Genomic DNA, 288,358 nt, shown 5'->3' on the forward strand with positions numbered 1-288,358 from the left:
CATATTATCTCATTTTAACAAAAGCAGGTCTCACTGCATGACACAGGACTTAAAAAGGATTACTGCAGAAAACAAAAACGGACACAAATTAGGAGTAATCCCAAAAATGCAGGCAGAAGCAAACCTCAGGCAAATGGAAACACGAACCATTCCCTATTTCTAGAACAAGGTCTTTGTCAGCTGCTTTAGGAGTTATAAACAATGGACATCTAGTCACACCTGACAAAAATTCAGAAAGTTTCAAAATTATAAAGACTCTCTTAAATAAGGATTTACACCCATATCTTCCCAAGGTATGTATTACGCCTTGAGATCCTGGTTAGTTATAGTAGAAGAAAGCATGACAGAAAAATATTGTGGGTTGTGTTTTTGTTGTTGTTTCTTCAATTTTATGGCATCCTTTCTTATTTCTGTTTTTGTGTATGTTTTATGATGTATACAGTACATGAACCCAGCATACCACATTTATGACATGAGTCATAAACTGCCACGTTTTGGGGGCGGGGGTGTGAAGTCAAGAGTTTTATTCTGCTGTGGTATGATCAAAAGTTTTTCAAGACAATTACACTTAACTAGTCCTCTTGACTTAACATTTTTCCAACAACTCATCCTGCACACTGTAAAGAGGGTGGTTTTTAAAATCAAAATAAATGAATTATCTGTCGAATGCCCATCATATGCCAGACCCTGTGGTGATGGGTAATCAAAAACATTGACTGCAGGGAGGAATAAATGAATTGGCAGTGAGGGAGTGTGAGAGGTGAAGAGCTAGATGAGTTTTGGAGTCTCAGTAATTTGCATATTGGTTCTAGCAATAAGCAAAAATGGGTCTCAATAACATCAGCCTAGTGAAAATTAAATAAATGTTTATTTTTAATCCATTCTAAATTGGGGCATTATTTGAGTTAGACTTGCTGATTTTGGAGTGAAAATGGAAATCTATAAAGCAGTCAATAAACATTTATTGGGAACCCACTGTATAGAAGTGGACCCAAAGCACAAGAAGAGTAAGATTTTAAAATATAGATTTAAAAGAATATATTTTCCTTCCTACATTGCTCTATTCTTTTCTTCCTACTCTCCAGATAAATTAGCTGGTCTGACTCATAACAATAACGCAGTATTTCCTACTTATCCCCTACTTCACTGTTGTTTCTCTTGTTTTGGCCTGCCAATTCATTTATTATTCATTCAATAGTGGTTTAAGAAAGAAGAAAACAAATAATATCTTCCTATTACTGAGCTTAAAATCCTGTTGTTTAGATGATAGTCATTAGAGATAATAAAGTTGAAACCGAGTGTTGTAACTGCCTTGATCTTAAAAGGGGATCTTCCTTAAGTATTCAGAACCATGTCAAAGGAAACTTTATTCAGCAATTATACATTATTTCCTTTAATCTGTTGGTGTTCACTTAGCCATTGGCTCAGCAAATATAGACAGAGTACTTGTTCTGTGTCTAAACTGCTTAGACACTAGAGACAAGGCAATGAGCAGAACAAGGCCTCATCCTCATGGACACTACCTGCTGGTGGGGAAGCAGGCAAACTTTGTCAGGAAATATGATTGGGAGGTAAATACTCTTACCATTCTCTAAGTTTATTTTCTTCTTTGTTTTTAATTGATCTGTCTTCTAACCATATTCTGCTCTATGTTTTTCCCATTCTCTACCAATTAACTATTAAAAGATTTGCTGATAACAATCGTAACTATTCCTAATTTTATTTGCTTTTTATAAAGCCTCTTATGCAATAAAAACTACAAAAGGTAGAAATTTCAGGCACTACTGTCTGGCCCTAGGGATCTTTAATGTATTTGGTTCTGTCAGAGTTGTTTTCCCAGAGCCCTGCAATCCACAAGAGGCTGGTTGCAGACTGGCCAGTTATTTTATTTTATTTTTTATTTTATTTTATTTTTTTTTAAGATTTTATTTATTTATTTGACACAGAGAGAGAGACAGAGAGAGAGCACAAGTAGGCAGAGTGACAGGCAGATGGAGAGGGAGAAACAGGCTCTCCGCTGAGCAGGGAGCCAGATGCGGGGCTCGATCCCAAGACCCCAGGATCATGACCTGAGCCGAAAGCAGCCGCTTAACGGACTGAGCCACCCAGGCGCCCCAAGTTATTTTAAGAGAATAACCATTGCATGATAGAGTTTGGGTTCCTTGGTCAACAGCTCCTAAAGTTTGGCAGATTACCATGGAATCTTTCACATATGGGTGACTATACATTTACCTGGTTCTCTTTTTTTTTTTTTTATTTTAACCAATTATGAGGAAAATCACTCAGTGTCACTCAAAACATTCTGTGTCCAAATCCATCTGAAAACACAGCATACACTTTTGGCTTATTTCTCTTTCATTTGACGCATTTAGGGTTTTACATCAGGTCTCACACATCTACTTCAACACATCTACTATATTTGACAGAGGGACAGGAAGCTGGAAGCTAAGACAGTTTCTACATCTGCTCTGAAAAGGTTTATTTATCATCAGAGAAGCCATTAGAGTCTTAGGGTCATGAGATACCTAAAATATGAAAAACGCTATTCAACCTTGCTATCCTTCATATTGCTTAGGTTGAAATCCCAGCCCTATAGCTTACTAGCAGCATGACTTGGGCAAGTCACTTTCCTCAACTTCCTCATCTGCAATATGAGGCAGATAATAGTATCCACCTATAAGTATTGAATAAAACCAGTGCATGTAAAGGGCTATGAAAAGTGCCTGTTATGTAGTGATTGTAATGTAAACATTACCTCATTGACCAAAATGCATGAGCTGTGAGGGCAAAGGTTTTTATTTGCACTTTTTTCACTGATTATCTCCAATACTACAACAGTGCCTGGCACAGAATAGAAGTTCCATCTGTTGAGAATAAATGAATGGCAAAACATAATGCAATTAGACATGTGGACAGATTTATCTGATGTATGGAGTTGTAAACTGAATTGTGATTGTGTCTCTCAGATCTAAGTGAGGGCTGCTCAGTGTGACAGCTGAGAACTCCCAAGGCAAGAGAGGAAAACAGCAGACAGGAAAGTGTGAAGGCTAAAGGGAAACACTGAGTCTCTCTCCTTCCCAGTTCTCTTAGAACAGTGAAATAAGTGCCTTGGGACACTGGGAAGTAGAGAGACCAGGAGAACAGAATCTAACTCCCCACATAGCGAGCCTATGCCTATTCTTGCCAGGAGCCCAAAACAAACATTGGCGATGACCTAAACTGACATTGGTTTCCTGCAAGATAAGAAGTGTGTCAAGAGAAGGCTTGATGGCAGATTTAGCCCAAGAAAGTCATACTGATAATCAGCATTTTGGTGCTGTCCCACCTCCCCTTTGAGCACCAAGCTTCTCCATCCACCAGTACCTGTGCTCCTCAGCACCTGACTACGGTTCTTTTCTTTGATGAACTCAAGACCCTCCTGTGTTCTACCACTCTACACAATGAAAATCCACCTGCCCTGCATCTTATTATACTGAGTTTTTCTCAGTTTTCTGATCCATTCAGAGAATTTCACGAGCTACCAGAGTAAAGTAGACATGAGTGATAACAAGTTTCTGTTAATTGCAAAGGAATCAATCACTGCTGAGTTGGCTCACACCAGTGGTGAAAGGCTGGGAGTGAGGTCCTCCATGTTAAGGGAGTCCTTACTAGACTCTCAAAGCATACTGCACTGCCAATAATCCGGCCTTCTTAAATCATACCAGCCTGCTTCTAAGTACAATCAAATGAGAAAAGGAAAAAGATGAGCCTGGACAGTCCTGGAATACAGTTCAGATGAGGCCTGCTGAAGAGCAGAGAGTACAGCACACATGTTTAAAGTGGACCTATTAGAAATAAGGGCACACCATCTGAGAAAGTTTGTCCTCCTATGGAGGGGAAAATGTACCACTACGTCAGTTTTTTGAGCAAAAATTATATGGAATCTGGTGATTACAAGTTAGCTCTCTCAGTTGCATTTGCATTGGTGATAGAAAATACAGCCAAACTATTTGCTGCAACTCCTAATCCTAAGGGCAAATACTGTTGCTGAGATGTTCATCCCCACATCCAGAATGGATCAGGTACATGTGCCTGGAAATAAGAACACTCTCAGCCTAAGGCAGGATTCTGGCTCAAAAATAGGAAGGCCTAGTAGATGGGAGAATCACCACAACCATATACTAAAAAGGTCAGACTCACTAGAAACCATTTCTAATCCTCAGAAGACCCCCTGGGAACTATTTTCATCCCCATTTTTCAGAGGAAGAAATGGAAGCTCCAAAGTTAACTTACTGCTAATTGAACCCACATCTTACTAGCTCAGTGCACAGTCACATCACAAACATCCGTCCTACCTAACTCAGATGATGTGAGGATAAAGCAAGATAACACCAGTAAAAACTTGGAAAATTAAACTGCTATATACCCATGAGAAGCATTATTATGTACAAACTTTTCTTGGATGGGAATAGACATTAAAATCTTGGCCATGTGCAAAATTGTTCTTAATTTAGGAAGTTGTTCAACCCTGTTTTTAGCCCCAGGATTCTACGCTTCTATGTATGAGGAGGAAAATGAAATACAGTCATGCAAGAGGCTATTTCTTTAATTTTCTGGATTGTCACATTCATTCAGCATGAAATTTTCTATGGAAAGTCAATTTTGGAAAGTTCCAAACTTAATTAGATCTTGCAGTTGTGATCTTCATTATAATTATCAAATACTGAAGAGCTAATAAAGGATCAACCTCTGGGCTGCAGAATAACCTAATCTATTCATACCTCAGTGACGTCCTGAATTAGAACTGGGGGCTGATGAACTCCAGTGCACCAGCCAACCAACCATAGTTAGCAGATTGCAATACACAACTGAGCCTTGATCAGACCAAGATGAACACATGATATGTAAAATAATCCAATAGTTTATCAATAATACATGGGCAATTCAGGTGAGGAGACATACAGTGGTGTAGCAAGTCTAATTAAGAGCATTTCTATGATAAACTGAAGCCCTACCTCCTGCTATCATGCAATTATTCATTTGAGTCTATTGTTGCTAGAACAATGAGCAGTGAGCATCTTCCTTATTAGTGATCCTTCTTCCTGATACTGGCAATTTAACCAAATAATACATAGCACCCTTTTAATATTCCAAAGTGTATTTCAATACCCAGACATTTTCCTTAATGTAGATTCTGTAGGAGACAGAGTGGTGAATTCCGGATCATTTGTCTTGTTTTTTGTTCTATTTTGTCTTTTTTTTTTTTTTTTTTGAAGACTGCTGCAGATACTTCTCAGAAGCATCTCTGTAACTTTTCTTGGCTAAAAACATCTTATAAATAAATTTTACCACAACAGAGCTCTGATTCTAGCAGTACCACAAACTTCATTAACTCCTTCAGGTTCTTAGCACCTTTGATTTTTGATTTAGTATCACCTCTGCAGTTATCTCCCAGATTCTTTTTTTTTTTTTTCAGATTCTTAATGTTTAAGAGCCAAGGAAGTAACCCAAAAATTGCATAGGAAACATTCTAATTTGACTAAATGTAAAAATGTATATTAGTGGAAACTTAGATTCTAATTTGGGGGAAAACTTTGAAGATTGGAAAAGGGCTGGGAAAAAAGCCACAATCATTTTAAAAATTTACCTTTTCTCCTTTAGAGGTATAAACTTCACATTTGGAAAAACTAAGCCCTTTGAATAAGCCATTGAGTTGTGTATATACTAAACGTTTTTCTAACTGTAAAACAAATAAACTGAATTATCTCTAATATAGGTGGACTAAGATGGTCAAGCCAGGAGCAACTCCTTAATATTTTATCCTTCTGAGAGGTGAGTAGGAAGAAGAGGTTACGCATTCTTAGGGGAAAGGGTCATGGTACTTTCTTTGTATATGGATAGAAAAAATATTGTGTCTGAACTGTTGTCTGATTCTATGCAACACATATGGTTTGTTTTATGTTGCTTGCATTTGTCTGTATTCTTTTTTGTTTGGGAAAATCATTGAAAAGTTGCTTGCAGGAGCTAAAGAGAGGAGAAAATACTGAAAAGGCTTTGTGAAAAAATTTCAAATGTTCAACAACAGTATTACTTTGGGTCCAAGAAACAAAGGGTGCCCCAGATCCAGGTGGAAGACTGTTCTCCCATCTCCATACAAAATCCAATATATATACTACCCTGAGGAGTGGCAGCTTTGAAAGAGAGGAATAAAGCATCCTTGGCATGGACACTGGCAATCTCATGAAAGCTGTATCAGAAATGGCTAAATAAATAAATAAAGCTGCTTCTGCTACTTTGGGGGAAGATGACTTTGGCCAAGGGCAGATTTAGTAGGAGTGGAAGAACATGGCAGATCCCTAAGATGACAGTCAGCCATGTTGGCTTATAAGCAAACATGAAGGGCTAATATGGGAACTTATCTAAATGAAAAGGTGAGATTTTGTTGGTAGGAGATACTAGAATCAGGTAATACATCTACTTGGGTTTGAAGTGATTGTAACTGGGCCCTAAAAGTTGGTTGTAATCTTAATGGATTATCATAGGTGGGTTTCATCAATGATTACAAACCAGATTTTCTAGCCAATCTTTATGTGTATTTACTTGAGTAAATTCCAAAAGATGGCTAATCTATTAAGACAAAACATTTTTTTATCCAGCATCAATTTCTCCCAAATTGTGAATTCCAAACTATAGTTTAAGTGCTTCTCAGAGAATGTGCCTTTCATTAGTTTAAAGGTATTTTACTCTTCTTATAAATAGGCCATGAAAACAATTATTTTGTTGTATTCAACCAAACTGATCTGCCTGCAATTTCTTGAACTGAACTAACATTTTTTACTCTTGCTGGAAAGAATGTTTTTCCTTTTCTTCCCTGTATATCCAAGCCTATTACCTCACTTTAAAATTTGACCCACTCAATAAAAAACCCAGGACCAAGTGATGATAAATTCCTTCTGTCTCCTCACAACTCATTCATTTATTCATTCAGTATATATTTTAGTGAGGATGACAATGTGCCAAGAGTTCATTAGAGTTCACTTATGCTTTTGAATTGTCAGTTATCTTGTTATATGTCTGATTTTGTCCCTTTAAACTAGATTATAACCTATCAGGAAAAGGGACAGTGTTTCACCTATCTTTGCTCACTGTTTTAGTGCTTAACTTCTCAGACACAGGAGCCATTCAACAAAGTATGATAGATTTGACTCAGATTTCAGTCTTTAAAGAAAATGGCAACTTAATTATATTTCTTTAACAAGAATTAGAAGACAATAGTTACCATTGATTGAGTGCCTCTTGTGTATCAAGGTCTTTTCATAAGTGATCTCTAATCTTTACGGCAGTCCACCAAGATAAAATTTTGCTAGCCCCAATGTGTCTACGAGGGAAGAGATACTAGGAGAAAAGACATTACCTTGGGTTTCTCTTCTGGCCAGTTATAGAACTGGCTCTGGAATCCAGGCCTAGATGATTCTTAAAAACCAAGAGGAATTCTCAACTAGGGTGAGATTCTGTCTCTGCAGTTGTCACCATGACAGTTTCCTTTATAGATGAGCCAAGAGAAATACATCTTAATATCATTTGGAAAATGTCAAATTTGTCCAGTTCTTTCTGTTCTTTTGTCTTTTTATATTTCCTTAGTTAAGATTCCAATGAGATGTATCCTTTTTAGAAAACCGAAAGCCATGAAACAATATGTATAATTCTCAGGCTGTAAAATAAAACCACTGAATAAAAGAAAAAAATGTTAATAAAAAAAACACTTTCTTTAATCAGTGAATACATGCTAAATAATGGAGTGTTTTCTATATTTCTATATTATGCTTTGGTGTAAATTTATTCAAGATAACCATACATATCAAAATATTATATCTAGGTTATAATGACTGGGTTTATTATAATTGTTTTGAAACTGTGAAAACATAGGAAAGCATTTTATATAATCAAGATGTATACATTGAAAAGAAGTGAGATGCTAAATTGATTTTCAAAGTAGCTGCTGCTCTTCATATACGATAACAGAGTAATAAGATGGAGATTAAAGATTAAGAATTTTACCAATTTAAAATAATTCTTAATTATCTTAAAATAATTCTTAATTATGGAGCATTTATAATTATAGATCATTGTTTTTAATGAATTTCTTTATAAATGGAAATTTTTCAGATGATTTCTATAGCTATTGTCAATATCTGCAGAAAGTTGACCATAAGGGCTTCAATGCTTCAAAAGATCCAAGAAGAATAACATAACTGATAAAGGATTAGTATCCAAATCTATAAAGAATTTATCAAACTCAACACCCAAAAAAACCCAAATAATCCAGTTAAGAAATGGGTAGAAGGCACGAATAGACATTTTTCCAAAGAAGACATACAGTTGATGAACAGACACATGAAAAGATGCTCAACATCACTCATAATCAAGGAAATACAATCAAAACCACAGGGAGATACCACCTCACACCATCAGAATGGCTAAATTTAACAACACAGAAAACAGCATATGTTGGTGAGGATGTGGAAAAGGGGGGAATGCAAACTGGTACAACCACTCTGGAAAACAGTATGGAGGTTCCTCAAAAAGTTTAAGATAAAACAACCCTATGACCCAGCAGTTGTACTACTAGATATTTACCCAGAAGATACAAAAATACTGACTCAGGGGCGCCTGGGTGGCTCAGTTGTTAAGTATCTGCCTTCAGCTCAGGTCATGATCCCAGGGTCCTGGGATCAAGCCCCGCATCAGGCTCCCAGCTCAGCGGGAAGCCTGCTTCTCCCTCTCCCACTCCCCCTGCTTGTGTTCCCTCTCTCGCTGTGTCTCTCTCTGTCAAATAAATAAATAAAATCTTTAAAAAAAAAATACTGACTCAAAGGGGCACATGCACCCTGAGGTGCCAAATTATGGAAAGAATCCAAATGTCCATCAACTGGTGAATGGATAAAGAAGTGGTGTGTATATAATGGAATATTACTCAGCCATCAAAAAGAATGAAATCTTGCCATCTGCAACGACGTGGATGGAGCTAGAGTGTATTATGCTAAGCAAATTAAGCCAGTCAAAGAAAGTCAAATATCATATGATTTCACTCATATGTGGAATTTAAGAAATAAAACAGATGAGCATAGGAGAAGGGGAAAAAAGAGAGAGAGAGAGGGAGGCAAACCATAGGAGACTCTTAACTATAGAGAACAAGCTGAGGGTTGCTAGAGGGGGGGTGGGTGGAGGGTGGGCTAAATGGGAAATAGGTATTAAGGAGGGCACTTGGGATGAGCACTGGGTGTTATATGTAAGTGATGAATCACTAAATTGTACTCCTGAAACCAATATTATGCAATATGTCAACTAACTAGAATTTAAATAAAAACTTGAAACAAACAAAAAAATCCAAGAAGAGATGGGCTCTATCAGGTATATGCTTGGTGAGGGGAAGAGGAAAATGATCTGCAGTCCCCAATCACAGCACCTAGAAAGGCACAGAGAACTTGGCTCTATTTGAATAATTCAGGTTTTGCTACTCAAGGACTCTGACTTAGTGGGTAAAACTAGGAAATAAGTACCTCAAGGTCAATGATTCCAAAATGAAAGAAGAAGTCAGTGGCATATTAGAAATACCTGGGGATACTGGGGGCATTTTACTAAACTAGTCTTAGTTCTCCAGAGATTTTGGTACACCCACTCCCCTGCCAGTAGCTATTCATCAGTAGCTATTTATTGTCATAGTGATTCACTATTCTTAACACTCTGGTATGTTAGAGATGAAAAAGTTATAGCTGATAATTACTAGTCTAGTCACTAGGGAAATGTGTAGCCAAATGAGTGCTATGAGTAATAGCATCCACATTGCAGAAAATGATGCTGATTTGAGGCAGGTCTATATCCTTAGTCCATCCCCTAAGAAGGAAGAGTTGACAAAAATAACAAGACACTGGACCCAGAATGAGAGGGCTCAGGCAAGGATCAATTCCCAGCAGTTTGTGTCTCAGGAAACAAAAGGTTTTGGAAGAAAGACTGAGGGTCAGAGGCTTTCACCACAGACTCAGGACAATATGTAATTCCCAATTCACCAAATGTTGGAAAGGGGCCCTGTAATATATTTCTGGACTTGGTTGTAGAAAATTAAATATAACTGATTCTGTAAATTGGGATAGTTGAGAAGGTCCGGGAGGGGGAGAAACTTAGAGATAAACAATATAAAGCCTTGATCATGATCATTACTATGATAACACAAAATCTCTAGTCAGCAAAATATTATTGTAAAAATGTATGATAGGCAAGAAAATAATGTTTGCTGCCACTACTTCTATATAAATCTTCCCTGGAGGTCCCAGGCACTGCAGAAAGATAAGGTAAAATGGAAATAATTATCAGAATTCAAAGGAAAAACAAAATTATTCTTTACAGGCAATATGATTTTCTATATAGCAAATCAGACTCTGGAGATAAATGGTGAGAACTAATAAGAGGATTCAACAATGATACTAGATGCAAGATAAACACACAAAGAACAGCTGTGTCCCTGAATGCCTGCAACAACCAATAAGAAATATTCCATTCATTAAAGACACAATAACCATTAGGTATGTAAAGGAAAAAATAACAAAAAAATGTGGAAACATGTATGGAGGAAATTAATTCAAGAAGACAGACCTAAATAAATGGAGCTATTTACATATACTATCATAAACATGCCAACTCCTCCCAAATTAATCTCAAAATTCAACCAAAAATTCCAAAAAGGGACATCATAGATTTTGAAGAGCACAGAAAAGCCAAGAAATGTTTGAAGAATAATATTAGAGAGAGCTGAGGGCTCATTCTACCATATGTAAAGACTTACCATTACGCCACAATAATTTGATAAGGTGGTTTGGGCACAGATGTAGATTAAATAAGCTAACAACACAGAACTTGCAGCAAAACAATCAAACTGTACAGAGTTGAATAGTGCTCCCCCAAGAACTTCAGAATATAAGCTTATTTGGTTTCCGTAGTGTAGTGGTTATCACGTTCACCTAACAGAATATAAACTTATCTGGAAATAGCTGGCAGATGTAAATAGTCAAAATGAGGGCATACCGGACTGGGCTGGGCCCTAAGCCAATGACTAGTGTTCCTATCAGAAGGTCATGTGAGGACAGGAATCAGTCAGGAGAGAATGTCATGTGATGATGGAGGCAGAGATTGCAGTGACTCATCTACAAGAAATGCCAAGTTTGCTGGCTACCACCAGAAGCTAGGAAGAAGCAAGGAAGTGTCTTCCCCTAGGACCTTCAGAGAGAACATGCCCTACCAACACCTTGATTTAGGACTTCTCACCCCCACAACTGAGACAATATATTTCTGTTGTTTTAAGCCATGCAGTTTGTGGTAATTTGTTTTGGCAACACTAGGAAACTAATACACAAGCAATCATATATAGCAGAGATTTATACAGGGCTGCCACATTCCATATAGCTCCAGGAGACACCATTTACATTATATTCTACATGCTCTAACATTGTGCCATTCACATAGACTATGATATGAATGGTGCCCCCTGGAGTTGTGCAGAACAACCCCTCTCTTTATGTAGGACAGAGGAGGCACTACAAATTATTGTGGAAAAGGCTAACTTTTGAATGATATGTGCCAGAACTGAGGGCTAGCCATGCGAAAAAAGATAAAGTTGGAACCTGGTCTCACTCTATACCAAAAAAAAAAAAAAAAAAATTCTAGACAGATTGATGGTCTGTCTAGACCTTATCCTTGATAAGGAAAGAAAAAAAGTAAATTTTAAAAGAAAATGTTAAAATAGCTTTACAGCATCAGGGTTGAAAATTATTTCTTAAACAAAACACAAGAAACCGAAAACATTGTTTTGATAAGTTTGAGTATATTGAAATTAAAAATTTCTGTATAACAAATGACATCATGAACAAAGTGAAAATACAAGCAACAGAACAGAAGACATTTGCATTATGTAGTGATTATCAAAGAGTATATCCAAAATATTTAAAGGACTCATAAATCAATAAGAAAAGGTAAGTAAGGTAAATAAGCCGAAAGAAAAAAAAATCAGCAAAATGTATGAACAGGTAAGTGGAGAAAAGACACCATGTTTATGAAAAAAATGTTAAGCATTTTTTATGTTCAATAGAACTACTCTACGATCCAGTAATCCCACTACTGGCTATTTACCCCCCAAATACAAAAACATTAATTCAAAGGGATACATGCACCCTTATGTTTACTGCAGCACTATCTACAATAGCCAATTATAGATATATAATAAATATATACATATAAATATAAAATATTACTCAGCAATAAAAAAGAATGAAATCTTGCCATTTGCAATGACATAGATGGAACCAGAGAGTATAATACTAAACAAAATAAGTCAGAGAAAGACAAACACCATATGATTTCACTCATATGTGGAATTTAGGAAACAAAACAAAAGAGCAAAGGGTGAAAAGAGAGAGAGATAGAGAAAGACAAACCAAAAAACAAACTCTCAACTCTAGAGAACAAACTGATAGTTACCAGAGGGGAGGTGGTGGGGGATGGGTGAAGTAGGTGATGAGGATTCAGGAGTGCACTTGTGATGACACAAGGTGATGTATGGAACTGTTGAATCCCTATATTGTACACCTGAAACTAATACAACACTGTATGTTAACCATACTGAAATTAAAATTAAAAAACTTAAAAAAATAAAATAAATTTATAAAACACACTTTTATGTTTAAAGAAACACACGTTTAAATACATGAAATTCTATTTTATATCCTGAAGATTAAGAACAATTAAGAAGTCTGATAATACTAATAATTTGCTAGAATATGGAAACATGCAAATTCTCATACATTGTAGTATATATAAATAGCATTATTTATATCACTACAATGCTTTAGAAGGCCATTTGGCAATCTGGTAAAGTTAAAGATGTGCATTGCCTATTATCAACAAATCCACTTTTAGGAGATTCTAGAGGAACTTGAACAGGGACATACAGGATCATGTAGAAGGAATTCACTATGTGCCACTTGTAATGGGAAAATACTGTAAACGATCCAAATGACCATCCATAAGGGAGTAGCTGGCAGTTGGAAATAGCTGTCAAAATGGTGAGATAAATGGTGAGAACTAATAAGAGAATTCAACAATGATACTAGATGCAAGATAAACACACAAAGAACAGCTGTGTCCCTGAATGCCTGCAACAACCAATAAGAAATATTCCATTCATTAAAGACACACCATTAGGTATGTAAAGGAAAAAATAACAAAAAAAATAACAAAATAACAAAAAAAAACAAAAAAATAAATTATAAATAAATATATAATTGAATATTTATGTATTGTATGATTACATAGGTACTATACATTTATAAATGAACTAGAACTACATTTACATGGAAAAAATCTCTAAATAATAATAATATTGATTTTTTAAAAGTATACTATAAGACATCCGTACTGTATAGCATTACTGTGTAAAATATTAAATCTTACAAAATAATACTAAACATTGAAAAAATATATCTTGTTTTTGGATAAATACATATGTTTTAACAATATAAAAATGGCCTGGAAGGATTCATACTAACTTCAGGATAATATTCATTTATGAGAAAGATGAGCAAGGAATGAGATGAGGTGCCTTTAATCAGATATATAATATTTTGATTACATTTTTAAAATCTAAAGGAAATATAAAAAATATTAACATTTATAAACTCTGGTGTTAGGCAGTACATGGATATCTGATTTATCATTTTCTAATTTTTTAGTATAGTTGAAATATTTGGTAAACAAAATAGAGACAAAGAAAGAAAGGAAAAGGAGAAGGAGAGAGGAGGCAAGAGGAAGAGGAGGGAGGAAAGTGGACATGGTCTTTGGACACAGAGTGCCCTGCAAGCTAATTGTGGCAGGTAGTGTGGTTTAGTGGAAGGAGCTTGGCTATGGGCTCAAGCAGACTTAATTCTAGGTCCTTTCAACTTGGACAAGTTAATTATTCTAGGACTCCATTTACCCACCTCTAAAATGGACAGATTAAAATGTAACTGACCATGTTCTATGAAGACTGTTCGGGGTGATATGTAAAATGTCCTATGCAGTGTCCACCAGGTACACAGAGTGCTCCATGAATAATACAGCCTCCTCTCTCTTCTTTTTAGCAGTGGGAAACAATAAAGTCTGTGCAGAAATTATACCACCTGAACTCACTGGATGGAACTAAATTCCTCCTTCTGAGGCAGTCTTTTTTTTTTTATCTCAGTAAAAGTAATTTTGAAAAGAGATTAAATGCCTTTGGCATGAACAAAGATGCAGACTATAGAGAAAACCGTAGGGCTTCGGTTTCCACCAAAGCATCCATTATAAAGGTAGGTGAGGAAGTTCCCATGGTTCTGCATTTCAGCTCAAGTCACTTATTTAAGGAGATCACGGCACAGGCCCTTCACCCTTGGTTGTTAATGACCTTACTTTGAAGTACTGAATGGAACACACAGTAGGGTCAATTGCAGACACAATGACAAGAATTAAAGCGCAAAGCTCCCTAATGAGATCTGGGCTTATTTCTTGTAGTTCAAGGAACACTGTGGTTAATAGTTTGCAGCCTACAGGGTCAAACCCCTTGTAGAAGCAGAGGTAACTTAGGCAAGCCCTGGGCTGTATAAACAACACTGTCTGTAGTAGAAAGCTTGACCCTCCTTTTCTCATGCCAGGAAATTCTTGGAATGTAGCCACTGTCTGGTATTTATGGTTCCATAAGGGTTTGACTCTGAATAGTCTCTAATTCTGGAAAATGGCCACTGGTCAGTTGTGAATGCACAAGCAGTAGGGAAAAAGTCACCTGTTAGAAGGAGAGAGAGGACAAAAGGAACAGCTTGTGAGGCTAAAAGTGTGGCAAGAAAGACGTCTACCTACAGAGGAAGGTGTATCTGCATGTTTAATATATACATACCAAAGTCCTAGATGTGTATTTCTACATATAGAAACTAAAATAGTGAAACAAATGCTTAAACATACAAATTTTTTTTAAATTTACCTTTTGTCTGTATAAAAAAATTGTGGTTTATAGTATTTCTTAAAATAGTAGAATAAAATAGTCTAAACTTAGGGCGCCTGGGTGGCTCAGTCGTTAAGCGTCTGCCTTCGGATCAGGTCATGATCTCAGGTTCCTGGGGTCGAGCCCCACATTGGGCTCCCTGCTCAGTGGGAAGCCTGCTTCTCCCTCTCCCGCTCCCCCTGCTTGTGTTCCCTCTCTCGCTGTCTCTCTCTCTGTCAAATAAATAAAATCTTAAAAAAAAAAAAATAGTCTAAAATTACATAGGCTTCTGTCCCTGTGTAAACTTATTTTCTTGAGCTTTTAGAGCTGAAAGGAACCTTGAGAGGTCCTTTCATGCATTTTTCTCTTCTTTGCACTAACAGGAATCTTCAGGGCAACCCAGACAATTGTTCACCTTACTGTTTAAAAAAAAAGAAAAAAAGAATTTTTTTTTTTTTAAAGATTTCATTTATTTATTTGACAGAGAGAGGCACAGCGAGAGAAGGAACACAAGCAGGGGGAGTGGGAGAGGGAGAAGCAGGCTTTCCACTGAGCAGGGAGCCCAATGTGGGGCTCGATCCCAGGAACCTGAGATCATGACCTGATCCGAAGGCAGACGCTTAACGACTGAGCCACCCAGGTGCCCTGAAAAAAAAAAAACAATTTTTAAAACTTCCTTGGATATACATATCTCCATGTCTAAAAAAAAAGAAAAGAAAAAAATCCTCCATTCTGAAATTCATTACCAATCCTTTCTAAAGGATTTTTAAATTAAGCATAGAGAATCACATAAGATACCTAATAACTGAATCAGAGATAGTGGTTTCATACATTTTCCAAACATCTTGTCTCCAAGGTAACCTGTTCCTTCCTGACAGGCTGGAGGGCTAGAGAGAAGTGAGAAGATGGAAACATGATGAAGTCACATCCAAGGATGAGGTGGCCACTGGCTGATGGATCGATTCCGACAAGAATAAAACAATTCATAGGAATCAATGTCACCGGCCCGCAGGTGCATCTCACAATTCCCGCTGCTCTGGAGAGGAGTTGCAAACACTGCTTTCTTTTCTCAGTAACACTAGCATCCAATAGTCAGATACTACCTTTTAAGCCTGAACTCCATAAGGGGGGTGGCGGGTGGAAACCCTGAACTCCGTAATAAAAAGTCACCCAGAAATCTTCAGCAGGTTATTCTGGCCTATAAAATCCAGGCAGGTGATGAAGAAATCAGAGGTACCTCGGCAGAAATGAGTGAGGAACGGGCCGGGCTAGGCAGGGAGAGATAGATAGGGGGCTATGTGATCAGGCTCACAGAAATCCAAAAAATGTGAAGGTGTGGGGAAAACCAGAGATAAGGGAACAAACTGGACCACCCAAATCTGGCCTGTGGGGTGGGTGTCTTTTTTATGATAATCACCTGTGACCAACAAAGAATAACCAGACCCTAAAAAGGAAGCAAGCCCATGGAGGTGTTATCACTAGTCCTTGCTCAATGGTGATATCAATCGAGATGCTAAAAGGATTTAAGTTCTCTGGTTTGCTTTCTATAAAAGACCAACCCTAAAGGCCCCCAGTGGCAACCCTCTTGGGACCCCTCTGACTCCTGAGAGCTTTTTCTGTATCCTTGTTTAATAAACTTTTATCGCTTTACTCACCCTCCTTTGTCCACAAGATTCATTCTTCCACTCTGTGAGACAAGAACCTAGCTCTCCAGCTTCAAAATAACTGATATCTTGCTAGGAGTTTCTGGTATTATTCAAGGAAATGTGGAATCTCCTTTCCAAGAGTATTTGAAAATATCCAACTGCACAGGGATGTCCTCACCTGGGAAATGGCCCAAGTTTGAACAGTGGAGACTGGTTATTATAGGGCTGTTCGAGGTGGAACCACCCCAAACTTGGCCCAGTGTCATGCATTCTGCACTTTCAGTGGGTTAAAAAACGCAGGGTTTGTGATAGAAGGAAACTCAGTTCTTGGCCCAGTGGAACCCAGCAATTAATGAATTTACACATGTAGGACCTTTCCTGCTTCAGGTCAGCTTCCACTACAAACCCTGTGTCTGCTTCCTAACACCTACTCCTACCTGCACTACCACCAGCAATGTGAAGACACAGAGCTCCCAGTCTGAGGGAGTTAGGGCATCCTGGAGACAACTGGCCTGCAGAGGCAGAATACTCAATAATACCAGCTCCTGTTTCCTGAGCAGCCACTACATACCTAATACTGGACACTAGGCTGCATGTCAGTATTTTCATAAGATCCTAATGAGGGAGTATTATCATTATCCTTTTCTTTCTTATTTGAGAAAGAGAGCAAGCTCAGGGAAGAGCAGAAGGAGACAAGCAGAGTTTGAGCTGAGTGCAGAGCCTGATGCAGGGCTCGATCCCACGACCTGAGACGATGACCTGAGCTGAAATCAACAGTCGGATGCTTAACCGACTGAGCCACCCAGGCACTCCTATTATTATTTTCATTTTAAGAAGAAGGAAACTGAGGCTTAGAGAAGTTAATTTATTGAAAGATATGCAGTGAGTAAGAAGAGCTGGGAATCCAACCTTGGGAGTATTAACCTTGAAGTTGGTACTCTTAATACCATGTTCTACTGCCTAAATTTAGTAAGACTTTGCTACCAGCTAGATGTGGAAAGTTGGGCCAAAATCTATCTGAATCTTGACCTTTTTATGCACAAAACGTCTCTTCCTTTTTTTCAAAAGAATTTTAAGAAGTCTGTGTTAAGACACCCGGGCTACTTGCTGGAATTAATAAGTGAACAAGGAGGGAGGGGAAAAGGTAGATTTAAGAAAGAAGATGAGAGGGGCGCCTGGGTGGCTCAGTCGTTAAGCGTCTGCCTTCGGCTCAGGTCATGATCCCAGGGTCCTGGGATCGAGTCCCACATCAGGCTCCCTGCTTGGCGGGAAGCCTGCTTCTCCCTCTCCCGCTCCCCCTGCTTGTGTTCCCTCTCGCTGTGTCTCTCTCTGTCAAATAAATAAATAAAATCTTTAAAAAAAAAAAAAAAAAGAAAGAAGATGAGAGATAAGAGTGTGAGGGTGATAAAGATGCCTTTGTTATGTTAATGAGGAGGCTGGGAAAGCCCCTAGATCACCTAAGTGTGGAGGCTGGTCATCAGAAGAACCAACTAAGTGATTAGAAGGTTGGAAGTTTCAGTCCCATTCCCCCCCACCCCACCCCTGAAGAAGGAGACAGGGCAGGAGGTTAAATCAATTGCCAATAGCCAATGACTTGATCAATCTTGCCTGTCATGAAACTTTCATAAAATCCCAAAAGGACAGGGTTCAGAAAGCTTCTGGCCGGGGAACAGGTAGAGGTGCTAGGAGAATGGCCCACCTGGAAAGGGCATGGAAACTCTGAGCCCTTTCCCCACACCTTGCCCTGTGCATCTCTCCCATCCGGTTGTTTCTAAGTTAAAGCCTTTCATAATAAATCATAAACCAACATTCTAGTAAGTAAAATGATTATCTTAGTTCTGAGAGTTGCTCTAGCAAGTTAATCAAATCCAAGTTGGGGCCATTGGAACCTCTAATCTATAGTGGTCGGTGAGAACAGACCAGATGACAGCCTGGGCATTTGACTGGCATCTGAAGTGGGGGTGGGGCAGTTTGGAGAGACTGAGCCCTCAACCTGTGGAATCCGATGCTATTTCTGAGTCAGTTGTGTCAGAATTGAGTTACATTGTAGGAAACCCAGCCGGCGTCCACACAGCATCCCTCATTTATTGGTGTGAGAAAGTGCCTCCCAACCACATGCACACATTGGAATGGGGTTCAAGGAGCATAAAAAAGCCATTCCTAGCAGTGGGGATGCCATATGCAAAAACCCTCAAAACAAGAAGTCAGTGTAACTGGAAATGAATCTCAAGTAGGAAAGTGAGGGGTATGGGCCTGGAGGGTTCTGGAGGTTATTCTGGGGAGTTTGGATTCAAGTCTATCCTATCCTTTAATTCAAAGGATATTGATCTATTGCCTAAACTTAACCAATACAAACAAGATTCCTGGAAACAGTAATGAAAAGTGTCTGATGTAGAAACCTAGAGATGTAGAAATTGATTGAGGGTGAGTGTGAAAATGCTTTGGGAAAGCTAAAGTTTTAAACCAGTTTAGAGGCACCTGGATGGCTCAGTTGGTTCAGCATCTGCCTTCGGCTCAGGTCATAATCCCAGGGTCCTGGGATCAAGCCCCAAGTCAGGCTCCCTGCTCAGCGGGAAGCCTGCTTCTCCTTCTTCCTCTGTGTTCTCTCTCTCTCTCAAGTAAATAAATAAAACCTTAAAAAATAATAATAAAATAAAAAAAATAAACCAGTTTAAGTTATTACTGTGAGTGTTTTTGGGGGAAGGAGAGGTGTTTGTTTTCCTTTTGTTTTGTTTTGCTCTTGCCCTTCTCTCTGTCACTGGAGGAAATACACAAACTGAGGTGGCTGGTGGTAAGGCACATTATTCTAAGAAGAAGCCCTGAAGGTGTTGTGGGGCTCTGATGCCAGGCTACTAAAACCTTCATTAATTCAGCTGACAAAGTTTTATTAAATGTGTGGCAGTCACTGACACCAACTGGCCTTGTGTTCCTTGCTCATAGGACCCTGTTATTTTGTGACATTGTATTCTCTGCCCCCAACAGTGTGCTCAATTGCACAATTCCCCAGCTTCCTTCCCAGGTAGGGAAAACCGTTATGACCCAGTTCTGGAGAGCAAGATGTAAACGAAAGGTTTCTGGGGAAAAGGAGGGCTTACCTAGTATTAAAGTGCCTTGCAGACCTCCAACTATAGGGGACATAACTGACTGAGGCCCCATCTGCTGCACTCTGAAATTGATCTCGATGTTTCCCAGGAGTCCATGCTATCCCTGGCTGCTTCCAGATCACAACCCAGTGCATCAGGAACATTCCTGGAAGACTGGAGATTACTGATGGGTGACTCTGGCCAAGGGCTCCTTGACACTTTCGCCAGACTGGATTACAGTCTAGGACACACCCAACTTGCCTTCCGTCTCACATTTGGAAGCAGACTTGTATTGTGATCTGACAACGCTCTTACAAACCTTTTCCCACTTTCTCTTACAGGCGTTTCGTGGTGAATACTGTCTTGGCATCTGCTCCTCACAAGACCCAGACTAACACAGAAAATATGTAATGTATGATATGTTATAAGAAAATCTCCTGGATATATTGTTTTTTGTTTTTTGGTTTTTTTTTTTTAAGATTTTATTTATTTTTTGAGAGAGAGAGAATGAGAGACAGAGAGCACAAGAGGGAAGAGGGTCAGAAGGAGAAGCAGACTCCCCGCCGAGCAGGGAGCCCGATGTGGGACTCGATCCCGGGACTCCAGGATCATGACCTGAGCCGAAGGCTCAACCAACTGAGCCACCCAGGCGCCCTCCAGGATATATTGTTAAGTGAAAAAAAAAAAAAATCAAGTTTCAGAACAGTATGTAAAATGTGCTACCTCCTGTGTTAAAATGAAGGCGAAATAAGAATAATATGAATGTGTATTTGTTTTTGTATGCAAATACAGTGGTTATTTATGATGGTGGGTTAGAGTAGGACCTGGAAAACAGATGGAAAATGGAGAGGAGGAGAGATTCTCTTTTTATACATTTTTGGTTTTTCACTAAGTGAAGATACTATATGTACATTTTTTTAAAGATAAAAGAGTCAATGTCTTAAGAAACTAATACAGATTTTCAGGGTTCTGGTTGCTCTGGAACATGTGACACATATTCTTAATAAGGTAATTTAAGAGTTGGAAAAGCTTTTTGTAAGCTATAAGAAGACATCAATTACTCAACGCAGTTGCATGCTAGAGCCCCAAAGCAGCAACACTCCTTGAGAAGCTGAGAAAACTATTTAACACCCTTCTAACAGGATTCTGCCACCACTCACAGTACACACAGCCACATCAACAGAGCCTCTATTCAGAATCTGAAGCTAACGTCTTCTGAATCGATTCCTGCTTAAGTTTAAATATGTGGCCATATAACCTTCCATTCTAATCCACAAATCCTAAAGATGGCAAGTCTCATGATGACCTGGATTAATTTCCAGTCAAGGAGGTGGTTGCTTAATGGGAAGCAATGCTGTTCCCCTGCTGGGCACATCATCAGGAGCTGTAAGATGGGCTTTCTCATCTACCTCAAGCCAGTTTGCAAGACTATGATACTTGTAAGAATGGATGTCAAATTATAGATAAAAATGGTTTTCTAATAGGCCTGATAAAAGTTTTATTAAGGCTTGATAAATATTCAGTGGTAGACAGTTTTGGAGAAAAAAAGTGTTTATGGTCTTTCGTGCATTTCGCATTAGGGGAGAAATTATTTGATTGGGGGAGAGAGGGTGGGTAACTTATATTGTCAAGCTTAAATCTTTCAAAATTTTAGTAATTCATCTAATATATTTGGGAAAAGAGACTGCAGATGGTTTTAAGAGTAATGGTATAGGAAATTTAGGCTATACAATTACTCTTTTTTCCAACCGTCTAAAAATTATCTGTCATGTCTCCAAAGATGAATCCTGTGTATTATAAAGTAGCTGTGTTCTGTAAAGAAAATTTTACCATCTGGGGCCCATTTCCCTATTAACTCTGGTGAGAACTTTAGAGGTTTTTTTGAGGATGGTATTGGGAATAAGGGCTACTCTTTATTGAGCTCCTACTACGTTCTAGGCCCTATGTTAGAAACATTACATATATTATGTCCAAATTTCATAACTATGAAACACTATGAGCTAGGTATTATTTTTCCTTTTTCTGCAGATGAAATCAAGTGACCTAGATGGGGCAGAACAAGATTCGAACTCAGGGCAATGTGGCTGCAAAGCCCACACTCTTTCTCCATATGAATTGCCTTACAGCACAGACAAGGGGCATATACCCCTCACGGTCTCTGCCACAAAACAGACAACTGGAAATTTTTAGTTTCCTTGGTATTTGTGCTTTATTCTCTAGGCACGGAATTCACCCATCTATCCAGAAGTTGTCCTGATGATTGTATTTCTGTCCACCCCAGTTGGATTTGTAGTGGATCCAGGGAAGCCCAGCAGGTGAATGCACTCTTCCATGTCATTTGGGTCATATTTTCCAGCCAGATTGGAACCAGTACCACTGAGTCTCACTCTTTGAGGTGAGGCCTCCACATTGTAGGGAAGACAGAGCCAGAAGTAGCTCTGCAGGAAGACTTTCTCCATCAACATCAGAAAATGAATGTTCCATAGACAAGGTTGTTCAGCACACCTCAAGGGCATCACCATGGCCCAGCTCTAGTTACCACCCGCCAGGCCTCCAAGGAAACCTGAGTTCATGGGATGTTAATAAGGGCCCTGGGGAGTTAAAAACATAGGAATGAAATACCTCAGAATTCCTACTTTTGGACACTGGGTACCATTATATGGTATGTTATTTAAAATTTTATTTTACTACATAACACCTTGCTACATGGCAATAAAAAAGAAAACATAATCCGGGAGGTGTGTTCAAAATGAAAAGTAAACACATTATTAATTATTTTTTGCATATCCTTCTATCTTAAACTTTGTAATCACGTATAAAGACATATCCTTCATACGATACTCATTATTCTGCATCTTTTCACTAAATGATCTTTGAGATTTTGCTATATATATAAGGACATAAAAATTGTACCAGTCAAGGTTGCCAGTTGTAAGCAACAGAAATCTGTCTGATTGAAACAGATGATGTTTATAGAAGTTAAAATGGATACTTGAAGAATTGAGAAGGCCTGAGCCCCGGGCACAGAATCCTCCCCACAGGGGGCATTCTGAAACTTCAGGGTGAAGCTGGTCTGCTCAAGGCGCCACTGCTGGGTGTTTGGGGCCACTGGGACTTCCTCAGTTGCCATCTCTGAGACTGCCTGAGCCCTATGCCTCCTCCTGAAACACTGCCTCTGCTGCCCCTGCAGGAAGAATGAGCTCCCGCCTCTATCACCAGCCTCGTCAGAATGGACTCCTCAGCCCCACTTCTTTGCCTCACAAGCTTCCACTTGAAAATCTGTGGTAGTTTGTTCTGAAGGGGAGAGTCTAAGACCATCACAGTGAAGGGAAGCTCTCCAGAAACCACAAAAAGCCACAGCGCCTTACTGGTGAGGATCTTTCCTCCAAATTAAGTCAGTGAGAGTAAGGGACAGGTGGGGCTAGGTAGGGAGAGATAGATAGGGGGCTATGTGATCAGGCTCACAGAAATCCAAAAAATGTGGAGGTGTGGGGAAAACCAGAGATAAGGGAACAAACTGGACCACCCTGCCCTAGGCGGGCGGGGGGTGGGGGGTCTGATAATCACCTGTGACCAACAAAGAATAACCAGACCCTAAAAAGGAAGCAAGCCCATGAAGGTGTTATCATTAGTCCTTGCTCAATGGTGATATCAATCGAGATGCTAAAAGGATTTAAGTTCCCTGGTTAGCTTTCTATAAAAGACCAACCCTAAAGGCCCCCAGTGGCAACCCTCTTGGGACCCCTCTGACTCCTGAGAGCTTTTTCTGTATCCTTGTTTAATAAACTTCTATCGCTTTACTCACCCTCCTTTGTCCGCAAGATTCATTCTTCCACTCTGTGAGACAAGAACCTAGCTCTCCCGCATCAAGTGTCACCTGGAACATACTGATTTCAAGTCAGGGATCACCTGTATCTGTTAAAGGCTGGGTTCCTGGAGAATAGTTGGGGAAAGAAGGAAAAAGAGACTTCTTTTGTTGAGTCTAATATTTAGCCTTACGATGAGAGTAATGCTGCATAAAAGTGTCTCCCTTATAAAAGCTCTCCAATAATTATCACAATTTTATCTCCTTCCCACCTTCTAAAGTGGGGCGATGAGGAGACACAAGACCACACCAGCTCAACAGCACTACCTTTAATTTAGCATTTCTCATCATGCAAGACATCAACAAAACCTGTGAAGTTGGGCAAGTAGAAAGAGGTGACGTTGCTTGTTTAAGGTGGAGTTGTGTTTGCAACATGCATGCAAGCATCCAGATTGGGTGCAGGCAAGTCATAGATGGGTGTGCTCAAAGTGGGGTCCCAGGGCCAGCAGCATAAACATCACCTGGCAACTTCATAGAAATGCAAATTCTTGAGGCCCACCCTAGACTTTCAGAATCTGAAGTTTGGGGGGTGGGGAGCAGGTCCCAACAATCCTCTTTTTAAATTTATTTATTTATTTATTTGTTTTTAAGATTTATTTATTTGAGAGAGAGAGCACAAGTGAGGGAAGGGGCAGAGGGGGAGGGAGAGGGAAAGAATCTCAAGCAGGCTCCCCGCTGAGTGCAGAGCCCAACTTGGGGCTTGATCCCACATCCCTGAGATCACGACCTGAGCCAAAACCAAGAGTCCCACACTCCGCCGACTGAGCCACCCAGGCGCCCCCAACAATCCACTCCGAAGAGACTTGAGGTGATTCTAATACAGGTTACTGTTGAAGACGTGCACTGTGTAGAAAAAAGCTGCCAGACTTCAGCTTTTATCCCTCCAATGGCAGTCCCTGTGTGCACGTGGCCTTGAAGAAGAAGACAGAAGAGGACTCACTGCCCCCCAAAGCAGCCACAGATAGTGCCCTGGACAAGCTCGCCCTGCCCAGGACTCATGGTAAACTGCCAAAGCAAATACCTGGAGCGAATTTGACTTTCACCCAAGCTCTTGCAAGTTTTGCTGTGACTTTAACTCTGACATACCTATTTAAGAAAGAGGTGTTCAAGGCATGTCTATTTACACATCCACATACATAACTGTGTCCATCAGTAAAACCACCTGCAGCGTATAGCTGTCCAAGGGAAGTGAAAGATTTGCCTCCATTAAGTTTGCTGTGTTGCAACTATATTTTTGGACTTCCCTTATCACAGCGTGACGTCCATTTGCACAACGCATTTTTCCAGTGACTGAAAAGTGATCGCCGCAGCTTGGCAGCCTACACTGCAGCACGATCATTTATTTCTCACAGCACTCCATCCTGGACGTTCCCATTGAGCACAGAGCCTTTGAAGTCCATGGTGCATATAATTCAGCTGACAGTGGATTGGATTGGAGTCCATCTAAATAAAGCCCAAGCCTGAGCCGGCATCAAAATATCTCCCCGCATAATTGGCAAGCACTATTATTCTACTGAACTATTTTTTTTTTTTTAAAAGAGAGACATTTTCTTGGCTACATATTTTATCGACTTTTGCTATAATGAATTTCTCTTTACTTTTAAAGGTGTTTTAGTTTTTTTCTGAGTCAAAATCTTCTTCCACTCTAACAAGCTCTCAAACTTTGCCTCGGTTTATGTTTACTGATCTGCCCACTGGAAAAAACAAGGGAATATTTTAAATAATTTCTCAGGCTTTTTGACCTATGAAGAGCACTTTGGTGTCCCTGGAGCTTTTCCATCTAATTTGCTTAAATCCTTTTTAAACTGGGGTTCATTTACTTAATGTTCGATGTCTGCATTGACTTCCTAAAGCTAATTTCAGAAGACGGGGCGGTTCCAGGAGAGAGCTTCTTCTCTGAATGGCCCTATAAAATTGAGAGAGGATGGGAGGGAAATTTGGAAACACGGAGACCAGGAATGCTAAAGACCAAGGATGCTAATTTATTGTAGTGGTAATGTGGTAAACACGGAAATAGTCACAACAATAACCCATAGCTTTCTACTTCTTCCCCTCATGGACCCTAAGTTAGGATATGAAACATTCTGCCTATGTTGGTATGTTTAACTCTGTGTTGCAATATAAGTAAACCTAGCCTAAGAAACACCTGGGGTAATTTAATAATAAAGCAGGACACAGGATGCTAACAGTTGGCACTAGGGCATAAAAACACAGAGAACATTAAATGTAATAGCAATTTCAAAATGTAATACAATTGCATGAAAATGCAATTAAATCAGGTTGGATAAATAGCTTCCAGGATATAATAGCAAGAAGAGAGAGTTCATTTCAATGAAGTGAAAATGGCAAAAAACTGAATAAATAATTTAAAGCTGGAAATGAAAAAAGTTCCGCATGGAGTTTGGGAGACAATTGAGCTCATCTGACCTTGTGCAAGTCGGTTAACCTCCTGAGGCTTTACTTTCCTTATTAGGAGAAGGAGGGGACAGGAGGGAGGGTTAGACTACGTGATCTCAAAGGTCTATTCAAGTTCTAAATTCCCCTCCTGGGCATGGAAGGGAATGGAAATGTAGGGCATCAACTCAACAACATTAATGGCTCTGGAAAAAAAAATGCACTTACACAAACTGTGAATTTGGGTTTCATATGAAGCATTGATTTTATCTGCTGGGATCTCCTGTTATTCTTTATAAATATAAAAGATAAGAGCGAATGCCTGCAATGGCTGAATTTCCCTGTTTCCATCTTAGTCTGGCTACAGTTTTCCCTTATCTGGGGTTACAAAAAGGCAGTCTGCATACAGATAAAACAGTCCATGTGGATAATGCTAAGTGGAAGTTTTGGGCTCAATCACTCTCTTTCCTTTCTGCCCTTCTGCCACTTTTCATTCACCTGATCCTCCAGAGTAGGAAAGTTAGCTGGGTGCTAATCAGTGAGTAGGGAAAGGGGAAGCCTGCGTTATTGCAACCCAAATGGATCATGGATCACGGGTCAAGCAAGCAAGGACTCCAGTGAGAGTTGTTGGAGATTTAATTCATTTAACTACAAAGACATGGTGAGGGAAATGAATGCCCTCACGCAACACATATAGACACCAGTCAATCACAGACTGAGGGGCAAATACTGCATTTATAATGGTTATTTATAGTGGAGGATATTCGGAAGAAAGACAGGCAGGGGCAAGGGGCCCCCATCCTAAGAGGAAACTACCCTTAAAAGGAAAAAGATGCCATCCTGTTATTCTACACCACCCTAGAAGGAGCCCTGATAGGTAGATGAGTGCATGGACAAAAACCTGATTGGGTGACATGCTCACGGAGGGTTAATCAGATTAAAACAGCCCGCCAACATTCTCATAAAAACTCCTAGATTTAGAAACTCCTGTGGCAACCCTCTGGGGTACCCTCCCTCTTCAGGAGCTTTGTACCGTCGCCCAATAAACTTTGCTTTGCTGGCCACCACTGCTCGTCTAGTCTACCTCTTCATTCTTCAAAACGGCGGACCAAGAACCATGGGCACTAAAAGAAAAGAAATCCTGAAACATTCATAAATCCACAGGATCTTGAGAAAAAGCAAAGAGGTGTCTTTTTGGCCCACATTATGTTTTAATAGAAATAAAAAAAACTAATCAGTACTCTGGTCTTCATTGTCATTTGAGGATCTATTTTCTACGCTTCTCTACTCCCAAGTAACTAATCAGCAAACATGAAATTTAAACCCAAACTCTGTAAATGAAAGGCTGTTGATTACGCCCAATGGTTTAATACTTCAATTCCTGATTGAAAATGCATCTATTTGCCGGTTATGTGCTGCTTCTAACAGTTGGAAGATGATTTAATAGCATTATTAGTTTCTCCTTAGTTGAAGAAAGACAGAGGGTGTTCTGGAGATGTATATCACCGCAACGCGATCGCCAAGAGACCCGGTGATGAATCCTGACATCGGACTACCCAGGTTTGAATCTGGGTCTGTCACCAGCTACATCCCAAGACCTGTCTGTACTCACCCACCTTTGTCCCACATTTTTTCTTAAACTCTTCTTTCCAGATTATCTCTTAACTCAGGCAAATGGAGAGTGAAGCCATCCCTTGAGCAGTAATGACTGCCCTCATAAGACCTCGAGCCACCCCAGACTACCCAGACCAGTTTGAGCTTAACCTGTGACTCCCACCTGCACAGATGGACCATAGAATGACTTCTAGAATGACCAGCAACTACCTTTACCTCATTATAATACTAAAATCTCTGCCCCAGAAGGAGCACAAGCCTCATTTACATAACATACAATGTGTACGTAGGCGTGTTTCCTGAAGGCACATGCGTGACCTTGTACCCACCTCTACACACGATGACAAGGCTTCCCTATCTAAATATTCATCCTAAGCCTAAATAAAAGGTACCCATCCACCCTTGCTCTGGAACTCATGGCTTTGGAAGTTATTCCCCATGATCTCCTTACTTGCTGCAAGTAAAGTTTTCTTTGTGCCACAACTCAACCAAGGAGAGAACTCACTTTGGTTCTGATATAGGTTCCTTCCTAGCTATGTGACCCAGGCAACATACCTAGGTATTAGTGTCCACAAATGTAAAGTAGGTAATATTAACAATAAGCACCTTTCTCATAAATGTATTATGGTGATTAAATGAGCTACTAGAGGGTAGATGTTTGGAACAGTGCCTGGAATATAGTTAAGTACCCTGTGTGAGCAATTATCACAAGAAAGAGGTTTTGGGAGAGCCAACAGTAGCAATAGCAATAGTCCCATATCTTAATTTCAGGACTCAAATAGTTCTGAATTATGTGCAAAAGTCACAATTACAGAATATCTGTCTAATATCTTGTCCTTCTAGATAAATATTCCCCATCCCCAGTTGTATTATAGATTATTTGCAAAGGAGTTTGAAAAGGAATCCTGTGAGCATATATTACGAGCTATTGTTGGTGTTTTGCTTATGGGAGCCAGACTGGGGAAATTATAGTACATTCCCAACAGAGACACTTGAGCTTGCCTGGTTCTCTTCAGGATTCAATAACATTCTCAGGTTACCAAGGATAAGACGAGTTAATCTTACAGGAATATAAGGAATAAATGTAGCTCAGGAAGATGTCTAGCTTTAGAAAACAGCTTATGAAGAACCAAATTATCATTCAGAATAGAACCACAGTCTAGAAGTTTCCTTTTCTCATGACTCGGCTTCTCCAGCTCCAATTTCTCTTTCCACTTGTTTCCACTACTTGAAAATTCCCACAAAATATGATTAGTTTGGTTAGGTTTTGTGTTTTATTTGTGTGCTTTGTTTTTGTAGGAGAAAATGCATCCATTCGACAGAGTTTCTAATCCAAAGCCTCCAAAAGGTCCCCCTCTACCTTATTCATAGTCTTAAATTCAGGCACCGATCCCTGGTCTAATTGGTTGTGCTCAGTAAAAGAGTCTTGCAGTATAAAGCACAGCAAATCATATGCAAGGAATGGCTTCTTTGTTGTATTGTTCAGAAGGTGGAGGCTGTGGGTGTGGCAGATATTCATAATGTCATAAACATCTTTCTAGTGAGACCCTCAAGATCTTTGAGAGGTTAGACTCAGATTAGGAGCCACATCTTGCTTTATTGATCATGATAGGCTAAAAGGCAAATGTAACTAGCCTATAAATTATCTCTAATTCCCCACTATTTTGTTGATTTCTCCAAGGCCACAACTAACAAGTAGGTGTCTTAGCACTAAAACTAACAATGAAAAAAAAAAAATCCTAATAACAGCAGCAGGAAAACTTTGATGCTGATGAGTTATATAGAATTTTACAAAATGTATAAACCAAGATAAGCTAAGTTACTAAACCAAAAATAGCTCAATTACTCCTAAGTACAAATAAATATTATTATGAAGAAGGTTCTTTTCAAAAGAAAGAATTCTGCCTCTCAAATAAGTTGAAACTTTGAAGTATAGAAAAGACCAAAACAGACAAATGAACAGGTGCAGCCTGTGGCCATATTACTAATAAGACTTTACCTTTCCAGGTTTCACTTGTGCTCATCTCAGAACCAAGTTTCACAGGGCTTCAAAATATGCAAAACACATGAGATTTGTCCCACTTGGAAAGCCAAAAATTTACACACATGAAGATACTGAGTATTATTACACTGAATTTGTAATTTGTAATTATATTATGAGTAAGTACATCCATGACATGGTTTGCGAATTCTCTAGGACAGTGGTTTTCAGTCCTGACTCTAGCTTAGACCCACCTGAAAGCTTTTAAACCATGATAATGGCAAGAATATATGATTTAATTGATGTGAGGTAGTTCCATACATTGGTATTTTTATTAAATGGGAATATTTATCAAAGTGCCCAGGATTCTTATATGCAACCAGGACTCAATGAGGTAGAGGGGATTCCTGTGAGCCAGAAGAGTCTGATAAGACTGTGAGAAAAGGTTTTAGAAAAGACCTTTAAAGGATTCTATGGATGTAAGAGAGGCAAAGTCTATTCTAAGACGAGGAAAGTTTGAGCAAAATTGAGAATCATATTGTGATAAGTGATTTGTTTTGTGACTATGTGAGGTAGTTATGGTGGAGCAGGAGTACAGAGAAATACAAACAACAAATTGAGGATTTGGAGCTTAACAAACAAACTAGGGAGACTAAAGGAGGAACAACAGAGGCCTTCAAAGGAAAAGCCAACAGGACTCTGGAACTGATTAGATATAGCTGCTGAAGGACTGGGACATCATCAGTTCTCTATTGCTTTGAAGATATGAAACATTTTTTCATTCTGAGGGATTCTCTGATTCCACTCAAAGCTCAAAAAATATATATCAATTTAATGTTTGTATGCCTAGAGTATCTAGTTAATGCTTGGCCACAGTGTTAACCTCTGGCTGGGGGGTTCTACTCTGAAACAGGGTATAACCAGTCTATGAAGTCTTTAATATTGGGGAGTCAGGAAATAAAAAATAAATTATAGTTATTTCCTATTTTTCAAGTTCATCTAAAATGAGTAATATCTGTACTATACATCATGTACAAGGACATATTCTTTCTTGAAGCTTTCTGTGTCATTTAAAATTGAACTTCTATTTGGGTGGCTTTTGGTCTAGGTGCAATATCAGAAGACAGCAATCTCATCTTTATGAAAACCTTGAAATGATATGATAGAGGGAAAGTAGCAATGGATTTAAATCAAGTTCTCTCACCAAATAACTGTCTAGACCCTGAGCCAGTCAGTTAACCTTTTGGGACTTCAATTTCCTCATCTGTGAAATCAGGAAAGTGACCCGGATGAAGTCTAACATTCTTTCTAACTCTAAAATTCTATGATCCATTTGCTCCCTTAAATTCTCTTTCACTGGGTGGTTAAAGGTTTTGAAAATAAATATTCTTTGGCTTAACGACTTCTCTTAAGATCTTTTTTTTTTTAGTCTCCCAGAATTTGTTTTCTTTCTATTTAACATATGTTAAAGCAAATATTGAATGAGTTTACTCAGTGTACTCAATGGACAGGGTGAGATGGGAGTTGATCTCAAAACTTTCCAAGTAAATAGCCAATTGTGTTGCCACCACCATTGTCCAATCTCATCAATATCTCCTTTTCTGGTACAGTCAGAAGCTAAGAATAGATGTTCTAGAAATGCCATACCCTCTAATTTTCCTGTAAGGATTTCCCTATGTGTTCCTTCCCTGCCAAGCATTTTCAGGGTTCCATGAAAACAAAAATGTTGCCTTCATTCAAATAGAAGGAATTTTTGATACTCATTGCCTGGATTGTGATCATGAAAAGGATAAAAGGCAGAGACTAGAGTTGACAGGACAGAGTGCGGAGATCATTCAGAAATGTTTACCATGACCCTAATATAGTACAGTTAAAAACAGCATTCTTACGGTATAACTGCCAAAGTGACTTGGGCCAATGAAAGTGTAATAGTGTGATATTGTAATTTTCAATAAGAAATATATGTTTGACAGAGCTCTTAAAACCCCTGGAATTGGGCACCTGGGTGGCTCAGTTGGTTAAGCGACTGCCTTTGGCTCAGGTGATGATCCTGGAGTCCCGGGATCGAGTCCCACATTGGGCTCCCTGCTTAGCAGGGAGTCTGCTTTTCTCTCTGACCCTCCCCCCTCTTGTGCTCTCTCTCTCATTCTCTCTCTCAAATAAATAAATAAAATCTTTAAAAAACAAAACGAAACAAAAAAACCCTGGAATTTCCTAAGTGATATGAGTGATAAAGGTGCTTTTTGTTATGTTAATGAGGTGCCTTTTGGCCTGCAGCCTGAGGATGGGGGGAGAGGCGGCTTGTTGCCAGGAGAACCACCAGGTGATTAGAGGGTTGGAAGTTTCAGTCCCACTTCCCACCTTCACCTCCCCACCCTTAAACCCTGGGAAAGGAGGGGAGAAAGACTAGAGATTGAGTTCAACCAGCAGTGGCCAATGATTTAATCAATCATGCCTATGTAATGAAGCCTCCATAAAAACCCAAAGGACGGTGTTTGGACAGCTTCCAGGTTGGCAAATGCAGAGATTTTGTGTAGAGTGGTGTCCTGGAGAGGGCATGGAAGCTCCAAGCCCTGTCTATGTACCTCAACCTATTTACATTTTCATCTGGATGTTGATTCATATCCTTCCATATCCTTTGTAATAATCCAGTAAATCAAATGTTTATCTGAATTCCGTGAGCCACTCTAGCAAATTAATTGAACCCAAAGGGGGACTGTCATGAGGACCTCCAGTCTGTAGCCAGTCGGTGAGAAGCACAAGTGACAACCTAGGCTTGCAATTGGCATCTGAATCGGAGGGCAATTTTGTGGGATTGAGCCTTTGACCCATGGAATTTGATACTACCTCCTGGTAGATAGTGTCAGAATTGAGTTGAATTGTAGGACACCCAGCTGGTGTCTGGAGAATTGTTGGGTGTGTGGAAAACCTTACACACACACACACACACACACACACACACACACACATGCATACATGCTGAAATAGGTGATCAGAACCATTATAAGTAGTAATGACAAGTTAGGTCATGCAGTAAGCAACCCCATAATCAACAACAGTTTTTTTTCTTGCTCAATCTACATAGACTCTGCATATCATTTGCATCTGAACACCCAGGCCAACAAAGTAGCTCCTGTACCAAATGGTTACTGCCAGGGTGCCAGAGCAGACCAAGACCCTCAGGTCTTGAAGTAGCAAATAAATTCTCAGCTCCAAAGTGACACACAGCATTTCCCTTTACAATACATTTTCCAGAACTAGTCACATGGCCCCTATAGCCACAAGGGCCCAGGAAAGGCAATCCTACAGTGTGTTTAGGAGGCAAAGAGCTGGAAATAATCAGGGAGTGGCACCAATGACTACTCTAGAATGTAACCTTAGAGATAATATTTACATACTAATCTCCTAGTGGAATCTGAAGTTTTGAATCACTGGAAGTCCTACCCTGGTGCCTAGGAGAATTCCTATATGTCAAATAAATGAATTTTAATAGACTAAAGATCTTAGGCTCTATCTCCTTAAGAATCATTTGTGTTTATCATTATATTATCATGTCCATGGATAAGAGGCCCTGAATAAAACAGAGTGAGGCCAGATGGTAAAGGATTGACTTCAGCCAGTATCACCAAAAAAAAAAAAATTGAAGTTCTTTACCCACCCTGCAAATGTATTATCCAGTTAGCATTTCTACATACACATTTGAATTGCCTCCCTTTTAGAATAAATCCATGCAAAAATTCATTAGGAAAAAGAAAAAAGGTACTACCTTGATAGGCATTGTTTCTTTGTTATTTCACACATCCTATGACCCAGAGTTTATATTTTGTAGAATGGAAAAGAAGCAAGATGTGAAACCTCACATTCTGAGCTGGTCTCAAATATGAGAAAATATGGAAAATTGTCTGTCTTCTGCATTTAACCCACAACTCACAAGGACTCAAGATATTTGTTGTTTCATTTAATGTTAAAAAAGTAAAAGTTGAGGGCGCCTGGGTGGCTCAGTTGGTTGAGTGACTGCCTTCGGCTCAGGTCATGATACTGGAGTCCCTGGATCGAGTCCCGCATCGGGCTCCCTGCTCGGCGGGGAGTCTGCTTCTCCCTCTGACCCTCCCCCCTCTCATGTGCTCTCTCTATCTCATTCTCTCTCTCAAATAAATAAATAAAATCTTAAAAAAAAAAGGTAAAAGTTGAAGGGTAGCCATGAAAGTGATTCAATCAATATGATTAATATGGAGATGCATGCTATTTCAAACTTTTAAAATCCATACTGTAATCGCAATTTAGCTGGACTAAGTTTCTTCATTGATTAACTGTAGATTAATTGCCCCTTCTCTTTTTCATTTTGTATGGTCTTAGAAGTACGATTCTGGTTAAAGAGCAAATTCCTTTTCCCTGTAAGGAAATGGCCCCGGCTAGAAGAAACTACAGGAATGGTTGTCTCCAGTGCTTTCTCTTTAGAACTCCCTGTCTTCTATCTGGTCTGTTGCTCTTCTTGTCCTCTTTTTCCTTGAGTCTGATGGGGCCCCAGGGATTCCAACTGGCTTCAGAGAAAGGTGATTTCTGACAAGGAGTACTGAGCTCTAGACACTCTATTCATCTTCAATTCAACATGCAGTCAAAGACAGAAGCCCAGGTTAACACTGGAGTAGTTCACACGCTTATACAGATTTCTAAATTTAAACAATCCTGGGTCAAATCATGACACTCCAGGGGCTGGGATCCTTAGGCCCTTTTAGAATCTGTCTCATTTCCTTTTCTTCCTACCCACTTCCTTTCCATCATTCACTTTAACCTTTCTCTTTGTAAAAATATTTTGTTACAATTGATACATGCACATAATATATGCAATGTAAATATATAATTAAGCAAAATAATGAAATAAATAGTCATGAATCCAACACCATAATTAAAAGTAGAATGTTATCAATCTCACTATGCTACCTGTGGGTTCCTCCCCCCACAATCCCATTTTCTGCCATTCACCACCTTCATGTATTTTGTGTTTATTGTTTTATTGCTTTTATTTATAGTTTCACCACATACATAAATATCCCTAAATCAATGGTTTTCCAACTGCAGGTTATAACTATGAAATCAAAATAATGGGTCACTACCAGAATTTGGTTTTCGTGATATATAATACAGTGGAATGGAAATTGCCACAGTACACTGGACATGGTGAGGGTAAGTAATATGTGTGCTTGTGTGTGTGTGTGTTTGTGTGTGTGATTGTTTCCTACAGTGGTCCATGGATCATAGTGTAAAATGGATTTCTTCCTTTGGCCAATTGTCAAATAGTTTTTAAAAATACTGCCCTAAATACTACATTACCAATTCTGTTTATTTTGAGCTTTATAAAAATTGAAAATGCTGTATGTATATATTCTTTAGTGACTTGTTCTTTTTGGTCTAAGTTTCATTTATGTTGATTTATTTTTACTGCCAAATTATATTCTATTGTAGGACTATAATGCAATCAATTTATACAGTCTTCTGTCACTCGTCATTTGGGTTGTTGCCAATATTTCATTATGACAAAAAGTGCTGTTGTGAATATTCTTGTGGTCTCCTGATGTACTTGTATAATTGTTTCTGTAGAGAATATATCTAGAAGTGGAGTTGTTAGATCTTAGGGTATGTGCATGATGTTACATATGATAATACAAAAATATCTTCTAAAATGATACCTTCCTTTGTGTACCTTTTCCTCTTCTACTCCCATAGGCACCCAGAAAATACCATCATGGTCTAGAATTCACAGCTCTGCACTAGTACTCTGAAGCTACACTGACCCTAAAATTTTTTTTCCTAGTGCCTTCTCTGCCACACATGCAAGGCAATTTCCTACCTGAGCTATGAAACACTTTCTTTTCTTTTGTAATTCTGATAGAGGCCTGAGCAGCTCTGGGCCCCTGAGAAGTCCCTCCCTTATCCATGATCTGTTTGATTCTCAGGAAGAGTATCATACAACTAGCTGCCATTAAGTCAAGCCCTGTCCCTAAATTTAACTTGATTTCCCTAGTATTTGTCGAGAACTGTGAAGGGTCTGAGATTTTACCTGACTTGCAAAATAAGATACTCCGCCATAATTTCACGGATGCTGGCAGAAGACAGGAGAATTCCGGGTCATAAACAAAGATGTTTATTCCTCACAAAATAGCAGTAGCCCAAGTATCAGCATTTTTTTGCCCAGGTCCCCTAGCCCCAGTATCCACAGGGCAACATGAAGAGGGCCAGGTAACACCTGCACAGGCAGTGGGTTGTATTACAGAAGAGGAACTCTCAGGTTAGGGAACCTGAAATTCTTACACTGGATATAATATAGAGTCGCTGTCCATTGTTCCAGAGTGATACACTATTATCTATTATCTTCCAAGGCTGAAAGTAACCCTACCCTTTGCTGCAGAGAGGGACACTATTTCTATTTTCCAAGGATGTTTGCTATACAAACATCCCTAAAAAGAGACTACAGGAAAAGGCAATCAGTTCCTCTGATCAGAAGACAGGCAGACATATGGGAGAGCCACGGAGGATTACCTCTCAATAGGAGAATTCAGATCTAAATGTCCTTGGAGAAAGACATCAACTTACCTGCATTAAATTACTGTCATCCAATTTTAAGAAGGACATTTCTATTTCATTGTTTTTTTTCTAAATCTTCTCTATATTAGGATAATCTAGATTATGCTGCAATAACAAACACCTCCCCAAATTTCAGAGGTTTAATATAAGGCTTTTTATTTCTCACATTAGTCTGCACAAGGCTCTGTCCCATACTGTCACCTAAACCGGTAGAACACTACCCTCTTATAGATGCAACATGTACAGTGTCATCGCTTCAGTTGCCCTGACATCAGAAGAGAGAAAGACTCATGCATAGGCTTTTCACTGCCTTATTCTGGAAGTGACACATGTCACATTTTGTTAATCCAGACTGTTGACATGGCCATGTCTAATAGCTAGGGTGCTGGAAAATGTGGGCAAATTGATGGAATACTGAGTGAACACTCCTCTCTCAGCCACACTCTATTTGGACCTCCCAAACATTTTCCTATTTTCTGTCTTATGGGCAATTCTAATCCACTTCTTACCTTAGATTACCAGATCTGCTTTGTCCAGGTTCTATAGAAATCTTTTTGATGATATGTTCAGTCCTCCAGAACATGAAATCACAATCCTATCCCTATGCATTTTTTATTAAATGGGCTTTATGTTGGTCATTCTTTACCAATTCTTTACAAAAATATACTTTCCACCAAAGGGAAAGGAAGTTTACCCTATCAGAATCTGAGTTTCTTCTTGGTTTGATCTCTTACTGTATGCCAGATATTAAGCTAGACTTCAGGAATAAAGAGATTTAAAAACAGAGGTGAAAACCAGGATTCTAAGAGTCCACAGGAGCTGTGAGAGACACATGTAAGCCAATACGGTCAAACAACAGTGTGGGATATTTGCTTTAACTGAGGTGTGCATAGGGTCCTGTGGGACCTCAAAGCAGAAGGTATTATAGCCCAGATCAGGGAGTTTTGAGAAGATCTTCTGATTCTCCAGGACACAACTGCAGTGAATGTTGAAGGACAAGTAATAGTCAGTTATGCTTACCAAAAAAAAAAGTCAAGGTGGCTGGAAATTCGGTCTAGAGGTAGAAAATAATTGGACCAAGGGCAGAGGCAAGTACTTTGGTATAACTGGGAGCAGGTGAGTATTAGGTGAGTATTAGGTTATAAGAGATGCAAATGGACAGAAGAGGCCAAACAGATTCTGCATGAAAACAATGGGGAACTATTGAAGGATTTTAAGCATGATGGGAATTTTGTATTAGAAAGATCACTCCGACAGTAAACTGAGGGATTAGAAGTAAGTGAGACTGAGTCGGTAGAAGTGATAGGATTTTACAATATCTGGGATATTGTAAATAGAAAGGATGAAGTGGATATCTATGATGTTAAATGGACACAATATCAGAACATGGTAATTAAATGGAGGTTGGGGATGTGAAAGAGAGAAGACTTAAGTATAACTCCAAATTTCCAAGATTAGAAGAAGAAATACAAATTCCAGTTTGAAAATAGAGTTTGCTCTTTGATTGGCAGCTGTAGAACATCATGGCATATATTCTCGTGTGGAGCTCAGCTGAGGCCGTGGATGCTGACATCAACCCGGGCCAGGCAGATGAAGAGAGAAGAGACAGCGGAGATCAGGGACATGACAGCATCCTAACTGAGGAAAACCACAGTAAGACTGTGTCTACCAATAGTATGTACAAACTCCTTGTGCACTTACGAGTTAAACACTATAAAAATTTTTTAAAAGAATCACCAAAATACTTTTGAGATGTTTTGCCTCGCCAACTTTCACCTCCTAAGCGCATTCAGCATGAGCTCCATGATGAAGAAACTCAGAAATTTACAGGACGTGGCAAATTGGAAGCACTGTTAGTCACCGGCTAACACTAAATATATTTTATACTTCCAAAGCTCTTGTCTTCTCTGGTGCACTGCTGGAATAATCATGATAAACCTCACAGAAGTCCCAGGAGGTAGGAACCGAGCATGGCAGTACTCTGTAGCATTCTTGTAAATAAGAACAGATGCTCATCCATCCATAAAACCATTCTGTGCCAGACTGCCTTAGGTCGTAGGGTGGTTGAACAAAGGAAATCCCAGTTTTCTACCTGTCCCGGCTCAAAGACATTGGCATTAGATGTAACTGCTGTTGAACCAACTGCAGTTGGGAAATCTTGCACAGAGTAACACCTTGGGATATTTGAACCCTGCCAAGGAGCTCAAAGCACATCTGAGTCATTGATTCACAACACTGGGGAGTCCTTGTGGGATAGGAAATGGTTTTGTATACAATTTTAAAAGATCTGAAGCCTTCAAGTCAGCAAGTTAGTGGCCAAGCCTAAATCCCAGTAAAGTCCCTTTTTTTCCTAAACCCAAATACTTGGCACTATCAGAGAAGTGCCTAGACGGATCTTGGAAAGTGCATGCTTTAGAAACTCCCCTGATGAGCTCCGTCACATCCCCAATTTGCTTGCTACAAAGCCATTTGACTCACCATCTAAAAGCTCTCAGAGAGGTGACCCCATCGTCGGCACTACGCCCCCCTTTCTTCTATCCTCTCCTGAACTGCGGCTACTCCTTTCAGCCTGGTTCCAAGCCAGAGACCCTGCTGTTTTTACTGGATGCAAAAAATGAGTAAGGAAGACTGACAATTCCCATCAACAAGTACGCTGGGACGTTCACATGTTGCTTTGCCATGGCACCTCACGACATTCTGAGCTCTCACTTCTCTCCAATGGGGATTATGATCACACTGTCCTGCCTGCAAGGCATATTCTGTGGTTACTTAAAGACTAATCTAAAAGCATTTAAGTTCAATTGCCTCCTATAGTTTACAACTTTTGATAGAATAGAACATTCTCAAAAATATGCCTTTCAAATAAAAAAGAAAGAAAGAAGAAAGAAAGAAAGAAAGAAAGAAAGAAAGAAAGAAAGAAAGAAAGAAAGAAAGAAAGAAAGAGAAAAAAAAAGAAAGAAAGAAAGAAAGGTCACTTCTTTAAAAACAGGAGAGTGGAAATTGCATCAGTCATTATCCATTCTACTCAGGGCTGAACTGTTCTTGCGAGAATCTTTTTCCATGGTGCTTTTACATATTGTATTATGCGACATCAAATCCTGTTTTAATGCAACATATTGATTCTCTTATAGGCTAGGGTATTATCGTCTTAAAGAGAGTCAAAGTAAATGATTAAATATAGTTTATGCATTGCAGTCACCAGCAATTTGGCATTCTCTTCTAACTGGTATGTTTAATGGCGGGCACTTTATACTCATGGCTAAGAAAGGAAAATAACAGACACCCCAAAGCCTCTTGCTGTTCCCACCCCACACCTTTTCACAAAAAGCTAACTACATTAGTTTTAGATATACCATAGGCTTAGTTCCTTCAGGATAGATTTATTTCACCACTATAGGTAGAGCTGAGAAAGCAAAGAGGAGAAAGTGAAAACATCCTTTATTTCCTCGATGAAACTTTTGTGGCAATGGCTAGGGTTATGCTGATGTTCAGCAACCTTCAACATGCTTTCAGTCAAAGCACACTTGCTCTGTCGTTTTAGAAAGCACGGCTCTGAGGGAAAGCACCGTGGTCAGAATAGGATTTCCATACTGGTAGCAACGTATAAAATGCAGGCTGTGTTTGTATCACAGAAAAATGCTGACTGGAGAAGATCTGGGAGGACAGAAGAGATCAGAAGCACTGCTCACTGACTAATTTGGAAAGAGTGGTCTGAAAGCACCCTTACATGAATGGCACGGTCGCCTATCTTCTGAAGGATACAAAATCCAAAGGGAGCAGCTCCCTGTGGAAATGGTTGGAGACTGCTTGCCTAGGATGGGTCCTTGAGAGCAACTATGTAATACAGCTGGATTTGAGCTTTCTTCATGCCAGTCACTCCTGGGCCACCAGCATCTATCAGATTTGCCAGAAAGCGCAGTAATGGAGAAAGAAGTAGAATCAATATCATAGAGGTTACAAAAGTTGAAAATCAGAAGACATCACCACATAGAAGACAAAGAGGATGTTGGAAAGAGGCGTTTTCTTTAGGGCAGGAGTGTTTAACTTTTTGACTCATTTGGAGCTATCCCAAAGTTGGTATCCCAGGAGGGGACACTTCCTAAGGGTGCACCGTGTCCCTTCCGAGGATGATTCTTGAGAGATTGTCTAACTCAGCTTCTCAGCTTATGTTGAGAAACATAAGGTTTTGATCAGTTGCAATTTGGCCAAACTCGCTCAGGGGGTCCTTTGCAGAGCTGGGGCCAAGCCCCAAGCTGACCATGCAGTGAACCTCCCCTTTCATATTGACATTTCTGTTTCAGCCCTCTGCTTTTTGGCTGAAGGACAATCTCTGTTTTTCAAAATATGCAGCCCATTTTAGGTGTCTTGAGGTAAACATAAGCACAAAATCAGAATGGCAAAGTGAAGGAGATAAAGGATAGTTCCAAAGGACTGTTCCTAAATTAGCAGGAGATTTAAGAGTTTGGGGTAAGGAGGGTCAACCATTTCTAAGAAAGAGATATGCCCTTTGGTGGGCAGAGTGGGATCTGTGACAGAGTGAGGAGAATAGTAAAGAATAAGTTAGCATGTGACAGCCCAACATGGCAAATGAGGCTTTCCTGCTTTAAGATGGGTGTGTTGTTCAATGGGCATTTGGGATGAGAACTCTAAGGAAGAAGGAGAACATGATAATTTCTTGAAGTAAGTATTCTGGAGAAGCCTGACTACCTTTAGAAAAGGGCTATCTAATTTTAAATATGGGTTTTGTTATTATTCAGGTACGGTAAGGCCTACACATGAGGAGATGGGTGCCTTTGAAAAGACAGTTTGTTACTTACAGTTCCCATGAGGCTGAACTGGGGACAGTCACACCAGGATGCACCAGGGTCAGTCAGCAGACAGAGTAAGCAAGGAGAAAGCATGGGCATGAGGCCTTTATTGTGGTTTCTGAGGGAAGAAATGGGCAAGGTAGGGTAAGCCGGTTGAGGATCGGGTAGTTTGATGAATTTTAGTGGGCTCTGTCTGGGGTGTAGGGTTTGTCTCTAGTTGTCTGGTCCATGGTCCTGCAGTGCCTGGAGTGGGGAATAGTGGCCTATAGTGTAAAAACCTGGTTAAGAGGTAGGGGAGAAAGGCCCTCTAGCAGGTGAGTCGTTTACTAGCTCTAGGAATAGGCTACCGAGTTAGCTAAGCCCCGGATGTCCAAGCATCAGAAATCCAGAAAATAAAAAAAAATTATTGAAGGGTGATGTCCCTAATTTAAAGAAGGAAAGAGATTTCTGGTGACATACCAATAAGTGGTGTCCCTGTGGAAAGAAAGTGCTTGATCTAATTGGACATATTTTGAGGGGTGATAGTATCTGAGAGTGGGAAGGCAATCCTGAGAATGAAAGAGGTTGCCCCAGGTGGGGTAGGAATGGTCAACTGTAGGAGAATGTCCCCCCAAAAGGAGTCCATGGATATTCTGCTGAGCATCATGAGCGCAGAGGGAAACGGACCCATGGCAGGACATGACAAACCATACATGAAATTGTAGCTCAGACAGTAAGCGGCCACGCTGTACAAGAAGCACCTTTGAGTGCTGGCTTGGTACGGGTCGGATCACCACCGCCCCATTCTCCCTGCTGTTACAGCCACAGAAGCGGAGTCTCCGAAGGCAATCTTGCTGGTTGGGGAAGGCGGCATCTGCTCGAGCCACACGACGGGGCTGCCTACAACTCAGCTTGTACTGTTGGGGTTATAGCAGTATTCTCTGGGCCTTGTTCAAGGAATTTTACTTGTACAGTGTTGAGCTGTTAAGGAAAATTGACTTTTCTATTTATTATTTGAGAAAATAGTGAGAAGCAGCTCAGGGGGAGGGAGTATATGAAAATAAATAAGGCTTAACCAAAAAAAAAAAAGAAGAAGAAGAAGAAGTATTCTCTCTGCTCCTCCTCTCCAATGCATGTTTCAAACAGGCATGCTCCCTTGGAGAGTCTGTGGCAATATGATCCCTCCGGATGCAAATCTAGATGTGAACACTTGAGTGTCGTAGTTGGAAAAGTGGCTTTCAACCACCTGGTGAATAAGAAGTGGCAGCCAAGGAAACACAACCATGAGTCTACTCCCAAATCAGGAAAATGACTGACTTTTCATTTATTATTTTAGTGGCTTGGGGAAAGTACAAACTACAAAGTGATTTGCAATCAGATTTCCACTGTACCTCTAGAAGTTACAGTGACGTAAGGGAGGGCAACACTTGATCTTGGTAGGCAGGTTTTAAGGCTGAATGGGGAGAGGAAGGCAGGGGTAAGCAGAGAGCCTGGGGATGGAGTGACGGACTTTGAGTCCTGGTCCATCCACCTCAATCCCCCCCACACGCCTGGAACGCCCCCCTCCTCCACTAGAAAAATCCTCCCCGGAACTGGAGTATGGCTACACTATACAGATAATGCAGCCACTGGATACTAAGAACCACTAGGTGGCATTTGTGATTTATTACTTTCGAAGCTGAGATTTTAAAATGTCTCTGCTGATCCTTTGCTTAGACTGAACGAGACATTTAACATTCCAAAGCATTTCATTCAAGAAATGCATAGTTCATTCTCTTTATCGCGCTCAGAAGGGATGGGGGGCAGGGTGATTGGTTTGAGAAGCTGGATTTCAGATCATCTACATTCTTCTGCAGGTCCTCTCTGACCCCACACCATCAGCTTACATAAGTAATTACTTGTGTACAATTAAGCTGTAAATAATGCAATCACTCCATTCTTGTCCCGTCACTCCAGTCCCAACCACAACAAATAGTGCTAATCACATACTTATTCAAGTGTGTAATTATTCACAGTTAAACTTCTGTCACTTTCACCCTGTTTGGAAACAGCAGAACACAACCTGTAATTAGCAAATGTGGCTCCAGGCACTTTTGCTTGGGAGTACGCCAGGGATTCAGCACCTAGGCGCTCCTTTGATCTGGAAGCTGGCAAGGCGCCTCACCCTGAGGCCAGAGTGCTACCAGCACTCTGCAAGTCACCGAGATCAATGAATATGTCAAAGGCATCTATCCCAAATCACGTATTACTTCTCTTTCTCACTGTGGTTTCTGCCTTTAGTATATATTTCATAGACTCTCCTTTTCTTTTTGAACCCTTTGACTTCAGTTTAAAGGGTTACCAATAAGGTCTGCAAGTCCCTGTGTTTTCAACTCAGGTTAAAAACGAAAGTCCCAGAAGTCCTGCTTGATGGTCCCCATTCTTTCTTAACTTGGGAGTTTCTTGAACACAAGCACAATGGAGAAAGGACGAATTTTGCTGCCTCGCCTGGACCACAGGAAGGGGAAACCACAGATTTTGTTCAGTCGCACTTTTCCCCAAGCCCCAGCTAAACCATCCAGCACGCAGGTATCCAGGATAGAAGGGAGACCAGAAGTTTCAGAGCAAACCCCCTGTATTTTGTCTGAGGAACAACTCAGCATCACAGACCCTTCCCAAGAAGGGCTAATAGTGTCCTGCCAGGTAGAAAACAGGACTCGGTAGCCAGCTTCTTTCTCTATAAGAAATTGAGATCTGAGGTATCCCTTGAGATATCAGGTTGTGCTTTGCATAAAAGTATATTGGGCCCATAGAAAGGAACAGTGAGGCATAAAGGTTCAGTATGTACACCCATGAATTAGACTTTTGTTTACTTGTTATATTAAGAGTGATCATTTGCTTGTTTGAGGAAACTCATTAAGACTCCAGCGCCAATTACCTAATGAAAACAAGTTTGCATATCTAGCCTGGGGACATCTTCCTTTCCTGACATACCCAATTAGGACAGAGGTTTTTCACTTCAACCAAACATGAATACTCTTCACAGTAGAAGGGTAAACAGAATTGCAGTTCAGTTCCTTGTATGTAAACACTAGTCAGCCTTTGGTTCTAACCATGACAAAGCCAGTTTCATTTTTATTTATTTATTTATTTATTTATTTATTTATTTATTTTTAAAGATTTTATTTATTTATTTGAGAGGGAGAGAGAGCATGAGTGGGGGAAGGGGAAGAGGGAGAAGGGGAGGAGAATGAGAAGGAGAGGGTAAGGGAGAGGGGAAAGCCGACTCCCTTCTGAGCAGGGAGCCCGACAGGGAGCCCGACATGGGACTCGATCCCAGGACCCTGGGATCATGACCTAAGCTGAAGGCAAATGCTTAACCCACTGAGCCACCCAAGTGCCTCATAAAGCCAGTTTTAAAAATACTATTTAGAGGTGTCAGTAAGAAGAACACCTATGTGAGCCCCTCTATCAGAGAAGATTGTCCTCACAACGGCTCCCGAGAGTAGAAGATGGAGTGTGAACAATGTAGGGGTGCTGCCTGGCCAGCTAACTTAACCAAATGAGCCAAATTAGCCCTGGCAAACAGTGTGGTGACAGATGTGTGAGCCAGATTGCCATGATGTTTTTATTTTATAATTTTTTAAAGATGAAATACTATGAGTGCTTCTATGTGAGCGAAGTAGAACGCTACTGAGTAGTTAGTTATCTGATGATTTTGATTAATCCAGACTGACAAGCAATCTGGAGGATTAGTTTAAACACAAGCCAAAAGGACTCCTATTTTCTCCAATGGCAGTGGTCTGTAGCAGAGCCTCACTGAAAATAATATTAAGGATTCTAGAAGCTCCACTTAATTTAGCCCACATAGGCACAAACAAGACTCTCATTGTTATTTTCAGTTAATTTTTAAAAAATCTTAACATACAGTACACTCACATAGTAATAGTGTGACAAAAAACACCAGCACTGTGGATTTGGAAAATGCGTGCTAGATGCCTTATCAGCACTGCTCTGTTCTGCTTCCTGTAAGGACTAAGAAACTTTTTACAAACTCATTTCCATCCTGACTTCAGGGCACAATTATGGCATTTAGTTAAGAAACTGGTTTCTGTGGTGCCTGGGTGGCTCAGTCAGTTAAGCGGCTGCCTTCGGCTCAGGTCATGATCCCAGGGTCCTGGGATCGAGCCCCGCATCGGGCTCCCTGCTCGGCGGGGAGTCTGCTTCTCCCTCTCCCTCTGCTGCTCCCCCTGTTTGTGCTGTCCCTCTCTCTCTGTCAAATAAATAAATAAAATCAAAAAAAAAAAAGAAAGAAAAGAAACTGGTTTCTGCTTTTATGCAGGTATATATGTATAACTCAGCAGAGAAGCAGAGAACAAACATAGGCGTGTTCAGCCCCCAACCAGAACACATTGCTAGTCAATCTGCTTTCTTCCATTCCCACAGCCACCATCTTAGCCCAGACCACTGTCATCTCTCAGCCAGTCTCTTCAACTGGTCTCTCCATTTGGACTTTAGTATTCTGTCTAGTGCTTACTTACCATAACAGGGACAGTGATTTTTTTAATTTAATTTAATTTTATTATGTTATGTTAGTCACCATACAGTCACCATACATCATTAGTTTTTGATGTAGCGATCCATGATTCAGTTTTCGTATAACATCCAGTGCTCCATGCAGTACGTGCCCTCCTTAATACCCATCGCCGGGCTAACCCATCCCCCACCCCTGCCCCTCTAAAATCCTCAGTTTGTTTCTCGGAGTCCATAATCTCTCATAGTTCGTCTCCCCCTCCGATATCCCCCCCTTCATTCTTCCCTTCCTTCTAATACAGGGACAGTGATTTTAAAACATAAATCTGATCACATCATACCCTGATTTTAAAGTTCTCCAGTGCCTTCCCATTGCATTAGAATAACATTCCTTGCAATGAGTTATGAGGCCCCACTGATCCTGTTCCTATCTGATTCTCCATCTTCCTTTTGTATTCTACTCCCTTGTCAGTCTCACTAGTCTTACAGCTGTTTGAGGATGGCCAGAGTCATGCACATCTCATACCTTCCACTGGACTGCTCTTCTCTTAGCTCTCCAAAGAGCCTCAGCTTACAGGGCTGGCCCTCTGTGACCATCCTCTGTAAGATGGGTTGTCCCCTTGTCTTCAGTCTCAGCCCTGTGGTTAATTCTTTTCATGACATCATCATTTGTAATTAATCTATTTATCTGCTCATTAAATACTGGTACCTACTAGAATGTGAGCTCTATGGGCAGAGTCTACAACTATCCCATTCACTACTAGATATCCAGTGCCTAGCCTAGTGCCCACCGTAGAGCAGAACCCCCACCCCACCCAATTCTTTGTCAAATAAATGATAAATAGAATTTAATCAATCTAAAGACCAAAGCATGTAATGTAGAAACTGCCTTTTGAGAGTTCTTTGAGTAACTGCAAGTGAACTGAAGCAGTAACACTTTTTCCTCTTACATTTTATTTTGAAAAATTTCAAACATACACATGAAAGAATTTTATAGTGATCACCCTCCAGATTCTACCATTCACACTTCATTATGCTTTCTTTATCACGTAGGTCTTGTTTTAGCAATTGTTCTATCTATACTTATAACCACCAGATTTTTTTCACCTTTCAAAGCAAATTGCAGATAGCAATACACTTCCTCCAAACATTTCAGCATGCTTATTATTAACTAAAATTCTGTATTTGTTTAAAGTTTTTCTTTTGGTATAAAGTTCATTGTTCGTGAAATGTATAACTTTTAAGAGACTTTCATGAATTTTTAATAAATGTACACATTGCCCAAATTGCTATCCAGATAAAAATAGTTAATTCCCAGCTCCGATAACTATTATAGTATTTTCTTTTTTTTTTTTTTTTAAGATTTTACTTATTTATTTGAGAGAGAGAGCAAGTGAGAGAGAGAGCAGGAGCAGGTGGTAAGGGGTAGGGGGCAGAAGCACAGGGAGAGGGAGAAGCAGATTCCCCGCTGAGCAGGGAGCCCTACGAGGTGCTCAATCCCAGGACCCTGGGATCATGACTTGAGCCAAAGGCAGACGCTTAACCGACTGAGCCACCCAGGCACCCCTATTATAGTATTTTTCTACCATAGATTAATTTTACCTATTCCAGAATTTCATGTGAATGAAATCATACAGTATTTTTCTTTTGTGTATGGCTTCTTCCCCTCAAAATAATGTTTTTGAGATTCATTGATGTTGTTGCATATACCAGTTATTATCTCTTTTTCCTACTGAGTAGTATTCCATTGTGTGAATACACCATAGTTTGTTTATCCATTCTCCTGTTGATAGCTACCCAGGTTAGTCCCAATTTGGGGCTATTATGAATAAAGCTTCCATGAACATTTTTGTACAAGTATTTTTGTGAACATGCTTTTCATTTCTCTTAGGGGAATACCCAGGCATGGACTCATGGGTTATGGGTAATGTTAGACATATGTTCGGTGGTATGTGAAATTTACAGAAATTCTACCAAAGTGATTACACAATTTTCCTACCAACAATATATGCATTCCTTTATAGCTTTACCAACACTTGCTGCCATCGGTGTTTTCAATTTTAGCCATTCTCATGGCTACTAAACAAGTATCTCATTGTGGCTTTAATTTTTATTTCCCTGATGACTAATCATGTTGAGCACTTTTTAATGTGCTTATGGGCCACTTGTATATCTTCTTTTGACAAGTTTTCAAATATTCTGTTTATTTTCTATTGAGCTGTTGGTGTTTTTATTATTGAGGTATATAATTTCTCTATATACCCTGGATAGTCCTTTGTCAGATATGTTTTGCAAACATTTTCTCCCTGTCTGTGGCTTACCTATTTATTTCTTAAATGAATTTTTTAACAAGCAGATGAGAAGTTGTTAATTTTGATATAATCAAATGTACCCACTTTTTGCCCTATTTTCTGTGACCTAAGAAACCTTTTTTTATCCCCAACTCATGAAGATATTCTCCTGTGTTTTCCTCTAAAAGCTCTTACCCTTAGATATGTTCCATTTTGAATTAATCTTTGTGTATGGTGTAAGGTAGGGATGGGGGCTCATGGTTTTTTGTTTGTTTTTCCATATGGATATCCAATTGTTCCAGCAACATTTATTAAAAAGACTTTCCTTTTCCAATTGGCTTGCTTTGACATCTTTGTCAAAAATAAGATGACTATCTAAGTATGGGTTAATTCGTGGGTGCTCTATTCTGTGCTATTGATCTACATGTTGATGCCAGTGCTATTCTTTTTTTTTTTTTTAATTTTTTTTTTAAGACTTTACTTATTTGACAGAGAGAGACACAGCGAGAGAGGGAATACAAGCAGGGGGAGTCGGAGAGGGAGAAGCAGGCTTCCCGCGGAGCAGGGAGCCCGACGTGGGGCTCGATCCCAGGACCCTGGGATCATGACCTGAGCCGAAGGCAGATGCTTAACCGACTGAGCCACCCAGGTGCCCCATGAAATCAGACAATTTAAGTCTCACTTTGCTCTTTTTTTTTCCTTGAGAATGTTTTGATTATTCTAGGTCATTTGCATTTCCATATCAATTTTAGAGTCAGTTTGTCAATTTCGACAAAAAGTCTGCAGGGATTTTGATTGGAATTACACTGAATTGTGCATAACACCTCTTTGATGTATTCATAAGGTCCCTGAAAGACATCCCCTTGCACATGGGAAGGTGGGTCCAGTCAATTCTCCATTAGAATTTATTTGTTTGGATTAAGATGCTGTGTCATTGGATTTCCTCTGCTACAAATAATAACCACTATTTTTAAGTGCACTTAAGAGTATTATATTCATAATCTTATTAAATCCACACATACCAAAAAGCCCCCTGAGAAATTATTTTCTCCAAATTACATGTGAGATGCCTGAGGCTCAAGGAGTTTAAATAATATGACCAAGATCAGACAGCTAGTAAAGGAGGCTTTGAATTCAGATGCCTCTTACTCTGAAGCTTAAATGTTCCAGGAAACTGAATTTTACTATCCTTTCTTACCCATTATCATATGAATGTGGGTGTTTTGTATCAGCTGGGATCCAAATACTAAATGATAGTAAGGTGAGACAAGGTCATTTCTTGATAGTGCAAAAAGCAGAGATCTTGTGGGACAGAGCCCGTGTGCTTTGTCTTGGGATTTCCAGGGTCAGAGGATACCATTGGAGACTGGGATCCTAGAGCGAGCAGGACCTTGAGGAGACTGAAGGCAGACAGCCTCTCTCCCAGATTGGCCAAGGGAGGCCCAGACTAGAGGTGACCATCTAAAAAAAGCCTGTTCCAATGCCTTTAGCTGCCTGGGAATATTTATATCTTGAGAAACTCACATGTGATACACTTGGCAATAGCTGCGGGGCATGGGTCCCTCCTCCTTCCCTCAGATGCTCTCAGGGCAGCAGAGAGAACATAGAGATTCACAAATGAGCTTTCTTTGTAGGGCACTGGCTGCTTTGAAATTCTTCATTAAATCTTTTTCACAAATAAATTGCCCAATGTCCATGGGGAATATTTCCATCTTTTAATCATATGCAGTTTGAATTGACTCTAGAGGTGCAGTGCGCAGGGGCTGGTAGGAAGGGCCTTGGCAGGGGTGGGGGGCGCAGACCCTCAGAAGCCCAGCCCTGGTGATTTCTTTTGAATGTAAGTAACAAAAGGAGGGGCCTCGAAGGGAGCAACTGGGGGTGAGCTTATATTTCGTGATAGGTTTAGTACCTGTCGCAACTATGGATTTCTGAAACTGTGAAAGTTAATTATGCACCTTACCTATTGGTTTGGTATTGGTTCCAGAAGTGAAGTCAGATTTTGACTCTCCTCTCATAGGCTGGCGAGCCATTCTAGATTAATAGTTTAAATAAAATGTCAAGTATCTGATTGTCATGGAAACATTAATGCAAAGTGAACCCTGTAGCACGTCGTGCTGCAGAATTACAATGATATGAATTACCTCAGTCTCGAGACACCTTCTGAAATGGCCAGAGCTGCATCACTGAAAAATGAGTCATTCATGCACAAAGCAAGAAATAGTGTGAAATGCTCCCACTCAGTCATGTCACCACGCACAAAGTTATGAGCTGGACAAATAAATGTCAGTTTCTTTCAAAGGAAAGAAACAGGTAATAGAGGCAGAACGTACTGTGGTGTGGTCGTTGCTTATTAGGGAGGCACCTGTGAGGACAGGGTGCCGGCTCTAGGGGTCTTCAATCCTCGAGGGAGGGAGCATCTCAAGGGGGTGCGCCAGTCCCCTGGGGTCAAGCTCAGGAACGTGCAGCAGGCACTTTGGGGTCTGCTCCAGGACCTCTCCATGGAACACATGTTCCGACTGCCTCCCCCAGCCCGATTATCAGAGCACTGCTGATTATGTTATGCAAATTATGGGAGATGGATTTCACATTTCCCCCAGCCAGGCTTCACACAGCTTTGCATTTATTATCCCCCTTTAAAAATACAGAGTCCTCAGAGAAGGGGAATGGCTCATTTTTATTTGTTCGCCAGCAGAGTTGGCACAGACCTGTCAAGCAATCATCCTGGGCTGTGATCTGCAAAGCTGCCCTTTGTTGTTCCATTCCTCCACCCCCTTGATTGTTTACAAGACACACACAGACATCTGCACGCCTCAAAACAAGTTATTTCCTGATTCGGCAAAACTTGTCAGCCTGGGTGATGAAAATGTTACAGCATTTGCTGACAAGCCATCAGATAAACCTAGAGTTACGTCCCCAGCACCTTGTCCTCATTCACATCTCAGGATGGTAAACACTTAGCAGGTCCTGGTTCTAGATGATTGTGCAATCAACCATCTGCCCCTAAGTACTTCTGATACTGCTTTCCACTCATAGGTGCTGGTCCATCAACAGGAAAACAGTGACTGCATTTCCCTCCTTTTGAAAACGGAAGATTAAGCTTGTTTTTGCTATATTACTAGTAAGATCTAAAAACCAAAGTTGGGTCTCTTGATTTTTAGATGAAAGTCTAGCCTCCCTAGTGGTAATATATCTGAACCACATATATCCATGGTAAGATGTTTCCCTCTATTCTTACTGTAGCTGCGAAAACCAGGGAAACATAGTATTGCTTTCCATTAACTCTCCTCCCTCCCACACTCACCCTCATTCTGCCTTCAGCTCCCACCCCAGGGAGGAACTAATATAATCTGTGTAAAATGAGCAACTGGAAATTAATGGGGCAGAGATCAGCTGACATATCCAATTCCTCCAGAAGAATTTGTATGATGATTTCCCCTGATTTACAAGATAGAGCCCACCCATAGTATGAGCTCATCAAAGTGGGGAAAAATAGCCTCTTGTCACAAGTTGGTAAGAGCTCCACAGATCTTCGTCGAGTGGGAATAAAACTCTGTGGCTCTAGAAAGGTTTATTAAATCAGAGATTTATAATGCAGCTTTGCAAATAGCTACTCGCCACCTACCTCTGGTGAATCATGACTCATTCCAGACATGTGGTACAGAATACTTACAGGTGTGTGTATACGTGCACACACACGTCATAGATGTGCATGTACATATATATGAGTGTGTGTTTTTAAAAATCATTGCTGACAACTGCATTGCCCATAAATGTGTAAAGCACTAGGACTTGTAGATTAGTTTAAATTGATAGCTGATGATAACAGCAGCTAATATTGGCTGAACCCCTCATGAGCCAGGAGATGTATAGATATCTTATTGCTATATAAACTCTGCAAAATTGATGTTATCTCCATTTTTTCAGATGGGAAAACCAGGACAGAGACTCTGAGTTTACCTGACTGTTCAGATTATAATGGGATGCAGTCAAGATTCAAATACAGGTCCATGCTGACTCATAGTCCATGCTGTACACATCAGTAAGGAGCCTTGTTTTCAGTGGCAGCAAACCCAATGCAAAATGGCTCAAACAATAAAGAGAATTTACTGTCTCATATACTGAAAAAGCCAGAGGTTGGCTTCAGTGGAAGCTTGCTCCTGCAGTTTAAATGATATCACCAAAAGCATAATTTCTTGCAGTCTGTCCACCCTTATCTTTCATAAAGGGTTCCATTGGGCATAGCAGCTCTATCTCTTCCACAGGATGCCAAATGCCTCCCCAGTGGTTGTAGACAGCACGTCTTCAACATGCCAACCAGAAAAGAAAGACTGATTCTTACCCTCAGAGAAGAGAGAAACTCCTTTTTCCTGAATCCCAACAAATATCTTCTATTAACTCCTTGAGTATGGTAAGATTACATTCCCATCCTTGAGCCAATCCCTTGGCCAAGGGAAGTGGACCAAACAGAGCACACATCTGGAGTTGGGGGTGGGTCAATCTCACCCAAACCACCAGGACAAGAATGAGGAAGACAGATGTTTTGTCCCCAAAACTAGTTCAGAAGAGCAATAGCAACAACAAATTTCTTGCTAGTATATCAATTAAGGAATATGTGATAGAGATAAGGAAGCAAAAGATACACCTGTGTAATGGATTTAAGAGCACACACAAGGCAGGGGCGACTGGGTTGCTCAGTGGGTTAAGTGTCTGCCTTCCCCCGGGTCATGATCTCAGGGTCCTGGGATGGAGCCCTGCGCATGTCCAGCCCTGCCTCCAGCCCCCCCCTCCAGCCCTGCCCTCAGTGCAGAGTCTGCTTGTCCCTCTCCCTCTGTCCCTCCCCCGGTTAAGGGCTCTCTCTCTCACTCAAATATATAAATAAAAAAAGATTTTAAAAATAAAAAAATATTTTAAAAAAAAGCACACACAAGGCAGCCTTCAAACAGAGATAGTAAGCAAAATTTATTTGTCAGATAAGAAATAAACAATGGTAGAATCCCAGGACAGAAAGTTTGAGCAGTTTTCTTATTCCTGTTGTTAGTTTGTTATATTTTGTTTTTTAGTAGGAAATAGCTCAGAATTGGAAGAGAAAAGTTAAAGTGTAAAAGCAGAAACATCAATCATCTGGGGGTGGAATGGGGGAGAAGGAACCACGTGCATAGTCTTTTGGGTATAGCAGTAAGGAGTTTTTTGGTGAGATTAAGTGATAGCAAAAGACTGAGCAACATGGGCTTTCTGATAATATAAAGTATCAAACCACTGCAGACTTTTAGACTGAGAATTAACAGGGGAAAATGCTTTTGAGGAATCTTCCATTCTGTATACCATTGGGTTAGAGAGGAAAAATGATCAATGTAAGGAGAAGACAAGAGGAAGGAAGTCAAGCCAGTGCGCAGGATGTGAGGACATCATCTCAAAAAAACATGTTGAGCACATACTAGACCATGTGTCAGGCTGTGCACTAGGTGTGTGTATACGTGCACACACACGTCATAGATGTACATGTACACATATATATATATATATGTACATGTACATACAAAACTAGGAGAGAGGACACAATAATGAATTAGGTGTAGAACCTATCTTCAAGGAGTTCACAGTCTTAAAATGTAGGTAAATATGTAGATATCAATTACAATCCAAACTGGTAGATAGTATATGGAGATAAGAGAAAAATATCCATGGGTGCACAAGAGCAACTGACTCAACCTAGAGAAATTTGAGGAGTCCACACTTGGGCTGGTTCTTATAGAGGTGACAATAGCCTAAGTTAGCATGGTGGCCTCAGAACGTGAGCAGTATGTCCTAGTGAAGCTATGTTGCAGGGAAGGCAAGTTGATTTTTTGAAGAGGAAGAAGAAGGAGGAGGAGAGAAGGAAGGAAGGAAGGAAGGAAGGAAGGAAGGAAGGAAGGAAGGAAGGAAGGAAGGAAGGAAGGAAGGAAGAAAAGAAGGGAGGGAGAAGGGGAGGAAGAGAAGGAAATAGAATTTTTTTCTTGCTTGATTGCACTTGTTTGTCTTATGGCTTAACAGTCCAAACCTTTTCTTTTTCTGTTTTTAAACTTTTCAGTAGGCTCGGCCTTAAAATGTCACTAACGGGAGCAGAAAATGGTAAGGAATAAAATAATATTTACAGTTAAAGTTAGCAAGAGAATATGGTTGATTCAGGGTATTGTAATAGAATTTAGTTTGTACCCATTTCATATTTTTCAAACCTCAATCTGTGCCATATGGTAATTCTTTTTTTAAATTTTTTATTTAAATTCAATTTAGTTCACATATAGTGTATTATTAGTTTCAGGGGTAGAATTTAGTGATTCATCAACTGCATATAACACCCAGTGCTCATTACATCATGCGCCCTCCTTAATGCCCTTCACCCAGTTACCCCATCCCTCCATCTCCCTCCCCTCCAGCAACCCTCAGTTTGCTTCATATAGTTAAGAGTCTCTTATGGTTTGTCTCCCTCTCTGTTTTTACTTTATATTATTTTTGCCATATGGTAATCCTTGATATAATGTGTGATAGCACCTAGAAAAAAGGGATGCTTTTTTAAAGCTGAAACATTGATTTGGCACTAGGGAGGGAAGGCACAGATCAATTAATGATATTATTTTCCACTAATTGATACTCTGCCAAGACACTAATGTATGCATATTAGACAGAGAAAGGGAGGATGACAAACTGTTGTTTTGACCTTGTTAAAAAAAAATTATAGAGAAACAATTACAGACATCAATAGTTTCAACTGAGAATTTTTCTCTGTTATGACTGAGAAATGTCACTCTGTCAGAAATTCTGGAAAGTGGATCAGAGGTGAGGAGTAGAAGCAACAATTTGTTGCCTGAACCTGAGATGTGTCATTCCCTAGCTCTGGAGTTCCTACAAAAATTCACTCACTGTAAGGTATTACTAAGAAACACATATGCTGTGTTTATATCCTACTGAACCCATCACTTATTAATATAGCATTAAAACAGTGCCAATTATACTATTTCATCTTGCATTTTGTGGTTGGCAATGCAAATTTTCTGTTCCCTTTCTTCCACAACTCATTTTTGTTCAATTATTCATTGAAATAGACTCCCCAGAAATTTGGGAGAAATTAAATGCTATATCCACATTCATACCAAATTAATTAATCATGATTAATGTTCCTACAATGAATACAAAAGGAATTAATCAGGATTAGCACAATATTGAAATGTGCAACTCAGAATTTGAAGTTTCCCCTGCTCAGTAGGTACCGTAGAAGCCTTGAGAGGGCCTTCATACGTTTCTGCTTCTTTGTAGCTGTTCTAAATTCTTGACTAAGGCTTGAGGAAGAGTGTGTCAATAAATAAAAGTGGATGGTGAGTTTTTTTGCTCCTGGGATTCAGGAGTAACTAACTCTTTTATAAAAATGGCAATCATAAGCCATTAGACTAGGAATCAGCACACGATGGCCTGTGAGCCAAATCTGGTCCTCTGTCTGTCTTTGTCTGTCATTTATGTATTGTCTGTGGCTGCTTAGGTACCACTGTGGCAGAGTAGAGTGATTGTAACAAAGAGACACCACATGGCCTACAAAGCTGAAAATATTTACTCAGGTTCTTTACAGAAAAAATCAACAACTTGCCAACCCCTGCGTTAGATGGGCATCAGGGAATAGATAGACAGATTTCTTACTTATGTTTTTTTTTTTTTTTAATTATCTCAACTATTTGAGGGTAAGGACATTTAAGTGATTCTAACTGAAACTTTCTTGAATATGGTGACTCTGAATTTGCCTTCCATACCCAGTGGGTAGCATAGCGCCTGGCACATAACAGGCCCTCGCTATGTTGTGTTTGAGTGAGTGAGTGAATGAATGAATGAATGAATGCTTTACCCTATAGATTTTGCCTAAGTACTTCATTCTATTTTAATGCCTGACTTTCATGAAAAAAGGGAGAGGTTTTTGTTGTTGTAATTTATAGCATGTTTTGAGATTAGAGACAATTATATAAGATGCTATACAGTTCTGCAGCATTCACTTCTGCATTAGCTATATAGTAAGCACATGTAGTGACAACCATGTGCTGAGCATATGTGCTTGGCAAATATTAAGTCATTTAAATTTCATGCAACCCTTGGCTATAGAGTTTCAGATAAGAAAAGTGAAGTATAGAGATGGGAAGTGATGCCGTCAAAGTCACACAGGTATTAAGTGGCAGAACCAAAATTTGGACCCTAGTGAGCTAGCTTCAGAATCTGGCTTTTCTCCACTGTGCAAAGCTGTGTTGCATTTTGTGTAAGAAGATGCATTACTTTTTTAATGACTGGGCCCTCTTCTTTGAGTAATGAAGCAAATGCTTTGATCTCATCTGGTGTCGTTTGTCTCTTCTCATTTAGAAAGGCCCTACTGAGGCTGATATGTTAGTGCTTGGTGCCCCCAAATCTCCAAAAGTACATATGGATGCAATAGCTCCTTTTTATAAGCTGGCCAATCCTGGTCAAAAGAAATCTTCCAGAAAATATTTAATCCTTCAGGACACTCATTATATTCTATTAATTCCTGATGTGAAGATTTCAAAATTAGATAAGTAGAATTTCAGATGTTCATTCAACTTATTCATGTGATTCACTTTAAAATCAGTTTGAAGAGTTGAATTAAATGAAGAAAACATAAAAATATGTGATTCCCTATATCAGCCAATGCTCAGTTGTAAGCATCAGGGAGTAACAAAATTCAGTAGGAAAGAAAGTTCCTGAGAGGATAGTAGATGGTTTACAGACTTGACTCCTGAGAAACCAGGCTCTGGTAATGAGTAGGAGTCTGAGCATCAGGGGCAGGCTAATTTCATAATATCATAGCTATCTGGGTAGGAATACCATCTCAGACTCTACTATTCTTAGCCACTCCCCATTGCCCTGACTCATAGGAATATTACTGCCATTTGCTGTAAATATTTTCTCAATTATCCATGTGTTTTTACATCATTCTCTCAAGAATTAAAGACCTAGAGGGTCTTGGGGATAAACTCATCGATACACTAGAAGCCTAATTCAAACTTTTAGTGAAGAATTTAAAAACTGCTTTCCAAGTATGTCTCTGACTTTACTTTTTGCATTTATAATTGGACTATATATCCCTAATTCTTCTTTCACTTATTCAACAAAAATTCATTGAGCTTCTGCTAAGTGCCAAGTATTGTGCAGACAGAGCATCTATTAGTGGCCACATGATGGAATTAGAAAGCAACACTTCCAAAAATTTTGTTTTATAGAATGCATTTTATTTTGATCAAATATGTGATTCAGAAATATTGTAGATTGTTAGGATAATGACCCCTAATTATAATGGTTGTTGTTGCTTCTTCCATCAAGAGGGGAGGGAGGTAGGAGGAAAGACGAAATGGGTGAAGGGGGTTAAGGGACTAAAAAAGAGGTAGGATCTATTTAACAACTCCTTAAATCTGAACCAAACATGTTATTTTCATTGACCAGAAAGTGGCAGAAATGATGAAGTACAAAATCTGGAGTTCAGATCTTGATAGGTCCTACTACTTCCTCTTTCACCGTCTTGGAACCCAAAGACTGTACCAAGCTGTGAAGAAGACAAGTTTAGCCCACTTGGAGGCCAAATGACATGCCCAGACCAACAGCCAGCACCAACTGCCAGACCTGTGAGAGAGGCCATCTTCGACCTTCCAGCCCCAGTGAAGCTGCCAAATGACTGCAGCCATGTGAGTGAGACAATTGTGAGAAATAGTGAAATATTGTTGTCTTCAATTGCTAAGTATATGGATGGTTTGTTGAGCAGCAATAGATAACTGGAAGGAGAGGTATTTATTAAATACCCATTAGCACTAAATTTCCCATTCTTAGATTCAGGTTCTCTGACCAGATCTAATTTCTTCATTTGTTTTGTTTTGCTTTTTAAGATTTTTTTTATTTATTTGAGAGAGAGAGAGTGCGAGCATGCATGCAAGTGCACACAGGAGCAGGGAGGAGGGACAGAGAGAGAGGGAGAAGCAGACTCCCAGGTGAGCAGGAGCCCTATGACTGATGATGATGATGATGTAGGGCTCCATCCCAGGACCCTGGGATCATGACTCGAGCCGAAGGCAGACACTTGACCGACTGAGCCACCCAGATGCCCCAGATCTGATTTCTTCATATTCATCTATTGGCCATTTCCCAAAATTGGGTAGAATTCACTTACCTGATAAAAATTAACTATTTCTGATTAAGATGATACTGAAAATTCCTGTTTTCTCTTTCTGTATTTACCCGTTTTCCTTGGAAAATAATTGTAGATTTTTACACAGTCTCTTATAGATATTTAGAAAAAAATTATATGTTCACTTTTCCTAATTATCTACAATCGTGATTCAAGGGAAGAAAGAATATAGACAGAGATGGAATTGGACAAAATCTTAAGAATGACATTATTATAATTTCAAATGTTACTCAGAAAGAATACTTGTGAGTCTCCGTGCCAGGTCCTGTTTCTATCAATGTGAAGTCTGCCTGTATAACCATGTTTATACCTTACCCAACACAAGTCACAAATACCCATAAAAAACTGGGATTTTAATAAAAGCTAAAAAGTTTGTTTAACAAAGAAGGGTTTTTATGACCTGCTAAATGATTTGCATGACAACCACACACAAATACAAAAGAAAAAAATTAAAAATACAACCCCCCCCCCAAAAAAAAACAAAAAACACTTTTCTGTGTATGTCCTTCAAAATATGCATACATATGCTCAGGCCCAGGAAATCCCAATAACTGTCCCTGTCTCCAAAGCAGGGAAACAAACTGGCTTCTGGGACAACATCTCTAACCCTTTCGACCTGAGTTTGTGCCAGAAATGAATGTGTACATTCTGGAGCACTTGGCAGAGTGGATGTGAGCATGAAAAAGCATCAGAACTATGCCTTTCCACGGTGAAGCAAAAACTGTTTTTTTACCTGTAGGTAAAACATTGGAGACTTCTTTCCTGTTTACGTCTTTTTTTCTTTTTTCTTTTTTTTTTAAAGATTTTATTTATGTATTTGACAGAGAGAGACACGGCGAGAGAGAGAACACAAGCAGGGGGAGTGGGAGAGGGAGAAGCAGGCTTCCCATGGAGCAGGGAGCCCGATGCGGGGCTCGATCCCAGGACCCCGGGATCATGACCTGAGCCGAAGGCAGACACTTAACGACTGAGCCACCCAGGCGCCCATTTATGTCTTTTTTCATTTGAAGCTGAATCATTGTTGCCTTCTGCTCTGCCCTGGAAAGAAGAGTAGGACATCTATACAAACCTAAGCTCTTACAGTCAGTGAGGTATACGTGAAGTGTGTTCCTTACTGTCGTTGCATGGGGCAAGCCAAAAATAGCAATCCCCCCTGCACTTATGTGTGACAGGTAAGCCTATTAAACAGTGCCTCAAATTGTCTCATGGAAATTAAGCTCATTTTTCTAAAATTGAGAAGATCCACCTAATCTTGCCTTAATTACGCAGCAAATTGATAGGCATATTGAGATCACACTTTTTCTTTTTCAGCTGTGAACACCTAAAGTTCATCACATTTTTAGGTAGTGGTTATTAGAAATCTGCAAGACAATAAAAAATAATTTGAAAAATTATATTATAAAAAGAGAACATCAATTTTAAGCATGATCTTTTAGAATTTGAACTGTTGACTTGAATTGCATCTCAGAATTTAATACATCCAGCCCCAAGGTAAATACTGTTAAGCAAGCTTGAACTAAGCTTAACAGAGTTTAACATGCTCAGTTATAATGTTTACTTAAGAAGAATTATTTCTAGCTCTTCTTACAGATATGTATTTGCTACAACTCTTTAGAGCTTTGCTTTCCAGATGCAATCCCTATGCTTGAATAAAATGTTCATTACTTTATCTGGGAGGGAGTGTGTGTGCTTTTGCCTTTATTATCAGGATAACTGGGCAAATATTTTGTCTCAGACTGTGTGAATCATGTGTAATAGAATAAGCTCATCTTTCAAAGTGTAAGTATTTATGATAAGCCACAGCTTGTTGGATCCATCCAAGCAATAGTAACTTATGGTCGCAGTATGTATCAAAATGACCAGAAGGAAACTTTGAGTTATCTCCAAGTACATAATATGTCATTCTATCGGTAATATCTGCATCTTCTCCGAGGATAGAGTACTGTGCAATGGGCTTACACTCTTTTAAAGGAATCCAACTTAGATTTTCCTCCTGATGACTTGCGGTATATTAGAATTAATTGATGAGGGAAACTAACTATATGGTCTCCATAACAGGATGTAAAATACTACTCTCTCTCTCTTACTCTTTCTCTGTCTGCCTATTTAATCTTATGGCTCAATGATACTCAAAAATTCAGTTGAGGGAGACACTGCTAACGAAGGCTTGCCTACAGAATGTGAAGTTCATTATGAAGAAATTCTTCCAGATTATCCCGTTTCCTTAGGATCGAATAGGATTTGAAAGGAGCTAGGTACTTAAAGCATAGGCAGTTGCCACCACCCTCTGTCCCTACAGAATTATTTTACTAAATTATACTTTGGCGTGCTGCTATCACGCTGCATCAGAAATTGGTCTCACAGTAATGTCCATGGCAAAGATGCTGTCAAGATGATTGTTTTCTGCTCTACACAGTCTACTCTTTATGAGGGTCCCTCAGAGAAATGACTCCCAAGTCTTAGTAACCAGGATGGTTCCACCTTCTGTAATGATTACGGTTTGTTGAATAAGCACAGTGATTGTGTAAATCCCATTTTATGGTGACAACTAGAAAACCTAGATCCAGTTTTGTGGTATATCCACGGGCAGACACTGTAAATACATTTCAGCAAATCTCCAAGCTTAGTTTTATATCTCCATCCATATTGTTCTTTATTTTTTTATCCCTGCTTTTAAATTGTACCACTTTATAATAATAATAATATTTATTATAATAACAACTTCCATTTATTGTGTGCTTACTACCTGTAAGGATATATGTTAAGAGCACAATATATAGCACTAATTTAATTCTTACAAAATACTAGTAATAATTGTCACCTTTTTTATATATAAGGGAACAGAAGGTCAGTATCTATTAGTATTTCCTGTAGCTATTAGGGGAGGAATTGACATTTCTTTAAAGATGGGCTCTCAATAGTAAAAACAAACATGTGGAGGGCAGAGTCTAAGTACCAATCATTGTAATAAGTGCCTTATATGGGTTATCTTAATTAAAATGAGGAAAACCCTATGTCATAGCTGCTATAAGAAATACTTGTATCAGTACTACTTATTAATAATAAAGACTATTATTATCTTCATTATACTGATGAGGAAACTGATGCATAGAGAGTAAGTCACTTTCTGAGGTCTGAGGTCAGGGTAGAGCTAGGATATGAGCCCAGGTAGTTCAACTCCACACTCTAACAGGATAACTGTGACATCATCGTGCTTATATTTTATATATCCTTGTGAACCACTCAAATGCATTCTGGAAGAGGTGAGGGGTATTCATATTTAAGTATCTGTGTCCGTGCGTTCACGCACACACACGTATGTGCCTTTTCATCTTTCCTCTGTGGAAGTGATCTTACTCAATGCTGAGGTAAAAAGGGTTTCTCTACATAATGGAATAAGTAGCTCTGCCTGCAGTCTGGGGGAAGGGCTAGGTAACTCTTAAAAGTTCCTTTCTGCCCCAATTCAACTGGGTTAAATGCTCTTTGAGGGCAGAGACTATGCAAATGTGCTTTGAGCGGTAATAAGCCTAAACTGCTTTTTCCCCACTTGTTCATGCCCCTTGGCTTTTCATGGGTCCCAAAGCTGGACAACTTTCATGTTCCTGACGTGCCTCTTCATTAACCAAGAATGACTTCATTTCCTTTGTAATGAACTCTGCTCTGTTCACACCCATCTGAATTGTCACGGTGTGAGGGCTGCCTCTGAACAGCTCTGTCTTCAGGTTCTGAACTTTTACCCTATAGATGAAGCTTTTGGCCCAAGAATGCACTAAGGCACCTGGTTCTTGTTGACCGGAATGACGTGTGTTGGATTATCTTCTTGCAAATCTGGGCCAGGTCAAGACAGTGACGTCAGTAAGTCAAGTCTGAATTAATTAGTACTTTGGGTTGCAAGTAAATCCCAACCAGGTTAAGACAAAAATGGAATATATTATAAATCCACCAACATCATGGGACATCCAAAGTGAATGAATTAGGGTTTTTTGTGATTTCATTCCCAAGTTTTTCTGCCTTTCTTACGAACTTAACCAGATACTCAGCAAACCACAATGGACCAGAGTGGCTTACCAAAAGAGAGGGGGTGGATTTTGCTTTAGGTTTGTTTGTTTGTTTACTTTTTTGTATGAAAAATAAAATAGAAGTTAACAAATCAAGTTAACAACAGTGCTTTTAGGATGCAAGTATTGGGCTAGAATAGAAATGGCTTCCTTAAGGGTAAACTATTATGATTTGATCCTGATTCCAGGGAATCTGCCACATCACGAGTAAATAAAATGTTTAATTTGCCTTTGGTGGATATTTCCTCTTTATCATCTGCAGGGATACAGTCAAGAAAAGTGTTTTGGAAGTGGTCAGTATTTCTCAACCCTGGAGAAGGAGCTGACTCTTCTGGAAAATCCACAATTCTCTGCAAGCATTGGCTTCTCCATTAAATGAGGAAGTCAAGAAGTGCGTGTTCTACCAGCACCTAGGCTGCATTTCTCTAAGGCGACTGATCCACTAACTGTGAGCCATGTGCTTTACAACTGTAAGGAAAAAGATTGATCCTCAGCACTCAGCTCTCTGTGAAATAATTGATAATGCCTATTCATGCCACCACATAAAGCTTATAAGATCACATTGGGATGACTATTTACCATGAAGGGCAGTAAAATATATATGGTACAGGGGTTAACAGCGGGGCTGTGGACTGAGACGGCCTGGGTTCAGCTCTTAGCTCTGTTGCTAACTACCTGTGTGATCTTGGCAGATTTTCTAAGCCCTTTGTACCTCTCTTTCCTCCTAACAGCATTCACCTCACAGAGATAAGAGAATTACATCCGTATAGCGTGCATAAAATACTTAGAAGTGTAGTAAGTGCCACGTTTGTGTTAGCTGTTACTATAATCAGTAAGTCTTCACACAAACATCCTTTGAGTGCTGACCTCATTTCCATTCTCACTGCTTTTACCTCCTGCGGATCCTCATCACCTCACCTATCCGTCTAGGATAATTGCTTCAAAACTGGTCTCTCTTTCCCTCCTCCTTCTGAATCAATCTTCCACGCAGATTTCTTGTTAATCTTTTTTAAATGCTGCTTTCCACTTCTTTCAATGAAAAATCACTTTCTCCAGGGTAGAGTTTACTTGTCTTTGCCTGATACTTGAGACACTCTCCAGTTTTCCCCTGGCCTCATTGTCAACTTCTGTTTGCAATGATTCTATCCTTTTACTGAACCATAGAAGTGGCTGTGTCTTTTGTGGTGGAGGTAGGGACAGGGAGAGATCCAGCTGAAAGGAAGAGGCACAAAATAGATATTCCTAATTTCTATTTAATAAATCAGTGCCTATGAGGCTGGTTCCAAATAAGGCCTGTCTGCATTAATATTAAAGCCTGAGGCCGGGCTGCTCCCTATGCAACGGAAGAAGTCTCTGTGGACAGTGGGGCCCCAGTCACCTTGTGACAGCTACAGTGCTCCTAAACCACCCTGGGTCATGAAAAGTTGGGCTGAATGGCGTGTGATGCCTCAGCAGCTTTTCTGAGTGCTTTCTTGCACAGTGAGAGGTAACCACATTAGCTGCAGTTATAACCTGGCCTGTACGTTTCATTAATGTAATACAATTTTATAGCTTTAAGAAATATTAAACAGGAATGAAGGCAAGCACTGCATTCCTAATGGGTTTACAACATCTCTTTTTCTTACTCCTCCTTCTCTCTGCCTACCTGAAGTCAAAATTATTTTCTCTCTTTTTTGGGGGAAGCATTTCGACCTGTATTCTGCTATAGTTTCTGATGGAATCTGTGCATTGGGAGAGGCACAGATATTGATCTCATTTCTCATCTGCAAAATGTGTGAGTGCTGTGTATTGCATCTCTGTGTGTGTTTCAGTTACGTTTTAGAAATTTTCATAGTTGGCAGGGGCTCCTCACTATGCTTCTTGCTTGTCTTATTATGCTCCCCATGAAACTGATCAGGTTGCCAAGTTCTTACTGACATCAAAGCAGGCTCTGGGCTCAGATCATCTCTGTGGGATGCAGAGGAAGAGGAGAAATAGCTCTTGCCCAGAGAACATTTCTCTGACCAAATTCTTAGTAAATTCTGGAGCTTATCTGACAGTTTTTTCACTGGCCAGGCTCCTAGTGAGGTCAAATATTACAGCTGACGTCAATCGGCTTGTGGCCAGGTGCTGGACTATGCTGGGCAAAATCTCAGGGCAACAGATCCACCCCCTTGGATCTTGATTTTTATAGTTCCGTTTTGCATGTTTTTTGAAATAGCAATAAAAACAGTAAACAGATTACAAAGCGCAAGCCACCCATGCGTACATTCCTTTCTCCTGAACCCAAATGAATATGACGCCAACCCTAACAAAGGTTAATTAATAGCACAACAGAGATTCTGGTAAAAAAAAAAAAAAAAAAAAAAAAAATCCTTCTTCCCACAGGCTGCAGAACTAGGCGCCTGCCAGTCCTGTGTTCCTTAGCCGCATATTTCTTTGCACTTACTCTTCACATCTGTGCAAAGACCCTTGATTACTTTCATGCCTTCCATTCAGAGATAGATGCAAATCTGAGGCTGGTGAAACTGAAGCGAGTGACCTTAATTTCTGTGTCCGGGATTTCCCCACATGTGGATACATTCCTATACATTTTGGATTTCTCCCTTATGTTGCTCAGGAGCCCACTGGCACGTGCTGTCCCCTGATTTTTCTAGGCCCACTAGTGAGAAACAACAGAGCCTTGTGCTGCTAAACGTATCTTTCAAAATCACCAAAATCTGTATGATTTCTCATCCCCACAGATCCTTACCAATTGATGGGTCATCATTGGTGATGATGAGTTTGTGTTTAAGGAGAGCTACTTGGGAAAACATCTTCTATGTGAGACATACTTTGTGGACTGGAGAGATATTTCTGGTTCCTAGTTTTAAGCAGGGGACACACTAAAACACACAAAGACAGGAAAGTCTCCTTTGGGCCTAATGCAACCCGTGTATATACAATCATTCACAGTGGGCAAAATAATCTAGAACCTTGCAGGATTTGGATTTCCTTTGAGAGCAATCAGGCATTTATCTGAAGTCTACTCATGACTTGGTGTATTTTTTCCTTTCGGGTGGAAGCAGAGAGCTCACCACCCCTGGAAACTCTGCTTAGAGTTTTTCCATCATGGATGTTCTCTTGGCTATTGTGTAGAGATGAAAAAAAATAGAAATTTTTACCTTGTTTACTTGGCAGACCCTCTGGTGTCTGTTTTTGGTATGAACAGCCCATCAATAATGCTTTAAAATATTAGAAAAACCATTAAGTGATATCATCTCATGGTTTTAGATTTTTATAGTATCTCAGGGACCACCTATTCAGCCTGTTTATTTTACAGCTTAGAGAAATATGAGCCAGTTAGTAGAAAAGCAAGCCTAGAACCAAGATCTGTCCAGTCCCTGTATCACAGTCACTTTAGGAAAATTATGAATACAAGTTATTCTTGTGAAAATTTTCATAAGCCCCCCCCAAGTTATTTTTAACCCTTTGAATAGAAAGTTCTGTGCAATTTAATGTTGTATAACTCACTAATTTATTTCTCTAAAATGTTTCTGATACATTTTAGAAAATAGTGTGAGTAAAATAAAGCAAAGGAATGTAGCCAGTTACTGTAGTTGACAACAGAAATGTAATCATGCCCTTTACGATTTCATTGTTAATGCTTTATCCTTCGTCTTTCAAATGTGCCATGGCTATTACATGCATAAAATTGAAAAACTGCCTTATTCTTTTCAACATGAACTGATATGTTAAAGACTACCTAGATACTATGTAACGTGGCTCAACTTTTATGTGAGAAATAATGTACATAATTACAGCTAGTCCTAAATACTTTATTCTTATTAGCTATCTTTCTGTTCTACCCTACCCCCAAACTAACCCAATTGGGTTACTCTTCTCACTGTCCCACATTCACTTCTGGTGCTAAGATGAAGGTTATGTGGTCTTTTTGAACTGTCTTTCTTTTCCTGACCCCTAAGTTGTATGTAACTTCAAGTTCAAGATCAAACTCTACCTCTCTCCCATTAATTCTTCTCTCTAGAAGTTATGCTTTTCTTTCCTTTAATTTAGACCTTTAAGAACATACAATCTATATCACAAAATTCCATGCTTAATTATATCCAATCTGATATAAATTGCTGATTTATGTTCATCTAGCTAAAATTTGCACTTAGATTGTGAAAATTTTCATGCAAAGATTATATGTCTTCTCTATCACTACAATAGCCAGCACAATAAAGCATAAATAAATGCCCAGTGTTTGCTTTTGATTAGCCTATGACTGAATAAGTGGTTATGTGACACGAAGCACAGACCTTGCTACTCAAAGTGCAGTCCACAGACCAATAGCCTCAGCATCCCCTGGGAGCTTGTTAGAAATTCAGAATCTTAGACCCCATTTTGGACCTGCTGATTTAAAAAATTCCATGATTTGTAAAGTTTGAAGAGCAACGGTTTAAATTTTTTTTTTTTAAGATTTTATTTATTTATTTGAGAGAGAGAATGAGATAGAGAGCATGAGAGGGGGGAGGGTCAGAGAGAGAAGCAGACTCCCTGCTGAGCAGGGAGCCCGACATGGGACTCGATTCCGGGACTCCAGGATCATGACCTGAGCCGAAGGCAGTCGCTTAACCAACTGAGCCACCCAGGCGCCCCAAGAGCAACGGTTTAGAGAGAAGGACTTCCCACTGTGTTCTGGCCAACATGATGCAGCCACATCTCTCTTCTGACTACTAGTACGTGCTCACAGAGGGAAGTGATTCTTCAAAATTTGTGGTCCTCAGCTCCTTGGAGAATCTGGTGAAAGCTTCAGACACTCTTTCAAGAAAGTGAATATAAATACACACACATAATATTTTACATGTATTTTCGTGAGCTTAAGAACACATTATGCTTACAAAGAGACTCTTTAAGGTACAACTGATACGGCTATGAGTCCCTTTGAGGAGTATAGTATATGAAGGATAAGGATCATTTATCTGTCTGCTCAAGTACGTGGTTGTGTGTTGTATATTTACTGTTGGAAAACAAGGAGGATCTAATTGGCTTCCTCTAAGGGGGACAGTCTGTGGTATTTGCACTAAGTGTTTGGATAACAATAATAATCACATGTAATGTTGTTCCTGCAGGTGGCATGATCAGTATTAGTGCGTAAAAGCTAATTTAACCATGAAAGAGGACTTCACGTAATAGATTTCATTCATCTCAGTAACACAGTAAGCTTTGATTTAAGTAATCAAGATTGTCTTTCTACCTAATTGTGTACCTAATTTTTAAAAACATTTTCTCTTTTTGTCTTTCTTTTAATCCAAGCAAAGAACCATATGCTTTTCATGTATTTTTAAAAGTCCTTTGGGGTGATGATCTGAATTGCTCTTAATTATCAATTAAATTTTCTCCAAGTAGATTGTTAAAAGTTTAGATGAGCCCAATTAGTGAGAACCTCACTCTATCAGCAAGAGTGAAGTTGGTTATTTTAAGTCAATTTTATTACATAAAAAGAAAGGATCAGACATCTCAGATCAATGTTAAGTGGGGATTATGGAAATGGATGCTAAAATAAAAGACATAAATTAAAAAGGTATGACCAGGAAAGTCAAAGAAGTGGACTCTCTTTTTGATATTGAGTCTTGACAGATTCTAATAATATTAGTTTGAAAATATGCCCCCATTTATGCTAAAGGGAGTGACAAATTTATGGCTATATTTATATTTAAAAACTATACTGTTCAATATTCCTTACTAGTGATTTTTTCTTGAGAGAAATAATATCTAAACCTGTATTAAAGGAAATTTATATTTGTCAGCCAGTAACGTATAAAATTGGGGATATGCTTTTATTTCTCCAGGGCGTCTGTGGACACGCTCAGAAGATATACAGCCTGATATTCTCCTATCGGTGAAATCCTAAAAGCAGTGTCAAAGAAAACTTGGGGAACTGTAAAGTACACAGAGTTTCTCAGAATAGATTATGCCTCAGGGAGAACTAATAGTTGAATAAAGAAGAGAGTTCTCACTAGCCATAGAAGAAATTTTGGAGTTAGTACCAAGGGTTGGCTAGCAATGATTATTCATCTCTGAAGCAAGTTTTAGACTATTTCACATTCTTTGTTATTGAGGTATTGGGTGAAAATCAGGGCTGAAAAGAAACAAAAACTGAATTCCACTTAATTGGATTCAATTGCATACATTTATAGAATACAAGATATACATCAGGCACACTTCTTGGTTAGTGGAGGAAAAGAGAATGAGCAAAAGAAAGGGTCAGGGCTTGGTACAATTAATGAGACATGTTCTCTATCCTTAAGAATGTTGCTCTCTAGTTGGGCAACATATATACATGCAGAGGTTATTAAATAACTGACAACTTCTAGAATTGTTAACCATTGGGAGACCAAGGAAAGTGAAGAAAGGAGGCTGCATTATTGTTCTATTTCAATTCTTTATGCCTTTTATTTCATATTCTCTCCTTACTTCACTGTATTTTTATAAGGATAACACTCATTAAAGAAGCGAAACTCCGTACAATATCAGCAAGGGCTATACATAAGCAGGGGCTGAGGTGTCTTTTGAATGGCTGGTTTCCATGGAGCCCCTGAGATCATGTCGCTCAGGCAGTCACATCTTCAATAATAATCATGGAAGCCTTAGTAAAATGAGTGAGACTGGAAGTCAGATCAACAGCTTGGGGTGTGAATTCTAAAGATGGCTTTTGAGATGGTTTTGGAGAAACTCAACCAAGACTGACCTTGGTGCATTTCTGAATCAGATGAAGTCTAAATTTGGTGTGTTCCCAAAGGTAGTCCTGTTCAAAAATACAGTTAGTACAATTAGAAGGGAAAGGAGGAGAATGATGTGTTAATAAAATTCTTTTCATGCTTTTTATTTTTTTTCTTAATTTGCCTAATGCTTTAAAATCGGGAAGCACTTACATGAAACTTAATACAGATCAATTCCATTTCTTTTTGCTCTTTCCTTAGTGGAAAGAGAGCAGTTGTATACTGTCATGTTCAGATACTTAAGAAAGCATCTGGGTTAAGTCTTACAAGTGGGATAACGTGACCTGACTTGTTTGGGAAGAGGTCATTTTTTCACATTTGTATCATTGCAGCTTAAGGACAGTTCCATGCCAAAACCAAAGGCAAATGATTATTTGATTTCCCACTCATTTTTCAGAAGGCAGTTGGTTCCCACGAAGGGAATTATATTACAAGAAAAGAGCCCTGGCTCTTGCCTAAGCTGGAAAATATCTTCTTAGACATCAATGAAAATAAAGCAGGATTTGCAGAGAGTAATGACCACAGTGATGATGGTGGTGATGATATCTATGATGATGATAAGGCTTACTACTTTGAAGTTAATTATCAATGAAACAGAATTATAACAGTATAACCTCTGAAATATGAATTCTCAATTGTTTATATCTCTGGGACATGCTATTACTAAAAGCAATGACCCTACCGGCAGAAGCCCTGATAAATATTAGGACCAAAGTAATAAAAATTTGCTAGTAGAAATTCACTATATTCCAGCTCTTCTTTTACTTACCGTTGGGAAACTAGGCTTGGAATCAAGAAAGGAGGGGTAATTTAAGGGTGAAGTAGATAAATGATAGACCACTTCATCTAAGACTGGAATGCCAGAAAGAGAGCTGTGAACAGCTCAATGGTAAATTTGGACTACAGATGAATTAGTGACAAATTTACATGACGAAATCTAAAATGAAGAGAAAAGGCTAGTCATTTTTGGTAACTCTATGTAAATCTGTAGGTAAGCATTATGGCCTTAAAGTTAATTTCTATAACTAAAACATGAAATACTGTCTAGAGCTGGAAGGCATCTTAGAAATCATTTAGACTCTCTCATTTTATAGAGACCAGGCTTTGAAAGCTCAGAAAAGTTAAATAACTTGACGACTGTCATGTGGTCACTGGCTGAGTTGAGGCAGGAATATATGCCTAATTTCATTCTGACAGCTTTGAGAGGAAAGTGGGTTTTCACAGAGGCTTCCACTCTGTGAACAGATTAAGCGGAATGTGACAGATGGACTGTGTTTATTGCTGTTCCCATCAACATGTACAATTATTGAGATGTTACATGGTGTAAGATTTAACATTTACTTGTTGACATCTATTTTTTTTTTCTCCTTGTTTATTGTGTTGCTTGGAGAATTCTAAGCATTTTGTAAACAATACAATTTATTTTCCTGAAAGGTTATGTAATCAAGTAAAACCACTAACGAGTTTGAAACTGCAGTTAAACTTTATTTTCAAAGCAAATTACTTTCTCTTTTTGGGTGACTTGCTTTTTATAAGCCACATATAGGGGTGGAAAAAAAAATCTGTTGTCCCATTGTGGTTTTTGTTTGGGTTCTGTTAGTCCAGCATGAATTCCGAAACTTGGATCTGTCTCCTCCCCCACACTGGAAGATTCTAATGTAGTTAGTGTGAAGCTGAATATTTTAATTTCTCTTTTGAGATGACATAATTGACTTCAATGCCTTTAAACTTGTGTTTTTGTTTCTAGGGTTTTGTCTTTTTTGTTTCTAAACATACTCGTTCTTTTCGTTGCATCCTCCATGCCCTTGGCCATAGAACAAAATAACCGCCATTGCTGTAAGGCCAATTAGCCATCTGGTCTTTTTTGTTCTTTTTTTTTTTTTTTTATTCTTTTTTAAACCCCCAGTAAATAAGTTTTATTTGCTCGTTCATTCATTCATTCACTCATTTATTCATTCAATTGATTGTTTAATTTACTAATCTAAGCATTAGACCACTGATATTTCTGGGGCTAGGAAGATGAATGCGATAGGGTATCCTACCTGAGGGTGTTCAAAAGTTGGTGGCCAAAAGGTCATTTCAAGGGAGTGTGTAATTGCTTGTTATATGATTTACCTCATAAGGTCTGACATAGATTATAAGCACTCTTAGCATCTCTTCATCATTAGGATTTATCAATCATGTTTTTTGCTCAGACTTCTTAACTTATTTTTATTTCTAGGCTGTAATCCTAGGAATAGAGGCTCTTCTGTAAGTTTACTACTTAGCCCAAGAAAAATATATCTATACTTTCTCATAAAAAAATCCCAAGGTCCACAGAGCACTGGTCCCAGGTCTTTCATGCATGAGAAGAAAATATATGATACTAATCTGACTACATTTGAAGGTCTTATTTGGTGAAACTTCCCTTAACTTCTTTTGGTTTGGTGTTAATACACGCATGATGTCGTCTGGATAAGAAATCCATTTTGCTGAAAAAGGACATTAAAAAATTAGCTGTTTTTTTTTTTAAATCCCAGTTCATTCTTTATACTAGATCTGAACCAGACAAAACTGAGGGGCTCAAGGGTAGGGAGGGGTACAAATTAACTCATAACAAGTGTTGCTGCTCTGTGAGATTCTACGTCTCGTTTGAGATGTGCCGTCCTGACAATGTATGTATAGTGAGAAGGAATTTTCCTTTGATTGAAATACTACGGCAACTAAAGATTGCCAAACAGACAACCAACCAGATAAATTAGTTGTTATCCACAATGAAGTTTGCATTTCTTTTCTGTATTCATGAGAGGACAGAAAAAGGAATAATTCCTACAACACTTGGTCAGTTTTTTATGTTTGTTCTTACAATGTTATTCTTACAACATTTCTTTTTTTTTTTTTTAAGATTTTATTTATTTATTTGACAGAGAGAGACACAGTGAGAGCAGGATCACAAGCAGGGGGAGTGGTAGAGGGAGAAGCAGGCTTCCCTCAGAGCAGGGAGCCCAATGTGGGGCTCGATCCCAGGACCCTGGGATCATGACCTGAGCTGAAGGCAGATGCTTAACGACTGAGCCACCCAGGCGCCCCTCTTACAACATTTCTTAATAATTAAATTCAGAATCTAATGGATTAAACTGATGGGCAATCTACTAAGGTTTAATAATAATTTATATTCTAAATAAAATTGAGGAGATTCAGGAATTAAGGTTTTGAGGGAAGAAACTTGTTATCAAGGGACTTACAATTTTAAGGAGGCAGGGAGTGAAATGAGAGACATGTATTTCGTTATGTAAAATGTACTTTGGCTTGAAATTCAATGACTATAAAAGGAGTTTAAACATATAATTTTTGTGTATGATTGATTCCACAGCAAATAAGTATATATGTAGGTATATATATATGTATATATATATATTTCATATATACATATATATGTACACACGTATGCACCAAAACTTGGATCCTGCACTCTGTACCATGCATTCTAGACAAGACAGTATGATTGTAAAGGTAATGAATTATAATACCAAGAAGTGGAATCTCTCTTGGGAAGCAAAAAATGCATCAGGAGACCTCTTAGTTTCATGCATTAGCAAAGTAGAGCCTATAAGTGGTCTTTGGCAGGAGTTTACATAAGCTAATGAATAAGGAAAATGAAAGTTTATACTCCATTAGGCTGACAAGAAATCAATCACATATGATGAACCAGTAAGTTAGATTTAGATGCTAGGGAGTTCCCTACGAGTACCCAAATCTGATCCACTTTTGTGCATAGGTCAGACAGGTACCTGTAGTTAGTACTCACAATGTCAGTGCCTTGGAGTTCGTGGAAAAGCACATTCAGAAACAGCCTATTCACTCTTTTGAAAATCTGTGTGTGCACATCTTGGCCATTCTTTGAATTGTTTATAGCAGCAGCTTAATTGCTGCCAGGCTTCTTGGGCTCTATTACTATCAGTTGCAAGAAAATGTATCCTCCTAAACACAATGTAAAGAGAAATAGAACATGTTAAAGGCAAACGCAACATTATACAACATTGGATTGGCTGTCGTTTTTGTCTCCCTGGCCTCTTCACAACTAGCACAGATTAAATATTTCTAATTTTACCTCACTTATTTTGGTGATATCTCTGAAAGGCAATTAATTGTATACATTATCTTTCATTTTAAGATAAATCAAAACTTAGGTGACTTCTTCCAGTAACATATAGGAAGGGGCTGTCCTGAAGTTTTTTTTCTCAGTTCTATGAGCCAAGCTATATAATAGAAATTGGAAATCAAGTTTGGACAAAATAGTATGGTAGGAAGAACAACCAGCATATGTATCAAGCCCTAGTCCAAAGGTAATCTGTCTTTTTTCTACTTCTAGAACAAGCCGTGTCATCTTGGGCAAATTATTTTATCTCAAACTGTTATCAGTTTCCTCATCTGCAAAGTCATTCACTCCTTTGATATATGTTCTTGTTTGTTTTTTGTGGTTTCTTCTGACATAAGTTCTTTTAACAATATGTTTTTAAAATGTTCTTCTCTGACTCTAAAATTTTGTGGTTCTATATCATTACATTATTTTTCTAACTAAAAAAAAATTTTTTTAAATATAAGAATGGTAACTTAAGGACCAGGAAAACCTCAATGTGACAGATGAAGAGTATACTGTTGTACTTATTAGCAATACTAAAATAGTGAGCCTGAATTCTTCCATGGTGTTTGTCAAGAATTTTAAGATTATATAATTAGAACACTAAAAAACCATGGTCATACCTGATTCCAGGATTATTTGTGCTTTAAGTAGAGGATTTGTTGTGAATATAAATGAATTATTATAATAAGAGGTATAAGCCAACAAGAAATGTCAACTGTAAAATATCCTCATGTGGATAAACTTAATCCAAGATTATAAAACACACAATGGATTCTAATCTGTCCTAGGATGAATATCCCTCTTTTCTCCTTCCTAGATACATCTTCACACTTCTCAACACTTTATTCATTAAATATTAATAGAATACTTATTATGTGCAAGACTAAGAAGAGACACAGATGCTGTCTTTAAGGAGAAATATTGCTATATTTATGCACTCACTAGAGTTGTTGACTGATAGACTGATGGTTGGCAATAATCCTCTAGAATAATAAAACTTGTTTGGAAGTGACTACTTGAAGATACTTTAGTTTCTTAATTTTGTGTTAAGTTCAATATGAGGAGACTTTGAAAAAGTATCAGGGTGCCAGAAAATCTGCTTGAGAATAAAATTTAGAAAGCCACTACACCATTTTGCTGCCATGGAAAAATCTGTCCTTATGATAACTCAGAAGAAAATATGACTGCTATATTCTTAAAATATTCCACAAGAAGTCATTTATGATAAAATAACATAATACTGCATATTTCTGAGTGAATCAGTTTCCTTGACCAGGTAACTTCATTTTAAAATTTAAGACTATTCTAATTTGTTCCATTCTATGAGAAATAGAATACAATTGCTTAGGAACTCACCTGTCATGGTCTTCTACTCTTTTTTTTTTTAAGATTTTATTTATTTGACAGAGAGAGACACAGCGAGAGAGGGAACACAAGCAGGGGGAGTGGGAGAGGGAGAAGCAGGCTTCCCACTGAGCAGGGAGCTGCATGCGGGGCTCGATGCAGGGCTCGATGTGGGGTTCAATGCTGGGCTTGATCCCAGGACCCTGGGATCATGACCTGAGTTGAAGGTAGACGCTTAACGACTGAGCCACCCAAGCACCCCCTGCCATGGCCTTCTAAAGTTATTGTCAGCCATCTCTCCTCCAACCTAAGTCTCTCTACCTTTCCTCACTAGGACTTTAATTCTGGATTATAGCTAATTTTAACGAAGAATCTCTTTAGAACTTTCCTATATCACATTTCAATGCTGATGAGTTTTTTCAAAAAACATGTTATTTTTTTAAAGATCTATTTATTTATTTTAGAGAGAGAGAGAAGGAGAGAGAGCACATGAATAGGAGGGTCAGAGGGAGAGGGAGAGAGAATCTCAAGCAGACTCCCCACTGAGTGCAGATCCTCACCTGGGGCTCCATCTCAGGACTCTGAGATCACAACCTGAGCCAAAACCAATAGTCTAACGCTTAACTGATTGTGCCCCCCAGGTGCCCCCCAAAACATGTTATTTGAAGACAAAATAAACAAATAAGGGCGGGTGAGGGCAGTAGTACAAAAAAAAAAGGCCATTCACTCACATGATGTTCCAGACATAAGTGTTAGAAGAGACTGGGTGTACCACTGGAATGGCTGGACCTGAGGCAGTTCAAGAAGATAGCTGGAACCACTGGGCCCACGCGTGCTGGAAATTTAGTCTAGATTCTAGAGGCTGTGTATAGGCTCCTCACTATGAGTAAATTCCTTTGGCATGTGTCACCACCACACTCACAACAGTAACTCAGTGGGGTGGGAATATATTTTTGCATTGGGTTTCCTTATCAATTTTTCCAAAGTCAACAGGAATGCAGTAAAATGGAACAGTGTAGAATTCTAACTTAAATTCTTTCTGTTCCCAAATATGAATATTCACTGTAACTTAAGTCAAATGGATTCTGGAAGGGGGTTCCTTCATTTAGGATTTATTTATCAAAACAATCAACATCATCTAAAAAACCCAGAACATGACAGTTTTTACATTTGGAGATGTTCTTATGAAGTGGATATATTTCCTATCAGTGTTTTTAAGATTTACTTGTTTAAATCTTTATACTATTATGAAATACTATTTCAAAAAGGCAAACTGTTGTTACCACAATAAAGAGAAGGCAAGCATTTTCTCTCAGTTCTTTTACTTGACCTCAGTGGTCTGTTTTATATTCTCAGGCCTTCAGTTTGGTGACTAGCATGGTTGTCTCTTTTGTCACTGTGAGTGTGATTCAAAGCTGACTCTTGGCAGCTACTGGCTAGTGTGACTGTATATTGTATGTTCCAGTTTACTAGGAAATGCTGGTTATGTGTTTTGTAACACTGTTAATTATTAATAGCTCACCTTTGACTTGTGGTCTGGTGTGGAAAATAAATTATATAGTCACTGATTAATATAGTTTCTTTCTTCCTCCCAACTGTGATGGCCTCTTGTGTGAAGTCAGATTTATTACTGAGAAATGAGGGGAAGGTTCATTATAGACGGTTTCATTATTTGAGTAGGTTCTGACTGGTGACCAGCATTGCCCTCCGCTTTGCCAGTCATCAGGCTAAGCTGAGTTCTGATACAGGACACCCACATGGGATTGGATCTTTTCACTGGCAATGTTCTTGATTGAAGAGAGTGGAAAGAGATAAAGTAAGAACAGAAATAGGGTAAACAGGAAGTAGGAGAGTGGGAAAGAGCAGATGAGGGAAAGATTTGGAAAAAGGAAATGAAGTAAGAACAGAGCACTCAAGAAATACATAAGTAGGCATCCTATGAAGAAAGTGAACAGTACTGTTGCTTTTCCAATATCTTTCACTGCTCTTTCTCTAATGGCATTCCATCCTCTCATTTCCCCAGTCAGATATAAATGGATTATCGCCTGCCCCAACATTTTGTTTTTCCTTTGCAAGACCCTGGGTTTGGCACTAGTGGGCTTGTTTACTTTTTGGACATTTCTCTTGGTTTAAATTCTTCAGATTCTATTTATTCAAATCTCTCTGCCTTCATTAGGGTCAATAGAATAAATTAATTCCCATAATAAGGAGAATGACTTAATATGCCTTTTCTAATAAACTTGCCTTAACAGAGACCTTCAATGACATTTTAACCTACCCAAGAGCGTGTTATGTGGGGGGGTCTGTGATAGAAAAAAAGGAGGAAAAGGTATTTTGGATCAGTAGACTATTGATTCTTTAATTCATACCCAAAGGCCTCTGCCTACTTCATATACTCATAAAAGAAGCTCTTACTTAAGGTCCCTGCTAGGTCCAAGTCTGTGTTTAATTGTTCACAGTCTTATGGCTGATGCTTCATGGTATTGTTGGCTTTTGAAAGTAGGACGTTTCTTTCTAAAAACATTGATAATTTAAATTGTTACTATCTGCTTCAATGTGTAAAAGCCACTCCCACTCCCCATTCTATCTAGCTTTAGAAAATGCAATTATTCTTCTCAATGTGTACCTGGGTTTCATGAATTTTAGAACAGAGTACGGATCAGTTTATGCCACTATAAGGCTGATTGTGGAAATACCTTAAATGTAGTAGTTTATACATTAATGTACAGGAAGTTTTTCTTTTTTAATCCTGGTCTCTTAACATAAGAACATTAAATTTTTCTTTTCAGATTCTTTTTCAGTCATTTCTGGATTATAATATGCCTTAATAAATGTTAAAAACAGGCTCCCTTTTATAGAGGCATTATATCAACATGAACTTTTCCACAATTAGATTTATGGATGTGGAATGGATTACTAAGAAACAAACTTGGTTGAGAAACAGAAAACCTGATTTCAAGTCACAACTCTGTCATGTGTTTGCCCATGTGATCACTAACTAATCTGTGATAAATAAATAAAATGAAATGAAATGAAATAAAATAAAATAAAAGTCTACTTTACCTGGTCACTTCTCCACCTACTAGTGTCACTTCCTTTTGTGTCTTCCTATGCATTTTGTAATGATCCTATCAGAAACTTCTATTGTATCAAGTGCTATAGTGTACTATAATCTTTGGTTTCCCTTTATGTTTCCTCCAAAGTCAGGGCAAGATCCATTTCTTTTTCATCTTAATAAACCCAAGACTTATCTCAATTCCAGGCATATTACAAACACATAATGTTTGTTGAATTAAAGAATGAAGATCACAGATAAAATAAGCAGTCTCTGCTATGCATTTCTGTGCTCATCTAAAGATAGGGAATAATTTAACCTCCTCTGGCTCTTTCTAACTCACAAGGCAGATTGAATGACTCCATAGAGGAGGTCTTGCCTTCTTCAGTTGGCCTTCTCCAACTCCCCTGTCTAAAGTTATCCCTCTCCCACCTCTCTCCCATGTGATTTTCTCTTCCTTTACCCTGTTTTATGATCTTCATGGTTTGGTTTTTTACTTCTCCGCTGAAATGCTAGCTCTATCAGGTAGGTACTTATCTGTCTTATTCCACCTAGAATCTGTTGTGCCTTATAGAGAGACACACAGTAGGTGCTCAATAAATACTTGAGTGAATAATAGACTTCCATATGTGACACTGGGGAGACTCACTCAACAAATGTAAATGCCCTATATTTTTATGTGACAAAATTGTTATGAAAATGCAAGCTGCTTTTATTATCATTAACCTACTCTGAGACTTCACCTTCTTTATACAAGAGAATATATGCTAAAGGAAAAAAGAATCTTATTCGGTGCTAATTTGTATTTTACTTAGGTTTGTAGCTATCTTTTTTTTTTTTTGAAAACATAAATATAATGAGCCTTTTAAAATGCAACTTCTTCTTTTCTTGAAATTTCTGAATCCTTTTCAGGGAACTAAGGGATATTTCTCGAATCCTTAAGTCTTTTTTCAAAGTTGGAAGATAGCATTTAATATGAGAAAAATATAAGTCCTTGTTTCAGGAACTACACATACGTTCATTTTTATTTGGTATGAGGAATTCAACTTGATAACTTAATTGTAATATTGGTTTGTGGTCTGAAGGTGACTTCAGAAATAACACACAGGTGAAGGTGATTTCATGTTTCTTTAGGGTTGGTTTTTTGAATTTGAATCTGAATGTGGATGCTTACATAATTTGTAGAATCAAAATTGTGCAGTTTGGTCCTAGAGGCGGATTTTTAGTATTGGGCTTTTGTGTCCTGTGTGTTTTAATAACGTCAGTGTAAAAACTTACCATCATAGATGTGCCTTTGTTTGATGCTCCCATCAAGTAGTGTTTGACCCAGTCATTTCTCATTTTATTTTCACATCTAATCAATGACGATGTTGAGAAACATATGAACATGAATATCACAATTATATTCACATAGTTTTATAAGACAGTTGATCATCTTCATGCTTAGGAAGAAAAACACCATATCTGTTTGTGCATAATGTGGACTTTGAACTATGTCTACAGGGCGAAGGAGTTTTGTATTTATGGCATTGTTTAATTTGATAGTCATTTTATAGTCTATAAGCAATAAGCCATCTCCAGTGTCTCCTCCCCTGAAAATAAGAGCGCGTAGAAAGCTTTTAAGTATAAAGTTGATTAGCAGCCAGCTGCTTTATATTCAGCCAGGAGATTTCATCCTACTGTGCTTCACCATATCATTCAGCAGGAGAAACATTTAAGATCAAAGTGGGGGAAAAAGGGTGGAGCCGGCCTCAACCAGTCATACTTCTTGGAGTCAGCTGCCGTGGCCCCAAATCTGGGCTTGTTTAATGCAAAAAGGAAAAAATCTTAAAAGAGATATAATAAAAGATTGTACAGTGGGTACTACACAGCCCATTTCCCACTTTCTATGTCTTAATTTACTTAATTGTTCTATATGAAATATATAACATCAAATGGCCATTTAAAATTTTAGTATGCCAATGGTGGATATTTACTCATTGCTTGGAATCAGGTCTCTATAATGAACAATAATTTAGGACATAAAGAATATTATCCAAGCACACCTTAACTTACCTTCTCAGACTCTGGATTATTTTTGAGAGCTGCTGATCTAAGTAGGCACCAAACAGGTTAAAATTTTAATACAGTACACATTTAAATAGTATTATTGCCACTGTTGCTGAATAATGTGTCATACTCTTCAAGTACACTAAAAGTTAATGGACCCTCAAAGATTTGTCTTTAATTGTCAAGTATTCAGCATATATACTGTCAGAACTTTAGGTAAATATATATGTAAAGATTCATATTTAAGATTAGTTTTTTTTGTCTTTAAGAGAAATACAAGGAAAATTATACTTGAGTGATACTATATACTACAATGTAAGGGTATATATAGGAATCAGTATATTTTAAATTAGTTGATATTCACATTAAGAATTTACACAAAGTAATTTTTGTTTTTACTTTTTATTTCAAAATCAATCAAACAAAATTTATGACATTTTATAAAAGATAAAAGTGGTAAAAGCAGTTTTTTCTTAGTTTTTATTATTATATTTCTTGGTTATGCTGAAAGCCGGGACACAAAAATTCCAAATATGTAGAACCTGAAATAACTTTATCAATTTAGAAATGAAATTTGGGAATAGGTCAAGAGAAATATTCTTTGTTCAAAAATTTGGAATGATAAAAGTAAAACAAGCTTACCTAATACTCCTTGAATTTCATCAGTATACAACCCGTTCTAGGCTTACATGTCGAGGGGAAGGGTGCTATTTGGGATTGTTTGTGTTTATTTTTCAGGTACTTTCTTCAATCTTTATACTAAGGGAAGAGGCTAGCCTGCGTAAAGCATTCCTATCTGTTAACTTTGTTCCTCTGATATTTTAAGTTCAATAGTACTAAAGTCAAGGCATATTATAAACAGAAGAAAATTTCATTATTTTCTTATTGGAGGTTTTCCTGAAAAGGTTCCTCTAAAAACAGTGTAAAACTGATGACAGTGCATAAATTTGAGAGAACCCAATTTATGGGCTAGATTTTGAAAGTTTAATTTTTTTGTTTGATGCTTTAAAAAATCTACGATGTGTGATGTACACTTTAAATTTTCATATTGTTTAATTAAAGTGAATTTTGCTAAAATTTTAAAGGAGTGTTATGAGAGATCAAATGAGATAACAGCATTTCCTGGAGTAAAATGCAAATGTAAGGTGATACTGTCATCTTCATCTTTGTTTTATGCATCCTGAAGATCATCTTCAGTCTTCTCACTGCCCACAGTGTAGAACTGCTGTTTCTCTCAATATGCCAGGCCCATATTTCATATTTTTCATGTATATGCAATTTTCCCTAGTGAATGTTCTTACCATGTTCAGACAGAGAAGTTAGAGAATACTAACAGCAAGAAAAATAAGTTGGATCATTCTTTTCATGTACATTTCTATGCTATGGCTCTTCTAACAATAATAATTGTAATAAATTGTAATAAAATAATAAATAGTAAATAAATAATAAAATAAAAAAATTGTAATAAAAATAATTGTAATAAAAGTTTCCTTCTATTGTGTAGTAAACAACTTGACATATAACTTTAATAGATTTGGTAAATGAAAATTTTTTTAAAATCCTCTAATTAGATCAGTAAACATAGGTCTTTGGATTGAAATGCTATTATCTTCTTATGTCTTTGAAGGAAAAAATATTTCTCATGAATCAAAGAAAGTGTCTCTAGGCTTTACATTGAGAATTTCCATTTGAAATACCCAAAGACTGAGATTGCAAAGGGTTCTGAGTCACAAATAAGGAAATTCTTTCAAATTCACCTCCCCCTTTTAAAATCATGGTTAAAATTTTGCAGAGTTAAAAAATATATTTTCCTTTCAAAGTTACCTCTTAAAAATATTTGGTATGATAATCCTTTATTTGTGACTATCTGTAATTCATTTTTACTGTACTTATTGTAGACTGTTTAGAATCCATATTCTATTACATAAATCACTTTTGAAACTAGGTTATGTTTTAGAACTATCTGTTGGCAATGATAAGAATTGGTCACTATATTACATTCATGCCATTAAGAAATAATTTTTGAAGTGTTGATTTTTATATATCTAGGTTGTAGAATATTCATTTTCTTTTTCTATCTTCTTAATGAATATAATCACCTACCCAAAATGATTAAGATGATTACCATTGCTTCTTACATACCAGAAAGAGTAATAAGCTTAAATAAGCTAGGCTTCATAGTTTAATTTGAGAATAATTCATTTCATTTTTTGCTCCATTAACTGTATATTCATAGACTTGTTTTATTCAGAGACCCTTTCTTACCATTTGAAAACAGTGCATTTTGAACATTTATCACAATATTCAATTTAATGCTTTTAAGACCATTGCAAGGAAAATTCCCTGAGATTACTATTGCCCGTATTTCAATTTAATGAGAATGAAAAACTACTTAACTATTAAAATCTTGTTGTTTTCAAATATTAAGAGTTATTAACAATGCCTTGCTTATGTTTGGATATACATCTTGTCCTTTTATCATGTTCCTAATGTTTGCTTCTTTCCCATTACCGTTGGTCTTAGGAAACATTTTAATGGCAGCAAATATACTTTACTTTTACCCAGGAGAGCTAGGCTCTTATGTAATAAGTTATGCTGAATATCATTTTGGTTAACCTCTATATAGTGCTTGATACATCATCCTTTACAGTGAATAATTCTTGCCCAGAGTGGAAAAGCAATTCTGTGTCCTTGAGTTTCCATTTTGTAAGTTTTTCAAAAACATTTTTACATCATGTAAATTTTGTAATCAGATTTCTACAAAACTAGTAACATATTATGTCCATAATAAAACTGAACACATTTTAGCAGAAAAAAAGCACTGAACCATGTTTTAAATCTTTGCCTGTATACCAAATCATACGCATAATGATGATTGCTTCTTATCCAAATATGGTAACTAAACTTAAGAGCCAATTTCAGCAAAGGTATTGATTGTTTAAATTAGATGGGGCAATGAGTGTTTTAAAAATATGTTTTCATTAGAGTTTTAAATATTCGACAACCAGTAGCTATCACTAAAATGATGGATATTTTGAGGATTTATAAGCCCGCTTAATACTAATTGAAGTGCCAATTTTTCCTGTGGGATTGTTCAAATTACTTTTCACTTTCTGTTTTTATGCTGGTGAAGAACCTGACCATAATTTTCAAATTCTAATATGGGATTTTTAACTGCCCAAGAGCTACCTTTGAATACCTCAACATGCAATGTGGTGTGTGTTAAAATTCCCTCAGTGAATAAACAGTTATGTCTACTCTGCTTTTCTCCCCATTATTGAAATTGGGTAAATTATTATCATAGCTTAAGGAAAGAAGATTAAACTTGATACCGGTTCTGCCATTTTCAAGAAATTATTGTAAAGAAAAAAAATTAAAATTGATTCAGTGTCAAAGCACTTTGTAAATTTTAGGGTACAGTTATTATCTTATTGTAAAAGTGTAGGAATCTGTTGGCTTATTAAAACCTTAAATTATCTATGTAAGCAGTAAATAAACTCTGTGGAATGCAGTATGGATAAAATTATTCCACAAACTATACCCTACAAAGACTGCCAAAAATTCCTCTCATTTTCCTTGTTGTGTAACTTACCTTTGGCCACTTGCAATCTTTTAATGACCTGATTTTTATCTGCTATCTTACAATTCTTCCATTAAGGAAGAGAGACATACCTCAGAATCCTTTCATTAGCTTTCAGTTCTTTCTTAGAAGTAGGTACTTATTATCTTAAAAATTTTCTCAATCAAATTTCCTTTTACTTTTAGTAAGGCATGTGCACTAGACATTTTAAATTAAAGGTCCGTGGTGTTTTTGATTTTATTGTATACTAAGTTCACTAAAGATAAAATAATAAATAAATAAATAAATAAATAATTCACGGGGAAATTATTTATTTGAAATGTAAAACACTAAGTACTAAGCACACAAAAACTTGTTGAAATACTACTAGTCAGATTTTATTAATGTTAAATATAGTACAATTATTGATGAATTTCTAGCTCTTCATTATTCATTCTTTTATTTACATGACATGATAAAGCAGCAGTGTGGGGTTTTTTTGGGGGGGGAGGTTTATGAAAGATTTAAATTAAAATAAGACTATTAATAAACAATTTGATAAACTTGTCAGTTCACTGAACTTACTGTCTCAGATAAAATCATTCATTGCCAGTGTTCATTTCATTTCAGCAGGTCTTTTTATCAAGTGTAAGTTTTTTCTATAATAAACTTTTAGAATATCACAAGAGTTCAATTTCTCTCATTAACTCATTGAAGTCTATGCATAGGCAAAGAAAAATAAGTTAAAAAGTGTTTTCCTTGAGTGTTCAAAAACATTCCCTTGTACCTGTAATTAGGATTCTAATTTTATTGAATTAATAATCCAGGATCAAAAATCTACATCTTTATATAATCATTTTTTCCTACTCTTCGATTAATTTAGGACATTGCAGCTGGGTTTTTTTTAGTCAATATGAGCATTTCTATTAATGATTTAATAAAATCTGTTGTAATATGTATATGGGATCATCCAGATGGAAGTATAATAAATAAATGGGTATGAGAAAATATTTAATGACTCTTTTGTGTTTGTATTGTATGTAGGTATTTTTCTATGAGATCTAAGTTTTCGAATTTAGGTCTTCATCTTAGGTTCCTTCATGCTCATATATTTTGTAAAGTGTATTCACAAACTGTACCAGGCTCTGATTCAAATTTTACTACCTTATAAATTTTTCCCCTTTAGTTTTAGAAGGAATTCATATTTGTCGATTGTCTTGTCTCCTTGAGGTTGAATTTAGGTATTGAGAATTAGGTATTTAAAGCAAATATCTCATTTAGTTTTTATATCCTGAGGTAATTGTGATCTCCATGTTCTATACATGATATTGGCATCTACAAAATGTTCAGTAACAGTAGGAGTGAAACTAAGATTCAAATCGCTATTTGCCTACTCTAAGACCATTTTCCTCTATATCAAGTTCTGTTGGATTTATATTCTCTAGCTGATGTTCTTTAGTTAAAACTTCTGATAATAAAAACTTAACTTCTTAAGAAGAGTCACAAAACTTTTTCCTAATTATGAAAATAAGCACACTGACATTCATTGTTTTTATTTTGAGATTATAGATACCATATCTGTAACTCTTAAATTCTTAACCATGTTTCATTTTGGATATCAGTTATTCTAGAGAATTAATTTCAGTTCATACTAGGATAGACCAACTATACTTCTTGCCTAGGACAGTACAGATTCTGCTTTAGGGTAGACTAAAAATTGGAAGATCTAATAAAATGATTTATCTGACTTTTCATTTGGAGAGCCATGTGCAGGAAATAATTGTTTTGAGATTTAAATAATTATGATCTTCCTAGTAGGACATGCTATTGATTAATAATTACTATTTTAGAGAAAAGAATAATTATCCATTTACAGAACGGCCATACTAATCCTAAAGTTTTTGCTATCACTCTAAAGTGTAAGGCAAACAGAATGTTTTATAAGGAACATTTTCAGTGATTATATACTTTTGCTTTTCATGAAGACCTATGAAAATGAACATAAATATATTTTTAATAGTGAATATACAAAGGTTGCTTCCTAACTGGAAAACAGCATCATCATCCAATGAAAAATTAGGAAATTTTTTTTTATTCCTTCAATACTAATGGAATGTGTGAACAAAATAATCCTTTTAAAACAATTCAGCTACTTCTAGGACTTCAAATTTTAAGTGTACTTATTCTACAAAGAAATAAGTATTTCTGGATGTGTTAAATGTGATGATAAAATTGTCTATGACAGAGTTAATTTGATTCTCACAACTATTTTGATAATCAAATAAATAAGGAAAGATGAAATATATAAAGAATGCATTTGACCATTAAGGATACTAGAAAAAAAAATGATCAGTTTACACCAGCTATGGAGATTGCCACATATTTTTAACTTTCCTACCTCTCAGAAAGAGAAAGGAAAACAAATGATAGACCAAGAATTATTATTCCAAAATTTTAAAAAAATTTCTTTAGATCTTACTCATATTTTAAAACTAGTCTCTCATAAAATGTCATTTCTGAATTTTTTATAACACTTAACTTTATAAGAACACATTAGTAATATATTTTTATACAATAATCTTTATAATTTAGTATGCAAGAATTTAATAAATGAAAAAAATATGACAAAATGCTTCTTATAAATGAATACTTGAAAGTATAGATTCCTGGGGCACCTGGGTGGCTCAGTTGGTTAGGGGACTGGTTTCAGCTCAGGTCATGACCTCAGGGGCCTGGGATCAAGCCCCGCATCGGGCTCCCTGCTCCTCAGGAAGCCCGCTTCTCCCTCTCCCTCTGCCTGCTGCTCCCCCTGCTTGTGCTCTCTCTCTCTCTCTCTGTCAAATAAATAAATAAAATCTTTAAGAAAAAAATAAATGTTAAAAAAAAGAAAGAAAATATAGATTCCTGACAGAATTGTTAAGAAACCAGTACCCTCATGTATCTTGAAAGAAATTGAGATATAACTTCCATATGAGGTTATTTATTTTTCCAAACATGTGCTATTTATTCAATTTAATATTAATGTTATTTATCTATTAATTATTTATAATTGACATCGATATATCATTATATTGATAATATCAATTAATATTAATGTTAATACAATTAATATTAATCCTTTTGGCTTTAAAATGTGTACTTCCTAAATAAATTAAAACACTTTCTGAGTATGTATTTACTCACCTTCCTTCCCACAGGTTTAGAAGATAAACTATCCATGTAAATGTTATTAAATTTTCCATCATTTGATTCTTCTGTATCAAGTGCATTCTTTGGTAGTTTTAAATAATTTATATTTCTTTTTTAAAAAATATTTTATTTATTTATTTGACAAAAAGAGAGACAGTGAGAGAGGGAACACAAGCAGAGGAGTGGGAGAGGGAGAAGCAGGCTTCCCGCTGAGCAGGGAGCCCAATGAGGGGCTCGATCCCAGTACCCTGGGATCATGACCTGAGCTGAAGGCAGACGCTCAATGACTGAGTCACCCAGGTGCTCCATAATTTATATTTCTTAATTGAAAAAATACACTAAGTGAAAAAACTTTTTAAAAAAACTTCTAAGAACAAAGTTGACCAACAATAGTACTTAGAAATAGCTTTGAAACTCTGTAGTAAATTGCATCTTGTGAGCACTCAAAATGAAATAATATAAATTTTCTCTAGGGCCACAAAAGTAATCATGCATTGGACAGATGAAGAGATACACATTTATCCCAAATAATTCCATATATCCCTACGATGTTATTCCAATTGCTTAAATGTGTTATTCCCATAAAATGCTTTAGTTCTCATAAAGCTTATTGCTTTATTTCTCTACTTTTAAAGTACTCCAAAGAGGTAACATATACTGTGACAGCCGTGAAGGTACAATTTAAATGGAAATACTAGAGTATTTTGCTTTTTATGAAAGATATGGTTCTGAAAGTTTCAGACTATTGAAACTTTTTGGAAACAAAAACACAACTTGTGTTAAAGTTACTATTTTTTTTAATTTAAATTCAATTAGCCAACATATAGTACATCATTAGTTTTTGATGTAGTGTTCAATGATTTTCTAATACATTTTCTTTATAATTTTAATTTATAAATTCGAAATCTTTATGTTCTCAGTAAAATGGGATAAATCCTCAATTTATTAATTTTATCTTAGTGTCTTGAGACTTAGCAGTTTATATTATTCCACTTTCAAAGATATAGGGATAAGATTAATATCTATACCTTACAATATTGTGAGAATAAAAAATAATAATATGTATATGACAGAAGATAATATAAGCATCAGTTATTATAATCTCACCACATATGGAAATCATTTGTGAAAATACTTATCCTAATAATACTTGTGAGAAAAATTCTTGTCTCCTTTTTATTTAATTTTAGAAGTTCAACCTTTTAAATATACTTAAGGGCTAATGGCAATAGAGTTTGTGCTAATAAGGAAAATATCATAACTAATATTATGTTTTAACTGTAACTTTGTCTTAAACACTTGAAATGATATAAAGAGGCATGATAAGCTTAATTATACCACTCTTACTATTTTACCACAGACAAGTGATGGCATTCTTATTGTTAGCGAAAATAATGTACTCTCAAAATCAGAATCAGTATATACAGAGTATATAATCACAATTGTTATATTTTACTATTCAGAAAAATAGTAATTTTGTATCTGCACTTTTTATTATCAATTTTGTGCTCTTAAGTATAATACTGTGCTTTAGATTTAAAAATTGGTGTAGGTCTCTCTTCTCCATGATTGCCTCATGTCAGGATAAAAAGTGATGCAAGTATGAATGAAGAAAGAAAATAATCCAAAAATGTGTGTAAATCTGTAAATATTTTTGATATAATGAAGATACCTGGGCAGTACTACAAATATAATGTAACATGTTTTTTCAGTATCCTTACATTCCACATGCCACTTCATTGGTAATTTAATTAGTGTTTATCTTTACTTTTCACTATAGTAATGCTTTGAAAATAATACTCAAGATATAACAAACCCACAAAATACGAAAATGCATAACAGAGATAACCTCACATTGTCATCAACCTCTGTATGCCTAAGCAATGTCAAGGTCTCAGAATGAGGTATCCTTGGTTGGCTCGGGTCTCTGATTTGATTATTCTGCCACTCTTCAAAAAGACTGGTTCTCCAGTGCTTTGCCTTCTTATACCCCTTTCCCCCATTTTTGTCTGAGTTAGGTATTTAGAATACTTGACTTCATTTACAGTGAAAAAATCCACATGAAAACTAATGCCTAAAAGATTCAATGTTCGTTAGCATACCGATGGTGACTGGATCCATCAGTATCTATTTTCTTTCCAGAAAACTCCAAAAAGGTGCACCATTATAATCATCTATCCAACCTTCAAATATCTTTAATAGCTAGAGAAAACTATTCTAAATAATAAAAGTTAATGTATAAACTAAAAACTGAGATGCCAATGAAAGAAATGTGTGATTTTTTTTAAAGCTATTCAATTAAATTATCTTTAATGAAGTAGTTCCTAAATAGGACAGATTACAAGAAAATTTTTAAAAAGTCCTAAAAATAGGCTTTAAAATTTCACTTAGATTTTTATGTTCAAAAGTAACTACATCGGTGATTAAAGCTTTGAAATTATAAGCATGTTCTTAAGACAATGAACAATGGTTATATTTAGCTATCTGCTAGAATGTGTAAAATGCCTCATGAGTTTAATATAAAAATGAATTTTATAAAGTTCTCTAATTTAAATTAAGCCTTTTAGTGTATACAGAAGTAACATTTTCTAGAATTCATGAAGTCAAACTTCAGAGGAAGTTTAACCTCAAAAGTTTTTTCTCTACTGGCAAAGCAATGGGGAAATCGCACTGAAACTAGCTAATTGAGAATTTGGCCTTCCAAGTGATTTTTTATAAAACAAGTAGTTTGAATGTAAAGTTCTGATAATTGCTTTTATCCTCTATCTGCCTATGTATAAACAGTCCCCTTCCCCCAGAAAAGAAACCCAAGATATAATCTTGATGTAAGATAGAAATGTTAAAAACTTCTAAGAGCTGTGTCACCTAAGTGGTAAATTTATGAACAAAATACTTTTTACTAAGGACTTGAATACCACAACATACATCTTGAACAGAACTGGGGAGAGATTTTACTTTTTATTCTAAGATATTTTGGAAAATATGATGGTTAGGCTTTGATTTATTGGACTCAAAATTGTTTGGTTTTCTTTTTATTTTTTAAAATGATAGTTTAATTTGTACCTTGCTAATATTTTTTAAAATTACAATTAGATTCTTGTCTCTGCTTTAAACCCTAAAAGTAATGGTTTATTTTACAATAAACAATTTCAGCATGGATTGGTCTCACTACAAGTATATGGGTTTCCTGTAATCAGAACCTTTTTCAGCACTTATATTGTAAAATAGGCAATGTAAAATATATAAATAACATAAAAGGATAAAATCTATCCAAGATGTTTTGGTAAATATATTGAAATATTGTTAATACATTATCTATTAAAGATTTGATATGTATTAGTATTTTTAAAAAATGACATTACATTAAAAGTGTGGAAATTTTGAGAAGTCATTTTGAAATTTAGTTTACAATAATTTCTTACAACAAAAAGAAGATATAATTACCCACCACCTTAAATATTGACAAAAACACTATTTTTGTTATTGATCAAAAGCTATAAAATTGGATAAGCCAATGAATGACAATCGTAGAAAATGCCTTAAGTTTTCATAAGCCAGATCTCCTAAAACATTTTATTACTAATAAAATTAATTTGGTAAAGTCAAAGACTTCATTATAATTTGAATGCTCTTTGTCATTTAAACAGTATTGGAATACTCAATTGAGTTCTTAATCAAAAGCTTAGCATTTCTGCTCAAGCAGAATAACAATTAAAAAATATATAAGTATATATGTATATATATACTATATATATATGTATATATATAGTATATTTATTTTCCACAAGACAGTTTTTAAAAAATGGGGACTCTACATGATTTAAAACAGAAATAGAGACTATATTTTACCCTAAAACATTTTCAACATAAATTATTATAAGGTCACAATTCAAGGGAAATATATGTAATTTATATAACAATTTCAATCATAATATGTAAATCACATTAAAGAAGATTGAGGTACTGCAGTTCAGAAGAGTTCAAATTTCTTCATTGCTATATGTAAAGAAGTCAGTTATCTCTATCAAATAATCTTTTTATTATCAACCATTCGAACATGTGATTTCACTTATTTTTTGCTGTTTTCTTTGATATGGAATTAGAGCTAATACAAATTGGCCTTTTATTTTTTGGGAGTGGCCAAACTGATGTGATTGGGGAGGGGTTGAGAAGTGTTGTTTTTTGTAAAAATTCTTTCTTTAATCATTTCATAGAGGTAAACGTACTTGAATGCTAAATACCTGACCTTTTCAAATAAATGCAGACCTACCTTGATTTTCACAATAAGCCTCTATTAATTTCCATGAGACAATGTTTTCACAAATGTAAGGCAAAACAGATGTTAAATTACTTAAGAGAACTCATAATTTAAATAATTAAAACTAATTTGTGTTTAAAGCTATTTGCAGATTTATTAGAGAAACAAATACAAATATGCATTTCTACAGAACTGTTTTTTTTTTCCAAAATGAGCTTAAAACTTGTTCCACAGTTTTTACTTGTTTATATATCTATGGTAACCCAAGTATTGGCTTCTGTACCACTTGTAATGAGACAATTGCCCTTCCATTGCAATTATAAAAAACTATTTAAAAAAAAATTCGGCACATACACGTTAAATATTTTTCCTTAAAAAAATAATCTAATCAAAATATTGAATACTTTAGATTTAAACAATATTTTATTTACAAATCTGTTTTGATTACTTTATTAATTACACAAGGTAATGCTTCAATTTTCAAGAACAGTTTTTTTTTTTAATATATAGACCAGTGGAATGACATCCTATCTAGTAATATGTACTACACTTCATTTTTTTCAAAATTAACATGACAAGTTTTCTAATACTTTCATTTTTTTTGGAAAAATGTTATTTTATTGGGGCACATATCTGATGAAACAAAAAATAACATGCAGAATTCCAAAAATAATCTGTTAAAGTAATATGATACTTACCCTTTATGTAATAAGACATCTATGAACAACAGTGCATAACAATATTATGTATTCATGTTTATGAGAAACCAAGCAGGAGGCAAAATGAGTTCATTCTGCTTTCTAATCATGTGCAATTTCATATGGCTGTTTGCATCATTTAAATAAAGTGTGTACATTAAATTTCTAAGACTGCATTGCACCCAAAATTATTATGGATAGCCATGCTTGCCCTGTATTTAATGAGTGATGAATTTCTCCTACTAACAGAGTAACTGGTCTCAAATCGTGTCTGTGATGTAAAAGAGTATTAAATTATATTTTCATCTCTTTTCAATTGCTGCCTTGGAAAGCAAGAATTCCCTTCTTGGAGAAGACTTACAGTAAGTAAAATTTACTTAAGGACTCAGTGAGGAATCAGCATGTGAATCAAGAATGCAATATAAGAATGGATTAAAAAAAATGTGATTATCAGTACCTTTGTTGAAATCTATTACCACCATTAAAATTTCCAAGGAAAGATAGGGCCTGTAACATAGGGGTTCCACTCATTGTTAAATTACTAAAATCTACCAATTTAATGCTTTCATACTGTTTATTTTTTTCCAATAGAAAAATAAATCTCATACATTAGAAGTGGTACACAAAAAACTGGGATAAAATTTATCAGATTCTTGATAGCACCATTTACACATTCTTAAAGTAAACATTAATATGCACTTTCTTAGAAAGCGATATAAATATATAATACAGGACTTGCTAACCTCTGTTAACCATCTGAATACGATGGAATAATCTATCTCTACTGTGCAGGTAGGCTGTGCATGGTGGTGTGGCAATATAATTTTAAAAGTTTGTTACAGATGTGATGGGAAGCTGGAAGGAGTCGAATAAGCAGAAAAAAGAGCTTAGATCTATTGTAAGCAATGAGTCGAAATGAGCCGTTACAGGTTAGAATTTATCTTTGTTTCTGATCATTCAATGAGAAAATGACTTCCACAGAAATAGATACATTTAACTGTTTCAGGAGTGGGGTGGGTGAGGTGAAGTAGGATTGAAAGTCCTACAGGTAATAGCAATAACTGGAAGTGCAGACGAAATTGGTCTTCAGTGCAAAGAGGAAGGCAGCCGTTTAAAAAGTCTAGGTGCAATGTTGTGGTGCTGAAAGAAAAGCTCCCAGTGATAAAGGAAAAAAAAAAAACTGCAATGCAACTTCAAGCAGTAATTTTGTGGTGCTGAAAGGACAGCTCCCAGTGTTGAGGAAAAGATCTTGGATCTAGAATGAGGTGTCCAATCTGTATGATAAACAGCACACTGTGTCTCAGAGCGCCCATTCAATCTCAGTAAGTAAATGAAATATTGATTGAAAGTGACCCTGAAACAGAATGCATTAAAAAGACATAGAAAGCTGCAGAACTGAGGTAATTCGTATTCAGCATGTTCACCAGCCTCCCTATAGCAAAACAAGTCTATAAATAGTTGCATTTCATAAGATGTTTGGCCCTTGTATCATCAGTTTTCTCCATTTTGGATCAGTATAGCTGAACAGCCATTGTTACATGCCTACCTGTGGCAGTTTGAAGCCATACTAATTTTCTTCCAGTAAATTAAAGCATCACATCACAAATCAATTCTACATGGTCTATAAATTTCAGAGAATAAGTTTTTAGACAGCATGAAGCTGATTTACACATAATGCACACAAACCCTTATCTGTTACCATAAATTAAAATGTAAATATCTTCAATTTAGCTTTCAGATTTAACTAACATATAACCATGCCAACTAGCAAAAGTTTAAAATTCCCATTTACAATTAAAATTGAACTGAGTGCATTTTCAGCAATACTAGCTAATAAAATACACATAATTGTTTAAATGGTTTGGCTTCAAAGTAACATTAAATTCCAGATGAAATGCATGGGCTCCACAGTGGACTACTGGAATTTTGAAATAAAAGGTTGAAGATTTGCTAAGACTGAACAAAACATTTTAAAGACCCAACATTTGAAATGCTTCTAATACACATCCTAGATTACTTCCTTTCTCTTTTTCAACTAAGTGGGGCCCCAATCTTTGCCTTTGTTCACTGCTGACTCTGAGACAGCATGGTGAAAGAAATTTACATAGATATTATTTACTGTTAATGTATTATAAATGATCTGAGACTTGTGACATGCAAGGAAAAAATGAGACGGGAGACAAGTGATGCTACATGATGAACTAAGCACATTTATAATGATAAAATGAGTAAATATAATAGCGGCAATGCTAACCACTGATTCCACGAGATACACTATTTGTCAAAACTTACACAGCTACAGAGTATCGACGATAAATAGTCATTACCAATTAACACAGTTTACTACAGCTTTTCTCTTTCATTTAAACAAGCATATCATTCCCTTTTAAAATCATTCTCTAAATAAATATTTAGAGATAGAGAACTCTAAATGAAATAACAGTCCAATGTTAAAAACTAAAAAAAAAATGAATCTACTCTTACAGTTTGACAGAAATGAATTATTAATAGTGGAAGGGGAAGGGATCAGGAAATAATTTCAAGTTCTCAATGTCCAAAAGTAAATTGCACAGTAAATCAATATGAAATGAAGAGTCCATATAGTTCAATGAACAAAAGGGAAAGTTCATGAGGACAAAGATCACAGTTCAGAGAGAGGCTGGACGAAATTCAGACATGGAGCATCACACTCATTGTTCTTTAATTGGTTGCACAGAAAGGAGCAGCTGGGATGCCATTTAGCTTGCTAGGATGGACGTAATCAATGGGTTGAAGTTGAGATGGAAGTAATTCTCTTTTGTAATTCAGTTGCTCAGCCAGATGATCCAGAGGTAGCCAGCATTTTATTTTTGTCCATTGAATTTAAGACTGCATGCACAGCATGAGGAGGTGCTTGGGGATGGATGCCCCTATGAGTGGCCTTGAGTGGGCAAACTCAGAGGTTAACAGATGGTGTGTCAAATGGCCTGGACAGTTGGCACTCAGGAGAGGTACAGAAGAGGGTGACAGTTGTTGGGTCTTGGGAACAAAGGCTTACTTTGAAATGACCTGTCAAAAAGCCTGACAAAGGTAGATCACACTACCTCTCAAGATAAACTGCCTCTTCTAAATAAGCATGCAGGAAATACTGTCTGGTTGGTGACATAAAAATGCTCCACAAAACATGCAAATTACCGAGTATTAGAAACTGCATTGGCTGCTAGCGCCATGCTGCAAAGACTCCATCATGGGAGCAAACAGCTAAATCACAGATAGCTTCACAGTAAAATCTACATTCACAATACTAATAGGTTTCTAGTGTTAACAAATTATACACAATTATAAGCTCTTAAAATGCAACATACTTATCAAGCAGTTGCAGATAATGAAACATTATCAGCTATCAATAATTTGTTGGCACTTTCACTTTTGTTTATAAAATTTCCAATACACTGTACCACAGTTATGTGTCTAAACAGTGAGGATGTTAATGGAGTAATGACTGTTCTACTGGCCAGGCGATGGGATCAGTAGTGAATTCAGTGCTTAAAAACAAATGTACAAACCTCTGAAGAGGTGGGACTCCATGTGAGAACTTTTGTTGAACTTACAAATGATGAAGAATGGGCCATGGCCAGCATGCAGCATTATTTCCATTGTCTAGTTCAGATGGAGAACAGGTGCTTTTATTGATCTGTAAACTTACCAATATAATTTTCCACAGTTTTAACCTTTTAAATATTTTACAGTGCTTTTATGCAACTATATTGCTTTTTGATCATTTTAAATTTAAAACTTATTTTCAAAATATTGTCTCCTACTTCACTGTGCCCTAAGCAGGAAGTAAGACTTACATGACAGTGCTTTGGCCTCACTCCATTTTAGGTCACTGACCCCACCATACTCAACCTAACAGTAGTTAATTTAGTGTTATCTAGAACTAATACTGAAAACTATACGCATATCCCTGTCTACATTCAATCATTAAACTACAATAATGCTGGTAAAATGGCAGGCTTAAATCTTACACTAGAAACACCTCTGACAAATATACACAAGCAAAGTATAGAGAACAAAACAGATCAAGAAAAAATTCTTTCTATGAAACATCTGGTAAAACACATATTATTTACATATACACATTGTCAACATAGTCGCATTCATTTGCATAATTATATATTAATAACAGAAAAACTTCACTTCTGCAAAGTACAGTACATCCTTCTTGAAAATGGGGTAAAGGAGGGGTTAAAACAATCTGATGTATAATTGGGGCACTCAACCCACTTTCTGAGGATTGGCAGCCCGCACTCCTTGCTCATATGTGATCCTTTGTGTAATTAAATACTGAGCAGCCTGTGTTGCAGCTGGTGTTCCAGTAATGGTTACCTTCCGATTCCTTGTGCCAGGTACGAATTCTCCTTTTTTGGAGATCTGTATCCTTGCACCAGTCAACTCCTGGTATTCCACTAATGTTTTCCCTCCTTTGCCAAGTATTGCACCAACTAAGTTTTCTGGCACTGCTATTTCAACTACATCCTTTGATCCATCTGTGGATTTTTCTGTTCCTAGAATGGCACTGGCAGCTAGGGGAGAAGCAGCTCCAAAATATCCATTGGTTGCAGCAGTAGCAGCAGCCAGGCTACCTAATGCAAATGTCCCCGCCGTGCCACCAGCTGTGCTGCCACTGGCTGAGGCTTCACTGGCATAGGTGGCCAACAAATTGGCTGCTGCTGCTGCTGGGTTGGCACTGGCAGCTGCTGCAGCCAAGGCCCCTGTTGCTGCTGCTTGGCTGAGACCTAAACCTAATGTGTTGAGATTATATCCGTAGCTGGCTAAAGTATTAAGTGCAGAGGTGATGGCCACCAGGTCATTGCCTGTGAAGCCCGATAAAACTGCTGGAAAGGCTGCAACGCCAGCAAGGTTAGCGTGTCCTAATAGCCCTGCGGCGGCGGCAGCAGTTGGTAACACTTCAGCAGTGTTTGCATAAGGAGATCCGGTTGGATTGGAATTTGCCACTGGACCTGTAACATTGGCATAACTGATATTGAGACAGCTGCCACTCTGTGGATCCTCTTGTATCTTCTGGATGATAAGTTCAACAGCTTTTCGGTTTTGTTCAGGTTCTCCACTCACAGTGACAACCCTCTCTTGCAAGTTGATCCCATCAGGTTTCTGGGAAAGCTGCACCCAAGCCCCTGACTGCTCCATTATAGCCTTCACAGTAGCACCTCCCTTCCCTATTATCAGACCTGCTGTGCTGTTGGGAACTATAATCTTTACCTGTAATTAAAAAAAATACGTATAAATAATACTTCTGTTCTGCGCATACATATTATATTACTTTGCTATCCTAGAAAAAGTAAAATTAGTTTAAACAATTTATGGACGATAGAAATATCACAACTTCTAAAGTGACTTTTGCTGCATTTTAATACAATTATCTTGTAAAATCAGAATTTCCAAAAGAAAAAGCAATTTTCAGTTTAAAATCATTAAAAATTTTCCCAGAGTCTTTGTGCATTGCAGAAGTTATAAGAAATTAGTATGTTCTAAAAAAATGGGTATCAATATACATCAATGGTAACATTTTTATATAGCGCCAAAATAAAAATAATGGTTGATATTCTTCACCTCTTGTAGCTTTAAGAATACCTTTGGTCTAAAACATACAAAAGCAAAGAGTGCAGGATTAGGATGCAAAGTTAGTAAAGATAAAAGCAGTAAAGTTTTAGCTTGAGTCCCTTCGGAAAATTAATTTCATGTTCCTTATCACCTAGCAATTTTTGTGTTATTCAAACCTTACTTGTTTCATGACTAATACTTTCAGAGGTCAACAAAATTGTTACTAGTGGTATTTTGATTTTTCAATTAAACTGACACACAACATATAACTTTATAAAAATAACAGACATTTCTAAATAGTTAAGATAAAAAATTTCAATCACTTTAGGGAGGTGAGGAATGATATTTGAGTATATTACCCAGATGTTCTACTTAAATTTGTAAAATGACTATTTTAATTACAGAGATAATTCTCTTTTTTTGGCAGCCGTAGCTACATTTTAAAAAATAGGGCTTACAACCATATTATCAAAGGTTACTGAAAATTTACTGAAGTCACGGGAATAATTACAACAATACGATGTGACCATATGAATAGAGGCATTTTAGTTAATTTGTATAGAAACATCCATCCACAAAACCTAGCCTATTTGGATTTATTTAATTACAATCAAATACTATTATAAAAAGGATAAAATCAGGAAGGTATTTTTCCTACCCCCCGAAATTAAAATAGAAATATTAAAAATTTTATTTTGGTAGCACAAAGATATGCATGGCACTGTTTTGTGACTCACTGGGAAGATCAAAAACTGGGAGTGCTGTGTCACTGACAAAGCACTAAAGTAATTGCTTTCCTTGTTCTAGATATTAAAACAGGCAGGTTGAAGTGACTTGTTGAAATCTGAGCAGGAATTTAGTTGAGATAGTCTATGAAATATTTCATTAGCTAGTTTTCAGCCAATATTGCCATGCTATATTTAAAACACAGATTTGGGTAAAAATATTTTAAAGAAATGCACCCATGCATTTCTGGCAATTTTGCTCTTGAAGGAATCAAGCAGCAAAACTATAAATTCGAATTCTAGTCTGGGTCACCTCATAAGATATGTTTACATGTATTAACACACATGTACACACACACACAACTTTTTTTCCCACACATATGATTTATAGGAATGGGATTCTGTTTCATTCCAATTTGTCTATAAAATAATTTCATTTTATTGAAAACAATCTAAATTTTCTAGAAACATTTCTTAGGAATGTCAAATATATCCTTCATATTCCTCCTGATTAAGTGCATTCAGTTCCAAGAAGTAGGCTGAGAAATAATTTTTTAAAACATGTTAATTTGTTAATTTTGTTCACAGACATTTTTGTAGAAAATTATTTGTCTGAAATGCTGCAGTATGTTAAAGTATTATAATTAGGAAGTTAAACCATGATTACTTCTTACACTAATTATAAAGATGAATTAGAATCATCCTTACATTTTATCCTGTGCACATGAAGTACTGAGAAAATTTAAGGATTTAAATATCTGAATGTTAAATATGATTATATTTTATAAATAAGTACTTCTTTTTAAAATCAGAACATTTTTTACATAGTTGAAAACATTTATATACTGTCAAACTATAGTTTTTAACATAATTTTTATGTCTTAACATAATTTTTATGAAGAAAAATACATTAGTTAACCAAAACTGTCATAAGAACTGTTCTTAAATTATTTTAAGTTTTAATATCAGTATTGTTTTGCCCAATGTAATGATTACCTGCATGATTATAACCCAAGAAGAGAAGAGCACATGAAAGGTCAACTATGGGAACTGTCCTACTGACTGTCAGTAAAAAGCAATGAAATATATAAATTTATAACATCCATTCTAAAATCACCTTAAGCTTCTATGAGATGTGTGAAGATGACATTAATTTATACTACACCGCACACCAGTCTCATACTATATTTACTGCATCCACAGCTTTTTTGGTAAAAACTCTTGTACTAGTTCTATTCTTCCAAAAGAACTTGCTGATGTGTGCATAACACTGCCATTATTGCACATTAGTTTGTCCTTTCTTTTCTTGTCTTCTCCTTTCCTTTTTCTTTCTTTTCAATATTCAAAAAAAAAAAAATTCTGAAACAACGTATAGTTCAGAAATGGTGTGTGAAGTTCTCATAACCATAAACATCTTCTAAAAAATCTGTCTCTTTGGAAATGGAAAATGACACCATGCCATCTATCTTTATATTAAAGATGTCCTTATAATTTGAATTACTGTCAGACCACAAAAAAAAAGAACAGAAAACAAACTTCATGTAATAAGTACTCTTCCCTGGATTTTAGTTTTAACTATTTGAAATAATATTATATAAATTACTGCCAGCCATAATTGCCATTTTATCAAATACTGATGTGGTTCCCAATTTTTGTTTGTAGAATTTACATTTGTCCATATATAATTACATAAAGGTGGGTTATGATTTAAGAGAAAACATTAATGATTGCACATTAATATTTATAGTAGCACTATTTAACTTTAGATAGTAATAATTCTGCATAAGGTCCCTGACCTCAGATATTAAATTAAAAATTAAAGAAAATATCAGTATAAAAAGTTACTAAATTACAAATTTTTTAAAATGTAAATACTTAATAGCCTAGCCAAGGGAACATGTCACCTAATTTTTATTTTTGACCCAAAGAAATGAAAAACCTCTCAGATTTATATTTTTTTCCTTGAAGACTTAAAAAAAATGTTATCTATTTGCACACTTAATCTAATATGGACACAAAGAGGAAACAAACTCTGAAAAAAAGAAGCTGAGGCAAAAAGAAAAATTGATCCGTGTGCATAATATCTTAGAAAAAGTAGTATTCTATTTCCATCTTATGTGTCAGGTCAGAGCCAAGAAGTGAGGCACCAGTGTGAAAGCTTGGAGATAGTGGGCTACTGAATACTGGGTGGGGTAGGGGAGAGAAAGGGAGGGTGGAAAATTATGTAAGATGGCTACTTGTTTACTTCTTAGACATAGGAATACAGCATTTACTGAAGAAAAAGTCTGTGCACTGATAGTGTTTGCTTCCCCAATGAGATGATAAATAGCAAATTTTAATTATATGTATGGCTTCATTTTCATTGGTGAAGTCTGTCCACATACTGACTCACATAAGTATAGATGTACTTATTCTAAAGAATTGAGAGGAATTAAAAAAAAAACAAAACTGGATCCTAAACAGCATAGAAATTATTTGGTGTAACATATACTAACTAAATCAGATAAGCTGTTGACAGCTACAAATCAGTTTTCAGAACTATTCTATAGTTGCTATCATCAATTCAATCATTAATGGAATGCTTACTGAGTGGTCCAGGCCATGTGTTGGGAGTCAGAGATAAAGGATATATATGACACTGCTCCTGCCTTTAAGGAACTTTTAGATTAGTTGTGGAAAAAGATGTATAAATGTAACAGTGCAGTGAAGTCTTAAAAGTGCTGGTATATAAATACATGAAGAGTACAAAGTAGACACAAAGCCTAACTGGAAGGAGAAGGGGTAAGAAAATCTTTGAGAGACAATGATTATTATGTATCTAAATGTCTTTCACATTTTGTGTTCTAGAAGTATCCTGTTCTTTATCAGACATTCCTGTAAGGTTGACCAGTTAAGTTATCTCTATGTTGGAGAGGTTCCATTCACACCTAAACCTATTTTAATAGTGATCATGTGCTTAAGTATTGTTTTTAAAGAAAAACATACTTAAATTTTCCCTGTTCCTAGATTTATAATTATATATTATCAAATAATTATAAGATTACAATATAATTATGCTAATTTTACTAGTATCAACTGCTTTTCAGAAAAAATAAAATGACTATTTCTCTATTTGCAGCCAGAGAAGAACCTCTATGGGAATCCTATAAAAAGTATTAAAAATACCAAATAGGTAGGTTTTAATGTTGATATGTTTCAATTAAAAATAAATATTAAGCAAAACAAATTTACTCCTTTGCCAAATAAGAACTAAAACTCATTATGGTCTTATAAAACAATGAAAGTGTCTGTAATCATAAGTCTTCATCATCATGGCAGGAAAATTAATTATTTCATAAAGCCATATTTTCATATAAATTCAAAACAAGCTCCATTATAATTTAGGATACCTCAATTAATAGTATGGACTACTTAAGGGCTGCCATATTATATACCATATATGCATGGACTTATATCTATAAAGCAATGCCTATCAATAGTGGATACCTTTCTTTTATTCTTTCATTCAGCCATGCTGATCTTCCTTTTTCTGGCAACAGGCCCTAATCTTCCTTTGGGAAATACCCTCTTTCTCACTCTTAGTGCATTTGCTTCAGGTAAGGCTGACAACCTTCCGATGCTCTAGGAGTGGAAACATAACAAAGCCTGACACATCACAATTTCCATACCCCTGGCAGTTACTGATTTGGGATTGAGCATGTGGCCCAGGATGGTCCAATGAGTTAACCTGAGAATTTGGTAAAACCACTGAGACAGAGATACCTGTGTTTCTAATCTAGTAGAGCACAAGCCTGACATTACTAGTGACTATCTTGCCACCATATGGAAAAAGGAAGAACCTGACTGAAAATAAAGTTAACCTGGATAAAAGGAGTCTACAGAAATGGAGAGAGAAAAATTTCTGACAGCATTTTTGGCATCTCAATCTAATCATGTCTAAAGCTAGCACAGATCAATATAACTCCCTTTTTAAGTCACTTTGCGTTGGATTTCTATAATTTATAACCAGGCAAGTAGAATATTAGAAAACGTTTTTACATTCTTGTTATATCATATATTATTTGCCTATCCAAAAGAAATACTGACATTTTGTTGTATCTCTTGATGCTCTAAAAGTCAAAACATTACAGCTCTGGTGAAGAAACACAAGTGGATTACTTAATTTACCTTTTACCAAGATATACCCTACATGATCTAACAGAATAAATCTCTAATATTTCCCCAATGTATTACACCTCAGGCTACTGAGGCAACATTTTGTAGTGTCCAATGAAGATGCATGTGTCATTTTGGGGATCTATATTGAACTGCAGACCAAAGTAAATTGAAAACCTCATATCTTTTCTTTTGATTATAGATTTTATACACATAAATAACTGCCATCCTGAAAAGTACTGATTTGACAAAATATGTACAGGATGGCTACATGAATACAAATATCCAAATAGAACAAAAAAGCCGCTCTTCTAACTCTCTACTAGTCTGTTTAATCTACTCCACTTTTGATAATCAAATCAAAGGCAACACAGTTGTCATAAGCATGCATAATATTATTGTAAAATACCATGCTGTCTTTTCTTATATATCTTCACCAGTCCTTCCCCCACCACTGCCAACACCAGGTTTCAAACCTGGGAGCCATCTGTGCCTTTTCTTGCTCCATAGATCTCTACATCCTGTTATGTACAGTTTTATTTTTTTCTCCCTAAAATGCTTCTTGCCCAGACCTACTGCTTTATCCTATCTAAAGAAATGTGTTGTATTATAAAGATAATCTAGAGTAGGCAGTTTGAAGGTACAGGCTCTCACCCTGGCTCTGCTGTGTGACCTTTGTCAAATCACTTCAGTTTCATCATCTATAAAATCAGAAAACTTGGTAAGATTATGGATGAAGAGTTTTTATTTTAGCATTATAAAAAACGCTACTCAACAGCTGTCAGTGACGACTCCCCCATTCAGTTACCTACTGAATTATCTAGAATCCTTATGTAGACGTTCCAAATTCTCTGTATCCTGTCCCTGACTTGTCTTCCCAGCTTCATCTTTTAAGACTGGTATACCGTGCTGAATCCAAACTTTACCTTCTAGTTCTTGGATATACTCTATATTAGTCATTTTTCCATGTCTTTGCTTATTATTTACTCATTTGGTCCAACTGACTCAAATGTTATCTACCTATATTCCCACACTGTTCTTTCCCTGAAAATGTATACATTTTTGCCTCCTGAAATCTTATATGTCCTGTAAGAACAGTTCAAATGGAATATAGTTTGTAAACTCAATCCTGGTTCCCTAAAACCAAAATATTTTTCTGTATTTCTTATTATGTTACTTATCCAATGCTGGCTTATATTAGCATACAACAGATATTTACTTCTCTTACAGAATTTTATCTTCCTGAAGGCCATTATCTTATTTAATTTTGTCTTTATTATTTGCACTTAGTTGATGTTATCAATTGGATAACTGTTTAAAAAATAAAACCAAAAATATAGATTAATAAGAACTAAATAATAAACTATTTAAAAGATTCCATCATGGCTATACAGTCATGTATATGTGCATGTGTGTAAAAAATATGACACTGGGTTCTTAAAACAAGAATAGCTTAAAACAAGAATAACGTTATCATCTCTAAAATCTAAATTCAAAGACTATCCTTTTGGCCGGAGCCATCTTCCAGTAATTTGCCAAAATGACCAACACAAAGGGAAGGAGAGGTACCCGCTATATGTTCTCTGGTCCTTTTAGAAAACAAGGAGTTGATCCTTTGGCCTCATAACATGTGAATCTACAAGAAAGGTGATATTGTGGACATCAAGGGAATGGGCGTTGTTCAAAAAGGAATGCCCCATAAATGTTACCATGGCAAAACTGGAAGAGTCTACAGTGTTACTCAGCCTGCTGTGGGCATTGTCGTAAACAAACAAGGGCAGGACTCTTGCCAAGAGAATTAATGTAAGTATTGAGCATATTAAGCACTCAAAGGGACGAAATAGCTTCCTGAAGCATGTGAAGGAAAATGATCAGAAAAAGAGGGAAGCCAAAGAGAAAGGTACTTGGGTTCAAGTGAAGTGCCAGCCTGCCTCATCCAGAGAAGCACATTTCATGAGAACCAGTCGAAAGGAGCCTGAGCTGCTGGATCCCATTCCCTGTGAATTCATGGCATGATAAATGTAAAAAAAAAATAGAAGACCTCAAGACTGTAAAAAAATAACTCAAAGATTATATTGCAACTATGCTGAAATACACAAAAGATAAATGTATAGATATTTTAATCTTATCATAAAATTACTGAAACTAGTAACACTCACAGATTTATGGTCATTTAAAAAACTACTAACATTAAGAATGGATGTTGTCCTTTTTAAAATGTTTTTTCTGCATCTATTGAAAATGATATGGTTCTTATCCTTTCTTTTATTAATGTGGTGTATCATTTTGATTGACTTGTGAATATTGAACCACCGTTGCACCCAGAAATAAATCCCACTTGATCATGGTGAATTTTTTTTTTAATGTATTGTTGGACTTGGTTTCTAGTATTTTGGTGAGGATTTTTGCATCTATGTTCATCAGAGATATTGGCCTTTAGTTCTCTTTTTTAGTGGAGTCGTTATCTGGTTTTGGTATAAGGGTGATACTGGCCTCATAGAATGAATTTGGAAGTTTTCCTTCCTTTTCTATTTTTTTGAATGGTTTGAGAAGAACAGGTAGTAACTCTTCTTTAAATGCTTGGTAGAATTCACCTGTGAAGCCATCTGGCCCTAGACTTTTGTTTGTTGGGAGTTTTTTGACTACTGATTAAATTTCTTTGCTGGTTATTGATCTGTTCAAGTTTTCTATTTCTTCCTGTTTCAGTTTTGGTAGTTTATACAAATGGTTTGGGAAAACTGGACAGCAACATGAAAAGAATGAAACTAAACCACTTTCTTAAATCATACACAAAAATAAATTAAAAATGGATTAAAGACCTAAATGTGAGACATGAAACCATAAAAATCCTAAAGGAGAACACAGGCAGAAACCTCTTTGACATCCACCACAGCAACTTCTTTCTAGATATATCTCTTGAGGCAAGGGGAACAAAAGCAAAAATAAACTACAAAATAAAAAGCTTCTGCACAGCAAAGGAAATGACAAAACTAAAAGACAACCTACAGAATGGGAGAAGATATTTGCAAATGAAATATCTGATAAAGGGCTAGTACCCCAAAATCTATAAAGAACTTATCAAACTCAAAACCTAAAAAACAAATAATCCAATTATAAAATGGGCAGAAGACATGAACAGACAATTTTCCAAAGAAAACACACAGATGAACAGACACATAAAAAGATGCTCAACATCACTGATCATCAGGGAAATACAAATCAAAACTACAATGAGATACCACCTCACACCTGTCAGAATGGCTAAAATTAACCACAGAAGAAAAAACAGGTGCGGGAAAGGATGTGGAGAAGGGGGAACTCTCTTGTACTGTTGGTGGGAATGCAAACTGGGGCAGCCACTGTGGAAAACAGTATGAAGGTTCCTCAAAAGGTTAAAAATAGAACAGCACTATGATCCAGCAATTGCACTAGTAGATATTTACCCAAAGAATACAAAAATACGAATTCAAAAGGATTCATGCACCTTGATGTTTATAGAAGCATTATCTACAATGGCCAAATTATGGAACCAGCCCATGTGTCCATCAACTGATGAACGGATAAAGAAGAAGTGGTATAGATATACAATGGAATATTATTCAGCCATAAAAAAAGAAATTTTGTCATTTGCAATGATGTGGATGGAGCCAGAGTGAAGCAAAATAAAACTAGTTAGAGAAAGACAAATCTGATCTCCCTCATATGTGGAATTTAAGAAACAAAACAAACAAGCAAAGGGGGAAAAAAAGAGAGAGGCAGGCAAACCAAGAAACAGACTCTTAACTATAGAGAATAAACTGATGGTTACCAGCGGGGAAGTGGCTAGGTGCAGGGGGGATGAGTAAAATAGGCAATGGGGATTAAGGAGTGCACTTGCTGTGATAAGAAAGTTGTATGGGTGAATCATGGAACACTTCATCTAAAACTAATGATGTAATGTATGGGGATTAACATAAGAATAAAAAAATAAATAAAATTCTTTTAATAAATACTTTTTTAAAGAAAAAAAAAGAAAGTTGTATGGGTATGTTGATCACTATATTGCACACCTGAAACTGATATTACACTGCATGTTAACTAACTGGAATTTAAATAAATTGTGAAACATTAAAAAAATACAAGAAAAAAGATATACTTTGAAAGTAGTAAAAAAACGAGAAAAAATCACTAACATTATAATAGTTAAATATTAAATATGCACTATATCCTTTTTCTTAAATTTTCACTGATGTATTGCTTTTCCTATGATATTTTTTAGTTTCTTACTAAGGCTTTATGACTACTCTTAGCCATAAAAAATGTAGCCAAGTTGGTTGTAAAAGTCCAGAATACAAATATATCAGTGTTTACTTGATTAAGTGATGACCATGACTCAAATGATAGTTTCTTACTGAGTCATAATCACAATTTATAAGTCGTGCAATTACCTCCTATCCCTTGCCTTGCTTCAAACAATTGCATTTTTACCTCAGAATAATTAACTCCAAAAGTTTTGTGGAGATTGTACTTCATTTTATGTCTTTTTTCAAAGGACCTTACTTTACTTGCCCCTCTGGCTGCTAGATATGAGAGAGAATGACAGAGAGAGTACACCTCTTTTTTTGTGTCTCTTTGGAAGAAGACAGAAAATGAATGATAATCCCCATGAAGTTTCTAAAGGCAAGTAAAGTTCAACTTGACTATTTTTTGCTTAATACATTATTTCATGTTGCCCCTTGAAGTATTATTAAAAGTTTTTTTTTTTCTTTTGATGACTGCTGCATATTTTAAAGGCATATCACATCACATTCCAGAGAGGGATACACTTAGGTATAAGAAAAATAGGAAAAATCAATTTTTTATAGGTAAGAACAAGGAAAAGAAAAGCACTTTAAACTACTTCTGTTATGTTGAGATGCTAGGCACTCTAGACATAATTATGTCAAAAAAAGAAAAAATACTAGAAATCAAATAATTATAAAGAAAACACAAGGGTTGTAAATGATAAAACATTTTAGGGCAGCCTATTATTTACAAATGAAAATAATTTCGAGCACTGTCATCTTAATGCTTACTAAACTATATTTTACTAAAATGAGGTTAAATTTCTGGAAGTCCTATTTGTCATCATTGTCCATGTGTCAAATTATCAAAAGTCTCTTAGAAATCATTATTATTATTGCTGTTATTATTTTAAAGTATCTCTTCTTTGACCAGCTCTTTCAGAGTATATATAATAAGATAAATGTTTAGTGCTCTTAATTCTGATTAGTGAAAAAATGTATTTGAAATATTTGGGGTTTTAATATGAAAACTAATGTTTTTAATTTAATATCTTAAAAGGCTATAATGTCAATTTAAAAAGTGAAAAATGTAGGGGCTGTGTTCATGGAAGCAGATGATGAAAAGTGATGAGAGATAAGGATAGAGGGAATCAAGAATTCTATTTTGGATATTTTAAGTTTGAAATCCCCATCAGACATCTAAGTGTTGATATTGAGCAGGTGATCAGCTATGGGTCTGGAGATCAAAGGAAATTTGAAAGTTAACATAGAGATAGTTATTTTATTTTTTTAAAGATTTTATTTATTTATTTAATTGACACAGAGAGAGAGAGACAGACAGACAGCGTGAGGGGGAACACAAGCAGGGGGAGTGGGAGAGGGAGAGGCAGGCTCCCCGCAGAGCAGGGAGCCCGATGCGGGACTCGATCCCAGGACCCCAGGATCATGACCTGAGCCGAAGGCAGTCGCTTAACCAACTGAGCCACCCAGGCACCCCGAGATAGCTATTTTAAAGCAACAGGAATGGATAAGGTAGTCTAGGGGACCACAAAAGTGAATAAACAATTCATTAAATAGTGAACAGTAAAGAACTGTGTTTGACAAGAAAATATTAAACTGCTAAAATCAATCAAAGATATTCAAGGTAATCAGCAAAATTAATCACTAAAAAGAAGTGAACCAGGAATGGTCTATTAATCTCTTTCTTTTAAAAATGTGTGCCAGTATACACTGCTTTTGGAAATCACACTGTAGTATACATTAAGTTATAAAATGAGCATAATCTTTACCTTAGTTTCTCTCCTTTTGTGATCCTTCTGGGAAATAACCCAAAACACAGAAAATATATACACAGAACAGTGCTTAGGCACTACATGCAATTATAAAAGAGTGTGTAAAATAGAGGCGCCTGGGTGGCTCAGTCATTAAGTGCCTGCCTCGGGCTTGGGTCATGACCCCGGGGTCCTGGGATAGAGCCCCGCATCAGGCTCTTTGCTCCGCGGGAGCCTGCTTCTCCCTCTCCCTCTGCCTGCCACTCCCCCTGCTTGTGCTCTCTCTCTTTGTCAAATACATAAATAAAATCTTAAAAAATAACTGTGTGGAAAATAACACAAAATTCTAAAATATATATAAATATGTATGTAGATTTTGGATTAAGTAGTGTAAAATTATATGCAGGTAAAACTGAAATGAAGGGAATAATAAAGAGATCGAATTTCAGGTGAGCTTTTTTTCCCTTACCATATAAACTTTGTCTTATTTTAATATTTTAAAAGCAGTGTAACAAAAGGAAATAAAAAAATTACTCCCAAATTAGGCGCTGAATAAATAAATCGTGCAAAAGTAGAATAATTTGTTTAAAATAGTTTTAGTACATTTCCGGTATTTACTGCATAATTATTTATTTAGTGCCTATTGTGTGCCAAGCACTGTTCCAGATGTTGGGAATTTTATAGAAGTAAATAAAACGGATAAGATCTCACTTTATGAAGCTTACAGTCAGGTGGTATCATAAAGACTACTAATTATTTAAATTTATATTATAAAATTAGTTGAGAAATGACATGAGATTTAAAATATACTTTTAAATTTTAAAATAAGGAAATTTAAAATTATAGTTTTAAATAAGAATCATGTAATTAAAATAAATGCCTGTTTATGAAAACTACAAAGGTAATTTTGGAATTTAAAGCACTTTAAAATTCTGAGTTTATTCATAGATTGACTTGATACTCTACAATGTAACCAAACTAATTAGATATTTTTAGAAGTAAATGTCTCAACTATGTTTGAAAATCAATCTCTACTTAAACTTACATAACTAGATAATTAACTATAAAGAAACCTTTCACAATTTGGGTTTTAAATTTTGTTTTTACAAATTTTTGATTAAGCCATTTTTACCCTTAAAATTAAATACTGTTACTTATTTGAAAAGATTGATGTGCCATATTTTTACATGACTTAAGATATTATTGAAGCAAATATAGGTGCTTGTAGGCATTTTAGATTTACTAATCAAGCTCATACAACATTTCTTATATTTAATTTTACCAACAATTTTTCTGAAGCCAATACTTTTTTTTAAATAATACATGTTTGCATTTCAGTATCTTACTAGTAAAGTTTGATAATTTACTATCACAAATGACCATTGTTAAGAAAATGAAAATTTCATAAATTATTCGTATTTAATTAACACGGGATAAACAAACAAATATTAACTAAATAAAAGGCTACAGAAGAATGTCTGTAATTTAACAAACTGTATTATTAGTCACAAAGCTAATCTTTTTCCCTATATATGGATTGAAGTAGTTCACTTCTAATATTTAATGAACCATAAATAAAAATACATTAATTTTATAATTTCTATTATTTTGCTAGAAACAATTTGCAGTTAATGAAATAGAACATTTCCTTTTCCAAAAATATTTTTAAACAGTAACTTAAAAAACTGTATCATCTAATTGAAGAAAAAAAAACAGCTAAACAAACACTTAAAAAATGAATTGTAAAGATATTAGGTTTAGAAGAAAAGATGTAAAAGATCAACTTATTACCTCCTAGAATGTTCCCTAATCACAGACAAAAAAAAAAAATTAGAAAAGTCAACAATGAGAAACAATTTTTTATTCTATAGTGAGCAGGAGTCAAATTCTCTCATCCGGTAAAACTACTCTTATCTGAAAGAAAATGCAAAGACATTCATTACTGCTTCTAAGCATTTTAAAAAGAAAATAAAAAGGTTGAAAATAAACTTGATAACTACCCCTTTTATTTGAAAGATTAGAAAAAATTCTATTGAACTGTACGCCCCCCCCCCCCCCCCACACACACACACAGAGCAAGAAGACTAATACATGTCTGGAGCAAAGAGCATTCAGCGTTTTGGTTATATAAACACATGTATAATGTTCTGTCTTGAGAACATACTGTGGTATAAGAACTACTACAGCCACTGCAAGGAAAACGTTGATGAAATACACAAACCACTTTTACCTAGTAGGTAGTCCGGAAAGACCAGAGTATTGCAAGTCTGCCTATTTAGGAGCCAATGCCTGATTTATTTATGGTATGTAAAATAAGCAACGTTACAGAGTGACTATTTCATTCTTTTTCCCTGAAGATTACCACTTTCTTCAATCAAAATAACTGAAAAGCCCTAGACTTTCCATAAACATTAATATACCTTCAAAGGGGACTTTAAGGTCATATAATCTGGTATTTACCATATGGTGTGTTATGAAAATATAAATTATGTCCTTTCAGCAGCAATTTTTGTCCTCAGGCAGATCCTCTGATTCCCATCACTGGGTAAGAACACACTATCTACAGCATAGCAAACTAACAAACTCAGAAGTTGGCAATGGAATGAATATAGTCAGGAAGCACTCATTTAACCCTTTTCCATAATTTTGGGCATGAATATTATTGCTAAACAATCTTAAAAAATACTACTGTAACCTGTGTATAAAAATCTCCAAGGTAACAGAACTCCCGACCATACCTGGGAATCGTCAAAGACTACTAATGCTATCTGAAAAGATAATCATTCTTTATAATAATAACCTTTCACAGATTTAAATTGTACTAGTTAGTAAACTCTACTGTTCTCAATGCTAAACCGAACACCTACCCTTCAACTTCTGCACAAATCAAATACTTTTCTTTAATATTTTTTCAAATAAAGTGTGTTATCTCATGACAAAAGTTTTGATAAATTAAAGTTCGAGAGAAGAAACAGTGTTAATATAGTACACAATCATCATCACTTTAGTCAACTAATTTGCAGTTTTCATATAGTAAACAGCCTCAGAAAACATTTCTCTATTCTTTAAATATACATGTCCAATCTTGTGCTGGACCTATTAAATAAATACCCCCATAGGTAATTTTGATGTGAAGCTAGGAATGAGAACCTTTGATGGATTAATTAAGAAAGAATGAAGAACAATATTACAAATATTACACAATTTAATTTGACATAACTTTAAAATATGAAACAGTTGTCATTTCCTTTGCTAGTTATAGTTAATAAGTGCCTTCTCTAGGCCTGAAACTTCTCTCTTGTGACCCTTCTTGAAACTCCTCAATAAAGCATTCCACGACTATGAAAAGGAGGAGCCCAGTAGCTCAAATAAATATATAATGTCAAAGACGGTCCAATCTTCCTCTTGGGAAATTCCCTCTTTATACCACAACTGAAGTCATTATTTTCTCCATCTTGTTTTACATTCTCTTAGTTAACATTTTAAAAACAAAGTAGAGAGATAAACAAAATAAGTTGATAATGTCTTGTCATCACCCTGATGATACATGAACACAAGATGTTTTTTGACTATTAAACATAGGGCCATATGTTTCTTACCAACTTCATATTCTTTAGATAATATATTATGAACACTATTCTAGGCCATTTTATGGGGCTCTAACTCATTATTTTTAATAGCTTCACCACATAATATTCTGCAATACTATAATTTATTCAGTCACTCTCCTGTTAAAGAGGTCAGGCTGTTTCCTAACTTTTGCCATTGCAAATAATATTGTGATATATACCCTTTGTCCCTATATTCCTGTGTATTGGTGCATTAAGTTTTACTGGATAGAGTCTCAAAAGCTGCAATTTTATAGCATTTCTTACATCAACATTGTATAAGAATGATTATTTTCTATATCTGTGCCAGCACTTTTTTTTTTAAGATTTTATTTATTTATTAGAGAGAGAGAGAGAGAGAGAAAGCACAAGCAGCGGGAATGGCAGGCAGAGGGAGAAGCAGGCTCCCTGCTGAGCAAGGAGCCTGATGCAGGACTCGATCCCAGGACCCTGGGATTATGACCTGAGCCGAAGGCAGATGCTTAACGGACTGAGCCACCCAGGCGTCCCATGTGCTAGCACTTTTAAATTTATAAACACATATGCACACACATACACACATATTTTTGTGTTCCCAAAATATGTGTATTAGTAACACACATAGAATTTTATCTATTTGTTAAAAAAAAAGTATAATGCTGTGATGTTGATTCATTATTTCCCTGATGCCTAGTATGTTCATTGGATATCTCCATTTCTTTTTTCCGTAAAGTGCTTTTTCATAAACTTGGCCTATTTTTCTCCTTTTTTTCCCCCTATATAGGAGTTCTCTGTAGAGTTACTAATTCATTGTCATGTGTGCAATCTAGATTTTTTTCAAGGATACTGTCATTTTTGCTTATTAATGGTGTATTCTGCTATACCAAAAATATAAAGTATTTATATTCCAAATCTTAACCTATTCCTTTGTTTTGTGTTTTCTTCTTGCTTAAGAAAGTCATCCTCAACTTAATTTCACACACTATAATTTACAGTTTCAATCTTGAATGCATTGAGATTTATTTTTGCATATTGTACAGGGTGGAGGTCTAAATTTATTTTCTTTCAGGTGAGTAGTCAAGTGTACCAGCACCATTTATTAAATAAAACATCCTTTTCTAAAATGAATTAAAATGACACTTAAATATTACTCTGGACCAGGCAGCATTCTAAACACTTTTCATGTATTCATTCATTTAAGAATCATGCAACCCTATGAACTAGGCACTATTATTATTCACATTTTACATTGAGAAACACACATGGCAAAGTTAAGAATGTTTCTTCAAATCAGAAAATTAGGAAGTGGCAAAGATTTGATTTGAAGCCAGGAATAATGACTCCAGATCACAGTTCTCTTAACGCCTAAGTGATACTACCTTTCTTAATGTATAATAAAATAAAGTAAATTTTCATATATACTTGGATTTCTGAAATCTCTATTATGTTTCACTGACTATATCTGTTTGTGTTAGTACCACATTCCTTTTATTATCATAGCTTTATAGTAAATTTTAATACTGAGTGAAGTATGTCATCCCACAAAATATTATTTTTCTTGATATTCTTTTATTAATAGCCTTATGGTAATTCTTAGGCACTTATTTTTCATATGGATATTAAAATCACTTGCCTTTGTTTATCTCTCAAAACCAAAAAAATTTGGGAGAAAATTAAAACTACAATACATTTGTGTTTTAATTTAAAGGTATTGATATTTCTATATTAAACTGTCTCTTCCAAAATTATTTTAAGTCTATTCATTAAGGAAGTGTTTTATGTACTTATCTGAAAATTGTACATTCCCTTGATAGGGATTCTACGCTTTTTTGGTTCAGTTTATTCTTGGGAAGTCTTGAAGATTTTGATATGTATATGACATTCACTAAGAAACTGCACTCAAATATTAGTGATTTTTTTAATATTAGCATTTCATAAGGCTCTTCCTAGTAGTAAGCAAATTACATAAACTCTCATGTATATAATAAAATCAATACGTTCACTTAAAAAGGACATTTGGATTTCACTATTTTTCTAGAACTTTCTTAAATACACTTCTAAAGAACACTATCTTGACATCTCACACACATACACACACATGCTGAAGGAAATGAAATTAATTTCGATATTTTGGTGGAGAACTATAATTCTTGAGACAAGAGATAAGAGCTTGACTGGCTTTCACACTGTGTTCTGAGTAAAACAGAAGTCTAATGAAGAAGGCTATATCCCTTTAACTTAACCTTTTTATTCAATACAGAAACACATAAATACAGAGAACAAACTGGTGTTGCCAGAAAGGAAGGGAGGAAGGAAAGGTGAAATAGGTGAAGAGGATAAAGAGTTACAGACTTCCAGTTATAAAATAAATAAGTCACAGAGATGAAAAGGACAGCATAGGGAATAGGGTCAATAATATTATAATAATGTTATGTGGTGACAGAAAGTAACTACACTTTTCATAGAATTGTTGAATCACCATGTTGCACACCTAAAACTAATTTAACATTGTATGTCAACCAAACTTAAGTAATAAGAATTAAAAAAAAAAAAACCTTTATCCAGTTGGTTTATATTTTTAGAGAACTTATGTTCAAAATTTCATTTGAAGAGATTTTCAAAAATAAAGTTTTAAACATATAGGCTGTAAGCCTATTCTTCCTCCTAATACTAGTCATTCAACAAATATTTATTGAGAACTTATTATGTTCCAGGTTACTGCTTCTGATAGATGAGAGAATAAAACAAAGATCCTTGTAATCATGCAACTTACTTTCTAGGAAAGTGAGAGAGACGACACACAGTAAATATGACAATACACAAAGTATATGGTATTCTATGAGGTGATGGAAAAAAAAACAAACAAAACAGGAATACTGGGAGCAGGGGGAGGTCAGTTTGCAGTATTATATGGGGTAGTCAGGTAGGCCTTATAGAGAAGGTTTAATCTGAACTAAAACTTGAGGGCTATTAAGGTGTTAGTCAAGTAGATCTCAGAGATAAAATAATTTCATGCAGAAAGAAAAGCAAGAGCTAAATACTGAGGCAAGAGCATGCCTAATGCCTGCAATGAAAAGCAAGCAGGTCAATTTGGCTGGGGCGGAATGAGTAGGGAGGTGAGGTAGGAAATGAAGTGAAAGAGGTAATGTGGCAAGGGCCAGATCTTGCATGTTAATGGGTGTCATTTTGGGGATTTTGGTTTTTACTGAGTGAAATGGGAAATGATTATAGGTACAGGCAAAGGAAAAAAAATCTGACACATTTTAAAAGAAATACAGACTTTATGGAGAACAGACTTTTGGAGAGCAAGGGTAGAAAGGCAGGAAACCCTATATGGAAGCTGTTGCAATAATTCAGACTTGGACTAGGGTAGCAGCAGATGTAATGAGAAGTGATTAAGATTCTACATCCTTTAGTAAAGGTAGAGTCACAATTGTTTCTTATAGGAACTGGACTTGGAATACAAAAGAAAAGAGATGAGGGTGAATCCAAGATTTCTGTTCTGAGCAAGTGGATGTATGGTGCTGTCTTCTACTGAGATGGTAAAGGCTGATATAGATGGAACAGGTTTGGGGTAGTTTTTTGGATTGTTGAATTTGAGAGGTCTATTAGATATGCAAATGGAAACTGCTGCACAGGAAACTGAATATAGTCTATAGTTTCACTGTCAAATCTGGATTAGAGATAAGTATGAACCCAAGTTATGTGGAACCTGAATCATACAATTTTAAGGGATATCTTTGGGAAATACATTCAAAATTATGAACATAAAATTAGGTACAGTGTCTTGTAGTAAGCTTGAGGTGAGAAATCTTAAGGCTTAAGCTTCATTGGTTCATAGTAAACCTGTCTCACACTAAAGACATAAATTTTGCAGATTGTCAGCATATGAAAGACATGGTATTAGATAAGGAGAAAGAAAAGTATAAATCCAGAAGTCACTTCAAGTATTAAGATGTGGAGCACTCCAAACATTCAGTGGGATGAGGGGAGGAACTAGCAAAGGATTTTGAGACAAAGCACATGGTATGATGCAGAAGACAAATCATGAGTGTGCAGTATCCTGGACGCCAAGTAAAGAAGACATACCAAGGAAATGGAAGTGATAAATTATGACAAATACTGCTGATAGGCCAAGTAATATGTGCACTGAGAACAGACAACTGGAATTAGCAATGTGGTCATCACTGATGTCCTTGGCAAACACAGTGTTGTTGGAATGGTGGAGGAAAAATCTTGCTGGAGTGGATTTAGAAAGACTGGGAAGAGAGATATTAGAAAACAGTAGGGAAAATTTATGAATTTTGCTACAGAGGAGTATAAGGAGGGGGCAATGTACTGTATAGTGACTAACATGACATAATAAAAAAATATAATAGAATAAAATCCATCAAGCTAAGCACAACTAAGCAAGCCACAAAAAAAAAAAAAAAAAGGGAGGGGCATTAGTTGATGCCAGGAGTGGGATTGAAAGAAGTTTTGTTTTGTCTTTTAAGATGGGAGAAAAAACAGATATATGTATGCTGGTGGGAATGATTCCACAGAGACAAAAAACTTGAAAGATAAAGGAGAAAAAAGGAACTGCTGAAGGGATGTCCTTGAGTAAAGGAAGAAGGATGAGATTTAATGTATAACTGAAATTACTGGCTTTAGGTTGGAGAAGGTAAGATAACAGAAGAAAATGTAGACTATGTGGGTAAAATACTGGCTCAGTGAAGTAGGAAGTAAGGTCATCAGTTGGGAGTGAGGAGGGAGTAAGAGATATTGGAAGGTTAGATATGGGAATTCTTAGATGGCCCCATGATCTCTGCCTCCTTGATGCTACTTTTTGTGCAATTCTCTCCATTTGAATGTGGGTGAAAATTGTGACTTGATTCTAATCAACAGAATGTGTCAAAAAGATGGAATGTCAGTACTGTGATTAAGTTATGTTGTATGGCAAAGGAGGTGAGAAGTCGCTTCTATGATTAGGTTCAATATATAAGACTCCATCTTGCTAGCACACACTGGAGAAAGATTCTCCTGCTGGCTTTGCAAGATGCAAAAAGCCATGGTGCAAAGTGCCCACTGGAGAGAGAGTCATACTGCCTGGAACTTGGGCAGCCTCTAGAATCTGATGGTTGCCTCTTGCCAACAGACAGTTAAGAAGTCAGCACCCTCAGCCATACAACTGCAAGGAACTGAATGCTGCCATCAACCTGGATCCCCTTAGAAGGGGATTAGGCTCCAGTCAAGTTTCTAGATGAGAATGCACTCCATCCGATACTCTGATTGCAGTTTTGTGAGACCACGAACAGAGAACTTGGTGAAGCAGTGCCTGGATTCTTGACTACGGAAAGTGTAAGATAATAAATGGGTGTTGTTTGAACCACTGCGTAATTTGTTACACAGCAAAAGAAAACTAATACAGGGGTTGAAAGAAGAGAACTTATGAAATAGCCATCTAGAAAGTAAAAAAGTGAAAGGGCTTATGACTGGAAGAATTAAGGGTCCATTTGAGATCTACAGCCATGAATTTAAAGAAAGACCAGCTGAGTTTTACCTGTGTTTTCCTGTAACCACAGCAAGGGTGCTATATATGAGTTACCTGTTTTCATGTTTCATTATATTTTGGTATATAATTTCAAATTCATCAGTCAGTAAGTAAATGTCTATAAAGCACATATTTCTGCAATCATTATTTTTCCTTTTTCTCTTCATGAAATTTGAGAAGAATCCCATGAGAGCTAAGAACCAGGAACCTAAAATTAAAGCTGGAATTTAATTTTTGGCACCATTGACTGATTAACAAAACCATTTTGTTGAATTTTGAAGTAACTGAAAAATTTAGTATCAATAACTTAGAACTGATGATCAAACCCAACTAATTGTTTTTTATTTTGTTTTTAAGGTTTTTGAAAACACATTGCTTAAAGAATCTAATTATATTTATATCTTTATATTTGCTTCATAGTTAAAATTCCACATGTAAGAAATTTCAAAGTTGCACCTTGCAATATGCGACACATGCAAAAAACAGTCCAAGTTGGAAAACTATTAGCCCTACTAACTTTTCTTTCTCATTAGGGAAATAACAGCAATTTGCTTTATCATTACACAACATACAACTTAGTACTCTCACTAGTGAAGAAAATAATTGTAGAGTAGTTTAAACTATCTAGAAAAAGAATAGAGAGACTTTGATTACAGAAATATTTTGGAGTTAAAAAAGCAGCAAGCAACACTAGTATCTTAGAATTCTTAGAATTCTTCAGTTTCAAAAGCTCTATGCTATGCTACTTACCATCTTAAAGAATATTCTTTCTTTTTCATATCACTTGAAAGATACTTCAGAACAAAATAAATTAAATAAACAAAACCTAACACTTATGGTTAACATTACATTCTAGATACTGTACTGTTCAAGAACAATGAATTTATTTCATTCTTTAACCCTATGAGATGCTACTATTTGGATTTCATAAAAGGGAAAACTGAAACCCAATTTACTCAGCAAGTAAGTGCCAGAACAAGGATTTGATCATAGGCAATTTGGCACCAGTCTTGACTTATAACCACCATTCTGTAGGACTTCTCATATGATAGTCCTTCAATTTTCAGGGGGAAATTATTATAGACCAACAACACTGTAGATACAGTCTGCCTCTCTGACCTGTGGAAATAGTCTGGCCTGTAGAAACATGAGGGTAGAAAAAGTAAAATTTAGTATGTACTGAAACACGTAATCATTTTTAAAAGAATAGAACAAGTTTTTAATGTTGAAACTGCAATAAAACTTACTCCTTGGTGTATTTTCTGTGCTTCTTACTTTTGGGTTTTCTGAATATTAATAGTCCCTTAGCCCTTTTTATCACATTATTGTGATAATGTGACATCACTGTAACGTAGACAAACTATTCTGGAAATGGAACTCAGTCATAACTCATTTAACTGTTATTGATGAAAATAACACAAACAGTTGTCTGGGCATATTTTATATTGGTTTATAAAAGTTCACAAGGAGAAAGTTTATAGTTTTAACAGCAGAGGGTATCATATTAGCTGTAACACATGAAAATAATTCTCTTATAGGTTTAAAAGTTCATTTTAATTATGGAGATTTTAATATGATCATATTAGAACCCATTTTTCTATCTTGGTTACCCTTACAGATCTAAGCTAATATAGAGTGAATTTGAATTCATTGGGAAATACGGAGGGAATAAAATGATCACAAAATACTAATAACATAAGGATGGATGATGACTACAATTCCTTTAATAAACTTAAAAATCTTGTTTTGTTCTTCTTGTATATCTTGCCTCGTGTTATCCAGGAGATATTATGCTTGTTTGTATAAAAACAGAAGAAACCAGAATATAAATAAAATATATTTAACAACTATAACTGAGTATAGTGGACAAAGTACAAAACCACAAAGATTTATTATTTCAAATATTAGAAAAAGAATTGGTAGAAGTGGATATAGTAACATATCTAGAGGGCAAAAATATTACCAGACTTCAATGTATAAACTAGCCTTTTTAAGAAATCATTTAATAAAAATTCACATGTTCATATGAAATAAATAAAAGAAAATATAAATCTAACTTTAAAGACAAAATTACTGAGATAGTTTTTCTTTCCAGATCCAAGATTTTTTACATTGTTCGTTGAGAAAAATCATTAGTTTTGTTTTTATTGCTGCTGCACTCATTTGTCTTGTTTTTGTTTGGAAAGGAAAGAATGATAAAGTACAAGAGAAATATTTAAAAAATAAAGTTAGTTGTTGTCCCAATAGTTCTCTATATCATGTGGCTAAAGTTCACTTAAGAGATAAGGTATATAGAGTAAAAATGTATAAACACTTTTTTTAACCTCATGCATTAATATTACAAGCTTTGTTCCCACTTTATGTCATACCATTTCCTTCAACGAGAGGTGCTGAGATTCATCACTAGAGATATATGTAGTATTTTAACCAAGTTATTGGGACTAAAATGTGAATATTACAGTTTTGTCTAAAGGGAATGCTACTGCATAAGATGAAAATCAAGCTCCTACTATAGAATAACATCGTACCCTATGTTAGTCTTGCTTCCAGTTATTATTTTAACATTTTTCCTGAGGTTGCAAAAGTATTAGACTCAATAACTAAGCAAAATAATTCTGACAGCCTTATATTAGATTACATGCAAAAGGCACATTTAATATAGTTAGCAAATATAGTTCAAAGTTAATAATTTATTGGTCAACTATATGAAAAATATATTAAAAAGATAAGCTTTTGTTTAATAATTGAATAATCCCATAAGGCCTTGTATTAGTGGAAAAGTAGAAATATTAAAGAAAATAACATCTCTCACCTAAATGAAGCTCAACTCAGACAAAATGAAAATGTGTTTAATCATTTTAATGAATATATTTTCAACATTTGTCAAATACAGTATGGCTCTGTTTTACATAAGATATTTTAGATGAATTATTTAAATGTGCCAAAAATAACTACATTTGAAAAATGACCTACAAATATTCAGTACCAAAACAATCGTCAAATCAAACTAATATATATCTAATTGCAAAGTCTGCCACTCCACTAAAGAAAATGGTCATATTAAATTAGAAGACTATACCATTTCCTAAGTTGGAAAACAGAAATAAAATTATCACAAACACCAATTTTCAGTTACTTTTAGATTGCTAGAAATGTTTTTCATTGGAAGTTGAAAATTGTTTACACAGTAAGGCATGTCTGAAATAAAAAACAAATGAAAATGCATTCACTTTTAAAGATATACCTTTGCTCAATAAGTCATATTTATACATTTTTTTACATATATGATATTCTTAACTTATATACCAATAATCCTAGGAAGAACCAATAATGGAGATTATAAACAATGACTCAATAAATAACACGCAGAGCTCCAGAAAGTCATAATTTTAAGGGAAAACCCCCAAATTCGAGGCGTCTACCATCTGAATATATTTTTGTTATCTAAAGTTAAAAAACTGCATATAAATATTCAGGAATAATCGATCTTTCTTTCTCAGGTTATTTGGAATCTGACCATGGTGCACATATGTGAATGAACGAATACATCCTTAACCCACCATTATCCTTCTCTCCAGTGTGCAGGCAATCACCCGTGAAAAGTATGGTGTAGATGACAGGATGATACTGTACCTGATTAGCTCTGGAGGTGGTCATGGGGTCAGATGGAGAGGACTTGGTGGTAGTTGGGGAAGATGGCAATGTCTGGGAACAAAGCAGTTCAGGAGCAAATCAACCTTTAAAAGCCTTAAACTGATCATTTAAATAAAACAAAATAAAATAAAATGTAATATAACGAGAACAAAATCCTAGGAACAAATTTTTCTCCTACTCATTCAAATTTAATGGAATTTAAGATCAACTAAGTAACTAATGCATGTAAATATGCATGCATAAGCATGTAAAAATAAATTCATGACTTGAAATCATGATGGTGACAGATACAAAATCCACATGAGCATTAAAGGCATCCTGACCATATTCATGAATAGTAGTCTCTTTTCTTTCTCTCTTGTTTGCTTGGGGGAAAAGAGATGTCAAACAAAAATTCAAGAAATTCAATGAGTAAGACTGAAAGAGTCCTTTTCCTATCAATGAATACAGTCGGGGATTGGAAGAAGTGGTGAAATGAAGTTTACTTTGGTATAAAAGCATCCACCTACTTAATATGTTGAACATCACCAACAAGTTGATTCCACATGAATTTAGGGATCCATACTTAAAAGCAACTAAATTTGCAGTTCTGAGTTCTTAAATCACATTATCTTCTAAAATATTAATTTTTAACAAATTTAGAGCCCGTCTGAAAATGTAAACATTAACCTCATATTAATAAACAAGTAACTAATAGCATTTTAACAAATTGCCATAATATTTTTTATCATTTCTGTTGAAGACTAAAAATTTAATATAGATGTGATTGTAGCCTTATCAGCCTGTGTTGAATATAAGCACAAAAATATTAGGAATCATATTTATTGTTCACTTCATTCCAAAATGCTTCTACATACTATATATAAAATATGTTGTATGAGACCATAATATACTTGTTGAATAATCCATTAATATATTTTAAAAACTTCTCAAGTCTAATAGAATAACCTTGAAGTGTAAGATGTTAAACTTTTCTCTTTTTAAAAAAATATATTTTCACTTAGCAAATAGCATTGCTTAAGTAGCTCTCTCAATAGATAATATTTCCTAATAGGTGAAATGGGGTAGTTTTATAATACAGACACAATTCTATGTGGACATTTTGTTTTATATTAATAATTATGCATCAAAATTACTCAGATATGAGCAAAAGCATAACTTTAAAGGTTCAGCAGTGCCAGGAAAAGCAGATAAAATTACTTCATAAAATCACATTTCTTCATTTGAGATTTCAAAAGTTCTGATTTGGGTGGAACAAAGCAGTTAAGCATAAAAGAAAGGATAGGAAATTCACAGGCTTCTACTTAACTTACTGTTCTCCAGTAACAAAGTAAGATTGGTTCTAACATCAGATCATGTTATAAATAGTCCACTCCTCAAGTGATTCCTGGTTCTTCTAAGTTAAAACCTAAAATACGTTGAGGAAAACTACACTTCATGTTGAGTTATACCAAGGTTTTTGTTAAATCATATTTAAAAAGGGGGCAGGAGCTACATTCAGAAGTAAAACCTCATAAAAGAAGAAACAAAAAATTTAAATCCTTTGTTTTCTGTTTTCACTCTTTGTAATAAATTCCGCCATTTCTCCAGAGAGACTTTCATTTTCAGTTATTAAAAATTGCTCTAATATTTTCTTTTCATGCAATTCTATGCTGGAACATATATTATTGACTTCAGGTTACTATATGATGAATAGTAAAGATTTTATTTTCCCACCTCTGGTTATGATTGTTATTACAGAGAATTCCTGGGAGTAGTTAACATACATTTAAAAATCTGTTCTGTACTTATCTCAGATTATGAGGTTGCTGATGAACAGACGTGAAATAAATATAGAGGTCATTTCCCCCCAAATAGGTTAGAATTTAAGTTCATTAAACTACAGAAGCACTAAGTATGTGTTGGGGTCTTGTATTTCCATCAGGGTAAAATCAACCTGAAGTACCACAGGTTCACAAGGACATCCACCTTGCCCTGGATATGAATTCTCAATAAGGTACTACAACACTGCAAAGAATGATGTGGAAAAAGTAGTAATATTAAGTGGCTCAGAATTTGTAGTCACTTAGATTAATATTATCTTCTGTCAGTTTATTCAATCCCTTTCTTTTTGCTTGGCATATATATGAAATATTGGACATGTATTATTAGTAACTGATACAACTCATAGTTACATCATTGCCCTTAATAATTCTGATGCTATTTATTTCTCACAGAAACAAAAAACAGTAACTTTAAACGTCAGGGAAAATATTAATATGTCTAAATCATTAAAATTTGCTTATCAAATATCATAATCTGATAAGAAATTAAAGTTTAATATTTCAAATAAACTGGTGAAAACCATATAAATTTGAGCTTCAAGGGATAAGATTATCAAAATATCACAATAAATTGTTTCTAAAAATATTTTCTTCATTTAAATTCCTAGAATAATGAGTACATAATGAAATAAACACATGATGAGTTTTGTAGCTATTATTCACATAGATAGTTTAAACACAAAATGTCTCCTCCCTTTACCAACTTAAGTTATAACAATAAAAAGATTCCAGAAAGTTTTCATTTTGGTTGATTTTGTAAAGTACTAGCTACAAAAAATTGTTCTAACAAATAGATAAATGTAAATATATTAAAATAATGCCTTTAATTAAAAATGTTTATTAATTAGATTAATGAAACATCTTTGGTAGTTTTCTTAACAACAGAAATAGAACCAAAGAATCCATAAGAAATATTTCAATGTACAATATAAGTGTATGATATGTTTGTTTCCCTATATTTTATAAACAAAACATTTACTTCTACTTACTACACAGATTTAAAATTTAGTGGTTTCAAGTTAAAAATCATTTAGTAAAATTTCTGTTACACATCATAAAGATGTAACTAACTGAATATCCATATAAGCAACAGTATATTAAAATATTTATTATAAAAAACATGAACAAAGGACACTCTCCTCTAAAAATGCTTTCTTTACATTTATGAAATAGTGATTGTGAAGGACAGTCATTTTTTAAGCACAATTTTATCTTTCAAATGGAAAAGTATAATATGTTTTTATTTACACGAATTGACTAGCTGTTTAAGAATTCTGCTTTAAAGACTGAAGGCTGAATTACTTGTTGCAGAAAAATTTAAAGTATTTTACAATTTCAAAATAGTGGGTCCTTTGAAATAGTTTTAAAATATTCATGATTTAACAATAGACATTTCGTTAAAATGTAGATATAATTAGGCTTCTGGGAATAAGAACTAGAAAGTAATTACAAATTGTAAAATGCATTCTTGTTAACAAGTGACAGTTTTGCTGGACCAGAAAATATTACTATAAATAAACTCTAATATACACAGCTTATCTCCAAGCAAATCTACAGTAACAGACTGTCAAGAACCTCTGATATTTATAGATATAGTGAGAACAGCAGTAAACAGCAAATCTCAATTGTAATTCAAAATCTATTACTAGCTGAGTAGTATTACTCAAGTAATCTCCTTCCCAAACCTGTGTTTTGAGTTCTGTTAAATAAATCTGTATAGTGCTCTATTAAAAAAGAAAAGATAAAATATGTGAATATGTAACTGTCATCTTTGGTTTTTCATTGTGACAAGTATCCTCCCCTCCTTCCCATGTCTGAACTACCTGGAACCCCTCAGCACTAATATAAACTCATGTTGTCCAATTTACACAGGTCTTTCAGAATTTATTCTTATTCCATAGCTTATTTTCCTCATAATTGCTGTCCTGTACGTTTATCCTTTTCTTCAATCCTTCAATCCCATGTGTTTTATCTACTTTTCAACTGATAGTCTTCATTACCTGAAAGAAATCATGATTTTTCAGAATGAACTTCCTTACTACAATTGACTACATTTGAACTTTTTCCATTTTCCAAACTACCTTTTTTCTGAATCTTCTTATTCTTTTCATTATAGACAAAACTGTATACTCAGACCTCCCATCCTTCATAAGTTAGGACCTTAACACCCTAAATATTAACTTTCTACCACTCCTGAGACATCTTGTACCCTCACAGTAATCTCATTTCTAATTTCTCTGCCATTTCAAGCTCCTTTTTATTCTTTAACACAAGCCATTCCCTCTTGAGTGGCAGGGGTTATGTGAGCCTCCCTTATCTAACTTGTATTTTACTCCTTTGTATATCCAAAATTCCAAATCAGCATTTCTACCCTTCATACCATTTTTTCTCCTTACCTAACTGGACTGTTAACTTTTAGGAAATAATATTAGTAGGAAATAATGACTTTGCTTTCACCATGTGATTAACACTAGTTTTTAAATCACCAATAATTTCCTATTTAAAAAAATTTTTCCTTGTATTTTTCTCTGGGTATTTGATCCTTTTTAGCAACTTAAACTTTCCCTCCTTATTTTATCACAGGGAGTATTACTGATTTCCTTTTTATCTTTATGATTAATAAAGAGCACTTGCTAAGAACCAGGTATAGTTCTACTCAGTTAATACAATATCCCTATGAAATAGATTATTATTACTAGTCCCATGTTATAGGTAAAGAAGTTGAGGTACAGAGAAGCAAAACAACTCACTCAAAGGTACATAGCTGGTCAAATAAAGAGCCAGGAATTGAACCTGGGCAGTCCTGCTCCAGATCCTATGCACTTAACTATACTAGACTATAATGCCTATGACATACTTTTTCTGGTAACTGCTTCTTTATCTCATTTTTTGTTTTTCTCTTCTCCTACTATGAAGATGGTAAGTGAAATTATCGCCTTGAATGTAATTAAGGATCTGTATTTTCAGTTTTACATTCTCACCTGTACTTCTATAAAAGACTACTTCAAGAGAAAAGCATACTACTTACAACTTATTCAATCTGTCTGCAACACATGAAAATATTATCTCAAACAGGCACCTAACTAAAATTCACTTACTGCTTTCTAGGCTTCACCATTCTGCTTGGCTCAAAGCCATATATAATAATTTTTCATTCTTTTCTCACCATTTTGGAACTACAATAAATCAGTCTCAAAGCCTTAGAGATTTTACTTCGAAATATCTTTCAACTTCAGGTATTTGTCTCAACTTCACTACCAAAAGAGATTAGGTGTTTGTCATCTTCTTAAAATATTGCATAGTCTCTTAACTTTACCCTGACCCAAGACATTCTATTTTAAATGAGGTTCTCTTCTTGGATAAACTTATTCCAGACACTGAAAAGTCCCCAAAGAGAGACATCTATTGGATTTCGTTTTATCAGCATTGCTCAAAATTGGAGGCCATATAGCCCAGCGTTAAGATCAATTACCAGTTACATTTCCTTGGGTAAGTTACTCAATTCCTTTAAACATCAGCTTCCATAAGTATAACATGGATTCTGTACTCTTTCCCTGCTTCATAGGTTTTTGTGAAGATGGATAAAACGTGAGACTACATGTAAAGTGCATAGCACAACGGCTGGCACAGAAACAATAAACACCATAGATAGCATTATTATAATATTACTCATCCTTCATTCTTGACCACCAAACCTTTATTTATTTAGCCTGACAAAGCTTAACATTCCTTAGATTTGTGAGTGTTACATGAAAGAAGTTTAGAAAATATTATCTTACAAACCTTCAAACCTAAAGATCTGCATAGGAGATCACTCAGCTAATTGTCATAGTTCTCTTCTCCAACCAATAGCTAAACCTACAGGCAGCCTAAGAGTCGGTCTGGATTTTTATCACAGAAGGTAACAAAATGCAGAGGTGCCTCCTTTTGTTCTAACTTTCCAGAGAAATTAAAAGAGCTCTTTTGGGAAATATTAGGAAGTATCCATAGTCTACAGAATGCCCCTCGACCAGACACCCAAGGCTCTTTATTATCTGGTCCCACCCTATCTATCTAACATTAATTTCCTCTAAACTCCAACCCAAATGTTTCATTTCCATCACAAAAGTCTCCTTACTATTCAACCATTATATCTTTCTCCTCAAATCCATATTGTTTCACATGCCTAAAATAACTTTTTCTTTCTTCTCCTTTAATTAGGAAATTCCTATATAATCTTCAAGGCCCGGTTCAAATCTTCACCCATTTTATAAGACCAAATGTCACTCCTGCCTACATTTGTTTCACACGCCTCTGAACTTTTATAGTACATTGTTTATATTGTACTTTAGGTATATAATATGGTTTGACATTTTTATAAGTTATTTTAATCATTTATGATCTCTCCCAAACTAGTTTTAGAGAGCAAGGGCTATAATTTAATATATCCCGCAATTCAGGAAGAAGGAATTTAATAAATTCATGACAGAATGGATGAATAGTGAACACATTATGTGCTATTTTTGCCAATTTTTCATGACAGAAGTAAAATTCTTTGACGGAGTTAAGATTTCTTATATCTTCATTTGATTTTTTTAAATATAAGAGAATGCTCTAAATGCCTATAGTTGCTTTGCTCTTAATGTGGCTTTTCTTAAAAATACATTTGAGCCAAAAGGGAAAAAAAACTGCTGAAAATCTGTAACAGACAAAAGAAGTTAACAAATGCTAACTATATTACTGATTTGCGGTTCCTACCTTGTTTTAGGGTTTATTGTATTGACTCATTATGTACAGACAACTATATTTAGAGAAGGATTTGAGGGACTTAAAAGAAGAAGTTTCAATAATCCTAGGAGGGGAAAAAAGTATCATGCTCAAAATACAAAAAGGTGGAAATGGGTAAATGTGTATTAAATAATCTGGGCTAAAGACGTGCTCCAGAAATGAGTTCAGAACTTCTACAAACAGGGTTTAAATTATTTGAAGATCACTGAATGTCTCTGTTATTTGTGTGTCCTAAAGATAAAAAATAGTATGTTCCATGCTATAATTAATGTTTAACTTTGGTTTATTGGCTCTTGTTGTATATCAGTTTCCTAGTATACTGACTTGTAAAATAAGCACAGTGATATTAGGTACTTAATAATAATAATAATAATAATAATAATAACCTTAATAATCCTAATAAGGTTATAGAACAGAGACTACAATATTTTGATTATTCAATACCTGTTAATTATTATTACTATTATCATTTGAATATAAAAGTATTGGAATCCCTCTATTAGCAAATAAATATTTTTAAAATAAAACAATAACAACAAAAGACATTTGTGAGGGAACAACATCTAATATCTGAAGTTGGATGTAAGGCTGTCATGCTAGATTTCATCATTCCACTATATGAAAGACCTGCAAGATCAGTTTGCACTATTTTCCTAAGAAACTATATTTGTTTGAGCACTCATTCACTCAATAAGGATAGGTTTCATTTGGGCAGAATATTCTGGTTCATGCAATTTATTCAGTTACCAACGGTACCTAGATTACATAATTCAGAATATAATATTCTGTTAGAGGTCCATAACATATGGTTTGAAATTAGAACTTTTAAAGCAACTTTTATTTGTTTAGAACTAACTTTGATTTCCTATTTTAAGTCCAAGTTACATACAAATTATACATTTTTAGGAGGCAAGACCTTAAAATTATCAATCATAACAATAGACATGCAGTAATAAACATTAAGAAAATCTATAATTTCATATTCAACATGAATTCATTTCTATGCAGAAGTTATATTTTCTAGCTCTCTCATTTTTTAAAATCCTAATTTTATTCTTTGTACAATTTAACTAAAGGAAATTCTAAAAAGATGTTTTAAAGAAATTGTTTTTAAAATTAACTTCAGGACTAAATAAAGCCCAAAGCAGAGATTAATGTTATCAGTTAAAGGAAAGACCACCATTTAAAAGAAATCTTACTGTGATTCTATGTATTATAATCTACAACATATATAAATATCATATGAAATGTTTTTATATATTCTAGAGCAGTTTATTTTGGACATATTATTTGATAATGGATAACCAGCATTTTCAGAAATAAAATTGTGGTCATTTAAATTTATATGCTTTACTTATTATTTGGAGAATAACCCAACAAAAAATCTTACATTGTTAAAATAGAAAACTTAGAACATAAAAAACTCTGTTGATCAATAATATGCTGGAAATATTTTTGATCTTTTTTCCAGATTTTTCAAGTAAAATTTTCAATTTTTACATTTAAAATGAAAGGGTTTAAGGGTTAAATATATTGTCCTACTGGATTTAGTGTACCTGTCTGATAATTTTTTAAAATGATACTCTAATTGCATACATTATTGATTACATGAAAATATTAAAATCAACAATAATTTTAGTTCCATCAATATCTACAAGGCTTACAAATGAATGCAAATACACAAAAGTCAATCAAGCACTATTTTCTTTAACACTTATCTTGAATCTAAATAACATTATCTGAACAAGGCAAGTAAAAATAAACCAAACGTTTTCAAATTCTGGTTTTCATCAATCTGTAATGGTACTAGATATGTGGTAGTCTTCAAATTGCATATTGCATAGAGAAACTCAAAATTTTAACAATGATTCGTATTCCATTATTTGATGGTACTACCTATTGTTATAAAAATAATAAATAATTCATATCATTGTCCTAAACATACCACCAATGATATCATCCTACTCAAACTACGTTGTATATTTTACTTTTTAAAAAATCAAGATGTTCACTCATCTCTAAATTTTTGAAGGTTTCTCACAGAAGTTATAAAAGAAAAGAGAGAGGTAATAGGCTGGAGGAAGGCAGAAAGTCAAAAAATCCTACACTTTAGGGCCAATTCTGTAAGTTCTTAGGCCTGGGTGATCTTAACCCAGAAGTCTTTAACTAAACTCATAGGTTTAGAATCTGACCACCTCTAGAGTCCTGGGGTCAGTTTTAAAAATATTTCTTGTATTCACTTAGCATAGATAAACTAAACATTTCAAAACTATAAATGGCTGTGAAGAATAAAAAAACCTATTGATGTTTAGAGCTGTAAATTATTTACATTCTGCCATGCATAAATTAAAATATACTTCCTTGAAAAGTTGTGAAGGGTATACAAATTGAACCATTTGACAGTGACAAAGAGTATAAAATGGAATGATTTTATATGGAATAACAGCTATCTGATGTAAACATGGAAAAAAAATTTTTAATGGCAATTAATAGAAAATTGAATGTTAGCCTGTAATTTGAAAATATATTACCTAATTATTAATTCCTATGTTTGCGTATGATTAGCAGGCTTATTTTTATCTATATATTGGTAAAATTATAATATATTCATAACACTGTTTAGTATAAAATTTTTTCTCAATTCAGAAACATGAAATTAATAAGATTTTGAGCTACATTTCAAATTTATTACAATGAATATAAAATTCTGTAAATTAAATATTCTGTGAATTAATGAAGAATAATACATTTCTTTTGAAGCATAGTCTACTGATAATATGATCACAAATGAAGTACTTAATTATAAAAGGGCAAATGCAGAAACAATAATCATAATCATAAGGTATTAAAAATTTTTGAGAATTTAAGAGTTTATGGGGAAGAATTCACCTAATTCAACATTAAAGAATGTCATTTTTCTCCTACATCATGTCAACCATTATTCAACCTTAAAAACTCACACTTTTATCAAGTAAAATTTTTGTTACAGAAAAATCTCACACATTAAAAATGAACATTGGCCCTTCATGACATATATATAAATACTACATGTTATACAGAACATAAGAGCTGTTTTGTAACAAAGGACTATTTGCTAGGTACAAAAATCTACTTATACATATTTGTTTATAAAAAAATGTTGAGTATAACAGATTAACAAAACAGGAGTTTATATGCATAATAACTATACTAAAGACTACAAATATCATTAAAATATGGTATTTGAAATTTTGAGGATATAGTTTCATTTCAGTTTGTATACTTTATTTAAAAATTGAATGTAATTTTAAATAGATTAAATTCCTATAAATCAATCATATTTGTGCCTATACATTTTTTAAAAGGCAATCACAAAAGAAATGAGCCACATAATTGCTCCTCAGTGTAACATGTTTTAGTGTTAATCATTTTTTAATGAGATATTCAATTAATCAATAAATCAACTGATCAATCTAAGGAAGAGACTCTGATAGTCTTTAAGTAAATAAAATGACAACTTTGTTATGTATTAAGCATGCTTAGGAAAAGAAAAACTTTATATGCTAAGATGTTAAAGCTTCTTTTATAAGGAATTCATACTATGCTGTGGATATTTCTCTTTGATTTCCCAACTAAACACTCACTTGTTTGATGCGATCTGGATTAACGGTGGTCTGGGGTTGTAGAATGCTGACTGGTTCTGTCTTGGCCACATTTTGGGGCATTTCTCGAATTTTTTCTGCAATGAATCCATGAACTGCATTCAGTGCTTCAACTGTTCCCTGGATCAAGCATACTCGTTCAGTAGTACCTGTGGATAAAAGATTAATTTTCAGAAAACTTTCCTTCTTATTTTATTATTTTTTTCAAAAAAGCTATGAAATAGGATGATACAGTAAGGCCAATAAAATAATGTAAGATGTAGAACTCTTAATTAATTAGAAATGTTCATTTGAACCAAACAGAGTGAATGCATACATAAATGTTCCTTTCTACCATTTTTTAACCCATTCTTTTCTAATTGTCTCAAAAAGGGCCTTGGGTTTTCCAGTAGAGCCAGAGATCTTAAGAAGTTCTGAGCATATCATAAAAAATACTTGCTGAGCACTTATAAAAGGGCTTAGGGTTAAAAACTGGTAATACATAGATGAAGATCGATGGATCCAGCTTTTGGAGAGGATATCTTATGGGTGAAAAACTAAACTAACATCAGGCCAGACAATTATACAATTGTATGAAATGAAAAATAATGGACGTACCTATATGGATGGCACAAATGGATGATCTAGAGTGAAGAGAGCATTTAAATTGGTGGGTAGAGGAGGTCTTGGAAAGTTTACATAGTAGGTAAATTTCTTCATTTCTACCACCCTCTATTCACTTTCCCAGTTCTTCTTTTAATCATAGCAACAACACTACCCGATATTTTATATTCGTTAATTTTTAACTTTGTCACTAGAATGCAAGCTCTCAAAGGATAGTAAATTAGCTTGTTTTGTTTTGTGCTGTAGTTTCCCCAAAGGCTTTAACAGTCCCTGGTACATAACAGGTGCACAATAAATATTTATTAGATAAATGAGTCAACACTGTCTTTATTATGTAATTTTAATAATAAGACAGAATATCAGAGTTAAGAACAAAATTTTAAAAAGCTTATGAGGTGCCTGGGTAATTCAGTTAAGCATCTGACTCAATTTTGGCTCAGGTCATGACCTCAGGGTCGTTAAATCAAGTCCCGTGTCAGGCTCCATGCTCAGCGTGGAGTTTGCGTGTCCCTCTCCCTCTCTCTCTCAAATAAATAAATAAATAAATAAAATCTTAAAAAATAGTTTATGAAATTTGAAATTTATGGATAATTGATAAAGATTAATTAATAGTGTTCATTTCACATCTAGTAAATAAAATGTAGATATATGTGAGACATGACTAAAATGAAATTGGTTGGGTCTAATACACAGGTCCTATAACTCATTTTATACACTCTAGATAAACTTTAAGGCAAAAAAAAAAAAAAGATTAGTTTTCAGACTATTCTGAGCCTCATTACAGCAGCTTGATATTAAATTCAACATCCCAACATAACACATAATCTTACTTCTCAGAAGTATTTCTTTACTAAACAGTTATCAAAAAAACCCAAAATGATTATTTTTAAATTTATAAAATATTTGTTTTTTAATTAATATGAAAACTCCCAAATATTTAACAGATTTCTTTTTGGTATTACAGTTTAAAAATTCTAAGCTACTCTATAAAACATTTTTAAAGTACATTTGGAAGGAAAAATTTGCGAAGCTACAAACATTAAAAAGATCATAAGGAGTTTATATTGCTTTAAGGATTAATTGCCTCAATAAACTATTTTTCTAGTAGTTTAGAATTTTTAAAAGAACAGTAAAAGATTATCATTCTTACTTCTACAAAAAAGACTTAGATCACAAGAATTTAAAGAGTAATATTATATGGATACACCTAAATTCAATCTTCATATTTTAAACAATAAAGATTCAAGTCAATGAAAAACTAAGTTTCTTAAGTTGTACAAAATATTTCAGTAGAGAGCAAGTATGTCTTTCATCTGTAAAGATGAAGAGAATCTGAAAAATATAATGCGAGTTTGAAGGTTTAATATTTCCTGTTTCTCCTAATCAGCTTTTCTTCATCCTTGTCTACCTTGATGTATCTCTGTGGTTCTTGGGTAAAACGATCTAGTTTATAGGGATATTCTGGGGAAGTCTTTACAAGGTTGTATTAATTATCCAATAAATGACAAGAAAGTATAATAATAATTGATCAATGTAGCTCATGCAATATGTTCTCATCTAAGTCAGGAAACAAAATAAAACAGATCAGATTACATTCCTGCTTTTGGAGACAAACACAGAGTGCTCTTTTGGGGATGCCAAAACAGGAAATCAGCTCAACCTCAATAGGGATTGTGAAACAACAACAACAACATGGCACTAAGTAACTGAAGAGATTATATAATCCATGTTGCTTTTAAAATTCTAATTTAATTCAGTACATATCATGTCAGACAAAGTAACCCCAACAGAGTGACAACACTCTTTAGAGTATATAGACCAACAGGTAGTAAATGGAAATCACTGAGCCATAAAGAAATACAATTGTCTAAAACTGAATTTCATAGAGCATATAGGAGATAATTTGGAGATAGTTTATAGGTTCAAGCTTGCAGTATGTATTCTTTGAGAATTAAATTATATCACTATCATTAGAACTACTCCCACAAAAAAAAAAAAAAGGGAAAAAAGGAGATTGTACATCCACCAATGGGAATTGCTGCAATCCTCAGAAGAGATGCTGTCAAATTCTTCTACTGAACTCTAATGGCCTTTTTCCTCAGATAACACAAAACTATAATTTTTAGGAGAAAGTCACAAAGAGAGAAAACTGTCAGGTATATGACCAAACTGTGTAACAAAAATGCACCTATAAATCATAAAAGTTGCTGTTTTTGTCATTTTAAAGCCTTTTAGTCTCCATTAGTGTCTAAACTAAACTGCCAGTTATTTATCATTTTATTTGTTTAGCAGTAGCATTTACTTCTCTTTGAAACAGACTAGCAACAGAAGCTGAAAAACAATTACATAAAAGTATATGCCCACATTTTTTATAATGTAAAGATACAGATGTATAAGACACATTAATTTAAAAATGCACTTTTGAGGAAGAAATTAGAAAAACTCTAACAAGTAGGGTCAATGTCAAATATAGAAAGTGAAACTTAAAATGGCTTCAGTTTTGATTTCACATACAATATCAAATATTGAAAATGCATGCTTCTAAAATTAGGTACAATTATCAAACAGATTCTATAGCAAAATTCTGATAGAAATTTAATAAAATATATTCACTCTGTGCTACTCTAACCTTGAATAAGTAAGTCACTTAGACTGTTCCTGCTCCTACCTGAGGTATTCTAATCACTTATGCAGTGGATTCTATTCCTTCTTATCTACCAAGTTTGCCATTTCTCCATGTATTGGAGTTCTTTCTTACATCATAATTTTTCCTTTTCTATTAGATCATCTCCATCAGCAGAAATATGTTATAATTTATTCAATTTTTAAAGACCCCCCCTTTATGGCAGAACTAAAAACTTACCCTTTGGCAAAGTAAATGAAATAACTGATTTAGGCAAAGATCATCAAATCATAAGATGAAAAGTTAATGAATAATTTTCAATGGAAACATGAGGCAGTCACCAATTGACTTCCCTGATCACCATTAGCATAAGTAAGAATACGAAAGTGAACCATGTGCCTCTTGATGTGATGAAATATGACACACAGGGCACTGATTATGAAGTATGTTTCCCAAAGTAGATGAAGCTAAATCTAATCAAACATTTACACTACATTATAGTTTGAAATAATATTGAAAACAGAAAAATAAATGAAACGACACCATGAGGAAGCCAAGATACAAATCAAGAATGTAAGACCGTCTACAGGTCAATTGATCTAGCTTCATCAATAAAAGAAGGACCATTCTCTATCAAATGTAAATTAGAATCTGACTGGATCTAGAATCAAAAAACTTTTACTTTAAATAATTATAGCAGTATGATAAGAACTAGGTATTAGTATCAAGGAATTACTGTTAATTTTAACAGGTTCGTGATTATGGCATCAGGTTGCATAAAAAACTATTTTTTCCTTTTTTTTAGCTGCATACTGAAATATATACAGCTAAAATGACTGCAATTCACTTCAAAATATTTCTGCAGCAACAACAAAAATGAGTAAATAAAATAAGTCAACAAAAATCTTGATATTGCTGATATATGTGAAGGGCATAAGGGGGTTCACTGTACTATTCTTTTATTGTATGTTTGGAATTTTTAAAATATAAGAAAAACATCTCAAAAGCTTCCTTGGCCTCATACCCCTCTCTCCAGTTACTGCTCAATTTCCTTATCCCTCAAAATTCCTTGAATGAGTTTTATGTATCTATCTATAGATATATTCTCTTTCTACTTCTTCACCACTTCCTTTTTTCTTGAATCTACTCTAATATGGCTTTCATTCCTCACCCCATGCAAACCATTCATAACAGCTGTACCTGGGTAAATCCAATCTTCATGTCTTTATGTTGTTTGACCCATCAGCAGCATTTGACACAGTTGACCATTTGGTTCTAAAAACATTTCACTTAGCTTTCAGGATATCACACACTCCTGGTCCTCATTTCATTCAATTCATTCATTCATTTGACAAAAACCTATTAAGTCCCTACTTAAGGTTAGGTACTGTACTAGAAGCTGAGTGACCACACAAATCTTCCTTTTTTCATGGGAGTTCATATTCTAGTTCATGTAGATACTATACATAAAACAAAATATATAGAGAGAATACAAAATGAATTCATGCTATGGAGAAAATTTGAGAACAATAATAGCATGAGCAAAGATAAAAATTGAAGTAAAATACGAAAGGGACCTTGTGTGTATGTTCACTACTGTATCCTCAAGTATCTAGAATAGTGCCCGGTATACTGCAGATGTTTAAGAAGTATTTTTTGAATAAATGAAAAAGTGACTCTAAATGTTCTTATCTGTAGATTGATTTTAAGAACTATTTATTCATAAAATGTCTATCAAGCCAGTTACCTTCTTTGGGTTTATAAGATCAGTCAATGTGTATAAAACAGATATATCTGGGGAAATAATTTCAAAAAATATAGTAAGTTATAAATTATCATATCCATTAGAATGAATCTAGTCTAGAATAATGGGCATATACTAGTGATCTGATCCACATATTTCCAATTGTCAACTATAATGAAAATTAGTGAACATTTTGTTTGGGTGTAAGAAAATCTATTAGTTTATAGTCTTATGGAGAATATAACCTAGTATCTTTAGATAAGAATGCAAATATATAATTCTTTAGGAAATAACAGTATCAATCTAAAGTAAGGGAACTGGTTGGATGAATGACAGTGAAACATCTCAAAATGAAAAATCAATATAAAATAAAGTAGAATATTAGTAATTCTAGGATAGCCTATTGACAATGATTTTGGCCTTGAAAAGGACTGAGAAAGTGGAAGTGCCAGTTAACTTTGCAATAGGCAAAAACTGAGATTTAGAACAAAACATGACATATTTTGATAATTTTTACAGTAAGATAACAGCTTCTTATTAGCACTGAGAAATTACTTATTCTGGGCAGCATATATTCTAAATAAAGATTCATTTTTTTCAATATAACATTAGTTTCTACCATTTTAAGAAGTATCTCCCAATTTATTATATATTTTCAAATATATTTAACATTTCCATAATAACTTGGACTCAACTATATAGTTCTGGGCAGTAATAAAGTGGTAATCCCAAGATTTATGTAAGTCAATTTATCTTAAATGAACAACAAAAAATATTTTAAAAAGGCAAAAATAGACTCATAAATATAGAAAACAAACTGATGGTTGCCAGAGGGGTATGGGGTGGGGAATGGGTGAAATAGGTGAAGGGGCTTAAAAGTTACAAACTTCCAGTTATAAAATAAATAAATCATAGAGATGAAATGTATAACATAGGGAACATGGTCAATACTATTATAATAACACTGTATATGACAGAGGGTGTCTACACTTATTGGAATGAGCACTGGGTATTGAACAGAATTGTTGAATCACTATGTTGTACACCTGAAACTAATATAACATATTATGTCATCTATACTTCAATAATGAAACTGAAACAGAGAGTATCATTTTTTTAAATGAATAAAGCCATGAGAGACTATGGACTCTGAGAAACAAACTGAGGGTTCTAGAGGGGAGGTGTGTGGGGGGATGGGTTAGCCTGATGATGGGTATTAAAGAGGGCATGTACTGCGTGGAGGACTGGGTGTTATACACAAACAATGAATCATGGAACACTACATCAAAAACTAATGATGTAATGTATGGTGATTAATATAACATAATAAAAAAAACCTAATGATGTAATGTATGGTGATTAGCATAATAATAAAAAAGAAAAATAAATGAATAAAGCCATTTTCAAGGAGTATTTCACTATTCTCAATCTATAATCATGGTAATTTAATTACTCGCATGTTTTTGTGGTTTAAAAAAAGCAGAAGCATTAGCTCGTTAGCTTTCCTTCAGTTTAACTATTAAAAATATACTACAGATTACCCATCATTTGTAATAACATGCTATACAAATTTCAGGTTAGACAGAACAAAATGTAAATTATTTTAAAAGATGAAAATAACAGTAATAGTAATGATAAATTTAACAGATTAAAACTGTTGAAAGATTTTAATACTTGAAAATACATGCTTTTAATATGCTACCTTTCAACAGATAATGTTACCATGTCTTTAATATGTATCCTCTACAATGATCCATTTATAAGAAACATCTATTCCTATTAATGCCTTTATAAATAGTTGATTTACACACATTCCATATTTATTGCTGTAATTATATCAGGAAAAGTCCCATTTAAGGGTATTTAAGGTAATTATACCAGCAAAAGCCCCATTTAAGGATATTTAAGGCCTGGTAGGTGTAGAAATATGGTATTACATTCTTTCAGGGGAAAATATATACTTTAGTCATTTCAAGAAATGAAGCCATTCAAAGGTCTCCTCTGAAGTTCACAACCATACATCTTTTCCTTTGGCTTGCTTTCTTTTCCATGTCCCTATACTCATTGGGAAGAGCTAACTTAAAATTTTAAGCAATTTTACAATACGTATCTCAGAATATCATTGTAAGCTGAGTGCTTTAAATGTTGATTATACTTAGTTAAATTAACAAACCATCTTATGATTTATATAAAATATGTATGTCATAATACATGCATTTAATATATTATTAATATAATTGTACATTATGTGTTATATACTATCTCATTTAATACTCACAATAACCAAGGTAAATATTATCTGCTTTAAAGCAGTTGGGCCAAGGACACATAACTAACAAATGCAGAGAGACGCAGGTTTTGTCAAATACTATATTCTTTCCATTACAACATATACCTTCTGAAAATGTAATGTTAGCCAGCTACCAAATTACACCCGTTTAAGAAAGTCACATGTTTCAGCTTGATGATGGAAAAATAATTTTCACCCAAGTCTGATAATTTTTTATATACACTGAGTTAGTATCACTTCACAGATTTATTCCAAATCTGGCATAAAATGAAATAAAGGATTGACCTTTCTTACAGAGAACAGACAACCACAGGAGATGGGTTAACAATTGTGTGGACTGTTAGCAAATTTTTTAAAACAAGTTTTCAAATCAACAAAAGCACTTAGGGAAATTTCTATTAAAAGTAAGTTCAATTTGTAATTGCAGCTTTTATTACCACTGTACAGTTATGCACATTTGATAATACTTCCTCCTACCTTACAATTTCTAAGGAAAAAATATACCATTTCAAGAAGAGGCTTTTTTTAAAAAGGAAATCATAGGAGTTGATATCTTATGCTACAAAGTAATAATTGCTTTTCTTCTCCAGGTAATTAACTCTCCACACAATCATGTCTCTACTTCTAAGCTGTAAAAATTTGAAAAGGGCCATTATAACAAGCTTTAGTCACAAGGTAGCAAAGCTTTGATTCTGTTTGCAGAGCACGCTTTAACACTGATATATACTCAGTCAAGCCAAATAATGAAAGTATACTTTTAAGAAAAATCTGAAAATACTCATTCTTCAAAGAACTTAAGATGAGAGAATGAATGGGAATTAGAGTACATGTCCAGCTTCTTATTTACTCATTCTCTGTCCCATCCAGGCAAATGGCATGGTCATTTACTTTTAAATAGCCATTCCCATAAAGTAGCATCAGGAGCATAGGAGATACTAACTTTTGAAGAACCCCAAGGTTTGAAAGCAGACATCTGAAAATTCTAAGTAACAATTGCAATTGTTCTCATATATATTGTAATTCATTTGCAGTTTTTAAATTCTGAGGCCATGCAAAAGGTCCTACCAACAGTTTATAATGACGACTAGTTGTTCATTCATCCCACAATCCTAGTTTGGTCAGTATTATTACCTTTTAACTTCCATCACAGATTATAGGAATATAAAACTGCCATGACTAAGTTTTATTAAAAGTTTAATTATGTTTTTATATGTATATGTAAAATAGACTTCCTGACTTTCCTTCCACTACCAATTACTGTTACCATTTTTGACATTGATTTTGTATTCTTAAATTTTTGCTGTCAGACAAATTGCACTTAGAATTTTTCTAGTTATTCCTTATGTACTAACAGGAATTCACTTGCAGAAGTCTGCAGACCATATTTGGAAGCTGGAAAAACAGCTTGCAACAAACATGTGATATCAAACTAAGCGTAGAAACTCAGAAGTGTAACCAGTGGGAGCATGCATAGCTAATCAAAGTCATCTGAAGGTAAGGAAAGAAACATACCACTGGATATGCAGCATCCTAAAAAATCTGAGAAGTGCTGCTGACGTAAGCTGAGAGCAACAAGATGAACATCTCTCTCTGTTGACAGTCCTGTTCCTAACATATAAATTATCACTTTGAGGTCCAATATAGATTAACGCATTACCAAAGTATAAGCAGAGACTTTATTCCATATTTTCTTTAAAAATAGAGTTATTTTGAAAAAGACTCCCATCTTTATCAGGAGCTTATAAATCAAATACAAAGACAAGGCCCACATTTGCATAGGTTTTAAGAGGTAGCAAATTATTCAAGTTAGTGAAAGATAACAAATGTCACACTGTTGCTCACATGCACTATATCAAATGATTGTAGAGGAAGGAGAAAGAATTGTGACCCATTAACTTGCTGGGGGGAGGAATATGGGAAGGTAAATTTGTAAAGTTTGGGAAAATGATAAAAATTTCAGGAGTATATGGAATCTTCATTAAAGAGGATTATTTCCTTAAAAAGGTATTAATTTTGAGCACAGTTTTAACTTGTGTTGAGATGATACAAAACAGCAAAATATTTTACAATTGTGGTAAATTACATATAACATAAAATTTGCCATTGAAACCACTTTTAATTATGCAATTCAGTGGCATTAATTATATTCACAAGGTTGTACAAATATCTCCATGTATTTCCAAATTTTTTTATCATTTCAAACAGAAAGTGTGTAACCATTAAGAAATAAATCCCCATCTCTTCCTCCCGACATTCCTTAGTAACCTCTAATCTACTTTGTTTTTATGAACTTATATTTCATATAAGTAGAATCATACAGTATTTGCCCTTTCCTATTTTCCTTTTTTCACTTCACATATTTTTTTTTTTCAGTTATGTTGTAGCATATATCAAAACTTCATTCCTTTCTAGGGCTAAATAATTTTCCCATGTGTCTATATATCACATTGTTCATCCGTTCATCTGTTGATGGACACTTGGGCTGTTTCCATCTTTTGACCACTGTGAATAATGCTGCAATTAACATTAAAGTACAGGTATCTGCTTGGGTCTATGTCTTCAGTTCTTCCGGGTATATATCTAGGAGTGGAATTGCTGGGCAATATGGTAATTCTATATGTAGATTTTTGAGAAAGAGCTTAACTATCCACAAGTGCTGCACCATTTTACATTCCCACCATCAATGTATAAGGACTCTGATTTCCCCATCTCCTCACTAACACCTATTCTTCCTTTATTTTTAGTAACTAGCCATCACTTGTATAATTGATTTGCATTCCCCTAATGATTAATAATGTTGAGTATGTTTTCATTGTTTATTGACAATTCGTATATTCTCTGTGGAGATATGTCTATTCATCCCCTCTTCCCATAATTTGGTTTTTGTCTTTTTGTTGTAGAGTTTTAGTTCTTTATATATCCTAGAAACCTTTATATTTGATTTACAAATACCTTCATGTATATAGGTTTATTTCTGGACTGTCAATTACATTCCATTGGTCTTTATGTCTATCCCTATGTAAGCATCACAATGTTCTGATTACTGTAGCTTTGTAGTAATGTTTGAAATTGGGAAAAGTGAATCCCCAACTTTGTACTTTTTCAAGATTGTTTTAGATATTCAAGGCCCCTTGAAATTCCACATGAATTTGAAGACTGTGTTTTCCATTTGTGTAAAAAAAGGCTGTTGGAATTTTAATAGAGAGTTAATTGAATTTGTAGATTGCTTTAGGTAGTATTGGCATCTTAATATTAAGTTTTTGTACCAATGAACACTGGATGATTTTCCACTTATTTAGGTCTTTGGTCTTTCATCTCCTTGGTTAAACTTATTCCTAGGTATTTTATTCTTTTAGATGCTGTTGCACATGAAATTGCTTTTTTAATTTCCTTTTGGGATTACTCATTGCTGGTGTACACAAATACATTGATTTTTGTGTGCTGATCTTTACACCCTATAAATCTGCTGTATTTGTTTATTAGTTCTGGTAGTTTTTTATAGATTCTTTGGAGTTCCTATATATATAATATATATGCATATATATTATATACATAGGATCATGTCATCTGTGAAAGAGATAGTTTTACTTCCTCCTTTCCAATCTGGATGCCTTTTAAAATCTTTCCCTGTTCAATCACTCTGGCTAGAACTACCAGTACAGTGTTGAATAACAGTGCTGAAAGCAGGTATCCTTGTCTTGTTCTTGATCTTAGGATTAAAGGTTTCAGAATTTCACTATTAGATGTAATGTTAGCTGTGGATTCCACAAATGCCTTTTATCATGTTGAAAAAAATGGCCATATTTTATTAAGAAAGAAAATACAAACTTACCAGTAAGACATCCTGCCAATCTATACTCTCTCACCGTGCATGATAGTTTTGCTATGACCATAATTTTGAGAATAAGTAGAAAAATCTCTTTTTTAAATAAATGATGCAGCATGCCACAGCCTCCACATATTTGGAGGCTGAAGGTGAGGCTCAGAAGTTTTTCAAAGCTTTTCACTCAATTGCTAAAAATTACTTTTGTATTCTCTGTTGTGAAAAGACAATGGAGTATGTTGTCAATTCATTTTTTCAGCAGAGTATTAAAGAATTATAAACTAAAGAATATCAGAATTTATTAGAGTTACAAGGACTAAAGGTGAGATATGCAAATAGATAATACATCTAACACCAGTTTGACTAGCTCAAAACAGGTAGCTACTGTTCTGATGAGTTTCTGTGATATCATGAAATAAAATTAATTGACTTACCTATTATATTCTTAGTTTCAAAAATATGTCCTAGAAAATGGCAAAACTGTTTTTCTATAAGAATAATTTTCTGTAATTCCAATTCCTGTTTCATATAAGCCTGTCTCGTACCTTTGTCTCTGTTACTCTGAACTACTAAAAGGTTACGAATAAGGTCTGTCAACTGGAGAAATCTCAGGCTAGATATTACCTGCATGTAACAGAGTGATTCCTTGTCAAGATATATTCATGCACTATCATAGGAATACACAAGTCTCCATAGACTTAAACCTCCTGACCCTTTGGATAGTCCTCTTGACTTCTAATCCACTTGAAGACAGATCCTTGGACTCCCAGTCACCCACTGGCTTCTGATCCATGTGAGGACAGATGACTGGCTTTCTTTCCTCTGGCCTCCTTTCTTTTAGAAGGGGTTCAGGTCTTTGGTTTCCTGTTCACTTTCTATGTAGTTTCTGGCCTCCTGCCTTTACTCATTAACCTGCCCCTGTAAATAAGTCCTGGAGTTTCCTTCAGTTAGTTCATTTGAGTCAACTGTTCCCCTGTCCAGTGGTTACCACACCTCAGTATCTCACTACCCCTGCTCCTCTCCCATTAAAGAACACTACATCATTTAAGGAGCAGAAAAGAATGATCAGTGGTATCAGACCTTTAAAATAATAAACAGGACTAAACTTTAACTGTTCGTCTTCCTATAAGAGATTTCCATTCCTCATATTCCTATATATCCACATTACCAGCAGAAGTCTCTCTAGTCATCACATCAGATTTTTATGTTAATAGTCTTCTCTATGTCTCTAAATTTGACCCAATTCCCTACCTTTCTCTGTCCCCTAAACCTCTTTATTGTGCCCTCTGTTACTTCAGTTTCAACACATGCTCCATATCCAAAACCCCTTTTATGAATGTTCCTTTTAGTTTCACCCCTTCATTATATTTGTCTGTTCCTTTAGTTCTTTATGTACCACGGAACACTCTCAACTGGGGCAGTTTTCATTCTGTCATAACCCAGGTTACTCGGGGTCACAAACTATTTAGGTATTTTCCTTGCTTCACTTGGCCACTCCCTCGCCGTCTTTGCCATTATATCTTCTCTCAAAGTTTTTGGAAACAAAGGCTGAACAGGAGTACAGGTATAGAGGTAGATAGTAAATCAGATGCTAAAGTTTTCAGTCAATAAGGCAGAATGATAGGGATGTTGGTAAATTACAGCAATGAAGACAAATAATAAATGGTATAGTATTATGGTATTTTATCTTTCCTCTCCATACCATAGCCTCAGTTAACCATTTCTGCCTTATGCAAACACTTTCTTCCTTTGGCTTTCTGGCTGCTATACTCTTGCTACATTAACTACTTAGTTCCATGGTTGTAAATATCATAAAAATATATTTTGAATTTACTCTCTACTGACACCTCCCTAGTCTAAGCCATCATTGTCTCTAAACAGGACAGGCTGCTTCACTTCTTGCATCTCTATAAATCCACTCCTTGTTCAAAATAATTTCTTGAATATGCCAATTATATGTAATTTACCAGTTTAAAATCAGTGTATTCTCATCTTAGAGTTAAATCCAAATTTTACTCTGGCTTTCAAAACCCATCATGATTTGGCCTCCGCTTAGTTCTCACTCCTCATCTCATATTACTCTCCCTCTCTTTTTCTTCACTCCAGGGAGTTGGGTCTTTTTTAGTCACTGGAACATGCCAAGGCTTGTTCTCGCTTAGGCCTTTTTTTCCTACTGACTTCTACCTTAGGAGCATAATTCTCTGTCTTTTCTTACATTGGCCCCTTTCTCACAGTAAGACTATGGTTCAGTGACACCTCATCAGAGAGGTCTCACTTAACAACCACACAATAGCTCACTCTCATTCACTTTAAGTTCTTTACTTTCTCCATGATTCTTACCGCTTTCTGAAATTCTTGTTTGTTGTAATTTGTTTACTTCATTGTTGCCTTTCTCAATTAGAACAAAAGGTCAAAGAGAACAGAAACCCTGACTGTTTTGTTCTCAGATATATCCCCAGCTCAAAACTTAGCAGACTGTTAATAAAGAATTATTCATTTAATGAGTTAAAGTTATGGCCTTGGATAAACCACATTACAGTAAGATTTTATTGATCCATATTGATTACATTAAACTCTATTATAAATACCAAAAGAAGAGGGAAAATGTATATAGAGAGAAGTATTAAACAAATGAACTACCAACAGAACCATGTACAACAAAGGACCATTATTAGACGATTTTCTATTTACTAAGGGTCATTATCATACATGATATCCTACTAAAATCTACAAATGAATATATCCACCATACATTTCTATTTCAAAAGATATGTTCTTTCTAACCATTCTTTTAGAAACATCAGGGGATCAATGGATAGGAACTCAGCTCAATGTCTTATGATTATTCCTTCTAAGGTACACCCATTTCCACAGAATAATTTTATAAAGGGTTTTCCCAAGGAAAAAAATCCAAGTAAACCAATTCTCAGTGAACCAATTAAACCTAATAATTGTAATGATAAAATATCAAATCCTGACCACAAATTAAGGCTTATAATACTGCTACATATCAAAGTGTGACATTTTTAAGTTTGGCACCTACTAGAATACCAAAACTACCCACTGCTAGGAAAAAAAAAATAAATGTCTTTTTCAATTAAATTATCTGACCAAAGTCTGCTAGTTTATATTAGAGCTAAATCAAAGTTTTAATGTATTGATCATGACCACTTCTATGTAAAAATTTGAGAACATCTAACTTTAAATAAGAGTTCATTTCTATTTAATAAATGAAAAAGAAAGTGGTATTATGGGATATTTCTAAAGGGCATAAAAACATTATTTATTTATTCAATGAGTCTCTAACAGACCCAATGGAACCATTATTTTATAGGCATCTATAATCAACTCAAATATTCTGAAAATAAAATAAATGCCCACTTATTAACCTTAATAGTAAAATAATTTTATTAGAGTAGAACTATCTTTAGTCTTTTTCTTTTGTTGAATCAAAATTATAGGCATCTGCATATGTTATAAGCAAATACAGTGTATTACATCAAGGTGAAATATCACAGAAACACAAATGAACACAACACAAGCTTGACATTAGGAGTAAATTTGTCTGAATACTTTATAAAGAGCCTTATTTCTGAATAAGACCTATAAAAGAACCCTGACGGGTTAAACCTGGGAATATTGTTAAATTTTCTGTGAACTGATTTAAAGGAATAAACATTTTGGAAATTTACCCACAGTCTTCTTATAAATTGTTCTGGCATATTTAAAATTAGAGACCAACAACCTAGAACTATACATAAAACAATGTGAATGTGCTAGACATAACAGACTGGTTTTTCTTCTGTGTCCAATTTCTAATAACATAGGGGACAAAGTCCCTACTGATAGGAAACTTTGAAGCTATAGGCTACTATTCTTTTTTTTTTTTTTAAAGATTTATTTATTTGACAGAGAGAGACACAGCGAGAGAGGGAACACAAGCAGGGGGGTAGGAGAGGGAGAAGCAGGCTCCCCACTGAGCAGGGAGCCCGATGCGGGGCTCGATCCCAGGACCCTGAGATCATGACCTGAGCCGAAGGCAGATGCTTAACGACTGAGCCACCCAGGCGCCCCTATAGGCTACTATTCTTTACCTGTAATTCAAAAAAAGGAAAATAACAAAGTGATATAGAAAATTCATGGGTACAATAGTATGTAGCTGCAAAAAAATTTACAAAGACTTTGAGTACACTTAGTCTGGAGAAAAATATACATGACTTTATGCACTCCTTTGTTCCTCAGATACCATTTTAGCATAAAAGGTGTACACAACTAATCTATTCCAAGCTTGTTGAAAATTTGCTCTTTTATGAAAATCCAGTTAGGGCTTCCTTTCTATTATACAGTTGTATGGCTATGGTATAGAGAAACAAATTCAATATGTGTGACTTATAAAATGTTACAAACATAGTAGAATACTACCTTATTAGTCACAGTCAATTCCAACATGGTCTCAAAGTTCAGACCTAGAGTTTTCAAAGCCACGGTATTTGGTAATATTATAGTACTATGGTTAATACTATGTAACAACTACACCACATAATTATCAATGTCTGCTTGACTATTTCCCTAGTAATTTCATGTATTTTCAAGTAAGTACGTCTCTGTTTTTAACTTTTTTCTTAGATGTTCTGCTTCAGTCATCCTTTTACCTCAGTAAGCCCTATTTCTCTCTTAAATCTCTGACCAGTTATCAGTTTCCCAAAGTGTTACTGCGTTTCCATAGTCTAGGTTAAGTGCTCTCCTTATGTGTATCCACAGGACTCTGTACTTGCCCAAAATAGCAATTATCATGGATTATTATAGTTGCCTATTCACTTGTCTGTCCAGCCCATGAGAATGTGAGCTCTTTGTTGATACGTTTATATTGCTCACCCTTACGCCCAAAGCATCCAGGCATACATGTATGTGTGTCAAATACTTAATAAATATTCATGATCTAATGAGTGACTAAATGGAGGTATAAATAGATGGCAGGTATTAGCTCAGTAAAGCTTTACTGAGTGGGTCTCAATCTGAGTTCTAAGTGATATGAAGGAAGAGTTCGCCAGCAGATATGAAATAAGAAAGGCCCATTCTAGGAAGAGAGAACTACATGTGTTAAGGTAAGGAAGTTTGAGAACAAAAGGTTTGTCAGAACCATGATGTCCCATGTAAGTATCTCCACAGAGTTGGGAAAAACGTCCAAGTGAAATATGAAAAGAGATGAAGACGGAAAGAAAGGAAGAACCCAGATCATACAAAGTATTTGTAAGAAAAACAGATATTATTATGAGTTGAGTAATATGACTGCATTGGTAAAAGTTTTTAAGTTGCCACCTCAAGAAAATTCAGGAATTGTGAGAAGTAGTTCTTAAAAGAAAAAAAACATAATTGTGTTATACAATCACCTTTTTAAAAGATAAGTTGAAGAAGAAGATCAAGATTTTTTAAAGCATTAAAACCCCCAAATGCTAGTCTAGCACTTCTCTAAGTAAATTTTATATAACACTTATGCTCCATGAAAAAAAGGAATTTCTGGTCCAATACTTTTGAAGGGAAAAACTGAATATAATAACCTCCTCTCTGAATGATTCATAATACATATTAGCATATTAAAAAATATGAAGTCCTACAATAAGGAAACCCATTTAACTTTTTATAAATAAATTTATTTATCCATGACAGCTTTTTGCATGTAACACCTGTTAACATCCTCCCCAAGTAAGCAATATTTTGCAGATGTTATAAATCAAATTCATATTTGAAGGGCTCACCTTATAATTTTAAAAGTAGCCATCCACTATTATTTGTAAAACATAAAGCCAAGATGTTAAAAAAGGAAGGTATAATATCATCTTAAGATTGGAAATAATTTCCATTACCACTGTCCAGATATTGCTAAGATAGTATTATTTTGCTAGTCATATCTAGGGCCAGAGAAAATAAAGAGGCTGCATAATGACATCTAGCTGTACAAGTGCTAGGAAAGAGGGGCTACATGTTGGTTTAATTGCATATGAACAGGTATACAAATCCGATATGCAAATACATGTATGTGTACAACACAATGTTAAGGGCTGATGAATGCCAACTGTTAAGATTATTTTAATGAAAAACTTATTGGAAGTATGTCTAACTGAAGTGATCAAAAGATTTGTTTTGAATTTTGACATAATTTTTAAGTATAGGGAAAGAATGGTCAGATTAGTGTAGCTTCTTGTTAATACAGCTAGGAAATTCATTTTTAATTATTATCTTACTAAGAAAAAGACACAGGTATTGGTAAACAATCAGGTACTATCTTTTTTTGTATTGAGAGTTCTTCATTCTCATTTTCAGTAAACTTCAAGCAAAACTGATACTATATTTGATACAACAGATTTTAAAGTTTAGTAATTATTTGAGCAGAACAAAATATTCACTATGCTGTTATAAAAATTTCGTCTATTAAAATAACCAAATCTTAACTTGAACTGTTTATTTATTATGAATTCAAAGTTTTCAGTCATTCTTTTCTCATTTATAAAAATGAAAATAAGGGAAAAACTCACATGGCCTAGAAGTTTATATCATTAAGTTTTACAAGAGCTATGTGAAAATATTTCAGATTACAACAAAATGAGAAATTTCAAATAATTGTATTAGTTGCTCAGAGTAATAGTATCAACTAAATCAACTTCATCAATACTGCTAATATGATGAAAATGGTTTGTTTTTACTGTTATTCAACTTTAACAGAAACCAACTAGTTTCTTCTTTCTTTTTTTCTCTTTCATCATTTCCTATTTCTCTTATACAGCCTGCTGTTCATCTGAATTTTATTTGCTTTGCTAATCATGGATATTATATGAATTGTGTTCCATCTTAGAACATGAGCCTTTCTATATTTGTAAATTTCTTGCTAACATGTCATGGAATGTAAAACCTATGGGACTTTGGGACCCTAATTGAAGCCTGTGGTGCTAAAGATGCAGCTGTTCATTTGTAAGTAATCATCCCTGCTATTAAAGCCATAGTAGAGCAAAAAAAAATTAATTCATTCTATACCACTTTTCATTGTATTTACAAGTACACAACAATCAGCACTACATAGTATTAGATTTTTTTTAACTTGCTAAGACCATATTTTCAAAAGAAGACAGTAATTTAAAATATCATTTACCCAAGTATAAATTTTTTTACAAGCTATGCATATAATTGATTTTGAAAGTAATATGTTTCTAGAAATTAAAAAAAAATGACAATGTACAGTTAACTATATTGCAGAAACTGGAGAGTTAAAAATTTAAAAATTTACTGTGCAGCAAAGTTCAAATATAAGCAATTATATTTTGTTAATTAAATGGCTCTGACAACTATACTTTCCTAGTAAATTCTAAAAAATCTCATCATTTCACCTTACTTGAAATATGATATATACAATGATAATACTGTCTTCAAGTTTTGTGTTACTGTTCTTACAATGACATTTTAGAATCAGAGATACATCATTTAGTTCATGTTCTTCCTAGCAGTTATTCCCCTTAACTGAACATCAATCAAGGATTATAAATCATATTTCTTGCTATGTCTGCTTAGTCTCCCTTAGTGTCTCATCAACAATGTATAAAAGTCCCAGTTTCCATACATTCTCTCCAAAACAGTTTAACATATAATTTATTACTTCTGTAGATATGAAACAAAATTAGAAGTCTAAGATCAAACTGGGGGAATCTGCAACATATGTGATAAATATTGGATTGATATCTGGTACTAATTCCTTAATATATGAAGTATTTTGAAAATCCTTAGGAAAAGATAAATATCAACCAGAAAAAAATGAACAAAGTACACAAATGGCCGTTTCATTTACTCTCTTGTAACACACACACATACATATGCACGCACACTCAGACATACGCAAATATATCCTCCTATCGTGATCATGCCACAGAAAGGGAAGCCACAGGAAGGAGTGAGGAAAGTCTGATTTGCTAATCAAATGAAAAAATATTCAGTTCACTGTATTCAAAAAAGCAAATCAATCACATCCTACTATATAGCTCTAATTGGCAAATAATTATAAAGGTTTGGTATGGATATGTAGAAATGGGTACTCTAGCATAAATAATACTGCTGGAATTAGAGGCTGATACACTCTTTCTGGAAGGCAGTTTAGCAACATGAATCAAGAGTATTAAAAGCTAGTAATCTCATTTACAAATTTTTAAATCTACATGTAACAACTGGAAAACTACACAGATACAAATACAAAGTTGTTCATGACAGCATTTTTCTAATGGCAAGAAAATTAAAGTTCAACAACAGAAATTTGGTTAAATAAATTGTGATTAATCATGATAAACCATAATTAAATTTATAATGAAGATATTTATTTACTGGTATGGAAAGAGGTTCAAGATGAATTAAATGAGAAAAAATAAATCAGACAACATAATAGCAGGGGCAAACCAAAACATGGAGTGCCCTGGGCATGTTTGGTACCTCTTTAATAACATGTTTTAATAAGTTGTTCAACATTTAGTGAGAGTAATCTTTATAGTGGAATTAAGGGATTGTATAACATGAAATTTTCTATACCAGAACTTTCTGGAAGGCATACTAGCCATTTAATACCTAGATAAAAGTGTAAGTTAATCATTACTATAAACAACTCATTACTCACATACTAGGCATAACTCACTTGTAGAATGTCAGCTGGCTTTTCTAATGTCAGGTCAATGTCAACTAACTACCTCATGGTCCATAACACAGCCTATAACTGTACCATGCAGCTTACATGTGGACATTACAAAAATATTCAAAAGATTTTATTTCCATTAAATAGGTATTTATTTTAGTGGTAGTGTACTGCTTACAGTTTTTATACACATTATTTATATACACATATGGAAACCCAAGTTAACAAAAAACTTATTTCTAATTTTTTTCAGTGATGTTTGCCTATTAAACAAAGGTAGATATAGCTTAAGGAGAAACACTTCAGCATCCTGTTCTTCCTAGTCTCAAAATCATAGAAAGTTATCTTATTGGACCAGAGTTTATGAAAAATTCCTAAGTAAGGAAGATGGCCATTCTTACTAAAGCAGGTCCTCTTCATCATATGTACATACACCTTTTCACTCTAGTACTACATTGTTTTTGTAAAATACTTATGCTATTCATTATTTGTTCAATTCTTTCTTTTCCCTTAAGGACAATGGTCTTGTGTGACTTTTTACTGCTGTATCTCCAGTGCTTTGAAGTGTGCCCTATACACACAGTCAGTATCCAACAAATAACTGCCCAATGAGCAAATGACAATGAATGGAGTAGAAAAAGTAAAACACATTCCCAAACTCACAGAAAACAGAAGCTATTCAAACTCTTAGGCAGCAAAGAGAAGGGAGGGTTAGTAGAGCAAGAGCTAGCATAGTTCTTTGAAATATGTGTAGGAGGGAATTAATCCCTTGCATTCTCTCTTCCTCTCCTTGTCCCAAGTGGTAGAAAAATGGGCTTCTGATCCTAGGTGGTAACAGTGACTACAGAAACTGTGGATGGAGAGGCAGGGAGTGCTTGACTAGACATGCTCAAGTAAAACAGATGACATACTGAAGGAAGGTCTGCAGTAAGTCCTATTCAGAGAGGCTAACACGCAAGCTCATATGTGAAGTATAGAACCCAGGCATCACTACATATTTGAGAAAAATAACAGCTGAACAGTGTTTATACAAAATTTATGAATGAGCTGAACAGTAAACTGAACATAGCTTTAATTCACTTCTACCAAGCACAATCTCATTTTATTAAAAAAATATATAAAATACACACATATATATGCATGAGAAAAAGTATGAAATAATATACTGGATACCAAATTTAAAAGTAATTATCTCTGAACAGTATGATTTGGTTTAATTTTTTCTTATTTTACTCAACTGCATTTTAAAAATTTCCTATAATATTCATGTCTTTTTGAGATTCATAATACATATTAATAAAATGACACAATTGTAAATAATTAAAACATACTGTTAGAAATATTTTATTCAATTTTATAGTTTATAATTCATTTAGAAAAATAATCAAGTTTAAACAACCTTTTAAAAATCTTTTTCCTTGTTTCATTTGTATTAAAATATTTTTTAAAATCTTAAAAATTGTAGACATCTGGTGAAATTCAAAAAAAAATTTGAAATCAGTTGTACATAAAAATAGATGCCCATCTAAAACATACTAGCCCGGGTAATCAAATAATATTAATAAATATTAATAAAAACCAACAACACTATCAGAATAAAATACGTTAGAGAGAAAATAATGTTTACATTACAGTAATTACAGCCTTCTAAAAAATGCCAAGTTACTTATCATTTCTCAGAAAACAAATTATCATTCTTAGAAATCTCATTCTCGGGCTAATGCTGTGTTACTAATACCTGAATAAACTCTACTCTTTCATTAGCTACACATTTTTCCAGGTCAGGAATTTATGGTATTTTTGAATTAGTCTAGGTAATCTTTGAGAGCTTAAAACGACTTCAGTATGCCTTAGAAGAATAATTTGGATCTGGAGTTCATAAAGGGAAGTAAATTCAACATCAGTAAGATAGACTTGGGGAAGAAATTTCCTTTAAGAAATCCAAGAACTTTTCATGTTAGCCTAAGAAAGGTCGCTATATTGCTGAATTATTTTTATTTTTATTTTTTTAAAGATTTTATTTGACAGAGACACAGCGAGAGAGAGAACACAAGCAGGGGGAGTGGGAGAGGGAGAAGCAGGCAGGGGGCCCGATGCGGGGCTTCATTGCTGAATTTAAATCATAGTCCCCTTTCATCTCTCATGAGTCCTCTAGTCGTCACTGATAAAAAAAAAAAAAAAAATCTTGACCCGTTGCTGACCTTGAACCTGAATGGTCTCTGCAGATAGATAAGCAACTGTCCTTTAAGGACTGTCAACATATCATATTTGGTATTAGACAGATATTAGATATCAAATAAAATAAAAATCTGGTATATGTTAATCAGTCAATAGTTACCTGAAATTTCCTGAATTTCATTTTTTCCTAATCCAAAGATTGTTCATATAAAAAGATTACTTTTAGATTAGATTTACATCACCCATCATCAGGGAAATACAAATCAAAACCATGATGAGATATCACCTCACACCTGTCAGAATGGCTAAAATAACAACACAAGAGGGGCACCTGGGTGGCTCAGTTGGTTAAGCATCTGACTCCTGATTTCCGCTCAGGTCATGATCCCAGGGTTCTGAGATGGAGCCCCATGTTGGACTCAGCACTAGGCTTGGAGCCTGCTTGGGATTCTCTCACTCCTTCTCCCTCTGCCCCATCCCAACCCTTCTCCCTCTCTTAAAAAAAAAAAAAATTAACAACACAAGAAACAACAGGTCTTGGCAAGGACATGGAGAAAGGGGAACCCTCTTACATTGTTGGTGGGAATGCAAACCTGTGCAGCCACTCTGGAGAACAGTTTGGAGGTTCCTCAAGGTTAAAAGTAGAACTACTCTACAATCCAGCAATTGCGCTACTAGGTATTTACCCAAGGATACAAAAATACAGAAGGGGTATATGCACTCCAATGTTTATAGCAGCATTATCAACAATAGCCAAGCTATGGAGAGACAACAACAGAGACAACAAACATGTCCATCGACTGATGAATAAAGATGTGATATATATACACGATGGAATATTATTCAGCCGTCAAAAAGAATGAAATCTTGCTATTTGTAAGAACATGGATGGAGCTGGACTGTATTTTGCTAAGTGAAATAAGTCAGTCAGAGAAAGAAAAATACCATATGATCTCACTCATACGTGGAATTTGAGAAAGAAAACAGATGAACATATCGTAAGAGGGAAAGAAAAAAAGGAGAGAGGGAAACAAACGATGAGACAAACTGAGGATTGATGGAGGAAGGTGGGTGGGGGATAGATTAGATGGGTGATGGGCATTAAGGAGGACATTTATTGTGATGAGCACTGGGTGTTGTAAGTGATGAATCACTGAATTCTACTCCAGAAACCAATATTGCACTGTATGTTAACAAAATTTAAATAAAAAAACCCCGAAAACCAAAATTCTACATGCAAAAAAAAAAAAAAAGATTACTTGACATGTTGCAAGAGATTATCTGTATATATCAGTGATATGTGAGGCCTTAGAGTTCCAAGTTAGTGTTGTGACGAATGTCTGAACTAGCAGTTCCCAATGTCTTAACTGAAGGACATCCTGATTGCTATGTGATAAAATGAATACCATTAGACATATGAAATCCCTTAAATATTGATTTATCATAAGTTATATCTGTTTTAATGTTATAATAAACAAGAGCTTAGCACAATTTCCAAACTTTAAGAAGCCTATTTAACACTCAAATAAGGGGCACACCTACTTAACTGGAATGACTGCAAAAGAATACCTCAGTGGAATATACATATTTTATCAACTTGAAAAAATAGATTAATGGCAAAACTAAGCTCTAAAAGGCATGTCTGATGATTTCTGAAAATCTTGTCAGAGTGGTTAACAGATCTGAATTGCTAACTGAAGCGTTTCCTGCTATGCAGTCTTTTGTTCACATTAGGCTGCTACTTTTTATAGTATTGTGGGTAAAGAGAGCCATCCCAGCTTGATTCAAATTTTTAAAGAGCGTTTTTTATGAAGTTGTCCAAAATAAATTTTGAAAGTAATAGTAAAATAACAGATGCTATAAAAATCTTTGATTAACCATCATATTTCATTATTTTTATTGAATTTCATGAATTCTATCCTTTGGAAACATACATTTTTAAGCAGCTTTGATTCACCTCATAGTAAAATCACACTATATTCTTTGCTTTGTCAGGTCAAACTAATATTCTAAATAATCATGCAACATATTCAACAAGAATATGTTTTCTGCTGTTTTCCATTACACTACAGCCACATGAGCATCATGCTAATCTCTACAGAAGACCTAGAAATAAAACCAACACATAAATGTGTACTACCATAAATGTACTACCTTAACAATACCACACAAAACATCTGTGATGAAAATCCATTCCTTTGATGAAGGAATTCCTAGTGAAAGGAATAAAATTCTATGCAAAACAAGACCTAATAGTTATGTGTTCATATTTAATAATACGTTAATTAATAACTAATAGGGTACTCACTGGCAAGAAATAAGGTTACTGTTTGGTTTCTCTTACAAAGATGAATATAGCATTCTTACCTTCTTTCTAAAAATAATATTTTACTTTTCTTAATTGAACATAAAGTGAAATATTCTTAAGGACTTAGTATATAATTGTCCTAAGTATTTGCAAATTGTATGTTACAAAAATTTCTGTTGAATCTTGGTGCTCATCAAACACAAGTAGGATATAGGATTATTATAGTCTTAGATCAAACCAGCAATTAGAGCCTTTCTAACCACAAATCTTTTCACATCATTGTGAATATTTATTCCCCGGATACAAGGAAACTTCTGAGAGATCTCAGTTAATAATATAAAATTATCTATGCATGCAAATAAAAAATGAAGAGTAAAGTGAACTAATAATAAAAGGAAAGTTAAAAATTATAGAGGCCAAAGACACATATTTTCTTTTAAAAAGCTCCCACATACTTGGCAGAAAGAAATAAAAAATATTGGAAGAGAGGATGAGTAGTATTTAAAAGAAAAAATGAATTAAGGATAAAGTGAAAACATCTAAATCAAGAGTCAGCATGAAGAAAGTCTTCCACTGCTTTATCTGAACATGAACAATCTAATGGCAAAATGGTGGACATAAAGGTTTCAAACACATTTCACTAAAAGTCTTTCTTGCTGCTCAATTAAACATAAAATATAAGACTAGATGTCAGTTACAGATTTATTTCACATTTTCATTAATAAGATTGTAAATCATTTTGACAAAATTACAGTTTAATTTTTTTACTACTTATAATATATGAAGTATAGTTGACATACAATATTATATTAATTTCAGGCACACAACATAATGATTGAACAATTCATACATTACTCAATGCTCACCATGATAAGTGTATTTTTTAAATAAATGTAATTTTCAAACAGCATTTCACATTGATATATAATTATAAATAGGACAAACCACATTATCATTGGTTCAGTGATTAAACAGATTATATAAGAAAATAATATTTTCAGAATAGAAAGTCTATAAGAAAACATCATACTATGTTGTACATGTACTTTTAATTAAGTTGATAATGTCCTCTTTAAGAAAAAAGTCTCAAGAAACTAGCATCCAGCATGGTATCTGGCACATTTAAAATGTTCAACCAGTACTGTTAAATAAATCAAGAAGTAAAGAAAATTTCTCACTAGGATTTTTTATCTAACAGAAATTTTTTTAAAGATTTTATTTATTTATTTGACAGAGAGAGAGAGCACAAGCAGGGGCAGTGGCAGGCAGAGGGAGAGGGAGAAGCAAACTCCTCGAGGAGCAGGACCCTGGGATCACGACCTGAGCCAGAGGCAGACGCTTGCTTAACTGACTGAGCCACCTCCTAAGTGCCCTACCAGAATGTTTTCTAATACCAAAAATTCTGAGCAACATGCATAGCTAAGTTCCCCAGATGTACAGAAAGTATGGTAAACTAGTATCCTTAATACTCAAAAAAAGGTTATTTTACATTATTTGATGAAGTCGTAGAAAATAAACTTAGGAAACAAATACACATCTATTTGTATACTTTCTTAGTCACATAAAAATCAATAACTAAAACATAATAAATCTACTCTGATTACACCTTCAAGTACATCTTATATTTTAATTCATTCATACTAAGTTTATAGATAGGGTATTAATCTATTTAAACAAGAGTGTCCCAAATTATACTGATAGGTTTTTTAAGTGTGTGTGGGAGAGAGAAAGGAGGAAAGGAAGAAGATAAAGACTGAGAGTTTGACTGACAGAAGCTTTCATGGTTTAGCAGTGTAGTAAATATGGGACAGGTGTAAACATCATTAAACAGAATTGTTTATTGGCTTTCTGTACATTTAACTCAGTAATGCACATCATGAATTCTCGGGGGAAATACAATACTAGCATTTTTCAAACTTGCTTGACTAAAGAACACCTTTCCATGGAGGATTTCATTCTGTTCCAACTTCTGTTCCACAGACTATATTCTTGGCTATATAATGTAAAGTCATTTAAAAAAGAATACACTGGGGGCGCCTGGGTGGCTCAGTTGGTTAAGCATCCAATTCTTGATTTCAGCTCAGGTCATGATCTCAAGGTCGTGAGATCAAGCCCTGTGTCAGGGAGCCTGCTTAAGATTCAATTTCTCTCTCTCTCTCAAAAAAAAAAAAAAAAAAAAGAAAGAATACACTGAACTTTAAACCTGAATATATACTTTACTTCATAACATTGGGAAACCACTTATTCCAGAATTCCACAAAATATTTAGTTAAGACTTAAGGTCAAGGTTATGAGCTAATAAGCAAAGTCAGTTCTATTATTTGTGTTATTTAGGAATGCTTTTCATACTTTTTCATAGAAGTACTTCTAACTATAAAGGAGCAAAAAGCAAAAACTGGGATACTGGGGGAGAAAGTGATTCTGAGGAAAAACAGGCTAAAGCAGAGGTCAGCGGACTGTAGCCTGCAGGCCAAATTCAGCTCACTGCCTGTTTTTTTGAATAAAGATTAACTGAGACAAAATTACATTCATTTCTAGTTACCTTTGACAGTTGTAATGTGATATTAAAATATCTGATTTTCTATTGGTACTGATATTACAGTACCTCTAATAATACTGTGGCTTGTGGTCTAAATTTATAATTGACAGAAATCCTAAATTTCAGATAGAGGTCAATGAAAATAAAGATGCATTTTTTTTTACAGACCAGGTTAAAAAACCTTTGTTTTAGAAGGTTGTGAAAAGGGGCACCTGAGTGGCTCAGTCGGATAAGCGACTGCCTTCGGCTCAGGTCATGATCCTGGAGTCCCGGGATCGAGTCCCGCATCGGGCTCCCTGCTCGGCGGGGAGTCTGCTTCTCCCTCTGACCCTCCCCCCTCTCATGTGCTCTCTCTCTCTCTCATTCTGTTTCAAATAAATAAATAAAATCTTTAAAAAAAAAAAAAAAGAAGGTTGTGAAAAGATAGATGACACTTTGACTAGGACATCAAAACAGCAAGAAAAATGTAAAGCTACAAAATAAAATATGCCCAACTTTTAAAAATAAAAACTAAAATAAAAAAATAAAAACAGACTTAAAATCAAATGATATTTTGCACAAAATTTATGAGATGATGTATAGCCATTAGTGCAAGTTCTAAGATTTCTCACTCTGCAATATTCCCTTAAATTTAAATAAAGCTAGTATTTTGTGTGCAACAATTGATTCTTCCAATTGCAAATGACTGATTTGTGCTCAGAAGTCATGGAAAATTTGCATGAGGCAACGCAAATTTTGCTTGCCACCATATCTCATTCACCATAACGGCTATCAGATGAGCAAAATAAATATAGGCAGTTAATATACCTTGACATATAAGCATTATGAATGTTTATGCAGGGGATAAACTACATAGATAATGACATTTTCGAAAGTGAAAATAAATAGCATGTATTAAGAAATTAAATTATTAAATTTCCAGTGTTTTAAATTATGTAATATTAATTACATAAAATGATACCATAGTCAAACATCATACTGTTTAACTAAATGTATTAAAAGCTTTCAAGATTATAAAGAGCTATAGTATGCACACAATATGACATAATAATAAATGTATTTATCCAATAGCAAAGTTCTTAAAATTGTGGTTTTACTTTTTCTAGATATGTCATGATTTATGAAGCAGAATAATATGTATGTGTAGTTCTCGTCAGCAGATTTTATTTGAAAAGCATCAAATAAACTCTTTACTTCCAATTTACAAACTATTAGATGATAATTGAAATTTTAAATACAAAATAATTTATACTTTCTCCTTCCAGGATGATTTTACCTACAACTAATTTTCAAGTGCATAAAAATACTTTTAAAATGTCTAATATTTAATGTAATGTCCACCAGTCAGTAAAGTCTACTGCTTTCTACATCCAGAAAAGTATATACAAAGGCTAAACATTACAGATTGGTCTAAACTTTCCATCTGTAAAACCAAAAAAGGACACTGGGAACTTTAATATAATATTGTGTTGCACTTTGCCTTCTGTATTTTAACAATTAACAGAAACTGATCCTATATGCTCTTACAAGAGTGATTTAGCATTTAGTAAGAAGGACATTTTACTTTTACGTTTTAAAACACAATAGATTCAAATTACTTCTGGTGAAGTCTAATGAAAGATGTTCGATTTAAAGATTTTATTTAAGGAATTTGCTAGAAAACTAACAGAGCAAGTAATTTTCTAGAAATAAGACAGTATAAAAAGGTCTTAAATGTTACCATTGGCATTAATTTTTTTGGAACAAAGCAGAACACACTTGATTAACCATTTGACAAAACTTTAAAAAAATTATTAACATATTAAAATAAGGAATCTGATTTTTAAAAATCATCTGGAAATATGCATGAGAAAACCTGTTGTCATGGGAACAGCCAGTGTAAATGGCAATAAATTCAGAAGAAAATGTCAGTGCTTCTGAACAATGAATGAACACAAAATGCTGCTTGTGAAATAAAACACCAACAATGGAAGAAAAGTACACTGTTATTTAAGATATTTTAGAATTTTCATCTCCCTTCTATAAATGTTACTTGTTAATAGGAAGTCAGGTAAAAATACTGATACTCGTACTGAAACAAATGAAAAGTATTCTCAAACATTAATTGGGGAACCAGAAATGACACTATTATTAAAAGAAACTACAAATTCATCAGTTCTTGTGCTTGATAAGTTCAAATCTGAAACTATGAGACTGTTCATAATATGTCAATATATAAATTACACTTAAGTTACACTTAATATAGACACAACAGAAAGCATTTGCCACTAGTAAATCTTTTGGAAGAGCTAATGCCATTAATGAAATAGTATAATATGATATCATTGCATTGCTTTAAGCCAAAATATCCTAATAATTTATTAATGTAATATTCAATACAGAATTAAAATGTTTAAAAGATAGCTCTAAAGTAATATTAATGTCAATCATTTATTTTTAAAATTCTAAGCAAAATAGCTTTAAACTTAAAAATTCATGGAATCAGGATCAGTTGCACATTAAATATCTAAACAAATTATATTATACCAAAATCATATAGCTAAAAGTTTATGTCATCAGTTTAAACATAGGCAAAAACATATAGATCTGGCTCTTACATTATCTGAATTTTGTCACTATTAAGATAAATAAATACAAGTTTTATATATCACCTCTTTAAACACAGTTTTTCATGCATGATATCCATGAGGGAAAACTGGTATATATGTTCACAGTTATGATGTACATGTACTCTCCAGATGAATATTTTACATAAGTACAACAAAATATTTAGGTCAAATAAAATAATGTAATTCTCCAACAGACAAGCATTGACTTGCTAATATAATATTAAAGAGTTAAAATGCTTAAAATTATGACATTATATATTTATAAATAGATAATGTTTAAGATTCATTCTTTCATTCTGAATAAAGGAAATGTGTGTATTCTTGTGACTGCTGGTGTTAAGTAGTACCTTGCCTTTTTCTTTCAAAAGAGTATCAAATCATGAGCACTGGGTGACGAATCAGATTGCTGAATCACTGTATCATACACTTGAAACTAATATAACCCTGTATGTTAACTAACTGGAATTTATATTAAAACTTAAAAAAAGACTATCAAATTAAAATCAAAGTTTCCATGTTACTAATCCTTCTACTTATATCTAATAACTTCCCCCTTTATCTTTACCATCTACTTAACTCTTCTTTCCAATGTCTCTACAAACTTAAATAAAAGTTTATTTAAAAGATTTATTCATTTGTTTATTTAAAAGATTTATTTATTTTAGAGAGAGAGAGAGAGACAGCACATGCTGATGCACAGTGGGGAGGGGCAGAGGGAGAGGGAGAAACTCGAGCAAACTCTGCGCTGAGCACAGAGCCAGATGCCTCCTTGGTCTCACCACCCGGAGATCAGGACCTGAGCCAAAAACAAGAGCCAGGCATTTTATGCACTGGGCCACTCAAGCGCCCACCCCCCCCCCTTTTAAAGATTTATTTATTTACAAACTTTTAAATAGTACTCTTCAAATGGCCAATGAAGAGTAAAAATGGACAATATTTGTTACCTTCAAGCTATGAAAACAATCTCAAGAGAAACTCTCATTTTATTCCTCATGTCGGTGTTAGGTATTATTTTGAAAACTGGCTGGTTCACAGGGCCTCTCATTAGGGTTCCAGTTCACACAGACTACGTATGATGTGTTAACTGGAACTATGTATTGTAAGGTCTGAGCTTGTATTTATTTAAAGTAAAAATTGTCCAAGTCTAAATGTTGCTAAAATCAGGTGTTGCTCCTCAAGAAATTTCCTGAAACACTGACTACAGAGAGTATTTCTTTATTATATGTACATTACTCAAAGTTGATGATAATTGCACATTATCTACTTTCTCTCCTATGTTTGTTAGATGAAGTCAATTGCCAGGCAAACTCAATTTTTTATAATTTACTCATCAAATCTGTAAACAGAAACCCTAAGTTGCTAACTAACAAATGATTGGGCTCAAAGATTAGGCATACAAACTTTTATGTTACTAATCTATATAGTTATCAGCATGCATTTATACTTCGATCACAGTTATTTTACATTTTTATAATAATATGAGATCACGAACATGCATCTTCTATTAAAAGCATGATAAAGAATGAATGACAAAAGAAAAAACAAGTGTTGGTTAAGTTATTTACTTTCCGATAATTATTGCAATGCTTTATCTGTAAAGAAAAACAGATCATGGCTGTTCTTTGGAACACTTTACAAAGTCTGTGTATTTCTCTTCTCACATTTATAAATGTCTACAAGTTATATTATTTGCTATTTTAACGCTTAGAGATATGTATATATGTGTACATAAAATGAAAAGCCATCAATGTATATCTTAAATTTTCAAAAATGTATCCATGTAACCAGCATCTGGACCAAGAAATAGAGCATTAAAAGTTGTCCCACTGCACCCTGTTCCAGCACTACTTGCTCTCTCCCAAACTAACCATTGACTATCCCTGACTGCTATTATCAGAGATTAGTTGTTTGATTTTGAGCTATATATAAATGGAATCATAAAGCATTAACTTTTTTATGCCTGGTTCCTTTGTCTCAATATTGCATTTGTAAGATTCAGTCGCATTGCATTTGTAGTTAACTCATTCTTATTGCTCTATGTATCCCACTGTGTGAGTTTAATAGAATATATTTTTACACTCTACTGTTGATGAACATTTAAGTACTTACTTTCTAGTTCAGGGCTATTGCTAATAGTGTTATTGTGAATGTTTTTGTATATTTTTTGGTGAACATAGGTACACATTTCTGTTGGTATGTTGTAAGAATGGAATTGCTAGGACATATTATAAGTCTATGTTCAGCTTTATGAGATACCCTCAAATGATTTTCCAACGTGTTGTACCAACTGACACAGTTTATGAGACTTATAGTTAATCCATATGCTTGTCAGTCTTTTTCACCTTAGTCATTCTGGTGGGGGTACAGTGGTATCATAACTAATGGATTTGTCCTCTTTTAAGGAGTTTATTGACCATTAGGATATTCTCTTTTATGAAATTCCTATTCAATAGTTTGGCCCATTTTTTACTAGGTTATAGCTTTTTCTTTTTGATTTAAAAGCATTTTATGCATACTCTAAATATAAGTCCTCATCAGATATATATATATATATATATATATATATATATTGCAAATATATGTCCTCCTTTTTTGGCTTGTCTGTTTATTCTGTTAATGATATCTATTGATGAACAGAAATTCTTAATTTTAGTAATGGTCCAAATATATCATTTTCTCCTTTATGGTTAGAGCTTATGTTCTACTTCAGAAACATTTACATACTTTAAGGTCACAAAGATGTCCTGTGTTTTTTCCCAACACCCTTATTTTCTTATCATTGACATTTCTATTACCAATCTATTTGTAATTGATTTTTGACAATAGTGTGAGGTGGGAGCCAACATATATATTTTTTCGTATTTGGTTACTCAGTTAACCTAGACTATATTTTCACAACTGCACTACAGGTTCACCTTTGTCACAAATGAACTATATATAACTATATAGTTGGAGTTTGTACCTGGTCTCTTTATTGAACGGATTTTTCTATTCTATTGGGCCATCCCTGCAGCAATACCACACTGTCTCAATGGGTCTGGGTATCTGGCAATGTAAGTCATTTAACTGTGTCTGTCTTTACTATGTTTTTAAAAAATGAAGCCCACATCATTTTCCTGGTCAGAGTCCTTGTGTATTTAGAATAAAATCCAAACTCCTTACTAGGGCTTACAGTGCCACCCATGTTCTGGCCACTGCCTACTTTTCTGATTTTATATCCTATATCTTAACCTCCCCTCCGCCGCGCCCCCTACCCCCCACCGTTTGCCCCATATGCTGCAGCTACGCTGGCCTTCTTGCAAACCCTAGCTTTTTTTTGCTAGAATGCTCCTTCCCCAACACCATCATCTTTGTATGGCTTATTTCTTCACAAATATCAGTCCTGAGACAGATCTTTGCTATCCAGTTTACCTACAAAGCTTCCTTCTCCTTCTCAAATAACGTTAGTGATTTAGTTGTTTATTGGTTTTCTTGGCCATTAGAATGTAAGTTTCATAGGAGCAGGGATTTTCACAGGACCTGGTTTTTTTTTGTTTTTTGTTTTTTGTTTTTGCTTTTAACGATTTTATTTATTTATTTTTGCAAGAGAGAGCAAGAATGAGGGGTGGGAGAGGCAGAGGGAGAAGCAGACTCCCTGATGAGCAGGGAGCCCAATGCAGGACTTAATCCCAGGACCTTGGGATCATGACCAAAGCCGAAGGCAGATGCGTAACCGACTGAGCCACCCAGGTGCCCTACAGGTCCTGTTTTTTTTGCTTCATTTCAAGTACCTGGGTATGTAAGTGCTCATTAAATATTTGTTTAATGTAATTATTAATTAATAAAGGCTGTATACTATGGTTGAAAGAAAACAAAATTATAAGTTGAAAAGACTAAATGGAATATGTACCTCAGAATACTGATTAAAATAATTTAACAATTGTAATTAATTTTATTATAAATACCAAATTTACTGCTTGTCACTTTCCAGCTAAAATTGAAAGGCTACTTTTACCATTAATAATACATGTCTGAAAAATGTACTCATAAATAGGTTATATATACCATCTTGTATAGTTGTTTGTAAATCACTAGTCCATTTCAACAGGTATATCCTTTGAACTCAAATAAGTTTACAAACTATTAACAGTTTCCTCTTCCTCAGTTTCAGAATAAAGATACTATGCATTTTTTTTTTTTAATTCTCAGGAAATGTCTGTTGAAACAAATATGCAAAATCTGAGCTGGAAACAGGATTGGAAAAACACCCACTATTCTGATGAAATGCCACTTATAAATGAGATTATACAGTTAAATGCACTCCCAGGTTTTAATCGCTATCATAAACAAAGCATAAATCCAATACTGTATTTATGTTAAATAACTTATTTCAAAGTAATAATAAATCATGATATTTTGTAATGAAATATTCTTAAACATGCTTATTCTAAAGTGAAGAAATATTTTATAGAAAGATATTTTACTTCTGAAAAGATTTTTCATTAGTGTATCACTTTAGTTGTAGTGAATAGAGTAAGAATTTTTGAAAACTCCATACTAGTTATTTAACTAAATGTGGACATTTACAAAATCTTAAAATATTACCACAAATAAAATTATAATTTTCCCAAATAACAAATACCATAAATGATAACAAACATTAAAAATCATTAATGATGTTTTGTGAAATAAAATAATTGGTAGTTTTTAAAAATGTTTTTATGATAAAAATTAAGTAACTGAGTTTTTCTTTGTAATTTCAAATTCTAACTGCAAAATATAGTCTAAAAGTTCTAAAACATAGATACCTAAATCCAAATCCACAAGTATTAGCTGAAAATAAAATTTAAAAATAATTGAGTCAGGTAGAAACCATACCTCTCCAAAAATTACTTCCAATAAATAATAATTAGACAAGAAATAAAATGTATAATCTATAAAAAAATACCTATAAAGTTGTATTATTATCCTAGACAGAAAGACTAAATTCCATTCAACTTAGAAATTAAAAAAAAAAAAAATCCTACTGGAGCTGATTTTGGAAACTGAAAAGGTGATTTTAATGCTCATTAAGAAATAAGGCATAATTTCATATTTTTTGAAAAGGGACACAGAAAAGAGTATACATTATCCTGTCAAGTCTAAATCTATAATTAGAATATTTTGTTATTTACCTACCACCATCACTACCAACATAAATGGGTCAGAAGAAAAAAGGCCTGAAACATACTCTGGAAAATAAATTGTGTATATGATAAGGTGTTATAAACAAACGGGAACTCAGATTATTCCTGTAAAAATGAAACTGGAAAAGCTATTTGAGAAAGAAAAAAAGTGGATTTGCAACTTATACCACAGAAAACCTTACATTCCAGGTATATTCAAGAGCTAAAAGTCTGCCTTTTTAGAAAGTTATTTGACAATACAAGTTAGGAGCTTTAAGTTTTCATAGTATTTGGCTCTCTACTCCTTCTTATGAGAATCTCTACAAAGAAATATTCAGAAATGCAAATGTTTATGGGGGAAGGAGTTCATAAGCAATGTAACAAAATATTCTGAACAACTTTAATTTTCAACAATAGGTCAATAGTTGAAAAATTAATATTATGCAGCTTATGAAATGTGAATAAAAAAAGTAATTTCCTTTGAGAATCACAATTATTTACAGAGAAAAGGATAAAGAGAGAACGTTTCTGACACACACACACACAAAAAACAGTTAAAACTTTACCAGTATTTGTGTATTATAGATTTTTGCTTTCCTTTCTATAGTCTTCTGTTGTCCAAAGTGTCTATAAATAAGTACACTTACAAAGGACTATAATAATTATGGTAAAGGCATTTTAAATTAAAGGAGCTGCCATTATTCTTATAAATTAGATTGCAGATATCAGCTTATTTTACACAGCTCTCTCTCATTAATAACCACCTGTTTTTACCACTTTTTGACATAACAAATTATCTGAAATTTCACTATATTTCTTGCTTTAGAGTAAACATACTGGTATAAAAAGATTAAATCTCATCTTTTTAATTATATTTGGAAATAAGGACTTCTGCTAAGATTTCTCAGTTGTAAAATGTGAGTACTAGATTTCATATTTTTTCATATTCTATTGAAATCTAACATTTTGTATTTTTAGAGTTGTCTATGGAAAGAAACAGGTATGTTCAATGCTGAAATAAATACTATCAAAATTTTGTAATAGATAAATTAACAACAAGAAAACATTTTCTCCCTTAAAGATATTACCTTATTTTTAAACTAAATGATTTACTCATCTTTTCATGTAAAGTATTCTAATACTGTATTTAGAGCATAATATAGTTCATCCAACATAACTATATAATGTAGAATTTAAAAAGTAAAAGATATTGTCAAGGCCTAAGCCATCAGATAAGAATTTTTAAGTTACATTTCTACATGAACTAATCATATTACAATCTGTGAACCTTCTGAAGGATCAGAAAAGACAGCATGAATGAAAGCAGATGCGAGTATAGAGAGCAAGTGAAGATAAACAGTGAGAAGATCATTAAGATAGTAGCAAATGATGTGCATTAGAGAATAAATAGGACAGATCAAGGATAGGTAGAATAGGATGAGTTTATAAGGGGCTCTGAAATTCAGACAAAGGATTTTGGATTTGATGTATGAGTTCTGAGATCAATGATGCCATTCAGATTTGTTTTAGAAAAATTAGGCTGTTAACATATATGCAAAAAAAAAAAAAAAAGGAAAAACAAGGCCAAATAACTAAATGAGGATGAGGAATCATAACAAACTCCCAAAATGATGGACTAAAATATGTCTTCCTTATAGGTACTTTGAATTGTTTTTCTAGTGATGGTAACAGAGTTGTATGACTCAGTTTCTCTCCCCCTGGATTCCTAGAGAATAATGAGATGTAATGGTAAAACCACAGCCAGTATTAGAGAATCATCCTATGGCTAAGAAAAACAAAACTATATGACCTTGAGAGGAACAAATAATTATCTGGAAAACAACACAGGAAAACATATTTTCTAAAACAAGTAACAGAAGGGGAAATATTTTTCTTAATTTACATCCCCATCAGCATGATCTTGGAAAGAAAAATATTATGGTAAACCTTATGAATTAATGAATGGGTTAAATTTCTCTTAATATGCATATGTAGTCAATTCTCACTATTTGCTGTAGTTATTATCCACACAGTCACCACAAACATTAAACTAGCAAACAATGAACTAGAACTGTTCAGGCAAATACAGGCTTAGGTTTCTGAGAGCCTCTGGTCACACATTTTCATCAACCTTCAATATATAACTGTGTTTTATCGGTGTTTCTGCTTAGGAAACTTTATTTAGTATATATTGTTGATTCATAAACATTGAACTTGGAGCCAATGGCCCTGTAAGTCATGCCTGAATAAAGATTACCCATCACACGTATTCTTTCTGCAAAGCACATCGCAGCGCTCCTGCACTGAGAAACACTAGACAGTTTAGACAGCACTCAGCACCATGCTTGAGGACATTTTAAACAGTGTAATCACCAGCAAAAGCACAAAATTGTGAAAGGCATAGCACTAAACTGTGAAAAGTACACTTGTTTAGAATATGAGAGCTGAAACAAGAAGGCAAAGCATTGCCTTGTTTGACGTAAGCTGTGAATGTGTGTGCCAGGTGACCTAAATTTTTCAGCACTCCATGCAAGTCTGCAAATGATATTGAAAGCCCTGTGAGTATTAATACTGGGTTTACAAATAAATTTAACAGGTGGGCAAATTTGCAAATATGGAATCCATGAATAAAGAGCATCGACTGTATTTAATGGAATGAGACTTGTCTGACTTGAACTTAATTCTTATTCTTTAAATAATTAGATACATAATCAGGAACAAGAACAAATTTTCTCATCCAAAAAAACAGAAAAGCCTTCCAAATTTATCTCTAGACCCTTCCAGCTCAAACACTGTATAACTCTTTGATGTAAAATTCAATTCCCTTAATGAAATTTTCAAACATGCTCTGCCAATGGCAAGGTTAGAGCTCTCTGGTATAGAACCCTAAAGTCTAACATTAGATTTGGTAAATTTAATGCATATCCAAAAATAAACAAACGGAAGAAAGTTTGATCCCAAAGTAGTTCTGAGAAAAGTAGTCAAAAATACTAATTTTCCAAAGAATAGGATTTGAAATTCAATGTCCATTTGAGATAGTTCAGTATTTCAGGTCACAAGCTGAAAAATGTGTACAGAAAAAATGACATGCCTTCTAAATTTCCTAGTAGTAGAATTAGTTTCAAAACTGCCAAGATTGTATATTACTTGCCTTATAATCAGTTTACTGGACTTATTATTCTAACACATAAAACCCATAAATTATCCATAAACTCAAAGTAATGTTGTTAGCAAAATTAGTATCAATAAAAAGTAAAAAATGATATAAGGATTTAAAAATTATTTAACCAATTGCTTTTATGGAACAGAAAGAAACAAAACAGACTCATGACCTACCTCTCAAAAGATGTTTTCCTTTGGTTTGGGCTGCACACATTTCATTTTGTTTGTTGGCATTAAATGGTATGAGAGTACTAGTAGATTGTTGCTTCTCCATGTGTATCAGATTTGACTGTTTTGTTTTTAAGTAACCAGTGTTTGCATATTTCATTCTCTATAAATCCTGATTTTTCTTTTTATTTTACTCTTTATCATTCTCTTAAAAGGTAAATAATCAAAGATATAGTATGGAAATACTTATTTAAAAAACTAGTAAGTGAAAGTAGGCATGTTAGAGCAGGGGTTGGCAAATTTTTTCTGTAATGAGTTAGAGTAAATATTTTAGGCTTTGCAGGCCAAGAGGTAAGATCAAGAATATTATGCAGGTACTACATAACCAGAGAGAAAACAGATTTCCACAATTCTGTATTGACAAAATTCAAATTATAACAATATTGCTACTACTAACAACAGCAACAGCAGTGGAGAACAACATACAGATACAATAAAATTCTTTGTTGGGAGGGAGGGGAATAGCATTTTTCTTAATTAGGTTTAAAGTCAGGGTTCCTATCAAATCACTTGCAAATGTTCATCTGTTAATGTCAATCTAGAATAAGATTTTACATAGTTCATTTTGGAAAATGAAATGTCTTTTCACACAGATAGGTACTGCCAAATACTGATATCAATTCAGTAGCATATGATATTTGGGGGGCATATTCATTACTTAGGCAGCATTTATAGAATTCTAATAGATTTTTCTCTTAAAATTTGCTTTTAGCATGTCTTCAGTTACAGATTAATCATTGCCAATTGAGGATTAAGTGGAAGCTCAATTGCAGTTAAATAGATTTTGAAATATAGAAATCTACTCTACATTGCATTGAGGTCTGAAAGATGTTGCAGGAAGTATGGTTTGAACTCAGAAAATACATCTGCTGAAATCTGTGTGAGAATGAAGATATCACTTCTTATTTTAATTGTTGGTAACACAGAGAAGACATAGTTATGATCCAAAAACTTAGTTACTGTAGGAATGACTTTACTGCAATTTTATGTCTTGCACAGAAGTGTTGTTTTGCCATGTAATCTTGTGTTGAATTCATTACAAACATTATCAAGTCTACATCAAAAGCTAGTTTTCACAGCTATTTAATGTCAGTAACAGTGGTTGAGGGTCAAGTCATTTCTCTCAGTCAGAAAAATTTCCACATTGGTCTGAACTCAATAAACCTCAATGAACTTTATCACTGCTAAGTTATTGAACTGCTCTGTGGTAGGACAAATCAGGACAGTCATCTTTTATGTCTGATAAAAGATCATAGAATGGACAATGATGAAGTCTATGAGGGTGAAGGAATTCGACCACTGAAATTACTGGCTTGATAGCACATGATAGATTCAGATATATTCTACAAGGTATTTGCTGATTTAATAATATTATGAATAAGCACAGGTTTTCAACACATCTCCACAAGCCTTGTATATTTGTATACATATTTTTACTACCATCAGTAATAATACATCTTATCATACTCCGCTTAAAGTTGTTACGAATTGATGTTATCTCAACTTCTTTGAAAATAGTCTCACAGACTATTAACAGAAGTTTACTCATCAACCACATTAATTCCTTGAATAAAAATTGGAATTAACTCCTTGAATAAAGTTTATTTTCTCTGGACACGTTTTAATTTACTTACCATTGAGAAATGCTTTCTTTGCTTGACTAACAAATTAGCTACTCATAAACTTATTTTGGTTGCAACTTCATTTCATTTTTAATTTTTGTAAATAAGATATTCCATTTAAAATTTTTCTAACTGTTGCTTTTTAGTGTTGGGAATGTTGTAATGAGTGCATAATCTGTTAAGGTTGACATTTACTCTTTTAACACAGCTATTGTGTTATTGCATAATAACACAATGCTATGTGACCTAATTTGTAACAAAATAATCCACACCCCATAGTGCCTTAAAAGTACAACCCTTGAAGTTCACATTTCTCTTCTTTTCTTGTTTTGACACTATGGATATGCATCAGTCAAAATAAATAAGTAAAACGCTGTGGTACCACAAACACTGCTGAGTTATTACAGTGTTGCTGTGATTTGTAGTGCATGGAGAAGCAGTGAGAAGTGAGGAGAGTGCCGTATGTGTAGCGCGAAAACAGCCACAGACAAGGCAGTGTGGTTATGTTCTAATAAATTTGTATTTAAAACACTGGAATTTGAATTTCATGTAATTTTCAAGTTTCTTGAAATACACTTTAAAATGGTTTTTTGAACCTCTTAAGTTTTGTGGGGTTTTTTTAAGATTTATTTATTTATTTTAGGGGGGGTATGGAGAGGCAGAGGAAGAGGGAGAGTCCCAAGCAGACTCCACGCTCAGTGTGGAGCCCAAGGTGGGGCTTGATCTCTTGACCCTGACGTCATGACCTGAGCCCAAAAGGAGAGTCAGATGCTCAACTGACTGCACCACCCAGGCACCCCAACCACTTAAGATTTTAAAACCATTCTTAGCTTGTAAGCTGGGGAAAATAATACGGTGGGCCAGATTTGACTCACAGATCAAAGTCTACCAACCCCTGCTATAAATAAAACAGTCTCCAAAAAAAGGCTTTCTGAAACCTAGTGATCACAGTTTAATTAGTTTGAACATGGTGGAAAGCAATCTGTGGATCTGGTGCCTGTAGGATCAAATATCTCTGGAGAATAAAACAGACTGCTTTTACTGGTGACGATAAGTCACACTGCAGAGAAGACTTTCACCTGTATTTGTTGGTATTGTTAAAGGGGCTTATGAGTTCCTATACACTAACATATGTCCATCATAAAAATGACTCAAAGGACATGTGCCACTACGATTTCACTCAACATTAATATTAATAATATTAATCACTCAATATTAAAATGACATCACATATTTCACTTCTGTCAAATCACAGGAAGATGCAGAGGACCTTCTTTGGTCAACCTACTAAAGCAGCCAAAATGACCTAGTAGTCATAGGTCATCTTCTGGAGCAATAATAGAGAATATCTCAGAATATCCAATAAGTTCTTCAAGGTGTATTTAGAACACCTCTTCCCATGCAAAATGTGATGGAATCAATGAAGTGAAATGTTTTCTTTAATGTGGTTTTGTATATATATGGGAGACCCAAGAAGACATCCAAGAGAATAACTCAAGTAATCATTAATAAAAAGTGAAAATTTGAAGTTAGAGGAAGTATTTAAAAAAAAAACCATAAACAGAGAAATGAATCAATATTTTGACAGTGTAGAGGATATTTCACAATCTTAGTAGTACATTAATAATTATTTTAGCAGAAATATTACTACTGAAAATGTAATAAGCTGGTTAGTCCCATTTGTACTTGAAAGTATAATGCAAAAATAAAAGAACAACAACAAAAAATCATTTCACATATACATTTTTGGAAAGATAAAATGTTTACATAAGTTAATGCATACTTGATTTCAAAGTAACACATTTATAGGATTCTTGGTTTTGTTACAAATTTCAATTCCTTTACCAAAATACATCTGTCCCATGCTATGTAATGAGAAAAACATCTGTCTGTTTTACATTAGCAATTATTGTACTTTTATTATCAGCCAACTTGCTTTGTATTGGATGTCTCAGCTGCAAACATTAAAACAGATGGGGCCAATTCCTACAAGAGCTTTTTCCTGTAGTCAACAAATAACTTTGCTAACTTTTCTTCCATTTCCCATATAAAAAGGAAGTTTCTTAAGACTCAAATGCCCTACTATTATATTTATAATGAAGAAAAAAAAATAAACGAGATTCAGGAAAGGTCTTGTGACAGTCTTTGTAAAAACACTTCTGTCTTATCACACTTTTATTAAATGACTACGACATACTTCATATTATAGTTACGTCTGAAAGTTATTTGTGAAGTTATTAGAAAATGAAATCACATTCTCCCATCATAGTATCACTTCTGCTCATAATAATAAGTCCTCATAATCATAATAAGTCCTCATCTTCTCTTTCCTTTTCTTACTGCCTTAATGATTTGCATCTATCAGTAAATGTGTATCTGATTAACAATCACCTGGGATCAAAGTATACCTAATTCATAAAACTGTATTTCTCATAAACACCAAAACAAATCATCAATGGGAATATATATGTAAAACAACCAAAAGCTTTTTGTTAAAAAACACAGTTCCATGGGCTTCCACTTGTAGTAATTTCATATTTTTATTACTAGACTAACAAGCAGTAAGCAACCTCTAATATTCAAAGCTCTCTCTACAGTTCATTATAGCACATTCCTCTTACAAATCCCTCAGCCTTTTCATCTCTTAAATCTGCCTCCTTCTTTGTTTCTGCAGAATTTTTTGCCTCCACTCTTTTTCTGCTTTGTAGCCCATAAAGAAAAATGTTGATGTATTTGTTTTGGGGGGGCACTCAGGATTCATTTGAATATGACAGCATTATGGACAATAATATGCGTTCTTTAAATTCAGATTCTAAAATTCAAAGTGTTACTAAAGAAGTGTAAATTATAAGACAACATGCTTTCCACCTGGTAGTTTTAGTTTACATTTTAATATATATTGGAAGTTATACAATTCTTACTTTTTTTATTGTTTTTTAAGTTTAAGTTCAGTTTAAAAAAAAAACTGCATGCTGACTAACTTGTGATGTACTCAAGGGAAACCCTTTTAATATGCTAATAAATGAGTTAACTGACAGTATTAAGAAATCAACCCTAATATTGCTCAGTAAACAACTCAAATTTGAGAAATATTCGATATGAGAATATATTTTTAACCCTGCAAACTGGGTGGGGTTTATTGATGACTAACATGGCTCTGTTTTTCATCAATTACTAAATACCAAAAGTGTAACAAATTTGGATGAGTTACTTTTGTATTCAGTCATCCTTCTTACAATTGCAAAGCTGGTGTTGCTTAGAAACCCATATAAACACTCTGTGTCTTTTCAAGGGAGGAAATAAAAAAATTCTTGGCATAATTTTTAAACTGAGATAACTATAGAACTAGACCAAAAACACCTATATTTATTTAAAAATTCTAGTATGATTTACAAAATTCTTAGAGAAATAAAAAAAATATTTTCATTATTTAAAAATTTGTTACATTTTTTTTTCCAGTCAGCACTTACTGAGCATTTACTGCCTACACCATACTAAGAGCTTTATAGTCATGGATTTCTTTAGCCCTTGTGATAGTCCCACAAAGTTAATTTGTATCTGTCCCTCTCATAGTGAGGAGGGAAAAATTTGTTACATTTTTAAATTAGAAAATATGTATATGCTTACTCACTTTATTAGCAAATGAACCATATATAGTTACTCATATTCCTCCGTAATTAGCTACATTGTATCTGAAACACTAATATTAAATGGTGAAAATTATACGTTTAAGGTTTGCCCTGAATTTAGAATCTAGAGGAAGAGAACTAAAAGCTACTTGTCTTTGTTTTCTAACAATACCTTCTGTCTTCAAAAGACCTAAAATAATTTATGGACAAACCTACTTTCAAGACAGTGCTCTTGCAAATGCATAACATAGATTTTATGTTACTAAAGAAAAATCAGACAAATACCATATGATTTCACTCATATGTGGAATTTAAGAAACAAAACAAATGAGTAAAGGGAAAAGATGAGAGAGAGAGAAACTAAAAATGAGACTTAACTATAGAGAATGAACTAATGGTTACCAGAGGGAGGTGGGTGGGGGGATGAGTAAAATAGGTGGTGGGGATTAAGGAGTGCACTTGTGATGAGCACTGAGTGATGTATGGAATTGTTGAAACACTGTATTGTATACCTGAAACTAATATAACACTGTATGTTAACTATACTAGAATTAAAATAAAATAAAAAAAATATTTGTTTGCCTTAAAAAAATAAAGAAAATCAGACATACCAGCTACATAAAGTGGCTAGTCATGCCTAGGATGCGGCTATCCCAGATGCAGAGTCTGTATTAGAGCCTGAGAGATCTTGGGAAGGCTTCAGTGCTTTGAGGTTCCTAAGGATGCCTAGATCTGGTTCACACAGAAATCAGGTAATGTTAAAATCCAATGGAGGATACTGAGTGTTGCCAACTGTGCAGTCCTATAGAAAATTATTTAAAACTCAGCATGGAAAAGGGAATTCTGTTCACTGGGTAAAGACATGAGCTGTGATGCTTACCCTGGAAAACAGCCATCAATGTTTGTAACATTTTCAATGGCTCTGGGGTCTGGCAGTGGGACAATTAGATAATCAAATCCCAGTCTGTGTGGAGTTCAATACTATGGTTGCAGATTGTACAAGACCTACACTTCCTGTTCATGATCTATGAGGATGCCCTTGGGAAAGAACCCTTTGAGAAGGAACATTAATAAAATCCACAAGCTGATCAGATCTGCACTGTCCAGATAAGAAACACAGCCACCTGGATATACCATTGTCCAGAGCATAGTAATTCATCTACAATTGAAAACAGGTCCAAAACACAAAGCCTCGTGAATCTAGCACATGAGACTAAGGAAGCCTGGCAAATACGTCCAGACAGACAGGTTCACAGTCAAGTAGAAAAGGGAATTTTAATGCATATAGCCAGGGGCACCAGACCTGTCTAATCCTGCCAAGTGGGCTACATAGGTCTCCTCTCCTGTTGAGGATACTGTGGAGCACTGACTGTATTAGACACCTTTATGAGTCACCTACAGTTGAATCTAGACCTTACAGTGTGAGTAAGAAAAACGGTGAAGTGATGGCTGAAGAGACCAGTCATGCTGCAGAGACTGAATCACATGGCTGTGGAAGGAAAGCAACAACCTTTGATATGGAAAAGTGAACGACTTAGACAGCAGTGGTCCAGGGGTAGAGAGAAGAAATAATTTCCCTCCGCTCTTATCCATAGAGCATGCACTTTCACGGCCACCACTTTCAACTTCACCACTGTAGAACATTATGAACTCTCAGAAATTTCCCAGAAGCTACTGACTTCAGGAGTGAACAGGGAGTAGAATAAGATTAACTTTCTGGACACTATTATGACTCTAGTTAGCCTAATTCTATTACGTTGGTAACTTGTGGTCTCCTCTGCTACTCAAAAGACAAAAACCCTTTTGCATGTTTCTCAGATTATAGCTGATTATTCTAAACTCTCTGGGCCAAGTGGATTGAAAGTTACAGTGCCCTGGACTCCCTGCTGGCCAAAGTGGGGTATGTATGATTGCCAACACTTCTTGCTGCACTGGGATTAATGACATATTTAACCGGCTTGACTATGGATGAGGAGCCTGGCTGAGGTCTATCCTCCAAAAAGTGCTGATTACCCAATTGGAAGTCATATTTGATCTAATCCCCTACAAGGACAATTAAGTGAAGTGTCTGATGAAGTGGCTAATGCTCTTGAGATTTGTTATCTGAATATGGAAAGGTTGGGGGCAGGAGTTGTAGGGGAATGGCTCCATCATAATGCCCTGGAATCTGTGAATGTAACCTTACAGGCCACACAGGCAATGTTTTTAAATGCAGCTAATGTGCATCTTCCTAGAAAGTGTTGTGATTTTTTTGGAACATAGAAAATGGGAGGCTTAGGAGGAGCTGCTATGAGGCCATCCCCAACTCACCTCCCTATCCATCAGGAATGCTATCTTGAAAAAGTTTCTCATAGCTTCAGAGGTTCTGATGAGCTAGCTATAAGGTTTCCTACCTTACCCTGCCTGACCCTCAACCCCTTAGGGTATAGTTGCAGTCTAGAACTGGCTCCTCAGTAATGGGATATCCCATTACTCATATTGCAGTCATCCAGCATCTTTTGTTTTCATGTTGTCCTTTTATTGTGTGGGACAAGGACCTCGGAATGTAGTACCTTTGACTTCTCCTCCCTTTGTTGTCTATGTTAGTAATAAACTGGATCTAAAATTAGCTCATCTTGGGACACCTGGGTGGCTCAGTCAGTTAAGCGTCTGCCTTTGGCTCAGGTCATGAACCCAGAGTCCTGGGATAGAGCCATGTGTTGGGCTCTTTGCTCATTGGTGAGCTTCCCCCTCTGCCCCTCCCCCTGCTTGTGCTCTCTCTCTCTCTGTCAAGTAAATAAATAAAATCTTTAAAAAAAAATAAAATAAAATATAAAATAAAAGTAGGTCATTTTATGTTTACCAGTCGATTTTGTCAGTCAGGTGTTGGCCTTGCCCTTATCTGTCTGCTGCATGCTTGAAAGAAATATAAACTATGGTATATTCATTCTGTTAAATACTATACAGAAGTAAAAATGAATGAAATATCAACATGGAAAGATTTATCAGACATGCTGCTAAGATTTAAAAAAAAGCAAGTATACCATGTTTATTTCAGCTTTATATTTTAAAAAACCTTACAAATGCACATACCTATGTAATGTATTTGTTAGTAAAAGTATATTTAAAAATAACCAAAAAAAAAAAAATACATTGAATATTTAACAGTTATCTCTGGAAGAAGACCAAAGGAGTAGGTAAGACGGTATTGTCACTATTTATTCTACATAAATATTATTTGAACTTTTCAGAACAAAGTATTCATGAATTACCTATTTAATTAAAAGAGATGATTAAAATGATTCCGAGTATATATTTATTGGTACCCATTAAAAATTAAGCTCTCTGTTGGGGGGCAGAGGTACAAAAATATAAAACATAAAAAAGAATGACCACTATGTGTTAAGTAAATAAACATTAGAATCCACACCTACCTCATCTAAATATCATCCTCTCTAAACTTCCTTAAGTTTGAATATAATAACAATATTAGCAATAACAGCACCAACATTTACTGAATATTTTATCATTGACAAGAACAATGATAAGGTATTTAAATGTACAAATTCATTTAAGACAGAAGAAGCATCCTTTCATTTGTTGGATCGGTATAGCAGCTAGAATAGTATTTCTTACACAAACCAATATCAAATCTAACTTTAAAAAAATCTGTCTACTCATTTCTCTATATTCAAAGTCCATTAAATGTGTGGAGATAATACTTTCAGCCTTCTATTAAATATACTTATTGATCAAATTTGTTTTCATACCATGGTTAACTATTAACTCAAAACAGATCTCTAAAAAGTTAAATGATAAGACTTCTAGGAGAAAACACAGACGAAACTTGACATTTGCAAAAGTTTCTTAAGACACAAAAAGCAATAAATATAAAAGACATTTATAAACTGAACTTTATGAAAATTAAAAGTTTCTGCTCCTTGAAGGGCACAAATAAGTAAATGAAAAGATAAGCCATAATGTGGAAGAATATATTCACGGGCAAAAGAATTGAATAGACAGCTGACAAAAGAAAATATATCAAAGGTCAATGAGCACAAGAAAACCTACTAGGGAAGTGCAAATTAAGACCACAATGTGATATAACTATGTACAACTTATAATAGCTAAAATTTTAAAAGACTGACACTACCATGTACTGGTGAGGATATGGACCAACTGAAATGCTCATATATTGGCGGTAGGGATATAAAATGGCACAACCTCTTTAGAATACTGCCAGTTTCTTATGAAGTTTAATATTCCATACAATCCAGATATTTTATTCTTAAGTATTTACTCAAGAGAAATGAAAACATCTGTCTGCACAAAGACTTGAACTCAAATGTTCATAGCAATTTTATTCTAATAGTCAAAAACTGAAAGCAATTTAAATGTCCATCAACAGGTGAATGAAAAAAAAACCCACTACATATTCAGACAATAACTACTCCTCAACAATAAGAAGGAATAAATTATTTACGCATGCAATAGGAATGAATTTCAAAAATATTATGCAGAACAAAAGCAGACACAAGGCTACATAATGTAAGATTCAAGTTAAAACCCTAGCAAAGTCAAATAAATCTACAGTAACAGAAAATAGATCAGTGAGTATCAGTGGCAGGAGTGGGTGTAGGTGTGAGAGGGGTTGAGGCGGTGGGAAAGGGGAGGATGGTCTGGCAAAGGACACAATGACATTTTGGGCATGATGGAAATATACCATATTTTGACAGAGGTGGTAGTTACAAGGACTTATATTACTTATATAAATAAGGCACACAGGCAGAGACTTTTAAAACATGTCTTACAAGCCTTTCATATATTTTGAGGCAGAAGATATTTCATTTTGATGTCCATATCTCATGTGTGTATAGGTATCTGCTGAGAAATTACTTCAAACAAATTTTAATATTATATTTAAACTCCCTCACTATAGAATTCTTTATTTCATTTTTCTAGATAAAGATTTACAAAAAATATTACTAAATAAAATATGATTTTTTTAGATCACCCTTCATGCTATACCATTCAGAAATCTTAGGATGTCTATTTCTTTTCTCCTGGTTAACTACTGTATATACTGTTTGTAGTGGATAACTTTGGTTTCTAACAAAATATGTATGATTCAGACATTGATTTTCCTATTCTAACTTTTCACACTAGTGACAGCCTACCAACAATATAAGAAGCCTTTCAAATGAAATCAGAGCTACAGCTTCTGAAATAAAGATAAAGCAAACATTTTCTTCAACGCCAAATATACTTGGCAAAAGTTGAGTGCAGTTTTAACTTTTCTCTCATCTACTGTATGCAACCAGTAAGCAAGTCTTTGATGATCCTATTCTATTAGCATTTTTCATCTATATTCTTTTCTTCCTTTCCCTCTCAACTTACATCACTATTTCAGGAAGCACTTGTTTCTTTTGTGGTAATGTAATGGCTAACCTGTTTGTAACCATCCACTGGCTTCAGTAAAGTCCTCCATGTTGCCAGTGGACTAATCTTTTAAAAACATGAATCTGTTGATGTAAAATCCAGAATTAACATTAACAGACTATAGGAAAAAGTACAAAATCAAGAATAATCTACAATATAGATCCTAATTCCTATCCATTATTCCTTCCTGGCCAGACCTAAATTCTAGCTGTAATGATCTATTTGCAATTCTCTCAAACCTTCCTGTAGTCCCCTCTTTGTGGCCTTGGTTCCTGCTACCTGTGTTCTTGATGAAATCTTTATCAGAAGTTCTGTTTAAGTGTTAATTTCTTCTTTTTGATGTCTTTTGCTTCCCCCTAGCAAAATTAACTTTCTTCTCACTTCAGGATATGCTTCCTGAAATTAAGAATCCTATATTCTTTATTTTTGCATGTACAGAATCTAGCACAATGCTTAACACATAGTAAGAATGACTTTAAATGTTCCTTTAAAATCTTGGAAGAATGGACAACTCACTGGGAACCATGTAAATTTTCAAAATTGACTCCCAACAAAAATTAAATAACCAAAGAAACTTAGAAGTCTGTCAAAGAATTATAATCAAGTAAACTCTGAGCTCAGATTGCTTTATGTGATCTTTCAAGCTTTAAATGATTTTCAAACTTTTTTCATGCTACTTCAAACAATTTTCATGCTATAAAAACTATTCTAGTCAATAGAGAAAAATAGAACACCTTTAAATTAATTTTATTAAGTAGTATAACCCTGATATTCCAAATGGAAAAGCAAGTCAGACACAAAACCAACCACACATAAAATGAATCACATTTATTAATATAAACATTTAAAAAATCATAAAGTACTGGTAAATTAGATCCAGCACTATTGAAAAACTGATATACTATAGTCAAATATACATTAATCCAGAAATGCAAGTGTGGGTTAATATTTCGCTGTACCTAAATATAACATGAATATGTCAAAAGAGCAGGGAGCGGGGAGATAATGAACAATGAACAAATTATTGTCCTATGTTAAAAAAATACCTATCCTAAACCAACAGAAAATATGATAATTAAAAGGCAAGTATCTTGGGCATTTGCATTAAAAATTGAAAGTAGCAATAAGACAGAAATAGAAATAAGAGGCATAAAGTTACTGTAAAACAGAGAAAGTTATGATTACTTATGATTTTAAGACTGTTCAGAAAATGAACTAAATGCAACCATTCTTAATGTAATAGTTCAATAAAATAGAAAAAAGCAAAATAGGATTGAAATTTAATAATTTTCCTATATGTGGCAGGCTGAATAATGGCCTCTCAAATAATATCCATATACTAATTCCTAGAACCTGTGAATGTTCTCTTACTTGCAGATATAATTCAATTAAAGATCTTCAAATGGGGAGATTATCCTAGATTTTATCCAAGAGGGCTGTAAATATAAGCAAAAGGGTCCTTATATGGGGGGGGTGGACAAGAAGGTCAAAGGAGGAAGTAGATGTGATGACAGAAGCCAAGACTTTATAGCGATTCAAGGAAGGGGTCACAAGCCAAGGAAAACAGGCAGCCTCCAGAAGCTAGAACAAGCAAAGAACGGGATTCTCCCCTACAGCCTCCAAAAGGAACCAGCCCTGTCAACACTTTAACTTTAGCCCAGTAAAACTGATTTTGGACTTTTGGCATCTAAAACTGTAAGAGAACAAATCTGTGTTGGTTTAAGAAACAAAATTTGTGGTAATTGTCACATGACCACAGAAGACTAATACACTAACTACAATAACAGTTGAAAGAAAGAAAGAGAAAGAAAGAAAAAGAAAACAGCAAATAGGAATGACTTTAAATTAAATAACTAAGAATGATCTTAAATGAAATGTGTTGGACATCTACATAGAAAAAGCTTTCCTGAGACAGAAAAGAAAAAATAATATCAGTTCATATGTGAAATCCCAGATATTATACGACTATCTTGTGCAAATAAGTTAATAGTTTTTTCTTTATTCATTTTGTTTTTAACCAGTTAATAGTTTTAACACAATTTCACTTACACAGAAAACAGGAATACCTTATTTGGAAAGGATATTTGGTGAAATGATTTTAAATTCATAAGTAAAAAGAAATGGAATAATATACTAGAGTAGTTGTTAAAATAAAGAATAGAATCAGGGAATTATTACCCTAGTAGATAACTCAAAATAAAAAGATACTACAAAGCATTGATGAGTAACATAAGAATTAATGTAACAATGGACAAGAATAAATAACCCTTTCCCCCAAATCCCAGCAATACATAACAATTTAGCATGAAAACAGTATATGTGATTACTTATAATTTATATGGCTGGCATAGCTGGATTACTATTTAGAGAAATTACAGTGAGAACTTTTCCTCTCAAATATCTTAAAATAAATTCTATATAAATTAGAGAATCACAAAGTAAAAAATTAGATCAAACCATAAGTAATCATATATATTACCTCAGAATGAAGAAAGTTACTTTAAGTACAGACATGAAAAGGGAAAATATGATAGATTTGATCATAAAAAAATACTTAATTTTGTATGTGAAAAACAGCATAATTATTTTACATAACTTTTGGGGGGGGGCACAGATGGGGAGGAATGGGCCAAGATTTTAAATGCACATAATTACTGGGAACCGGATAACTGGGATGAGAAAGACACACCCATACACTACTACTAGGAGTGTAAACTTATTTAAATTTTCTTAAGTAAAATTTGGCACTGAATCTTTAGTTTTTTTTCTAATTTTTAAAAAAGATTTTATTTATTTATGGGGGATAGGGGCAGAGGGAGAGGAAGAAGCAGACTCCCCACTGAGCAGAAAGCCTGATTGGCGGGGGGGGGGGGGGGGGGGCCGGGGGGGGCCTGAATCCCAAGACCCTGAGATCATGACCTGAGCCAAAGGCAGATGTTTAACTGACTGAACCACCCAGGCGCCCCCTGAATCTTTAAATGTCTTAAAATATTGCATGTACTCCTATGACCCAGTAAATCCATTATTCTGTGTTTAATAATTTATAAGAGAATAATCATAAATGAACACAAAAACTTAAATACAAGACTATGTATTGTTATTTATATCAAAAAAGATTGAAACAAATATAAGAGACTGATTAAATATATTATAACAAATGCCTAAGATGGACTATTCTACAGACCTTAAAAAAATTACACTTGTGGGGGCGCCTGGGTGGCTCAGTTGGTTGAGCGACTGCCTTTGGCTCAGGTCATGATCCCAGGGTCCTGGGATCGAGTCCCACAACGGGCTCCCAGCTCAGCGGGAAGCCTGCTTCTCCCTCTCCCACTCCCCCTGCTTGTGTTCCTGCTCTCACTGTCTCTGTCTCTGTCTCTGTCAAATAAATTAAAAAATAAATAAATAAATAAAATCTTTAAAAAAAAAAAATTACACTTGTGAACAATGAAGAATATGTATCATCTAAATAATGCATAGGGTACAATATTAAGTGAAAAAAAGATGAAAAGCTCTATATATAGTATGATCTTTATTTTATAATTAGATGTGCAATAAGATTAGAAGAAAGCACAGAAACACACTTATAAGACCTATTTTTATCTTATTTTCCTTAATTCATGAAAATAAATGATAACTTTATATTCAGAAACATTTTAATTAGAATACAGGAAAATGGAATATCTCCAGATTGGAAAGTTTTTCTTTTCCTTCTAAGAGTAATGAAAAGGTCAAAAACAAAAACAAAAACAAAAACAAAAACTTCATTGATTTGACTCTGTGAAAATAGAAAATTCTTAATATAAAAAGCGCCATGAACAAGAATGAAGGCAATTGACAAAAGGGGGAAATCACAAGCATATAGGACAAACACCTAATATACTTACATCATCCACATGACAATATATATTAATTACGTACTAATGCCCAACAATATTCTAGCCTCAGAGGGCACAGCAGTAAACAATTAAGAGTAGACACTTGCCCTCATGAATCTTTCATTCTCATTGGAAAGAACAGGTAATAAGTAAGTAAGGAATAACTTCAGACTAAGTTAAGTGGTAAGTGCTATGAAGACTAAAAAGCCTGGGGGCGGGGGGCGCGGGAAACAAACCCAACAGAGGCAGTAATGTGGCAGATGTGAAAGGTGTGAGAAGGTATGTTATGTCAGGAACAGCTCCTCTAAGGATGTAACATTTGAGCTGAAACATGAATGACAAGACAGTCAACCGTGTGAAGACTGGCTGAAGAGGGATTCAGAAAATGGAGAATCACAAGTACAAATTCCATGAGGCAAGAAAGAGGTTAGCTTGTTTGAGAAATAGCTGAAGTGTCTAGAGCATAAGGGACATGGGTGAAACTAACATAAGATAAATTTAAAACTCTCAAGGCCAAATAAAGTTGGGATGTTTAGACCTCTATAGTTAATGTGACCTTTCAAATCAATAGGGAAAATAACATCTCAAAATAAACAAGGCTAGAAACAATTCACAATTGGAAAAACACAACCTGTTAATATACACATAAAATTTCAATCTAGCTAGTAAGAAAGATATAATTTTCTACCTTTCAAATTGACATGCCATCACAAATCATTATTTATATACAATGACAGTGAGGTGAAAAAATGATGAAACATTAATGTTATTTATGCTAGCAAAAAGTAAGGAAAATAGTCAAAAATAGAGTGTAATTTAAGCAAATTATGGTACATATTTACCATGGAAAAGTCTAAGTCCATTAAATTATATCTTCAAAAAATATTTCATGTTCAATTATGTCTGGTATTGTTGATTACAACATTTCTAATCCATTCACAAATTCTGTCTCCTCTAAAACATCCTACCTGTCATTATTCCTACTGCCAAAAGCCCTAATCCTAGACACCATAATTTCTGGGACTACTGCAATAAACTTCCTAATAATTACTTCTCCTAGACCCTAACTCTTTTTCCCTGTTTATCTTCCACACAACAAGAAGAGTGATGTCCTCGGTGCTAATCATCATAAAACTCCAGTATCCAATGTGTTCACGTTGTAACTATAATACAATTCCAACTTCCTACCTTGGCCCACTTGATCTGGTCCCTGAATTATTTCAAAGACCTCACCTCCTGCCATACTCTCACCCACCTCCCCGCCCAACAACGTTCAACACACACAACATTTCTTTCTGTTCTTTCAACATGCCAAACTCACTCAGATCCAAAGACCTTTGTCCTTGCTATTCCTGATGCTTGGAATGTGATTTTCTTCCTCCTAATCATTTAGAGTTCAACTCAAATTCCCATCTTTGATGTTTCCTCTCACTATCCTAGCTAAAGTATACTCCACCTCAACATTTTTTGTCATATGCATTTATTTCCTTCCCAGTACTTATGCTTATCTAAAATTATGTATTTATTCAGTGTTTCTCTGCCTCTTCAGCAACAAGAATAAAAGCTCCATAAGAGCAAAGACTTTCTGCATTCCCACATGTAGAACAGTGCCTAGCACATAGTATCACTAAAAAAACACTTACTGAATGAAGAGTAAAAATAACGGAGTATTATACAAATAACAGAATGTTAATTATATTTAACTTACTAAGTGACATGCAAACCATGAATACCATATAATATATAGGGTATAAAAGCAACATATGCTATAATCAATATACATATAAATCTGGAAAATAGATAAAAAATCTATGTAGGCTTCAAATTTTATTCTTACATAGCAAAAATAAAATTAAACTGATTTGAAAATTTATTGTTTCAAAGGAATAATTGAGATATGAGAATATAAAAAGGTGAATTTATAAAATTTAAAGTTCTTATGTACACATGTGTATGTGTAACGACAGATGATAGATCTGGATAAAGGTGTGTATATATATATATATATATATAAATAAATAAAAATATACACACACACTAAAAGAAATAGGAGAGGAATGAGGAAAAAAACAGGAACATATTGATCAAAATAATCAAAATTATAAACTGAAAATAGTATTTTTGAGAACACATTTAAAAGGTCATCTTATTTCTGTATAAGACTAACATTCACTCCAATAATTTTGCAAAACACTCTAAAAAATCAGAATAAGCATATATTCAAATTCAATAAAGTCCGAAATGACAGCACCTTCATAGTGTAAATTTCCAGAAACCAGTGATTATCTTCAAAGACTACAATGAGAAGAGGCAGAAGGGAAAAATAAGTTCTCTAGCACAGGAAACACTAAAATAGCCTGTAACAGAGTTATTCCTCTTAGGAGGCCACTGTAGCCTCTCACTAGGATAAATCAGATCCACCTGTGGGACTAGTAGTTAGGTTGAAGACTTTTGCAAGATTGCAAAAGAAGCTTACTTCCCATTTGCATTATATACCTCTAAAAGAGCTACAAAGGGACTAATGTAAAAAGCGAAGTAACCAAGACTTTGGTTAAAATTACATTCTCAAGATGGCATATTACCATATCTTTTAAATGGGATCAGAGAGAAAAAAGACTGAACTTTGTACAGTTATAGCAAGAGCCTACAAACCATTATATATACTAGCATACTGCCAGGAAAATCTGTTTTCCACATAATTAGGACCAAGCAAAGTGTTCTTAATAGATTATTCAGAATTCACTTAAAGCACTTTTCCCGGTAGTGTTAACACTAATAGGAGTATCATCAAGTTGGACTAATGTGTGATTAATTTTAACTGTGGCATTGCTCTCTGTTTTAGCAATCCATTCAAAAATTTCAAGGCTTAAATACAAGGAATCAACTACTTCACAATTAGTTGACTGAACCTAGAAAGGATTTACTGAGACTGTACTCCATGGAAAGCAGAAAGGTGAATAAAATGTGGTTCCCATCTTCAAGAAAAATTTAATATAAACAGAAAAACAAATCTAGTACACGAATCTTGGCAAGTGATAATGAACTAGAGTTTATCAATGGATATAGAATGAAGTATACTGATTCCAGATACATATTAAAAGCAAAATAATTAAGATCTAGAAATAAATAGGATGACATTCAAATCAAAGGAGAGGAGAGAGTGGTATTATTTTGACCCTGGGTGAAAAGGTATATGGTGAAGTTCTAAGCAAGAATGATTGAATTGGGAGGCAGAATGAGAATTGAGAATTAAAGATTTATTTTGTTTTCAGACATGCTGAATCTGTCATAACCTGCAGCACAGGGGAAAAACGTGGAGCTAGAATTTCAGAGAGAAGCATAAAAAAGAAATATCAATTAATGACCAATTTCCATTGCTTAAAGATTTATGTATTTATTCCAGAGAGAAAGCGAGAGAGAGGGGCAGAGAGAGAATCTCAAGCAGACTCCCTGAGGCTGAGCAAAGAGCCTGATGCCCACACCGGGCTGAATCCCAGGACCCTGAGCCAAAATCACAAGTCAGCCATTTAACCAACTGAGCCACCCAGGTGTCCCTGGCCAATTTCCTTATTATGTGCATCTATATCTGTAATATAAGGTATTTTGCATAGGAACACTACCTAGGTTTAAAAGTATAAAATGAAGAACTAGGTTTTGAAGGATTTTACTGTTTATAATATTTTTTATTCTTGAAGATTTTATTTATTTATTTGACAGAGAGACACAGTGAGAGAGGGAACACAAGCAGGGGGAGGGGGAGAAGCAGGCTTCCCACGGAGCAAGGAGCCCAATGTGGGGCTCGATCCCAGGACCCTGGGATCATGGCCTGAGCCGAAGGCAGACACTTAATGACTGAGCCACCCAGACGCCCCTATAATATTTTTTTTAACATTTTACTTGACCCACTAAAAGAGGGTACAAAAAATAAAAAGTCCTATACAAAACCACAATTGAAAAATAGAAAAGCCACTTAACAGGAAAAGAAAATGGAATAGCAAATATTTAAAAGCGAACTACATTTAAGATGGTATATTTTGAAAAACTGTATTTTTTTAACATTAATTTTCCTATTTGATAACTGGTCCATACCAGATGCTTCCTGAAAATTCTCCTGGATTTTAAGTTTTCCCAAGTATGCTCACAAAAACTTAGAAAAATAGAACTTTGTTCTTCCTAATATCAAACTTCTGTCATATAGCAATATTCACCTTAAACTAAGTGAAAAATACAATAATAATTAATTTTACTAATTTGGTAAGGTAAATAGAGTATCTGAATAACTACAGTGGTTAGGGAGTGGGGTAACTAACAGGAATAAACAGTGTTTCTTGATACCTAAAACTGAGAATCAATCACTTGGCCATCTTTTATAGTTTGTTCCTTCTTATGAAAACATGCACAAAAATCTACTGGTAAAAGCAATATGACTTCAGACAAATAATCACACAGATTACAATTCCTGGCATCCATACTTCTTGAAATTCAACTAATTCTGAAATCTGCCATATTTACTTTTTTTTTTTTCAACCTGAACCTGCTTGGAATACCTGGTTATCCTTACTTACCATAGTTATATCCATCAACTGTAATAAAACAAGGAAGAAAAATAAAGAATGCAGGGAGAAACAGAGAAAATTGAGCCAAAAACAGAACTAAAACCTAAAATGAACATGTCTAAGAATAGGTAAAGAGCAATGCCACCGGGATGAAAAAAAAAATCAGAGGCATAAAATATAATTCTTGCCCCCCTCAAATATTTTTTGAAATATGGACAGGAATAATTAAGAATGTAAGTATTAATTATTCAACAATAATTTTACAAACTTCAATCTCAGTGTTTGGAAGAGATTTATTCATTTAGCAAATAATGCATGGAGCACATAATAGAGACTAGGTGGTAAGGGGTCACCAATAAGTCAGTGGCTGTCTCAAAAATGCTCACAATCTAGTAAGAGTGACAAATGTCTAGGTAATACAATAACAATTTACACAAAGTATTTGTGAGAACACAGTAGAGAGGTATTTATTCTAACTGCAAAGAGCAATAAAGACTTCACCTAAATTGGGCATCAAAGACTGGGAAGTATTCCACCATGAGGAAAAAGTATAAAGGACATTCCAAACTTACAGAATAGCCTAACACAGGCATGGAAATACAGAAATGGATGAACATTCATAGAAATTTATAGAAATGCAAGCTGCCATTATGGCCTCAGTTTAGGTGGTGTTAACAGGATATTGAAATGGGAATTTTCTTGTTTTCTCTGTTTCAGTTAGGACCCAAAGCTGAGAACAACACATTCCAAGTACTAGAACTGAGGTAACAGATCATCTATGCAACATTTGGAAAAATGTGGCCAAAAATTGCTCAGGCATTGTTTGGTCCATCATTCACATAAAAAAATATAAGTATATATTGGAGGATAGGAGCTTATATTGTTTGAGGAAGAAATAAAGAGCGATTCACTCAGTTTGCCCTATGTCCTTTAGAATACAGGACATTTAAGGAATGACACAGGAACTGGACTTTGGCCTAAAAATAAACTAAAGGCAAGAGGTTAAGATGCCTTTAGTCTGGGACTATTACCTTAGAAATGGCCAACACTTCTGATTTTATGAAGTAAAGAATTATATTTTCCAATGGGACAGGTAAGGACTCCTGGGAAAGGAACTAGCATTGAACCATTTTTAAAGGAATTCTACAAAGACTGCAAAGGAAACAAGGTAATTCCAGAAGAAAGAGGTTCAAAGCAGTCTAGAAAGTCAGAAACTAAGGACAGTGTCAAAAGAAGACAAGCAAAGGAAGTATCAACTGCATCCAGGAATTACAACTGGGGAGTCTTTGATAAACTCAGAAAAGCAAAAGAATGTTAGATTTCCAACATACCCTTACTACCAATTAGTTCTCTATTTCTAACCTCAGACTTTGGAAGACCCAGGAGTAGTACAAGGAATAGGAGAAAAACTAAGGCAAAAAGAAATTAATACAAATGTCTACTACTTGACATGCCCCTACTCAGGCTTTTAAGCCTTCTTTGAACAAAGTTGACATAAGAAAAAAATTTCACATTGGGTGAGAGTTTGGAATTTTAATTTCTTAGCCTTTTTTTAAAATTTACCTGAAAAGTAAGTGTGTTTTGAAATGCCAGGGAGTGAGCAAAGAAAGAATTAAAGAGAGAATGCAAAGAACAAGAGAAAGAGAAGAGGAAGAGGAAGAAGAGCAAGAGCAGAGAAAAAAACACTTGAGCAGCATGTATCAAGGGGCAGAAAAGAAAATATTCAGGGTGGGATTTCAGGTACAGAGACAGGGAAGAATAAAGTAACTTTCCACTTGTACCCTAGTGAGTTCACCTCCTAATAAATGCATTAGGAGTGATAAATGGTGAGCAAAGTAGTCGATTATAAAAGGCCATAATTTTTTTAAAAAGATTTACTTATTTTAGAGAGAGAGTGGGGGGAGGGACGGAGGGAGAGAGAGAATCTCAAGCAGACTCCCCCCTGAGTGCTGAGCCCCATGTAGGGCTCCCATCTCCCTGCCCTGGGATCATGACCTGAGCCAAAATCGGGAGTCTGATCCTTAACAGACTAAGCCACCCAAGTGCCCCAAAAGGCCATAATTTTGATATGATTATTGTGGAGTTTAAAATCTTTTCTATAAATATAGAAGAATTAAAGATATTTTTTAAGGAGTACAAATCGTATGTTGTGAATTTGTTTAGGGGGACCTTAACATCTATTTGTAAAATGTTCACTCTGTTTCCTCCTGAGTTGCAGAAACTCTGTTAAGTACTGGGTAAAAGAAGTTGAAGGCAGACTCCACTCTCAACAAGTTTACAAAGGAAACAGGCACAAAGGCAGTTACAATACATGAGATATCTGCTAGAACAGGAATAAGCAAAGCCTATAGGACCATATAGAAGGGTCATCTAACAGAAGTATAAGGGATAAAGGAGGAGTAAGAAACATTTTAGTTAAGGAGAAATCTAAAAAGTGAGACCTGAAGGATGAGGTTGAATTATACAGATGATAGCGACCTATGGATAAAGGGGTGTGTGAGTGGTTGGAAAGACTGATGCAGGCAGGCAAAGGCCCAAAGAAAGCGTGATATATTCTGGGAATGGCAAAGCGTTGAGTATCACTTAATCAGTATATGCAGTTTGCAAGGAAAGAAATGAGGTTGAGGACATAAGTGGGGGGCCAGATCACATGGGCAGAATTTAGATTTTTATCATAAGATAAAAATGAGGTCCACTGAAGTTTTAGTAACACTCATTTTTTATATCCTGCATATCTGGCATATGCAAAGCACTCTTTCACATGTTTTATTGGTTTTCCTCACAACAACCCTGTGAGGTAGGTGTAATGATTTCTTATTAACAGATTAAAAAAAAAAACCCTTACAGCTGTTAAGCAATTTATACCTTATTAAATAGCTACAAAGTGGCAGTCAGGATTCCAGGCCATGCTTCAGAAAATATGTTAGGAACATTACACACACACACACACACACACACACACACTCACTTCACCTACACACATAGAAATTTCAGAGTTAAAGGCAAATTTTAAGTAATAAATGTTTGTTAACTTAGTATTAAAGATAAAGAGATTTGTGGCATAAGTAGTCCTTTATACACACTTACACTTTTAAAATTTTAAACTAATTTTATATAGGAAATATCTGCAGAATTCATAAAAAAATGGCAGGAATTAGTTCATATATAAAACAAGAATAACAAACATTGAGGTAATTACATGAATATCTCATCTTCATATAACTGGCCTGAGGTTATTTGAAAAAAAACTTCACATTTATTTAAATTCAAACTGCAAATATTGTTCTATGGATATAAATTATGTTTTGGATGATAGAAAATAACAACTGAATACTAAAGTTTATTAAATAAAGTAACTCAAATATTAACCATTTAGTATAAAAAGAATTGTCCACCTAATGTTAAATTGCAAAATCATCTCCCCATTATTCACAATAAAACATTTGAAAGTGTTTCATTTCCCTATCACATGACAAGAATCTGTTCAGACAAATTTGACAAGACAAATAGTTTTTAAGAAATCTGTTTGGGATGAATATAGAAATATGTCCCAAATTGAAAAGATAAGAGTGTATATTTTATAAAACTAAGCAGAGTAATTGAAAATTTTAAAATATGGATTGAAAGTCTATATGAAAATGTATGTTCTTTAAAATAGTTTAAATTAAGTAAAATCTACCCCTAAAATACATTTCCTTATATTTTATTTTCTCATCAATTTCACTATTTCTTCAGTTGGTGCTACATTTCTTTTTAAAGTCTCCAACTGAAAGCTAGATGTTGCCAGAACATTACTGCTAGAGGTCTAAGTACACACTATTAAGTATTAAAAATTCATTTTATCTATGTATTTGTTTCATTTTTCCTATTTCAGACAGAAGATTATACTAGGGGAAGATGAAAAAATACAGATTTCAGATTTAATTACTCTTGATTTAGTATTTCTGAATTCCAAAATTATTAAAAGAATATAAATTATATAATAAGCCCAACCACAATTCTGGTCCTCCAGAATAAGATGGAGAGCCCTCCCTGAGAATACAACCAAATAGAGATATTAAGTATCTATAAGATACTTTATGCAATGAAGATAATTTCTAAATAAACTAAAGAAATGCTCCAAATATACAGTTTAAATGACATACCAACATTTTCCTTTATTTTTGATTATACAAGTAGTACATGTTCATTAAATTCATATAATACACAAGTATATTCAATAAAAATGAAGTTTCCATCTAATTCCTTTTTCCAAATAACATACGTTGGAAGTATATTAAATATAAGATTCATATGGTTAAAAATTGAATCTATAAGTTGTTAAACTTACATCACCCACAAAAGGTCTAATATATAACAATTCTGTATAACTGAAAAATATATACTCAGATATGCACAACAGGTATGTTTTGCACTTTTTCATCAAAACAGTATATAAAGCATATGGTCTATTCTGTCAAATATAATAACTTCAGTTAATAAGATAGATGGATTAAGCAATACTTACAATTACACTGTAGAAAATGCAAAAGAACCAATTATAGCAAATCAAATATTACATATACTGATAAAATACCTTCTTGCTAGATATACATAAGTAGATTATGTCTAAACTATAGTCTTTAAAATATCAAAGTTTACTTCTTTAGTGCTTTAACTGCTGAATGGAGTATCGAGTCTAAGTAAGGAGGAAAATCTCATTAAAAAGTTAGATTTCGGTAATATTTAACTGCATTCCACTTTGAATGTAAATAAAGCCTAGTTTTTTAAAAATTTATCAGATGAATAGGATATTGAGAATTTTATTTATTCTCAAAAAAATTTATTTCAAAACAGTAGGGTAACTCCACTATAAAATTAGAGATAGTTAAAAATCTTGGTAGGAAATCAGACCTCTTCTTTTGACTCTAAAATACCATCACTTGGCATTTAATTAACACAAGTAATATTCTAACTAGAACAAAGTTACTTGCACCAAAATATCTTTTACATAATGTAAGGTACAATTCTGAATACACAGAATTCTGCCTCTGAGTTAAACAGAAAACACATAAAGAAAGGGTCTGTAGAAATAATTTCTTCCACCCACCTCATTTTACAAGTAAGTAAACTGTGGCCCAGAGAGGCTTTTATCTGCTTTCACTGAGAATCTATAGGCATAGAGATGTACACAAATATCATTCAAATTATGATATAATTTAAAGTTACCTAAAACAAATGACACTGTATTTCATATAATTAAGACTGTGAAGACTAGGAGATCCTAATTTCTTGCCATAGAAATGTCTACAGATGCACACACACACACACACACACACAAAAGGATAGTGAGTCATACTATTGACTAGAAAAGCAAAACAATGAAATATAACAATCCATATAATATTGTTTAACAATAGACAACAGCAGTTTCTAATGTTATTTTCCTATTCTATAAGGCATAAACATGCCAAACTGTTACTAAAGATAGCACTCTATAAAATGCTTTTACAAAGGGAAAAAGAAAATCATTAAAAAATGAAATGGGAGAGAAGACTAAAATATATTAAGTGAAAGTTCAAATATTTACTGTTTCTTCTCTCCCAAGTTTTGTTTCAATATGTTTAAAAAAATTCTTTTCTTTAGTGCTTCTAAAACAAAGAATCAAAACTAGGTTCATTATAAATTGGTTTTGTCACAAAGCTTTCACCCAAGAATGAAAGTATTAAGGCTAAGACATAAAACACTGTAAGCAAAGCTAATTAGGATGTTCCTATTGAATTTTAAGTTGATTTGCTACTTTAAGAACACAGCTCTAAAATCTTAGATAATACTGGTTTGGTTATTTGAAAGTATTTAAAAATAAACTGATTATTTTAAGCTTCATTAAAAGTGAAGTATTTATAAAAGCACTTTAGTTTCATATGCTTTTAAAATAAAATATTGCCAAGGAGTGCATCCATTTGTTTGTTATTCAATTCAGTACCAATCACAAATTAGATGACCTTAAAATAAAATTTAGAGCCAGGGAGAGCAGCACTAAGTTTAACTGACCTCAATACATTTTTAAATGATGCTTCCCAGTTATTTGTTACTCTCTTATTGGGTTTTCCAGTCTAGGACGGATACACAAGAAACTTACAGTCTATGTAGTACTCCTAGTCAGTTTCACTCTGCAGATGGCACAGTGGAGAAATACCTTCTGTACAGGACCATGTACAATTTCTTCTGCAGCTGTCAGCACCTAGGGGAAAGGGCGCTGTTAAACAGTTGCTGCGTTCCACCTCAGAAGTGGCTGCAATTCGGTGGTGGGTGAAGTGACTCCTGTACATATATACAGGGATGAAAAGTACTATAGAAAATGAAAATATTTAACAACAAAAGTGGCTGTCCAAAAACTGTGCCACAGCAAAACAGAATACATCATTCAGTCACAAGAGCCCCACACAGATGGGCTACCATTCATTTAAAAATTCGATGCTAAGAATGATTGAAGAAAAAAGTAGAAATACAGTTTTCAATTCACAACGTAACTATAAGTCAATGTTAAAACACATACGTTGAAAAATTAACCCCAAACATTGTCTACTGATTTATAACATTATTTCTACAGTAATTTACCTAATAAAACCAGGCAAATATATACAATAAAATTCTTCACTATGGTCAGCTAATTTAATGTTTTTTTTTAGATGATGATTCAAAGGGGAAAAAACAAAATAGATGAGGTATCAGAACTGAAGTATAAGTGACATGAAATACCTTAAAAATGTAAGGAAACCCATTCTGAAATTCTAAATCACTTTATATAAAAAAAAATTTATGAAATAACTAGTCTTCCAACAACTAGCAATGGTTAAATTTATTTTTCATATACTGGAGCCTTAAAAGTGAACTCATACAAAATGACACCTTTTCTTCTCCAGAGTCACACAGAGTTATAATCTAAACACAGTCTTCATCCTTAACCCAGATATTAATGAGTTAACTAAGTAGACAATTACTTGAATTCATTAATACAGAAAAATATTACCATCTTACTTTTACTACAACACCACCCTTTGTACATAATTTGTATTTGATGGAATTAGAAGATCAAATTAAAAAATTATTCTCTGAGAAATATCACTGAATCAATCACAAGGCTGGAAGGCACTATCTTTCTAATTTTTTTTTTTTTATCTTGAGGCTCAGCTATTATGTTTATACTATTCCAAAGAAGTAACAGTTTACATTACTTCAAAATATTCACATTTAGATTCCTGAAACAGTTTGAGGGTGCTTTGAAGCAAAGCCCAACAAATCTGACAATTAAAAAGCATCCCATCCATCAAATTTCTGAATCTCACTTGCCAAGACAGAATTTATGTATTTATTTTGGCATATACTCAGTAGAGTTAGAGATAGTTGACAATTTCCTTTCAGCTTCCTTAAATTCTTTCTAGAATAAGGCATAGTGTAAATAAATATTACTTCCCTTAAGTGACAAGCAGTAGTAGAGGAAGAAAAAAGTATAGCATCTGTCAGTCTCTTTATTAAAAGAAGACATAGATCAAAGATTCCTAATCCGGAGTGCAAGTACAGGATTTAGGTAATCTAGGAATTCTGCAAAACTGCATGCTAAAATAAAGACGTCTTATATGGGTCCACAAACACATTTTTCTAGGGCAAGTGGGCCATAAACTTTTGTGAGGTTCTCAAAAGGTTCTGTGACTTCCCTCCAAAATTTAAGAACTACTGATAAGTGAAATGAAGACACCCAATTGAGTAGGCAGCAGTAATCATTTAAATTAAATGTCTAACTCTGAGCAGCTGTTTCTTCTTTTGTACTATGAGTAACAGATACAGGGATATTTCAACAACTAAATGAAGTAATCCACATAAATACATGGTACAAAACCTGACCTATTATTATCAGTAATAGTAATAATTGTTCAAAAAAGCTATCTCAAACAACTAAAACTTCCTTATAGGGTCCCCTCTTTGTTTATTGCTACGTAACTTCATATTAGTTTTATTTAGCTGTGTCTTCTACTTTTATTTAGCTCTATCTTCTAAAAGAGACCAATATCACAAGCTATATATTTCTATATTATTTTAGATACAAAAATGCTAAATACAAGTTTTGGAACACTGCTATGTATTCCTATAGTCTACATTTCCCACAAAGTCACACTGGTCCTTTCTATGACTTTGTACTTACTTTGAACAGGCTCAGATAAGGAAAACATTTAGCTCCAATTGTTTATATGAAATAATTTCATTTCCTTTATCAGTCTCTCCTCTCATTCTCACAATATACAAACGGGGCGCCTGGTGGCTTAGTCGGTTAAGTGTCTGCCTTCAGCTCAGGTCATGATCCCAGAGTCCTGGGATAGAGCCCTGCATAGGGTTCCTTGCTCAGTGGGGAGCCTGCTTCTCCCTCTGCCTGCCGCTCCCCCAGCTTTGCTCTCTCTCTTGCTCTCTCTGTCAAATAAATAAATAAAATATTTAAAAAAAACCCTAAATTTGACGAACCTATTAAGGGATCACATTTTCTGAAGAGGTTCTACAAGTAATACTCTCACTTTCATAAATCATTTTCCCTATTCCTTTCAATGTGTCTTTCTGAGGGTAAACGATTCAATATACATTCATACATGTATATCCTTTAAAAAAATCTGTGAGTTATGACATCTGTAGGTTATCCATACCCTTAAAATAAATTCACAATATTATAAAGAGCATTACAAAATAGTGTTTATGGTGTTCTTCAAGATTGTGGCAACTTTTAAATACTCATCAAAAATGACAAATGAACTTTTACCATGAATTAAAGATTCTCAGTGAAGAAATTGAAAGGTTTGCTTATGTATTTACAAATTAGCAGGATACAATGCAACTAAGTAGTTAGTTCCCAATCATTTCAAATGGAAAAAACCTTTTCTAGAGTCTTCTCACATAGGAGTTAGATTTTATGTATTCACACACTAATAAAATATATAGCAGTAAGACAAAAAGGAAAAAGCCTTTAAATAAAGGTATAGGAGTAAGAGAGAAGCATATTAAAGCATTCAGGGCAACACAAAGAATAGGAGTAGAATATACAGTATATGTAGAGATCAGTGAGGAGAAGGACAATAGGCACAGGCCCAATTAGGCTAAAGAATTTTAGAATATTTTATTCCAAAGGGTGGCATCTTCAGAAGCATTTTACAAAAATCACGCTAGCAGCAGCATGGAAGATGAACTGAGGTATAGATGGTTCAACTGGGATGACAACAATGGGAATATATAATTAGGAATAACAAAAAAATATATATATAAAACAAAAGTGTGCTACTATGTAAAAACACTGAAGAGTAAAAATTGTGAGATAAGTCCAAGCTATTTCTAAAGTTTGAGTATAGAAACTAGCATTCCTTCATTCCTTTATTCACTCAACAAAAAAATTGTCTACTAGGAGTCAGGTTCTATTTAAGACAGTAAGTAAAGCACTGAACAAAGGAGTCAATAACTTGCCCTTTCAAAGATTACTGGCTAATGAAGGAGACAGATGATAAATAAACTATTAGATTATAATAAAATGTATGGAAATGCTTCAGGTATAAACCAAAAAAAAAAAAAAAAAACAACCAAGTAATAGGAACAGACTGACAAACTATTTTAACAGAGTAGTCAGAGATAACCTAAGGAAGCAGCATTATGTGAACAAAGAATGAAATGACATGAGTCCACAGACTATCTGGGATAAGAACACTACACAGAAAAGAACAATTAGAGCAAAGTTCTGAGACAGGAACAAGTGATCAAAATTTTAACCTGTGTCAGATCATATAGAACCTTGTAGACCATACATAAGGCCTTTTAGGCTTTTAGGACTATTAGGAGAAAAAAAAAAAAAGCTCTTATAGAAAGTGACTGTAGTATTTTGACTGGGGGAGTGATAGAACCTGTTTAATCTTTTGTAAGGATCACAGGAGCTGCAGTGGTGGAACTGATGGTAGCCAGCAAGAATGGAAATGCACAGTGCCCTCTTATCCACAGTTTCACTTTCTGCAGTTTCAAGTACCCTTGGTCAACTGCTGTCCAGAAGCATATGATCCTCCTTCCAACATATCAGAAAGTTAACAGTAGCCTAACGCTACATCACGATGCCTGTCCCTAACCTTATCTCGTCACATAGGTGTTTTATCATCTCACATCACAAGAGGGTTGAGCTCAGTACAATAAAATATTTTGAGACAGACCACATTCACATAATTTTTATTATAGCATACCATTTTAATTGCACAATTTTATTATTAGTTATTGTTGTTAATCTCTTACTGTGTCTAATTTCTAAATTAAACTTTGTCATAGCTGTGTATGTATAGGAAAAAGCAGTATACATAGGGTTCAGTTACTATCTGTGGTTTCAGGCATCCACTAGGGGTCATAGAAGATATTCTCCTTGTTGGTACTACTGTACTAGCAAGACTATGGTAAAATTTACATAACAATATGAGGTGGGATTGGTAATTAGAACTCAAGACTAAGTACAAAAAAATCATCAATCACATACTTAACATTCAGAACTCAGACCAAACATGTGAGAACCAACTACTCCTCCATAACTGAAACGTTTACTTTCCTCAGTTCCTTTTTACCCCAGAACCGCCTACCCTTGTCTCATTTTGAGTGAGTCAACCAACTTGAGGGTTTGCTTCACTGTCTTAATGTAGTTGGACTGTGTTGTTGTCAAAAAATCCAAATCTAGTAAGAGGAGGTCCAAAAGACTGGCAAGAGGGAAGACTGTTATCTCTCAGTTGGACTTCTGCTTGCATTTGCACTTGCTTACCATCCCATGCCCATTCCCTTTCCCCAGGTTTATTTGAGGAGAGGGGAGAAAAAAACCCTCAAATTTGGAAAGCAGGGTAGAGCAAACCAGAGTCACTATCTGTAATAGCAAAGAGTGTCATGACTGTGAAAGTAGCTGAGCTTGAGCCTCCAGACAATGGGGATCCCAGCAGACAGAAGCTGTGAGTACACTGGAGATGTAGAAACTGAGAAAGAGTAGAGGACAAGCCAGAACTGGATAGTGTGACACTCCAAAGATATCTTACCCCCAAAGCAAGTTTTACACATGTGCTGCATCAGAAAGCGAGGCTTTGTCTCTTTTTCCCCATAGAAGGCATACGGTCTAGTCAGTGTTCAGCAGAGGGGCAGAAATAGAAAAATAGAAAAACAAAAGTTCTCCCCTTTCCATCTCTCTCCTCTAGTATCAGAACCCAGGAGGATAAAAAGGAATTTAAATGAAAAAGCAGATTACTCTCCACTCACTGGAGTGAACAGACTGAATGACTAGATATAACTCTTTCTATACTCCAATCTCCCAGAAAAGCCTAAGTGGCACTGAGTAGAAGGGGGGAAAATCTGAGTTTTAAACTGGGCTATGAGGTTAAAATTCAAACTAGTCAGATGAAACTGACTTCAGCAGATTAAAGTCAGATTAAACTGATTTTCTAAAGTGTCCAAAAAGCTATGACATTTTCTTGAGATGAGTAAAGAAACAAAGTGACTTGACCAATCATAAACAAAGGTGCTACTGGAGAAAAATCAAACAGTTCCATGTTTCCATCCCGACTTAATTCTCCATCTCAATTCATATTGTATTATGAAATGCTTAGCACCAATGAGCTAGTAAGTGATTTTGACTTTTTAGTTCTCTAAAATATCTGCCAATATCAGGCTAAATGACTGCATTATCAGTCCTACTTCTTATTCTTAAGAACACCTGGTAATGACATAACTATAGGCATTTTATAAGGACTTCCTTAGATTTTCCCCTTATATAAAAGTTAAATACTTCAAACATTTATAAATAATTTTAGATCTTATTACAAAAACTAACAAATACCAGGTTATATAGAAGCTAAAAAGTAAACTCTCCTAAATAAGACCCCAAATTTAAAAGCTTGGAGAACAAAAAGGCTCTAGTGAAGGAAAAAGCAAAAAACAAAAGAAAAAAAATTAGAATGTTTATTGTTGTAAAGGAATACTTTCAACATTCACAGTGGAGCAATCTAAAACACAATTTTAGAGAATATTCTGTTCTGACTCATAGCTTAATAACTTAGGACTTTCCCTCAAACTGAATCATGTTCTTTCCAGTCATTTAGTATTTAATATATAATGGGAATTCCCTAAAAACTCAGATATATCCTTTAAAATAAATTAAGGAATATGAGCATTTTACATGACTAAATTATACATAACCTCATCTCTGTTTAAATTTCACATTTTTAGAGAATTCAGGATCCTATTACATTGATGTTATAACACTTTATGTAAAGTTCCCATTTATTTTATAGTCATTCATCATCCTAAATTATGCCATGTATATTCAACATATATTTTATCAGTCAGTCCTTCTCAGAGATACAACATAATGAAAAGAAAATAATGTGAGTCAAAATTACAAAACTAAGTTGTATATTTGTACCTTTTTTCTAGTTTATTTTTTAACAGGATATAAGAATACATATTGTTATAAATTAAATTGCAAAGTAAGGAAAATCATATAAACTCAAGTCATCCAAACTCACACGTTAATTCACTGTTAGTAAATATTAGCCAGACTGTCAACACAATATTAAGGGGGAAGAACATAGTTGGAAGACTGATACTACCTAACTTCAAGACTTACTAAAAAGCCACAGTAATCAGGACCGTGTGGTCAAAGAACAAATGGATCAATGGAAGAGAACAGAAATAAATGCAAACAGATATAATCAACTGATCTTTGACAAAGGAGCAAACAAAATTCAATGAAGAAAGGATAGCATTTTCAACAAAGGATGCTGGCACACCTGGACACACACAGGCAAAAAAAAAGATTCTGGATGTAGATAATAAAACTTTCATAAAAATTAGCTCAAAGTGAATCAAGACAAAGCAATAAAACTCCTAGAATATAACATAGGAGAAAATCTTGGTGACTTTGGGATTGACAATGACTTTTTAGATACAACACCAAAACCATAATCCATAGAAGAAAAAAACTAAATTGGAATTCATTAAAATTAAAAACTTCTTCTCTGCAAAAAAAAAGTTAACAGAATTAAAAAACAAGCCACAGGTGGAAGGAAGTGTGCAAAACACACATCCAAATATACAAAAAAAAACAAATATACAAAGAACTTTTAAAATCCACCAATGAGTAAACAACAAAAAAATGGGCAAAAGATCTTAACAGATATCTCACCAAAGATATCTTACATATGGCATGTAAGCATATGAAAAGATGTTAAACATCGGATGTATATTAGCTGTTAGGGCTGCCATAACAATGTACCACAAACCAGATGGCTTAAGCAATAGAAATTAATTATCTCATAATTTTGGAGGCTAGAAGTCCAAAATCAAGGTGTTAGCAGGATTGGTTCCTTCTAAGGGCTGTGAGGGAAGGATCAGATTCCAGGCCTCTTTTATAGATGGCAGTCTTCATATTTCCATGGAATTCTTCCTGTATGCTTATCTCTGCATCCAAATTTTCCCTTTTTATAAGGACACCAGACATATTGGATTAGGACCCATGGCAATAACTTCACTTTAACTTTATTAATTCTGTGAAGACCCTATCTCCAAATAAGATCACATTTCAAGGTACTGGGGTTCAGGACTTCAAAATATGAATTTGGGTTGGGGGACATAATTCAACTCAGAACAGTATGTCATTAGGGAATTACAAATTAAAAAAAACAATGAGATACTACTACACACCTATTAGAATGGCTAAAATCCGAAACACAGATATCAGCAAATGCTAACAAGGATGTAGAGCAACAGAAACTCTTATTCATTGCTAGTGGAATGAAAAGTGGTTCAGTCATTCTGGAAAACATTTGGCAGTTTCTTTCAAACTAAACATACTCTTAGCACATGAGCTAGCAATCACACTCTTTGGTATTTACACAAATGGGTTAAAAACTCAGGTCCACACAAAAATCTACACACAAATACTTATAGCAGCTTTCTTCATAACTGCCAAAGCTTAGAAGCAACCAAGATGTTCTTCAACAGGTGAATGAATTAACAAACTGTGGTATATCCATATTACAGAACATAATTCAGTGATATAAAGAAATGAGCTATCATAGCATCAAAAGACAAAAAAAAAATCTTAAATGCATATTACAAAATGAAAAAAAAGCCAATCTGTATGATTTCAAATATATGACATTCTGGAAAAGGCAAAACTATAAAAGCCAGTAAAACAATCAGTGATTGCCAGAAATGCATGGGGAGGGAGGGATGAATAGGTGGAACACAGAGGGTATTTAGGGCAGTTAAATTGTTCTGTATGATACTGTAATAGTGGATACAGATCACTATATATTTGTAAAAACACAAAGTGAATTCTAATGGAAACTATGAACTTCAGTTACTAATGTATCAATACTGGTACATAAATTGTAACAACTGTATCCCATTAATGCAAGCTGTTAATAATAGGAGAAACAGTATTCTGGGGGTACAGGAAAGGTAGGGGCAAAAAAGGGTAAATGGCAACTCCTGACTTTCTACTCAATATTCTGCAAACCTAAAACTGCTCTAAAGTATGAAGTCTGATAATTAAAAAAAGAAAAGTGGCTGTTATATTAAGACGATTTAGAAGTGAAAGGTTTAGGATAATTACATGGAAATAGAAATAGGCCTAAAAATCTATCATGCAAATGATGACAATATTTTTTCAGCAATTGTCATGGAAGTAAATTATGCAAGAGATACATTATATCTAATTTTAAAACATGTGACGAGTGCAATGCAGGTAGAGAAACAATGGTAACATTGTTATGATGGCTGATATGCAAATGAGCTTATCAAGGTAAAACTTTTTTGTTCCTCATTTTTCCACTGACATTCTTTTGTAAGGCTATTTTTTTATAGTCTTACCAAAAAACATTCTCATTCTGAAGCTTCTTTTTCAAGTTACTGCACTTGAAATGGAGCACAGTGAAGGAGCATAAGCATTTCATGTATTTAAAGTAAGAAATAAATTTAAACATACGGCTAACCAAACTTGCTTTCATCACACGCAAGTAACATTTCCAGTTTGTAGGATCTCCGCACATATTAAGCTATATGTTTATAAAGGTAACTTATGCCACAAAACTCAATAGAATTGTAATCTATATATAGGAAAGCTGTATCTGGGAAACAAGGTTTAAATAGGCCAAGACATTTTGTTAGATTTAATGTGCTATTTTAATTTCAGAAACCCAGATAATGCCATGGATATAACAGTATCAAGAGTTTGAGGTTATTATTTTTAAAAATATCCATGCTATACTTACTTTAATCATTCTAAAATTTCCTAGCTTACCTGATGATACGAGGATGAAACTAGGTGATATTGTCTCAGCAAATTGAAATAGAAAACTTCTGACTAAAAGAATGCAAGAATAAGTTTTTCCTCCCTGCCTACATATTTCACGTCTTACTTGGACACAAGAGAAAATTTATATGGACAAGGGAATTTTAAATTAACTGTGACATGAATTTTCACCAAGAGGGAATTAGTTCTCTACCCTTTAAAATTTTTTTTAAAAAAGTTATTTTTCTAAAGTGTATAGATCTGTAGATCTATCTATACCTCTATGCAATCATTATTCTATTTATTTTTAAATACTCTTCAGTAACATATGACTCTAATGCATCTTTCATAAAATGAGAAATAACCATCAAGTTTAGGAAAATATAAAATATGCTGGTAGCTGTATTAAAGAGAATAATTAGATAAAATTTGGTTTGGATCCAACAATGTGGAATTAATCTTACTCTCATCATTTATTAAATACTCTACTGGTTCCCATAATTCTGGGAAGGATACTGAATACCCATTTTTAAAAATATGGGATAACTATAAATTTAATACCATTTTTATATGATGTAAACAGGTTTATATTTGAGGCTGTCTTATTATCAATTGCTATTGACATTTCCAAATCTAAAAATCCATGAATGATATTCAAGAGAGATCATATACCAAATGTATACTTTATAGTCATACTAAAAATGAATATACTTTATCATGACTCTAAGACCATCCCCTAATTTAAAGATGCCAAAAATGTACATGAATCTCTCAGAACTCCTTATATGTCTATAATGTGTTTTATCATATTTAATAATACATGTCCTTAAATAATAATGTCCTCAAATAAAAAAGAATGAATATTAGTTTCCTTTATCACAAAGTTATAGGAATATAATATTGAAATCATTCATTGTGATAATTAGTAAAACTTTATTGAAGAATAAATTTGTTATCTATGCCAGATAAAGACACAGCACAGAGACTATCAACAAAGTGATAATCTATAACTTCCTGAGGTTTTTGGAGATAAAAATCAAGCAATAGCAGTATTTACCCAATTCATAGAAAAATGAGAATAAGGGATAAAATTGCCTCATTTTGAGATTTTATCTAATTTTTAGTACTTGGTAACTCTCTGCTAGTTGCCTATCCTAGAATATTCTATTAGTATAACATGGTAGTTATGAGAGACCTTTGGGGCAGACTGTGAGCAAATCCCATCTCTGCCTCTAGTTTTACAGGCAAAATATATATAAATATATTTGCACATGTATGTATATATTTACATATGTATACACACCTTTCAAGTATATATGTATATATTAAGTAACATAATCAATGGGTCTCTATATATTTATGGATATGTATATATGCACACACACACATAAACTTATGTATGTTCCATACATACATATATGCTTTGGGCAAATCACTTTATCTCACAGGATTATTATATGAACTAATTCAGTTGATATACAGAAAGCATGCAGTTATAACTGTCCCTGGCTCGTAGTAAGTTCATATAATTATTAGCTATTATTTATTATCATTGCTGCTGCTCTACTAATGTTAAGTTTAATATCCCAGTGTTCCCAATGTTCTAAAGACTATGATTTACACATATTACATCACTCGAACAAGGTAAGTAAGTTTGGAGACTACTGCCACTAAAACAGAAAAAAAGCATGGACTTTTGAAATATACTTGGGATTTTTAGACGGAGTAAAGGAAGAATTGCGAGCAGGGAGTATCTCTTGTCACAAAATACTTTGAACTTCCTTAATTTTAAAATCTATTTGCATGTCATATGAGATTTGTGAGTAGAGATAATAGAGTTGCATCCTACCCCAAACCTTCTTTATTCTTTAACAGCAGCAGCCGACACAGGAGAATAATTTCCTGCTTTGCTGTGCTGACGGTACATCACCTAGATTCAGAAATTATATCCTCAGCAGGAAGACAATAGGTTTCTGTCTATACTGAAGAAATAGAAGGATAGAAAAATTACACAAATAGAAATGATTTATTATTATTATAAAAGAAAAACCAAACTATATTTTAGTTTTAGCTGGTGACACTCTAAGTAGAATTAAGTTTATTTCAAAGTTCAAGTGTTTGACCATAATATTCTTTAAAAATAAAAGTTTTATTTATTCATAATCTTTAAATCCTGCAAACAAACATATTTCTACTTTTCCTGAAATTTTTAAACAAAGAAAAAGTTTTAATACAATCAACTTAAACTTCTTGGTCCTCTGATTTTATTTAGTTATACCTAGTGTGTAGAACACTGTGTCCTAGTTCAGACAGTAAATTAAAAAAAAAAATTTTTAAATACCTCAGAAAAATGGTGGTAAATGATAATAGTTTATATTAATTTTGTGTCACCAGAAAAATTACTCTTCATTCAATAAGTAACTTCTATATGTACATTTGTGAATGTATCTATATGCAGCATATTTATAAACTAAGTTTTCCTCTAAATAGTCCAGTGACTTGCCTTATTTAAAGTGATTTTTAGGATGTATGTTAGTTTCAGTAACTCTAAATGTCATGAAGTCTACAGTAGTGTAGACTTCTGGTCTATAACAATAAAGGAGCAGTCTCAGTTTCTAGAAGTAAGTTCCCAGATTTAAATCTTTCTGCCATTTACTAGTCATGTGGTATTAGGCAAATTACTTATCATTTTGTCCCCTCACCTATAAAATGAGGATAATAATAGTATCTTTCTAATGGGATTTGTTTGAAGATTAAATGAAAATCTACATTAAAATACTTAGAACAAGTCTAGCACATTGTAAAGCATTTGATAAACGTTAGTTGTTATTATTAATAATAATATTACTATTATGGTTAAATATGGCAGACTCAGCACACTCCCTTCTGAAATTCCATTAACAAAAAAAAGTGCAAAACAAAAGGACAAAGAAAAAGGCAGAGAAGACAACAGCAAACAAGAAATTAAACATGCTTCCGAAAAATGAAAACCTCAGGCAGGAGACTAGTGATTCAGCACAGGAGAGGAAGCTGAAAACTAAGTGGCAGAAAAAGAGGATAATACAATCAAGATAATTTGCCTAATGGAACCCCAGAAAGGCAGAGGTAATTTTAGCAGTGATGAATACTGAGGGATTCTCTAGAAGTCTATACAGAGAACATTTTCACACACAGGCTAACTACCCTATTCCACATGTCTTTCACTTCTTCAATAGGATCAGAGGGTTGAAATGTTTGGAACAGAGATGTTCCTGACTTAGAACTAACAAGCACAACATAGATAAGAATCAAGAAACAAGGGTCAACTGGATCTGAACTGGTTCCTACATGTTAGTAGGTAGATGTAAACCATCCAGAAAGAATATTTACAGATTCACTGGGGAACATTTAAGACCCCAGAGAATAGACATATAGATACCACAATCTGGTATCTCCAAGAAAAATTCTGGCTCTTTGCTTAATCATCCTCATGAAGCCATCTAGGCAACAATTCTTGTCCCCAGACACACAGCTTCCAACCAAATCTGCAGTACCTCATTAAGGCAAGCCTTTCAAAGAAAAGTCTCCAACATCAAAGACTAAAATCAATATAAATAAAATACTCAAAGGAAATACAATACAAAGAGCAAAAGAACTCTTAAAAAATATTATCCTCATAGACATAAAAAATGGGTGATAGACACTGGGGAGGGTATGTGCTCTGGTAAGCGCTGTGAATTGTGCAAGACTGTTGAATCTCAGATCTGTACCTCTGAAACAAATAATGCAATATATGTTAAGAAAAAAAAAAAAAGAAGAAGAAGAAGGTAGCGGGAGGGGAAGAATGAAGCGGGGGAAATCGGAGGGGTAGACGAACCATGAAAGACGATGGACTCTGAAAAACAAACAGGGTTCTAGAGGGGAGGGGGGTGGGAGGATGGGTTAGCCTGGTGGTGGGTATTGAGGAGGGCACATTCTGCATGGAGCACTGGGTGTTATGCACAAACAATGAATCATGGAACACTTCATCTAAAACTAATGATGTAATGTATGAGGATTAACATAAGAATAAAAAAAAGAAAAAAAAAGAAAAAAATGATAATTACAGCCACAAAATAAGAACAATGTGCTATGTAAAAAAGAAAAGAAAAGAAAAAGAATAATCAGAGAAACAGTAAGAACATTTAGAAAATAAAAATAACTGAAATAAAATATTCAATTAAACAGAATGTCTAGAAAATGTCCTACTAAGTAGAATATAAAGAAATGAGAAAACAAAAAAAGAGAAAAGAGAATGGGAGCAATGCCTTCATAATTCTAAGGAAAAATTATTTTACAGATGACAATTATTTACATAAGCTAATATCCAATCAAAAGTGATGACGGAATGAAGATATTTTCAAGTAAGCAAACTTTTATGGCTCCTTTATCAGGAAGCACCTGAAAAATAAAACATACCTTCTGTAAAAAAAAAAAAAGAGGGAGAGAGAGAGAGGAAAAAGGGGGAGGAGGAGCATGGGATTGAGGAAATAAAGGATCTAGCACGGGAGAACAGCTAGAGAAAGTCTCAAGACGTTCACTATGTACTAGGAGTAGAAAGCAACCAATCTAGATTGAGAACATACCATTATGTAAAGAAAGGACTCCACAAAAAAAGACAAATTTGATATAATCATATTTGAGCACTGAAAGAAATTACTGATATGCATAAAACATGTTGAAACATTTAGGGGGAAAATAGTAAGTACACAAAAAATGATCAAATAAAAACAACATTAACTACTAACTGCAGAAAAAAGAAAAAGTTGTAGGAGAAAGGAGACAATTCTAATGCATCACTTCACTCAAAAAGGAGCAATATTTATAATATAATAGTGCTAATTTCATGCAAAATTATTGGGTAAGTATGTTGAGAAAATGGAGTGATTACTGTGTAAGTATATGAGAGAATGAAGTGACATAAATGTAAGAATAATCTCCAAATAATCAAAAGGGAAGTTAATACTGAAAAAATTTGGTAAATCAATAAAGAACAGTTTAAAAGTATTATTTTAAAATATGGAAATGAAATAAGAAACAGCTCCAAGAGTGCAAAGTGACTGTCTCTGGGGCATAGGACTGTGGAAGGTGGCAATCAGTGAAACAGGGGAGTGCATTACCTGGTTTTAAGTCTTTTAATACTATTTTACTTTTTAACTTTGTGCACATATTGTTTCTGTTTTTAAAATCAACATAAGAAAGTAAATTAGATAAACTGCCTATTACAAAGTGGAATAATATAGGATTGATGGCAATTTCTAAGTTTTAACATAGTAATATCTAAATTATCCAGCACCAGCACAGTTTCACATAAAAAAAATCCAGACATGAATTGAAGCTTATACCTTCAAGTGACAAAACTTTCCTTTTTTCACAATTTGTTAAAGGGATTTTTTTTTTAATTACCACACATATTCTTGAGTGATCAAGTATCATTCCTCACCTTCTTGATGATTAGGTGTTATTGTGCATACCAATTATCATACTTGCACCAGGACCTCTAGGGTAGACAGAATACTCTGTCCTGCATTATACAGCCCCAGGTCTGTCTTCTTTATAATTTTAAAATAAGAGTTTAAAAAAAAGAATAAAAGAGAATAAAATATAGAATAATGATTTTAGTTAATAAAATTGATTAGAACTTAAAAAAAATACTTAGAATGCAAAATCAAATTATCATAAAAAATTAGCAAGCACATTGTACTTACTAACTGCCAATGTCCTAAGCACTTTTCTATACATTTCAACTCTGTGAGGTAGGAAGTATTAATTTCCCCATTTTACAGATATGAAAATGAAGGCACAGAGAGGCAAAGTGACTTGAGAAGTTAATAAGTGAATGAGTTGAGATTTGAATCGAGGCAATTTGATCCCAGAGGCTGTTATCATTACTGCTATGTTCTAACTTAGCATTATAAATCTATTGAACACAATATATTGTCTTTGACTATGTGGAAAACACTTCAGAATTTTGTAAGCTCTAAAGAATATAACTATAAACTATTATTATGATCATATTACAGATATATGAAAGTGTGTTCAAAATGAATATAATGCCTGGGGTGCCTGGCTGCCTCAGTCAGAAGAGCATGCAGCTCTTGATCTCAGGGTCGTAAGTTCAAGCCCCACATTGGGTTCAGAGATTACTAAAAAATATATATAAATAAACTTAAAAAACTAATGTAATGCCAGATACCAAAAATATTCACCTTATAAATTTAAAATAAAAATTTCACCCACAAAAATTTTAAATTGACAAAACAATATATGTAAACTAAATATTTCCATCCATTGTTTGTCATTTGCTATTCTGCCCCTAAAAATAGTAGTACCACTATTATATTTGGTAAAGTCAATGAAATATAAGCAGTATAACACAGAAGAAGAAAAACATTACCTTTAAAAGAATCACAATATGAAAAGCTTATTAAATTTACCTATCTAATAACAATATTATAATGCATTGATTCTGAGACACATTTTCTTCCACATTTGTTTTCTTTCTTGGTACATAAAGTAATGGTTTATCTTACAAGCAGTGGTACTTTAGACCTAATTAAATATGGTAACTAACATTACAATACGTCAAGCACTATTCCAATTGCTTTATAAGTATTTACTAATGTAATCCTCACAACAATTCGGGAGGTAGGTATTACTACTATTCCTATTTTACATATGAGAAAACACAAACCCATATTAAGTAAATTGTTGGAGCTTACACCGGCTAATGAATGGAAGACAGAAAATTCCAAATTCAGTAGGAAATCCAGTTCCAGAGACTAGGTTTTTAAAATATTTAATAGTACTGTCACATCACTATACATAATTTGTCCCTTTCTCTAAGACCTGCTAACTTCTAATGCTTTTTTCTTCTCTAAAATTGCAACTGCTTTTAAGTAGAGCACTTTCTGTAAACAGAACCTACTGTTTCTTTGGTTGTGTAAGAATAAAGACTAAAATTAAAAGTAGAACTATTTGGTTGCCAGTGAATGAGGAGCATAAATGGGACAATTAGTCAGCATTCATTCTTCAATTCCCTGCTCAGCTGCTTCTCACCCTTTCTGTTGTAATCCCTTGGGATATAAACCCTCAATATACTTTCAGTTCTGATGGAAGATGTTTAAGCAGTGAACTGGCATACATGTGATGTAGAATAATAATTCTTTTCTAAAAACAAAAGTTCCAAAGTTTTCCCTACACAATTTCAAATTCATGCTTGAAGAAATGATATACTATAGCTACTTTATTTAATAGAGTATTGAAGGAGGAAATGTCACAAAATTTTAATTACAATTAACTTTACCAATAATTTTTATGTGGATCCAAATCATTCTTTTTGGTAAATAAGGAGAATCTCAAGCACTACTAATTAAGGTAAAAATCAAGAAGCCATTCTTACACAATTTCATAACCATTTGCTGCTTTATACTAAGACAATACCAGTTACTGAGGGCTTAGACTGCATTCTGATAAAGGTTTTACATACACCATCACTCAGTATAGCTCCGTGCAACAATACTACCATATTCATGTATATACTGGGAAACCGTAAAACAGAGAGATCAAGCAACTTTCTCAAAGATCACAGAGTTGGCAAATGATAAGGCAGAAATTCACACTCACTTCTGCCTTATTTCAAAGCCTTTGTTACTTCATATACTGAATAAGTAAGTTACTTAAATGGGTGAAAATTGTAACAAAAAACTGACAGTAACTTATCCTATTAGTATGTAATAATATAAACAATATGGTAAAAGATTATTTTAGTTACTAAAATATGTCCAACATGTATGGTTTAGTGTTTCTGTCAGATAAGAATGTTAAACCTTTCATACACATAATGTTATATGTCATTTACACCTCAACAAAAAAATTACATTAATGCACAATATGTATTTATGTATCGAAGCCCTTTTTGACAGAGTTATTTAAAAACCCTCACAATGAAATTTACTTGAAGGTTTTTGCATTACACATGAGATATGCAAGGTTGATTTCAGGCAGCGACTGTGTTTTCTTCATCACAGTATTTTTAAAAAAGTTAAACCTGGGGCGCCTGGGTGGCTCAGTTGTTAAGCGTCTGCCTTCGGCTCAGGTCAGGATCCCGGGGTCCTGGGATCGAGCCCTGCATCGGGCTCCCTGCTCAGCGGGAAGCCTGCTTCTCCCTCTCCCACTCCCCCTGCTTGTGTTCCCTCTCTCGCTGTGTCTCTCTGTCAAATAAATAAATAAAATCTTTAAAAATAATAAAAAAAAGTTAAACCTTTAAGTCCTATACCCGAATTTTAAATACATTTATGGAAAATTTTCTAAAACATATCACACATATCCCCAACTTCTTAAAATGTGAGGTACAGGGTGCCTGGGTGGCTCAGTTGGTTAAGCAACTGCCTTCGGCTCAGGTCATGATCCTGGAGTCCCGGGATGGAGTCCCACATCGGGCTCCCTGCTCAGCAGGGAGTCTGCCTCTCTCTCTGACCCTCCCCCCTCTCATGCTCTCTATCTCATTCTCTCTCTCAAATAAATAAATAAAATCTTTAAAAAAAAATGTGAGGTACACAATTTAAACATTTCCTGATGCATTAGGGTCATCACTGTGAGCGTCAGTAATTATACTGTGTGGCAAAGTAGTTAGTGTAAATAGTAAAAAATAAAACTTTTAGCTACTAAAATAATAAGCTTTTAGCTACTAAAATCAGTTGGAGTTCTGCAACTCTGTTAAGAAGTCCATGCTGAGAGAATTCACTTCTGTCTTTGGTCTCTCTGTTTTGAAAAAAACACAACAGTTGTTTGACTTTGCTCTCCATCCATACCAATTGTACCTAGACTCTTTTACTTTTGTAATAACGGAATGTTATCCTTTTTAATATCTAGGTTGCTATTTGACTTATCCTCTACCCCCAAAGCAGATGAGGTGCAACTATCCTGTGACTGGGAGTTTTACTACTTTATAGTGCTACCCTTGAAGTCTGTTAAGCACCCTTCCCCCTTCCAGGATTACAAAGACATTCTATTTTCTGTCCTCCAGTGGCTTCATTCTGTGCTGCTGTATCTGCTGTTGTCCTAGCACAATAGTGATTGCATACCAGCTCCCACAGTCCACCACTCTCTCCGCTCTTCCTTTCCCCCACCTTTTTTCTTTCTTGTCTACCTATTCGATATCTATCTTATTACTTCTTGGCTTCCACATATAAAAGACCAAAAATTCAGTGTGATATGAGCCCAAGACATGATAAGAGACTGGATAGACAGGAAAGAGAAAAGGCAGATCATGCTCATTCATTCTTGTAATCTAGCATTGAATACTCTTTATAGTAAGGACCAAATGATATTGTGTAGAAATGAACTAACTACATAATAAAAACAAATCACTAACAAATGAAATTAATTAACTTAGAACCAGGACCACCACATTATCTCTTTACTAGTTTTCTTTTTACTTTTATTTAATCCCTGATTGGTGCTGAAAATTTGACAGAAGAAAAAAGGAGTGTAACAATGCAAACTGAGGGTAAAGGTCTTAAATAAAGACATTACAAAATGGGCATCCATATAGAAAAAAAAACATAACTCAGAAAGTGATCTATGATTGTTATAGGGCATTTAAATGAGAAGAAAGGAAACGGGATACAACTGAAAAACTGGTAAAAAAAAAAAAACATGTTGCATGGTGGATAAACATACAGATAAAAATATAATTTGAATAAAACTACATGAATTACATGAATGGCAAAACATTGTTTCAGAGTCATTGTGAAATAAAAAACTAAAAATGTTATAAGGAGTACATAAAACAGCTTAGCAAAATCTTAAAAATACCATGATTAAGGAATTTAAACAGAGCTTAAGGTTAGACACAGGATACATAACAGATTTGCAATTTCTAAGAAAATATCATACCTATTTTGAAGGCTCTTAACAGAACTATTCTATATTATCAGCTTCAAATTCCAGGTCTAACTCATTGTCATCAGAATGAGAATTACCATTAAAATCAACTATATGCAGAGTGCTATATACATGTGCTATCTAGTCTGGCTCCAATGGTGATAACTAACTACCCAGGGAAAGTGATTTAACTTTTGTGCTTCCGTTCTCTATTTATAAGAATAGACCCTACTTCATAAAGTTATTGGGCAGAACAAATAATATATACATAGTGTGTTGAATATGGCCTTGTAAATAGTAAATGTTCAATGAATGTCAGTTATATTATTACTCTTGTTATTATTTTGCTATACTTTGTCCTTATCATCTAATATTTCTCCTCTTAACTAATAAGAAAGTTAATCCCATATTACCAATATAACCAATACTATGGAAATAAAAATTATAGTACTGAAAGTAAAAAATAGATACTGAGAAAGAGGACCCACCGTATTTATTCTTTCTTACTCAGTATTTCTTATTGACGCTAGTAATTTCCATTATCAATAAAAATTATAAGAAAATAGAAATTATCATAATAAGAGATGAGAAAAGCGAAAAGAATAAACCCATTTACATACTTTTTTTAAAGGGCTAAATGCTACTTTTAAAAATCTTCCGTAAGAGGGACGCCTGGGTGGCTCAGTCGTTAAGCGTCTGCCTTTGGCTCAGGTTGTGATCCCAGGGTCCTGGGATCGAGCCCCACATCGGGCTCCCTGCACCGCGGGGAAGCCTGCTTCTCCCTCTCCTACTCCCCCTGCTTGTGTTCCCTCTTTCGCTATGTCTCTGTCAAATAAATAAATAAAATCTTTAAAAAAAAAAAATCTTCCCTAAGAAACCAATCCAATCCTTAGATAAATATCCTATTTGTCTTTTCCCTCTCCCAAAAGTAGAACCTGGTATATATCTTCAACAGTACTTAGAAATATCTCTCACATAGGATGAGCTCAATAACTAGGAAATGAAAAAAAAAATCTGTTTAATTTCCTATAAAAACACTTTCCTTCAATTCAGTTCACTTCTAATAAACTTCACAAAAGATGCTAAGTTATTATTTAAAAACCAATGAAGTCTATATATTTTTGATTTAAATTTTAAAATCTAATTTAAAATAATATACAGAATAATCAATTTAAATATAACTTACAAAGAATGCCTTCAGTAAAATTTATTTACAGTTTCTCTTATTTGGATTATCCTATGACATTCATAGGTCTTGCTTGATTTGAATAGTTTGCTAGTGGTTAGAGTAACCTAATCCGGACAACTGTTAATAAGATCACTTCTATTTTGTAGATGGTTATTTTATACCTGTTTCATTTCCACTCTTCTGCTTCATTAACTTTCCATTTTCTCAAATCTATTAAATCTGAAGTAGCTACCTCAAAATGCAAAACATCTGATAGCATTTTAAGCAATTTTTTTCTTGCTCAGGATGAACTAGTAATGCTTTCTTTTTATTTAAGTTTTCCATTTGATAATCAATACAGCTCTCTGCACCACTGTGTATTTAATGAGAAAAGCTTAACAAATACTGTATTATGTTTATTTCTGCCTGTATGTGTAACACCCGAAAAGTTTCTTGATATTTACTATGTGACACATCTTAACAAAAATACTCATAGGACTGCTAAAGGAGAAAGTCAAGGAAAATGTGGCAAAAAGGAAAGGATCTGCTGGGATGTCAGAAAAAAACTAAGCAGATAATACTGAAATAACGGGAGAGTTTTAGGGAAAATAGAACAGATTCCTTTTTTTTTTTTTTTTTTTTTTGGTAAGGGAATCACAGTGCACTATACCTGTTTTTGACACATATTGCTAACTCTGCAGTACAGTAACTGTTATATTTTCTTTCTCAAATCCCTTGCAGATAATAATTCAGGATTCCATTTCCTCATATACGACACCAATGATCAACAAAATAAATGTTATTTAGAACAAATATTTGTAGGTGAAGAATTTACATGTAGGCAGTGCTGTACAATGTAGAGCATGGACTCTGGAGTCAGACCAATCAATCTGTGTACAGAGTAATCTTCTTCAGTTACCAGTTGCTTGACTTAGGGCAGGCAACCTCATTTCTGAAATGGTTATAATACACGTAGACTACCAGAGTACCTGGGAGAAACAGGTAAGATAATCTTGTAAAAAAAAAAAATCTAGCATACTTTTATGTTTGGCTATATAATACGTTAGATAACCAGACCAGTCTTTCTGCCTGAAACATCTAAATATATTGGGAAAAAATATTAACACATTATTCAATGGCATTTGTTAGCTGGCAAGAAAGTAATAAATATTGAAGTCAAGAACTAAATGAATGCAGGAACCCAGAGGAATAAGTAGAGCATTTGAGAGAATATTTACCTTGAATACATTTGATGAACCAATGTAATCTGAGCTTCTGGGTTTTTGTTTTGTTTTGTTTTGTTTTGTTTGTTTGTTTATCTTCCTGAATATAAAGATTAGGATAAAAAGCATAGAGTATGTTCAAGGTGGGCAGCCTACTAAGAGGGTCCCCAATAACCCTGACACCAATGTGCCATGCCATCATTTTAAGTGTTAAACAGAAACATCTTTTCACTATGACAACTCCCCCAACATACACACTTGGAAAGAGGGAAATAAAAATCTCTAGGAATTCATAACTACAAGTCCACCCTCAAGCAGGTTTTCAGCCTGAATTTATACCTTATGAGCAAGTTTCCGTCTGAATTCAGTTTCAAGTTGTTCCAACTAGCAGTGACCACAGGATCTTATAAAAATACATTGTGTACATTCAGCCACTCTGAAGGGTACCACCTTTATCCAAGTTTTCAAAAAATTCCCAGATAAACGGTTAAGAAAAATTAACAACAAAAAATTCACAAAGTGCACAAGGAAGCATGGCTACATGAGAGAGAATCAGCAGAAACAAGAGACAGCAGAATTATCACAGAGAATTTAAAATAAGTATTCAGTCTTGCAAACATATCAGCAAAGAGATCTGAAAAAGAATCAAAGAGCTCTTCTCAAAATGAAAAATAACTGAAGTTAAAGAACTGAGCAAAGTATTTTACATATAGAATATCATACAACATTTTAATTCATTTCTTCTCCATTTTCTGCCCCAAAATACAAACATTTTGATTAAATGAGCAAGAAATCTGAATTATTTAAAAGCCTGAATTATAGTTTGCATTTGCATGCAGTTTATTAAATCACATTTCTTGACAACAAACCAGACGATTAAAATATTAACAAAGACCGAGAAGTGGATAAGAATGATATATTTGAGTGTTAAAGAATATTTCCAATGTAATTTCTAAAAATTCCATGTGCCTCGCAATCTTACTTGCTTTATCTAGAAAATTCTGTTTATCATGGAAAGTAACTGAATAAGCCTCAGATCTAGATATACAAACTATCAGAAAGTTCAAAGTGACAAAAATGAAGATGTAAAACTTGCCCATTATTAATAACAAATAATTACCACACCCAATTTCAATTACTGTAATACTTGGGAGCATAGCCTGAAGCAATTTTCTAGTTGAAAAGAATTAGTCCCAGATTGTTTCAAATCTTTCCTTTTTTAATAGTATACTATTTCTTTGTGTGGATCTTCCCTTTCAACATATAAGCCCAAATAATTTTGAAGTTCTGATTCAATACATACTTAAACAAGAGTCCAGTGTTTTCATTACTTAATGACTTTATACCTTCCATTCTTGGTTCTTCACCTTAAAGGATCTACAGAAGTAAATGCCAGAAAAGATAACAGGAGGAAATACTTTTCTACCTCACTAAAATATACAAATTATTCTTTCTTTTTTTTTTTTAAGATTTTATTTATTTATTTGAGAGAGAGAGTAAAAGAGAGCACAAGTGGGAAGGAGAGGAGAAGCAACTCCCCGCTGAGCAAGAAGCCTGATACGGAACACGATCCCAGGATCCTGGGATCATGACCTGGGCCAAGAGTAGACACTTAACCGACCGAGCCACCCAGGTGCCCCTCAATGTATCATTTATGTTCTCCCTTGTTTAATCCTCCTAAATTCTGTGAAATTGTTCCTTTCACAGATTATAAATATGCATAACAAAAGTATTGTGTACTATCCACCTATATGTAGAACTGGATGGGTCACAGAATTTGTTATTTCCCTTCCTCTCTATCAACCCACAGGCTTGACTTACAGACTGGTGAAGCAGAAAGCAATGACTAGTGATGTGTTATTTTGGTTTAGAGACCAATATGGATAAAAGCTTTGGGTACATATGTAATAGAATGATTAGTGATACCTTTCCTATTGCCTGCAATTTGGAAACTAGGACTCAAAGAAGGGAACAAGGAGGAAATAAGTATCCTTCCATTCTAAAGAGATAGAAAACAACTGAGGTCAAACAGTTTCTCTTTTGGGAGTACCCTGCCTCTGTGGTGTTGCAAAACAAGGGAATAATCTCTACATACTGAGGGTACTCAAAAGAAGAGACTACCTTTTCACTTAAGAACCCATGTTAAAATATTAGGGATAAACTGTAAATAAAGATGATATGATCTTCATTGTCATTGAGCTAGTAGTCTACAGTGCTAGACAAGATTTGCAATTACAATGAATATAGAGAAGTACAGAATGCTTCATGAGCACAAAAGAAGGGTCCCTTAACTAGATTTACATGGTCAGGAAAGACTTCCTAGATGATGAAATATACAAGTTGGAACCTTAATGGTACATAGTAATACTGGTGTGTGTGTGTGTGTGTGTGTGTTTCATTTAATATAAAGGGATGAATACAGAAAGAAAATCAACCATCTCTGGAAAGAAGAGTAAAAGGCCAAATCATATGAACCATATTAAGGAACTTGTATGTTGAGGATAAGGTAATTTATAGAAAGATTTTAAATAAGGTTTAAATAACCAGATTTGTTTTGAAATACACGAAATTTATGATGAGAGTTCTATAAATAAAAGTTCAAAACATTTTGAGCTAACCATATGGACTTAAGAACGAACTAAATGAAAGTTATAATTAAAGTCAGAGGCATCTATAGGGGCAAGGGCAAAATCTAATGTAACTACTATATTGATGGAATGATTTAAAAGAGAAACTCATCGGGGCGCCTGGGTGCTTCAGTTGTTTAAGCGTCTGCCTTCGGCTCAGGTCATGATCCCAGGGTCCTGGGATCGAGCCCCCCACATTGGGCTCCCTGCTCCGCGGGAAGCCTGCTTCTCCCTCTCCCACTCCCCCTTCTTGTGTTCCCTCTCTCGCTGTGTCCCTCTCTGTCAAATAAATAAATAAAATCTTTAAAAAAAAAAAAAGAGAGAGAAACTCATCAAAATGCTTAAGAAGGTACAGTTAGAAAGAAAAAAGAGAAATGAGATCTTACAATGTCAAGAAAGTCAAAGGAAGAAAAGTAAAAAGAGAGTGCTTATCAACATGGAATGCTCCAGAAAATTAAAAGGATGACTAGATGACTGAAAAAATTAGTCCAGTGAGTTGAAGAGCCAAAAGATAACAAAACTTTAAGAGAACTGAGTAACTTCAGGAGTAGAAGAATGCTGAGAAAATTGAAACTCAACATACAGATTATGCTTTCAAGAAATCTGCAGAGGGGAGGGAAGCAGTAACCGTAAGAGAATTATCAGAATCAAAGAAAGGATTTAGTCTTTTGTAATTTAAGATAAATAAGAACTGAACATATTCCTAAGCCAAAAAGAAGGATCTAATGAAAAAATAAAAAGATCCGAAGAATGAGATAATATAACAAGAGTCTAAAAGGGTAAAAAGAAACAAGATAAAATATAGCCTCAAAAGATGAAGAGAATTTCCTCTCAAGAGACAAATGTAGGCAAAGATTAAAGGCAAAGTTATAGAGTTATGTGAAGTATAAAAGAATTTGATGGAGGTCCTTGAAGATGATCTAAGGAACCTGAAGCAAGTTCGTTTACAGAGTATGAAGGTGTTGGGGTGAATTTCTAGGTTGACAAAGATGAAAAGTTTGAAAAGTAGGCACAGGATAGAAAGCTAAACAGAGATAGCTGAAAGGATAAAAACAAGAGTTGGCTCATTTGGAAATATATGTTAGACTGAACGGCAGAAACAATTGGTCCAATTTTAGTCTTTTATGCAGGGATGCTCAGCAACTCCAGAGCAAAAGTACATAAAGTGGATGACAATAAAAGTGTGAGGCTGAGCGACATCACTTATATCTTAAATACTGACAGTTCAAGAAAACAAGGATTGCACATTTTTAAAGATTTTCAAGAACAGAAATGGATACCATAAAATTGGAAAAGGTAAAACAGCAATGATATGATTTGTGTAGAGTGTAGCACATTCACTGCTTCCTTGGAAATGTCATCCAGTTTTAATTTCAAATGATTTCATTCTGTTAGTTTCCACACACATCCTTCTCTTTAACAGAGTCTTAATATAAAACTATATTTTGCAGCAAATAACTTTGGGTTACAGCTTTAAACAGAGCCACCGGAATAAGTGGTTACTTAAAACTGAAAAATATAGTTACTTAATAACTTCAAAATTTTTAAGTTAACCAGCTACTCCAAATATAATGGCTTTTTATATTAAAAAATCCTAACTGTATTGTCAAATATCTTCTAGGTAAATTCTAGCTAAATATTTCTCTGAAAACTGCAAATACCCCCTACCATTTTGGAGTTCTGATCATCCATGTAGGTTTGAATATATAATAACTAGTGATTTAGAAAGTTGTTTTAACATATTGTAAATGTAATCTGATTTAAAATAAATAAAAGTCCAAATTATTTGACATACACAAAATGCCCTCTAGCCCTTGCCTGACACTCCAGCTTCATGGTTTATCTTCTCTCTTAAGAAGAGATTTGGTCTTAAATATCTCTGTACATAGCAAAATGCCCACTACATAACCCACACTTAATAAATACTTGCTAGCGGGCGCCTGGGTGGCTCAGTTGGTTAAGCGGCTGCCTTCAGCTCAGGTCATGATCCTGGAGTCCCTGGATCGAGTCCTGCATCGGGCTCTCTGCTCGGCAGGGAGCCTGCTTCTCCCTCTGACCACCCCCCCTCTCATGTGCTCTCTCTCTCATTCTCTCTGTCTCAAATAAATAAATAAAATCTTTAAAAATAAATAAGTAAATAAATACTTGCTAGCTAAATACATGGATAAATAAATAAATCTTTACTTTAGATCTTTAACTTAGTTAACACCAAATTTAAAGAAATAACATGAAAAATTATGATATAGGAATTACGTTAAAGATTCCAAAGTTATATTTCCTACTTATATGTAACTTACTAAATATAACCATAACCATAGTTTAAATATGCTTTATTTGCAAACCTTAAAACTATTTTGCAAGGATGAAAATTAAAAGCATGATTTGAGTATGTTGAAACCAATCATGTAATAACACTTTAAAAATAAAATTTCAATTAAAAAAACTTTAAAAACTAGTCAATTATGGGAAAATTGTTTTCACTGAAAGGATTTTTTGACATCATAATAGGATACGGTAAAAAGAAAATGGGATTTTGAATCAGGAAAATCTGTATAAAATCTCTATCAGCTGTGTGAAAATAGTATAATATAGATATTTCCAAACAGTATGTAAGAATGATGTGCAAACTCACATCTCACATAAATGAACACTAATACTAAGGGCTGATTTAAGAAAGAAACATGTAATTAATAAGCATGCAGAAATCAAATGTTTTAAGTCACAAATCTTAAGGCATAATTTTGAGTCACAGAATTAAATTTCAATGTTTAACTTCAAAATGAAATCAAATTCATACACACGTTCTTGCCCCCTTGTAATCCAGGAGGCCACAACCACCAGCTTTCCTTTCTTATGATAGTGACTAAACGAACTTCCTCTATTGAATATATATTGACAGGTATCCAGATTGATTTTGACTTATTTTGGCAGATTATTTCCAGAGATCAAATATATTTTGCCAGTAAGACATACCAATGAAATGTATAATTAGAAAATAAGTCAAAATTATTATGTAATTATTTATTAAAAATATTTTGGTGCTATAAAAACTCAATTATTTTTTCTCCTTGTGTGTGAAATAATGCAATTTCCTTTAATAACTTAGTTCAGAATGAAAAATATAAAATAGTAAAGTAAAAACTAATTGATTTAAATTAGTAAGAGAAATGAAGTCCATTAACTAGAATAATTTTTCATGGACGGTAAAAATGAGGAAATTCCTAGTTGAGAAGCATAAAAGTATCTCAAAATATTTTATAGGAAAACAATTACCACTCAGATTATTTTTTTAGGTGTGTAACTTCTTTAAGGTATAACCCTCAAAGGAGATGAAGTTTTGATTTAGCACAATATTCCAAGTAGTTCAGTATACATTCACAATGTGTATATATATCACCTAACAGTTTGCATTTTAAGCTAACTGTGCCCTCAAGGATCAATACATTTCAATCTGATACAATCCAATGAACTGGAATTAGAGTTTTCTTAATTCTACTGGTTCATATTTATTCTTTGAAAATTAATTCTTGCAGGTATATAAAATATTTATGTTACTATAATGGATATACTGATACTGATATTCCTTAGAATACAGATTCTTTCCTATAGACTTCCTTATAACATAAAATTAAACATGAATCTAGATTTCCCATTGCTTTATCTTTTGAAATTATAAACAATTTGAGTCTGGTCAATCCAGTAACTAGGACAAGCTACATTCTGCCACTCTCCAGAGTTTTAACAATGAATCCATAGCTAACCACATCTTTAGTTGATTCTGTACCTGGCTAATCAGAGCAGAATGCATTTTTTCAACATTTATTTGTTTTTAATATGTGCTTTTCGCTTTCATATATTGAACAAAATTAGAATCACGATGGATTAAATGTAAAGTTTGATAGAAAGAAAGAAAAGTAAGGATGACTCCAAGATTTTTGGCCTTAGAATCTGTAAGGATGAAGTTGCAATTAAGATGGAGAAGATCGTGGGAGAAGTAGATTTAGGTATTTGAAAGACCATAATATTTAATTCTAACATATTTATTAGGCATACAAGTGATATCAAGTAGGTAACTGCATCATTAGTCTACAGATCAGGTGAAAGGTCCAGAATGGATATAAACATTTGGTAGTCATGGAAAAACAGATGGTTATTTAATGCCATGACACTGAATAGGATCACCAAGGGAGTAAATATGTATAGAAAAAAGTAGAGAGCAATCCAAGGACTGAGCTCAGGAAAATAAGAAACCAGCCAAGGAAACTTGAGGCTGCAATCAGTGAGGCAGAGGTGTGCTGGAAGCAAAATGAAATGCTTCAGAGAAGACAGTGATCACTGTCAACTGCTGTTGACTGGTAAGGTGATAATGTAAGAAAGAAAAGAAAGAATTGCTAAAACATTCTGAGTAGCTAAGAGGGAATGAAATCTAGAATAAAAGTGAAGGATTAGGCTTTTCTAGGAGCAGGGACAGTTTATCAGAATAAGAGAAAATACAGATTACGAAGGTACTGATATAGTTAGGTAGATAGATCTGGTGGTAGGAGCTCATGAAATTTCTTTTAATTACCTTTATTTTCTCAGTTACACAGGACATCAGATCATCAATCAGGATGACAGAGGAAGTTTTAGAATTAATACTTAAATTCATCATATATTGTGTAGCCTGCTACCTTAGTTCCAAAGAAGAGTGAAAATGTTCTAAGTGACAAGGAAGTTGGGGCTATTTTCAGCTTTCACAAACTCTCAAATTTCTCTAATTCCTAAAACCATACCCTAATATAATCAGAGATAAGCCTCAGTCATCTCTACCCTAGACTAATTCAGCTTCCTCTTCTATGAACTGCCAACTTTCAATATTACTCTCAATCTAATCAGACTTCAAACACTCCGAATATCTCTACATGTCCTAAGTATCTAAGAATAAATCCATCCCTCTAAAGATTAGGCCCACAATATTTAATTATTCTGGAATTAAATGACCTTTAATAAAGTTTCTCACTTTATTTTTTCCTAGAACATTTTATATTCTTACATATTCAAAGGTGTAATATTCTAAATACATAATTGAATTTACTCTAGATATTCACTAAGATATTATATTTTCCACAAAGCAATAAGAATCAATCTAATTTAATTACATTTATTGTCCTCAAAGGCACATTACACTCAAAAAAAATCATATCTACAGTTGTTCTTGCTATGGCATTAAATAAACCTTAAATTTTTAATACATATAATATTTAATATAAGGCATTTGAATACATTAAGTTTATACACTAATTATAACAAAATAAACATATCATAAAAAAACTTTCACCATAATGGTAATCAAGAATTTTTGTGATGAGTCATGAATACTTGTTAAGGAATGGAAAGTAATAAACCATGACCCCAAAACATACTCTTAGTTTACCACTAAATTTTATTGGATCTTTCAAGGAAGTTGCAGGAACATGAACTAAAGTGTTCTACAGAAACAATTAAAAAAATTTTAAGCTTAAAAAAAGCTGAAAAATAAGTCTCATGAATTATCACCTATATTAAACATCTAGTTTCATCATTTAATAAACTATGACTTTTTTTGACTAATAGGGAAAGGATTTTCTGAAGTCTTCGTATCTTGAAAAAATCATGACAGCAGTATTTAATATTCTATACGCCACTTGATTTCTTATTAAAACTCTGATCAATATTTTTAATGTTTTATATTTGAATGTACAAAGATGAAGAAAGATTAATAAATTATGTTAATTTTCAAGAGCCTTAAATGCAAAGAAGCCCATACGCTTCATATGAGATTATAATATGCTTCAATATTATAAATTCATATCCCTAGTTTTCAGGTTGATGATATGGGTAAAAAACAAACAATAAAGCTCTGTATATCTTCAGGGGTATGACAGAACACATTTTTAAGCTATACACATAAAAATATTCACATAAAATACCTACATAGTTGCAACTGGAAGGACACCTTAGAGAATCAAGAAGTTCTACATTCCATTAATCAACAGAAATGATGTGTTAAAAACTCATTCCTATATGTAACATTGAATATCACTTGTAATTATCTATTAAAATATGAATATTGTGTGAAAATTGAATATATATAAAAATTGAACTGAATATATAAAATATAAAAAGTCATAAATGAATATATACCAAGTTATTTATATTAATTATCTTAAAGGGGTGGGATGAGAAATTAGCTTTAACTTTCTTTGTATTGCCTGCATTTTAATAACAATCAGTTATTATGAAAAAAATTTTTTTGAAAGAAAAAATCCTTATAGCAATGTTTTCCTTTTTAGGGCCATATTTTTGTAATTTATTTTACATTAAAATGTCTGCTGTATATTTAATGTTATTAAATGTAACAAACATGGGAAGGAGGAGATTTAAAAAGATAGTGTCATAAAATGCTTATTATTATGTCAAGTATTATGTGACGTACTTTTATATCTTCCCTTTTGTGGTGCCTGGACCAACAACTTATAACCATGTGAGGGGTACTAATATCTCCATCACACAGATGAGAAAATTAGAGAAAATTATAGGTCCAAGAAGATTAAATGATTTGACAAAAATCATACAGCTATTAAGTGTCAGAGACCAGATTCAAACTCTGCTCTGCTACCACATGTTCCCTCAGGGTCTCTATCCTACATACCCAGAAGGCATTAAAAAACACTGAACTGATTGGATAATTTCTTAATAAACTTCACTATGTAATGTCCACAACATATTTTCCTCACAAAAATTTTGATTATAGTAACTATTGTCATAGATATTTGACTACGCCTTCCTAACCTTGTGTATAATTTAACAAATCTCTAGATTGGTTATGTGATTTAAAAAGTGAAAGCAAAATTGTACAATGCTTAACTAAGAATATTTAAATAACTTCACATAAATAATCTCATAAAATGAAATTTCAAACTATCTTAGAGATCTTATATCAATACAAAGATGGAAAAGTACGTAAAATTCAATGTTTACAGAGGTCTGGTCAGGACAGAAAACTTGTTTTTATGTCTCCATTTTGCTTGATTACTATAGTTTTTCTTTTGATGGCAAATTCAAATTTGTAAGATTTCCCTATTAGATGAATGGGGAAAAATTATTAAGCCATCAAAAATATGTTATTTCCAGTGATGGACCAATGTGGCAGTTGGGTGAATCTTACTTAAATTTTGAATACTGTATTTCTTAACTCTTTATGTCATAACTAATATGACATAAAGAGTTATAGAATAATAGTAAACAAACAGGTTCATCATTAACTTGTTATCAAATCATTTTGACTTTCACTGTCTTATTTTTCCTGAACTGTAAAACAGAGATAAAAATTCTTGCTAAAAACAAGAACCTACCCTGAGATTTTAAGAATTGAAATAAGTGATAGAATGAAGTCTAACTAAGCCATGATTAATAAGCTACTTTTATGTACTACTTACTTTTATTAAGTAAGTTTTAGTTATATGGGTTTAGACTTTTAAAAACAAGACCATCATTTTCCCATTAACGATAATATAGTTTAAATACTCACATAAAGAAATTCAGAGCCAGGCTCTTTAAAAGATACTGCATTTAGATAACTGTTACTTGAAACATTTCCACAATTCCAAATTTCTTCAAAATTTTCCTCAAGCAGAATTGCATTTGTCCTGCATATTTTGAGTGACCAAAAAAAGTACATATTCCCTACCTATATTATTTATCCCTTAAATTACCTAAATTATCCCCATCACATTGCATTTTCTACTTATTTTTATTTTTTATTTTTTTTACTTTCTACTTATTTTTAATGCAGTCTGCTAAGTTATTTGAAGGCCCTTCAGAAATATCTTTGATAAAATCAATATTTAAAAAAATAAAAACATCATGCTCAGAAAGCTGGAATATGATTTCAAAGTTGAGTATTTTGTCATAAAGGGGCAATATTTATTGCAGTTTGCTTCAAATGGCTTCACTGCCAAGACTCTAGAGAACCTCAAAGCTTTTCCTATCAACATATGTACATTTCCTAAAAATAAAAACACTGTTTTTGATTCTTAACTATTCACTAAACCATTTTTGTCATATAAATATATTAGCATTATTACTCTTTAACAAAAATACAACATAAGGATTGCTATTCACATTCATAATCATTTGCCAAACTACATAATATTTGCAATATTTTCATTAACTTTCACAAACCTCAGAGAGTAGGTTACTAACACAGATCCCATGTAGATCATTTCAACAGTGAAAAGATTTTTACAAGGGCTGAAAACAGGGATTTACAAAGTAAAGAGTCTGTCAGCATCCTAAGCCCACCAGCATGAAACTATGTAATAAAAGTAGCAGCCTTCCACTGTAAAATTACTAATCTTAGTAATACAGTACATTAAACATGCCATTTGAGATATATGCCAACCTAAACTGCCACATATGGCATATCTAGCTTATTATCACAGTTTGTGTTTTCATATCCAGAGTCATTCTAGTTCTTAAACAAGATGTCAAATACACCAGTGTAGCTAAAAATGTGATAAAGCTTTCAGAGGAACATACCTTTCCTTAAACAAAATAGGTATATTCTTCAGAAGAAATTTAAAATATTACTGTAAAGAAAATCTGGCTGGAAATTTCTAGTTTAGAAGATATGCGCAAATACAAAATAGAACATCATTTTAAAGGCAGAACTCATAAAAGATGTGAAATTTAAATAAATGTTACTTTGAAACAATTCACAAACCCAAAATTTCTTCAAAATTTTTCTCAAAGAGTATTGTACTGTCTCTGCAAAAAAATGTGTGCAGTTGTCTTACTTATATTATTTATCTCTTTTAAGAACAAGTCATGTCATACCATGATATGGTATCAGTTTGAAGGCAATGAGACTTTGCTTGTGCTTCCTTTTTGTATTGAATTCAACTTTGAGTTATACAACTGGTATTATTGAATTATGAATAGCACTTAAATAAAGATTACACAGTGAATATTTTTATTTCAAATTCCCATCTGGTGCTTAATGTCACTTCAGCTGTTCAATTTTTTAATGTTTCTCTACACAACTAGCCAATAATTTCACAGATCAGTATAAAATGCTAGATAGATTTTTAATCTCATTTTCTAAATGGAAAAACAGTGCCATACTTTTCAGTCTTTTTTTAATTAATCTGATTTTGATAGAGTACTGACTAAGACTGATTCCTATATGAAATAAATATTTATCAGTGATGGAGAATCCTGCTGAATCTCAATAATCAAATGAAATTCCAAATAAAATAATTATATAACAGATAAACACTAACAATGAATAAGAAGTTTCAATTTTCATTTTCACTGACCTAATGCATACCAATATCTCTTATGATATTTAGTGTTCAAATGACATCAAATTCACACATAAAGAAAGTACACATTGTATAAATCACAAATTTTCATCAAACTAAAACTGAATATATCTGTTCACATGCCAAGAGAGCTAAGAAGGCCTACATATTCATGTAATTTAAGAAATGACAAAAGTTTTATCAGATATAGGATTCTAAACAGCTATGATTCCAAAGCAAACCAGTAAAAGAAACTATTCAAGTCACTAACTTTAAATGCACCTGCAGAGACATATCAAAGTGAACAAATGTCAAAAACAGATCTCTATCCATACTGGTCCTGAATACAGCAACATTCTTCACTGGCAGTTGTCCTTCACTAGGTCCCCATACCTTTTTTCTTCTACCTTTGGCACATAATTGATTCATAAAAGACAACCATCATATTTCTTTTTTTTTTTTAAAGATTTTATTTATTTATTTGACAGAGACACAGCAAGAGAGGGAACACAAGCAGGGGGAGAGGGAGAAGCAGGCTTTCCGCTGAGCAGGGAGCCCAATGCGGGGCTCGATCCTAGGACCTGAGACCATGACCTGAGCCGAAGGCAGACGCTTAACGACTGAGCCACCCAGCCGCCCCAGCCATCATATTTCTTAACAACTCTTTTTTCTGAATTCCTGCTTGCCTCACCTTTCCCTGAGTCTTTTCCTTCCTAAAAAATTAGTCTTCTTTTTAATCCTACTTATATTGCCTAAGCAGAAAATCACATTTCTCAAGCTATTGCTCAGATAATTAAGATAATTCTCCAAAGTATAAGAATCGCTATTTACACTTAAACAAATAGGTACATAAATTTTAATTACAGTATATGTTAAGAAAAAAAAAAAAAGAAGAAGATAGCAGGAGGGGAAGAATGAAGGGGGGAATCAGAGGGGTAGACAAACCATGAGAGATGATGGACTCTGAAAAACAAACTGAGGGTTCTAGAGGGGAGGGGGGAGGATGGGTTAGCCTGGTGATGGGTATTAAAGAGGGCACGTTCTGCATGGAGCACTGGGTGTTATGCACAAACAATGAATCACGGAACACAACATCTAAAACTAATGATGTAATGTATGGGGATTAACATAACAATAAAAAATTTTTTAAAAAAAGAAAAATTTTAATTACAGTACCACTGCCAGTCATTTTATAGATGCAACACATATTTCTTCTTTAAAATAATTCTTGCTAATAAATGTATCCAAGATTAGTATTTTTCAAACTTTTATCTTTTTCACATGTAATACCTTTTCTCTTATCTGTACAAATATCTATAGTATCTCCTTATCCCCATTCCCCCACCCCCAGCAATATCCACTTTTTATCCCAGTAATAAACTACTTTTGGATCCCTGAATATAACAGAAATTTTTCATATCTACATGGATATATATTTTGTCTCTCAGCCTCAAATGACCTTCCACTCTTGTCCATCCAGCCAGTTACAATTCAACCCTCAAACCCCCCCTCCTCTTTGAAGTCTTTTTTGAAGTCCACCCTCTCCTCTGAAGATCTGGTCACAGACAGACATAGTTTCAACTTCTAGACATAATTCTATCATTATACATTTATTAAACTTTATTATAACCAGGTATTTATGTTTCTTGTTTCTTATTGCTTCCTTGCTTGAGAATAAGATCTTCAGGGCATTGTATACCTAGTTCTAACCACAAAAGAAGCACATAAACATTCATCAGAATGTCAAAATCTGGCCATGGTAGTAGCAGGGGAAGCAGCCAGGTAAAGGAACACTACAGTAGAATTATTTTAACTATTCTCCAGCAGCTTTTAAAAAAATAGAATTTATAGGGGCGCCTGGGTGGCTCAGTCGTTACGCGTCTGCCTTCAGCTCGGGTCATGATCCCAGGGTCCTGGGATCGAGTCCCACATTGGGCTCCCTGCTCCGTGGGAAGCCTGCTTTCCCCCGCTCCCACTCCCCCTGCTTGTGTTCCCTCTCTCGCTGTCTCTCTCTCTCTCAAATAAATAATAAAATCTTTAAAAAATAAAAAAAATAAAAAATAAAAAAAAATAGAATTTATAAAAATGTAGGGGGCTAAGCATAAGACTAAATAGATTTATCTACCAAATCTTAGATGTTTTCATTGGTTTATTGTAGCAGAATTCAATGTACTAATACAAGAAAAAACATTAGTATTTTGTGCATTTCTCTAAATTTTAACTGTTTAAAAAGTATTTAAAGGGGCACCTGGGTGGCTCAGTTGTTAAGCATCTGCCTTCGGCTCAGGTCATGATCCCAGGTCCTGGGATCAAGCCCCGCATCGGGCTCTCTGCTCAGCGAGGAGCCCGCTTCTCCCTCTCCCTCTGCCTGCCTGCCTGCCTACTTGTGATCTCTTTCTCTCTGTCAAATAAATAAATAAAATCTTAAAAAAAAAATTAAGGGTGCCTGGGTGGCTCAGTCATTAAGCATCTGCCTTCGGCTCGGGTCATGATCCCGGGGTCCTGGGATCGAGGCCCGCATCGGGCTCCCTGCTCTGCAGAAAGCCTGCTTCTCCCTCTCCACTCCCCCTGCTTGTGTTCCCTCTCTCGCTGTGTCTCTCTCTGCCAAATAAATAAATAAAATATTTTTTAGAAAAAGTATTTAAAGACTAAAGAAGCCTGAATTTAGTAACTTTCCTAAAATTTTAGTTTCAAATAAAGTAACACATACTAACACCTTGATATTAAAGTCAGTCCAACTCTAAATGACTATGTAGCTGGTATATACTTCTTCCCTTCACTAATAAGAAAATTAAAATAGTCCAGCTTCTAAAATCATAATGTATTTATACATATTAACTTCACCACTATAGGTGGTGAAAAAGACATTAAAATACATTAAAAAAAATTTATTAATCATATTTTTTAAAATGTAACTTCAGTTACATTTATTCTGACTTAAGCAACATGAGCTTAATTAATATTTATTAATAAAAGTAATTCAAAATACCTACATTATAAGATTTTACAGTTATGTCACATTATAGTTTATTTACTGGCACATGGCTACTTGTGCAAGTAAGGAACAGTCTTCTGGCTGATGACTTTTCTTGAGATACCCTGAAAATCAAAGATTACTAAATATCAATTAAGCTCAAGTTGCTTAAATCAGAATATTTTAAAAGTTATCCTCATTTTTGGAGATGGCTTGAAGTATCCTCCACAATACTGGATTTTGAGTTTCCCTCACCCAGGACGCCATGCTCAATACAAAGCAAAACTCCCTTCTCACACTCCCCTCTTCTTCCTTAATACCTGGCCCATACTTGTTTCAACACTTCTATGACCATTTCTGGTTTGTTTCAATATCTGAACTCATTAGTTCACTTATCTAAAATATAAACGTTATATACACACACACCCCCAATCAAGGTAAATTAGAAATATAATGAAAAACTAAAGATAAAACGCCTTCTCCGTCCATTGTATGGATATTGCATGAGCATGTCACAGAAGAAGCCTCAAATCAGTCATTTATTCATTCATACATACATTCATTTAAATTTATACCACCTATGTTTACAGTATTGAGCTGTACACTGAACATTTAACAACAGGCATGAAGGATGACATAAATTCTTTCATACCAATGGAGCTTAATTTAATTACTCAATGTAAGTAAAGACCATCACAAAAGATTTTTTGTTTTAGTTTAAAGCTGTGAAAAAAAAGTATCCTCAGAAATCACTTTAAGTACTTTTATAATTATGTTAGAAAGTAGTCCTTAAGCTTACAATAAATACAATGCAAACATCATCAGAACTCTAATTAACTGAGAAGCAGACCAATTTAACGAAATGGATACAAAAGAGAAAATAGTGACGTTTTAAAATTAGTAACTATTGTATAGTATATCTTCATTTTTACTTAGATTGCCTTACAACTAGCCTGTTGCTTATTTTTAGCCATAGTATTTTGTGCTTTTTAAACCAAGTGTTATGAATACCCAGCCAAATATGTAATACTTAAGGAAATTTTTATAAAAGTCATAAAAATATGGAAAATACATATATCCTTGAAAACAGAATTTGAATTAGAACATCTACACATTTTTTTTAAAATCAAGGTCAATAATCTGTTAAACCAAAATAAAGAAATTTAAAAGAACTGAGCTAAGGAACAATGAAAGCAAGCAAAAAAAAAAAAAAGAAAGAAAAAAGAAAACAAACTTTGCAAATGAAGAAAAATAATGAAGTGTAGAAATCAAATCACCCTGAAAGTATTGACATCTTCAAACTATAATTACGGAAAAACAGAAAATGACCAGGCTATATTCTAACCAAATATAACCATCTCTCTCTCTTTTTTTTTTAATGTGTGGTAATGCTAAAGAGAACTTGTCTTTGGCCCTTCGGTACAGCAAATCAACAACAACAAAAAATTGTCCTAAAATACGTAATGTGCTCTCAATTTAATTTTCAAAATGGGGGAGGGGGCACACGCATTTTAAAACTAGGAAAGAGAAAAAAGTAAAGATCTATTTCCTCCGAGGGTCATATCCAAAAATGGGGGAAGGGAAAAAAAAAAGTGGAGCAAAACAAGAAAAGAATGAAGTACCTACTAAACTTGACCACAAATTCAGAATACATATTTAAAAGTACAGGATTAAGTTACATCACTTAATCTGCGGGTATCTTGGTTTTCTCAACAGTTACAGATTCTGGAAGAGATCAGATCTAAGATCCATTCCTTTCATCTAGTTCCACAATTCCATGATTTTTCCAATCTCTTCAAATGGAAAGCCTCTTTGCTACTTCTAAGTGTCCTCATTAAGTCTTTGACAGAGATGCCATTTAACGGGAAAAAACTTAAAACTTAAGACAGCAACAATTAAAGCACAACTTTTTAGGGAAAAGTAAAACATGCCCATATTCCTTTAACAAAGAAAAAGATGCTTTGTAATACCTCTAAGTCTTGGTGACCAAAGAGCTGCTTACACCTGGGCTCATAGGAAGCATCTGATAAATACACATAATAATTAACAAGAGAAAAGCTTCCAGACAGATTTCACACTAGGTTTTTTTTTTAAAAAGCACTTTCATGATTTTTTTTAAAAAACATAAATTAGTCTTAGAAAAATAAAAACAGTTATACAAAGAATAATTAAGACTAAACACGTGAATGAACAGTCTCCAAGTAAACTCATTGCTTCCAATACTAACCTCTTTAAAAATAAATTATTTCAAGAATGAATACAACCAAAATTGAGAAGTTACAATTGTTCTAAAATATTGAGTAATATATAACAAAAACGTGTACCACATTCCCACTATGTTCAGTGTTAACAAAATGTACCCAATTCCTTTCTTTCTGCCCTTCCCCCCAAACTACCGGATCTTAAAAAAGTCACTGAATCTAATTCCTAGAGCAGCAAATTATTAACAATTTAAATGAAAACAACTTTCTTCTTTAAGATAAGAATGATTTTTAAAAATTGAATCAACTGAGAGTCAGCATTTATTATATCCTAGAGGAAATGCAGGATTTGAAGACTTATTTAATTAATAAGTACATTATGTGAAAATTTCTCCTGCAAAGGAATTACGGAGTCTTCAGTGGAAAACTCATCTCAAAAACCTTTAAAACAGAAACATTATTCTTCAAAACTTCAAAAAGTGGTTCAGTTTCACAAGGAGAGTAAAAAACACTACAGTCTAAAATTTAAAAATTACTGAGTTCAGAATAAAATTCATTGTAAATTACAAATCCACTGAACATCAGTAAGACATAGAATAGGTCTTGAAATGAGAAAAAATATATGAATTTTAAGTATCAAGTATTAAATAAAATTAGTTTAAGAATGGTAAAAAAAAAAAAAAAGGTTTATTTTCCACACCAAATAATCTTACCTGAATCATTTTGCTGTTAAAAAACTCAAGATACTGATTTCATTTTTCATCTGGTCCTGTCAACGATGCTATCTATGACAGGCCCTGCAGGAAGCAGCAAAAGATCAATGATGGAGTGTAGCTATGATGTGTTTTCATGATCAAGTTTTGTTATGGAAAAGGATATCCATATAGTAGCTTGAAAGTCAGGGAATATTGAAAATATCTCAAAAACTTTGTCAGTGTAAATAATATTCCTTTTTTGTACTTTGTAGTCCTAAATGTTTATATTCAATTATCTTCTTTATCAAAAATTTAAAAATGATGATACAGTATATATGTGAAATTTTAAAGAATCATCTCTATATTGATAAGAAAACAATTATCCAAGGTGTCAAAAATGAAAAATGTTTAAGAGTGTGGGAATGATTCTCTTAACTTCTAGAGATGTTTATTTTAATCTTATTTCCCATGAGTACTATAATTATAAATTATTAACTATTCATAATTTAATTAAAATAAACTTTAACAGACTTCTTGCAAACAGTAACTTCAGAATCAAATAGTTACTGGCAATACTGGTAAAAATTCTTTCAAGAAAAGCATATAGGTTACAAAAAAATCTGTACAAACTCCAAAACTTAAGTACTCTTTGGTAATTGACAGGTTATATTCAATAAAGACCAAAAAATTCAAATTAGTAAAACTAATAGAAAAGTCAAAACTACAAAACTCCTTCACAAGATTCCAAATGATATTTTTAAATCAGAATTGTTTTAAAATAGTATAGCAATTTACCAGATTTAATTTAAAGACATTTTTTACCTTAGGAATTAGTTTCCTTTCAAGGGCAATTAATAAAACAGCAATGTGATAAGACCCCTACAATAAGTAGAAACACTATTAGAAGACAAGAAACTTCTATGTATGTCTTGGAAGCATTCTGAAGTCAGTCTTCCAATAGATTAAGAAATTTAAAATAAGAGAAATAAATGACAGATTGAGTTTTTTAGAGTTTTTATGCTATACCTGTCTTATTTGTTGAAACACTTCAAAGCACTGGGCAGAGTTTGCTTGCTAAAGCCTCTAACATGCTAAAAAGATACAACTTAATTTTACATGGGTTATTTCTCCTATAAGAATAAACAAATGTTAAGCTAAGATAATACTAATAAAAAAATTACAATGTACCTCCACTTATTTTTGCTCACTCCTGATTTGAAAATGTACTTGTGGAACAGGGAAATTTAAATACTTCCGACTTGTTTGGTTTTTTCCTACTTCTATACAACATCTCTCTTTTTTTTTTTTTTTTTTTTTTTTTGCGGGTTCTATCACATTCATAGAAATCATTTTAGTTTTAAATATCTCCATATAAAAAAGTGGAAAGCCGATGATGCCATCTTTTAAGAACAAGATGAAGAAAATGGAAATTTCACCAACCCAAGCATTAGGAAGTACTGAAAAGTACTGCTGCATTTCTTGCATGTTGTGTTTTATACCATGACACTTCAGTCTCTGAGGGTCAGGTTAATTAAGCTCCACAGCAGCTGCAGTGCAATGTGAGACACACAACTGCTGTGGTTCCCACCAGTCCAGTCCAATTACCTGTACTATTCCAGTACTGGACAAGTGACAACCAACCTCTTCTCTCTAGTCACTTGCTCCCACTGGTCTACTGATAAATGTTAGAACAAACTAACCTCTTTTTGGAAAGGACTGCAAGCTGAATGCACCTGCTGCGGGCTGCAATGATGAGTCCCAGAGAGATGTTTGTCAGTCAGATCTCTGCAGATGTTGTTTAACTTTATGCTAGAGATGTATCCAAAGATGGAAACGAGATGGCAATCAAGCACAAATCTCCCACCCTTGTCCCCCCAATTTTATTTTGAAAAGCTGCACTTGCTCATAAAAGTGGCTTAAAACAACTCTGCTCAACTGAAAACAACCAAGACTAAATTCTATGGTTAAAAAATAGTTTATTAGGTACTGAATTTTAGGTAACAAGTGGCATAATTGTGTTCAGTAGTGTTATTCGTGTTATTGAAAAGCTTAAAAATTCTCTTAAGCCAGAGCAAAGCAAAACAGAACAAAATAGCTAAAAAATAGACAAGTTTTCAAGATGGGTGGTTTATTGGTCAGGTTTTTAGTGATACCACATACTCCTTAGAGTTCCCAAGACGCAGATTGTTCTTCCTCTTGTATATTAGACAAAACATCTTCCATACATAAATACTGAACTATTTCACCAATTGTGTTCACTATTTCTAAACTAGTCCTGAAATCTTTTGGGGATGATATTTGCAAGGCGATATTGTTAGATGTAATGGATTTCCTTACAACGTCACAAATTTAAATGAGCTATTTTTCTAAAATCCAGAAGGCTTCAAATAGCAAATATCAAAGTGACATTATACATTATAATTCATGAAAACACCAACAGTGTAAATGATGTTCCACAACTTACTAAATCAGTGATAGAAGACATAACATCAGAATGAAATAAAAAAGAATCAAATAAATTGAATACCTAAGAATTCTAATGCTAATTCAATTTTTCTAAAAATCCCATGCTACAAAATATTTGCTTACATGATTAAGTATCAAAATTGTATCTTTTGGACTCTACAATTTTAACATATATTGTGCTATGCCAGTAACATTCCTTCATATGTTAAGATTTTCTATTGCTTAAAATGAGAAACAAAATATTAAATATACAGCAAATTTTCGGAGACATTAATGTCTAAGTGAAAGATTATGGTTCCTCCTCCAACTAAGGGTATAGAGAGACAAAATATAAAGTAACCCACAAAACAGGTAATATGACAAATATTACAAGTTTAAGATTTAAAGAAAAACACATTATGTGTCAGAAACTCTTTGATCACACTAAAATCAAAGATATAGCATAGTGTAATGATAACCATCATATTAAACTCAACAATCCTAGAAATTACGCTACTTTATTTTTCCTTTTTACAACTCTATTTACCTACTAATTTTGCCTTGAAATATATATCAATAAATTTCTAAGGTGCTTTGCATCTAGATCAAAGTGTTTAGACTGCAACTTTTAATAGCTGTAACTAAAATATTCCCGTTATACTACCAATATCATAATACTCTTCCTTCAACAATGTAAACAAAAGAAGTGATCTATTTTAAAACTTTATCAACTCATCTGATTTCCAAAAAATGATCATTCTTATGCTATACAGTTCCGATCCTAGAGGTTAAATTGGCCATTGAATTCTTCCCAGGTCAAAATTAAGGTAGTATTGGGTATTTCCTTCACTAAAAGAAAAATTCAGTCACAGTCTGCTTTTTCATGAGCTTTAAAATTTTAACATATAAATGGCTTGTGATTTAAAAAAACAAAACAAAAAACATCACCTAAGTTGGACAATGCTAAGATTACGATAAATCTAGGAATATAAATTCGAATTTTAACTTAAGGACCATAAAAGGAAATACTTCACATCAAATGTGATCCAGTTTTCTAACCATAAATATGAAAACAGTGTAAGATAGAGACTAATATATGCTAAGATTACAGTGAAGTATTTTTGTTTGATTGATATAATGAATATCTCTATTCATACAATGGAATACAATGGAATAACAATAGGTACATTATGAATTCTAAAATCTAAGGCACATATGAAAAAATATATTTTATAAATCCTTTACTATTCCTAACCAATACATATTCAATAAGTTTTTTGGATTATCTACCTGAGCCATGCATTACTTTTAATAAAAAATCAATCTATTTATTAACAAAACTAAATACATCTTCAGATGCCAAATAAAAGAATAAGAGAACACTATCGCCATTCTGAAAATGCATTCAGTAATATATTCTCCAAAATGAGAAAGCTGTTTTTTTACTACAAGGCAACAACTTTAGGTAACCTATTTATAAAAAAGATACATAAATAAATAAGCTGGCTTAATCAAGTAAGAAAAAAAGATATATTCATAAATCACAGGTAATAAGTATTATTCTGTAAGATTTAGATTTTTAAAAAGATAAATGAATTACAAAGCACAGTAAAAAATAAAGCATGTCTACTTGTAGATCTTTTCTTTCTGATTACAGTAATTTAAAAATGCACTTTACAATCCTCATCATACAATTTCCCAAAATTATTTTATTTATTATGACATGCTGAAATACACAATACAATATACAGTTCTACAAATTCTAAATCATACCAATTAATGTGCATAAAATATTTTCTTGATTTCAACCATAAGTATCAAAAATTACTCAAAAAAGCAAGGTTGCTTAAGATATTTTAAAGACCCAAGCTGAGCAAAAAACAAACAAACAAAAAATCCAAAAACGCACAAATATGATAAATATGAGTAGACTATATTGGCTACAATAAAAACAATGGACATACATTTGAGTTGAAATTTGTTAAAATATCCCCAAAGTGTGTCTGTACCCTGCATTATATATCCTAAAGAAAATCTGTCTTAGATACATCAGTATTTTAACTAAACCTTCTGAACACAATTACATTCTGTTTCAAAACTTAGGTGATTTGAGAAAACCCATTAGGTTATACAACTAAAGTACACTTTTCCCCCAAATACACTGTCTTACCAAATGAGAAACAGAAAAATTCTTCATGAAATAAACATCAGGCATATTCATTCTAATCAAGTAGGAGTCATAAATACATATATGAAACACAAAAATGGGCTTCCAAATAAATTATTGCATAATCCTACAAGAAAGTACTTGTAACACGGCGATATAAATCATAGTTTTATAATTTACTTTGTCTGAGATGAGCAGGTAAGTATCCCTTAAATATATCTGAGTACGAGAAGTTGAAAGTAGCTCAGAGGCTGTTATATTGAAGAATACCAGGACCTCAGATAATTCCACAGGCTGTTGTCAAGTGTGAACAGAAAGACTATTAGAATTGAAGTCTATCAGAAGAAGAGAGATGTATCTGTCTGAACAGGTAATAACCTAGTTAATATCACATTTAAATAAAAAGTGTTCAGAATTAATACAGCTTCTTATTAATTACAAGGCTTTATTTTATCCTTAAAATTGATTCCAGTGTGTGCTTGGTTTCCACCTGTTACAGGCAGAGAGTATATGCCTTCTTTTATCCAGACATTTCAAATCGCATTTGATAGGTTACGTCACTACACACACAAAATTTTGTTCAACGCATTCCAGTTTTCCATTTTTTTCCAACGGATATTCTTGCTCTGTATGAATAACGTGTCTCAGAACTATAAATAAAATAAGCAATTTCAATGTAATAAGAAAAATACGCATAACTAAGTGGACTAAAAACAAAAGATCTAATTCTCGGTGCACCCTTTCCAACCCACTGAAAATAAACTATATTCAAATGAAAAGGCATTTAATTTACTATTTAGAATATCCTTGATAAACACCAATTTTCTGTAACATCCCTGCACATCTGATACCACCTCATGTTTAATGCAAAAAAGCTATTTCATTTTCATCTATTGACAGTGAATTTAATTTACCATTGCAGCTCTTTTCCTAGAACTATCACGTTATTAATTCTGCAATCAAGCTCTTTTGAGTGCTTTTATTTGTACTAAGGTTTTCACAATTCCACACTGATTTTTTTATCATAATATATCTTTTAAACATACAAATGTGAATATGTTAGTAAACTTTCTTAATGCATAAGGAAAGTTTCAGAGACAAGGAAAGCCATCTACAAAACTACACTCACAGGAGCAAACTTTCGAAGGACAGAATATCTAATAAATTACATTTTAGTTTAATATTTGTAGTGTTTACCAAATATACTACATTTATCTTATATAACTAAATGATATTGTCAACCATTCTAAAACTTTCTCTAGCATAATGGTCCATTTTCCACCACCAATCAATTGGCTATGAAAAAGAAATCCTCTGTTAAAGAACTCTTACTGAAATTACATCATTGAAAGTAAATAAGCTCTTCTTTTCTACCAGGAAAAAAAAAAAAAAAGCAGTATCAGTCCCCTCAGCACTGAATAAATATTTTTTATGGCCATAAAGCAAACTAATAAAAAAAAAAAAAAGGCAGAAGCTACACCTGGGTAAAAGCAAATCAGTTCATGTTTTACCTAAGAGATACACTATTCAATTATGCAGATTTTCCAGTTAAACTTAAAACCCACATACTGAGTAGCAAAATGATAAAAAAGAAAAAGATAAAACACGCAGAACTATATGACACTTGAAATAAAAAACACACACTGAAAAGTAAAAAAAAAAAAAATTATACCACCTAGGAAACTTGTCATTTTCCAGTAGGTTATAGTACCACACAACTGTTAACATATTTTAATCGAATACAGCTCTTCATAACAAATTTTGAAGTATTACTTTCCTTCTTACATAATAATATATTTCCTTGTCACAATTACATTAAAAACGCAGTATTTTAAAAATCTGAAGAGGCAGCACTTGTCCTCTTTACTTCACTCCAGGGCCAACAAACAAAGCAGTGAAGCAGAAAGAGGTACATAATGGATTTAGAAGTAAATGGTCCATTCTTTAAGAAGCCTTCCTACCCCCTCTTCTGAATTCACTCTAGACTAATTGTCATTACAATGATGTCTGAAAACTTCAAAAGAACCCTATTTCCTGATGCCAGCTGTCCATGTTTCTATCTTTAAATTTTAGAGTTTCTTCCTAATTAGAAAGAAGTATTTAGAAATACCCAAAAGATTCATCTCGTAATTATTCTAAATCAGACACAGTATATCAATTATTGAAACAAAACATAACACCAACAGTAGAAATATACTTTAAAATTTTCCACAAATACAATAGATAAATGAAGTTTATACTATTAAGAATTTCTTTCCATACAACATACAGCACAGGTAGATCTTCTCTTTCTTTCCTTGGGGATTTATCAAACAATCCCTTCACCATTGCACCTACCTGGGTAAAAATCTTTGGACTTAGACAGCTTGATGGTGGCTCCAGTTTCTTTTTGCAACTGAACAATTGTCTGTCCTCCCTTCCCAATTATAGATCCAGCAGCATAACTAGGTATGAGAACCTTTAGAAAATACTGGCCGTCTTCTGAAAAATGCAAAGAAATATACTTGGTTAACATGATAATTTTAAACTTTGTATCCCCTCTCCACCCTCAAGAGGGAAAAACAGCAATTAAAACATTGGGCATATAGCTGCAGGAAATATGGGGTTAAATTTTTTTAAAGAACAAAAATAAACCAATTACAATGAAAAATAAATAGGTACAAAATGTTTCCCATTTTGTAGGATTTATACTTTCAAACTTGGAATTAAAAACTAAACATGTTCTATCATTTTGCAGCACTGTAGAAACTGATGACTAAATTCCAGTTGTTATTCCAAACATGGAAGTCTTCCAATTCTATCTGTGGTTACTATGGTAAAATGAAATGAACTGACCCTTTAACAAAACTTCAGAGATTTATATGATGACAAACCTTCGCTTAACATATTGCAAAATAAATAAGTAAAAGGACTGTAAATAGTGATGAGCTATATTTGTTTGACATTAGCAAACATCTAAGGACTACAATTAGCCATTGCCTATATTCTACTTAAAGTATACAAAACAAACACTTCTCCCACCAAATAATCCACCCAAACTGTAGGGTGTATTCCAAGCCTGCAATAACTGCCAGGAAATAACTCAAAGTGATGTGAACTGGCAAATCTAACTAATCCTGGTGTATTTCTTTAGCACTTCTTAGTCTACCATGATCTCGTTTAAGCTCATTAGTTAAAGGACGTTAAGAAGAATTCTGCCAATACTAAAAAGCTTAGGAGTCATTTATATCAAATACACTTAAAAGTGACCAAACAGATTATGTTACTACTCCAAAACAGCCACAATTTTTAAAGCGGAGGGGGTGGATGACCCAAGAAAGAGTGAAATGAAATGTTTTAGAAAATAAAGCCAACTCCATAAACTTTAATTTCCGACAAACTGATCAAGTCTTAAATAGGAAACACCCCGGTAAATCCAGCTTCCTCATGTGAATAAACGTTCCAAATTTTGCGGGTGTGCCATTCGCAAGACTCCCATCCGTCTCTAATGTACATGCTGTAGATAAATTCACCTCTGCCTCGATGCATTGGGTGCATTGTTAAGATGACTCCAGTGCAAATGAAGAAGCGATACCGGTCCCGTTATAACTCATCTTCCCAGGAAGCGCAGGATGTTAAACTAACAAGTCACAGTACCAGACACCCCCACCCTCGTATGCACACCTCTGAAGACAAATCAATGAGATATTTGCCACGACAATATAAGTGCGGTAAGAGCATGCACTCATCAAGATTTTGCATACTACTTGTGGCCCCAAGCAAGGGGATGAAGAGAGAAAAACTCTCCTGTGCCCCAATCATTTGCTATCCGCTACCCAAGTGCCATTTATTTATTTATTTTATCAGACTGTTAAATGCAGCGCGCATCTTCGGGCGGCCATCACCTCACTCGGGGGTCATCCTCCTCCTCTTTAACGGACCCCCTTGCCCAGGTCTAGGATATTTAAATGGTCAGTCTTTCGACCGATTAAATGGAAAGATAGGTCTATTCCGAAAAACCGGTCGCCATTTTGATGAATGATAAACAGAGAAATGGAAATGTGTCCGGGACGGCGAGGTGCGGGGCAGGTGCAGGGGAGGGGGCGCGGGGCAGGGGCGCGGGAGCCGCCGGGTTCGGGCTGGAGGTGTCCGGGCCGCGGGAGGGAGGGAGGCCGGCGGGAGGGAGGGAGGTAGGGGCGGGCGGCGGGGGATGGGGCCAGCTGGGAGGTGGAAGCGATACCCACCGCCCGTATTGGTCCTCTTGGTGCTGCCGGCTTCAGGGGGGGCTTCCAGCGGCCTTTTCCGCGAGTCCGGCGGGTCCAGGTCTATGGGAACCCCAGTGTGGGTCCCGTTCTGCTGGATGGGAGCTGCCGCCATCATGTTTGCAGTTCCTGCCGCTGCTACGGGGAGAAGGTTCTCCCTTTTGTTTTGGCTTTTTTTCTTTTTTTTTTTTGCGTTTGGGGTTTCTTAAGGTTGTTGTTGTTGGTTTTTTTTTTTTTTTTTTTTTAATCGGATCAATAGAAATCTCTTTAGGAAAAAAAAGCAATGTTGCTGGTTTGTTCTCACTGGGGAGGGGGCAGGGCTGAGGAGCAGCTGCAGTGCAGTGTCAGAAAGGAGACAGGGGAATGGAGGGGGTGTGAGAGACGGAGGGTGAAAGAAGGAGAAGAAAGGAGAGAGGGGGAGAGAGTGAAGGGAGAGGGGCGAGTGAATGAGCGGGAGGAGGGGAGCGGGGAGGACGGGCAGAGGGAGTGGGAGAGCGCGAGGGCTGGCGGGGCGCGGGGAGAAGCCGAGGAGGAGGGGAGAGTGAGGGAAAGAGTGAATGAGCAGGAGGAGGGGAAGGAGGTGGATGCGGAGAGAGGAGCGAGCGGCGGAGGAGGGCAGGAGCCGGGAAGGAGCGCGGCAATCCCCGCGCCGCGCTAGCGCTGCGCTCGCTCCCGCCGCTGGTGCTGCCGCCGCCGCTGCTGCCGGAGCGGTTCTGCCGTTGCCTGGGCTGCTCGGCGATGCTGCTGCTGCCGCCCGGTCTCGCTCATTATTTCTCCCGCTTGTAGGGGGGGCTGGCGGGGAGGGAGGGGGATGGCTGCGAGGGGAGGGTAGAGAGGGGTTGAGTTCGTAGACTCCCACACACTTCGCGCTCGGGTCCCTGCCTCTCAGCAGCGCCGCCGCCGCAGCTGCCGCCTCCCAGCGCCGATACCTCAGCCTGCGGGGGCGGAGGGGGCCCCGCCGGAGGCGGGGGAGGGTGTGTGTGTGTGTGTGTGTGTGTGCGCGCGCGCGCGCGTGTGTATATGAGTGTGTATGCGCGTGCGTGTGTGAGCGCGGGCTAAGCGCGTACCCGGGGGCGCGCGCCGGCGACGGGGGCGGGGACGGGGGCTGAGGCGCTCCTGTGGGTAGGGAGGGGTGAAAGGTCTCGGGTCCCCGGCAACACGGCTCAGGCAAACTCAAGCGGCTTGTCGCAGAAACCAAGGGGTCTAAGAAACGCGCTAGGCTAGAAGGCGGGAAGCAGAGATTACTGACAGCCGTGCCAGCCAATAAAATGGGAATATGAGAAAGGTCCTTCAGGCCCCTTCCCAATCAGGAAACTTAGGTATGAGAGGGAATGAAGGGGCGGGGTGGGATCTCGGTCAAGCCGGGGCTGGAGCGGCGACAGTTGTGACTAGTCTGAGAAGGGCATTCGAGTGGCCGTTGACAACGGGTGAGACAGCGTCAAGGCTGAAGGAGGAACCTTAACTTTATGCTTCCAGGACTTCTAGCTAGGTACATTAGTTTTTATTTTTTAAAGAGTTAGGTAAAAGACAGCATCTCAACTCATCGGCGGTTTTCTACGGGTTGTTTCATCAAAAGAGTATTTTTTAGTGGCACTAACATCGTTAGGGAACTTGTAGTGTCACTCGCTGCCTTTAATCCTTTCGGGAACAAGCCAGGATATAAATACATAAAGCTAGGTATATGGGTCTTCCCTTCACGAGGCGCTGATAGGCAGATTAAAGACAGGCAACAGCTGAGTGAGTGTACACAAAACTAATTATTGAAGAAAGTATGAATATAGGAATAAAACTAGTTGCAATGTGCACGGCTCACGATTATACAGATCTTGGATATATAGGGAATCTGAACCTCAAGTGTACAACGCTACAGAAAAAAAATAACAGCCAACGATGGACTCTGAAAGTCTGAAAAGACTCAGTTTACAGATCAGTAAACTGACTCAGTGAAGTATTTCGCTCAAGGTCATCTACCAAGTTAGTTGTTTAATTAATCAGTGTGCTAGGAATTAGGGATAGTGGAAAAACATGGGCTTTGGAGCCTGAAATCTTGGTTTCAAGTCCTTGCAGTCATGTTCTGAAAGTGTCTTGGGCAAATCCTTTAACATGTTGGCTATTTATTAAGTGCTTACCGTGTGACAAGCAATCCATTTTACATGTGATGCTCTTTACGTGTAGTATATCATACAGTTATTACGGCCCCTATTTTATGAGGCAGTTTAGGTTTAGAGATATTAATAATTCAAAGTCACATAGGTATAAATATCGTCTCAATAATTCAAACTCAGGTCTTCCTGATTCCAAAGTCTGTCCTCTTGAATATTGCAGTACTCTAGAGCTTCAGTTCCTTCGCACTTAAAACAGGGACTGAAACTCTACTTCCCATAAGTCTTAGGGTCAAATGAGATAATGTATTGTAGGATGTGAAATGTGTTGTAAGATGTGGAAAGGTATAAACATATTCGCTAGATTTCTAGAACAAAGATGCTTCTTCCTTGTACTTTTCACTATAGCACTTCAACCTGAATGATGGTTTCAGTAAAAGCTAGCATAATAAAGAACTTCACTGTAATTCCATGATATTCTAACCAAGGATACCTGCATATCTGAGGCAATAACCAAAGAGAATAGAATAAAATTTAATTCCTGACAGAGAAGGGATTGGAAAAGAATACTAACCCTTCTCATCGCGTCCTTTATTGCAAGGAACATCTAGGAGGTATTGGGATTTCTGGTGCTTTTTAAATGATGAAAGATAGATTATAGTCCACTGAACAAGGAAAAAAAATAACATTTAGTTTAGGAATAAAAGTTCATCTGGAGTATGAAAAACACTTTGCTTCAAATCAGAGAAGAAGGTATGCTGAGACCTCAAAGAAAGGGAAAGCAGGTAAGTTAGTACATATTGGTAAAAGTCTGTGAACCTTTAAAAAGTCCAGAATTTTTATCTGATATATGATGTAATAGGAAACCATGATATGGCCTTCATGACCAAAATAAAGAGGATTTATACACGGAATTGGATTAAAAAAAAAACACAAGGGAGCTGTGATGAAAGAAAATCAGGGTTTGGAATAAGTATGTGGTAGTCAAGATAGAAAAAGCTGATGGTAGACATTGTGCAATCAAAGTATTCTGTGAAGTGTACCAAAAATATGCAAGGATGTTTTCAAATGAAAAATTAGAAAAGGGCTGGGATTTGCTACTAGATTGTTTTAAAACAGTAAAAGAGAGGGGACAAAGATAATTCAAAAATGAAGATAGCTCAAAGCTATATTGTATTAAAGCTTGGACAAAGTATTCAGCATAATGTAGTTTTGAATTGGGGAAAGCCTGAAAAATGGAAACGCTTGTTAACAAATTTCTAAAAATAAATAAAATATTTCTAAAATATTTTAGAAAATATCTGTCATTGCCATGTATGTTAAATTGAAAATGAGCTTTCTAAGTTAAATTGCCTTACTGAGACATAAGCTTCCTGAGAGTCATGTCACTGCATTCTTATTTATTTGACCCTTCTCTTATTTCCTTCTTCAGACTTAATATTTAAATACTATCTACTACTCCATGGGGCCTAGGAGTAGAAGGTATGATTTTAAATGTGGAGAGCATGCTTACCAATAATTTATTTAACTCTGATATGCCAGGAATTTCAAAGACTATCCTAAGACCTGGTCAGACATCAAAGGGTCAGTTAGCTATGATCTGATTTGGTCAATGAAGGTTATCAGAGAGTACATTTTATTCTCCATTCCCTATTATGTTTTATTGTTTTTTAAAAAAGCATACTCCATTTCACACTGTGTGTACCTCTATCATTCTGATTAAATAGACATAAACGTTTTAAGTCTTATTCTGCATTTTTACCAGCTAATAAAAGTGAAAAAATTTTTAAAAAGCAACTCCCAGTTTATAGTATGCTATACCTCTTATGATACAAATAAACGTTTGAATGAACTTTTTAAAAAATATAATAGAAATATTTGACCTTTTAATTCTCTGAAAAGAAATATTTTTTAATTAACCAAGCAATTGGCAGTGCAAATTTAATATTTTCTAACACCATAAGATACAAGAGAATGTGTGTGCTTTTCCTTACTTAATTAGTTGATGAGTTATGAACATAAGCAACTCCGATAAAAATGATATTAATCTGAAGAACAAAATCCCAGGTCTTTATTGGCTTTCAGTAGAGGTTCTTTTCTTTCCTAAGTTTTAGTCAGAGTAACATGGACATAAGGTAATCTATTTTCAGTAGTAATGATTGGCTTTCTAGGGAAAACACAGATAGTCGATGTCCACAAATATTCCTAAACCCATTTGTCTCCTTCCTCCTGCCTTTCCTACAATGAGTCCTATTATCTATAGAACATAATACTCCCTCTACTTGAGTGTCTCTTCAGCCTATGCTTTAGGAAACTTTTCTGAGTTTGTGTTCTACCAAAATCAGATCCTGACTTAAGTATTAAAGTGCAAATAGTGTATTTTAGAAAGTGATTTCAGGAAACAGTAGGGATTTGGGGAAGTGAGACAGGGAATGGAAGGAAGGCAATGAAGGGTGAATTACCAAGCAAGTTTCATTGTGAGCAGAGCTTAATCTTACTGGGATTCCTGAGAAACCATTTAAAACAGTAACTTCAGAATTAGCCCACTCAAAGTGTGAGAAGACTCAGGTATATATGCACCAACTCCCTTCAGTTATGGATGGTGTTCTTTTGCTAGGGTGCATTAATTCAATGCATGCATGCTGGCTAGTCTTCCAATTGCCAGAGCTGCATCTTTTTCTGACGACTTTCTCTGACAGCTGGTCTATTCTGCCCCTACACAGGCTGGAAATGCTAGGGAATTAACACTCTGCTATGGACACATCCCCCACCATTGTGAAAAATCAGGCCAGTCTGTTCTGAAATGGTAGGGTAAGGAGAAAAGGGTGGGGCATTAACAGTTTGTTACAAATATCAACATAGTTGTATGAAAAAGGAAAATGAGAATTATAATAATAATAATCTGTTACTGCAAGCTATTGTTGGAAAGATCAAATAAATATGAAAGAATTTGGAAAACCTGAAGTACTAAAAAAATTAAGATTTTATAACTTTCTCAATCCAAATATTGTAACTATTGATTGTAAGAATAATTTTTTTCTGTTTTTTAAAAAACACATTTCTAATTTTTTAAGATATAGACATGAAGAATCAATGTACATATTCTGATTATTTTTTCATCCTATGTGGCACAAAGAAAATAGGAGCAAATATATACCAGAAGAGTTTATAACCTAATCTCACATCTTGGGTTTGTATGACAAGTTCTATAAATAGACATATTGATAAGAAATCTTTTCCAAGATTGCACTTCTTAGAAAAATTTATTAAACTTCTCAAAAATTCAAACAGTTTTTATGTTTATGTATTTAATCACATAAATTCATTGTTGGTGAATATGTTTATGAAACAGTCTATGAAAGCTCACCCTAATTTATATGGAAACATAAATGTGTTATTAGCATTATTCCAAAAAGTTCCCAAGCCTTACTATCCCAGTAGATAAAGAGATATGTTAATATTAGAAAGAATCCTAAATTCTTTGGCACTGAGTATATTTCCTTAGTTTGTAATAGATCAGTGAGTTTTCTAGCATTTTTCTAAATATTATGAAATACATCTTTTGGCACTTACCTTAAAGACAATAAATCTGAACACTTTACACAGTGCAATGAAAAGAAACTTGTGATAATTGGTACATGGTCATGTAAAAGGTAAACATTAGGAGAAGCTGCCTGAGGGGTATAGGGGAATTTTTATCTTTGGAACTCTTCTTTAAGTCTAAATTATTTCAAAATAAAAACTTGAAAATAAAAAGAACCTTGAACTGATAATCTGGTTGTGACTCTTCTACCTACTAACTTTGTGGCCTAGAATAACTCATTTACCTGCTCTGAGTTTCATTTTCTTAATCTATAAAATGGGAGAGTTGGTAGGTGTTCTTTACATATCTAAAAACAAATTTCTATCTCAGTATGCTTATGACCATAGAATCTTACAAAAGAAAATTGTCAACATCAAAGTAAATACTGTATGCATTAACATGTATTTTTAAATCTGTTAATGATACACATTATACACTGTTGGCATAATGGAAAATGATATGCACCATAGGCACAATGGAAAATGATATACCAAGGAAAACAATCTTGATACTGTAAAGAATGTATTTGATATATTTATTCTCTGTTTTTGTATTTTGAAAGCAATCATTCGTTGAAATCTATAGTTAAAAATATTTTGTTGGGATGACAATTCAAAATGTGACAGTTTCAGCTTTTAAACCATTTGGATATGAAAAATTGCTGGGGTAAAAACAGTGAATGATAAAGATGATAAAATGATAAAGATAGAGAAAAAATTAAGAAAAAAAACTTCAAAAGTAGATTAAAGAAGCTATAATTAACTAGTATTCATATGTTATATCAACTAAGTTGAAATCATTTATCTCTTGCATCCATAAAATATCTTCATCTACATATACTTTATTCTGATAATGCCTAAAGTTATCCTGAGTCTCCATTTGGTCTGGTCCTGGCTTAGGCCATATGCCCAGAGCAATTATCAATACCTTCAAAAGTGTCCCAATTTGAACAGTAAATTATATGGTCACCCTAATATTACTCAAGAGTCTTGACTTTTGTTTTAGCTTGCCAGTTATAAACCATAAAATATTTTTTGTTCATCAGATTCTTTTATATGGCAATTTCCCCATATGTAATAATAGAAATGTTTATTATTGTTCACTCTTGTATTACATTGTGGTATAATAAATTAGTATGTCCCCACATCCTCTATTCTTCATGATGTTTATTCCCTACCTATACTTTTCTTAGCTAGAGCTAAGCCAAAGCTCAAGAACAGAGGTAGAAAGTAGTAGGATAGAATTTAAAAATTTATTTTTTCACATTTTACTGTGGAAACAATCATTTTGATCAGATGATTCTTCATTACTGTGCCAAGGTGAAGTGAATTGAAGAAATGATAAATGAGACATTATAAATATAATGAAATAGATCTTCAAATGATAAACCATCAGACCCACAAACAGAATCATGGATTATTCAGATTCCTATGTGTTTACTTCCTGCTGTTCAAATAAGCCTCAGTCCTTGAATTCCAGACAAGGTTTTAACGGCTCTAGTCAAGGCTTCTTTCTAATGTAGTCTGCTATTTCCACTGTTTATTACAGGTCAAATAATAAAAAGTTCCATTTGTGTTATAATAATGTTACATGTATTTATAAGTACAAGAAGAAATTGGTATCCTTGTATATTAAAAAAAATACATTACCATACTCTACCTTGCTAGATTCTGCCTTGCTGTTTAATCTTTTGGTTTCACTAGGTAAGCATTTCTATGGTAGGTCAGGAGTGTCTAATTGACTTCATGTAATTCTAAATTATTTTATCCATGTTTCATTTCATATAATTGAGAATGTATAGGGCTTACTTATTAAAACCTACATTTTACATATGGATGTTTTTATGCATATGGTATAGAAAGAAGAGGGATGTGTGTGTGTATGTGTCTGTGTGATAGAAGGAGATAAAAAGAGACTGGGTATAACAAGTCTACCTAATGTCTGTAGTGGGGGTAGAAACTTTAGTAAATGCATAATTTGCCTTTATTTAACCTTTTCTTCTCAGGGTCAAATATTTGTAGGCTTTAAGAAAATTTTTTTTTCTTAAATTTCCATTCTTATAATGGAAAATTCTTATTCAAAAGGAGATAATACAGTATAATGGATCCCAGGTACTGTATACCCACCTTCAATATTGTAAACTCCTGATCAATCTTGTTTCAATTTAACCTCTTTCTCAGAGTAATTCTGAAGAAAATTCTATCAATACATTTTTATTCTGAAAACATTATGGCCTTAAAAAATTCAAAATACCATTATTATATTGAAAATAATTGACAAAAACTCCTTAATATTATCAAATATCTGGTCTGTGTTCACATTTCTCAATGGTCTTTAAATTTTCTCAATGGTCTTATAACATTTTTTACATTTTGTTAAACCTCTACCCAAATAAATACATTACAATGGGTTCATATATTACTTAAATCTCTTTTAATCTATATCAGTCAAGCTTCAACCCGAGAAGCAGACCAGTAGGATATATATTTTTAAAATCTATATTTTACACACAGACACACAAATATATAGTGATAGTGATATTAAGGGAATTGGCTCACACAACTGTGGCCTCTGGCAAGCAAGTCTAAAGTCCACAGATGGATGCTAGGGGAAGAAAGATACTGGGGGATGGGAGAGCAATTGCAGGCCCAATTGTGCTGTAAGTCTCTGATTTTCAGAGACCTAGTTGCTTTGATGGCTACCACCTGATTAGTAAGCCAGGCCCACCTATGGTAATCTCCCTTTTGGTTAACTGAAAATTGAAACCTTAAATATATCTCCAGAATCCCTTCACATCAGGCCCTAGACTATCGCTTGATTGAATAACTCTGAGAAGTTGTATATATGCTGCAAAGTGGCTGCTGCTTCCTCTCTGTCCTCCAACTCGCACAAAAGAATATCTCTTGTAGACTACCCTAACTAGAAACTTACTAGCAAGGAATTCTGAGAAATGTAGTTCAACCTAACTAGGTCGACCCATCACAAAGCCATCACAGCCCACCCTTTTTCTCCTTGACACCCATACACAGCTTCTTAAAGCATTTTCAATCACCAAGGAAATACAATAGCAAAATCATACTTATAATAAAAATAATGATATACAGAATGAACTATTCCACATGAGACTAAAAACATGCTAGCCCTTTCCTCAGGACAGGATACAAAACCTTTGGGTGATGTTTCCACTCCCCCTGTGATATCCTGTAAATTAAATATGGAAATATAATAGTAACTGTTATTAACACATCTTATATTACATGATAAAAGAGACATATGAGTAATTAATATATATACATAATATAAACATTCACGTGAAAATAAATATTCGTAACGATTATAGTCTTCACTTCATCATATGGTCACATCATCACAGTTGGTATTTCTACTCTTCCACAACTTTCATTTCCTTTCCCCCTCTACCTTTTCAGTATTCCCTTTGCCCTCAGCAAGCACCTCACCTGGTTGTGGGTCTTTGCCAAGTGGGATGACCCAAATCTTAATTTCTGAAGGATCTGGGCTATTAGAAATCCTACCTGAATTGAGTTGTAGTTTTCCATTGACTTTAATCAAAGGAACTTGAGAATGAAAGAGATGCCCTAGGGGATCTGTATTTCAAACAAAATCTTTAACTTCATTGTATAATAGCACCCAATTTTCCTTGATAGCCAGGATCAGTCACTGCAGCCAGCTCAGTAACTCCTTTCCCATCCTATTGATTCACAGGCTTGAGCTGCCCAAAGTGGCCAGATGGCAGTCTCAACTTCTAGTTCAATGGAATCTTTATTGTGTTATCTGGTGGATGCATTCCTTGCTTTGAAATTTAAGACCTCTAGACCAAGGGCAATAGTGAGAGGAGCCACTCCCATTTCCAGGCCTTGGATTTATAATTTAAGGATCTATAAATCCTGGTTATGGAAGAAATAGCACTAGATGCTAAGTCTGATTTAGAGCATGGACCACAACCTGGGGGGCGTTGCCCCAGTCTCACAAGGTATTGCCAACTCGCTGATACCATGACTGAGTTTTCAAAGGGCAGTCCACAGTCCTATCAAGCCAGCTGCTTCAGAGTGATGGAGGACATAAGACCAGTGAATTCCATGAGTATGAGCTCATTGTCACATGATATAAAAATCTTATAATATAGCAGTAGACTTTCTCAAGGTCTCCTTCTTGGATTTGTAAATTGATTGCTTCAGGTCCAGAATTTGATTGAGGTGCCATGACTCTCTATTTTGGTGGTTCAAGTCAGACTTCTGGTCACTAGACTTAGAATTTCCACCTATATGGATCAAGTGAGAATTCAGTAGGCTTCCCATCTCAGATACTATAGTTTTCATCTCTAGCAATTAAGTTTAGGTCTTTTTTTTATATCTTCCAAGTATCCACTTAATATGTTGAATAAATCCTATAGATTCTTGAACATATGGAAGACAGTTACAATTATTATTTTAATATCTTTGTTTATTTGCTATATTATGTGTCATTTCTGATATGGTTTTGATTGTTTTTTTCTCTTCAATATGAATATATTGTCCTGCTTTTCTACATGTCTGGTAATTTTTATGGGATGTCAGGCATTATTTATTTTACCTTATATGCTGGGTATTTTTGTGTTACTACAAATATGCTTGAGCTTTGTCCTTGAATGTAGTTGTTGGAAACAGTCCAGTATTTTGTGGTCGTGCTTTATGAGGTGGAATCAGATCATCTAATCTAGTGCTAATCTTGTCCCACAACTGAGGCAAAACCCTCTTTTTTTTTTTTTAAAGATATTATTTATTTATTTGAGAGAGAGAATGAGAGAGAGAGAGAGAGCATGAGAGAGGGAGGGTCAGAGGGAGAAGCAGACCCCCTGCTGAGCAGGGAGCCCGATGCGGGACTCGATCCAGGGACTCCAGGATCATGACCTGAGCCGAAGGCAGCCGCTCAACCACCTGAGCCACCCAGGCGCCCGAGGCAAAATCCTCTTAATACTCTAGCTGATGCACAGTGAATTATGAGGTTTTCCATTGTAGGTAGAGGGAGTAGGAACTATTCCTAGCTCTGCGTGAGCACCAGGCACTGTTACCTCATTTCCTTAGGTTGTTCCCTCCAGTGCATCTGCTGATTGGTACTCAGCTGAAGACCCAAGGAAACCCTTTTCTATTTATTTCCAAATGTCTATTTCTGTGGAGTTCTTTTTCTCAGTCCTCTGCTACTCTATGAATTTTAGCCACCCTGTTGGGTTGTTCCTCAAAAAGCTAAACAAAGAAATCTCATATGATCCAGATATTCCACTCCTAGATATGTAGTTATCCAAAAGAAAACAGGGCTTAAACAAATACTTTTACATGAGTTCTAATAAAAAGCTAGGAAGTAGAAGCAAACCAAATCTCCAGCTAATGAAGGGATAAAAAAATGTGGTATAGTCATGTAACATATACTGTATACCATTCCACAATGGAATATTATTTAAGCACAATATGGATGAACCCCAAACACATTATACTAAAAATATAATATGCATGTTGTTTATTGAACATAAAGTGTATGCTTATTGAACATAAAGTATATGGCCTACATGCTAAATGAGAATGTATTTATCATATTTATGTGGATATTCTACAATGATAGAATAAAGAATACTATACACACATACACCAGCCCACACACAATATGCTTCTGTTTAGCTTGTAATTCCTGTCAAAAATATTATTTAAGGAAAAGTATATTACATTTCCTTTCAGACTTATGCACTTCACAGTGGGTATAGCCTTTATAATCTAATTTGAAAAAATGTCTGTTCAAGTCTTTTGCCCATTTTATTTTTTTATTTTTTATTTTTTTTTTTAAAGATTTTATTTATTTATTCATGAGAGACAGAGAGAGAGAGGCAGAGGGAGAAGCAGGCTCCCAAGGAGCAGAGAGCCCGATGCGGGACTCGATCCCAGGACCCTGGGATCATGACCTGAGCCGAAGGCAGACGCTTAACCATCTGAGCCACCCAGGCGCCCTCTTTTGCCCATTTTAAATTTTTGTTGAGTTGTAGGAGTTCTTCGTATATTCTGGATACTAGTCCCTTACCATATATATGATTTACAAACATTTTCTCTCATTTTGTAAGTTGTCTTTTCAGTTTATTGATACTGTCCTTCAATTTGCAAAAGTGTTCAATTTTGATGAAATCCAACTTACCTATTTTTTTCTTTTCTTCTGCTTATTGGTGTCATATCTAAGATTCAATTGCAAAATTTGAAGTCATGAAGATTTACTCCTATGTTTTCTTCTGAGAGTTTTATTGTTTTATGTCTTATATTTAGGCCATTAATTCATTTTGAGTTAATTTTGTATGTAGTGTCAGGTAGGGCTCCAACTTCATTCTTTTACATGTGGAAATCCAGTTGTTCCAGCACAGTGTTTTTTTTTTATGATTTTTATTTATTTATTTATTTGACAGAGAGAGACACAGCGAGAGAGAAAGAGCACAAGCAGGGGGAGTGGGAGAGGGAGAAGCAGGCTTCCCACCGAGCAGGGAGCCTGATGTGGGGCTCGATCCCAGGACCCTGGGATCATGACCTGAGCCGAAGGCAGACGCTTAATGACTGAGCCACCCAGGCGCCCCTGTTCCAGCACAGTGTTAACTATTCTTGTCATGTTTCATGGAAAGCATGAAAAGCCAGAGGGTCACAGTTATAACTTTCTAATTACCTAAATATTAGCAATACTTTCTTTCTTAATTAAAATTTAGGAAAGTTTATTTATTGGTAGCTGAGGAGGAAGATAGAGTAGGAGAATAAAGATAAGGAAGTAGATGGTAAGATTCTCTTTTAGATTGAACAGCATTATCAATATCCATATCAATGCTATATTTCAGAGCCTCCAAAATGACTCTCTATACCCTCCATTTTCCAGAAGCCCTATTATCCCACATGAGGGAAAAGCCTGTGGTGCTGAGGGATAAATATTTCATTCCAATCTTTCCCATTCTACATTTTCATCTCTTTGTTCCACTAGCTCTTCTTACAGTGCTAAGCCAAAATGAATGGTACTACCATCACGCTAAACTTCATGAACACTCAGATTTCCTTTAAGCCTAGGCTTTGGTCTCACAGAACATTTTGCCCCTTAAACTGAGGAAAACTGGACTTTTTCTAATAGAACTTTTTTGGAAACTAAGGAAAGAATCAGAAAGTGTAGAAAAATAAAAGTTTAATGTGTATCCTGTATACTGACAACTGAATTTTATCTGTAAATTGGCTTAGTTGGTATATGTTTATGGAACACCACGGCTTGCTCCCCTTTTTCTTACTTCAAATATGTCATGGTTGCATGTTTATCCAGGTGTTGTTAGCTGGAGATAGATTTTAAATATCCTCACAGCTAGGTAATAAATTTCTCAATTTAATATTCAGGTTTATTTCCAGCTCTCTGTCCCCCAGCTTGTACCCTACAGTCCCAAGCTATAATTTTTATGCTTCAACCAACCCTTTGAGCCAAGACGTGGTCCCATATTTCCCTAATTTCAAAGACTGCAATTACTTATTTTATTAACACAACCTTCCACCCCACCCCTGGCCCAATCATCATATGTCTTTGTCTGAATCATTTTTACTGACTGGCTGTAAAGCTAGTCCTTTCTTAAATGAAATTGTGTTCCTTTACCTGGATTGGTGTGTTAGGAATTTATTGTGCTATTATCTGCTTTGTATCACCTTGGATACTCTAGGATACTCTAAGGACAAGAGAGATTTTTCCTATCAGAAGATAGCCAGGGCTTAGTATTCTGAATCTGAAATTTCTGCCTTAAGTGGGAGGACGTAAAGGTTTCTGTGTTTCAGGTCCCTAATACAACACTTGGATAACTGGCAAGAGAGCTCTTTCAAAAGAAGGAGAGAGATGTTAGTACTGAGAGTTGAGAAGGAGAAAGTGACTATCTGAAAGACAAGGAGAGTTATAAAATGTCAGAGTCCTCTTGCATGCAGCTCTCTTAACGAAGAATGATTAAGTGATGCTGCGAAACACTAACCACTTAGCACTGCAGCCTACAGGGCAGTGCTATAGGTCTTTGCAGCTGAGCCTGCACTCAATGAGTGGTGTCAACATGGCAAGCTAATTGAGCCTGTCAGTAGATTGGTGTCCAGCATACAGCAGAAGATGAACTGCAGTAACAATATCATGAAGCATACGGAGATAATAACTGCCATAGCCTAAAGACCAGCCTACATCCCCCTATCTCCAATTCTGGACAGGTACCAACTATAAATCCTCCAGATCCTTGGATATTCTTAGAAAGAAAATCGCTCCTTCCATTAAATACAACAAATATAATCTTGTACAACTCTAGATGGTGGGGATTTGGAATATAATTTGGTTTGTTTTAGAACAAATAAAGCATGCTACTTAGTATATGGAGCAAATTCATACTGGCTACATTAATACCCAGTCCTGGTCTCTCAAGCGGCTCTGTGGTTCTGATAGAAAATGCCATCATTCCCTGCTGGAATCTGTCTTGAGTCCTGTCAGCTCTTCTGACAGTTAGAAGCAGAGTTCTCATCTTTTACAGTTTCTAAAACCCTTTATATATTGAACTGGCCACTAAATTCCTATTTTTCTGTCAATGAGAAATCTCTGAGTTCCCAGCTTATTTGTGAAACAGAGATAAATGACAGATACTAAGTTTAATTACTACTGAGGGTCAGGACACCAGCTCTGTCCACTGCCACAAGTCTTTTTGAAATTCCCCCAGATGCTCACAAATGGCACCCATCCAGAATTCTTTTCCAAGTTAAAACTGGAAAACTGTTTTTTGCCAACCATAAAGATATTAGTGAATGTCCACTAAAAATAAGACTAAGCTTATTTAGTTAGACCTCCTAGTAAATTTACCCAGGTTTTTATTTGACAGAGAGAGACACAGCAAGAGAGGGAACAAGCAGGTGGGGTGGGAGAAGGAGAAGCAGGCTTCCCGCAGAGCTAGGGAGCCCAATGCAGGGCTCAATCCCAGGACCCTGGGATCATGACTTGAGCTGAAGACAGACACTCAATGACTAAGCCACCCAGGTGCCCCTGTATATTTTAACTTAACTACATATGCTACATTTCCTCACATGCTCTCTTTGTGCTTCAGTCTTCTCACAATCTCAGTTTGGAATATTAAATGTTACTTCTTAACTTTATGGTATTTGAAAGGATTTTCAGTTCTGCTGTTAATGATCTGTAATATTGGACAAGTACTTCCCCTTTCTGGATCTTACTCATCCATAACATAAAGGATTTTATTAAATTATTTTTAAGAATCCTTATAGTTCTGACTTTCTGTAAGGGTAAATTGAAAACACTATGAAATATGATTAAGAAGTCAAGGGAAAGCATCTTTATTTTCTAAGGAGTTAGTTAAGTTTAAATCTATTACTTTTTGGGAGAATATTCACTTATAGATTTGTAATATATTACTGGTAGCCAAAAGTAGAAGAATAAAATCTTCAGAAATAGATATTTTCAAAAAATGTATAAATGTTTAAGTGGCTTTACATATTATGTGTGAGCCTGAATTCTTTACATGGTTTTAAATAGTGACTGTATTCTTTGGTCATATAGAATTATATGTGTTCCTGTAATTCATACAAAATGAATTTTGAAATTTGAAATAATTGAGCTTGATTTATATAGTTGAGAGGTTACAGGCTGACTGCCTTGTTTTATTTTGCCAGCACTATATTTCCATGTGGGAGCCAACATTTAAAGTAAATAGACTTCTGAATCATTGAACACTACATCTGAAACTAATTATGTACTATATGTTGGCTAATTGAATTTAAATTAAAAAAATAGATTTCATGTTGTAAAAAATATATGCTTTGCAGTGTCATTTTGAAAAATCACATATTCTGGCAACTCTGGTCCCACATTTCCATGTAGCGATGATTGGCCAATGCTAAATAGCAATTTTCCCTTTAGGTAGGATATGGGCTTGGGGCCTTGCCCTAGTTCCCATCACTCATACTGGATCACTTCACTCATTATGTTACTTGCCTGGGATTTCATCTAATATGTTTACTCCCATTTGTTAGGACTCATAATATTGAATTCAAATAAACTTTTCCTCTGAATTTATAACCAAGAATTTGGATTTCTTTTTTTTTTTTTTAAGATTTTATTTATTTATTTGAGAGAGAGAATGAGAGAGAGCACATGAGAGGGGGGAGGGTCCGAGGGAGAAGCAGACTCCCTGCCGAGCAGGGAGCCCGATGCGGGACTCGATCCAGGGACTCCAGGATCATGACCTGAGCCGAAGGCAGTCGCCCAACCAACTGAGCCACCCAGGCGCCCAAGAATTTGGATTTCTTGTCACCCAAATTTAGTATGATTTCTTCTGAAGTGAATGAATGTCAACCTGTGATTGGCATAATGTCCAAATAGACAGGCATTGAGTTATATATTCTTCACAGATATAATACAGAAAGATATTAGCATTATAATTTTTCGATTTGAATTTGAATGCCAATTAAATGACATAATATCTTCATTATAACTTTGTAAGCAACATTAAATCATAATTATGTTTCTTCAGATATCCCACCCTGACACACAGAAACCTGTTCAGATATCCAAACACTGAAAATAAAAGTTAAGCTATACACACATTTATAATATAGGTTGTGGTTTTAAGTAGAATCCTTTTTCCAATAAATATAAAATCCTTTTATAAAATGGAAGGAAAGAGCCTTTTATTAATATAAATTCACTATATGAATTAAATTTATAACATTTATTTTAAAATTAATTATGGAGAAAAATTAAACCATTTGGTGTGATATAAAGATTTGAAATTAGAGGTTGTAAATAACAGGCTTAGCATCTGATTTATTTATTTGGTGGCAGAGTAGCAAGACAATCATGATTTACACAGACAAGTTGCAACTGGCATTAATAGATTTTTTTAAAAATACATCTTTCCTGCTAATATTATAATTCTTTTTTAATATGAAATTTATAGCTTTACACATTTATAATTTTATGAATTTACAGCTTTATAAATTTATAACTCAGAAATCCCAGAAAAAGCTTTTTACTAAAGCAAACGCCAAAAAAAAGTTAATATGACAACACAAATGCAAGTATTGCTGGTCACCAATGTATTAAAATTTAGTGAATGACACATTTTATTAAGATGACTGTGAAATGATAAAAATATTTAAAAGCTCAAAAGTTCAAATCAAGTATATGCAGAATTTCAGCTCTTATGGAAAATAATAGGAGGCATACAGTTTTCAAAATATTGTTCAATAACCAATTGGCACAAGATAAAAATACTTAGAGGATTAGTAAACATTTTACTTAAAACTGGGATCATTTTTCTTTTCCTTTTCCTCCTTTCCTAAAATATATTTAATTCTGAAAGAGAAATCTGGAACCAGTTGAAGTAAGAAATTATCTTGATGCCTCAGCCATATTTGTGTTCTTTCCACTAGGAAGTTTCAAATGAATGGTAGAATAGGAAATAATGTGTTGTGTCTATAGAAGTTTATGTAGAAGGAAATAAAAGAGACTTCAAGGTAGATATTCCAAGCTTTTTAGAATAGCATTGTTCAAAAATTGCAAAAGTATCTTTGGTTTGATATTATAGCACATACCTTCCAGCCTCTAGAATAGTCCACTTGGCATAGATAATTCGTTTTTCTGGGCTTCATTGCTTGTTTGTTTGTTCTGTTTTATTTTGTCTTAAGAATTTGGTGGTGATGCTGGAGATAATGAGAAATCTTGTAATGTTCCTAAACAGATGTGCAAATATGAAAATCACTTCACTATGGTATCTTATAAGGCTGTTTCCTTTTTGTAGTTCTGATTAAAATACCATCAAAAAGTAACATTGATCTGGCCAGTAGATGCAGCACAGGTTGTTTTAGAGTGCTTCACAGAATATATGTTAGATATTTAAATTCATTTGTACTATGAGGTTATGAAATCCAAGGCTTATGTCCAGCTAGGTCACGATTGCATTTTCATTTCTTAGCAAAATACATGGTCAAAATATGTGTGTGAGAAATATGTTTTAAATGAGTCACTGCTACTATTTAATTACCTATCGATTTCATCTATAGTATGTGAGAACTCAAAAGTTTTGGGGTATACATTCACTGTAATAAAGACAGATGCAAAGTACTCAGGGGGAGTCAAATTTGTAAGGTTTATGTTACATTTAAGCCAGCTACATTATGATGGGAAGCCCTTATTTTACTATTTTAATATCAGTCCTTGTCATTATCTCAAAGCTAAATCTACACAGCCTCCACATTTGCTAAGTGGATAGATTTAGTACTATTTACTATTTTGTTCCATAGTCCATATAGTATGAGAAACTATATTCACACAGATGCTACTACTTTTGTAATTAAAAAGGATGAAAGATGAAGTTAAAAAAATTTTTTTTTAGGTAGTATACTTAGTACACAATTTAAATTTCAAAAATAGCAGTTATTGTTGTTGAAACAAATTTCCAGGCCCAAGATAATCCCTCTTCTGCTTCTCTCTGGAGTGCTATGTGAGCAAACTGAAACTGAAGTAACTTCTGTGTTCCTATAAATGCTCTGCTTGACCAGAAACGCAGTATATCCAGTCAGCCAATCCCCAAATGCCAAGCCAACTCTGAATCTTCTTCCGCTAAACAAGGTTGAGTATGTGGCCCCAGCCAACCAGATATTTTCCATTTTTCTCTAGTTTTTCATTCTTTAACCAATAAAAGCTTCCCGCCTTTCACCCCTTTTGCAGTTCTCTGAAATGCACCAACTATTCGATAGTTTGTATTACTTAAATTGTCTTTTTTTTTTTTTTAAGATTTTATTTATTTGCGAGAGAGAGAATGAGAGACAGAGAGCATGAGAGGGAGGAGGGTCATAGGGAGAAGCAGACTCCCTGCCGAGCAGGGAGCCCGATGCGGGACTTGATCTCGGGACTCCAGGATCATGACCTGAGCCGAAGGCAGTCGCTTAACCAACTGAGCCACCCAGGCGCCCCTTAAATTGTCTTTAATCAGTTTTAACACTGTCAAAATAGTGAGAAGCACTAAATTATCATATGTATGTGAGATTTCAAAATCAAGAGATTATCATATAAACGAATTGCTAATATACTTTATGAATTTTCTAATCAGTAACCTTGTATTAGTATTTAAATACCACTACTAGTTAAGTGTATCACAGTATGGTCCTTAAAAAGAAGACAATGAAACCACTGCAAGGCTCTACCCGCCGGTATTCCCCAAACAAGAAATTGCCTCAACACAAGTACACAACTCCCAGGACTTTCAGAGTCCTGCCTTGTCCTCAATAATATCCCCAGAGCTAACACTTCATCTGTGAGGAAAAGGTGAATTGATTTCTTATTTTAGCATATGAAAGGAGTCAACAGAATGTCCATTGCCGCCGCCTTTGTGCTGTTTGGGCCATTTTTGTCCCTATTTATTATACTCCCCTCATTGTCCCATTTTACTTGCTTCCTCTATATTTTCTAGCCTGACCTCCTCCCTTTTTGACTCCATTTTTTTCCCAGACACCCACAGAGGCACAAATAACAACTGAGTGCCTCAAATCCTCCCCTACTACCTTTATCTTAGTTACAACTATACTTGAACTAAGTATTAACTAGAAAGGAAGGAAATTATTACTAGATTGAATATAAATAAATGTTAATGCATACGTATATATATGTACATATATAATGTATGTGGGTATTATTTGCTAATATTAAGAATATTTGTGTTTATATTCATAAATTATATTGGCCTGTAATTTTCAGTTATATCTATAATAGATGTCTATAATATCTTTAGTTTTAGTATCAGGGTAATACCAGCCTCATAAAATATGTTGGAAGTATACCTACTTTTTCTGTGTTTTGAAAGAGTTTGAATATGGTTGGTGTACTTTCATCCTTAAATGTTTGATAGAATTCATCTCTAAAGCTGTCTAAGACTGGAGGTTTCTTTGTAAAAGATTGTTAATTAACTTCTCTGGGAGATCTAGAGCTGTTCAGACTTTTGAAATTTACTGTTATATTACATTTAGAATTTCAAGGAGTTTGCCCATTTTGTTTATGTTGCTGAATTTATTGACATGAAATTGTTCATAATATTTGCTTACTGTCCTGTTTTGTTTTTTTATTAATGATTTTTATTTACTTATTTGAGAGAGAGAGAGAGAGCGCGCGCGCAAGCACAAGTGGGGGGCGGGTGGTGGGCAGAGGGAGAAGCAGATTCCCCACTGAGCAGAGAGCCCAACACTGGGCTAGATTTCAGAACCCTAGGGTCATGACCTGAGCTGAAGGCAGATGCTTAACTGACTGAGCCCCCCAGGCACCCCTGTTTACTGTCCTGTTAATATCTTTAGGATCTATGGTGGTATTCCTCTTTCATTGTTGGTATTAATAACTTGTGTCTTCTTTATTTTTTCTTTTGTTTCTATAGATTTATCAATTTTATTGATCTTTCCAAAATATAGATTTTCACTTACTTTTTATATTGTTTGACTATTTTCTGTTTCACTGAGTTTCATTTTTATTTTTATTGTCTCCATTTTTTATATTTAGTTTGGATTTAATTGGCCCTATTTCCTAGCTCCTTACAGTGGAAACTTAGGCCACTGATTGCCCAAAAAAGTTTGAGAGGAAGAGATGTGTGACACCTCTGGTAGAACCACTGCATATATGCTATGAGTGCCTTCCCTTTTCCCCTCTGCTATGAGATTGGAAATGATCCATGCTGGGGAATAGAGCATTAGCCAATCCTCAAATGACATGAATGTGAGGGGAAAATAACCCTTATTGTCACAAGATTTGGAGTTGTTTGTAACCCCCCAGGATAACCTAATCCAGTTTCTCAGTATCAACACTGTTAACAATGGGATAGGATAATTCTTTGATGTTGGGGGAGGGCTCTCCAGTGAATTGCAGGATTTTTTAACCAGCAACCTTGGTCTCTACCCACTTGATGCCAGAAGCACCCTCTTTCCTATTGTGATAAACATAATTGTCTCCAGACATTGTCAGATGTCTTCTAGGTGGCAAAATCTACTCCCCTCCCTACCTCTCACCCCGCTGGCTAAAAGCCACCTGGCTGACTCATATACATACACATATGGAAGTAACAAAGTAAAAATGGAGCTATACACTAAAATCAGTTCTAGGTGGATTAAAGACATATATATGAGAGACAAAGCTATGAAACATTTAGGAGATAATACAGTAGAATATCTTTATTTCTTCAGGTAGGAGAAGATTTCCTAAATAAGACATGAAAAACATAATAGAATAAAGGATTAATAAATTTGCCTAATTTTTAAAAATATCTGCTCATGAAAACACACCTTAAAGAGACGGAAAACATAAGCCACAGAGTTTTAGGAAATGTTTGCAACATATAAAACCAATAAATAATTAATATCCAGAACATGTAAATATTACTCCAAACCACTATTTAAAAATTTTTGGAAAAATGTTTCTGTGGTTGATGTCAAAGAGATTATGGCCTGTGTTTTCTTTTAGGAATTTTATGGTTTCAGGTTTCATATTTATAAATATGAAACAATACACTATTGTTGTATATGGTATAAAAAAGTGGTCTAATTTCATTCTTTTCCACATAGCGATCCAGTTTCCCCAACCCCACTTGTTTAAGGGACTGTCTTTTTGGGGTGCCTGGGTGGCTCAGATGGTTAAGCATCTGCCTTTGGCTCAGGTCATGATCCCAGAGTCCTGGGATCGAGTCCTGCATCGGGCTCCTTGCTCAGCTGGGAGCCTGCTTCTCCCTCTCCCTCTACTGCTCCTCCTGCTTGTGCTCTCTCTCTGTGTCAAATAAATAAATAAAATCTTAAAAAATAAAAGAGACTGTCTTTTTCTCATTGTATATTCTTTGTTTGTCATAGATTGATTAACCATACATGCATGGGTTTATTTCTGGACTCTCCACTCTGTTCCATTGATCTATGGGTCTATTTTCTGCCAGTGCCATACTGTTTTAATTACTACAGCTTTGCAGTATATCTTGAAATCTGGGATTGTGATACCTCCAGTTTTGTCCTTTTTCAAGATTGCTTTGGCTATTTAGAGTCTTCTGTGGCTCTATGCAAATTTTACGATTATTTGTTATAGGTCTGTGAAAAATACTGTTGGTTTTTGATAGGGATTGCACTAAATCTGTAGATTGCTTTGGGTAGTATGGACATTTTAGCAATATTTGTTCTCCTAATCCATGAGCATGGAATGTCTTTCCATTTATTTTGTGTCATCTTCAATTTCTTTCATCACTGTTTTATGGTTTTTAGAGTACAGGTTTTCACCTCCTTGATTAAATTTATTCCTAGGTATTTTATTCTTCTTGCTGAAATTGTAAATGGGATTGTTAATTTCTCTTTCCACTACTTCATTATTAGTGTATAGAAATGCAACAGATTTCTGTATGTTAATATTTCTATATATGTCTCCTAAGGCAAGGGAAGCTAAAGCAAAATTAAGCTATTGGGACTACCTCAAAATAAAAAGATTTTGCACAATGAAGGAAACCATCAATAAAACAAAAAGAAAACTAACTGAATTGGAGAAGATATTTGCAAATAACATATCCAATAAAGGCTTAGTATCCAAAATATACAAAGAATTTACACAACTCAAAAACAAATATCCAAATAACCCAATTAAAAAATGAGCAGAGGACATGAATAGACATTTCCCAAAGAAGACATACAGATGGCCAACAGACAAATGAAAAGATGCTCAACATCACTAATCATCAGAGAAATGCAAATTAAAACAATGAGATATCACTTCACACCTGTCAGAATGGCTAAAATAAAAAACACAAGATATAACAAGTGTTGGCGAGTATATAGAGAAAAAAGAACCCTCATGCATTATCGATTGGAGTGCAAACTGGTGCAGCCATTGTGGAAAACAGTATGAAGTTTCCTCAAAAAATTAAAAATATAATTACCATATGATTCACCAATTCCACACTGGGTATTTACCCAAAGAATATGAAAAAAATAATTTGAAAAGATTTATGCACCCCTATGTTTATTGCAGAATTACTTAACAATAGCCAAGATATGTAAGAAACCTAAGTGTCCACTGATAGATAGATGGATAAAGAAGATATAATATATATATATATATTTATATACATATGTGTGTGTACACACACACGCACACACACACAGAATATTACTCAGACATAAAAAAGAATGAAATCTTGCCATTTGCAACAACATGGATGGATTTGCATGTTGCCATTTACAACAACATGGATTTTAGAAAATATTATGCTAAGTGAAATAAGTCAGAGAAAAACAAATACCAAATGATTTCATTAATATGTGGAATTTAAGAAACAAAGCAAAGAATGAAAGGGACAAATGAAAAAACACTCTTAAATATAGAAAATAAACTGGTTGTTATCAGAGGGGAGGTGGGTGCAGAGTTGGGTGAAATAAGTGAAGGGGATTAGTGCATTTATCGTAATGAGCACTGACTAATGTATAGAATTGTTGAATCATATTGTACACTTGAATCTAATATACACTGTGTGTTAATTATAATTGAATAAAAAACAAAAATAATTGAACTACTTAATAGAAAAATGGACAAAATAACAAGGATAATTTTACAAAAGAAGAATTTTGTATAAATACAAGCCATATATCTAGTTGTGAAATGCTCAATCTCATTACTAATCAGAAGATGCAAATTAAAACTGCAGTGAGATAGTTCTATCCATCAGATTAAAAAAGTCTTAAGGTCTGACAATATCACATTTGGAAGGATATGAAGCAAGAGAATTCTCATCCTGTCTTGTAGGTGTGTTAATTGGAGAAGTCACCTTAAGAATAGTTTGTAGTCATCATTAATAGACATTCAGACTGTTCATAGATATTTGTTATTCTCTTCCCAGGTTTATGCTAAAATTGTACCGCCCCCTTGAAGTTAATGGCTATATGGCCAGTATCATTTCCAAGTGGGAGACTTTAAGACCTGAGTGAGTGACCAAGTTTTTCCTCTTCTTCCATGGCTACTTCCTTCCCTTGAAGGAAGGTGATGTGGAAGAGAGACTCTCCCTACCCAGCCTGCATCTAAGATGAAAACATAATGCCAGCAACAAATAAACCTTTGATATTTAAGCCACTAAGATTCTGGATATTGTTTTAGCCCATTACGATTGCTATAGTATCACTAAGGATTTTGAACATGTTTGTATTAATTAGCCAGCAATTCTAGTTGTTGGCATTTGCCCTATTGATTTTGTGCACAAATAAGTCATTTAGACGAATGTTTTAAAGAACATTGCAGTTGTACCAAAAAAACTGGAAAAATGGAGTATCTATCAACTATAAAAGAATAAACTGTAGTATATTTATGCAGTGGAATCCTATAGAGAAAATTAATGAAACACACATAGCCAAATACATCAACATAGATAAACCTCAAAGTATATTGGTCAGTCTAGGTATGCCTGGTGGCTCAGCCAGTTAAGTGGCTGTCTTCAGCTCAGGTCATGATCCTAAGGTCCTGGGATTGAGTCCCACATTGGGCTCCTTGCTCAGTGGGGAGCCTACTTCTCCCTTTGCCTGCTGCTCCCCCTGCTTGTGCTCAATCTCTCTCTCTGATTTGAAAAAAAAAAAAACAAAAAACCTTAAAGTGTGTTGGTCAGTCTAAGAAGCAAGTCAGAATAGATATAGTAAGATTCCATTTATGTTAAATGCAGTGTGAAGAGTTCATGGAAGTTATGTATTGTATTAGAACCATGCATAGGTTATAAAAATATAAAGATAACTTAGGAAATGAGTAATACAAAATTCAGGATACTGGTTTTTCTCTGGGTAGTGGAGGAGAAAGCAAAATGTACTTAATGAAGTGCAATGGATTTTAACTGGTAATACTCTTTTTTTTTTTTAAAGATTTTATTTATTTATTTATTTATTTGAGAGAGAGAGAATGAGTGAGAGCAAGCACATGAGAGGGGGAAGGGTCAGAGGGAGAAGCAGACTCCCTGCCGAGCAGGGAGCCCGATGCGGGACTCGATCCCGGGACTCCAGGATCATGACCTGAGCCAAAGGCAGTCGCTTAACCAACTGAGCCACCCAGGCGCCCTTAACTGGTAATATTCTATTTTTTTTTTTTTTGGTAATATTCTATTTTTTAACCTGAGTGATATAAATATGGGTGTTCAAGTTATTATTACATTGTAACCTATCCTTATACATTTTATATACTCTTCTCCATATATACTATATTTCAAAGACAAAACGATTTTTAAAGTTATCAGTAATGATCCTGACACACAATGACCCCAAGATAGGTTGAATCATATTTTGATAAGTGGCTTATATAACTCCTTAAGAAAAGTCTGATTTTGTTGTCCAAGGACACAGATGGAGATGAAATTGATTATATCCTAATTGTGCTTTGATTTTTGCAAGATGTTGGGAAATTAACTTAGTAGCTCTATTTCCATTTTTATGTTTATAGAGTAGCAGTGATATACCAGTTTATTTGAAGATTAATATTTACAAAACACCTTGTACCTGCAATAGTACTATATACTGTATTAAAATAATATATTAAAAATACACCGTAGCTTCCGACTAATGGAGGTTTTTTAGTGAATAATGGATATATCGGCAATCTAGATCATCACTGACTTGGTTATAAGTGATGATAAGAAACATTTAGCTTAATGGAAGAGACAAAAATTGATGGCAATTAGATAGATTTTTGAAAGCTAAAAGTTTAAACACATAACAAACTATGAAAACACTTTAATAGTGCTTTTTGTATGATGGAAAAAACTTTCAGAGGCATACAAATCCATAGGAAGAGTGTTTTCAATGGAGTACAAAAATGCAATCTTCCTACTTGGATGTTAGCAGTGAATGTCAAAATACCATACTGCTGATTTTTGGTTTTAACTCTTGAAGATGACAGGTAACCATCCATACAACATTAGTTTTTCAAATGGTCATGAAAAAAAATACTGTCACCACCAAAAGCACAGATAAATGACCAGCTGTCCTTTTTTAAAAGTGTACAGTGCTTTCTTCAAAGATAGGTCATTAAAGAGAGGGGATTAAGTCAGGCATGAATGAAACAGGGGTTAGAGCACTGACTCCAATATGGGTGACCACAGATATAATGTCTAAGGAACATGACAATATCAGGGAGGATCTGAGTTAGCAACAATATCTATAGGGTGTGATGTGATGGATGGAAGCGCTCTAGTAGTATCTAGAAAATGGCCATACAATAATAAGGCCCTGTCTCTACAAAAAGTTGCAGATTAGAATTGGGGAGACTGAAAGGCTGAATAGGGCTTGCTAGCAGGGAGGTAGAATGTAAATCTGAACACAGATTAGACTAATAATCATAAAGAAAAGATATACAATGTAACTATTCTAGGGGGTTCTTACTAAGAACATTATATTTTCATTCTAAATCCTTCTTAACTAGGAACGGAAATTTGAATAGTCTGCCAGACTTATGTGATTCCCAATTTTTATACCATATAGAGTTAAATTTTCAAGGTGAAGGATTTCTGAACCTACAATTAGCCAGACCAAAGAGGAAAAGACTGGTTATAAAAGCCATCCTGTTCACTAAGCTACTTATATAGATAGTGAAAACTTCTTATTTAATAATATCAAACTATATTGAAAAATATAATTTGCATGGGACTACTTCTAACTTAATTTAAAATTGTGATGGGTATTTTCTACTTGCCCTTCTAGTTTTATTTTCACTCCTTCAGAATCTTCTCTGTGCTCCCAGAAGGTTGATATCTAGGGATTTATTTGATAGGTGATCTTATCCTCCTACTTCTGGAAGGAATTGTCCAGTGGGAAGCTCCAGCAATAGGTTGGAGGGCAGGAGGGAAATGAGATTGGGTATTCATTCCCTACATTAGCTAGTCTTCAAAGGTATCCCCCAACAATTTCTCCCTTCCTTGTACATACATGCCACTCTTCATATCAAGAGTTGGAGCTTATTGCTGCTTTCCTTGAAACTGGGCTGGCCTATGACTAGCTTCTACAAATAGAAATAGCAGAAGGACAATTTGAGACTTCCAAATTCAGACCAAAGAGAACTGGAAGCTTCTAATTGCTGCCTCCTGGAACTCAGCCACCATGCTATGAGAAGCCCAAGATAGATGGAGGAATCACAAAAATGAGAACCAAGGCACTCTAGTTATATTGGGCACCAGTTGACATCCATATGAGTGTGTAGCCAGTCTCCAATATGGCACCCAATTAAGGTTGTTTCCTGTTATTCATATTCTTATGTAGTCCCCTCCCACATTGTACCACTACTGGTTTGTATGACCAACTGAATACCACAGAAGTGATCTGTCACTTCCAACATTATAAACTGTGCTGTGTTTTTCATATTGGTGGTCCTTTCAGAGATCACTCACTTGGAAAAGCCAGCTGCCATTTCAGCCTATGGAGAGGCCTTTGTGGTGAGAAACTGAAACCTGTCTACAAACACATTAAGTAGATCTACCAGATTTCAGATAACTGTAATTCAGCCAACAACTTGACTGTAACCTCAGGAGAGACCCTGAGTCAGAACCACCCAGCTAAGCTGCTCCCAGATTCCTGACCCACAAAAACTGGGCAATAATAATTTTTATTGTATTAAATGCTAAGTTTTGGAGTAATAGATTACATAGCAATAAATAACTAATACATCTGTCTTAGTCATATAGGTTAAATTGAACCCTCAGATGATTATAGCCCCAGCTGACCGAAGGAGCAGAAGAGACCATCTGACCCAATTTAGTATATACAATCATTAAAGATGATAAAATGGTTGTTATTTTAAACCATTAAATTTTGGGATGGTTTGTTTTGTGGTAATAGATAACCAAAACCAGAAATTCGTACCTAGAAGTGAGGTGCTGCTGTAACAAAAAACCTAAAACATGTGGCATTGGCTTTGGGACCGGGTAGTGGGTTTATGTCAGAACGGTCACAGAGATAGTCAATGGAGACTATAAGACAGTGAAGAAATTGCTATTTGAGCCTGGAATAAAGGTGAGTTTCTGCCCTGTTATGTAGAAAGAGAATGTTTGACAATGCTGTAATTGTGGTAATAAAAGAGATAGAAAACATATCTAATGACCTTGTGTATTTGGCTCAGGAGGTTTCCAGATAGAAAATTGTAAGGGTCAACTGGTTTCTTTAGGTATATATGACAATTAATGGGGTGAAATGAACTAGGGAAGAAACCATTTAATTTTCAAGCAGTATCTAGAGTACAAGTCAGCAAACATTTTCTTTAATGGGCCAGATAGTAAGTATTTCAGGTTTTTTAGGCTGTATGGTATCTGTAGCAACTATTCAACTCTGCAGTTGTAGCACGAAAGTGGACACAGACAATTTGTAAGTGAATGGGTGTGGCTGTGCTCAAAAAAAAAAAATTGACAAAGCAGGTGACAGCCTGCATTTGACCTGTGGGCCATGGGTGACCAACCTCTGATCTAGAAGAAACACTTTCAAATAAGGATTTGCTGGGTTGGTACATAGATTATTCTCATACTCATCTCTTCCAGCCCATATGAGATTTTCAGAGCAAATTAAAACCTGGGGGCAAAGATCAAATCCAGACTGCTGCCAGAAAACAGCCACAGCATGAAGATCAGTTCAATAGTGCAGTTGAAAGAATGTTTAACCTTCAGAGAGATTAAGGATTTGTCCCTTAGACCCTCTCACCTAGACAATGGGGCTTTTAAGAATCTTAAGGGCTTGCCTTGTTGACTTTCTCAGCTAGATAGTAAAGTTTTTAAGAATCTTCAGATAGTGCTTCATAGGCTCATTCAGCTAGAAAAAAGGAATTTCAAATATCTTAAAGGTATTGTCCCTACAGCATTCTGATTTTAAGGCCAAAGTAGAGAGGGGTATGTTTTTAAAAATCTATCATAAAATATTTTATAGGTACATAGAAAATCCAAAGATTTTAATGGAAATTTTAAGAGCTTGGACTAAAAGGGACAGAGGTAGTTCAAAATGGAAAAGGACCTCAGAGTTATTAATATCATATGAATAGGACACAGCTGAGAAAATTACTTAGCAGCAACACATTCCACTTCTTATGGAAAAGTAAGGATGACAGGAGGCAGAACCATAAAGAACCATCTTCAGGGAGCAGAGATGGTCTCTAATCAAGAAACATTCTCTATCCCTGGAGACGGAGGAAATGGTGACATGTCTTGCTAGATTTCAGAATTGCTATGGGCCAGTAACTGCTATGTGCCTTAGGTTTTACACTGTTAGAGTGAAGGTTTTTACCATGTGCTTTCCTCATTGTTGTATATTAGGTGTGTATGGGGCAGATAATGATTGTGTTGGTGTTTCAATTTTTAGTTCACAGGTGCTCCTGAGAAGCTTGAGGAGTCTACCTCATCTACATTTGTTTCTGGTAGAGGTGACAAGAGTTTTGGCTATGAGCTGATGCAATAAGGGAATGGGAATTTGTGGCAGTATTGGGAGGTGTTAAGTGTACTTTGTACATGAATTGTTACAGCCAGAAGATAGAATCTGGAGTGTCTTTCCAAATCCTTCCTCATGGCCTGGCCATGAAATTGGTAAAATTACTGTTTTGAGACCTACAAGCCTAGGCTTTATGAGGATTGATAGTATGACAGATATATAAGATGAGCTGCTCAGATCCTACTTTAGAGAAGAACTTGCTATTCAGCAGTGAGGAATAAAGACAGCAGACAGACATCAAATGCAGTTCCTTCAGCATCTATCTCAGCTATAGAGACCTGCCTCACCTGAGGTCATGCCTTTCCTTGGAGACTAAACAAAGAGAGGGTATAAAGGTCTGGACATTTTGCCCTGATGTGCTACAGATTTGCAGGTTAACCAGTTGCATCACAGTTGGATTTTTTCCTTTGCCTAATCCTGCTACTTCCATATTTCCCCCCTCAGGACCAACAACAAACATCCTGTACCCCCAAATTCTCAGAATCTTCTTCTGGAGGGTTCAACCTATGACATGTGGGTTGTACTACCTACCCCTTAAAATCCAGTAGCCATGTTGTAAGAAGCCATATCTATATGGAAAGGCCAGATGGAGAATATTCTAGTGGATGAATCCAGCTGAGTGTCTTGTTAATAGCCATTACCAACCGGAAACTATGTGAATGAGCCATCTTAAAACTTTCCAGCCCAGTTGAACTTCCAAATGATTTTAGCCCTTCCTGACATCATGTGGATTAGAAGAACCACCCAGTGAAACCATGGAAATATGAACAATAGTAAAATAGTTTTTTTAAACCACTAAGTTTTGGGGTGGTGTGTAATGCAGCAATAATGCATTGAAACATTTCCCAGCTCTGTCTTTGCTAGATACAAGTTGTGCTTCCCTATTGAGGGCTACATTTCCCTGTCAAATTTCCCCTGCAGCTCCATTCTCTGGATTCTGGATTCTGTGGTAACACCTCTATCTTGCTATCCCCAGATTATTGTGCATCTATTGTGAAAGTCCGTATAAAGTCACTATAAAAAGGGAAAATATCTCCCAAATTTTATAAAATCAAGCAGATATGATTTCTAAATATAGGAGGTTTAGGGGCACCTGGATGGCTCAGTCGGTAGAGCATGCAACTCTTGATCTTGGGGTTGTGAGTTTGAGCCCCACATTCGGTGTAAAGATTACTTTAAAAAATTGAAAAATAAGGGTGCCTCAGTGACTCAGTCTGTTAAGTGTCCAACTCTTGGTTTCAGCTCAGGTCATGATCTCAGGGTCATGGGATTGAACTGCCATCAGGCTCCCTGCTCAGCGCGGAGTCTACTTGAGATTCTATCCCTCTCCCTTTGCCCCTCTCCCTGCTTGTGCCTGCATATGCTCTCTCTCTCTAAAATAAATAAATAAAATCTTTAAAAATATTAATTAATAAATAAATATAGGAGTTTTAAGTAGAAATCCTCTAACATAGCTCTTTTTCCTTCCTTCTTTCAAAATTATCTTATCTCTGAAAAGAGGTACTTTGGCTTACCCCTGCTTATAAACAATAGGCAAGAGATAAGGTCTGTTAATCTCATTTTCTTTCCATAAAAGGAAAAACATATGTTAAATGTCTGTATCAAAAGGTCTTAGTCCTTAAGTAGGACATGTTCCTAGGGTTCTGCCATAACCAGCAGTGTTTGACAGCCTGATATACTTTGAATAGGCTTTGAAAAATGTGGCCTTAAACAAAAGCAAATAATGTTTAATGGTGACTTTTTAGGAACTTGTTAGGTGGATAAGTTTGGAGAAAGAAAGCTTTTTAAAGATTTTCAATATATTTTTATTGATCTATTTATTTATTATTTTTTAAGTAAACTCTACCCCTTGACGTGGGGCTCGAACTCATGACCCTGAGATCACGAGTCACATGCTGCACTGACTGAGCCAGCCAGGGACCCCTCAATATATTTTTAAATAGTTCCATAAAATAAACAAAAATTTTCTATCTTATATTTAGTCTCCTACCCTTTATTAACAAGCTAAAATCAAATTGGTCTCCTAATTGTTACACTAAGCTGAATATCAGGAGTTTGGTAAATAAATTGCTTCTTAAGTAACTACTATCAATGGAAGATTATTATATTTGTGCCATTTAATTCTAGGTATTTTGTAAACTTTTCGAGTATTTTTGGTAATATTTGACTCATTTTTTTTTTTTAAGAATTTATTTATTTATTGGACAGAGAGAGACACAGCAAGAGAGGGAACACAAGCAGGGGGAGTGGAAGAGGGAGAAGCAGGCTTCCTGCAGAGCAGGGAGCCCGATGTGGGGCTCAATCCCAGGACCCTGGGATCGACCTGAGCCAAAGGCAGACGCTTAATGACTGAGCCACCCAGGCGCCCCTGACTCAGATTTTTTATTTTTTGTGTTTTTTTTTTTTAAGATTTATTTATTTATTTGAGAGAGCAAGAATGAGAGAGAGAGAGAGAGAGTACATGAGATGGGGGAGGGTTAGAGGGAGAAGCAGGCTCCTCGCCGAGCAGGGAGCCCGATGCGGGACTCGATCCCAGGACTCCAGGATCATGACCTGAGCTGAAGGCAGTCGCTCAACCAACTGAGCCACCCAGGCGCCCCAGATTTTTTAAATTAATTTTAAATTAAATTTTTTAAATTTAAATTAACCCTTTATCCGAGTTTGCCCAGACAGACTCAGTTTATGCCCATTGTCTCATCACTACTATTATCATTATTATTGTTCTTTCTTATTCACAAGACTGTACGTTGGATGATAAATTACCCAGTTACCTTATCTCAAGTGGTAGTTATTTCTAAGACAAAAATATGCATACTTATATCAGAAAAATAATATTAAATATTTTAAAGGCTATTTTGTTGTTGTTTTTTCCAAATAACAGGGTCAGAGTATCTTTAAATTAATTTGAAATCTTTAAAGAGGTTAACATGAATTTTAAAAAGAATCTATGTAATTTTAGACTGAACTGGTTGAAAATGCACTTTTTCAAGTTGAGATAAGCTTAATAGTAAAATTATGTTCCATAAATTGACTTTTATAATTTTTGTCTATGGAATATTTTCCTAGTACTTGAAGAAGACAAATGAGGTTTGAAACCACAAAGTAAATTAAGGGTTTTCTTGATCAGCAGTTACATAAATTAGAGGGAATGTCAGTTTTATATTAATATTTAATAATAAGTTGATTAAACTTTGATTGAAAGCCTGTTTGTTTACATATTATGTAAATTGATTTTGAAATAAAGTTTATAGATTTAGATGATGTTTACATTATTTCAGTTTCTAAGTTTATATGTGCCACATAAATTTTGGTTCTATATGACAGCCCCTAAATAAGTTTAAATTTGGGAAAAAATAGCAAAATAGTAGAATGAGAGATTAGGAAGTTTTTCAGAATTAAAGTTTAATCTTTTTTATTCCATCAGCTTCATTCTTTTGTAATATAAAACGAAAGAGATCATATTTACTGATGTGAACAAAAATCCCTGTGATGGTTGTTGTCTCTTTTGGAATCATGTTTCCCAGCATTACCCTTACTCAGATCTATCTTTGATCTTCGCTTTGTGAGTCGTCTCCATATGAACCTTATCACTCAGTCTTCCTTACCCTGAATATGAGATATGGGACTGGTATCCAAAATATACAAATAATTCTTAAAGCTCAAACAAAGGAAAACAAATAACTAATTTTAAAAATGGGCACTACATCAAAAACTAATGATATACTGTATGGTGACTAACATAACATAATAATAAAAAAAAGAAAACAATATAACAGATAACCATGCTGGGGTGGGGGGGTGGGCAAAAGATTTGGACACCTCACCAAAGAACATATATGATGGCAAATAAGCATATGGAAAGATGCTCCATTTCATATGCTATCAGAGTAATGCAAATTAAAACAACAATGAGATACCAGTACACCTATTAGAATGGTCAAAATCCAAAGCACTGACAACACTAAATACTGTGAAGATGGAACAACAGGAACTCTCATTCATTGCTGGTGGAAATGTAAAGTGATACCCACTTTCAAAGACATATTAGCAGTTTTTTTTTTTTTTTTAACAAAGCTAAATATAGTCTTGCTACATATAACAGTTCCATTCCTAGGTATTTACCTAACTGATTTGAAAACTTACATCCACAAAAATCTTCAAGTGTTTTTAGTAGGTTTACTCATAATTATAAAAAACTGGAAGTGACAAAGTTATCCTTCAACAGGTGAATGATAAACAAATTGTGGTACATCCGTACAATGGAATATTATTTGGTGGTAAGGGAAATGAGCTATCAACCCAGGTAAAGACATGAGGCATCCTTAAATACATATTGCTAAGTGAAAGAAGATAGTCTGAAAGGTTACACACATTAAGATTCCAATTATACAACATTATTAAAATGGCATATAAAGATTAAAACTATACAGACAATTTAAAAAATCTAGTGGTTACTGGAGGTTTGGGAGGAGGGGGAGAAGGTTCTAATAAGTGAAAATAGATTTTTATTTGAGGTACTGAAATTATCCTGTGTGATACTGTATTGGTGAATACATAATAGTAACATCTGTCAAAAACCTATAGAATTTTATCACACAGAGTGGCCTTCATGTATGCAAATATTTTAAAAATTATCTAGAAGGTTGGAGAATCCCAATTTGGAATACAGTCTATGATGAAAGAATCTGACTGTATTACAAGTGTATTAAAAAAAAGAAAAACTTCACAAAGAAGGAGGTAGGGAGGAAAGGTGCTAAAGTAAATAGCTGGAAATGAGTGGAGCCTGTAATGTTTAAGGCAAAAAACTGTAATTTTAGCTGTTTTCCATGAAAGTATGAGTTAACAATGCTGATAAAGCTATAATATATATACACAAATTGAACAACTTAATAAATGAATAGAAGATGGTGGAAGCCAGGTTTCTCACTGTTAAGTGGAGGTTAGAAATAAGCAAGGGAAAGAGTTAGAATGATCCATATGGTAAAAGATCAGAGCCAGAAACATCAGGATGAACTCATGTTTAGCTTAATATAGATATAAATGGTTACATGCAGAAATATTTATAGAGGGGCGCTGGGTGGTTCAGTCGTTAAGCGTCTGCCTTCGGCTCAGGTCATGATCCCAGGGTCCTGGGATCAAGCCCCACATCAGGCTCCCTGCTCAGCGGGAAGCCTGCTTCTCCCTCTCCCACTCCCTCTGCTTATGTTCCCTCTCTCGCTGTGTCTCTCTCTGTCAAGTAAATGGATAAAATCTTAAAAAAAAAAGAGAAATATTTATAGATATGTGTATATACACAGGTTAGTATATACAATTATATGTTCTTAATCTGTCAATTGAGAGGTACTGGAAACAATGATGCCCCAGTAACAACAAGGATATTTAGCGCCCAGACTTTGGTTTCAAATACTATCTCCAATAAGAGGAACCAGGGCTTCTTGGATAAATGATTGATTCTAGGACTGGATCAGGAATTATTTAAGATGAGTCTGGAGCATTATGTAGTACTAGGAAGTAAGGAAGTGTTCCTCCAAAATTCATATATTGAAATCTAATCCTCAGTGTGATGGTATTTAGAGGCAGGGCCTTTGGGAGTTTATTAGGACATGAGGGTGAAGCCCTCATAAATGGGATTAGTGCACTTGTAAAAAGAGGCAAGAGAGGCAGCAGCTCACTTGATCTCTCTCTGCCATGTGAGAACACAATGATAAGTTGGCAGTCTATAATCCAGAAGAGGTTCCTCACCAGAACCCAACAGTGCTGGTAAGCTGATCTTAGACTTCCAGCCTCGAGAATTGTGAGTAAAATATTTATTTTATAAACTACCTAGCCTATGGTAGCCTTTCTTGTAGCAGCCTGAACTAAGGGAGTGCTCAAAACAAAACTAACAAAACAAAAACCTACACTGATGAGGTATGTTGAAAGGATAAAAGAGGCAACTGAAAGAATTGCAAATGGCCAAAACTGGAAAAGTTTGAGCAATAAAATAAATATAGGATTAGATTATAATCCAAAATATAAGATAAATTCCCATGGGTCCATGATGATATAAATGATTGGATAGATAAATAAATAAATAATAAATAAATAAATAAATAAATAAATTTTGTAGAAGAATTGTAAATAACTTATGTAGATACCCTGCTTTCCTGGAAGGGGGACTATAAATCCCCACTCCTTATGTGGAGGATATGTATAGTGACTTTTTTCCTAAGAAGACAATATGGAAAGGGGGAATAATGAGATGAGAAAACCTGACAAATACTACTTCAGCCAAGTGATCAAGGTCAACATCAACATCAGTATTATGTTATAAATCAAGTTCATAGTAAGTGCCCTTGATATGATGTAATAAAATGGCAGTTTACCTCTACGGTTTTCCTTGCTAAAACCCATAACCCCAGTCTTGCTATGAGGAAAAAAAAAAACCCCACAAATTACCTGACATGTATTCTTCAAATACATGTATCCTGGATGGGATCTTGGAATAGAAAAAGAATATAAGGTAATAACTAAGGAAACTGGAATAAACTATGAACTTTAATTATAATGGTTCAACACTGGTTCGTCACTCGTAACAAATGTATCATACAGATTTTTAAAAAAATTTTATTATGTTAGTCACCATACAATACATCATTGGTGTTTGATGTGGTGATCCACGATCCATTGTTTTCGTATAATACCCAGTGCTCCGTGCAGTAGTATCATACAGATGTTAATGAGGAAACTGCATGCAGGGTAAAAATAAACTCTGTATTATCATCTCAGCTTTTTTTTTTTTTTACTGTAAATCTAAGACTGTTCTAAAAAAAAGCTCTATTTTGAAAAAAAGTAGTGTAAAGTCTAACACATAGTAGGTGCAAGGTTAGGAAAGGAATACCTTCATACATTCAAGAATTGGGCTCTTGAGAATAGAATAAAATGTTACAGCTTAAAAGAACCCAAAGGACCATCTTGTTCAACTTCTATATAAAGAAGGAAGATGAGAACAAGAAATGTTAAGTGACTTGCACAGTGTCATGGAGTAATGGAAAAGTAGGTGCTTTCCACAAACAGTATTGCTCAGCTAACGAGACCCCACATTTTTGGAATATTTGTCTGTATATCTGTATAACAAACTATCCTTTCTAATTTGAGCAATTTCAACATATTGAAAGGGAAAAGTTGGGACCCATAGGCAATTCAGTTAGGGACCTTTAAGACAATCTGGTTGTACAACAGCAGATTTTAGAAAAGAAGACCCTCCCAATGTAAACTAATCATTAAATAATTGCAAACTGAAGGAGCTTTTAGGATGGAATTAAAAATATATGGAAGCATGATTTCAGATAATCCCTGAATGAGGAAAAAAAGGCATTGGAAAAACACATATTCTACATGTTGCAATGTTCTGTTTAGACCTTGGAAACTGTCATTTGGTGGAGTTACTATAGGACTCATTAGAAGAACTGAGGAAAAAAAAAACAAAGCTTTTCTCTGATAAGTACCTATAGTTAGTGAAAGGTTTTTCCTTCATAAATCCAAAGTTTGGAATGATTATGGAGCAGGAGAAATTCCTAACACATGAATGGGTTTCCTCACCAATAAATTCATGGTTGAGCTAAGCCCAATCAGGGTTTACAGATGAGGGTATCTGTGGTCTTAAGGTGTTGTTATTTAGTTAAATGTTTTATGTTACAAATCTTTATTAAGTTTTGGTCATTAAAATTATGTAGTCTTTTTAATAGTTTATAACAGGAAAAGATCAATTAAGTCTAGGAACTTTGGTCCATTTCATCACACCTTTTCCATCCAGGTTAGAAATAGGTCTAAATGTTTAAAAAAGTATCTTCCTAAGTAGATGTCACTTTTCAAACAATGATAAAAATAAAAATTGCAAAGGAACTAACCAATTTTCACCATGCTTATCTAATAAATTGACCCTCTTATGCAACATGAACAGAATTGATGCATGGGTCATCAGTATCTTGTAGAAATATAATTGGTAGGGATGGTAAATTCTAGTTACCCCATATTTTTCTGATAGCTGACATATGCTTACACAGATGATGGCAGTTATTAAATATTGCATGCAGATTCATATATATGATAGAGCAATGTTAGAGATTATTTGGGAATAGAAGAATGCTTTAAAAAGAAGATCAACAATTCAAAACGTGCTGTTGAAGCAAAGGTTCAACAAATTTAGAACTAGGTCATAAGTCTAAATGTCTAACAAAAGAAACGCATGTCAATTCATGTTTTCAAACTAAGAATTTTTTAAAGTTCTCTCATGTAGAAGTTACTTTTACTCTCCAATTTTGATCATTGAAACTATTTATTTGTACTCTGAATGCACCTATAAGCTAAACATGTATTACAGTTTACATAGCTTAATTATTAAAGTAACTTTACATAGCTCATAATGTTTTTAAGGAATGAAAGCCAAAAGACTGTAAGCCATATTTATAACATACCATTACACTTCTGTCACATAGATGGTCATCCAGATAAGCAACATACAAACAAAATTGTCTTTTATAGACGGAAAGAACTCAATATATAGGAAATCAAAATGCTTTCCAGTTGGTTATCAAGGAAATTTCCTTCATCTTCTGCTTTTTATACTATTAGGTAAATCTTTGTATAAATGCTATCTTTTCTAGATGCTTTTCACAACTAATTCAAAATCTCCTTGTCAAACTATTTATTCTGTAACGATAAAAATTTTCAAATACATTAACTGTACACAGAAAAAAAAATCTAGGGGCGCCTGGGTGGCTCAGTTGGTTGAGCAACTGCCTTCAGCTCAGGTCATAGTCCTGGAGTCCCGGGATCGAGTCCCACATCGGGCTCCCTGCTCGGCGGGGAGTCTGCTTCTCCCTCTGACCCTCCCCCATCTCGTGCTCTCTCTCTGTCTCATTCTCTCTCTCAAATAAATAAATAAAATCTTTAAAAAAAAAAAAAAGAAAAAAAAATCTAGAAATACTGATCTGCTGTCCTGCCACCTTGCATTGTGAAGATAAGCAGTTTTCTGCTAAGACTGCTAGTGCCCAGCTCGCAGAAGGCACAGCTGCCTTGAAGGTGCTGCAGGCGGTCGAGGGTTTCTGGGTGACCTTTTCGTTGAAGGTGTACAGCTGAGAAGTGGCCACGTCTGGGCCCCCCAATATCAATTACGAGGGTGGCTACTTCAAGACCTGCCTCAAGTTCCCTATCGACTGCCTTTTCTCTCCTTCGACCTTTTGGTTCCTGACCAAGATGTGGCATCCCGACATCTATGTGACGGGGCACGTTTGCACCTCCATCCTCCACCGTCGGCCCCCAGAACGGGGAGCCACCTTCAGGGCGGTGGAACCCCACCCAGAACGTCAGGATTGTCCTCCTAAGGGTCACTTCCCTCTTCATCGAGCCCAGCCCCTTGTTATCGGCCATCGTGGATGCCTCGGTAGTGTACCGGAAGTAGAAAGAGCAAAGGCAAGGACCCGGATTACACAGACCCGGAAGCAAGTCCGGCGACCGAGGTAGATGCAGAGCCCGACTGCGCAAAGCTGCCTGCTGTGCTGGCCAAGTACCTCCTGAACGCCGAGGCCCCCACGTCCCATGAGGGCTTGGAGGAGTATATGAGGGCCGCGAGACCCAAGCCAGGGCCAACTCCAGCTGCAAGGAATCCTGACGCGGCGGCCCCCGCCGAATAACCTTGCCAGTTTTACCACCCCAGGCCTAGTGTGCGGGCTCTGGGGGCACCCCCTGATGTGGAGACTACCTCACGGAAGGTTTGTACTGCCCCTCTCCTTGGGTTGTTTGTTTTAGCTCCCACTTTTCCTTTTCCGTATTGGCTCTGGGTTTTCCTCTGCTTCGAGGGGAGGGGCCATCCACTGTTTGGCCCCTCGGAGTCCTGCTTGTGTTGGGCGCCTGCGTCGGGCCTGCCCAGGCGGGTGGGTCTATGGGCGAACTGTGACGGCCCGAAGACCCAGACCCTGGTTCTGTCTGCAGCTCGGGCTGGCAGGAGCCGGAAACTTTGGGTTCCCAGCTCGTGAGTGGACGGATTAATTTGTGGTCATCCTTTCTGTGGTTTGTTTGGAACCTAAATAAAATGACTTTATGAGGAAAAACATAAAGGTCACCTCTACCGGTGGAACTTCGGAGAATAGCTCAGTGGGAGGTCATGGCCTGTAGTTTCAAATGTATATGGCCAGGGTCAAGGAAATTATACTTTATTTACCAATATTCTTAATTTGTCTTGTTGATTAGACCACAGTCTACTAAATTAGAGGAATTGTCAGTGTTGTTGCTTAGTTATAATGGATTTTCATTTTTAGTAATTCCTCAAGTAGAAAAGCAAAACTTTTACTTTGTTGTTGTTGGTATTTTTCTTATTAAAGCAAAGGGACTGTCAGTGTCTCTTCTTGAACCCTGATTATTTTACATTATTTTCCCTTTACCCATTTTGTTTTGATTTTTCTCTACTTAACTGCCTTTTCTCATTCCAAAGTTAGCTCTTTTAAACTTGAATATCTTCTTCTGAAATTCTTTCTGGCAATCTGCCAATGTTTTCAGCACTGATACCTGTCAGCTTTCAGGATTGTTCAGCCTTTTGGGTTGTTTCTCTTTGAATTCATTTTTCCTTCCCCTTCTAATAGTTCTGTATTATAAATTTCAGCTTGATTTTTACTGTGGAAGGAGCCATATTCCCTACCTAGAAGATAAATTAGAGAATTCCTTCATCCCGGAGAAGCCAGAAAGATCAAAGTATGGTCACAGGAGTTTGATCATCACCTGAATTTGGGGGCAAACTGAGCAGAAAGGAGCTTCCTGGTTCCATTAAATTTTATTCTTGCGCATTCAGTGAACCAAGAAGATGATTTTAAATTTATTCAACTAGGCTTTTTATTATTTGCAAAACCTCCAATTTAAAGTATTGATTAAAGGTTCTCTTAATTTACCCACAAACCACAAGATAGAATTTTGCAGTAGCAGTAGCAACAATGGGAACTCAGAAATTCCCAGATTGTTTTGATGATAAGGTCCAAGCACTTGGCATGTGGTCCATTCCTTCTAGACCCCCAGGACTATGTTATATTTACTGAGTATTTTTATATGATTCCCAGAAATAGCTAAGGTAGGATGTGCTGTCATGAAGTCCTAGCATGTGTAATATCCAGTTTGTTCTTTGCCATCGTCTCATGGGATCTAAATCAGTTATTATATCCTTCTTTATAATTTATTATGGTGTTAAAGAACACAGTTCCATTAGATAATATATTTTTTATGTCTGAAGAACATTTTCTCTTGTTGAATATTTAAAGGCAGCATGACATGGTGCAAAAGCTACTGGACCAAGTATTAAGGGGTTGGGGTTCTTAGCCCTGTTATGTTTTGGCTCATTTGTTTTTACCATACTTTTGTGTTATTTAGGCTGCTTTTGTTGTAAGAATAGAAACCCATCCTAGCTTATATAGGCAGAAAATAATTTCTAGGGAGGGAGATATAAGGATATCTTACTTAAAAGAAAGTCTGAAAAATCTAAACTATAAGAATCAGGGCAGCTTTTTGAATTACAGTAGTAACAACAAATAGACTGTTTCATCAGGTGTTACTGCTGATCATCTTTGTTCCTTCCTACCCACTCCCACTCTCACAAATTTCAGAGAAGATCAATCTTATTAGTTTAAACTGAAGAATATGGAAGAAAACAGATCCTCTTGATTATTCTAACCAGATTATATCTGATGGGAAAAGAGCATTTCTCTAGAAGCAAAATTCAGGTGTTGTTAATGGAGGAAGAAAAAAGATGTTGACAAAATAACAAAATCCAAAAGAATGTAGCAAAATAGCAAATTGTTTATTCAATCTTTATGCTTCCAAAGGTATCACCCCATATTGCTATAGTGAGTTTTATATGAAATATTAAGGAGACAGCATAATAATAGTTCAATTTCATAGCTATCTTTGGACTGGGGCCTCTTTCCAATCTGTGTTGTGGACCAGTTCCTTATTCTATCTTTACTAGGCTATTGTTGTAGCTTCCTAACTGACTGTATGGCATCTAGTGTTTAAAAAAAAAAAATTTATTGTTATGTTAATCACCATACATTACATCATTAGTTTTTGAGGTAGTGTTCCATGATTCATTGTTTGTGTATAACACCTAGTGCTCCATGCAATTGTATGGCATCTAGTTTTACTCATCATCCTTCTAATTGCTCCTCCATAACTGTTAGGAGTATCTTTCTAGAATACAGTTTTGTTTTTTGGAAACTGTAGTAGCTTTAGTACTGTTTAAAAGATACTTAATACCCATTCTTATCACCATGTTGGGCAGAATTAGATGCCCATTTTACTTAGCTTTTATAGCACTTTGTACATACCTTACTTAGAGATCTTGATTCACTGAATAATTGTTGTGAAAAAAGGTTAAACTACTTAAAACAGAAAATACAATAAATTATCAGAGAAACACACGTAATCCTATCTATCTGTCTTGTTACTTCTGTTTTCTAAAGGCAATTCGTATCTATTAAAAAAGATCCCTATAGCTCCCTCTCACCCACAGAGCTTGATAGGGGAAGAATAAAAACCTGCATGTGTTTAAAGGAAAAAGACCCAATTTAAAAACCTCTGTAGATTCTTAAGTTCTGCTAAGGAGTTCATACCTGGAGTGAACAGTCTTTCATTTAACAGGTCACCTTAGTGAATTTGTATGTATGCAAAACTGGCATGAAACTAATTTCTCTGCATTATGAAGTGGCAGGTTATGGGGATTTTGAATATTCTGATGGTAACACTAGGGAACGGGGTTTAGGGAGCCAAGAAGTAATATGAAGAGGAAATAGAAAGATTTTGAAGGAAAGGTTATGTAAACATGGAACTCTTTCTGTGTTGAGGAACCTAAGTAAAAAAACCCAAAAAACAAAAAAAAACCCCCAAAAAACAGCCAGTGAGATTTCCTCAGGATAGGAATTGCCAAGGGCTTGTAAGAATGGTTGCAAATTAAGTCATTCGCTCTTCTGTGCATTTATAATGGGCATTGTGCCTGTCTTTTTTTTTTTTTTTAAAGATTTTATTTATTTATTTAATTGACAGGGAGAGAGAGAGAGAGCATGAGAGGGAACACAAGCAGGGGCAGTGGGAGAGGAAGAAGCAGGCTTCCGGCTGAGCAGAGAGCCCGATGTGGGGCTCGATCCCAGGACCCTGGGATCATGACCTGAGCTGAAGGCAGTCGCTTAACCAACTGAACCACCCAGGCGCCCCTGTGCCTGTCTTTATATCTCTTCCACTCTTACCTGATTATGTAGCAACCCTTTGGTTTAGGTAGGATTAACCTTCTTCTACCTCCAATAGTGACAGCAAATTGGTCTAAACAATTAGGTAATCCCATAATACCATTTAGATGGTGATTAGTTTGTAAGTGAAGTAGGCTTAATCTAGTTAACGTTTTCTGACATTTTTCTGAGACACAGGGGTTGGTTTAGGAAAGATCTATTCAGCAGAGCCTCAAGACTTTTTCTTATGGTTGTGAGAATTGCCCTGCCTGTCCTACTGCATGTGGAGACATAGTTCCAATTTCTGATGGCAGTTATCGTTTGATCATGTGGGAAGTCATCCTTAGGAAGACAGTGACTGTAACAGAGATGGAAAAATGGAAAGAAAAAAATGAGTCTTTGATGACTTACTTGATTTAGTCACTAAGATCAAATGACCTATATAAACTGATCTTGAAGCCTTCCAAACCTCTGGTCTAGATTTCTAGTTAGATGACCCAGTGAATCTCATTTATTGAATAAAACCGAAGTCTTGATTCTCCCCCTTGCAAGGAAACTTCTCCCATAGCATTACTAATTTTATTTATTCATTTATTGATTTATTAAATTGAGTAATTGATATACTATATTGTATTAGTTTCAAGTGTACAACAGAGTGATTCAATATTTATATGCACTATGAAATGGTCACCATAGTAAATGCATTTACCAGCTGTCACCATGCAAAATTGTTACAGTATTATTGACTATATTCTCTGCTGTATATTACATCTGTATCTCTTTTTATTTTATAATTGGAAGATTGTACCTCTTAATACCCTTCACCTATTTCGTCCATCCCCCTGCCTTACCTCCTTTCTGGCAACCATCAGTTTGTTTTCTGCATCTATCAGTCTGTTTTGTTTTGTATGTTCATTTGTTTTGATTTTTTAGATTCCATAAATGAAAAAAAAAATGGTATTTGTCTTTCTCTGACTTACTTCACTTTGTATAACATCCTCTAGGTCCATCCATGTTGTCACAAATGGCAAGATTTCATTTTTTTATGACTAAACAATATTCCATTATGTGTGTGTGTGTATATATATATATATATATATATACACCACATCTTCTTTATCCATTCATCTATCAATGGACATTTAGGTTGTTTCCATGTCTTGGCAATTTTAATAATATTCATGAACATACGGTGCATATGTCTTTTCAAATTAGTATTTTTATTTTCTTCAGATAAATACTCAGCAGTGGAATTGGTGGATCGTATGATAGTTCTATTTTTAACTTTTTTTAGGAACCTCCATATTGTTTTCCATAGTGGCTGCACCAATATACCTCCCAACCAACAGTATATGAGGGCCCCCTTTTCTCCACAGCCTTGCCAACACTTGTTATTTCTTGTCTTTTTGATAATAGCCATTTTGACAGGTGTAAGATGATACCTCATTGTGGCATTTACCTGATGATTAGGGATGTTGAGCATCTCTTCATGTGCCTGTTGGCCATCTGTATGTCTTCTCTGGAAAAATGTCTCTTCAGGTTCTCTCCCCATTTTTTTTACTCAGATTGTTTTTTTGTTTGTTTATTTATTTTGATACTGACTTTTATGAGTTTTTTGTATATTTTGGATGTTAACCCCTTTTTGGCTCTGTCATTTGTGAATATCTTCTCTCATTTAGTTGGTTGCCTTTTTGTTTTATTGATGGTTTTCTTTGCTGTGTGAAAGTTTTTTGGTTTGATACAGTCCCATTTGTTTATTTTTGCTTTTGTTGTTTTTGTCTGAGGAGACAAATCCAAAAAATATCAGTAAGGCTAAGGTCAAAGGGTTTACCGCCTATATTTTCTTTTAGGAGTTTTATGACTTCAAGTGTTAGATTTCAGTCTTTAATTCATTTTGAATTTATTTTTGTATATAGTATAAGAAAGTGGTTCACTTTCATTCTTTTGCATATAGCTCTCCAGTTTTCCCAACACCATTTATCGAAGAGACTATCTTTTCCTCATTGTATATTCTTGCCTCCTTTGTTGTAGATTAATTTACCATAAAATTGTGGGTTTATTTCTGGGCTCCATATTCTGTTCCATTGATCTATGTGTCTGTTTTTGTGCCAGTGCTATACTGATTTGATTACTATAGCATTATGGTATAGTTTGAAATCCAGGAGCATGATACCTCTAGCTTTAATCTTTCTCAAGATTGCTTTGGCAATGGACATTTTAATAATAGTCTCCCAATCCATGAGCATGGTATATCTTTCCATTTATTTATGTTGTCTTCAGTTTTTTTCACCAATGTCTTACAGTTATTAGGGTATAGGTTTTTCACCTCCTTGGTTAAATTTATTCCTAGATATTTAATTCTTTTTGATACATTTGTAAGTGGGATTGTTTTCTTAATTTTCTCTGTGATAGTTTATTACTGGTGTATAGAGACAAGGGATTTCTGTATGTTGATTTTGTTGCTAATTTTTCTATTGATTTAACTTTTTTTTTCTAATTCTGTTAAATGGTGCCTTTGTCTTCCTACTTCTTCCCCTTTTCCTCTTACAACCCACATGTAATCCGTTAGCAAATTTTGTCAGCTTTTCCATCAAAATATATCCAGAATCTCACCATTTCATTATTTCTGTTATTACTGCCCTAATCTAAACCCACATTATCTTTCTTCTGGATTATAACCATAGCCTCCCAAATGCCTGTCTGCTTCTATTCTTGCCATCCTTTTCTATATTCAGTAAAAGTATAATTGTAAGCTAAACCAAGCCAGTCTTCAGTCATAAACTTCCACTATCAATAAAAGCCCAAGTCCATTCATTGGCCTAAAAGGCTCTCTCTGATATGGACCTCAGTTATATTCCGGACCTTATATTACTACTTCCTGGTCTGTCACACTGGCTTCTTGCTTTTCTTCAAACCTGCCTTGTTCAGTGTCTCTGTGTTGCTGTTTCCTCTGCTTAGAACTCCTGTCTTTCAGTTGTTCCCATGGCTCACTTCCTCAGTTCCTTCAAGTTTCTCTTCAAATGTCACCTTTCAATGAGTTCTTCCTTGACTCCCCTATTTAAAAGATGAACTAAAATAAATAAATAAATAAATAAATAAATAAATAAATAAATAAATAATGAGCTATGCGTTGTGCCCTTCTCTCCCCTAATTTTATTGCTAGTATGATCACTGCATATACATATTTATTTATTTGCTTGCTTATCTTTGTCCCCCAAGAAAAATTCATCTCCCCAAGAGCAGGGATTTTTACTATTTTTTCATTACTAATTCCCCAATGCCTGGATCAGTAATATACTGTTTATTGAATTAATGAATAGTTTAGTACTATTTGAGTTTAATTTTTTCTTTTATTGATTGCAACCAACAGATCCTAAGAACTGTAGTTCTCACTTAATACCCATTCACTGTTCCCAACTTTTTAGAAAGTAAGATAAATATAAGGTCTTGCGTTTATGGGTACTTTGGGAAAGATGAAACATGAAAGTGACAATTCATCAAAAGCAGGAAATTGCAGCAAAAGTTCTGGAGGAGAAATATGAACTTTCTGAGAAGCCAATAAATGGGAAAGAAGGCTATGATTTCCAACATACACATGATAAGAGCTTAAGTGAGTTCATTTAGATATGAAGGGGAGTATAGTAGCTCATGGCTGAAGGAGTTGCTATTTTGGGTTATATTATTTGCACTTATGTTTTTTCTTTTGTACTGTGGGCTTTTGGTGAACAAGATCCTTCCATTTATCATTGCTCCAGAACACAGAGAAGGCATTCAACAGATAGCTGTTGCATAAATGAAATGGCATTGGAGAAGAGATCTAGAGTTAGTAATGCCAGTAACTAAATGTTAGATTTGTTATTTAGTCTGCCTTTGCTAGGCCTTGGTACTTTTATCTATAAAATGAAAGTGCTGGACTTCATAATTAAGTCCTTCCCAACTATAAAATATTCTATAATTTTATCTGCTTATGTATGAGTGGGGACTTACATATACTTTCATCTAGTAGAAATAAAGATATACTCCTTAAAAATTTCCTTTGCGAATATATTTTGGTT

The 288,358-nt window shown here is 34.8% G+C and overlaps 1 protein-coding gene and 1 pseudogene across 3 annotated transcripts; one reads left to right on the forward strand and one right to left on the reverse strand.

The window, feature by feature from the left end:
* Positions 1–93,238: 93,238 nt before the first annotated feature.
* Positions 93,239–242,651, reverse strand: NOVA1 (NOVA alternative splicing regulator 1). 3 transcript variants are annotated; one of them, XM_045900641.3, is made up of 5 exons: positions 241,853–242,643; positions 239,967–240,110; positions 130,554–130,720; positions 120,320–120,391; positions 93,239–96,310 (listed from the first exon to the last, which is right to left on the reverse strand). In XM_045900641.3, exons 1-5 carry the CDS (start codon positions 241,986–241,988, stop codon positions 95,306–95,308), a joined length of 1,524 nt encoding a protein of 507 aa, XP_045756597.1. In that variant the 5' UTR covers positions 241,989–242,643; the 3' UTR covers positions 93,239–95,305. The 3 variants fall into 3 exon arrangements, with proteins under 3 accessions (XP_045756597.1, XP_064426962.1, XP_045756599.1); XM_064570892.1 differs by lacking the exon at positions 120,320–120,391 and having other exon boundaries at positions 241,853–242,651; XM_045900643.3 differs by lacking the exons at positions 239,967–240,110; positions 241,853–242,643 and adding an exon at positions 193,706–193,807.
* Positions 242,652–277,522: 34,871 nt separating this feature from the next.
* On the forward strand, positions 277,523–280,736 carry LOC123862160 (ubiquitin-conjugating enzyme E2 R1-like; annotated as a pseudogene).
* Positions 280,737–288,358: the final 7,622 nt, after the last annotated feature.

Source organism: Mirounga angustirostris, unplaced genomic scaffold (genome assembly GCF_029215605.1).
Source record: "Mirounga angustirostris isolate CCGP_5_RB_7025 unplaced genomic scaffold, mMirAng1.0.hap1 SCAF_9, whole genome shotgun sequence".
NCBI classification, from domain to species: Eukaryota; Metazoa; Chordata; class Mammalia; order Carnivora; family Phocidae; genus Mirounga; species Mirounga angustirostris.

Bases quoted from the DNA above. Each gene is read 5' to 3' on its own strand.
- NOVA1 (XM_045900641.3), bottom strand. From the start codon at position 241,988: ATGATGGCGGCAGCTCCCATCCAGCAGAACGGGACCCACACTGGGGTT. The intron at 240,111-241,852 runs GTGGGTATCGCT...TGCATTTTTCAG, and splicing joins CAAGAGGACCAATACGGGCG to AAGACGGCCAGTATTTTCTA. The intron at 120,392-130,553 runs GTGAGTGTTTAG...CTTTGTTCCCAG, and splicing joins ATCCAGATCGCATCAAACAA to ACATTGCCATCTTCCCCAAC.